General features: G+C 41.2%; 2 protein-coding genes across 7 annotated transcripts; both read left to right on the forward strand.

The window, feature by feature from the left end:
- Positions 1-40,363: 40,363 nt before the first annotated feature.
- On the forward strand, positions 40,364-69,778 carry API5 (apoptosis inhibitor 5). 2 transcript variants are annotated; one of them, XM_049890916.1, is made up of 14 exons: positions 40,364-40,573; positions 50,634-50,795; positions 51,899-51,992; positions 52,462-52,527; positions 53,089-53,240; positions 54,671-54,877; positions 55,360-55,464; positions 56,659-56,748; positions 57,904-58,085; positions 60,227-60,320; positions 61,153-61,209; positions 63,015-63,091; positions 63,589-63,725; positions 67,673-69,778. In XM_049890916.1, the coding sequence occupies exons 1-14, from the start codon at positions 40,505-40,507 to the stop codon at positions 67,753-67,755; spliced, it is 1,575 nt and encodes a 524-aa protein (XP_049746873.1). In that variant the 5' UTR covers positions 40,364-40,504; the 3' UTR covers positions 67,756-69,778. The 2 variants fall into 2 exon arrangements, with proteins under 2 accessions (XP_049746873.1, XP_049746874.1); XM_049890917.1 differs by having other exon boundaries at positions 67,678-69,778.
- A 5,911-nt stretch (positions 69,779-75,689) lies between these two features.
- On the forward strand, positions 75,690-199,694 carry TTC17 (tetratricopeptide repeat domain 17). 5 transcript variants are annotated; one of them, XM_049890918.1, is made up of 25 exons: positions 75,690-75,888; positions 97,535-97,624; positions 103,408-103,577; positions 105,697-105,808; positions 106,107-106,238; positions 109,698-109,807; positions 110,587-110,731; positions 111,168-111,307; positions 113,044-113,204; positions 115,716-115,828; positions 119,011-119,157; positions 120,532-120,647; positions 120,804-120,969; positions 122,289-122,366; positions 122,739-122,963; positions 137,949-138,135; positions 153,680-153,850; positions 162,855-163,114; positions 163,924-164,077; positions 168,808-168,928; positions 171,332-171,491; positions 172,637-172,720; positions 195,793-195,912; positions 197,547-197,690; positions 199,331-199,694. In XM_049890918.1, exons 1-25 carry the CDS (start codon positions 75,730-75,732, stop codon positions 199,460-199,462), a joined length of 3,597 nt encoding a protein of 1,198 aa, XP_049746875.1. In that variant the 5' UTR covers positions 75,690-75,729; the 3' UTR covers positions 199,463-199,694. The 5 variants fall into 5 exon arrangements, 4 of the variants coding, with proteins under 4 accessions (XP_049746875.1, XP_049746878.1, XP_049746876.1 ...); XM_049890919.1 differs by lacking the exons at positions 75,690-75,888; positions 97,535-97,624; positions 103,408-103,577; positions 105,697-105,808 and adding an exon at positions 106,646-106,785 and having other exon boundaries at positions 106,149-106,238; XR_007518241.1 differs by lacking the exons at positions 171,332-171,491; positions 172,637-172,720; positions 195,793-195,912; positions 197,547-197,690; positions 199,331-199,694 and adding an exon at positions 166,999-168,148 and having other exon boundaries at positions 168,808-168,885.
- Positions 199,695-288,358: the final 88,664 nt, after the last annotated feature.

Below are 288,358 nucleotides of genomic sequence, written 5' to 3' on the forward strand. Positions count from 1 at the left end.
TGTCCTCAATCTTCCCCTGGTCAAGGAGCTTCTCAGGCTCAGGGATCCCATATCCAAAGGATGTGCTCTGCTCCTGGTGCTGCTTTCTTGGTGGTATGAGGTCCCAAACTCTCTGCTTGCTTCCCTGTCCTTTTACCTCTTGAGAGATAAAAGGTGGTACAGGCTGCACCCCAGAGAATCTCCCTTTACAATGGATCAGGGAGGTGACCTGAGTAAAAGTGGTGTTACAATCCCACACTAATCCTCTCAACATAAAATTACAATCACAAAATGGAGGACAACCACACAATACTGGGAATCGTGGCCTAACCAAGCTGATACACACATTTTGGGGGGGGACATAATTCAATCCATGACATCATTATTCTGAGAGTTAATGATAAAACATGTGTAAAATATCTAGGACAGCCCTTGGCTTATGGGAGACAGTCAGTATACGATAGCTCTTCTCATTCTCTGTATCACACAATGGTAAGAGAAGAGCAAAATAAAGACAGTGCTTACCCTCAAAGGGCTCACTGGCTATAAGAAAAACTTATCTACCCAATTCCTTTCTACTTTAAGGAAATACTAAGACACAACAAGACTGTGGATGTTAACATCTGCTTCCAGATCACAAAAGAAGCAGAGTCACACACCCAAGGGAGGATCAGAAGGAGAGAGGAGATTTCCTGAGGAAAGCTGGGCCCAACCCTGAAATGAAGAACTCCATTGCTCCAATTATTTCTGATCCACGCTGAGGTGTCTGGATACAGTGGATAATTAGAGGCTGCCCCAATCTTTGCACTGACGTGACTGGTGCTATTTAATGTAATTACATTACAGTAAAATGATGAGTATTCCCGTAATTGGTAGTTACAGCATAATTGTGACTATACAGAATATTAACACTCTAATTGCCAGAGCCTTCCAATAATGTCAGATAAGTAAATGTTTCCCTTCTCTCAGGGAAGCAAAATGAGAGAATCGGAACTTTCTAGTACAGCTTGTATCTGTCCTTCTTTTTCCTCATACACAGATCCCCTCAGCCCTCCAAGCACATCCTTCTTTTACCCTTCCAAGGACACAATGTCATAGGGAAGTTACCTTTTTTTCTTATTAAAATCTGCTCTCCCAACCAGAAAACATCTGATAAACTCATTTCAATTACAAGTATTACAGGGAGGACACAGGGTCACCATGAGTCAGAATCTACTGGATGATGCAAAACAACAACGGGCTCAGAGTGAGGCAGGCCTGGTTCAAATCTTGTCTTGCCCTCTCTTAGTTTCGTAGTGCTGCCATAACAGAAATATCACAAGTGGGTGGCTTTAAAGAACCAGAATTTATTGTTTCACAGTTCTGGAGGCTAGAAGTCCAAATCAGGGTCTTAGTTGTGTTGATTCATTCTATGGGCCTCTCTCTAAGTTTCTGATGTCTGCCAGTGATCCTTGGCGTTCCTTTGCTTGTAGATGAGTCCTCACAAGTCAGCTATTTTCCTCTTGTGTGTATGTCCCTGTGTGTATTCTGCTTTTTTTTAATAACTCAGAAGTAATTAGGTTTAGGACCCACCCTACCCTGGTGGCAAAGTGGTTAAGAGCTACAGCTGCTAACCAAAAGGTCAGTAGTTCAAATTCACCAGCCACTCCTTGGAAACTCTACGGTGCAGTTCTACTCTTCCATATACGGTCACCATGAAAAAAAAAAATGAGTCAGAATCAACTCAATGGCAACAAATGGACAGTCTACTCTGGTATGACCTCATTAACATAACAAAGAAAACCCCTATTTTCAGAGAAAGTCATATTTACAGGTACTATAAAAACCTCATAGTGACCCTATAGGACAAGTAGAACTGCCCCATATGGATTCCAAGGAGCCCCTGGTAGATTTGAACTGCTAACATTTTGGTTAGCAGCCATAGCTGTTAACCACTGCACCACCAGGGTTTCTGAAATCCTTTACAGGTTAGGATTTCAACATATATTTTGGGGTATACAATTCAATCCATAACACCTATTTTCTTTCCAGTTTCCTCATCTGTAAAATGGAGAGCATACCACCTATCTGATAGTACTAATGCAACAACTGAATGAGTTAGAGCACTATAGCACATAGGAGACACCTGAGAAATGTTAGTTGAATTTGAAGGTAACTTACTAATAGGAATTGATAGAATATCGTTCCCAGGATTATTTCCATTTTTAACATGAAAGAGATATTTTAATTAAATAAACCAAGGGAATTATTTGACAAGTAGGTGAAGTATTTGAGAAAGTAGAACAGATTTTCTCAAAAATCTCCAAGTCATACAATAAAATCTGGGCACTTAAGGGGCAAAAATAGCATGATGGTTTAATGCACATACAATAAAACCAAATAGCCCGGGTTCAAATCCCAGCTCTGCCACTTTCTAGCTGTACAACCTTGGGCAACTGACTTAACCTATCTGTATTGTTTTCCTCATCTACAAAAAAGAGTAACACTAATGGGACTAAACTCCTGGAATTCTTATTAGGATCAAGTAAATTATTTACTTGATTCTTATTAGATATAGTAAATTAAAGCATGTAAGCAAACAGTGACTGGCATATTGTAAGCACTCAATAAGTGTTGATGTTGTTATGATTCTTGTTCTATCAGCTGCTAATACAATTGTGCCTTCACCAATGAAAGGATTAAATGGTCCCTAGAACCAGAAGAATGGAAACCCTGGTGGCGTAGTGGTTAAGTGCTACGGCTGCTAACCAAAGGGTTGGCAGTTCAAATCTGCCAGGTGCTCCTTGGAAACTCTGTAGGGACAGTTCTACTCTGTTCTATAGGGTTGCTATGAGTTGGAATCGACTTGACTGCAATGGGTTTGGGTTTTTTTGGTTTCGAACCAGAAGAACGTCCCCTTGCATCAGGAAAGCTACAAATGCAGACTTGGAGAAGGAACGGAAAGTTTACACTCCCCTAGCAACAATTACTCATTTTCACTTTATGATAAATGCTATCATCCAAAGTTCATTGTGAAAATGCTACCAGTGATGTAAAAGTGTTCACATCATCTGGAGTCCTTGAGCTACTCTAGGATAGACTGATAGAAGGGCTTATAACCAGAGCTGGGGGATATAGCCACAGAAGATGAATAAACTCAACAGTAAAGACTATGTTGTTATATTTACATTCAAGGATTGGATTATTTAAACTGTAGCGGTGTATAAATTTATGCTTCCCCTTTTCAGATGTGAGCAGCCCAATAAGATTCTTTTAACTGGACTTTTATTGCCTTATATCTGGAAAGGTGTTTGGAAATTTACCTCTCAAATGAAGTATCACCTCTGAATTTACATACAGGTGAACATCAAGGCAAAATAGAATTTGTTAAATGAGGGAGGACAAGATTACCCCTTTCTAGTGGACTTGTCTACCCAGCACTCACTTTCTTGCGGAAATGTCATTCCCTGCCCACCCTCCCAATGTACAAACTCTAACCGTAATATTTATACAGGAGTAGCCATATTCTTACACATCCCAAACCTATGGCCATTGATGGTTGGTTCTGACTTGGACCCCAGACTCAAGCAGGGCCAACTGTAAAACCTTGTCCACCTGGCTACAGTTGATTGATTCAGGAAAGGGTACCTGACTCCTTTTACTCCTCTGCCCCAGGCCAATAGGACACTTTCCAAAGATTGAGGCCGTAGATTGTGTTACTGAGTCCTCTCCAACAATAGAAGCTGTCAGACATAAAACTTAGAGCTGTTGGTAGCAACAGTTTCCCTCTGGGTGAAAAAAGAAAGAAAATGAAGCAACCTTCAGTGAGAAAGAATGCAGGAGACACAGTGAAAAACAAAGAAAGGACTGGTAATATTCCAGTCCTTATTCCAATTTTTTCTGCATGCCATCTTTCTATGGTTTTGTTAGTCAACTTCCCTTAGATCTCATGGGATACTAAACTCTCCTTTCTGACAAGTTGTATTTCTGTCTCTTGCAACCAAAAGAGTACCAATTGATGTGTCCCTGAATCCTGGAGAGAAGTATATTGGTTTTAAAAATTATATATTTAAAAATTGTAAGTGCATGAGTTTTGACATCTTTACCAAAAACCTTGTCAAATGCTTTCACAGAGAGAAAGAAGAGCTGGCTGTGTGGTATAGTGGCTGCCATAGGGAATGGAAAAGTTCCAGGTTTGGGGTTTGAGACTTTTCTCTACTGCTCCTTAGTCAATCATTTATGTAGACCCTTTAGCCCATTTAAGTCTAGGGATTGGGTGTTACGAACAGTGAATGCCCCAGGTGCTAACACAAAGTTGGAGGTTCAAGTCCACCCAGTGATGCCTTGAAGAAAGTCCTGGTGTTTTACTTCTGAAAATTCAGGCCTGGAAACCCCTGTGGAGAACAGTTCTACTCTGACACACATGGGGTCGCCATGAGCTGGACCTGACTCAATGACAACTGGTTTTTGGTAAAACTCTTCAAACTTGAAAATCCTTGGTTTCAGTTCCATTTCTCTAAGTCATTAGCCTCCAAACTACCAGGATTCACTGGTATTTGCCTAGCAGAAGTTGTTTTTCAAGACTCCTCTTTGCCATTCCCCTTTTGTTAGTCTGGAAGCTTGTGTTAATATTTGAGCCACTAATTTTCTCACTTTCACCCTTTCTTCAATTAAATCAAACACTTCTTGGAAAGTGGCTGGAAGGCTACAGCTTGGATGGCAGAGAAAGGGATTAACAGGAGTGGCTCATTGGAGAGATAAGACTAATGAAGAAACTGTGTGGTAATCACTTCTCTGGAGAGGAGTTTAACCTTGGGAAGGATTTCACCAGGGGGGGCTTGAAAACACTGGTTTCTTTTGAAAAAGGATTGCAGAAATTAGCCGGGGGTCACACTCACTGGGAGAGAGCCTTAAGTAAAGGCGCTTGGATTTGTTCAGCCCAATCTGTGGGGAGCAGATGCCGCCAGAAGCCTGGGGCTGGGATGTGAGCCAAGGTCGAGGAAGAAGTCAGGAAAACCCTAGTGACAGATCAGCAGAGCCAGCAGCCAGGTCTGGTATAAAAATGAGACTCTGGCTTCCAACATTTGCAGACAGCTTTGCTGTATCTGAGTTGGAAGGAAGATGCAAAGATGCAGAGCACCTGCCAAGCAGGTCGCAGCCTTGCCTGCGACGTCTGAAATGGCGTGTTTAATCACTATCGCACCCTTCCTCTAGCCTCCTAATGACAGAAGGAAGTTCCTAATGAAGTTATTCCTTTGCTGACTGAATTAATGATTTTTTTTTTTTTTTTAGTTATGGTGCTTGTAAACAGGCGGTGTTACGTGTTCAAGTGTTAACTGAGGTGGCACTTTGGAGACACTAATGCCACAGTTAACTCATTCCAGGTAGCAAGGTAGCTAACCAAGAGGGGTGACCTGTGGTTAACTGAACACTTGGATCCCGATAAAGTCTTTCTGAATTAGGAAAGGGGGAAAGGGACAGAAGAGGATGGGAATTGTACCTAAAGGCAGGAGGGAAGATACCAGACCACAAAGCCATTGTTGTCATTAAGCCAAAGCCTCTGCCATCTCCTACACCCAACTCTACACCCCCATCTTGCAGCATCCCCCCTTCCCCATCTCTCCCCATAAATCTGTAAATTCTGAAGCTGCGCTGAGTATGTCTGCTGTATGATGAGCCCCAAACTATCTTTCAATATGTTGGAGTGAGCAAAAAAAAAATTGTTTTCAGTACATATTTTGAAAGCCATCAGAAAAGCATGTGTCTTTTAAGGTGACAAAGCTGACCTGGGGCCTCACAGGGTCCACAGCTAGGATGACACATTCAAGCCAATCTCAGAGGTGACAGGCTGAATCCTACTTCCTGTGGCTGCTGCTGCTGCCATCTGCATCTGAGTCAGCCAGGAACTGAGCTCGCAGCAGGCCTGCGAGTGAGTGGCTGCCAAATTACAGAGCAAGGAGTACTTAGGGTGGTGGGGCGGCGGGGGGGGAGAGATGGAGGAAGCTAACTAATAGCTTGCAAGCATGTCTTCTAAAAAGCATGTTAACCAAACAAGCTGCCATCCCTTAATCCCTCCCACCCCTGCCTGAATGTACACTAATTGAAAATTAAGTTTTCAATTTGAAGCCATTTTCTAATTCTGTCTCATTCAGGAGCAGTTAGAGCCCCAGTGTTTTGCTGAAATCCCAACGTGCTTTTCATGAGCTCCCTCAGGAAGCCAACAAAAGAGCCTTGTCAACATGTTACTGACAGCGGCAGGCAGGAAGGCTTGTATAGGAGGAGAGGATCATCCTGGGAGCCAAGGAAAGCAAGACCAGAACCAGGCCAGGGAGTCTGCAGATCATACTGGAAGTAGAAGACTTTTCCTTGTTCCCTTTCCCATCTCCTCCTGCCTTAGGTAAACTGTAGCTGCAATTGAGTGAAGGCAATCCTCTCACTCATCACTCACCTGTTCCCAATGCTTTAGGAAAGCCTCTGCAATAAAACCATAAGCTCTTTGCAAGCAGGTTAAGAACTGACTCATGGCGACCCCAAGTATGTCAGAGTAGAACATTGCTCCACAGGGTTTTCAATGACTGATTTTTCACAAGTAGACTGCCAGACCTTTCTTCCAAGGCACCTCTGGGTGGACTCAAACCTCCAACCTTTAGGTTAGCAGCCCAGCACATTAACTGTTTGCACCACCCAGGGTGCAAGCAGGTACTCTGTCATATATTAAAAAAAAAAAAAAAAAAATTGCTGTTGAGTAAATTCCAACTCATAGCCATCCTAAAGGACAGAGTAGAACTGCCCCGTAGAGTTTCCAAGGAGTGCCTGGAGGATTCAAACTGTCAACCTTATAGTTAGCAGCTGTAGCACTTAACCACTACACCACTAGGTTTTCCCTGTCATATACAGAAGGTCTTTAATCTCCAAGGATGATTGATTCCAAGGAATGAAGCTAATTATAAGGTGAGTATAAATTGTGAGAAACAGGTTGTATTGGGACTCTATATTAAAAACTGAAATGAAAAATTATAAAAATGAGTTTATTTTACTTATGTTTAATAAATGGTCATTATTGCAACAATGCGTTTGTTTCAGAACAAAGAATGAATCCTATATTGATTTCTTTGGCACAATTTTTCCACAAAATTGTACGTTCCACAATAGGGCATTCTTGATTATGTATTTAGCTTTCACAGCAACAGCAATTAAGAGAGTCATCTCTGAAGTATATTTAAAGGCTTTCTCAGTTTTCCCAAGTAACTCTCTCAAGAGTTTGATATTCTAATGACCCCCTCTTGAAGAAGCTAAGGCAGCCTCATCCTTGTCGACTTCTTCAGTTTTTAAAAGTTCCAAGGGAGTCCCTGGACCGCTGGTGGTGCAGTGGTTAAGAGCTTGGCTGCTAACCTAAAGGTCAGCCGTTTGAATCTGCCAGTCACTCCTTGGAAACCCTATGGGGCAGTTCTACTCTATCCTATAGGTCACTATGAGTCAAAATTGGATCGAGAGCAACGGGTTAGGTTTGGTTTTGGCTAAGGGAGTCCCTGGATGATGCAAATGGTTAATGCAGTTGCCTGCTAATGTAAAGGCTGGAATTTTGGGCCCAATTAGAATCACCTTCCCCCACATGTCTGTCAATTTGTCATGCTGTGGGGCTTGCTGTGATGCTGGAAACTATGCCACCGGTATTCAAGTACCAATAGGGCACCCATGGTGGACAGGTTTCAGCTGAGCTTCCAGACTAAGACAGACTAGGGAGAAGGACCCGGCAGTCTACTTCTGAAAAGATTTAGCTAGTGAAACCTTATGAATAGCAGCGGAACATTGTTTGATATAGTCCTGGGAGATAAGCCCCTCAGGTTGGGAGGCACTCAAAATACGACTGGGGAAGAGATGCCTCCTCAAAGTAGAGTTGAACTTAGTGACATGGATGGAGTCAAGCTTTCGGGACCTTCTTTGCTAATGTGGCATGGCTCAAAATGAGAAGAAACAGCTGCAAACATCCATTAATAATTAGAACCTAGAATTTATGAAGTATGAATACAGGAAAATTGGAAGCCGTCAAAAATGAAATGGAACACATAAACATTGAGATCCTAGGCATTAGTGAGCTAAAGTGGACTGGTATTGGCCATTTTGAATCAGACAATTATGTGGTCTACTATGCCAGGAATGACAACTTGAAGAGGAATGGTGTTGCATTCATTGTCAAAAGGAACATTTCAAGATCTATCCTGAAGTACAACACTGTCAGTGATAGGAGAATACCCATACGCATATGAGGAAGACCAGTTAATACGACTATTATTCAAATTTATGCACCAACTGCTAAGGCCAAAGATGAAGAAATAGAAGATTTTTACCAACTTCTGTACCTGAAGTTGATGGAACATGCAATCTGGATGCAGTGATAATTACTGGAGATTGGAATGCAAAAGTTGGAAACAAAGAAGAAGAGCTGGTAGTTGGAAAATATCGTTTTGGTGATAGAAACAAAGCTGGAGAGCACATGCTTGAATTTTGCAAGATGAACGACTTCACTGCAAATACCTTTTTTCACCAACGTAAATGGTGACTATACACATGAACCTTCCCAGATGGAATACACAGAATCAGATGGACTACATCTGTGTGAAGGGACAATGGAAAAGCTGAATATCATCAGTCAGAACAAGGCCAAGGGCTGACTGCAGAACAGACCATCAATTGCTCATATGCAAACTCAAGTTGAAACTGAACAAGTCGGCAAGAGCCAAAGTACGACCTTCAGTATACCCTACCTGAACTTAGAGAGCATCTCAAGAATGGATATGAAATATAACCAAACACTTAGAAGGACAGAGTAGCAGGGGCAGGGGTCTAGAGACCATGGTTTTAGGGGACATCTAGGTAGGCTGGCATAGTGAAGTTTATTAAGAAAATGTTCTGTATCCCACTTTGATGAATGGCACCTGGGGTCTTAAAAGCTAGCTAACGGACATCTAAGATGCATCAATTGTTCCCAAACCACCTGGAGCAAAGGAGAATGAAAAATACCAAATACACAAGGAAAATATTAGCCCAAGAAACAAAAAGGGGCACATAAACCAGACACTCCATCAGTCTGAGACAAGAAGAACTAGATGGTGTCCAGCTACTATCAATGACTGCCCTGACAGGGAAAACACCAGAAGAGTCCCTGATGGAGCAGGAAAAAAATGGGGAGCAGAACTCAAATTCTAGTAAAAAGGTCAGACTTAATGGTCTGACTGAGCCTGGAGGAACCCCAGAAGACAGGCCCTTGGACTCTCTGTTAACTCAGAACTAAAACTATCCCTAAAGCCATCTCTTCAGATAAAGATTAGACTGGACTATAAGATATAAAATGATACTCGTGAAGAGTGCGCTTCTTAGTTCAAGTAGATACATGAGACTAAATGGTCAGCTCCTGTCTGGAGGCAAGATGAGAAGGCAGAAAGGGACAGGACCTGATTGAATGGACATGAGAAATCTGGAGTGGGATAGCAACTACAGTCACATAATAATGTGTGTATAAATTTTGGTATTAGAAACTAACTTGAACTGTAAACTTTCACTTAAAGCACAATAAAAAATAGATTTGATGCATCGAACACTACTAATGGCCAAAGACCAGACAAGCTGTGGAATGATGTCAAGGACATCATCCATGAAGAAAGCAAGAGGTCACTGAAAAGACAGGAAGGAAAGAAAAGACCTAAATGGATGTCAGAAGAGACTCCGAAACTTGCTCTTGAACATTGAGTAGCTAAAACAAAAGGAAGAAATAATGAAGTAAAAGAGTTGAACAGATTTCAAAGGGCAGCTCGAGAAGGCAAAGTATTATGATGACATGTGCAAAGACCTGGAGAGGGAAAACCAAAATGTAAGAACATGCTCTGCATTTCTTAAGGAGAAAGAACTGAAGAAAAAATTCAAGCCTTGAGTTGCAATATTGTAGGATTCTATGGGAAAAATATCAAACGATTCAGGAAACACCAAAAGAAAATGGAAGGAGTACATAGAGTCACTATACCAAAAAGAATTGGTCGACATTCAACCATTTCAGGAGACGCCATATGAACAGGAACCAATGGTACTGAAGGAAGAAGTCCAAGCTGCACTGAAGGCATTGGCAAAAAACACGGCTCCAGGAATTGTCGGAATACCAATTGAGATTTTTCAACAAACAGGTGCAGCACGGGAAGTGCTCACTTGTCTATGCCAAGAAATTTGGAAGACACCTACCTGGCCAACTGACTGGAAGAGATCTATATGCCTATTCCCAAGAAAGGTGATCCCAATTGTGAAAATTATCGAACAATATCATTAATATCACATGCATTCAAAAGCAATGGGGGACTGCCAGAAATTCAAGCTGGATTTCGAAGAGGACGTGGAACCAGGGATGTCATTGCTGATGGCAGATGGATCCTAGCTGAAAGCAGAGAAAACCAGAAATATGTTTACCTGTGTTTTATTGACTATGCAAAAGCATTCAGCTGTGTGGATGATAACAAATTATGGATAGCATTGCAAAGAATGGGAATTCTGGAACACTTAATTGTGCTCTTGAGGAGCCTGTACATACATCAAGAGGCAGTTGTTCAAACAGAAAAAGTGGATACTGCATGGTTTAAATTCAGGAAAGGTGTGCATTAGGGTTGTATTCCTTCACCATACCTATTAATCTGTATGCTGAGCAAATAATCTGACAAGTTGGACTATGTGAAGAAGAACGGGGCATCAGATTGGAGGAAGATTCATTAAAAACCTGCATTATGCAGATGACACAACCTTGTTTACTGACGAAGATCAAAGATCACAGCATTCAGTATGGATTACACTTCAACATTAAGAAAACAAAAATCCTCACAACAGGACCAGTAAGCAGCATTGTGGTAAATGGGGAAAAGACTGCTGTTGTCAAGGATTTCATTTTACTTAGATCCACAATCAACACCCATGGAAGCAGCAGTCAAGAAATCAAAAGACTCATTGCATTGTGCAAATCTATTGCAAAAGACCTCTTTAAAGCATTGAAAAGCAAAGATGTCACCTTGAAGACTAAAGGTGTATGTGACCCAAGCCATGGTGTTTTCAGTCACCTCCTAAGTATGTGAAAACTGGACAATGAATAAGGAAGACCGAAGAAGAATTGATGCCTTTGAATTGTGGTGTTGGAAAAGAATACTGAATATATCATGGACTGCCAAAAGAACGAACAAACTTGTGTTGGAAGAAGAACAACCAGAATGTTCCTTAGAAGCAAGAACGGCGAGACTACATCTCATATGCTTTGGACATATTGTCAGGAGGGATCAGTCCCTGGAGAAGGACCTTATGCTTGGTGGAGTAGAGGGTCAGTGAAAAAGAGGAAGACCCTCGATGAGATGGATTGACAGTGGCTGCAGCAATAGCCTTAAGCATAACCACGATTGTGAGGATGGTGCAGGACCAGGCAGTGTTTCGTTCTGTCATACATGGGGTTGCTATGAGTTGGAACCAACTTGATGGCACCTAACAACAACCACAACAGAGGCTCCTTGGAAGAAAGGCCTGGTTATCTATTTCTCTGTCAACCTTCTCATCAATCTTCCCCCAGACTAGGGGCTTCTCTGTGCAGGAACCCTAGGTCCAAAGGATGCATTTTGCTCCTGGCACTGCTTTCTTGGTGGTATGAGGTCCCCCTGTCTCTCTGCTCTCTTGTATTTCCAGAGATTGCCTCAAGACACCATCCAGTCTTGTAGATTGAGTTCTGCCTTACTAACACAACTGCCGCCCATTCTCCATCATTAACATCCGAGAGGCAGGATTTACAGTATATAGGAAAATCACACAATACTGGGAATCATGACCAAGCTAAATCGATACACACATTTCGGGGGGACATAATTCAATCCACGACAATTTCCAAAAACCAGCCATTGAAAACCTTAGGGAGCACAATTTTATTCTGACCACATGGGATGGCTATGAGTGGGAATCAACTCCACAGCAACTTGTTTAACCATCCCAGGGTTGGATTACCCAATAAACAAGGTATGCGCAGGCTTACTTACTAATCTGTAGTGCACAGTTTCACCTGTTTTTCACCACATCCTTGATTCCTGGATGTGGTAAAAAAAAAAAAAAAAAACAGGTAAAATTGTGCACTACATGTTAGTAAGTAAACACAAGTAAACCCGTTCATACTCTGCTGATTGACTAATCAGCCCCCTAACCTATCCCAATCCTCTTTTGCAAATAGCTTGGATGCAATTCAGACAGTTCTCCAACATCAATTCCATTGACTTCAAGAAATCCTACACCTTTCGCAGGATTTCCAGTTTCACTTTAAATTGATTTACATTTAATTTGCATTGCATTTATCAAATCTTCACACTATAAATCAGCAAAAGCCTGACTTTCACAAAGACACTGGGGTGATGGAAGGAGACAGAGGCTGGGGCTTATCAGTGAAGGATGTCTGATTGGGAACTGATGTTGTGAGTGGTAAGCTCGTTAGTGGATATTTTCATTTGCAAAGCCTTTCCTGCTCAATCTAATAGGACCTCTGTGACTTGCTGAGTAACCCATATATCTGCCACAGGTTCCTACCAAGTTGTGATTTCAAAATAACTAATTCTAAAGAATGGTTGGGCTACTGGGAAGGGGAATCAAGGAGAGCTTTGTTTGGGGACTTAATTAACAAAGTCTTCCAAGCATTATTTTAAGTAAGCTATGATAAATTCCATGCCTACTACCCCCTTTCCAATATCTGTGACAAACAAGAATCTCATAGGCATCAGTTTAAATGTAGGTCTGAAAATGCAAATTTTCTGATGAATTGGAATTTGGGTGACATAAATGGAATGCTAAGGAAACTGAAATCTTAGACACAGGAGGAAATGGGTGAATAATATATGTGAACTTGCCTGGGGCTTGGGGATGGGGGACACGATGAGGCAAAAACTTAAAGTAAATAAGCTTCAGATGGCAGGTAGAAATAAAAAGATTTGAGAACATTATAAGCCCAGGGTGGAGAAGAAAGAAAATAAGGGATTCAAGGAGCTCAGACATCAATTCACCTGGCTGGGAAGGGCTTAGGACAGTAGCTATTTAAAGCGCTATTTGTGGAGAGAAAATCAGTTGGTCATGGACCAGGAGAACGTTGTGTTAACAAGGAAACTTGAGGACTTACACTTGGTACCCCACTGTAAAGGAGCCCTTATGGCACAACAGCTAAGCGCTTGGCTGCTAACTGAAAACCTGGCGGTTTTAACCCACTCACTGGCTCCGCGTCAGACAGACCTAGTGATCTACTCGCATAAAGATTTCCACCTAGAAAACCCTATGGGGTAGTTCTACTCTGTCATATGGGGTCACTGTGAGTTGAAATCGACTCAACAGCATCCAGAGAACAACAACAACAAACCTACTAGGCAATCATGGTTCAAAGCCTGGCTTAATCCCCTGCACGACCACAAGTAAGTGACTTAACTTCACTGATCTTTTCCTCATTAATAAAACGCGAATGTCACTCTCTATTTCAAAGCATTTTGAGGGTTAAAAACAATGTCGTTATTGTTGTTAGGTGCTGTTGGGACTATTCCTACTCACAGCAACCCTCTGTACAATGGAAGCAAATGATGCCCGGTCCTGTGCCATCCTCACAATCATTGCTATGTTTGAGCCAGTTGTTGCAGTCACTGTGTCAATCCATCTCATTGAAGACCTTCCTCTTTTTCACTAACCCTCTGCTTTACCAAGCATGATGTCCTTATCTAGGGACTGGTCCCTCCTGGTAACATGACCAAAGTACATGAGACAAAGTCTTGTCATTCTCATTTCTGAGGAACATTCTGGCTGTACTTCTTCCAAAACAGATTTGTTCATTCTTCTGGCAATCCGTGGTATATTCAACGTTCTTCACCAACACCATAATTCAAAGGCATCAATTCATCTTTGGTCTTCCTTACTCATTGTCCAGCTTTTACATGCACATGAGGCAATTGAAATACCATGACTTGAGTCAGGTGCTCCTTATTCCTTTCCTTTCCGACACTTTAAAGAGGTCTTTTGCAGCAGATTTGCCCAAATCATTTTTTGATTTCTTGACTGCTGCTTCCATGGGCATTGACTGTGGATCCAAGTAAAATGAAACCCTTGACAACTTCAATGTTTTCTCCATTTATCATGATGTTGCTTATTGGTCCAGTTGTGAGGATTTGTGTTTTCTTTATGTTGAGGTGTAACCCATACTGAAGGCCGTAGTTTTGATCTTCATCAGTACATGCTTCACAGGTCTCTTCATTTTCATCAACCGAACTTGTGTCACCTACATATCACAGGTTGTTAATGAGTCTTCCTCCAACCCTGATGCCATATTCTTCTTCATATAGTCCAGGTTCTCAGATTATATGCTCAGAATAAGAAGCAATACACATGACATCATTATATAGAATATATTGTATCTGGCACACATTAGTCGTTCACTAATTGGTAGCTATGATGATGATGATAACGATGATATGAACTGGAACTAAGGTGTAGCCAGCCAACTTTGGGACAGACACAGTGGAATTGTGCTAGGCTGAACCAACAACAGTTACAAATCTCTGATTCTGTTACAAAGCAGACTTTGCTCTCTATAAAAATGACTGAGGAGCAACAAGCACTAAGAAGTGGGCTGTCAAAGTAATTTTAATATATAGATTCAGCTTTTTTTTTTTTTCCAAGAAAGTTTTCTCAGTCTATAGTCCTAAATGTTAGCTCTGTTCCATTGTTGTGATTTTCTTCTTCAGGGACTACAATAACCTGAATATTGTTTCTTCTCCGCCTGTCATCCATTTCCTCTTTAGCAATAGCTCTTTATAGAAGGAGCCCATAGCAGTCTAGAGTTGGGGTAAAGTGAAAAGCAATACTCCAGTTCCGCAAACACACTCAGAAGTGAAGAGTAGTGACAAAGAGACAGTTCTCCCTGGGTGTGGCTGGACAGTCTTAGCCCAGGAACCAGTCCATGCGTATGGGAAGAACTTTTTTGCCCTTCTTGGCATTACGAGATCAATGGCAGGGGGAGAAAAAAAACCATAGCTGTAGTACCAAATCATGGGAAAGGCAGGGATGTTGAGAGGTGTCTTAAACTAGTAAAGTGCATAAGTATATATAGAGGGAGATTTATATCAAGGAAAGGTGGAGATGGTCACATCATTAGATGACTGCCTAACTACTTCATAACTGAGCATCATGGCCCAGCCAAGTTGACACACAACCTTAAGGATCACCGGAGGTAAATTCCTGACTCCCTAAAAATGATGACAATAACATCTAAGGCTTGCATCCTGGTCACTCAGCTCTGGTCTGATCGCCTAGAAGCAGAGCCTGAGACAAGGATTCAGGCGCATGTAATTTATTGAGGTTATAATCTCAGGAGACACTGCAAGGAAGTGAAGGAAGAGGAAAGAGCTGAGCAAGGATGTGATCTCAGGTTAAAGTCTGCCTTGGCCATATACACCAAGGAGGAGGGCCAATCTCCTAGGTGCTCCCAACAAGGTGGCTCCTGTCAGCCAAGCACAATTCTCCAGAGGATGTCACTGGTGTGGGTTGTTAGCCAAGGCTCAGAGCAGGTGCAACAGCTGGTAAGAGATCTGGAAAGGGCACCAACAGCTGCTGCCACAGCACTGTTCTAGGTGCTTCTATATTCATAAAAATTCAATGAGATTAGGACTGTGCAACACAAAGCGTGAATCTTTATGTAAACTATGAACTTTAGTTTATAATGTCTCAATATTGGTTCATCAATCATAGCAAATGTACCAGAGGAATGCAAGGTGTTAATAATAGGAAAAAACAGTGTACAGGGAGAAGAGAGGGTATATGGGAACCTTCTGTACTTTCAACACAATTTTTCTGTAAACCTAAAACTTTTCTTAAAAAAAATAAAGTCTACTAAAAAAGAAAAAAATCCTATGGGTTTCGCCTGAGTTACAGAAAAGGAAAATGAAGCTCAGATAGTCTAAATAACTTGTTCTGTGTCACCCAGCTTTAGTGACACAGCCGGGGCTTGAACTCTGACAGTCTGGTTCCAGAGCCCACACGCCTGGTCATTCTACCTTTGAGGTACTAAAAGAAGACACTATACACTGGGGAAGAAACAGGTCTGGTACTATTATCAATTTTCAGTTCAAAATTATTTACTCAAACCTAAATTATGATGCTAGGCAAGTGCTTCAAAACGACATAGTTACAAGAAAACAATACAGCCCTCAGAGGCACAACCTTCAACTGTAGTGTTAAACTCTTAGGCTTTGGGTCATAGTGGCTTGGGCTATAATTCTAGATCAGTCACTTATTTAATAGCTGCTTGGCTTTAGACAGTGGTTAAGCACTCAGCTGCTAACCAAAAGGTTGACAGTTGGGACCCACCAGCCACTCTCAGAAGAAAGACGTGGCAGTCTGCTTCTGTAAAGATTTACAGCCTTGGAAACCCTATAGGGCCATCCTACTCTGTTCTATATGGTTGCTACAAGTTGGAATGAGCTCAACAGCAATGGGTTTGGTTTTTTGGTTTGTTCATGGCCTTGGGCAAGTTTATTAGCTCTCTACTATTCAGTTTCTAAATTTGTGAAGTGGGGAGAGTAAGAGTATCCTCTCTTTCAAATCGTCGAGAGGATTACATGAAATAATAGATTTAACATTTGAAATAGTACCTGGAATATAGCAAGCACTGAATAAATGTTGGCTATGAGTTGACTGGCTATGAGTCAGACTCCACTTGACAGCAACTAACAACAACAGTTATTTCTACTGAAGGGCATTGGTGGCTCAGTGGTAGAATTCTCACCATGTGAGAGACCTGGGTTCAATTCTTGGCCAATCTGTAATTTATCACAGGGATGGTGCACACCTGGGCAGAGTTTTCTTCTGTTCTAGCAGGGGCCGCCACAAATCAGGGGCCACCAGGAATCAGGGGCCAACTCTGCGACAGCTAACAACGATTATTTCTATTACTGCTTTAAATCCAATCACCGTGAATTTAGAAAACCTGAGCTCACATCTCGGCTTTACTCTTGGGTACTTGTGCACCTCTGAGCCTCATTCCCTCAGCTGTAAATGGGCTTTAGCTAAAGGTAGAGCTACCAAATCAACCCACTTCTGTCGAGTCGGTTCCAACTCGTAGCAACTCTATAGGACAGAGTAGAAGTGTCCCATACGGTTTCTAAGGCTGTATTCTCTACAGAAGCAGACCGCCATGTCTTTCTCCCACGGAGTAGCTGGTGGATTGGAATTGCCAATCTTTCAGCTATCAGTCAAGTGCTTAACCACTGTACCACTGTGGCTCTTTACCCCACTACCCAGTGCCGTTAGAGCTACCAAATAGGACAACATATTAATGCCCTTTCAGAGTAAATAAGACACACAATGACAATGCCAGCTTATTATACTCCACTGAATTAAAAAAAACTAAGTATGGACTGGAAACTGGTATGGTGGTTAAGAGCTACGGCTGCTAACCAAAAGGTCAGCAGTTCAAATCCAGAATCAACTCGACAGCAGTGGGTTTTTTCGTTTGTTTGTTAAGTATGGACTGGAAACCCTGGAGGTGTAGTGGTTAAGAGCTACAGCTGCTAACCAAAAGGTCAGCACTTAAGTCTACCAGGCGCTCCTGCGAAACCCTATGGGACAGTTCTACTCTGTCCTAAAGTTTGGCTATGAGTCGGAATCAACTCGACAGCAATGGGTTTGGTTTGGTTTGGAAGTATGGACTGGCAGGAGGATTCATTTTCCTCTGAGACCCTGTGGGTCAGAACTTCTCAAACTTTAACTAATATACAAATCACATGGGGACCTTGTTAAACTGCAGACCCAGATTCAACAGGTCTGGGTTGGGGTCTGACATCCACATTTCTTACGGTCCCAGGTGATACTCATGAAATTCCACCAGTTCACCTCTCGACCAACAGGGCTGCGGATCCCTCTGGGGTTTAGCAAGAGGCCTACATCCTTGTTTGGGGAAGAAAACAAGAGATCTTTTGTTGTAAAAACAAATGTCCTAACAGTGCTTGCTGTGTTAGTGATAAACACCAAGAGAAGAGTCAGAAGTCCTTCTGGGGCTAGGGGGATGAAAGCTTATTTGTGCCCTGAGGGGTGCTTCAGGCTTTCCAATCCAAATGAGGCCTCTCACTCTGAACCATTTCAACCACTCCCAGCGGGCCCTTCCCACAGTGCAGGCAGTACGATGGAGATTTATTGCCACCTACCGGGAAAGAAGAGTAAGTATATCGTAAAATACTTCACTGATTCCAGCTCTTAAATCTGAGAAGGGCCAGAGAAGGTGTGGGTATTACAGAACTACAAAGAACCTTGGAAAGTGTAGGTTCAACCCTCTGATCACAGAGTTCAGACCTGGAACATAAACCGTCTGGGCCTGATGCCATCTCTTCTCTCAGTCTCCTTTGCCAGTTCCCAGAAATGCAGCTGCCATTCCGTGAGGGCTTTATATGTGCTATCTAGAGGCTTGGTATGTTTGATCTCATTTAATCTTCAAAACAGCCCTCAAGCTAAAGACTAGCATTGGCACCCCTTTTGCAGAGGAGAAACTGAGGCTTAGAGAAGTTGAGGAATTGTTTAGGGTCACTCAGGTCATAGGTAGAGGCCTGGATGTAAACCTGGGAGTGTTGGTCTGCTTCCATAGATTACAGCCTAGCAAAGGGTTTGGTTTCTTGTTTGTTTGTTTTTTGAAGCCTTCTTAAAACCAAACAATAGTTTAGTTTAACTAGTAAAGAATGACTGTGTTCAGCATTGTGCTCTTTTAAGAACTACCTAAAAACCGAAAACCAAACCCAGTGCCGTCGGGTCAATTCCGACTCATAGCGACCCTGTAGGACAGAGTAGAACTGCCCCATAGAGTTTCCCAGGAGCTCCTGGCAGATTCAAACTGCCAGCCCTTTGGTTAGCAGCCCTAGCACATAACCACTACGCCACCAGGGTTTCCAAGAACTACCTATACAGGATCAAACTGACAACTCAGAAGATTAGATAGGAAACTTACGGGGGCAGTGAGTTTATGTTAATGAGGGAGGAGAAACTCAGAAAAAGAGGGTGAGAATGGTTGTACAAATCAAAAAATGTAATCAATGTACCAATGTCACTGAATTGTACGTGTAGAAATTGTCGAGTTGGTGTATGTTCTGCTGCGTATATTCTCGACAACAACTACAAAAATAAATTACAAAAAAGAGAAAAAGATTACAGCCTAGGAAACATTATGGGGCAGTCCTACTCTGTCATATAGGGTCACCATGAAGCAGAATCGACTCAAACAACGCAACAACAATTTTGCTTCCAAAGCCTGAACCTTCTCCGATACACGAGGGGCAGGCCCAGACCGGATCACCCCTCCACCATGCTGGCCTTTTTTTTTCCCACCACCTCATGGGCTTTCTCATCTTTCCCACTGTACAACTTTCTCATTCCTGTAAAGCAACTTAGTACCTGGGGAAGGGCATCCCCCAGACCTGGATTCAAGCCCCAACTCTGCCACCCACTAGCTCTGAACTTTGGGAAAGTCATTTAACCTCCCTATTTTTTTTTTTTTTTTTAGCTCTCAAGTTTCTTGTCCATAAAATGGGTCCAAGCCACCCAATGAGAAAGGCACCGGCTCCAGTGTCAGGCAAAGCTGGGGTCAGATCTGAGTGCCACCTAGCTTCTCTGAACTTCAGGTTTCTCTTCTATGAAGTGTAACGACTAAATCTGACTTTGATGAGTTGTTAAGAAATTACATGAACTGAAGTTTGCAAGCCACCGGACATATAGAAAACACAAAGGGACTAAAATAAGGAAGTCAGCGTTCCCTTCTCTTTTCTTACCTGTCCCCCCATCATCACCACAACATACCCTTAACCTTATTTTTTGAGAAATACTCCAAACTTTATGCTTCTTTGTGCTGACCATCAGGCTAAAGAATCTTTCAGTTCTTTCTCCATCCTACAGTGTGCATTCCACCATAGTGGTTGACAGAACTGCCTCTAAAGTTCAACTGCCTTGGTTCAAATCCTGGTCCCAGCCCTAACCCGTTTTAAGATTTGGGACAAGTTACCTAACCTTGTTAAAGCTCAGTTTCCTTACCTATAAAATGGGGATTATAGTAATTATCTCCATCTCATGGAGTTACTGTGAAAATTAGAAGTTAGTACATATAAAGTAACCTGCAGAGCCTAACAGTGTGGTACAGTGGTTAAGTGGGCAATCGCCAGAACTGGGTTGCCCCAGGTTCAAATCTTGGCTTTGCTACTTATTAGTTGTATAGTCTTTGGCGAGTTCCTCTGGCTCTCTACATCAACGTGTCTTATTTATAAATTGGGGGATGATGATGATGATGTCTCATCTACCAAGGGGAGTGGGCTGGTTGTGAGCAGTTAAAGAGTCAGCACAGCATTTGGCACATGATAACCGCTCAGCAAATGTTACCTGAGGTCTCTTATCTCAGAGTACTGTCAGAAGATTAAATGATGTAATTCATTTAAACCCTGTGTCTCAGTATGTGCTCCATAAATGCTGATAATTATTACTCTCCTTTATTCATACTAGGCTCATAGGAATGAGAGGAAGAGAAAGAGAGAGGGAAGAAGGAAGACAGGAAAGGAGAACACTTGGAGCCTTAGGCCAGAGGAAAATAGAGCCAATAGTCCCAGTTCTCTGAGTTTAACTTCAAAGTAGGGATTATAAAGGTAACTGAATTGACACATGGTCAGTGGCATCACTAGGGTTGGTGTCACCCATGTGGTAACTCATGGTGTTATCCCTCATGCTAATTACCACAATATTACAGCTAAAACACCAGAAAATTTGACAAAATCGGCTTCTATAAAAACACAACAGCAAAGGAAACAACAGTGTGTGCTTGTAGCGCATGTAGATGAAACCACGACTTGAAGTGTCATTGCAATTGGGTTATAATGACAGCTGTAACTGAAGCTCCTTAAACCAAAAACACCTGTTGCTGTTGAGTCGATTCCAACTTATAGCAACCCTATATGACAGTAGAACTGCTCCATAGGGTTTCCAAGGAACAGCTGGTGGGTTTGAACTGCCGACCTTTGGTTAGCAGCCGAGCTCTTAATCACTGCGCCACCAGAGCTCCATTAGAAAGTTCAAAAAAGTAAATCAGCACAAAGTTTTAGCCTTGAAGGTATACTGATACATGAAAGCTTAGCTTATGAAAATTTTATTGTTGTTATAACTAAGCACAGGGATATTTTTCTAACAAATAATAAATTTCTGCTGAAACACTGCATGAAAATTTTATAGACAGTCATTTTGGTATCACCCCCTCTGACAATGTCACCCAGTGCAGTCTGCACCCCTCCCCTCCGCACTGCCCTAGTGACGTCACTGCACCCAGTGGCCCCATTGAGCCTCCAGACTGTTGAACTCTCAGGGCAACATTGCCATTCTCTTCCATCCCACACAATCCCCACGTACCCTTCCATGTCCCTTCCTCCCTCTCTATCCCCTAAGGCCTCTCTCCCTCAGGTCTACTGCGCAGTGTCTCTCCAGCTCCCCCCTTCTTTGAGGTCCTTCCATCACTTGTACATGTTCTTGCTAACTTATTAAGTTTCCCAGGCATAGTTCATAGTCTGTTGTTTCAAACTCTTAGGTGAAGCTACAAGCTTTGATGGTCTCCTCCCCTTCTCTTTCTTTCCTGAAGATGGTGCTCACTAAACTTCTGGCAAGCCTTCGTCCATGTTAAGGCCAAATGGTGTGGTTTAGGAAGATTCAAGTAAATAATTCCCGCTTATTCACTCAAGATGTACTTATTGAGTACCTTAAAGGACAGACTCTGTGCCAAGCTCTGGGAATACAACAGTGAACACCAAACTATCTAGAACTTTGCTATCTAATAACAGTAGCCACTAGCTACATGTGGCTATTTAAACTTAAAGTAATTAAAACTAAATAAAATTCAGCTCCTCAGTTTTACAACCCACATTTTAAGTACTCAAAAGCTGCATGTGACTCTTGGCTACTGTCATGGATTGAGTTTTGTCGCCCAAAAATACCTGTCAACTTGGCTAGGTCATGATTCCCAGTATTGTATGATTGATTGTCTACCATTTTATCATCTGATGTGATTTCCCTATGTGTTGTAAATCCTATCACTATGATGTAATAAGATGGATTAGCAGCAGTTATATTGATGAGATCTACAAGATTAGATAGTGTCTTAAGCCAATCTCTTTTGAGATATAAAAGAGAGAAGCAAGCAGAGAGACATGGGGGACCTTGTACCACCAAGAAAGCAGTACTGGGAGCAGAGTTTGTCCTTTGGACCTGAGGTTACTGTGTAGAGAAGCTCCTAGACCAAGAGAAGATTGATGACACAGGCCTTCCTCCAGAGCAGACAGAGAAAGCCTTCCCCTGGAGCTAATGGCATGAATTTGGGCTTATAGCCCACTAGACTGTGAGAGAATAAATTTCTCATCGTTAAAGCCACCCACTTGTGGTATTTCTGTTATAGCAGCACTAGATGACCAAGACAGGTACCGTATTAGACAGTGCAGATATAGAACATTTTCATCATTGCAAGAAAGTTCTATCAGAGGGTGCTGGCCTACAGAAGGAGAAAGGCCCTGAACAAGCTCACAAATAAAATGATTAAATAATTTCTTGTCTCAGCACTTCCAGAAAAGTTAGCATCAGCCTTAAAACCCTCTGACATACTTAGAAGAAGTCTTGCCTAAAGCTCCTTCTGGTGTTGGGTCTCCCTTATACCTGGGGACCACCATTTCTCAAGTGCCCCCTCCCTGCCTAGACTCACAGTGCAACACTACAGGATTGGGAAAGTGATTATCTGTATTTTTACAGCTGAGGAAACAGAAGCTGAGAGAAGTTACACCGGGGGGAAATTTGGCTGAAGTCACACAGAGCCAGTTAACAGTGGAGCCGGCGTTTGAGCCTGGATCTGTCTCAAAGCCTGCTCTGCCTCCCAGCAGAGGAAGCTGGCTAAGAGGAGCTCTCTTCTGTGAGGCAGAAGATGCTTACAGATCAAGCCTTTGGGTGACTTCCATATCCCAGGATCCCACCAAATCTGAGTGGTCCAATATTCTCATTTTTTGTCATCTCTCAGAAGGTAAGCCCTATCGTTAATAGGTAGGTAGATAGGTGATAGATAGACAGACAGATAGATAGGTAGGTAGGTAGGTGGATAGGAAGGATGTACATTGGGATTCTCATCCTAAGAAATCTGGATTCTTAAGTCTGGGTCCCACCACATATTAGTTGTAACTTGGCAATTATTTAGGCTTTTTGTCCCTCAATCTTCTCACTTTTAAAATAGGGAGAATAATAATACTTAACTCATAAGGTCTTATGAGGTTTAATTGAAGCAAACATTACAAACTTCTTAGCCCAATGCCTGGCACATAGTAAGCACTCAGTTGTCGTCGTTGTGTAATGAACGTGAAGACAGTACCCCTGGGTGGGACAAATGCTTAAGCATCAGACTACTAGCCACGAGGTTGGTGGTTAGAACCCACTCAAAGGCACCTTGAAAGACAGGCCTGGCTACGACTCGACAGCAACTAACAACCAAAAACCAAAACCAAACCCAAATTGCCGTCAAGTTTGACTCACAGTGACCCGATATGACACTTTCCATGGAGTGCCTGGTGGATTCAAATTGCCAAGCTTTTGGTTAGCAGCCGGAGCACTTAACCACTACACCACCAGAGTTTCCATCAGAGGACTTGGTCTAAGTCCTGGCTGGCCTCAGCCACAACTAGCTTGGTTACCTCAGGGAAATTACTTATCCTTGTTTGTAAATGAAGAATAGCAATACCTACTTCAAAGGGTTGTTGTAAGAATTAAATGAGGTAATTTATGTAAAGCACTTAGCCTAGTACCTGGCACATATTAACTCCTTAATAAATATTAATACTGTTATTACAGGTAGAGTGTGGGAAGGAGGTAACCAAGCCCCCCACTGGCAAACAGGAGCCTCAGGAATGGAAGGCGAGCGCCATCTAGTGGTTTCCATACTGAAAGCAAGCACAGCAAACAGCACTGCGGAAGGAACCAGACTTCAGGTTTTATATTCCCATTGTATGTATTTAACTCCAATTTTTACTTTAATGGGCTTTATGGCAGTCTGTTCTTAAGCACAAATTGTCTGTAAATTTGTAACCTGGGAGATTGCCTATACCAATTTCATTCCTGCAGAGCTGCGGGGAACCTGGGAAACAGGGTCCCACAGCCCTGGGTTCAAGCCCCAGATCTGCCATCTACTACCTCTGACCTTCGGGAAAGTCATTTAACCTCTCTACACCTCAAGTTCCTCATCCATAAAAGAGGTCCGCGTTGCCCAGTGGCTGGGATAGGGGCTCTGATGTCAGACATACATGAGGTCAGGTCCTGAGAGCCACTTGGCTTCTTCCAAACTTCAGATTTCTCTTCTATAAAATTCGACAAGTAATTCTGACCTTGACAAGTTATAAAGAAAATTTTATAAATGAAAGTTTATAAACTACTAAACTTATAGGAAAGAAAAAAACCTGTTGCCATTGAGTCAATTCCGACTCGTAGGGAACCTATAGAACCTTAGGCTCTCCAAGGAGCGGCTGGTGGACTCAAGCAGCCAACCTTTTTGGTTAGCAGCCGAACTCCTATCCACTGCACAACCAGGGCCCCACCAGACTTACAGAAGACACTAAAAATACCAAAACTCTCTTTGTTAGCCATGATGCAGGTTTGTTTTAAGGTATAAATGAAATGATATATGTCAAAGTTTTTAGCACAATGCCTGATACACAGTAGACTGCTAGGTTGTAGACACTGCCTGACGCCACCCAGATCCTTAATTTAAAGAATTAGGAAACTCTAATGTTTACTTAAGAGCCCTGATGGCACAGTGGTTAAAGCCCTCGGCTGCCCGCCAGTTTGAACCCACCAGCTGCTCCACGAGAAAAAGATGTGACAGCCTGCTTCTGTAAAGATTTACAGCCTTAGAAACCCTATGGGGCAGTTCTACTCTGTCCTGTAGGGTCGCTGTGAGTCGGAATTGGCTGGATGGCAATGAATTTGGTTTTTCTAATGTTTAATTATTGAATTGACTGACAGTGAGTTAACAACTATACTATCCCCAATTTATTGAATATTTAGAATGTGCCAGGTACTGTGCTAAATACTTTCCATGGATTATGTCATCCAAAATTCACAAAAAATTGTAAAGGTAAATACTATTGTTATCGCCATTTTTACAGCTGAGGATACTTGGGCTTATAGTAATAAATGATTTTCCCAAGGTCATGTAGTTATTAAGTAAACTGGAGCCAGGATTTGTTTCCAGGCATCTGACTCCGGAATCAGCACTCTTATCCATCAAGTATATTGCCAGTTAGAACTGAAATAGCAATGGGTGGGGCTCTCAATTTCCTGGATGATTAACCCTTCATTATGCAATAATTCTGATTTTTAAAGACTATTACTGAGACTTGTAGGAGTCCTAGTAGAAATTCCAGGAAATCTGAGACTTCTGGGCAATATGTGAATTGATGGGTCAGAAGCCACCCTTTTATGGGGACAGCTGAGCCCTTCTAATGATATAAGGAGACTATCAGGCTGAGAGATTTCCATTACTCTACCTTCAACTGCCTCTTACACAGCGTTAAGTCATCCTGGTCAGACTTCATGGAGCCTTGGGGTCCTGGGGCAGGAGGAGAGACTCTGTGGAACTAGGAGCTGGCATCTTCCACAGCCAATGGAAGAAACACTTCAACAACCATTTCTGCTTAGCCCTCTTAGAGCCTCTTGACAGAGAAGCTAAAAACACTTGCTGCTGACTTTCTAATTTTTCTGGGTTCAGGCCTGAGAAATGAGGGCATTCCACACCAGGGAGACATCAGGAGTGAAGTCCTACCAGTGGAATGTTCTTGGGAATGAAGACTCCTGGAATAATGAGAATATGACCAGGTATATCAGTTATCTATTTCAACAAAACAAACTGACCCAAAATGTAGCAACCTAAAATAAAGATCAGCAAACTATAGTCCTTGGGTCAAATTTGGCTTGTTACCTATTTTTGAAAATAAAATTTTCTTGGAAGAAGGCCAAACACCCATTTGTTTATGTATTGCCTATGGCTGCTTTTGAGTCCCTGAGTGGTGCAACGATTAATGCGTCAGCTGCTAACTGAAAGATTGGAAGTTTAAGTCCACACAGAACCACTTTGGTAGGAAGGCCGGAGTGATCTACTTCTGAAATTGAGTCACGAAAAACCCTACGGAGCACAGCTCTACTCTGACACATATGGGGTAGCCATGAGTCAAAATCAACTTGATGGCAACTGGTACTGGTTTATGGCTGCTTTCACACAATAACAGCAGAGTTGAGTTGTTGCAACAGAATCTGCTCTTTGCCATGGATTGAATTGTGTCCCCAAAAATATGTGTCAACTTGGTTAGGCCATGATTCCCAGTATTGTGTGGTTGTCCTCCATTTTGTGATTGTAATATTTCTATGTGTTGTAAATCCTAATCTCTGCCTGTGGTTAATGAAGAAACGTTGGATTACGTTCAAGAGGATTAGGATGGGATTGTAACACCCTTACTAAGGTCGCATCCCTGATCCAACATAAAGGCAGTTTCCCTGGGGTATGGCCTACACCACCTTTTATCTTACAACAGATAAAAGGAAAGGGAAGCGAGCAGAGAGTTGGGGGAACTTATACCACCAAGAAAGCAGCACTAGGAGCAGAGCACATCCTTTAGACCTGGGGTTTCTGCACTGAGAACCTTCTAGTCAAGGGAAAGATTGATGACAAGGACCTTCCTCCAGAGCTGACAGAGAAAGCCTTCCGCTGGAGCTGATGCCCTGAATTTAGACTTGTAGCCTGCTAGACTGTGAGAGAATAAATTTCTCTTTGTTAAAGCCATCCATTTGTGGTATTTCTGTTATGGTAGTACTAGATGACGAAGGCGCCCTTTAAAGAAAAGTTTGCTGACTCTTGACCTAAGGCAATGGTTTATTGTGTCTCATAATTTCACAGTTTGGTTGGGCTGTTCTGCTGCTGGTTTCACCTGAGCTCACTCATGCAACATTCAGTTGGAGGGTGAACTGGATGATGGGCTCAGCTGAGATAGCTAAGCCTCTCTTTTCCTCTGGTCTTTCATCATCAAGGAGGCTAGATTGGGTTTCCCCCAGATGATGGTGGAAGCTTTCCAAGAGAACAGTCCCCATTGCCCAAGTGCATAACAAATCTCTGCTTGCATCATGCTTACTAATGTCCCATCAGTCAAGCAAGTCACACAAGCAAGTCTAATGTCAACATGGAAGGTCATTATACAAGGGTAGGAATACTAGAAGGTATAACTCATTGGGAGCCATTAGTGTTACCATGTATTCCACAAATAAGGGAAATAAGCCGGCTAGACTCTTTTTTTTAGAGTCTAGAGTAGGGCTAGATTACCCAATAAGCAAGGTACACACAGGCTTACTTGTGCATACTTACTGATCTGCAGTGAACAATTTCACCCATTTACTGTTTCAACAGACATTGACACCGTTTACCACTATCCTGTTTCCCTCTCCTTTTGAGCAAAGGGACTTTGTATTTCGCTGCCCCTTGAAGTTAGGCATAACCACGCAACTTGCTTTGCCCAGTGAAACATGAAGGAAAGTGGCCTGCTACTTCCGGGTAGAAATATTAAATTGCTAGTTCTCAACCCTTCACCTCACTCTTAACTGGCTGCTGTGATTTTGGCAGTAACTAAAGAGGAAGAGTGTAACACTGAGCCATCATATGCAGGAAGAGTGCCCTGAGAAGTCACTCAAACCCACAAACAACCTTTGTTGTTTTAAGCCCCTGAAATGTAGGAGCTATTTGTTGTTGCAGCATAAACTAGCCTAACAAGACCAGATTTCTTCATAACAGTACAGCATGTTTGGGAGAAATACCCCAGTTTTCTCTAAGCAGGAAGACTAATCCCCTTGCAAAATGCTCAGACAACAAAAGATAAGCTAAACATCTATGTGTGAGATGAGGAAAGAAACTATTTTGCTCCAGAGAAGGAAATATAGCAAAGAAAGGAAAGGGGAAACCAACAAGATGATGGAAGTCTGTGTGCTAATGTAATCCCTCCTTTTGATCTCTTCAAGTCTGCAGTAAAATGGACATTAAACATTTATGAATGCTTAGTAAGAATGGAATTTTTTTATTATTTATTAATATGTTCCCATTTATTGTTCTTTTTTGTTTGTGGCTTTTTTTTTTAATTATTATTTGTTTTGGTAGAGGCCAGTGAAGGGGCTGAGTTTCAAAACACAGGTCAACACAAGGAGAAATAGAGATAGTTCATGCTACCACACACAGGGGCTGAAGGCAGAGGGCCATAAAGTAAAAATGCAAGCCCTTGGGAATGCATAGCATTTGCCAAAACCACCACCTCCACAACACCAATAAATCTAACACTTATAAAGTATTGACCATGTACCGGGCAATGCTCTAAATACTTATTACGAATTTATTTAATCCTCATAATAAACGAAAAAACCAGTTGCCATTCGGTTGACTCTGACTCATGGTTAACCCTGTGTACGTCAGAGTAGAACCGTGCTCCATAGGGTTTTTAATGGCTGGTTTTTTGGAAGTTTATCACCAGGCCTTTCTTCAGAGGTGCCTCTGGGTAGACTCGAACCTCCAACATTTTGGTTAGCAGCCAAGTGTATTAGCCATTTTCACCACCCACCTACTCCTATTCTCATAATAAAAAAAAAATACTGCCTTTAAATTAAGTACAATTGTCATCCTCATTTTACAGATGAGGAAACTGAGGAACTGAGAAGTTAACTTGGCCACACTGATAGTTCCTGTTTCTAAAACACTTTCCACATGACTGGCTCCTTCTCAGAAACCCTGCTAGCATAGTGGTCAAGAGTTCAGCTGCTACCCAAATGTACAGGAGGAGAGAGATGGGAGGGAAGTACTGTGCTATCTCATCAGAGGGAGAGCAATTAGGAGTGTATAGCAAGGTGTATGTAAATTCTTGTATGAGGGACTGACCTGATCTGTAAACTTTCATTTAAAGCACAATTAAAGAAAAAAAAAAGTTCAGCTGCTAACTAAAATGTCAGCAGTTTGAATCCACCAGGCGCTCCTTGGAAACCCTATGGGGCAGTTCTACTCTGTCCTATAGGGTCACTATGAGTCAGAATCGACTTGATGGCAATGGGTTTAGGTTTTTTTTTTTTTTTTTTTTTGGCTCCTTCTCATCCTTTAAGACTTCACACAAAACTTTTATTCTCAGAGAGACCTTTCCCTGGGCATTGTATTCATTCTTGTCATTTTCTGCCATAGTGCTTATAATCTGTGGCAATTATTTATTTTTTTAACTTAAGTAATATGTTTCTTCCCTCTTCCAGTGGTAAGCTCCATGACCACAGAGACCACAGAGGCAATGCTTGCCTTGTTTACTGTTTTATCCTTCCCAGTTCCTAGTACAACCATGAATGAAGGAACAAGATATGGAGACTAAACTGGAGGCAAGTAACAGCAGTTAGAGGCAGATTAGTTAGGAGGGAAATTAGAATGCTCTCAGCTGCAAGTAACAGACTACTTGATTAAAATGTTTCCAAACTGGGTGATTTCTTTTTTCTTTTCACATAACAAAAGTCTGACGTGGAAAATTCCAAAATTTGTTTGTCAGCTTTGAGTCAGTTTCTCAGTGATACTCTCAGCCTATCACTCATGGTCACAATATGACTTCCACAGCTCAAAAAATTGTGTCCCCACATACCATACACTCAAAGATAGGGAGAAAGGAGACATCTCCCTTTCATCAGGGAGGAAAATCTTTCTAAGAATATCCCCTGAATTCCCTTCCCATCGCATTGGCCAGGATGGAGCATATGCCCATGCCTTAGCTGCAAGAGAGCCTGGGCAAATGTGAAGCTGGCATATTCAGCAAGAGACAAGCTCTGCCACCCAGGAGTGTTGCGATAGCATGCAGCTAACAGTACCACAGCAGGCTCCTCAGGGAGAAACAACAGTGCTTTGGTGGCCATCTCTGTATCACCTCCAAAGACAGTATACAGGTAGGCATACAGTGGCTACCCAACAAATTGTTGATTATGTAAATCAAAACTCTAAACCGAAACCAAACCCATTGCCCTTGAGTCGATTCCGACTCATAGCAACCCTATAGGACAGAGTAGAACTCCCCCATAGGGTTTCCAAAGAGCTCCTGGTGGATTCAAACTGTTGACCCTTTGGTTAGCAGCCAAACTCTTAACCACTACGCCAGCACGGTTTCCAATCAAAACTCTACGGAGGAAGAAATCCTTTACTATGGATTAAAAAAAAAAAAAGTCTCCCTGGAAGAACCTAGACAGGACTATAAACTGGTAACATTTTTCTAAAGAGCAATTTGGCAGCATGAACCAAAGGCCTTGAAAAATGTACGTATCTGCTCTCTTAAATAATTCTACTTCCAGGAGTCTATCATAAGGAAATAAAAGATGCAATCCAAGATCTATGTACAAAGATGTTCATCAAGCATTGTTCATAGCAGCAAAAGATGGGAGCAACCAAACCCACTGCTGTCGAGTTGATTCCGACTCATAGCAACCCTACAGGACAGAGCGGAACCACCCCATAGAGTTTCCAAGGAACACCTGGTGGATTCAAACTGCAGAGCTCTTGGTTAGCAGCTGTAGTACTCAACCACTACACCAGAGGGTTTCCAATAATAGTTGGATGACTAAACAAATTATAGTATGATGGGATAAAATGAAGATATGTTAAAAATCACATTTAAAGAAATAGTTAATGATATAGGAAAATGTTCCTGACTCATTTCAGGTGTAAAATAGGTGACAAATCCTAAAATGTTTTATATAAATCAGAGTTTGTATTTTTATACATAAATATGGAGAAAAACACTTTTAAGGATACAGATTAAAGTCTTAACAGGCGTTGTCTCTGAGGGTAGGATCTTCAGAGATTTTTTCTTCTTTGTGCTTTTCTTTATTATTCAAATTTCCTTCAATGAACATGTATTACATTTGTTTAAAAAAAAAAAAAGCAATAGGAATCATTGACACTTTATTTGACATGTCTTTCTCCTTGAGTTTGTGAATAAATTTTGGGATCATTCTTCCTTGCTTTCTTTTTCTCCGGATGGAATTAGGTCAATACCAACTAGATACCTTGGCAGAGAGTAGGCATTTGCTCTCTTTTGATTAATGGTTGGGGAATGTAGGGGGAAGGGAGGAGCACTGGACGTGCTCATTCTCCAAGAGGGGAAAGCAAAGAGAAGAAAGAATTTTCCATACCAGCCTCCATTGGTAGCCTCAGTACAAAAGGGTAGCAGGAGAAGACGTAAAGCTATAGAATCTAATAACATTGAAGTCAGGTGGATCTGGGCTCAGATCCCACCTCCGCCACCGATCAAGCTGACTAACTTTGGGAAACTTATGTAACCGCATGACTTCTCTGTGTGGCACAGAATTAAACCTACACCTCACAAGTAAAGAGGGAGTGAGAGCGCTACACATGGAAAGTACTTTGCATAGTGCACAGCATACAGAAAACATGCAATATATGTTAGCTATCATTTTTGTGATTATCATTATTGTATCAGCAACAGGTGATGCATCATCTCAGCTGCTCTTCCTCCCTGCCCATCCCCTGAACCCCAAGGGGTCAGCAAATCACTCCATGCTGGAAACCAAAAAAACCAAAGCCTTTGCCATTGAGTCGACAGAGTAGAACTTTCCCATAGAGTTTCCAAGGAGCGCCAGGCGGATTCCAACTGCCGACCTTTTGGTTAGCATTTAACCACTACTCCACCAGGGTTTCCCCATGCTGGAAACGTGGGACCAACGCACGCCTCAACTGTGCCTTTACCATATTAATTCACAAACTGTTAAATGTCATGGTGATCAAGAGTGAACTATACTTATGAAACACTTTGCAGCGTATAAAATGCATGCAAAGCCTTTTGTAGAAGATGCCATGATCAGAAAAAATACACTTTCTTTAGCTTAGAGAGGAATTCTCCAATATTCCTTTGAGTTTTACAAAACCCCTCATTTAAAAAAAAAATTCTGGAGCAGATTTCCAGAGCTTTAAGCACTTTGCAAAATAAAGTGTATCTACAAATGTACTACTCTGTCCTGTAGGGGCGCTGTGAGTCGGAATGACTCGACAGCAACGGGTTTAACAGACTCTCAATTCAGTTTAACATGTATTGTCGTTGTCTCTGTGTATCTCCAAACCCATTGCCGTAGAACTGCCCCATAGGGTTTCCAAGGAGCGCCTGGTGGATTCGAACTGCTGACTTTTTGGTTAGCAGCTGTAGCACTTAACCACTACACCACCAGGGTTTCCAAATTGACAGTTGTAGACAAATAATCAGAAAGAATTGGGATGTTTAGCCTATAGTTTCCAGATTGCGTCATCATGCTGACCATGGTGTTAGTGAATGAAACCTTTCTGTTGGTTGGTTGTACTGTGTGTTGTCATTGCTTTACTTTTGAAAACCAAATATATTTATGCATTTATTGTGTTACTGTTTCTCTCCGCACCCCCTCCCCTCCATTAGAATGAAAGCTTCATGCCTGCTTGACTTTTGAATGCATTCTGAAACATTACCTGGGTTATGTTTTTGTTGTTAGGTGCCATGAAATCGGTTCCAACTCATAGTGACCCTATAGGACAGAGTAGAACTGCCCCATAGGGTTTCCAAGCAGCAGCTGGTGGATTGGAACTGCTGACCTTTTGGTTAGCAGCCGAGCTCTTAACCACTGCACCAGCAGGGCTCCATAGGAAACCCAAAATCAAACCCACTGCCATTGAGTTGATTCCAACTCATAGTGACCCTATAGGGTTTCCAAGGCTCTAAATCTTTGTGGACGCAGACTGCTACATTTTTCTTCTACAGAGAGGCTGGAAGGTTCCAACTATCTTATGTTTAGCAGCTGAGTGCTTTAACCACTGTGGCACCAGGGCTCCTTGGGTTATAGAAGGTGATCAATAAATACTTGTTGAATGATGAACCAAAATACAGAGCTCTACTCAAGCACACTCAGCTTGACGGACTGGAATCCAGATGGCTTTTAATATTCTCATTGGTAAAGGATATTATAGCAACTCCCCCAAAAAGGGGTCAATACCCTTTTCATGTCCCCAGTCTCTGGGAGCAGTCCAGCCCTCTTCCAGGCATGGGTCTCCCCATTTACAGATTTGTTTGTTTTGCTTTCCTGATCTTAACTGATTGGGCCAGAGCAGACATGTGATCTAAGCACAGCCAATTCAATTCTTTTTTTCTGGGACTTCATTTTGCCATTATAAGAATAGAATGCCTCCACCAGCCTGAACTCAGAAGAACTAGATGGTGCCCGACTGCCACACCAACTGCTCTGACAGAGATCACAATAGAGGTTCCTGGACTGAGTGTGAGAAAAATGTAGAACAAAATTCAAATTCACAAAAAAAGACCAGATTTACTGGTCTGACACAGAGTGAAGGAACCCTGGAGACTATGGCCCCAGACAACCTGTTAACTCAGAACTGAAGCCACTCCCAAAGTCCACCTTTCAGCCAAAGATTAGACAGGCCGATAAAACAAACAATAACACACATAAGGAATGTGCTTCTTAGTTCGGTCAAGTAAAAAGTCAAGTATACAAGACCAAATGGGCAACACCTTCCCAAAAGCAAAGACAAGATGACAGGAAGGGACAGGAAAACTGGATGAATGAACATGGGGAAAACAGGGTATAAAGGGAAAGGGGGAGGTTGCTGACACATTGTGGGGATGGTAACCAATGTCACAAAACAATCCGTGTGTACGAAATGAGACTAAACAGGCATACCAGCCCAGGGGCAAGGAACAGAAGGCAGGAGGGGACAGTAAAGCTGGTAATGGGAACCCAAGGTCCAGAAGGGGAGACTGTTGACATGTTATGGGGTTGGCAACCAATTTCACAAAACAACATGTGTATTGATTGCTTAATGAGAAACTAATTTGCTCTGTAAACCTTTATTGGAAGTACAATAAAAAAAAGTTTTAAATTAGAAAAAATAATTCATGTGTGAATTTTTGAACAATAAACTGATCTGTACTGTAAACTTCTGCCTAAAGTACACACACACACACAAAAAAATAGGAGTTGGCAAAATGTTCTCCGAACTCATTCACAGATCCAATGGCAAGAAGAAAGAATATATATATATAAAGAATATATATAAATATATATATATATATATACATATGAAAGATATAGGAAACCATGGTGGTGTAGTGGTTAAGTGCTATAGCTGCTAACCAAAGGGTAGGGAGTTCGAATCCTCCAGGCGCTCCTTGGAAACTCTATGGGGCAGTTCTACTCTGTCGTGCAGGGTTGCTATGAGTCGGAATCGACTCAACGGCAGTAGGTTTGGTTTCTTTGGTTGTATAAGATATATATGTGTGTATATATACATATAAAAAAAAAAAACCTACTGCTGTCGAGCCAATTCCAACTCATAGCAACCCCATAGGGTTTCCAAGGTTATAAATCTCTGTGGAGGTGAACTGCCGCATCTTTTACCCAAGGAGCCGCTGGTGGTTTCCAGCCACCAACCTTTCAGTTAGCAATTGATTGCCTTAACAACTGTGCCACCAGGGCTCCTTCTATATAAACCCCCACACATCTGTCAGTTTGTCATACTGTGGGGGCTTGTGTGTTGCTGTGATGCTGGAAGCTATGCCACTAATATTCAAAAAAAAATTCTGAAAAATATTAGCTGGTGAAAACCTTATGAAAAGCAGCAGAACATTGTCTGATTTGTACTGGAAGATGAGCCCCTCAGGTTGGAAGGCACTCAAAAAATGACTAGGGAAAAGATGCCTTCTCAAAGTAGAGTCAACCTTAATTATATGGATGGAGACAAGCTTTCGGAACCTTCATTTGCTGATGTGGCATGACTCAAAATGAGAAGAAACAACTGCAAACATCCATTAATAATCGGAACATGGAATGTATGAAGTACGAACCTAGGAAAATTGGAAATCATCAAAAATGAAATGGAACACATAAACATCAATATCCTAGGCATCAGTGAGCTGAAATGGACTGGAATTGGACAATCATATTGTCTACTATGTCAGGAATGACAACTTGAAGAGGAAGGGCATTGCATTCATTGTCAAAAAGAACATTTTAATATCTATCCTGAAGTACAACACTCAGTGATAGGATAATATCCATACACCTACAAGGAATTCATAGCCTCAGGTACCCATAGCATTATCCAGAGTGGGAGAGTGACTCAGAATTCTGGTGGGCATGCCATTTTTGGACTTATGAATTGCTTTCCCCATAGGGTATGGACATGATAGGAGTAGGGCCATGGTGTTGTTGTTGTGAGGTGCCATTGAGTCAGTTGCAACTCATAGAGACCCTATGTACAACAGAACGAAACACTGTCCAGCCCTGTGCCATCCTCACACCCACTGTTATGCTTGAGCCCATTGTTGCAGCCACTGTGTCAATCCTTCTCATCAAGGGTCTTCCTTTTTTTCGCTGACACTCTACCAAGCATGATGCCCTTCTCCAGGCACTGGTTCCTCCTGATAACATGTCCAAAGTATGTGAGACAAAGTCTCGCCATCCTAGCTTCTAAGGAGCATTCCGACTGTACTTCTTCCAAGACAGATTATGTGTGTGTGTGTGTATATATATATATATATATATATACATATATATATAAAGTCATTGTAGAGAAGTTGGAGGATATAGAAAAACACAAAGATTTTAAAATATCACCCATTTATCAGTGTATGTAATAATAAAAAATAGGAAACAATCTACAAGTCCTAAAAGAAATGGCTAAATAGACTATGGTATTTCCAAAACCATGGGGGCATTGATGATTCAGTGGTAGAATTCTCACCTTCCACGCAGGTGACCCAGATTCAGTTCCCAGCCAATGCATCTCACGCAGAGTTACCACCTTCTCTCACTGAAGGCTTGCTTTTTGCTGTGATGCTGAACAGGTTTCAGTGGAGCTTCCACACTATAACAGATGAAGAAGAAAGGCCTGGAGATCAACTTCTGAAAATCAGCTGATGAAAACCCTATCCATCACAACAGTCTGGTGAACAGGACTGGGCAGTGTTCTATTTATTGTGCATGAGTTATCCACGAGTCAGGGGCTGACTCAATGGCAACTAACAATAACTTCCAATATTCAATGGCAACTAACAACAATAACTTCCAATAACAACTTCCAGTACTGCATAGGAAATGCTAATGTTAAGTAATACTAACGTTATGTAACAAAAACTATGTACAAGACAAAATATACAATGTGAATACACATACATACATAAGTAAAATATCAAGATTTGTGAAAATATAAACCACACTGGCGGGCTCATAGTTCTCTCTGGGGAAGAAAGGTATGAAGACGAAACTTTTTTTTACTTGAAATATCTTTGTAGCATTTGAATGTATTATGATGACATTGTACCTGGTTTAATTAAAGAAAAAAAATCCAAATTTATGAAAAGCTACTCAATAAGAAGAATAGACTGAGACTGGGGACATCGTGAAAAAGCATATGTGATAGATTTAGAGTGTAGAATGGGGTCTTGTGATTGATTGAATGTAGTGGGTGGGAAGGAGGGAACATTCAGGGACGAGAGTCAATGCACTCTCATAGTAGAAAGCATGGGCTTTGGAATCCAACCACCAGGGTTCAAAGCCCAACTCAACCATTTGCCAGCTAAAGGACATTGGGAGAGAAACTTTCCATCTCTGTGTTTCGGTTTCCTCATTTGTGTTTCCGTTTCCTCATTTGTAAGATAGAGGTGATAATATTATTTCCTAGCTCATAGAGTTTTTGTGACTCAATTTATGCATGGTGCTTAGGACAGTACCTAGCATATAGTCATTGTTCAATAAATGCTGGTTATTATTGGGGTAATAGTCACCCCAACAATAACCAACATTTATTGAGCTCTGGTGGTGCAGTAGTTAGGAGCTCAGCTGCTCACCAAAAGGCTGGCAGTTCGAATCCACCACCTGCTCCTTGGAAACCCTATGGGGCAGTTCTCCTCTGCCCTATAGGTTCGCTGTTAGTGGGATTTGACTCAATGGTAATGGGCTATCATCATCATCTTCATCATTGTCATCATCATTGTCATTATTATCATTTTGATGAATCCTAGGTCCCTAGCTGAGGTGACCACCTAGGAATAGAGGAAATATAAAATGATTTGAAGCATTCTCCAGGACTGAGAGTCGGAGAAGAAAAAGAAGACCAAGTAGAGTTCACAAGCCTGATTACTGTTTCTAACCAATGGGCTGCATGGGGGAGGGAAGAAAGCAGCACCCAGTGGAACTGCCTGCAGGTTAGTCAGGGATAGGGTCTGAAGGGACTTTCATGAATATGTTTTAGAAGACAGGGACACTGAATGAGTCTTTTTCCTTTTTTAAAAATTTATGTTTAATAATTTAGATTTAATTACACATGTAACTTAATTATATGAATTTATTAATATGAGTAAAATGTAAATATACATATAATTAAAATTAAATACATAAATTATATAAGATTTACTTACGTGTAATATAAATATATAATACATCATATCATGTATATACGAGTGTACTTTCATTGTAACGAATCCAAGCAAGAAGCAAAAACAAAGGTCTTCCTGAGCAAACACAGCTTCAATTCCTTCCCCAGATCCCTTACTTCACTTTTGCACGTATATGCAACACTACATTGGATACCTAGCTTGTGAGATGTGATCAAAATGCAGCTGTTTTATTATCTTCTGCCATCTCTTTGAAGTTCTAGGTGGTGCAAGGTTAAGCACTCAACTACTACCCAAAAAGTTGGCAGTTCAAACATATCCAGAGGCACCTCAGAAGCAAGGCCTGGCCATCTGCTTCCAAAAGGTCACAGCCTTGAAAACCCTATGGAGCAGTTCTACTAGCATTCACGGGTCACCGTGAGTCAGAACTGACCCGACATTAACTGATTTAGTGGATTTTTTTTAATTATTTTTTTATATCAGAACTGCCACCCTTTTGGTTAGCAGCCATAGCTCTTAAGCACTATACCACCAGGGTTCCCTTTAAATTTTACTCATGTGGAGTAATCTCATTATAACCCTAGAGGGAAATTCTGGCAGACCCATGACTTTCCAGCTCTGCTCTTGGTTAATTCGGAAATTTAAGTGTCCATTCCAACAGGTGAACCCAAACTCCAAATTTGATTGGCACTCAGATCTTCTCTGCCCCAGCTGGGGCCTGCTTCCCTTCTTTGTGTTCCTCATCCTCCAGTCAGCCTGCTAGCCAGCTTCTGACCTTTCCAGGGCATACATGTTGAGAGGTGAATGTGAGAAGAGAGGAGAAAGGGGAAGCTAGGAATGGTCTTGAACCGGGTGGCACTAGAGCCATTCTCAGGCCTGTTAGATACTGGAAGGTGTTTCACGTGGACCACTCTATGCCATCCTCAGAGGCCACCTGCTGGGACCCCCGACCTTAACTCCCATGAGCTGCTGCTCCCAATCACCGCTCAGTTTCTATGTCCATCGACTCTTGCTGCGGGGGCTTTCTCACTTTCAGGCAAGAAGACCCCTCAAGCAGAACTCATAATGGATCCAGGATCTCTCACACGGCCAAGGGGAATCACTCCCACACTGTTGCTCCAGCAAAATCTGAGCGTGCAGGTAGATCCCAACATGGCCTGCTGCCACAGGTAACTCTAGTGTTTTCAGGCATCAGTCCTTTGTGTCTCTCAACAACAGGGATCCCATTTCAAGCTCTCAGAGTGGTCGCAGCTTGAGTGAACTAGTTACTGTAGAGTCGATTCCAACTCGTGGCGACTCAGTATGTCAGAGTACAACTGTACTCCACAGGGTTTTCCATGACTGATTTTTTTGGAAGTAGATCACCAGGCCTTTCTTCCGAGGTGCCTCTGGGAGGGCTTGAACCTCCAACCTTTTTTGATTAGCAGCCAAGCACATTAACCATTTGCATCACCCGTGGTCTCCCAGCTTGAGTGAAGGAGGTAATAATTGTCCTGAGTGACTCACAAGCACCTCTACATCTTTCTCAAAAAAAAAAAAAATCACATTGTCAGTTCCTCCTTTCCCCTCTCTAATCCTTTTTAATACCCTCTGACTGAGAAGCTTAAGGGCTAGCCAGGCACTGTTTTGTAACCATTTCCTATGATTATGCTGCATAAGTGGATCTGGCTTTCAAATTTACCATCTATTATAACTTGATCTTCCAATCTTGAAATTTCAGTTTTAACATTCTTCAACCCACATACACATAACTTTCTTTTGTATGCTTTACTATTTTTACATAAACGTGACAACCTATTCCTATCGTTTTGTACCTTCAGTTCTCTTCATCTAAATCTGTATCTTAAGAGACTCTTGTCAGTAAGTATGTATGGTTTCATTTATTACCCTCTTGATATTAGACAGGGAACCCTGGTGGCTTAGTGGGTAAGAGCTATGGCTGCTAATCAAAAGGTTGGCAGTTCGAATCCGCCAGGCGCTCTTTGGAAACTCTATGGGGCAGTTCTACTCTGTCGTGCAGGGTCACTATGCTTCGGAATCTACTCGACGGCAGTGGGTTTGGGTTTTATCTGCTTCTGCTAAGATTCCATTCAAGAAAACCCCATGGAGCAGATCTCCTCTCTAACACATGGGATCACCATGAGTTCTAATCAACTGGAGGGCAACAGATTGGTTGTTTTTTAATATATCAGATAGAATCAAGTGACCCCAATTCTTTATTCTGGCAGCAGGAAAAGATAAACTCTTCCAGCAAGTCAAATTTAACTGGTAGGCTTGTTTAGTTTGGTGGACATGGTTTTTGTTTTTGTTTTTGTTTTGTTTTAATGGCATTTGAATGCTTTTTGCTTACCACCAGACCCATCGGCCCCTTAGGCCACAATTTGTTACGAGCTACAGCTTGCTAACTAAAAGGTCGGCAGTTCGCATCCACCAGGCGCTTCTCGGAAACTATGGGGCAGTTCTGCTCTGTCCTATAGGGTCGCTATGAGTCGGAATTGACTGGACGGCAGTGGGCTTGGTTTTGGTTTTTGAATCATGAGGAATTGTGGTTTGACCTCTCATACAGATCCCATCCATCATTCTATTTCTCTCCCTACAAAATCACTTATCTGGAAAACCTAAAATCTTTTCGGGGCAGAAGCGTAGTCATTTTGGCGTTTTCCCCCGCCGGTCACCAAGAGCTCCCAACCGGACTTAATCTTTTTTTTTTTAAACGCATGAGCTTATTTTATCATTGTTGGCGCTTTTTGCACCTCCAACCCTTAGAGGGCGATAAAACCCCAGGCGGCACATTGACGGTCAGTGAAGGCCGCTCCCGACGCGCACGTCTTTACGTAGGCGTTGGGGGTGGGGCCGTGCTGTGAGCGGTGACTGGCGGCGGCTCTGGCGGCTGCTGGGGACGTAATAGTGCGGGTCGCGGGCTTGGAGAACTTCCGAGGTGGTGGTGGCGCTGGCCCAGACGACGACAGCAGGAGCGGATCCTGGGTCTGTGGCTCACCATGCCGACGGTGGAGGAGCTTTACCGCAACTATGGCATCTTAGCTGATGCCACGGAGCAAGTGGGCCAGGTAAGTCCCCGAGCGGCCTGCGGGGCCCGGCGTTTCGCGGCCTCTCTCCAGCGGAGGCTCTCCGCAGTGCTCCCCCGACCGGGCCCGGGCTGCTCCTTCGCCCTCCCGCGGGCTCCCAGCCGTCCCGGGCTGTCTGGTCGGGCTAGGCCGGTGTCTGGGAGTGTAGATACCGGTTTCACCTGGGGGAACGTGGCCCCTCGGGTCCCAGGCTTCTCTGCCTCCCCCCTGCCGCCAGCCTTTTCTCGGCATAGCGTTTCGTAACTCAGCCGCTTCAGGCCCCCCGTTAATTCTCTTCCCAAGTCTTGGCCTCTAGATGTCTGTTGAGTCTTTTTTTCTTCTTTTCGATGGTGCGCATTCCCAGGAAGACTAGATTGAGAGTTCTCCCCAAGAGGGCTAAAACCCCTTTCTCGAGGCGAGAATTTGCTGTTAGTTTTCTAAGAGTGGTTAGACAGAAGTTTGCGAGAAATCCAAGAGATCTTTACTCTCAGATTTGATCGAGGGTCCACAATTTTGTTTATTCAGTGTATATTTTGAGACCCTACCGTGTACCAGGCAGGCACTGTGCCGGGCACTGTAGGTACAAGATAGAAAGATCCGCGGACTCGCGAAATGTACCTTTAGCGAGGTAGGCTAGGGATAAACAAATAAGAAAGATGTTTGTTTTTCCAGTGACAAGTGTTGTGAGGAATGTAAAATACGGCTGTGCAGTGGACCGTGGCGGGAGGGGGGGGAGTGCAGTTTTAAGTAGAGTTGTCTGGGCAGAATCCTCCCTCTACTGTGTTTGTTCCAGACGCAGTTTTAGCAATGTTGAATTGTCCATAATACCCATCGTTTCTTGTAATTGTTAAGCACTGGAGTACACTGAACGTGAGGAGTTGGTAAGTGATTGGATATTTGTATGTGTTCTTGTGAAAAGAACCAGGCTCTTCCTGAGGTAAACGTAATCATTGTTAAAGAAATCCTATCCCATATCCTTTCAGTGCTAAGAACTTTGTGATTTTTCTGCTTACCCTCCCTGGCAGTAGGAAGTGAAAGATGGCAGAGTCAAGTTAATAACATTAGTGAATCTGTGACAGTACCCTTCCCATCCCCTTTTCTGGACATGTGTAATTTGAATAGAGCTTTTTTTTTTTTTTTGGACGGGGCCTTATTTAGCTTAATCTAGAATTGTGGATATTACCCGTTTCAAGTATCAGATGGTTTTTCTTCCGTACATATTTCCATTTTCAGTAGGAAATTTTGCCATTATCAATGAGAAGTATCTACTGATGGTCTGCTATAGATGTGTATGTGGTATGTGTAGATCACCTGCGAAGGAGAAGTTGCCAGTCCCTTAAGGCAAGATGGGAAAACTATGGTCAGTCATTGTTTGATTTTGTTGTTGTTGTTCCTGGGAAGAACTAGTCATGAAGATATTCTCTACTATTTTATGACTTGTGACTGAGTTAAGGAAGATTGTAGCAAGTTGTTCTACCTAAATTTGACCTTGTTGGATGCACATCACCTGAGAGGGTTGGGTTAGGAGCTAGGCCAGTAGTTATCAGCTTGTAGATGGTGTATTGTTCTTGGGATTACCAAGTTCTAGAATACATTGAACATGAGGAGATGATAAGTGGTTGGATGTCGGTATGTATGTGTTCTTAGGAAGAGAACCAGGCTCTCCCTGTAGTAAACTTAATCATTGTTTAAGAAATCCTATGCCACATCTTTTATGATTATCATAAAAAACACCATATACACAACCAAACATACGCCACTAGGTAAGCTTTTGGAAACTGTACACATAGCGCTGTCCCATTCCCCCCACACCCATTCTACTGCTGGAGTACAGTGTGTTAGGGCAACTGGAAGCCAAACTGGAATTTATGTGTGCGCAATGGTTAAACGCTTGGCTGCTAACCAAAAGGCTGACAGTTTGAATTCACCAGCTGCTCCCTGGAAACCCTATGGGGCAGTTCTACTCTGTCCCATAGGTTCGTTATGAATCAGAGTTGACTTGACAGCAGTGGGTTTTTTAATAAATAATTGAGAGTGTCTCATATTGCCTTCTTATGTTATCTTTAAATATAAAACAATTACTAAAGAATTTAACATGATTCCCAGTAGATAATGGGCAATCAGTGCCTTCATGACACTGTAATGACAGGTCACGATTGAAGACAAGTATCTCGACATACTGATGTGTAGTGATTTGCTCAGGCACAGTGAATTCTTGGAGAACTGAAGCTGGATTAAACCATAATGCCTACATACTCTGCTCTATTATGTAATAATTCCTCCCTTTTACAGAAAATGCCTAAAACCACACCCCCAAAAAATAATGGGTTTCAGGATGCTTCTGTGAATTTGAACTAACAAAGGCAAGAACCACCGTAATGGAGGGACACCATTTCACGTTTTTCTAAGGAGAAAGAAGTGTTTACGTGCTTGGTGTAGCAAACCCTGATCTTCATATCAACTTATGAGATTTATAGGCAAGGTTTAAGTTTCCTGGTCATGTACCTGGAGCCCTGGTGGTGCAGTGGTTAAGCATTGGGCTGCTAACCAAAAGGTTGGCAGTTTGAATCACCAGCCACTCCTTGGAAACCCTGTGAGGCCATTCTGCTCTGTCGTGTAGGGTTGCTGTGAGTCAGAATCAACTCGACAGCAGTGGGTTTCGTTTGGGTTTTTGGTTTTGCTACTATGTTTGTATTTATTAAGAGTTCTTGGAGTTTGTATTTTATTTCATTTAAGAACTGTTCTCATTTTCTTATTAACTACAGAGTCTTGAGGATAAGGGTTAAGCCCTTTTTTTCTCTCTCTGAACTGTACCTTGCCCTTTAGTAGACATTTCTTTTTCAAAGTTAGAGAAATATATACAAAGAAGGAACAGACATGCATATTTAAGAAACTGTTCATGAGGATAATTTCTGAAGGTTGAAGAAGGGAACTTTTATACATATATGAGCTTTTTTTTTTTTAATCACGAGGCTGTGTTTTCTAAAAGCAAGCTACGAATGGTAAATTCTAAGTGAAGCGTTATTTAACACCTCAAACCCTTCCAGTCTCTGCTGTCTTTCCACTTGTAGCTCCCATGTTCCACATACTCATTCAGCCGCCCTTTCTTCCACTCTGCCTCTGCTACTCCTTCAGGTCTCTCTCCCCTGGTGTGTGTTCCTTTAGCTCTCTAACCCCCTTTCCCATTGCACTGCTCAAGGCTCCTGAATAACCAAACTAGAGCAAGCTGTGTTCTGCCATTATTTTTAATTTTGTTTCATAGTTTTCTGAATTTACTTGATTTCTGAGTTTAGATGTTTGATTTTATATTATGTTGTCAAAATTTTTTTTAAGTTAAAAAAAAAACACCAAGCACTTTTTCAGGGACTGTGGCAGTTAGGCTGATCTAAGATTGGGCCTATGTAATGCCTACCTCTGATTTCTTCTGTTCTCGTCATTGTTTAGAACACTGGTTCTTCAAAGTGGAAGCACATGGGCTTTACGAATTTATATTTCATGAGATACCACTCCCTTGGTAGCTTTTTTGTATGAGTAAACTAAAATCACACGCCATCCAGGTTCATAACCCTTCAGTAGTATGTGGAAGAATTAACAACCTACTTTAGTATCAAATGCAAATTAGATTTACTGAGTCTGAGAAATAAAGTGGTAATATGCCTTAACTTATACAGTGGCATGTATAGTCTCTCTTACCCGTTTCCTTTTTATCTGATACTTGAGAAATGCGTTTATTGAAGAAATCCTTCTCTACAATAATGTTTTATTTCTTAGAGGCTGCGTTCTAGGCCCAGATATGCATTTATCTCACCACTAATGTATATTCATTGTATTTTGATAATCACTACCAGGAATTTTTGCTTATAAAATATACCTAATGAGTAAGGATCAAATTGTAGCTGACTTTTCACAATGAAATACCATCTTACCCCTATTAGAATGGCAGTGATCGAAAAAATAGGTGTTGGCAAGGTTGTGGAGAATAGGAACCTCAGCCATTGCTGGTGGGAATGTAAAATGGTACAGTCACTGTGGAAAACAGTTCGGTGATCCTCAAAAAATTGCACATAGAACTACCATTTGACCCAGTTATTCCGCTCTTAGGTATATCCCCAAGAGACTTGAAAGCAGCAACATGAACAGACACATGTACGCCAGTATTGCAGCACTTTTCACGATAGCCAAAAGGTAGAAACAACCAAAATGTCCGTCGGCAGATGAATGGATAAACAAAATGTGGTATATGCATATATATATATATATACACACACACACATAAGGCTAAATGAAATCCTGATATATGCCACAACATGAATGAACCTTCAAAACATGCTGAGCAGAATTGGTCACAAAAGGACAAATGCCATATGATCTTACTTACATGAAATAAGCAAATACCAAAAAAAAAAATCCCGTTGCTGTCAAGTCAATTCTGATTCATAGCGACCCTATAGGACAAGAATAGAACTGCCCCATAGAGTTTCCAAGGAGCAGCTGGTGGATTCGAACTGTTGACCTTTTGGTTAGCAGCCGTAGCTCTTAACCAGTACACCACAGGGTTTCCAAGCAAATATATAGAAACGAAAAATTATTAGTGGTCACCAGAGGTAGGTGGGAGGGGAAAGGAAGCGCTTTTGCTTAGCGGACAGTAAGTTAATGGTAGTGGAATAATCTGGAAATAAGAACGGTTGCACAACTGGAATGTGTTCAGTGTCACTGAATTATACGTGTAGAAATTGTTGAATTGGTTTATGTTTTGTTATGTGTATTTTCACCACAATTAAAAAAATTATTGCTGACTTTTTACTTGGAAGTATCTTAGGGATTTCTTTAGAATTCTTTTTTAATCAGATATTAAAGTACACAAATATGCACAATTTTTAGAATGCATTAAAAGTATTTACAATTAAAGCTTGTCAGGATTACAAATATATTTGTCTAAAATGTGCAGTTGTGTTGGAAGAGGAAAAATAAGCAGTGCTCTGTACTATTTGGAATATTTTGTTGTGATTACAATCCTACCTGTCATTGAATCATTGTGATCACTAAAAATAATCAACTTCTACCTTGTTTCCTACTGTGAAAAGCAGAAGTAGTAACTACTTTAGGAAGATTCATTCTGTAAAAAGTCTTGTCCCTAAGCTGCAGTTAGAAGACAAATTAGCAGAGCATTTTATGATTATGATTAATGTTGAATGAGCTATTGTCTCGAGAAGTGCTAAGAAATTCTCTTTCATTCAAAGACCTGGCAAGGAAGGGTATCATTTTATTTTGTATTACTTGAAGGGTAATTGCTCCAAGTCTGTTAGTAATGTCTGCTAAATTATTTAATAAAACTGATGCCTACTAATAGTAGAAACTTTGATTTGTAGTTTGAATATGTTCAAATGTCTTAACTTTTGAAGAGCCTTGCTGTGCTTGGGATGCCTGTGTGGAAATGGTATTTAGGACTTAAATTTTTACCCTTCATGGTCCTACATCTAGCCAATATTTTTTTCCTCTTTAATTAATTAATGTTCAGAACACTATTTAAAAGACACTAATTATGGAAGCATGATAATTGGCACAGATCTTGTCTTTGGAGCCCAGCAGAACTGTGTGCAGGTCCTGGATCTGCTGCTTAACTAGTGGCTCTGGACAAATCACTTTACTTCTCTGAGCCTTGGTTTTCTCATCTGAGAAATAGAGGTAGTACTAACACCAGTTCACAGCTTTATTGTGGGATGTGTACATAAGGCATCAGTAAGTCCCTGGTAGGCTTTCAGTAAATGTTGCTAATTATTCCTTTTTATTTGATTTCAGATTTTTTCTTGGGGGAGGGAGGTTTCCAAGCAAAGATTCTTTATTTAACTTTAGACAATGTAAGCAGTTTTTTTTAAAGGCTTTACCAGTAAAGCTTTGAGTTTGAGTTCAAGGAAAACGGATTTGTGCTATTCTGTAAAAAATAAGTCCAGAAGACTTTCAAAATTCAAGACTTAGTTTTTATGATGTCTGTCCAGAAGCTTTGAGGCAAACCACAGGAATGTAAAGTGGTAGAGAAGTCAGCCATGATTTTTTTCACTTTTGTGCTGAAAAGTATATAATACACTTTTGAAGTAGTAACTCCTGAAGACTGGTTTTTGTGTCTGCGTTTCGTGTGGAAGCTATCCTTATTTACAGAGATGTCTTTTATTTGAGAGTCAGTGTTATGTTTAGCATATCAGGAAGAACTGTCATTTAATCTGTTGATGGAAATCGTTTTTTCAAACTAACCAGATACGTTGAAGGTCCCTGAATGGTGCAGATGGTTTGCACTCATCTCACCTAAAGGTTGGCTGTTCAAACCCACACAGTGGCTCCATAGATGAAAGGCCTGTCGATCTGTTAGGATTACAGCTTCTATTAGAATTACATCTGAGAAAATCCTGTGAAACAGTTCTACTCTATAACATGTGGGGTCACGATGAGTTAGAATCGACTCAATGGCAATGGGTTTTTTGACTAAGATAGGTTGGCAGTATTTGAGCTTTTAATGTAGTGTAGTAAGTGTGCAAATTATATTAAACCTGTACCTTTAGAAAAATTTAATTGTGACCATAGTCTTTTGATACATAGTTTTTTAAATATTCTGTGTACTTAGTTAGATCATACTGTACCTAAATAATTTTACATCTTGATTTTTTTTTTTTTAAACCTTACATAGTATTTAAGGAGCCCTGGTGGTGCAGTCGTTAAAGCAGTCAGCTGCTAATTGAAAGGTCAGTGGTTCGAAACCACCAGCCGCTCTGTGGGAGAAAGATGTGGCAGTCTGCTTCTGTAGAGATGTACAGCCTTGGAAACCCTATGAGGTTGCTATGAGTTGAAATTGACTTGACAGAAGTAGGTTTGGTTTGGTGGGGTATTTAGTACTTGCCACGTCCATGAAAAGAATTACTATAAAACTAAAAATTTGATGATTCTATAAACATTGGATGTTTATGCCCAAATTAGTCCATTCCCCTCTCGATGGCATTAAGTGAGCTCACATATCTAAAGCACTTAGAACAGTGTCTTATACAGAGTATAAACACTGTGCTGTGTAAACATTTGATATTATAATTTTTAAGGCTTTTCTCACTTAAAGTTTTGTCCACCTATCCAAACAGAGGCTGTATGTATAAAACCAAACCCGTTGCTGTCCAAGATGATTCCAACTCATAGGTACCCTAGAGGACAGAGTAGAACTGCCCCATAGAGTTTCTAAGGAGCAGCTGGTAGATTCAAACTGATGACGTTTTGGTTAGCCCAAAGGCTCCTTCTCACAGTTTAGGAGGCTAGAAGTCCAGAATCGGGGTGCCAGCTCTAGAGGAAGACTTTCTCTCTCTGTCAGTTCTAGGGGAAGATCCTTTCACCTTTCAACATCTGTGAGCCAGGTGTCCCTTAGAGGTCTCCATGTGTCTTGGCATTAGTATTCCCCAGGGTCTAGGAGGTGTTCAGTGCAGGACACCGAATCTGAAGAATGCGCTCCACTCCCAGCTCTTCTTTCTTGGTAGGGGTGAGGTCGCTCCCGTTTCTGCTAGCTTCTCTCTCCTTTAGTCTCTTGGAAGATAAAAGGTGTGACTCAAGCAAGGGTGTGACTTAAATAAGGATGTGACTTGAGTCATACCCTCTTGTAAGGCTGTGAATCAAGATACACCCTACGCTGATGCTGTGTCATTAACATATAGAGGTTAAATCTCACAACATGGGTGAATCTGGAGGGCGTTATGCTGAGCGAAATAGTCAATCACAAAAGGACAAATACTGTATGAGACCATTATTATAAAAACACATGAAAATGCTTCCACACAGAAAGACAATTTTTGATGGTTAGGAGGAAAGGAAGGGGTGGGGAGGGAAAAACACTAGGGGTCTCTATGAGTTGGAATCAGCTCGACGGCACTGGGTTCTGTTTTAGATAATAGAAAAGTGGTAACTTCAGTGAAGGGTAAACAGCATACAGTACTGGGGAAGTCAGCATATCTTGACGAGGGCAAAGTTTTAGAAGCTTCACAGACACATCCAAACGCTCTGAGAGACTGAGCTACTGGGCTGAGGCCTGGGGACCATGGTCTTGGGGGACATCTAGCTCAATTGACCTAACATAGTCTGTAAAGAAAATGTTCTACATCCAATTGTGGTGAGTAATGACTGGGGTTTTAAAAGCCTGTAAGCGGCCATCTAAGATACATCTATTGGTCCCATCACGGCAGGAGCAAAGGAGAATGAAGAAGACTAAAGACACAAGAGAAAGATTAGTACAAAGGACTAATGGACCACAACTACCACAGCCCAGAACAACTAGGTGGTGCCTGGCTACCACCACCGACTGTGCTGACAGGGATCACAATAGAGGAAAGAGCTGGAGAAAAATATAAAACAAAATCCAGATTCACCAAAAAAAAGACCAGGCTTGTTGGTCTGACAGACTGAAGAATCCCCAAGAGTATGGTCCCCGGACACCCTTTTAACTCAGTAATGAAGTCACTCCTGAGGTTTACCTTTAGCCAAAGATTAGACAAGTCTCTAGGGTCAACAATAACACACATGAGGGACATACTTCTTAGTTCAATCATGTATATGAGACTAATGGGCACACCAGCCCAAAAGCAAGGACAAGAAGGCAGGAAGGGACAGCAAAACTGTATGAATGGAAGCAGGGAATCTCGGATGGAGAAGAAGAGAGTGTTGGCACATTGCAGGGTTGACAACCAATGTCCCAAAACAATTTGTGTATTAACTGTTTGATGAGACACTAATTTGCTCTGTAAACTTTCACCTAAATAGCAATTTTAAAAGAGGTTAAGATTTACATCACAAAATGGAGGAAAATTACATCAGATCACAAAATAGAGGACAACCACACAATACTGGGAATCATGTCCTAGCTAAAATTGACCCATATTTTGGGGGAGACACAATTCAATCTATGACATTCCAACATTTGGCCCCCAAAAATTCATGTCCTTGCCACATTTAAAATACATTCACCCTATCATAACCCAAAAGTCTTGAATTAACTCCAGTTCCAAAATTTCATCTTCTGAATCATCTAAATCAAATGTGGGTAAGACTGTAGGCGTATTCTACCTGGCAGCAAGATTCCTTTTCCAAAGTACAGTTGTGATGTAGGCACAAGGTAGACATTTCTGTTACGAATGGGTGAAATTGGAGGGAAAGAAAGGGTAACAGACACCAAGCAAGTCTAAAACTCAGCAGAACAATATACATTAGCTCTCAAGGCTTGAACATATCCCAAATATGTTCTTTGGGACCATCTGGGCAAGGGCCTCATCCTGCTGACTCTGAGTGTTGACCATGGTCTCTGGATTCTGGGTGGAGGCCCCTCAGCCCTGGGCTTCACCCCCGCCTTCCAGGCTCACTGGGACAGCAATTCTGCTCTCTCAGCTTTGGGTGGCCCCATTCTCCTAGTTCATCTGAGTGGCAGCACTGTCCCCTAGCGTGCCTTAACGGCAGCTCCACACTCCAGAACCAAGTTGGCAAAGATCCAACTCTTTGAAACCCAGGAGGTGTCGCACCACACTTTGGAATTCAGGAGACCATGACCCCACCCTTGGAAAGCGAGAAGGCCCTGCATCCCGTGCTCCTGCCAACAGTTCCACTAATCTCCGAACTGCTCCAGGGATGATCCTTTTCTTTCCTTGGAGGACAACAGATGTCGCTCCTTTGGCCTGTTTCCTACCTATAGAATTCAAGTGTTTTTTCCTTTCATTCTTCTCTGTCTTCAGCCTAAGCTGATGGGTTTTCTGCTTGGTAGTTGGTTAGATCCATTAGTCTCAGTTCAGAAACAATTCAGTCCATGACAAGAACGAAGTACTGGTACATTAAAAAACTTATTTGCTTTTTCCAACTCAAATTAAGTCATCCTTCTCCCTTTTCCAATTCAGTATTTGGAGAGGGATAAGAGAACAGGGAGGTAGATGTACCATTTAAGCAGTAAAACTCCAAAATAAGCCATATATTTTATCCTCTGTAATTTTTTTAATGCAGACTCAAACAAGGTATTCACCAAAATTGTGTTTTCTATTCTGCTTCATTTTTCTTTTAGCATAAAGATTCCTATCAGGTGATACTGGATGGTGTGAAAGGCGGTACCAAGGAAAAAAGATTAGCGGCTCAGTTTATTCCAAAATTCTTTAAGCATTTTCCAGAATTGGCTGATTCTGCTATCAACGCACAGTTAGACCTCTGTGAGGATGAAGATGTATCAGTAAGTTTATGATTGAAGCTTTTCAACAAGCTTTGAAATATTTCTCTTAAAATTCCTGGATTTCTTTCTGTATAGCTAATGTAATTAGAGTGCTGACGCTATCAGTGCGGAATAAAGTACTGCGGTATGGTCTGGCATAACGTCATACCCAGGCTATATATAATCTGCATTTGAGAAAAAGTATTGGCTCGTGTTGCCCCCTTTCAACTGTGAAAAATGCACAGTTTTGCTTATCTGTTATTCATTGTTAAAAGCAGGTTGTGGCTTATAGCTTTTTCTAGATTGTTATGCATTGGGTATATGAAATTAGACTAATGTTAGTTTTTAGTCAATTTGTGTTTGCTTGGTTAGTTAATTACTTAATTAAAAAATGTTACATCATAAAATACGACTCCGCATTTAAATATTTTGCATGGCAGAAAAAATAATTGGTCTGTGTAATAATTGTATGTGATCACTAAAATAAGAACTAATTTTTCTTAGACTGTAATTCAGTGGAACAGAATTAACCGTTAGCATATCTGACCGTTAATACAGGTTTCTAAGTATTTTCAGCTTTTAACTACTGGTTTTTCAAATGAAATTCATGAACCACCAACGTTTCATGGATGATTTTTAGATATTTATCCCTATATTTTTTATGTAAAACTAAAAAAGCCAAAATTAGTATTTAAAGTTAAGTGCATAGAAGATATTCATAAATATTATATTAAGTACTTAACATGAAAAATTATAAAACAGTTACCTAAGCCACAGTAGCTATTTTTAGAGGTTATAGTATGATATGCCCAAAAGCAGTAAAACCTCAACTGTTATATTTGCCATTGTTTATAATTTCCAAATCTGTCTACTCCAGTTCCACATTTAAATTCTCTTTGCACCACATTGTTTCAGTTATTCTATGAGACTTGAATATTAAGTTAGAAAAAAAAAATGATTTTTAAAAGATCACTACTAGAAAGCTCATGTTTTATATTTTTATGACTCATACATGCCCTTAATTATGGTTTCTCTCTAGTTTTAGTTTTCTTAGAAAGTTGGGTTTGTTATTTTTAAAAAATGAAAATAGTACTTGGTTAATCTTTGTTTTAAATCATGCTTAGATCCGACGTCAAGCAATTAAAGAGCTGCCCCAGTTTGCCACTGGAGAAAACCTTCCCCGAGTGGCCGACATACTAACCCAGCTTTTGCAGACAGGTAGGGGATTTTATTATTACCGTGCCCTTTTATGTAAATATGACTTCTCTCTGAAATATTAACTCTGTATTTTAGGTGTTTTGTTTTGTTTTGTTTTTTGCTAAAGGATCTGCCTCTGATAGAGATTTATTTTATCCATTCAGTAGTTTGAAGCCTGCCTTGACTCCCCAATTATGTAATTCTAGTGTTGTAGTGTTTTGATTTTAATTCTGTTTATAAAGATATAATGACTGGATTCTTTCGGGAACGTTTGATGTATCACGATCCCCAATTTCCTGTAGCATCTTAATTGTACCACCCTAACGTAAAGGTTTCCCAAGTGTGCCAGATCAGGTTCTCCACTTTTAAACGGAAGATGTATTTTCTGGGTACTTTAGAGAATTGTGAGAAACTATGTCAAATCTTTGAAAATGAGACAGATGATGTTTCAAATTTATTTTATACATTGTGGTTCTTTTTCCTTATTCAGATGACTCTGCAGAATTTAACTTAGTGAACAACGCTCTGTTAAGTATATTTAAGATGGATGCAAAAGGTAAGACCAGTTCTTACTCTGAATTGTGTTTGACGTCTTAAAGAATTAGAAGCTTGGCATTATTCATTAAGGATAAATGCCAGATAAATTTTTTTATAAAATTTAAGTTTGGGCTTCAGCCAGAGATCTATTTCATATAAATTCTAGGTATTTTGAAAAAAATCTGCTTAGCTCTCAAGGTGTGGCTTGAAAAAGCAGCAGAAGTAATTGCAAGAACAAATTAAGCTTTTCTGTTGGAAAACTCCCTTTGCTACTTTAAAGAAAATTTTTCAAAATACCTCGATTTGATTCATTATTAATAACAACAAAAAAGGAAAAGTCATGCTCAAGCTGATTCTGTCTCCGTGACCAAGCATGTCATTACTATATTATGGTTGGATGTATATATAGGTATAGATAGACATTTCAAATTTCTTTTTACCAATATTGATGGTATTCAGGTTTATCAACTCATTTGAGAAGAAATACTATAAATTGAGTTAAACGGAAATACTTCCCATTCTTTATTGTGCATACAATATAGAAGAATTGACTTGCTACACTTAATTTTTTTGTGTGCAGGGACTTTAGGAGGCTTGTTCAGCCAAATACTTCAAGGAGAAGACATTGTTAGAGAACGAGCAATCAAATTTCTTTCTACAAAACTTAAGACTTTGCCAGATGAAGTTTTAACAAAAGAAGTAGAGGAGCTTATATTAACTGAATCCAAAAAGGTAAGCTTCAGTCATCATTTGGAACATCTCTAAAGCAAAAGAACATATTTAGAATTAGCAGTATTTTATCAGTGTTATATGTGCCTTGTGTGTAAATGGCATATCCCATTAGAACCACCAGAGAGCTTTTTCAGGTTTTTCTTGTATTGTACTTAGCACTGTGGCCACTTTAATGATGAACGGGTGTGTTAATTTAAAAGGTATAATCACATTTAAATCCTTTGTGGTGTTATCCTCAAAATTTATGCATCCTTCAGAACTTTACAAATCACCTCCTTCAGGAAACTCCTTGATCCCCACTTATATCCTAGGCTATTCTCCCATCATACCCATTGCCATTGTGTTGCTTCTGACTCATAGCAGCCCTATAGGACAGAGTAAAAACTGCCCCATAGGGCTTTCAGGGAGCAGCTGGTGGATTCGAATGGCCAACCTTTTGATTAGCAGCCTGAGCTCTTAACCACTGCACCACCAGGACTTCTGTTCTCCCATAGTATTCTGGATTATGTCAAAATGAAATATATTATCCCGTTGATTCTACCCCAGGAGACTGTCAGCTCTTTGAGAGCACAAGGCCATGCTTACTTGTCTATGTTCCCACCTTCTAGCGTAATTATAGATACTAAGTTCTCATAAGGTATGTTACAACTAACTTTTTACTCATAAAGTGGCAAAGTTTGGGAATGATTTACTTTTTTTAATACATTCAAGAAGATTCAAAGTTTTCTTTATAATAGCACCACTCACTTGCTTCCTGATAAGACTTCCTCAGTGAGAGAGAAGGAGCAGCTCTTCAGCTGGGAAGATCAGCATATTTTACCTTTGCCCCAGCTGGTGATCTGGTAGAGAATGTCATGATTGTGAGCTGCTTAGGTCAGTGAACAGAAAAGTTTAGACCCACTGATTCAGAGGACTTAAAAATAAGACTTGTGTGGTCTTCCATTTTGTGTTCAATTACCATCTTAATGGGAACGAAGCTGCTTCTAAATACAGGAACGTGAATCTGATTTAGCAGTTTACTACTGAGTTGCTCAGCCTTTTTTCATTATCAGCTACCTAAAAAGCCTTTTCCTAATCCCCATGAAATTTTAATATCACAGATAGGCTGTATATCTGTTTATGTACTGTATGCATATCTGTGCTTTATACATAAAAAGAGTAAAATTTTCCCAAGAACCGAGTCAGAATCAACAGCAGTGGGTTTTTTGCCAAGGTGGGGAGTGATATATTGCCCCAGTTGAAAATACGTGGCTAGCACTTCGAAGGTGAACTGATTGAGGCTAGAAATTGTCCTTTTCATCAGCATGTCAGAAGCATTAATATCAAACTGACTTTAGTAGCTGAAATAAACTTGCTGCCGTTTCCGTATTGATCTGTCGTCCCCATTAGGGCACTAAAGATACCACCTATTCTGAATTGTCTCTTTGCAGGTCCTAGAAGATGTGACAGGTGAAGAATTTGTTCTGTTCATGAAGATACTATCTGGGTTAAAAAGCTTACAGACAGTGAGTGGAAGACAGCAACTTGTAGAGTTGGTGGCCGAGCAGGCTGACCTGGAACAGACCTTCAATCCCTCGGATCCGGACTGCGTGGACAGGCTCTTACAGTGCACTCGGCAGGCGGTGCCCCTCTTCTCTGTAAGCGCTTGTTCTCCATAGCTAGTGTTTTGATTACTGTATTACCTTAATACAGTGGAGTGAATATTTGTTTTCAGGAGACAGGAGTGAGGGATATGAGAGCCCAAAGCAGCAAGAAATTTCTTTAAAGCCTTCCTTAAAGTCTTCTTTAAATTATGCGTTTTTATTTTATATTACAGTTCACTTAAAATAAATGGTTTAGTCATTTAACTTTTTTCCTTAAATTTAGATTGTTGCTGTAGGAAAATAATGTTTTTCCCCTGGCATAACTCAGTTTGAAAAATACAATTTAAAGGATCTGTCCTTTGGGTTGAGAAATACACAGTCCAAAAATTCGATGCTAAAGTTTCCCCCGCAGTGTGTCCTGAGAACCAGGGAAGCACTGAAATGTATTCAGTTGAAGGACATTCTGCTGTTTGAGAGTTTTTTTGTTTTTTGTTTTTGTTTTTTTGACAACTCAATCTTCTTTGAATTTTTTTCAGAAAAATGTTCATTCCACAAGGTTTGTGACTTATTTCTGTGAGCAGGTTCTTCCGAACCTAAGTTCCTTGACTACCCCAGTGGAAGGTCTTGATATACAGTTGGAGGTAAGGAAAAATTTCTGCTTTTAGCATTGAGAAGGCATTCTCATATTTTAACAAGAATGTAAACCACTAACTTAAGTCTGATTTCTAAGAGGATAATTTAAATGTCTGGTAATGGCTAGCCAGTGATCTACTAGCCCAGGATTAATTGCATAGGAATGCTTCATGTATTCAATTAAAGTTTACTGCAGTGGGAAAACTGCCAGTTTTTTTTTTTTATTGTAGTCAGTGGCTGCTTTTGTGCCCTTAATATTTTTAAATAAGGTATTTAATTTGTATATAGTTTCTATCCCTGTTCACAACTGATGGATCCATATTTAAATAGGATTAACACAAAATATCCTTTAACCCTTCTCCCCCAATAGATTAACTCCTCTCCCACTTTCATATCTGAATTGTAATGTGCATGTATATTTTTAACAGCATTTATGATACTTTACATTTATTTATAATACCTGCCCTCATTTCACTGATTTATCTCTGAATCTCTAAATCTACTGCAGCTTCTGATCCTGAAAGGCATTTAATGACTTTTTAATTGCACAGAAACATGGAAATGCGTGTGCCATTTCCCTCCTAAGTCTTTGGGAGAGAACAGAGTCTCGATGTGCACTGCCACTGCAGCTTGTTTCAGATGTCCCAGGCCAGGCTTATCTGACTGGGAATGGGTAAAGCAGAGATGAACTTTGAGAATGGTGGCAATTAACCAATACTTTGAATTAGTATCCAGAGACTTAATTTAATAGCGAATGAGGCCCACCCTAATTCTTTGCTCTCAAGAATACATTCTGAGTTTCTCTCTGATGCTATGAACTGTCTTAAATTAGTTTTCTCTTTTTTGCATTATGTTCATTACCATCAATATTAACCTTTAGCGGAAAATGTCATGTGTATTCTTTTCCTTACTGCTTCTTACAGATACACTGGGAATCATGAGATCTGGGTTTTAGGGTCTGCCCTGCTATACTTGTACACTGTGACTTTGCTAAGTCACATAATCTCCCTGACCTTCAGTTTCCTCAAATGTAAAATGTCGGCTTGCATCTCTAAATTTTTTTTTCCAATTCAAACATTATGATTCTGTAAAAGCATAACTAAAAATAAGCAAAATCTTAAACAGTTATTTAGAATCATTCAATTTTACACCCCCGTTCATTCAAACAATAGTAGTAATAACCAGTGAATTGTATGTTTTAGGTATTGAAATTGTTGGCGGAGATGAGCTCATTTTGTGGTGACATGGAAAAGCTAGAAACAAATTTAAGGAAACTATTTGATAAGTTACTGGTAAGATCTTTTTTCTTTCCCTGTGGCATAGTCAGTATATAGCCTAAAAGCCTAATAATAAATAAGATTAATTTGCAGATTAAAGAGAACCAGCTTTTGAAATTTAGATTAAACAGTAATTTTAACAGGTGTTGTTAGCTGCTTAGACCATGGGCTGACTACCTAAGTAGTATCAGGTTTTGTAATTTTTAAGCTTTTTTTTTTTTTTTTTCCAAAAATCTGTTTTAATCTTGGGCTTTGGTGTTTCTTCTGTTGATGCTTTGCATACAGTGTCATATAGGATTTATAGTGAGTCTTTATTATTTTCTTACCAGTACTTTCATATCTGTGTAAAAGAAATGAGCTCCGACTCTGCTGATTTTGCTAAATAGTCTCAAAACTGAAATTAGCATCGCATTTTCTTTACATTTCCTTTAGGTCCACCATCCAGGTAGCTTCCCAAGGCCAAGTAGCTTTAGCAATCAGGAAATAGACTCTGCCATTTAAGTCATAATTTAGGGGAAAAGAGGCCATCTGATTAGACAATTATCAGCATCACTAATGATTTTCTAGTTTGATGTGAGCAGTTACGGAAACAACCAAGACAGTACCTGTTGTGGTAAACATTAAGCATTTAGCCTGAATTGGTTTGTCCAAATCTATGGTCCTTTCAGACCTGTAGTACCCATTGGGTGTTACAACACTGATACTGGATACCTTTGACGGTACTTTGAATGCAGATAAAGTCTATAATAAAACAGTATTGACTAATGTTCAGAAAAGATTTTTGGAGTTAGCATAATGTAGTGGTTGAAAGAATCAACTTTTGATATCCAACCTAAATTGAGTGCTGACTCTTCACCTTACTAACTTTGTCACCATTAAGAAGTTACCTAAGCTCTCTGAACCTCAATTCCCTCATCTAAGTGTCTAATAAATATTAGGTACTTTCATTGTCAGTAGTAGTAGTAGTAGCCACTGTAACATAGGTATACATGGAGAGTTGCCAGGCTACAACATTGATCCAATAGGTGAAAGAGAACCGTTACTTAAGCTTTTGATCTTGGTAAATTTTAATGCTTCATGTCTTAAAAGCATGCCTTACAATTACTTGAGTATATATTTACAATTAGAAGTATTTATAGAAAATTGCAAATCTGTATTTTTATATCTTAGGAGTACATGCCTCTCCCCCCAGAAGAAGCAGAAAATGGGGAGAATGCTGGAAATGAAGAACCTAAGCTGCAGTTCAGTTATGTGGAATGTTTATTGTATAGCTTTCACCAGTTGGGCCGAAAACTTCCAGATTTCTTAACAGCCAAACTGAATGCAGAAAAGCTCAAAGATTTCAAAATCAGGTAATGTATAATTGAGGTGCTCCAATCCTTGGCAAAGGTGGTAGCTCATCTTGAAGTTCCTTGGGTTTTGTTTCTGTGTTTTTTATAAGCGCTTTCTTCCACCCTCCCTTACCTCCAAAAGGAAACTGGAAAACCCTATCAAACCTTACCAAAGGTAAGCTCCCAGGAGCTGCAAGACTAGGGATCTGCTGGGGAGGGGAAGAATCCAGATTCAGCCCCATTGTTCAGAGTTGAATGAAGCCTTCTTGCTGGCTACCTTGTGGATCTTCCATTAAAACAGTAAAATTACAATAGTGGCTTCGAAGTCAGTAGAGGATAGGGAAGAAACACAGAAAACTAAATCCCAAAGAAAACAGGGTGTTAAAGAACAAAAACAAAATGGTAAAATAAATTCTTATATATATATATAGATATAAATCAAACCCATTGCTGTCGAGTCGATTCCGACTCATAGCAACACTATAGGACAGACTAGAACTGCCCCCATAGGGTTTCCAAGGAGCGCTTGGTAGATTTGACTACCGACCTTTTTAGTTAGCAGCCCTTATATATAAGTAGTCTTAATAAATATTAACAAAACCCAGTGATTAAAAGAACATTATTATAAACTATTATTTAAAAGAAACATTATTAGATTGACTTTTTTAAAATGTAGGTGCTGCTTATAAGAGAGAAATCTATCACAACCAGAAAGAAACCTTGAAATAAGAACATGGAAAAAGATAAATTGTGTAATACTAATCAAAAAAGATGGTTTAATATTTTTATAAAATATAAAAGAAATTGAATTTAAGACAAAAAATTAAGGAACAAAGATGATTACTAATAAAAGGAATCATCTACCAATAAAATATAATGAACTATGCATTTAACAATAGAGCTCTAAAACAGTTAAACTAAAACAAAATTATAAGAAGAAGCTGACAGTTAATATCAAACACACAAAACTTAGTAAGATATGAAGGACCTAAACAATAAAAATAACCTTTCTCTTTTAGTACACTGCACTCAAAAAATAAAGAACATGTGGTAGTTTTTACAAGCATACATTAAACATTTATAAAATTAACAATGCATGTTAGCTCTTAAAGGAAGGCTTAGTACATTTCCCAAAATATTTATAACTGAACTACAACGAAGATACCACATTGTAAAATTTGAGGGATGTGACTGAAGTAGTATCTTGATTCTAAAGATTGAAAACAAATGAGTAAGAAAAGGATCAAAAGAATAAACCTAAAGGACATGGAAGGAAGGAAGGAAGGAAGGAAATAATACAGATGAAATGAAAGATTAATGAAATAGAAAAAAAGATGCTGGTTTGAAAAAAAATTAATAGGCAAGAGTGACCAAGAAAATAAAGTTTGTATAAGATGGGGAATACAGGAACAAAAGGTAGTAACTAAGAACAGAAAGAGGGCTATAATTTAAGACAGAGCAGAGATTTTTTTAAATTGTAAAAACTAGGTAGCTCAAGTCAAATTTTTTTTTAACTTAAAAAATTGGAGTAATATTCTATAAAGAGATTTTGAAAAATTAACTCAGGAAAAATATTTTTAAATCTAAAAAAATAACAGCTGTTAGAAAAATTGAGTTGATGAAAATATTTGACACCAGGCCAGATGGTTCAACAGAACGTTTGTACCAAAGTTTCAAGAGATACACAGAGATTAAATAACCCCATTTTATACAAAGTGTTTTTGCAGAAAAGGAAAAAAATGATAGTACCTCACTGAGTTTTGAGAAGGAAATGGGATCTGCATGTAAAGCTTTTGGCACAGTGCCTGGCACATAGTGGGTACTCAGTAGCTGCTATTGTTACTAATATCTTACAGTATTACTGGAGGAGCAGCACTGGAGAAGTCAATATAAGTAAGACACCTTTGTCTTTCAGTTGAATCATTAGCCACTTTACATCTTAAATTTTGAAATGTTTGCTCCATCACCTGTCCCTGCTCTACTCTTTGGCAAAGCAGAGGTTTAATACTTGCTGAAACAAACAACTTAAGAAATCACTCTTTAATTTATTGGTAATATAGCCAGTTTTCTGTACCTAGGATCATTTTGCTATAGTAGGAAATTATTTGAATTTGAAAACAAAGTTAAAGAGATGATATGCTAATGAACAATTCTTCATTTAGGCTGCAGTACTTTGCAAGGGGCCTGCAGGTTTATATCAGACAACTCCGCTTGGCTCTCCAGGGGAAAACAGGAGAGGCCTTGAAGACAGAAGAGGTAAGAGTACTGGCTCACATCTCCTAGGGACACTTATATATAATAGCCACTATTTATGACACGTCTTAAATATGAATAATAATTCAGACTGCCACTTCATGTATTGAAATGTAAGATTCGACTTTACTTGAATAAATATGAATCTATACTGAAGATAATAGGATTTTAGAAGATTATATTTTGCTATTTGCTAAATTATATAGGAAACCTTTTTTATCACAGTTGAAATATTTTTGTTTCCAATGTTTTTGAATGGTGTTTGTTACCAAACTAAGGTGATACCAAACGTCTTAGCAGCACATTTAGTTTAATTACTTGGTTGATGGTTATGATACATTTAACTTCCCCTTTTGGAAACCCAGATACTAACCGACAGTAGAAAAAGAAACTTCCAGTTCTATACCAAATTATAGGTATTTATCTTGTAATGTTTGGTTTCCCTGATCTCAGCCACTTTAATCAGTCTCATCCCAGTCTTAATAAAATATTTTACATTTTCGTGATGTCTTCCTACAACTTAAACTGGTTTATTTTGAAACTCTTGCGTGAATATGACCTATACCTCATTCACTTTGCAAGTTAATTGTAGATAATACTTTAATATCCCAACCTGTCAAGGGAATATAAAGATTACTTGCTTTCTCTGCCATCTCTAGACTTGTTTAGAATAAAGAAATAGGAATAAATCTTATCCATAGATTCAAACCAAAGAATTCTGTAACTGTAGAAATCATGCTCAAAGATAGGTATAATTATTCTAGTTCTAAATTGGAATGGAGTGTGCATCATAAAAAGTTACTGGGATTTTCATTTAATTGTTTTCCCTTTGCAGAACAAGATAAAAGTTGTTGCATTGAAAATAACAAACAATATCAATGTTTTAATCAAGGTAAGTTTTCCTTTCATACTCAGCCTTCCCAGTTAATTAGAAACAGGTTGTCCAAGTGTTTTTAGATCTGTAACGGTACTTTTTAAGGGGAGATGCTATTGCATTCTTGATGCTTGGCCTTTTAATACTCTGTATTTTCTCCATTGTCCAGTGAGAGTTCTGTAGCTATTACAAAGTCATACATCATTTCATTTATTTAAAACGTATTGCAGAAAATACTACCGAAACAAAGGGAGGCATACAAATGTTCTCTTTCCCAAAGCATTGGAACAGATGCCTTTAGACTCAGAAATTTCAGTTACCTAAGTTCTGGTAGGAAACCCTGGTGGTGTAGTGCTTAAGTGCTACGGCTGCTAACCAAAGGGTCAGCAGTTCGAATCCGCCAGGCGCTCCTTGGAAATTCTATGGGGCAGTTCTACTCTGTTCTATAGGGTCGCTATGAGTGGGAATTGACTCGATGGCACTGGGTTTTGCTGGGTAAGTTCTGGTAATTGTCATGCCATTTATTGGGTCCTTTTGAATGATCAGTAAAACCCTGATTTGGTTACACTAAGAATGGATAGCTTTGTGTAGCACATGAAATATTTTCCTGTGGTCTTTTCTGTTAACTTGTTTCTGTCATAAGTTGAGAATTTTCTGTACTGTAGGCTAGGATATACCTCACCATTAAACCATAATTACCTTTCAGTTCCATTTACTCTCCCTAAGTACCTACTCACTTAAACAAAATACTAACAACCTGAGAGAATGAAAAATCACAAAGTGGCCATCATCTGTTACTATATAAATTAACAATATTATAGCCAGGTGGGAGAAAGAAATTGGTATTTGTAATACCTACAGCATAAAACCTGATAGTAACAAAATTGGGACTAATGGTGTGCCTTCAAGCTAATCTTAAAATCCTATAGAATAATTACTTTCTTTTAGGAGTTAGGAGAGGGAGGGAAATTTTTCAGAAAAAGCAAAAGTGATAAAGTACTTTATATTGGCTAATTCTTCTGTTTATCTGTGTACTGAACTTAGGTTTTATATTGTAGGAGGTGATTCCTATCAGTACCTTCATTTTAACCATGGAAAAAACTCAGTTTACCTTTATCTACTTTTACTTTGATAAAATAAAAATTAGGGGAGAGCTAGTAAGAAATGTTATTTAAATACTAAGAGTAAATACGCTTAAGAATCCATTTATAATTTTGTGGCTATTATGAGGTTATAGTATTTCAAATCTGGATTATCTTAACATTCAAAATTAGTAAACATTTGCATTTTTACTACACAGTGATCATTTGGTATTTAAGTCTTGTGGATTTTTCCTTTATTGCCAATGTATAAATTTTTGAGGAGACAGAAAAAAATGTTTAGCCAGGCCTTTAAAATCTGAGTGCAAAGGAGGGTGCAGATCCCACCACGGCAGTTTCCTTGAAGCATCCCAGTGACTGCGTCCGTGCAGAGGACAGTGCGTATGGCAGCCTGTCTATTAAAGTTGATCAATGTTGGTATTTTATCCTGAAACTTGAAATGACACTTAGAAACAAACATAACTGCAGATTCCTAAGCGACGCCACAAAACGCAGTTAATGAGGAAATAGGTATAATTTGTAAACAAAATCCTCCCTGCTTGCTTTTCTGCTGCAGTGTTATTTAGGTCCTTGTTTTAGTCACCGCAATAACAACGGGAAGGTTAAGCTAAAGTTTCCTCTCCTGAAATTCTCTTTAAGGTGTGTCTCCATTTACTACTCTCATCACTACTCCCTCCTACCACCAAATATATTATAAATCTTTCATCCATTTTGTCCCTGTAGGATCTCTTTCACATTCCGCCTTCTTATAAGAGCACAGTGACATTATCCTGGAAACCTGTACAGAAGGTTGAGCTGGGGTAAGAAATAGATTTAAAAGAGATTTGAGTTATAATTTTTATGATTTATAAACCTGAAAAACTGAATTTGGGTGTTACATTTACTGTACAAAATATACATTATTAGTTAAATGATTTTTTTATAAAATATTAAAACATGACTTAAAATATAAAATCTTACTCCAGTGTTTCTAAAATAAACTAGAAGAATACAACCCTGGAACTTTCAAGTTTGTTTGTACTCCTAAGTAACTAGACTTTTCTGACGAGTTTAATATTATGAATCACTTCCATATGGTCTATGCAACTGCATAATTCAGCTTATTTTAAAATCTTGTAAATGCCCTCTGATAATGTCTACATAACCAAGCCACAGTTAATTTGATCACATCAGACAGCTGTTTCCTCTTTTCAGTTGTGACTGTCGTCTTTACTAGCTGATAAGCTAAATTATAAACGTATCGCTAGCCTCTGGTATAACAGGATGCTTTCTATTGCTGTTCTTCCTACCGTTACAGGCAGAAGAGAGCAAATGAAGATGCAACTTCAGGTTCGCCACCCAAGAAGCCTACGGCAGGACCAAAGAGGGACGCCAGACAAATTTATAATCCTCCCAGCGGGAAATATAGCAGCAATTTGGGCAACTTTAATTATGGTGAGCGTTTCCGTTTGGGTACAAGCAATACGTGAGATGAGGCAGAAATTGCGTTGTACTTGATTTTAACATTAAAATCTATATTGACTGTATCATAGCTCTTTCAGATGACTTTTCTGAATTAGCTTGGGAAAACAGCTTATCTCACTTCTCTCTAACCCACCCACCCTTGTGGGCCCGCTGGAACTGAGCATGCAACACTAAGGACTTAGAAAAACATGCCTCTTGGATTCGGTGGACCCAAAACAAAGAAAGAAAGGAAGTTGCCATCAACCACCCATTCCTTGTCTGCCTATTCTAGCTTCAAGGCAAGATATTCTTACATTTTGTTCATTCTCCCTTAGGGATAGATATGGCTTCTGGCAAGTGTTATTAATGATCCTTCTCGGACGATGTCTAGCCTGTTGCTGTCCTCTCATCTTTAGTTAATTCAAAAAGAGAAGCCATAAAAGTGGCGTCAAACGTTAAAGCATCATCTGATACAGAAGATGTATTCCATTGCAGTCTTTTCCCCTCTGTCCAGAGTGCAGTCTTCCTAGCAATGCTTTCCACTCCCCTTTAACCATTAGAGCTGGCAAAGTTTCCACTGATCCCTTTTCTCCCCCCGCAGTTCAATCAGAAGTGAAGTTTGTCTCTCATTGGCTTATTTTCTTGTAGATTCTTTTAAAGAAGAATGGACAAAAATAATACTGACTTAGCTCCTTATCTTGCTTAGGAAGACAGTTTAATACTACTAGTGACCAAACATGGCTTGTGGTTGGTCTCGATTACCAGTCAAAATTAATTCTGAAGTATTTATTCAAAAGAGTACATTCTAAACCAGAATATACTCTCAATAATTCTATTTCAAAGGTGAGATAATAGGAACTTTTATATTCCTATAGAGATTAACCCTGCAATTGGGGTGCTTGTTATAAATTGATTGCGAAGCAGTTTTAAGTTTAAACTAATTCCGTTCAGATCCAAATTCCAATGACATTTTTTAATGAGATGAAGAAACAAATCACCAACTTCACATGGAAGGGAAAGAGGTCCCAGATAAGTAAAGCATTACAGAAAAAAGAACAGAGTGAGAGGCCTCACACTACCTGATTTTAGAACCTATTATACCACAACAGTAGTCAAAACAGCCTGGTACTGGTACAACAACAGATACATAGACCAATGGTACAGAATTGAGAATCCAGACATAAATCCACCTACATATGAGCAGCTGATATTTGACAAAGGCCCAAAGCCTGTTAAATAGGGAGAAGACAGTCTCTTCAACAAATGATGCTGGCATAACCGGGTATCCATCTGCAAAAAAACGAAACAAGACCCCATACCTCACACTGTGTACAAAAACTAACTCAAAATGTATCCAAGACCTAAATATAAACTCTAAAATGATAAACATCGTGGAAGAAAAAATAGAGACAACTCTAGGAGCCCTAATACATGGCACAAACAGTATAAAAAACATTACTAACAGTGTACAACCACCAGAAGAGAAACTACATCACTGGGAGCTCCTAAAAAGCAAACACTGATGCTCATCCAAAGACTTCACCAAAAGAGTAAAAAGGTTACCTGCAGACTGGGAAAAAGTTTTTGGCTCCGGCAAATCCAATCAGCGTCTAATCTCTAAAATCTACATGATACTGCAAAAACAACAAAAAGACAACCCAATTAAACTAATTCTGATTCTACTTACTGTACAGTAGAAGCAAGATCTTTGTTAAGTGTTTTATATTTGGCAGTTTAATATGATCACAGTGAGTAACATTTTGGAGAGTTTTTTTGACTTTATCACCCATACAATTGAAAACAGCTCTCGGTACTGTAGTTGAGAATTGGTGAACTTAATGTACTTCAATATTCTGCTACCTTTCTTATGTCCTTTCCTTAGGATCATGCTTCTTAACTGAGGTACCAGTGCCCTTCAGGGAACTGACAATATGGAAAAAGGAGACACATGATGCACTTTCTTTTCCCGGGGTGTCAGTTCTGCTCCAAAATTGGGAGAAATGTTTTTTTTTATTATTAAATCTTTAATACATAGATTTTGTTACCCACATTTAGCAAAATCATCATAATTCTACTTTTCCATAGCAACAAAACTCATGTTGTATTTAGTTCTTCTTACTATATAAGGAGTTCGCCAGTAACCCATAAACACCAAACATTCTATGTTTTGTGATTTGTGTCTTTCATCTTTTATCCTTTTGGAATATGAAAATAATTTTTACAGTATAATTTTAACTAGAAGCAGTGGTTTTTTAAAAAATTAGTAATATAAGCTAGAAACCATTGAAAAGATCCTGGAAATACAAACTAGCCCTTCAAGATGAAGCCCTTTAAAAAGAAAATTTAGTCAATCCCCACACTGTAGAAATGGCTGCGTTATTTGGTGATTAAAAAGAAATAGCCAATATAAAAAAAAGTGATCATATCTAATAATAGTGTATTTCATATACTCATTAGATGTAGCTCAACAATTGAGGTTAACTTAGTTCTTGACATTGGAATTGGTTTGAAAGGGTAGAATTTTATAGTCTGTTGTTATATGCATAATAATTACAAATATGAAATAGATGCTAATTTGTTAAGTGCATTCATTTAACTGAAAAATGGAAAATGAAGATTTTATCATGAATATGGTGGTACCAATGGGGAAAAAATATGCAGACATATGCAGAGATGGGGCCAAGTCTAGAGAGTCAGAAATGCAGGAGTCATGGCCCACATAAGGCCTGAGTGTCCCCACAGTCACTGCATCCATCAACTGAGAGTATCTTGCCCTCAAAGAGACTACCTCTGATTTCTGAATATGTTCACTAGAATAATATGATTTCATTTTAAAATAGTTGACATAATAGTCAACTTAGAACAATGGCATGACATGAGAGGTAACTTTGAATCAGAGGTCTAGTTACTTCTCTGAGTCTGGGTTGAATTACTTTTCCTTGTGGAGGAAAAAAGACATGAAAACATCACCCAAGTGACTATATTTCTAGCTGTTATGACAAAGGATGGGTTGCAAAGTTGTCTTAATAGATATTTTTTCAAGCCTCCAATGTTTCAATCAAAAACAGCAACCCCAAGCTCTTTTTATTGCTCCTGACAAGATTGCTGCAAGGAGAAAGTTTGAAAGTTCAAGAAAAAGATTTGATCCCTGAAATGAAGAGTTTGAGACTTCTACTTCATTTAAGTATGATGAAAAGTACAGCCTTGGTGATAACTTCAGTAGGCTTTCTTCACTGGGAAGACTCTTGAGGAATATTTCTCTGGAACTATAAGAGAGACAGACCAATGCATCAAAGACTTTCATGTTACCGTATGACACAAGTGACTTGATGTTTCAGCAAAAGGGATGCTTGATTTCCAGTAGTAAGCCAGACACTGTATGTGTACATAACACTTCCTTGGCAGCACTCTGTGCAGCTCACAAAAGTATTGGCATTTCTACGTACATTAACGTGAGTCCCATTCCTGAAATACTGTGACTGAAACAAAATTGTCATTCAAAAGGTACATTTTTCATTCTAGCCTAATTCTTCAAAATTGATCATTAATAGTCTAAGATAGTTTATAAATGTGGCACTGACTTTTAAAACCCAATGGCTTTTCTGTTAATTCCACATTAAGTATAGCAATTTTTATAGTTTCATTAACTATCTTTGGTAGTGGTAGGCACCGAAATACAAACTAGAAGTGTTATAATTTTCATAACATTGTCACCTTAAAACAACTTTACTAATGGCATATTTAACTGAGCACCTTCCATGAATGTATTTGGCACCTTCCACATGCGCTGCCCTGGTTTTATGTACAAAATGAACTTGGACCAGTTCTGCTTTTATTGGGCCTATTGCCACATTCAGAGCTACGAGCTACATTTCTTCTGTGTTTACTGTACCATGAAGTCCCGAGCAAGACCTAAACCCTTGTTCGCTTTTTCTTAGAGCAGAGAGGAGCCTTCAGGGGAAATAGAGGTGGCCGAGGTTGGGGAGCCCGAGGAAATCGTAGTCGGGGAAGACTCTACTGAGTAAGACCTCACACTCTTCAGCATTGTCATGAGCTCACTATGCTTAAATTCTACTGCTTGCTGGATTGCCGGGGATGTCCCTCTAAAAGGACTGCTGCCTTCAGCTAAAAATTTAATGTTCTTTATACCTTTGTATGTATGATCTACTTTTGTAACAGACCATGGTTATGTCCAAGGTAAAACCACAGCGATATTTTTGGATGCTTTATCAGCAATCTTGACTTGTTTTTGCAATATCATCATTATTCAGACTTCATTTTGTACATCTTTTACTTTAAACATCTTGATAATTTGTTGAGAGCAAAATGTAATGAAATTTGGTCTATCGCTGATAACTGGTAAAGATCATCAGTTTTGAAAGGTTACCCATTTCCCTCTCGCCTCTGCCTTATTTTATTGCCCAGTATGTGGAGAAGAGTAATGGTCAATCTCAACATTTTATTTTTGTTGTTTTTTAATACAGTTGCTAGGCAACGGTGCAAGCATTCTCACCTAGGGTAATAGGAGCAAAATACTTTTCAGCTTTCTTAAAATGTAGAAGTGACGTTACATTTTTAGGAGGAAGCAAGTTACTTTGCACTGTTTACATAGCTCTTCTCCATATATTGATGTAAACTTTTGAATATGGAATCTTACTATTGAGAATAGAAATGTGTATGTATAATATACGTACATAGCATATATATGTAAGTATATATATGCATGCTGTGAAACTTGACTACACAACATAAATCATTATTTTAAATTCCAGGGACGGGTAGTCTTTGACACAGTGATTATCCTTCTGAGACTGAATCCATTACTGACTTGTCATCTCGATGTTTTTCCCCCGGGAGTGAGGAATTTTGAGTCAGTTGCACCTACATGATTACTGTTACTTAAAAATAAACAGACTGCGTTTTCAGAGATAAGTTGGGAGATCCCTGTTGCTGAACTATAGCCAAAATACCAAATCTGATGTACAGACAGGCTTCTTCAGGAGGAGATAGTATCATTTAGGATTTGGGGATTTAATAACCAGGGCTACCCAGGAAAAGTGATTTGATAACATGGTGTAGTAATAAGAAAGGGATGCTCTCTCAGTTTGTTTTTGCCACTTTTAAGATTTTAACTTCTCAGGTTATTAATCAAAATTAATGTATAAGTTAGCCAATAGAATCTTTAGGTTAAAACAATAGACGGGGGGGTTGTGGAGTGTTTAATGTCATGGGCATTTTCAGTAGCATAGGCTCTTGCTCTGCATTTGAATGTTTGATATATTTTCATTCCACAGTTAATCTTCCCTCTCCAAGTTTGCTATTTAAATCAAATCCTGAATGACATTTTCTAGTAGGTGGATGTATTTTTTGAAGAATAGGCTGTGATTCCAACGCAGGTGTTTTCATTACTGTTTATTAATGTGCTCTTAGTTACTTCTACATTGGAGAAAAAGCAAAACCCCTTTGCTAGAATTAACTGCACATGTTTCTGGGAAAATACGGCTAGAATGATACAACGAGCAAAGGAAGTTGGTCAGCTTTGACTATGGAGTGGTGGCAATAATCTCTAAACATTCCAAAAGACTATGAGCTGAACCTAAGCTTTCTCGGAATCTGAACAGACATAGGAACATTCTGTTGCCACTTGAAAACTGTGACCAGCTAGTCTGGGCCTCAAAGGCAGATCAGCCAGTGGCCTAAAGCCATTTCAAGTATAGAAACTGTATTGGAAGTATAGTCGTAAACATTTGAACAGTAATTTTCCTGTCTTTTTTTTTCCCCCCTTAAGTATATATGTAAACTCAAAACTGAGCAGAAGTGACTTTGCTTTCTTAAGTTTAATATTGAGTTTGACTGTGTTCCTTCCCTCACTGTTGCCCTTCCCTAAAGCAATAGTGCACAACTTAGGTTATTTTGCTTGAAAAATTTGAGTGAGAAACTTCATGCCATGGTTTTTTTTTTTCTTTTGCAAGATACCTGTTTATCACCTGTTCAAATATAAATGTTCCCTTATGCTTTTGAAATAAATTTCCTTTTGTAGTTTTGTTTTGTGTCTTGATGGGTTATGATTATGAGAGCTCTACTTTCTCAGATATTCATTAAACACTTACTGATTGCCTTTCACACGCCAAGCAGTGTGTTAGACCATGAAAGTACAAAGATGGACAAAACAGCGTTCCGTTTTCAGGGAGTTGAGTCTTGATACAGTCTTATAAACCTTCCATTTTCATCCTTTATGGTTCTGATTTGGATTTATTTTTAGAAGCTAATACACTCCTCTGGAAGAAAGGTTTGGTAGTTTTGAAAATGAAACATCAGATACTTGTTAAGTCACTATGAAATAAATCATTTCCATCCTCAAATTAATATGTAAAGCAAGTTGGAACTTCTTAATTTGACTACCAGCCTTTATTAAAAAGTCTTCTTGAAGTAACACCAAGGATGGTTAGAGGAGTTTGAAGGTCAAGGTTTGAGTGGATCCAGACAACAAAATTCCTTTGGTGATCACATCCAGTTCAGTGGCTTTAAATACCTTCTAAATGCAGATGACTGCCAGATTTATATATTTCTTGCCTGGATTATCGTAACAGCCTCCTAATTGATCACCCTGCCCTGACACTTAACTCTACAGTCTGTTCTAAACACAGCAGCAGAGACATCCACCTAAAACAAGCCAGATCATAATAATACGACTTCTACTCAAAGCTGTTCAGTGGCTCCCCATTTCAGAATAAAAGCCAAAATCCTGTCATGGCTCATGATCTCTGACCTCAGCTGCTACTCTTCACCTCAGTGACTCTGCCCCAGCCAACTGGCCTCATACAGGCCAGGCAAAGACATACTACTGCCTTAGAATCTTTGCATTAGTTGTCTCCTCTGCCACCTTTTATAAACACAGCTAACTCCATCTCCTTCAAGGGTTCTCAAGGAATCCTATTCAATACTACAGTGCCCTTTTTTCCCCCGCCACAACTCCAAATTCCACTTACCCTGTTGTATTTTTTTTTCCATAGCATTTACCAACTTCTAACATACCGTATAATTGACTTATATATTGTTTACTCTGTCTTCCCCTGCTAAAATGTAATGTGGGAAGAACGTAAAATACCACAAGCGTAAGGGGTTTTGTATTTTGTTCACTCATAATACCAAGCATCTCAACAGTGCTTGCTGCATAGTAGGCCTTTATTAAACATTCAATGAATAAGGTGAAGGCAGTTATTTTAGACCCTGGAGATAACAGTGGTGAGCAAGACAGATGTCCTCTCATGCAGTTTACATCCTATTACACAGAGCCTAATAAGCTGATTTCAGATAGTAAGTGCTGTGAAGACAATGAAGCATGCTAATGTGATTGTGTGAAAGTCTAGCATAGCCTCTCAGAAAAAGCCTCAGGAATTAATTTGAGCTGAGACCCGAGAGCCTACTGTGTAGAGCTCCAAGAAGGCCATTCAAGATAGAGGCAACTAAACCTGCAGGACACTGGACATTAAGAATGTGTAAGGCTGCACTAGTGAATGAGTTTATCCCAAAGCTCTTAGATGTCTAATCTCCACCCCAAGGCTTCTAAATTCAACTACTATGATAATGAAATACTTTAGTAGCCCAAAGGACACCATACTGTTTCTAATATTGGGGCATTTTTCCTCTGGATTATTGCTTCCTGACTCCGCCATTCACCTGGTTAACTGACTTGTCCTTCAGGTCACTGACTAGATGTCACTCTCCCTGGGAAGTCTTTCTTTTCTCTCAAGTCACTTATTGGACCCAACTGTGTGCTCCCGCAGCTCACTGTCCTTCCCCTATTTTAGAAACGATAGAACTCAGATCTAAGTGGTAGAAAACAGTGAGATTTAATTCTAACAAGTGTGATGGAAAGTAATATAATAAACTTAGACTAATACGAAGTCTTTTAATCAATAAAAACCTTTAGGAAGTTGTAGATTTACTCCTAGAAGTTGTCTTATTTCCTAAAACTAATGTAAACACAAACATACTAGAAATAAGATCTGAGACAAAGCCTAGATAGGATGCTACAGTTGCAATTTGTATTCCTCAAATAACGGAAGGAACAGAGAACAAAAGATGGGGGAATGATAATGATATTCCTCTGAGGAAAAATGAAAATGGCTACTGTCATGGATTGAATTGTGTCCCTCAGATATATGTGTCACCTGGGCTAGGCCATGATTTTCCAGTATTGAGTGGTTGTCCTCCATTTTGTGATTTGTTGTAAATCCTAGCCTTTATGCCTGTGGTTACGGTCCCTGGTGGGAGTGAGCTGACCGTTATGTTAATGAGGCAGGATTAGGTCACGTTAATGAGGAGACGGAAGCAAGCAGAGAGAGAGGGACCTGACTACCACCAAAAAAGAATAGCCTGTTGTTATCTTTGGACCTGGGGTCCCTACACCAAGAAACTCCTAGGCCCAGGAGATGACTGATACCAAGACACATGTACATCTCCAAGAACACCAGGCCCACAGATGTTGAAAGGAGACAAGGGCCTTCCACCAGAGTTAATAAAGACGGAAAGCCTCCCCCTAGAGCTGGCGCCCTGGTTTCGGTCTTCTAGCCTCCCAAACTGTGAGAGAATAAACTTCTGTTTGTTAAAATCATCCACTTGTGGTATTTCCGTTACAGCAGCACTAAGAAACTAAGACAGTTAGCATTCTATAAAGTGATGGATAAGATCAAAGAGTACAAACCCATGAAAGATTTGAATAAACTTGGATTTAATCATAAAATCAGGATATTTAAACTTCGGGGGTGTATGTGGGTGAGTAAATTAAAGCTGGGGGGGTTAATGGCCTTTAGCTACTTTCCAGGATGGAATAGTCACAATACAATTACTCCATAGAAACTGTTCCAAATATATTAACCGCTGTTAAGAATTTTAATAAGTTAATGGGTGGTACGTTTGCATCAGGAAAATTATTTTGAGGATGACATTCATGCAGTCCTCAAGGCAGCCCTGGTGTTGCTGAGTTAGAATGCTGTCATGATTGGATACTTGGTCTCATCCATAATAGTCCTCATGATTCAGAATGCCTGACCTATGTGACAAATTATTTTCTAAATGAAATTGTATGTTAATATCTTCTGCCTCTCCTTTGAAAATCCTCTTTGCTTTGTATATAGATGTTAGGGAGATACACGTGTGTAGCTGCTCGTACCATAAACAGCTTCCTTCCCTACCCACCTTCTCACCTTCCATCAAATTCAAAATTGCTCTTAAGGAATTAACCATATGTTTTTAGTAGGCTGCCAATAATTCCTTTCATTCCTGCTCACAAATGTTTCTCCTATCAAGATTTCCATTCACCTTGAATCTGGGCTACTTCTGCATTCATGCCTTAATTCTGCCACTCAGCGGTATGATCTTGGCCAAGTTACTTAACTAACCGAAGCCTAATGAGTTTGTGAAGATTAATAGGAACTGTGCATGTACAGGACCCAGTACGTATTAAACACCCAACAAATGTTAGATGAGGATATGGTCACTATTTAGCAACTTTATAAGCAGGGAAGAAAACTGACTTTGCACCTAAGTTGGGGAGAATAAAGGGACTCAATCACTTGTCACTTCTGTTTTTCAAAACTCTGAAATATTTCCTATTGTCTATGTTTAAACTCCTTGATGTGATATACAGGAAACCCTTACAATCAGCTACCAAATTCAACTTCTCATACTTTTACTGCTTATGCTGCCTGAACTGGCACCTTTGTTCCCAAGTCTTTTTCACTTGGTTGGTTGCTCTCTGTACATGTGTGCCGCTATATACTCCCGCTGTCCCATATTTTGTTAATCTGTCAATGTCCCACTAGACTGCACACTGCTCCATGATCAGAGTATGGTAAGAGTTCCATACCCAGTGACTAGCAGGGTACCAGGCAAAAAGCAGACAAGCCTTACATTTGTAATAGTTACGGATTGAATTGTGCCCCCTCAAAAGATACACTGAAGTCCTGACCCCTGCACTGGTGAATGTGACTTTGTTCAGGAAATAGGGTTTTTCCTTGCAAATGTTATCAATTAACGAAGTCATGCTAGGGTAGAGTGAGGCCAAAGCCTAATCCCTTCTGAGTAGTGTTATTACAAAAAAGATGCATCTACATGGTACGGTATGGCAGATGCAGCAAAGGAACGCCAAGGACTGCCAGCAGCCACCAGAAAATAGAAGGGAGGCATCAGTTAGTCTCTCAAAGCCCCCAGGAGGAACTGACACAGCCAAGACCTCAATTTGGACTTCTAGTCTCCGGATTGTGAGAAAAAACTAATTTCTGTTCTTTAAAGCCACCCAGTTTGTGGCATTTTGTTTTGACGGCACTAGGAAACTAAGACATTCATGAATGAATGTTACTTCAATCCTCTTAAGAAAAGCTCCTCGCAAAAGGAATAAAAGACTAATGCTGTGGTCGCTGTTTCCATAGCTTCATATGATGTGTAAAGACTTGCCAATTATTTTTGTTTTCCAGCAACACCCGTGTAGGGAAGTAAACCCAAAAAACCAAACCCAGTGCCGTCGAGTCGATTCCAACTCATAGCAACCCTGTAGGACAGAGTAGAACCGTTCTATAAGGTTTCCGAGGAGCGGCTGGCGGATTCCAACTGCTGACCTTTTGGTTAGTGGCCAAGCGTTTATCCACTGCGCCACCAGGGTTCTAAAGCTAGAAGGCAGCCCTGAAACACCTAAAATGACAAACTAGAAGGCAGCCCTTGGCCTGCCCTTGGTTCACTAGAGAAGTGATTCTCAAACGTTTGTGTATATATCAATCATTTGGGGATATTTTAAGCTCCCACGGAGCCCTGGTGACACGGTAGTTAAGCGCTCACCTGCTTAACTACCGTGTCACCAGTAGGTGAGCGCTTCGGCCTACCAGCCCCTCTGGGAGAGAAAAAAGGGACAGTAGGCTTTTTTTTTTTAGGCTCCTGTAGATTACAGCCTTAGAAACCCTATGGGGCAGTTCTACTCTGTCCTTTAGGGTCGCTATGAGACAGAATCAACTCGACAGCGACCGGGTGAGTTTGGTTTGAGTTACCTCCAGGGCAATACGATGCTGCTGTCCAAACCTAGACCTTCAGCCTAGACCTGTGCCATCCAGGATAGCAGCCCCTTCCCACATGTGGCTATTAAACCCCTGCAAATTTTATCCGGCCAGTCCGAATTTGGACGAGCTGTATAAGGAAACCCTGGTAGCCTAGTGGTTAGGTGCTATGGCTGCTAACCAAAGGGTTGGCAGTTCGAATCCGCCAGGCGCTCCTTGGAAACTCTATGGGGCAGCTGTACTTTGTCCTATAGGGTTGCTCTGAGTTGGAATGGACTCGACGGCACTGGGTTTGGGGTTTGGGGTTGGGGTATAAGTATAAAATACATACCTGATTTTGAAGACTTAGTACGAAAAAAATTTTTAATAAAATTGCTTGTTAATTTTATAGTTCATATTAAACTGATAATATTTTGTATATATAATGAGTTAAATAAAATGTTACCAGAGTTTTTGTTTTGTTTTTTTAATTACATACGTGGCTCACATTATATTTCTATTGGACAGCGCACCCCTAGACTCACAACCCTCCCTGTTCTGAAACTTCCACTGCTCCAAGATTTCAGTATTAAAGATAAACGATCTCTTCCCTTAAAAAAAAAAGTGGTTCAAAAGCACACCTTTTATTTCCCAACTACTTGACACAACCAGAAGTAAAAACAAACTTTAAAAAAACACTTATTTAAAAATACCTAGGACATTACTTTTATCTCTCCGGTTCCCACGCTCCGAGATCATCATTGCTCCCGCAGGAAAAGTTAACAGAAAAGTGGCCTCCAACCCTGAAGCCAGCTGGAGCGAGCCGCCCACACTGAAGCTGAAAAACCGTGTCGTCACCAGACACCACGCTCTCGGCTCCTCCTCCTCCACCGCCGACCTCCCCAAGATGGCGGACGGCGGGGGTCCGCTTCCGCTTCCGGTGTGACCGGCCGGGGCGGGGGGGCAAGATGGCGGCAGCAGTAGGGGTCCGCGGCCGGTGCGAGCTGCCACCTTGCTCCGGCCCAGGCTGGCTCCTCAGCCTTTACGCCTTGCTGAGTGTGGCGGCTCGAGGGGCCTTCGCCACCACGCATTGGGTCGTCACAGAGGACGGGAAGATCCAGCAGCAGGTATCGGCCAGGGCGTCCCTCTCCGCCCGCTCCTGCCCTCGCCCCGGGGGATTCTCTGGCGCGGCTTAGCCCCTGGCTATTTGTATCCTTGCGGTCCCGCCCCCAGCCTACCTTCCCGCGGCCCCGGCTGTTCGACCCGGCGCCGCCCCCTCCTCAGTTACCTGGCCGTCGCCTGGAAACCCCCGCGTCCCACCCCTGGGGCCGCGCGCCGCGTGGGGAGAGTCTCGAGGGTGTGTGGGGGGGGGGGCGGGAAACGAACCCTCGAGGCATTTCCTGTGTTCGGGTTTTAGAAACCACAGATTCATTTTCCCTGCCACTGGTTCCTCTTGGGCCCACGCGTCACCAGCCCTCCCAGAGGAAGTAGAAAGCAGGTGGCAGCGGCGGAATGTGTGCGGGTCCCAGGGAGGTGACAGCTTTGGCACTTGCAGGCAGTGGACCGTTTAATGCTTACTCCCCCTCCATTCTCCTTTTCCGCGTGCTGGAATTCGTTTGCGGCTATGGTGGTTTTAGCTTGTACCGTTACCCAGGTCTACAGGGGCTCGTTGGTGAACACAAATACATACACACACACTCTCCTTCTGAAGGAGCCGCTAGTGGGGTTGCTGCATCTTTCTGCTGTGACTGCCCTTGTCCCAGTGTACTTTGCACTGTTTTTTACTTAGTTCCTGTGACCCAGCCCCGCGCCGAGGATATGCGATTTTCTGGATTCATTTACGCCTGAACTGATTCCTCAGAGGAGAGACTTCGTATATAACTTGCTGATTGCCTGCGTTGTGAATACTGCTGATACTTAAAGAATACATGTGTGTATATGATATGTTGCAGACTCTTGGTAAACTTAATGACTTCTGCACAGGAGAGCAATCCGGAAATACCCAGCAAACGTTTAGAAAGTGAAGTTTGTGCCCTGTGCACCTTAGGCCACTAATCTCAAGTGTTTTATTATTCTGTGAAATCGCTGGTCCTTTGGGTTGTGTCTGAAGAATGATGATAGAACACACTGCAAGGTTGACTTTGTATATGGTTCAGATTTAGGCAGGGTTTACTTTGTATGTGGTTCAGATTTAGGTTTGCCATGCGATGGTAAATTTTAGTTCAAGTATAATGAGTTAAGGAAACCCTGGTGGTGTAGTGGTTAAGTGCTACAGCTGCTAACCAGGACGTCGGCAGTTCGAATCCACCAGGCGCTCCTTGGAAACTAGATGGGGCCGTTCTACGCTGTCCTATAGGGTCACTGGGAGTCGGAATCTACTCGACGGCAGTGGATTTGGTTTTTTTGTTTTTTGTTTTGGTTATCATGAGTTAAACAAATATAATTTAAAAATCAGTCTTGGTGTTCATGAGTGGTTTTGAGTATATCTGAGAAAAGATCATCTTCCTATTGGGTAGCATTTTTTCTGTATTGGACTTGCATCAGAAAAAGTTTTCTTTTCATGGTCATACCAGCTGAGATTTAAAGTGTGTGTGTGTGTGTGTGTGTGTGTGTGTGTGTGTGTGTGTATTTCAGAAGCCCCAGGAAACCCTGCAAGTTCCCCTTTTAAAATGAGATTGGAAATCTTATGTGAGACTTGGTTGCTGTACTCCACCCTTCTCTTGTTTCCTGATGGTGGTTTTCCCTAATGCCCTCATGAAGTGAGACGTCGAATTAAGTCACTCTTACTGCAGTTTGGGGAGCCCTTTTCTTATTGGCTCTTCTGCAGTATTGTTTTTGGCCACAGCTATTTATACTCTGTGACATTGACTTCTCATTCCCATTTTGGTGTCCTGCCAGTCCAGGTAGAAAGTGGACCATTTGAAAAGTGAAAGCTGGTGAAAATGTATTACTTATGTGATGAACATTGAAATGGGAAAGAAGAGCCTGATTTTGTTTCGTTTTTAACAAATCCCTTATTTTTGTACATTGGATATGTATGTATTAGTGGGAAAAGGTGGGGTTACTGGTAACTTGCATCAGAAAAGGGGGGAAATCTGACAAATCTGGATCTCTCCCAAGTCACCCCAACTGTGCGTTGTTTTTGTGTGCTGTCAAGTTGATTCTGGCTCAGTTAGCCTTAAAGTTAAGAAAGTAAGGTTTCTTTACTACATGCCTTCTTTAAAGATCCTTTTCTGTGAATTTTCCAAAATGTTGCTGTATAACATTTACTGTGTTCAGGCAGCCGCAAAATTTTATACCAGAAGAAGCAAATTTAATGTCCACAATGTAACAATAAGAGTTTAGGGAGGGGAAGTTGGACTTAATCTAAGGAAAAAGCAGCACATATAAATGAAGTAAGGGAGTTAGACACCATGGTCAGCTTCTCAGTTCTGTAGATGGTGGAGTGTGCTTTACCCATGCCGCCCTCCCTGGCAATAATTTGAGAGCAAGCAGAATCCAGCCTCTCAGTTTAAATTGTTATTAATTATCACATTTGAATATACTTATTAAAGGGTTGAAAGATCTCATGTTTGCACGGACTTGGGTATGGTGCAGATTTGTTCATTCAGAAACATTATTTAAAAGCTTAGTATATATATTGTGTGGTGACTGACACAAAATTGCTTGCTACTTCTTATTGGTTACAGTGCCTGGGTGAGAAGAGAGTATAATTTCAGTTTTAAAGTAACCTAATATCGGGGAGTCCCTTGGTGACAAATGGTTAAACCCTCACCTATTAAACTAAAGAAAGGCTAGCAGTCTGAACCCTCCCAGAGGCGCCGCTGAAGAAAGACCTGGGGATCTACTTCCAAAAGGTCACAGCTTGAAAACCCTATGGAACACAGTTCTACTGTGACACACATGGGATCGCCATGAGTTGGAATTAACTTGGCAAGTGTTTTGTTTTAGTCAGGGAAAGGTAAGGGCAAACCCAAATAGTAGTTCATAGAAAATTAATGGCAAATACCGCTTGAAATTAGATTATTTTTCACAGTAAACGTGGAGAAATGCTTATGAGTTAAATATCTAAATTGCCCAAAATTCGGATTAAATAGGGACATTTCCCATCATTTTAAAGCTTTGAGTACACTAAGGAGTCTTTCCCAGGAGAAGAGAACATTCATTTGATTTTTAACTTTCAAGGTTTAGGACATAATAAAGATAGTCACCCAAGTTACAAACACAAACTTGTTAGCATGCATTGTTGTTATTGTTGTGTGCATTGAGTTCATTCCAACTAATAGCGACCCTATAGGACGGAGTAGAACTGCCCCATTGGGTTTTCAAAGCTGTGATCTTTACAGAAGCAGACTGCCACATCTTTCTCCCAAGAAGCGGCTGGTGAGTTTGAACCACAGACCTTTCATTTAGCAGCAGGGCACTAACCACTGTACCCCTAGGCTCCTTGTTAACACCCACTACTGTAGAGTCAATTCAGACTCATACTAATTAGAAGCCCCACATCCCTAGATGGGTTGAACTGGGGCCTTAGTCAGAGCAAGGGAAGTGTATATTCTTCCAGGCTGCCTCCTTATAACCAAAACTGGGACTGCTTCTGGCAGCAGCGGGTATCCAGTACAAGACATGGCAACTCAGGGAATTGCCACTGCTTCCCACAATCCTTGCCTTAGCTAGGAAGCATATCTTCCCCAGTTTTTAGGCTCCATGTTTACTGAGTGCCGCAGAGCTCTCTGGAACATTGTCCAGGGAATCCTTGGGCTGGGATGTGAAAAGAAATACTCTAGCCACTAAGTTCCTTTCCCTTCTGGTCAGGGAATTTGATTTTGGCATAGTTCTGCCATCCTAGTATACTTGTATCTGGAAACTAATAAGACCCTCTCGCTTTATTTAAGTAAGGATCCTTAACTTGGGGTCCATGGACTTGAGGAGTGGGCTTCTGAATGCACCGTTTTAGGCCTTAGAGATGCAGTAGTGACCAAAACCTACCCTCAGCATGGTTAAGAATTATCAATGGTGTTGTTCTTAGGTGCCCGCGTGGTTCTTATGTATGATAAATTTTGAGACCCGCTGCTCAACTAAAATTTGGTCCCTAACCAGCAGCATTAGTATAGCCTGGGAACTCTTCTTGTTAGAAATGCAAATTCTCAGCAGGGTTTCAAACCGGAACAAACCGGTCGGAAGCCCAGATTTTGTGATAACTTTAGATTTTTTTTTTTTTTTAGATTTGGAGAGGTTCCTGAATAATCGTGAATTAACCATGGGGAGTTGCTTAAATGACTTTCACTTGTGTCAGACCATGTCTCAGGAGAACAGATCCTTTTAATTTGTCAACAGATGATATTTCTGACAAAGCCAATGCTCTAAAGCCTAGTGACCTTGACAAAGAATTGTTTGATAAGTGATTGTATTACCAAAGGAGGAAACCCTGGTGGTTAAGAGCTACGGCTGCTAACCAAAAGGTCAAAAGGTCGGCAGTTCGAATCCACAGTTCGAATCCACCGGGCACTCCTTGGAAACCCTGTTTAGGGCAGTTCTACTCTGTCCTGTCGGGTCGCTATGAGTCAGAATCGACTCAAAGGCAGTGGGTTTGGTTGTTGTTTTTAATCACGTAAGGAAAGCAGCTAGAGCTTTCAGATTTAGCTGGGCAAAAGGCTAAATCTTTCATCTCTTAGTCTTTAATAGCGGATAGATGAAGAAGTGGTTTAATTTTGGTCTGATGTTCAGTAATCTGGTTCATCTAGGAAAGAGCATCCATATGCTACTGTGAAGCTAATGGCTTTATTTCAGTGTTTCTCAAAACTGAAATCATCTTTTCATTGCAGAGCATTGTTTCTCTGTTTATATGCATCAGGGATTTACTTAGACCTGAGAAGTCATGTGGTTATTCACTAACTTGCTAAAACCTTTGCAATTTATCCGAGCCCTTGGCTTCAGAAGCGATTCTCATTCAATCCATTTCAGATACTGACCCTTATTATATATTTTTTTTTCTTTTAAATTACCCAGGTACATTTTTAGACTGTAGAGCAGTAATAAGAGGTAAATTATAACTTTAAATTTTCTAGTTATTTATTGAACAAATAGTGACTGCTCCCTTTTCACCAACATAGTGTGCTTCAATGGGTATGTTCTGTCAGCTAGTATAACACAAGGTTTTCATTTTTCTCTAGGGGCGAACAGAGCACAGCACCTTCTTAATCTTTTTTTATGGCTTTTCTCCCTCTACTCATCCTCTGGGTTGGTAGTTCACACAACATAATCTGGGTGCTTGTTTAAAGCACAGATCCCCAGGGCACCCAGAGTATCTCATACAGCCTGTTTGTGGTAGAGCCAAGGAGTCTACGTTTTTATCAAACTCCTCAGGAGAGTATGATGCAGGTGAACCACAGATCATGCTGAGAAATTTAGTTTTATTTGCTAGCATTCCTCCAGCTTCTATTCTAGCCTTTTGTTCTTCTCTTTTTACTCATCTGGGCAAACTCATCCTGTCTCAAGACCATATGCTGACAGCATCAACATTTTTCTGTAACTCAGATTTCTTGCTCTAGAGTTCTAGATTCTAGACTTCCATATTGAACTTTTAATTCCATGTGACTTTCCCCTGGGTACTTCAGGCTTAGTAAACTCATTATTTTTACCCCTAAACCTGTGCCATGCCCTGTTTTCCCTAATTTAATGAAACACCACCGTTTATCATCCACCCATCTGCCCATGGCCCATGTCAGGAATCTAGTTGTCATCTTTAATTTCTTGCTCCCTCACTCTTTACCAAGATCTCTCGATTTTACTTCCTAAGTTTATCTCACATCTGCACTTCTTTCCATAGTCACTACCATTATTCTAATTCTGGCCACCTAATTATTGCCATGGCTTTCTAGCTGTCTCCCTGCCTCTGGTCTTTTCCTATTTCCAGTCCATTCTCCATAATGCAACTGGAGCAATCTTCTAAAACCTATTTTTTTATTTAAACAAAAAAATTCAGATCACAGAAGTGCTACATGACATTATGAAAATAAAAGTCTAATATTAATGATCATATTAAAAGTAATAAGTGAAACCCCCCCCCACCTCTGCCTACTCCTACTGCCCAGGGAAAAATTATCTTTGATAGCTTGGTGCATATCCCAGGATATGGTCAAAAATTTTTAACGTGTATTCTGATCTGGGCCTTCATCCTCTCTGGCCTAATCTCTGGTCATCCATATGTGCCACACCCTCACCGCAGAATTTATACATATGCATACTTAGCCATAACTAACTTTTGTCAGCATTCCCATGTATGCTATGTTCTCACTTGCCTCTGAGCCTTTGCACATGTTGTTTTCCCCCCATGCTCAGTCTGGCTAACTCATACTCTTGACCCTTTAAACATCACTTCCTCAGGGAAGCATCTGTGATGCCCAAATTTGAGTAATTGTTCTTCCTATGTGCTTTCGTAAAAAAAATAGCACCCTGTATTTCCTTATCAAAGCATTTATCACACCATGTTGTATCTGTTTACTCATGTAAATGCCCTAATGGACTACTACTTGCTCTGTGAAGTGATCACCTGTCTCCATTTTCTTGTCTGCAACTCCAGCATCCCTCACACTGCTTAAAAACATGGGCTGCATATCTGTTGAATGGATGATATAAGGAAGTACGAGAAGTGGTTCCTACCTTCTAAGAATTTACCATTGTCTCATCGAAGCCTGTATGGAAAAATCAAAATCCCAGTTCATTATCAGTTCTGTTCCCCTTTGTTCCACTTCTGTGCCATTGCTCTTCTGGCACTAGCTGCACGTGCAGCAATTCTTCCTCTGACCCTAACCACTAGGAGCTGGATCAGGATCAGATCTCACGAGTTAAAGGACACTGTCCTCCAGACTGCCAAGTTGGCCCAAGTCTTCAGATGCCAGCCACAAGCCTGAAGTCCACTTGATGCCCTCACTTCTGACTTGCTGGCCACAGATTTGGGGGTTTCCTCTGCCCCCTCAGGATACCAACCATAAGCTCAAGAGTCCCCAGTCCCCCTCGGTTCCAACCTCCTGGTTCGACTACTCCCATGGGTTTGATGATTCATCTAAACAGCTTAGAGAACTAATGGAAAGCTCTATACTTAAGATTACACTTTTATTGTGGCAAAAAGGATGCACATGAAGAAACACATAGCGTGAGGTTTGGAGGGTTTCCAATGCAGGGCTTCCATGTCCCAAAAAGGGACATGCTACTCTACCACAGGATCAGTGTCTGTCACCAACCAGGATGCACATAGAATTTCCATGTCCAGAGCTCTTATTAGAGGTCTCCTTACATAATTTCAACTCCAGCACCTCTCCCCTGAGGTTCATCAGTATCACGAAGCGATCATGAGGCTGTTATCATGCGGTAGGTCCTTCTGGTCTGACCAGCCCCCACCCAGGAATCACTTTATTAGTGTAACCTGGTAGGCTATGTGCTCTGGAGCCCTCCTCAGAGACACTTATATTATGGGGAGATTCCACAGTTTTAGAGGTTTTCTCTCAGGAAACAAGGACAAAGACCAAATTCTTTGGGTAAAGTTATTGTAAGCCCCACAAAGCATTATAATATTTAGTAACGTAGCAGTTATCTAGAGACTCGCAGGAAGGAAGCCTCAGACTTCTGGAAGATGTTTAGGCCCCCAGAGAAGGTGCGCACAGTGAAAAGAGCCGTGTTCCAGTGACTACTCGTGCCTATCTACTAGTCGGTAGCAAGGGAAATCATCCTTTTTTGTCGCTGCTGTTGTATCTGAAAGGTCAACCCTATTGCTCAGACGTTAAAAAATATGGAGTAGCAACAAGAGACAAGAAAAAAAAGATAAACAAGAAAAGCAGAAAAAAGAATTGGAAAAGGCAGAGGCGATGTAGATGAGGAATGGCGGCTGCACTGTTGAAGAGGGGTTAGAATCAGCTGTGGGATTCAGCAGTTGTAGTTTGGAAGTAGCACTGGTGAAGTGAACGGAAGGCGCTCTGCCTGTGAAGAATGAGAGGGCTTTCACCAGCACGTCAGGTCAAAAATTAGAATAGCTTTGCACTCCAAAATGTTGAGAGCAGGGTGTAAGCTGTACCTGTGTCTCAGCTGTACCTTGTAATGGCAAAAGCAAAGACAGGGACAGCTCTTCTGTGTGTGTGGCTCTTTTGTAGCCAGACTCCTCTAAAGATCTACTTGTACTCAATGAGTCTCTTCCTTCTCTACCTATTTTAAACCTACTCCAATCAGTCTTTCATTGCCCCCAAGTCTTGCTGAGATAGCTAGGGCTCAGTTCCATCATCTTAACCTCTGAGCAATCTAGCATTTGTCCTCATTCCTATTGAACTCATTTCTTAACATGGCTTCCAGGGCACACGCTCATGGTTTTACTTCGGAATCCCTGGCCGTGACGTCTCATTGTCCTGTGCTGAATTCTGTTTCTCTTCATGAGCCTTAAATATTGTGCTTCTTCTGTGCTCACCAGATGATCTTATGCAGTCTCGTGGCAAAAAGTATTACCTGTATTCTGAGGACTTCCAAATCGTATCTGCAGTCCTGACCTCCAGATTCATCTTCAGTACCTACTTGACATCTCAGATACACTCTGTCCTAAACTCAACTCTTGATTTCCCACCCCACCAAGCCTGTTCTTCCCTTACTCAACAAATTCTCATGTTCAAAATCTTAGACTCCTTCTTGACCTTTCTCTTTCTCTCACATCCCATATCTAGTCTATCAATAACCCATCGGCATTACTTGTAAAATGTATCCTGAATCCAGTCGTCTTTCCACTTCTACTCCTGTGCCTGCTGCTGTCTCTCCTGAACTTGTGTAGTTGCCTTCTAACTAGTCTCCCTGTTTCCACTCTTGCCCCAAAGAGTCTGTGCTCCCTAGAGCAACCAGAGTGATCTTATAAAAAACATAAGCCTAGTCATGTCACCCCCATGGGGGAAAAGGAACAACATCAGAACACCTTCAGTGGTATCCCATCATACTTAGGAGTAAAGTCTAGAGTTCTTACCATGGCCTGCAAGGTCCTGCAATAACCATGACCTGACCTTGGCTACCTCTAAGCCTCAAATACCACTTTCCTTCTTGTGCCCTGTGCTGTAGCCATACTGGCCTTCTGGATGTTCTTTAAAGCACCAAGCACGTTCCTGCCTTTGGACCTTGTACTTGCTCCTCCCTCTCCCTGGAGCACTCTTCTGCAGATGCCATCATGACTCATTCCTTCTCTTCTTTCAGTTCTCTGTTCAAATGTCACCTCTTCTCTTCTGATCACTCTATCTAAAACAGCATCTCTCTCCATCTGACTAGCTTTTTATAAGGAGTCCCTGAGTGGCACAAATGGTTAAGCGCTCAACTAGTAGCCGAAAGGTTGGTGGTTCAAACCCATCCAGAGGCACGTCAGAAGACAGGCCTGGCAGCCTGCTTCCGAAAGGTTACAGCCTTGAGAGCTCTGTGGAGCAGTTCTACTCTGCAAACATGAAGTCACCATGAGTTGGAGGTGACTCCACAGCAGCTAACAACAATGATCTTCTTATGCTGTTTTATTTTTCTCCATAACATTTATTATTCCTGACCCTGTATTACGATATATCTTTCCATATGAGACCTGCCTGTCTGTCCACTGAACACAAGCTCCATGAAGGCAGCAACTTTGTTTCATCCAGGGAACTAGCCCCAGTGCCTAAAACGGTGCCTGACAGATGGTGCACACTCAGCACATATTGAATAAGTGAGAGAATAAGTGTATATGTGTGTGCAAACGATTGTTTGTATTTGTAGTACCACTCACACGTCATACAGCACACTGAAGGACTACCGTCGTTTTAGCAGTCTGGAGCAGAGACAGTGCATTTACTTTGAAGGTGACAAGCCAATTCACTCAGCCCTGTAGTCCACATTATCTAGAACCGTGCTTACGTTTGCAGTCAAAGCATGTATGTTAATTTAAGAGAGGAGTGAACTCCAAAAGATGTGGTCATTGACTAGGCTTCATGAGGTTCATGAGCTCTCCATGGATATACGGAAAGTCTTTGCTGTTCATATTGAATAAATTGATTATATCATTTTACCTGGGATTAGTCAGTCTCTGAGGATGCATATTAACCAAACGCACAAGGGCTTGATAAAACAGAATTTATTCATTTGCACTGAGAAGCATTAACTGCCTAATAGACCTGAACACTAGTATTGCTTGTAGGAAAATCCAAGTCCAGATTGCTTTGAGAAGACTGAAATAATGTTGATGCTAAGGCAGTTAGTGGCTAGTTTCTGAAGTTTTTCTCATTATAGGGATATTTACCTGCAAGCAAATCAAAATACTTAACACTAACCAGAACAAGGGACATATTCCTCAGGTAATTATGAAGACAACCTGAGAAATTACTTTTAATTGGGATTCCTTTTTATAGTTACAAAATAATAACCCTACTTTAGATACTTTAAAATATAATTTGAAGAGTTCTGCTTCTAGTTAACGATGTAGAAAAATATGATAGAATATTGTGCGTATGGTAACAACAAGATAAAAATAGCTGTGGAAATAAAAAAATCCAAAGGAACTTTGACTGGCTCCCTGGGTGGTGCAAACAGTTAAGCACTCAACTACTGGCCAGAAGGTTGGGGATGGAAACCCACCAGAGGCACCTCGAAGACAGGCCTGGCAATCTGTTTCCAAAAGGCCATAGCCTTGAAAACCCTATGGAGCAGCTCCACCCTGCACATACGGGGTCACCATGAGTCGAAACCTACTCTAAAGCAACTAACGACGGCGAAAGAACTCTGGCGTGACACAGCAGAGCGTTTCCCTGGCCTCCGAGTTCACCCTGACCTGACTACTCCATGATACAGATACTTACGTTCCATCCTTGGCACGGATTTTAGTGTCACTTTCCAAATACTTTATTAACCCATTTTACTAAAAATTTCCAAGCTCATACCTGTTTTATTCATCACCATAATGCCTGACATTATGTCTGGTACCTAGTTGTTGTTTGCCGTCAAGTCGATTCCAACTCATAGTGAAGTGATACCTAGTAGGTGCTTGTATTACTTTTCTGTTGCTGTTGTAAAAAGTTACCACAAACTTAGAGACTCAAAACAACACAAATTTCTTATCTTACAGTTCTCTAGACTAGAAGTCTGACCTGGGTCTCACTAGGCCAAAATCAAGATGTCAGCCAGGCTGTGATCCTTTCTGGAGACTGGGGAAGAATTCGTGTCCTTGCCTTTCCCAGTTTCTAGGGACTGCCCACATTCCTTGGCTTGTGACCTCCTTTCATTGCATCTTCAAAGCCAGCACCATTGCTTCTCTCTGACCATTCTTTCATAGTCGTATCACTCTTCGACCTCCTTCTTCTACTTTTGAGGACCCTTGTGGTTTCATGGAGTTCTTGGGTGGTGCAAATGGTTAACACATTCGGCTGCTAACCAAAAGGTTGGAGGTTCAAGTCCACCTAGAGACACCTTGGAAGAAAAGCCTGACAGTTTACTTCTGAAAAATCACCCTTTGAAAACCATATGGAGCACAATTCTATCCTGACACATATGGGATCGCCATAAGTCAGAGTTGACTTGACGGAAATTGGTTTGTGATTATATTGGGCCTGCCTAGATAATCCAGGATATACTCTCTTTTAATTAAGATCATCAGCAACCCTTAACCCAATCTGGTACTCCATCCAATTCACCTTTGCCATGTAACCTAACATATTCACAACTTCTGGGGATTAGAACATAGACATTTGGTAGGGGAGGGGGACGCTTACCGTGCCTACCTGCTGTGCTCAATAAATATTTGCTGCTGGAATGAGAGTCACTTCTGAGTTACACATAAAACAGCTCTTAACTGTATAACTATATTGTTTCTGTATATGTTTACAAGAAAATCATGAAGTATACAAATAAAAGGCTGTACTAGGATTTAAGAGTCATGGTTTGAGTCATGGTTCTTAACTATGTAATGTACTTCAGATACCTATATTATTTTATGTGAATTTAAGCATTTGCAACATGTTTTCCAGGAACCATGAAAATGAGAGTGTAAAATCTAGTTTCCTTTAGAAAATAGGGGAAAAAGGCCAAGAAAATTCAGGTGCTGGTCATGATTCAGTGTTTTTGTTTGTTTAAAGTTTACTTTCAGTTTTGATGACTTGGTATGCTACAAGATTGTGATGGTTTTTAATTCATCATTTAAGTAAGTGTTCTAACAGCAAAAAGTCATCTTTGACAAAAATATTTCCAAATCCTGATCATAATAACAGTGTTTTATTGCTCTCATGCAATTAAATGTTTCTAGTAGAATATCTGTGTATATTACACGCTCAAGTTTGGACAGTTACCAATAGCCTAGTGCTCCTGTAAGTCTCTCTCAAGAGCTAAGGCTCTACTGGTATTTTGTGAAATTGAACTTCTCTGGACTTGGAAGAAGGTACAAGTCCCCTGGTGGTTAGACTTAAGCCCTGAAGAGAAAGTTGCATGTAAAGTGGGACGAGAGATTTTTTTGCTACTCTCATTCCATCTCTTTAAAACTCATTTTGCTTGTCACTGTGTTAGCCTGGCAGGAGTCACAAAAGTCAAGTTTCCTTGGACAACCTTTTGAAAATAGCAGGGAACTAGATTTGCAATAAGAGTAAAAACCTGAGGGAAAAAGGTAAGGAATAAGAAAACACAAAAGATGTTGCCTTTCTGAGGTGATTTGTCGGGCCCCACATTTGTGAGAGGAACTTTTCTTCTATGAAGACATGAGGAAAAGTTACCAGATCGTGCCTCAGACCTGAGCTTATCATTAGTGTGTTTCAAAACATACAATAAAATATGTTACATAGGACACCAACTTTTCATTTTAACAAGATGACCTGTAGATAGCATTTGAAGAGAAAACAACACTGTAAATTTAACTAAAATGTGTTCACTATTAAAAAAAAAAAAAAAGGCAGGAAGCACAGATAAGCAAAAAGAGAATAATTAAAGTCCCACCAGCTAGAAACTGCCATTCTTAAAATGTGGTATATAAACTGTCAGATACTTTAAAGAAAGGCAGTGAGATTTTTTTTTAAATACTCTAAAGAGGAAATACATATGGCCAATAAAAAAAAAAAGGGGGGGGTTAAATGTATTCACCCTGATTCCTGCGTTTCTAAGGGGTTATAGATACTCAATCACCATTGTTAGGAATTTAAGTTAATTAAACTGTTCTGGATAAAAGCTAGCAAAAGTATATATTTAAAAGTACTAACCCTTCAACCCAGCAGTTTTGTTTCTCAGAAAGAAATAATCAGACAGCTGCGCAAAGAAATTAAGTATAAGGATATTCATCACAATATTGTTAAAAATAGAGAATAACTAAGAACCTAAATATTAGTAGGAACCTGGGTAAATGACTTTGATATAATATTAACCATTAAAAATGATGATGTAGATCTATATTTATTGAGAAATAAGTCTGATAAAGTGTGGGAGAGATGGGGAAGAGGATACAATATAGCATAAATATTGTCACATTTTTGTAAGAATATGTAACTGTGTGTGTACATGTTTAGAAACATGATAGGTATCTGTTAAGAGCAGATAATTTGTGAGTGATGGAGTTTTTAAGTAACTTATTTTCTTTATATCTATTTTATTTCTTTCTACAGTAACATATACTTCTCAATCAGAAAAAAAATTTTTTTTTTTAATTTGAACTTTGTTAGAATTAAATGACATAAGGACAGAGAGGGCTAACTTTGCCTATGATACAATGAGTGATCTAATAGCTGAGAAATAAATTGCCACTGCTAATTGGAGCCTTGTTTTAATTTGAGAAATTGACAGTTTAAATGATGCTTTTAACTGCAGTTTTGGAAATAGCGCCTGCCTAGGGCGGGTAAGATTTTATATGGGCCAGCTGAAAGAATGATGATGTCAGTCATTTGAATATCAGATTGTTTTAGTGATGTCGGTCAGGTTAGTAAAAATTTGATACTTTTATGATAGTTTTAAGTCTTTTATAGATGTAGTATTTGAAAATTGCAAGGAACTTTAGAAGTCATTTGGTTGGGTTCCCTTGGTTTATAGATGAGGAAACAGAAGCCGAAGCACGGAAGGTGATTTGCTGAAGGTCACACAGCTAGTCAGCTGTAGACCTGTCAAGGTCATTTTTTTTTTTTTTTTTCTGATTCCTGGTGGCTTAGCCACTTTAACTTCTTTCCAGTGAATGACAGTGCCTTAAAGATGGACGTGGAGTATCTAACATGGCATCAGAAACCATCAAAAAATCAACAGTGTATTAAGTGCCCAACATGTACCAGAAACCCGAGTGTAAAAAGAGGAATACAGTTCCTTGAGGGGCTCCAAGTCTCTTTTGGAGAGACAGACATATAATAAACAAAGTAAGAAATGCTATTATAGAAGTGTGTACAAAGCACTGTGGGAGCTCAAGAAAAGTTTGGCTTCACAAAAGAAACATCATTTGAGTCAACTCATTTGACAGAAGCATATTCCAGGTAGAGGAAGTAGCATGTTCAAAGTCACAGAGGCTCTTAAAAAAGCCGCAAAGATAAGAAGATACCCTAGTCAGAGGACCTTAAGGAAATTAGGCAGCAGTTTAAAAATAGTATCAACACTTTCTGCATTGTAAAATTTTCATTGGAAATTTTGGGCATATTCAAAGTGCTACAGATAGAGTTTGTTTCAGGGCTCAAACAGAAAAAGCAGGATAGGTTTCTCTCTGTCTCTGTTTCTCCTCTTCTTCAGCCCCATTCTCAGGACTGTGGATACAAGAAGACTAGTCTCAAATAGTTCAGATAAGAATTTTGGATTAGAGTCTCTTTAGTACCAACTGATCAGGGCTTTCCATGAAGGGAAGGATGATTCCAGAAAAGTAAGGTCGGCCATTTTTGCTGCAAGAAAGGAGTAAAGGATGCTGGATGGCAAAAACTACAAATACTGTGTGAAACCATTTCAGATATGAAGTAGAGGTGAAATCTTGATGGCTCTGAAAATTTTTATTTATGCTGTCATATCATCTTAATATTTAAACCATCTAAAATTCTGAATAAAAACATGTAGAAATTGTTGAGGTGGTGTATGTTCTGCTGTGTATATTCTCAGCAACAACAAAAAATAAATTTTTTTTTTAAATTCTGAATAAAAATATTTTGTTCCTAGTTTATAACTTACAGGGAAATTTTTAAAAATGAGTTGTTGGTTGCCATCAAGTCAATCCCAACTCATGGTGACCCCATGTGTGCAGCCTAGGACTGCTCCATAGGGTTTTGAAGGCTGTGACCTTTCAGAAGCAGGTCACGAGCCTTCTCTTCCGAGGCACCTCTGCGTGGATTCCAACCAGCAACCTTTCAGCTAGTAGATGAGTGTTTAAGATTTGCATGATGAGATTTCATTTATCACTTTCCAACTGCTGTTGAGAAAAGAGTGAATTTCCCATTAATGTTGCTTTCATGTACTCAGATGAATACCATTTTTAAAAAATACAGGTAAAAGTGGTCAACATATATAAAGAATAAATTGCATATAAGGGCTGGGCTGTAATTGTTAAAATAGAAATGTTCAATTTCCTGTCATAAAGGATCATCGGGAAGTGATTGTCTCAGAGTTGCTTTTGTAGAATATCAAAAATGTTTATACCCTTAGATTGGTTACTTTGAGTTTAAAATGTTCACCCTTAGATTACTTAGTCTGTCAAGTAATTACCCTCATGTGGTGACTTCTCCATATGTGACCCTGTGAATTTACTGAGTTCACAGCGATAGGGTTCTGGGTTAGAGGTATAGATACTGAAGATATCTTAGGAAAAGGAACAAATGAAATATAGAAAAATGAAAATATGAGTAAAATATTTAGTGTTATAAATAATTGGATACATGTACCTGTATCCAGAGGAAAATAAAATTGAATTGCCATGTATGGTTTGTCATTTTCTTTATTAAAGTAAAATGCTGCAACAATGGTGAAGCTTTGTTTACCTGGAACTCTTAGAGAATGAATTATTCTAGATAATAGATTTCCACATAGCTAATTTTTTTTTTTTTAATTAGTCTTTATGAGTTGGAATTCACACGATAACACACAGCAGTTACCCTGGAGGGGAAAAGGGTAAAGTGCTCAGCTGCTATGCAAAAAGTTGGCTATTCAAACTCACCCAATGCGTGGTCCATGAGAAGAAGACCTGGCGAAAAAACTAGTACCTTTCTAAAAATTAAGCCAAAAAAACTAAACACGTTGCCATCAAGTTGATTCCAACTCATAGCAAGCCTATAGGACAGACTAGAACTGCCCCATAGGGTTTCAAGGCTGTAAATCTTTACAGAAGCAGACTGCCACATCTTTCTCCTATGGAGCTGCTGGTGGGTTCAAACCACTGACCTTCTGGTTAGCAGCCAAGCACTGAACCACTGCACGACCAGGGCTTCTTCTGTAAATACTACAGACAAGAAAGCCCTATGGAGCAGTTCTGCTCTGTCACGTGGGGTCATTGTGAGTGTAAATCAACTCGATGGCACTTATCAGTAACAACAATTTCCATATAACTTGTTGGTCAGTTTTTCCTTACATTATAAATTTTGCTTTAAAATATATCACACTTCCTCACCTTCTTAAGTGTAGCAAATTGAAAATAATTCATCTTTTTCTTTATGATTCAGGTCATTATAAGCATCATTTATTGTTCTGTATAGTAAGGGAAGACTGTGGGGTTGGTTTTCCCTTGTGAAAAAGCCATACAGTGCATCCAGATCTTATGTATGCATTATGCCCTTTTAAATCTACCTGTCTGTAATTCCTGCCACATTTTGCTTAGTAGTCTCTTCTAAATGCTAAAGATTTTGAAGACACATTACCATTCCTTTTCAAGTTGTATGTAAAACAGGAGTACATAAGTTCCAAATACTGACTCATAGTAGGCCTGGGTCATAGAGCCTTCATAAACATTTATTGGTTGAATGGCTGTGGTAGTGTTTGCAAAGTTGTCAAATGCATCCTCTTCCATAATCTTTTGATGAGGAGGGGTATTCACAGAAGATAGGCAGCTAAATGGCATATGCCAAAGATAATTAACATAAAATCTTAAAATTTAAGAGAAGATACCTCAGTAAGATTATATGCAAGGCTATAAATCTTCTGTAACCAGCCTTTATCTGGCAAAGATCCATGCCATTTGCTGCCACGTCAGAAAGAGAAACAGCTGTCAGAGGAGTCCCTTCCTTATTTCTGCTAACAAATTTTTTTATAACTCCTATAGCTGCTGTATCTTTGCTGGTCTCGAAGCTTCAAAGAACTGTAAAGTACTTCCTCACAATCAAATGTTGATGTAAAAAAGACTCTCGGGAGTGGTGTCCTTGGCCCACACATTTAAAGCTTTTTTGCACACTGGTCACTGGCTGTAGCTTTTACATCATCTCCTGTAAAAATCCTGGTGTACTCCTGAAAATTCATCACACTGTTGTAAAAAGAATGATGGACTTTGGAGTTGGATCAGACTGTGTTCAGCCCATTATAGTAACTTTCCCTGCCTTACCACGTATGACTGTTGGGAATATCTTCAAATACTATGAAAAGAGAAGCAAAATCTTCCACCTCTTATTGAGATAAACCTGACTTTTTACCTGTAGATCACTGATAGGCTTGGTTGTTTGATAGAGGAGATTTATAGCCCATGTGATCAGGTATAGGCCTTGTTTTTATATTTTTAATGCCTTTTTTTTTTAAAATTCAGAGCCCTGTTTTAATGTAAACTCCAGTATAGTGAGAAGGCCAGGGAGAGCAGTAAAGGGATCATTCTTAAAATGCACCATGGGAGATAAAAATCATCCAGATGTGGTTCAGACATTTGTGTTGAAAGGATAAGTGGAAGTTACTCTGTGCTAACATCTCTTTCCTCTGGCAACTCCAAGATATTAGAATGGTCAAAGTCAGAGGAGCTTCATTTGTAGTTGCCCAACACCATCAGATCATTATAGCATGTATTATTAAAGCAACCATCCAACTTTATTTTATGTTGTTCTTATTTCCTTTTTTTTAAATGGATTTTTTATATAGGCTGTGGTATTCACCAAGGTCTAGCCAAGACTATCTTCTGCACTTAAAAAGCTCGCTCTAAAATCACTTAGTTGAGCTGATGCCAATTTTTTTTTTATTGTGCTTTAAGTGAAAGTTTACAATTCAAGTTAGTTTCTCATACAAAAACTTAACACACACATTGTTACATGACCCTAGTTGCTCTCCGTACCATGTGACAGAACACTCCCTCTCTCCACCCTGTATTTCCCATGTCTGTCAACCAGCTCCTGTCCCCCTCTGCCTTCTCATCTCACCTGCAGACAGGAGCCATCCACGTAGTCTCATGTGTCTACTTGAGCTAAGAAGCACATTCCTAACCAGTACTATTTTATGTCTTATAGTCCAGTCTAATCTTTGGAGAGTTGGCTTCGGGAATGGTTTTAGTTTGGGGCTAACAGAGTCTGGGGGCCCTGCCCTCCAGGGTCCCTCCAGTCTCAGACCATTAAGTCTGGTCTTTTTACTAGAATTTGAGGTCCACATCCCACTTTTTCCTGATGCATCAGGAATTCTCTGTTGTGTTCCAGGTCACGACAGTCATTGGTGGTAGCTGGGCAGCATCTGGTTCTTCTGGGCTCAAGCTGATGGAGCCTCTGGTTTATGTGGTCCTTTCTGTCTCTTGGGCTCATATTTTCCTTGTGTCCTTGGTATTCATTCTCCTTTGCTCTGGGTAGGTTGATACCAGTTGATGCATCTTAGATGGCCACTTGCTAGCTTTTAAGGCCCCAGACGTCACTCACCAAAGTGGGATGCAGAGTGTTTTCTTAATACACTTTGTTATGCCAGTTAACCTAGATGTCCCCTGAAACCATGGTTCCCAGAACCCTGCCCCTGTTACTCTGTCCCTCAAAGTGTTTGGTTGTATTCAGGAAACTCCTTAGCTTTTGGTTTTTTCCAGTTGTGCTGACTTCCCCTGTATTATGTGTTGTCCTTCCCTTTACCTGAAATAATTCTTGTTTGCTTTCTAGTTATTGAATACCCCTCTCTTTCCCTCCCTACCCTCAGAGCCATCAAAAAATGTTGACGCCAGTTTCTTAATGGTTACAACAAAAGTAGTTTCTTCTCAAAGTAGAACTTCATGAAGGTCTGGCATATAATTTGACAGCTCCAATCTAATAGTCTAGGGATAGCAGGAAATTCATCTCATCCCTTAGGTAACAAGGCCACTGTCTTGAATTTTTCTGAGATTCAAAAAACTGTGTGTGTGTTAACTTTTTTCCTTATCATAAACATACACATACATGATAAACTAAACAATATAAACAATATAGACGTGTATAAAGTAAGAAAAGTGAACTACCTTGCCTCTTAATCCCACTTCCCAAAGGAAACCACTGAGACTGTCTTATTTTTGTGTATACACACAGGTGCACATCTTGTTGTTGTTGTTGTTAGGTGCCATTGAGTCAGTTTCCGACTCATAGGGACCCTGTGTACAACAGAACGAAACACTGCCTGCTCCTGCACCGTCCTTACAGTCGTTGTTATGTTTGAGCCCACTGCTGCAGCCACTGTGATCGTCCACCTTGTTGAGGGTCTTCCTCTTTTCCGCTGACCCTGTACTCTGCCAAGCATGATGTCCTTCTCCAGGGACTGATCCCTCCTGACAACATGTCCAAAGTGTGTAAGACACAGTCTCGCCATCCTTGCCTCTAAGGAGCATTCTGGCCGCACTTCTTCCAAGACAGATTTGTTTGTTCTTTTGGCAGTCCATGGTATATTCAATATTCTTCGCCAACACCACAATTCAAAGGCGTCAACTCTTCTTCGGTCTTCCTTATTCATCGTCCAGCTTTCACATGCATATGATGTGATTGAAAATACCATGGCTTAGGTCAGGCACACCTTAGTCTTCAGGGTGACATCTTTGCCCTTCAACGCTTTGAAGAGGTCCTTTGCAGCAGATTTGCCCGTTGCAATGCGTCTTTTGGTTTCTTGACTGCTGCTTCCATGGCCGTTGATTGTGGATCCAAGTAAAATGAAATCTTTGACAGCTTCAGTCTTTTCTCTGTTCATCATGATGTTGCTCATTGGTCCAGTTGTGAGGATTTTTGTTTTCTTTATGTTGAGATGTAATCCATACTGAAGGCTGTGGTCTTTGATCTTCATTAGTAAGTGCTTCAAGTCCTCTTCACTTTCAGCAAGCAAGGTTGTGTCATCTGCATAACGCAGATTGTTAATGAGCCTTCCTCCAATCCTGATGTCCTGTTCTTATTCACATAGTCCAGCTTCTCGTATTATTTGTTCAGCATACAGATTAAATAGGTATGGTGAAAGAATACAACCCTGACGCACACCTTTCCTGACTTTAAACCAATCAGTATCCCCTTGTTCTGTCCGAACAACTGCCTGTTGATCTATGTAAAGGTTCCTCATGAGCACAATTAAGTGTTCTGGAATTCCCATTCTTCGCAGTGTTAGCCATAGTTTGTTATGATCCACACAGTCGAATGCCTTTGTGTAGTCAATAAAACACAGGTAAACATCCTTCCGGTAGTCTCTGCTTTCAGCCAGGATCCATCTGACATCAGCAATGGTATCCCTGGTTCCACATCCTCTTCTGAAACCAGCCTGAATTTATGGCTGTCGATATACTGCTGCAGCCATTTTTGAATGATCTTCACCAAAATTTTGCTTGCATGTGGTATTAATGATATTGTTCTATAATTTCCACATTCAGTTGGATCACCTTTCTTGGGAATAGGCATAAATATGGATCTCTTCCAGTCAGTTGGCCAGGAAGCTGTCTTCCAGATTTCCTGGCATAGACAAGTGAGCACCTCCAGCACTGCACATCTGTATCTATAAAAATATATGCGTGTAATTTTTAAACCAAAAGTATTATGGTATACCTATTATTCTTTATTGTTTTTATAAACTATACATTGTGGACATCTTTCCATGACAGTAGATCTAGCTTTTCTGCATCTCATTCCATTGGATGATGCATTCTCTTATTGATGGATTTACGTTGTTCCTAATTTTTTTTTTATACTTAAAAATAATGTAGCAAACATTCTTGTGTATAGCTTTCCTACCTGTATAAGAATTTCTGTAGGATAAGTTTGTATTGCTGGGTCGCAGGGTATGCACTCCCACTTTTTAACATATGCTGTCAAGTGATGCTCCAAACAAGGACTAATTTATAAACCCATTACCAGTATATGAGGGTTTATTATTCCCACATCTTCAACAACATAGTTACTTGTTCATGATCCAGAGAACATGAGCTCTAAGTAATGAATCTCAAGGTTATTTTATCTTTGGGTTATGGCTTCTACAAATAGCCTTCAAAAGGAGTTGTTTTTAATATTTTCCCGTTTATTGCCTCCAAACCTGTTCAGGTATAGAATGTGTGTTCTTTGGAGACAGGACATCCACCCCACTCTCCCCCGCTCCCCACCCCGTCACAGGCATGAAACATTTTTAAGAAGTTGCTTTATCATTCATTGCCAATACTTTTGTTCTTGACTATTCCTTATAGAACCTGTCAAGTCAGGGTATTTACTTCAAAAGCTTCCTCTTTCAAGTGGGAGTTTGAGGCATATAGCTACTGACCCTGTCATTTCCATTGCTAAAACTTTCGTGTGATCACTTTCGAAATACCCCTTGAGTTTTACTGAATACCTAGCACTGATTAGTGATTGGACAATAATTTAAAGCATATTGAAGGAGCCATTATTAATCCAACCATACCTTCATGGACTCTGCACTGTATTTATATTTGTTTATTGCTTACAGGTGGATTCACCAATGAACTTGAAGCATCCCCATGACTTAGTCATATTAATGAGACAAGAAACAACTGTTAACTACCTCAAAGAATTAGAGGTAAGCAAACTGGGCAAGTGATATGCAGCTGGAACTTGTTGCATTTCACAGGAGCTGTTGGGTTGCCATGAGTCAGAATTGCCTCAACAGAAATGGGTTTGGTTGTTTTTTTTTTTTTTTAATTGTGTTCAAAGAGAAGTTAAAGCACATTATTTGTTAAGCCTGCTTCTTCTGACTTTTGCAGGAATGTGCTACCTTTAGATCATGTGTTTTAAAGATCATTTAATGGGAATGAAATTTGAGCAGTAGTAAGAGAAACAGACTAACCTAGCCTGGGTTTATGCCTTCCTTTTACTCACTATATCTTTGAACAAAGTTTCCATGTTTAAGTTTTTCTGTCAATGATGTGGAGTATATAATCTCTGAAAATATTTTTGGAAGAAGAATTTGGGTAAAATGTAAAAAGGAAGAAAGGTTTTAGTACTCTATAAAAAGATAATTTCTGTTAATTCTCAAGTACTGAAAGCTACTATGGTGTGTTCCAGTGTTCCAGTGGTTGAGGTGAAAAGTGTTCATCACTTTGCACCCTGACAACTTGAAACTAGTTAGTGCTAATAAAACCTGAACAGTTTTGCTTAATAAGCAAATCAATCATCAGTTTTAGCTTCCTCTGTCATTAATTTCCATAAACAGATTTTGCTTGATAGCAAACAATACTAATTATATGAAAACTAGGTTGCTTCTTTTCTTATAAAATCTCTGTTTAAAAGTTATAGTGTAAATTGAATCTAAATTTTAAAGAATTATAAGTTATTTTAAAAAGTAAACCGATTTGTAAAATAAGACTTAGAAAACTATTAGGAGGACACAGGAAGCACAAGGTGGAGAGGAGGAGTGTGCTGTTACATCATAGGGAGAGCAGCTGAGGTCACATAACAATGTGTGTATAAGTTTTTGTCTGAGAAACTGACTTGAACTGTAAACTTTCACTTAAAGCACAATTTAAAAAGAAAAAGAAAAAACTATTGGGAATAATAAGAATAGATTCAGAGTCTTTGAGACCTAGATGGAATCATAAAGATCATCCTCATTTTAGATGCAAGAGAACAATTAGACCCACATACAGCTAGTGAAATTACCTGAGTTCACAAAGCAAGTATGGCCAGAACCAAAAGAAGTATCCATATCTCTTGATCTAAAAGTTGGCATACCTGTTAAATCACATTGCCATTCATTTTCTAGTTGTGTAAAAAGCCCAAATTTTACTCTTGTAGATTCAGAGCAATGGATCTGTCAACACATATACAACCGCTCCTCACTTATCTACATGATTAGGTTACAAAGATCAGGCCGTTACGTGAAAATCAGCATTATGCAAAAAAATGGAGGATGACCACATCAGATCAGAAATGGAGGATGCCTACATTATTACATAACTACCAAATTACATCATTACGTAACTGTCAAACCACTGAGAATCATGGCCCGGCCAAGTTCACACGTAACATTAACCACCACAGCCAGCATTACTCTCACCTCATACCTTGGCATTCATTACTGCCAGACACAAAATACTTTTACTGCACAGAGTAGTCAGATAGTAGATTTCTTACTATTGTCATAAATGTGAAATGTCATAATGAGATAATTGATAAATGAGGACTACTTGTATATCTGTAAATGGGGTTATAAAACCCATTGCCATCGAGTTGATTCCAACTCATAGTGACCCTATAGGACAGAGTAGAACTGCCCCATAGAGTTTCCAAGGAGCGCCTGGCGGATTTGCACTACTGACCTTTAGGTTAGCAGCCATAGCACTCAACCACTACGCCAAATGGAGTTATAAGTATATGTTTTTAAATTTTCTGGGAACTAAGGGGGGAAAAGCTTTTAGCACATGTTTACTAGCTCATAGGGAGTAATATTTTTAGGCTATTTGTAGAACTAGAACACCTCACCGTTTTTTATATAGTCTCTCACCTTGTCCCTACCAGCTTTAATCACATATAAATTTGGAAATGTTGATTTTTATGTGTGCTGTGAGTCAGACAGTTGGTGTATTTGTAGGGCTTCTTGCTTGGAAATACCCATTTTTTATTAATATACCAGGTTCAAAAAATATAAGAGTGCAGAAAAACGTTTCTGGTTTCAAATGCATAGGAATTTGTTGTATATGTTTATTGCTGTCTTTTGTTTTAGGAGGCAATATGATATACTATAAAAAGATATGTAAATATAAAAAGAATAGGATTTATATATAAACATAAAAAGAAGACTTAAATTAGAATATATGTAGGAAAAGATGGCATTCAAGTCAGTGAAAATGCAAATTAAAAAAATACTGATTCTATCAATTTTTGGTTAAGGTATTATAGTGAGTCTATACTTAGTATGCTCTTTCTGCTTCATATACAGACCAATGACAGATAAAATACCAAAATATAAATCAAAATAAGATGTACCAGGCTTAAAATAATATAACTTCTCCATGGACCAGAGATATCCATTAAGCCTGTACGCTGAGCAGATAACCCAAGAAGCTGGACTCTACGAAGAAGAATGGGGGACCAAGATTGGAGGGAGATGCATTAACAACTTAAGATGTACAGATGACACAACCTTCCTTGCCGAAAGTGAAGAGGACTTGAAGGACTTACTGATGAAGATCAAAGACCACAGCCATCTTAGTCATCTAGTGCTGCTGTAACAGAAATACCACAAGTGGATGGCTTTAACAAAGAAAAATTTTTTCTCACAGTCTAATAGGTTACAAGTCTAAATTCAGGACATCAGCTTCAGGTGAAGGCTTTCTCTCACTGTCGGTTCTGAAGAAAGGTTGTTGTCCTCAGTCTTCCCATTGTCGCAGAGCTTCTCAGGCACAGGGACCCCAGGGCCAAAGGATGCGCTCTGCTCCTGGTGTTGCTTTCTTGGTGGTATGAGGTTCCCAAACTCTCTGCTTGCTTCCTTTTCCTTTTATCTCTTTAGAGATAAAAGGTGGTACCGGCCACACCCCAGGGAAACTCCCTTTACATTGGATCAGGGAGGTGTCCTGAGGAAGGTGGTGTTACAATCCCACCCTAAATCCTCTCAACATAAAATTACAATCACAAAATGGAGGACAGCCACACAGTACTGAGAATCATGGCCTAACCAAGTTGATACATACATTTTGGTGGGGACATAATTCAATCCATGACAACAGCCGTCAGTATGAATTACATCTCATCATAAAACAAAAATTATCACAACTGGACCAATAAGCAACGTCATGATAAACGGAGAAAAGATTGAAGTTGTCAAGGACTTCATTTTACTTGGATCCACAATCAGTACCCATGGAAGCAGCAGTCAAGAAATCAAAAGACACATTGCATTGGGCAAGTCTGCTGCAAAAGACCTCTTTAAAGTGTTGAAAAGGAAAGATGTCACCTTGAATACTAAGGCACACCTGACCCAAGCCGTGGTGTTTTCAGTTGCATCATATCCATGTGAAAGCTGGACAACGAATAAGGAAGACTGAGGAAGAGTTGATGCTTTGAATTGTGGTGATGGTAAAGAATATTGAATATACCATGGACTGCCAAAAGAACAAACAAATCTGTCTTGGAAGAAGTACAACCTGAATGCTCCTTAGAGGCAGAGATGGCGAGACTGCGTCTTACATACTTTGGACATGTTGTCAGAAGGGATCAGTCCCTGGAGAAGGATATCATCCTTGATAAAGTAGAAGGTCAGCAAAAAAGAGGAAGACCCTCATCAGGATGGATTGACACAGTGGCTGCAGCAGTGGGCTCAAGCATAACAACGGTTGTGAGGATGGCACAGGACTGGGCAGTGTTTCATTCTCTTTTACATAGGGTCGCTATGAGTTGGAACCAATTCGATGGCACCTAACAACAACAACAAGGACCAGAAATGGAATGGAAAAACTGATTTATGCATGTGGCTGATGCTACAGACCTGCTGGGCTCCAAGTCCAGAAGCAGGCTGTGGTATCTGGTGGTTCACCTCTTGGAGTAAAGGGGACTAACATATTCCATGAAAGATAGAGGAACAGAACCAGGCTTACTGCTAGATGACTGAGGTGGATCCATCCTGCTCTTGAAGAGTTTGAAAGAAAATTAAAAACAGGTCCCTCTGAGACTAGAGGAATCCCGGCAGTCATGGTCCCCAAACCTTCTGTTGGCACAGGACAGGAACCATTCCCAAAGACAACTCATCAGACATGAAAGGGACTGGACAGTGGGTAGGAGAGAGATGCTGATGAAGAGTGAGCTAATTATATCAGGTGGACACTTGAGACTGTGTTGGCATCTCCTGTCTGGAGGGGGGATGGGAGGATAGAGAGAGTTGGAAGCTGGCAAAATTGTGACGAAAGGAGAGACTGGAAGGGCTGACTCATTAGGGGAAGAGCAAGTGGGAGTACGGAGTAAGGTATATATAAACTTATATGTGACAGTCTGACCTGAGTTGTAAACGTTCACTTGAAGCTCAATAAAAGTTAATTAAAAAAAAAAAAAAGTCCCTAATAGGGTAGCAGGAAGACAGAAACAAACCTGGTGACCGGAAATGGAACTGAGCCATCCAGAGATTGAGTAATTACATTTTCAATTTCCCAAATATCGTTTTAGGACAGAATATTACTTTGAGATAGGAACTCAGCCAAAATTATAAGATCTAACTGGTCTTGAGGACAGGATAACAGAAGCAACAATAAAACTACTAGACACAAGATGGTGAGCATAGGGTGGCTGGGAAGAAAGAGACAGATAGACAGAGGTGAAGAGGAGTCAAGGATAACTCCAGGTTTTTTGACCTGAGTGATTAGAAGGATGCGAAAATTATTATCATTTTTATTAACACAGTGCTTGGCGTCAGTGAGTGACAAATACATGGTCCCAGTGCCGTCGAGTCGATTCCACTCATAGCCGCCGTATAAGACAGAGCAGAACTGCCCCATAGAGTTTCCAAGGAGCGCCTGGCGGATTCAAACTGCCAACCCTTTGGTTAGCAGCCATAGCACTTAGCCACTATGCCACCAGGGTTTCCAAATACATGGGAGGTACTGCTATATTAACAACAACAAAAAATAGTTGCCTTGGAGTCAATTCTGACTCATGGCAAGTCCATATGAGTCAGAGTAGAACTGTGTTCCATAGAGTTTTCAGTGGCTAATTTTTCAAAAGTAGATCACCAGCCCTCTCTGCAGAGATACCCGTAGGTAGATGCAAACCTCCAGCCTTTCAATTAGCAGCCAAGCACGTTAACCATTTGCACCACCCAGGCATTAGAGGAGGTTATTACAGGTAGCAGTGTCGACATGCTCAACATCTTGGAGGACGGGAACAACATGATGTGTGTGGATAGTTCAGAGTCATTTTAATTGCTGAGCCATCCTGTGCCAAAGAAGTTAAGTTGCCAGGTGTGGCTTTATAGAGCATTAGAGATCATATATGAAGGACCTTGTGTGCTAATATTGTGAAGGTCATTTTGTTACTTTCTGTGTATGGACAGCTTTTTAGAGAAGTTTAAGTTACTTGGTATACGGAAAACCCGGTTCAGTCTTTCTGTTTCTTCATTAAGGATTCTCTAACTTCTTCCAGTGGCACAGTGGTTAAGGGCTACAGCTGCTAATCAGGAGGTTGGCACTTGGAATCCACCAGCCACTCCTTGGATACCTCATGGGGCAGGCAGTTCTGCTCTGTCCTATAGGGTTGCCGTTAGTCAGAATCAATGGCAATGGTTAACTTCTTCAGCACTCGTTAAACTTCTTTTTCTTAAGTGGTATCTAGACTAAAATATTAGAAGGACCCATTCTGTTCTTATTTTCTTCTTGACAGAAGCAATTAGTTGCTCAAAAAATTCACATAGAAGAAAATGAGGACAGAGACACAGGACTAGAACAGAGACATAATAAAGAAGATCCTGACTGTATCAAAGCCAAGGTGCCCCTAGGAGACCTGGATCTGTATGATGGAACATACATAACTTTGGAGAGCAAAGATATCAGGTAAGGAATTAAGTTTTTCCAAACAAACCTTTCTAAAATCAGGAAGAAATTATTTCTGTAATTAGAGTAAGCTTTAATCATGGCTCAGTTTATTGAAATTTGTAAGCTCAAAATACATACTACATGTACAGTTCTTACAAATCAATTCAAAATACTTAATACCACAGTAGAAAACTGATTTATAGTAAAGTAAATACAGATGGCTAATAAACATGTGGAAGAAATTTACATTTACTGGGCAAATGAAGACATTTACATAGGTTTCATCTATGAAATTAGAAAAAATATTTAAAATCATTAACAAAAAGTCTGTCAATTGAAGTGTAAATGGGTTCAGCATTTCTCGAAACAATGTAGCAGTATGTACTAGCTTTTAATAAGTCCAGTATCTTAACATTCTTTGTATCATCTATTGTTTTCTAACTGTTGACTTATCCCCTTTGAGTTGGACTCCTAGAATATTCGACACTAATAATAGCTATGGAAACCCTGGTGGCGTAGTGGTTAAGAGCTACAGCTGCTAACCAAAAGGTGAGCAGTTCAGATCCACTAGGCACTCCTTGGAAACCCTATGAGGCAGTTCTACTCTGTCCTATAGGGTCGCTATGCGTCTGAATTGACTCAACAGCAATGGGTAATAACAGCTATGTGAAAAGGTATGAAAGTTGACTAATATTGGTTGTAAAGTTGAGATGCTATATGCCTATGGTTTAATTAGAAGAAAACTTGACATTTCTTTTTTGTATGTGCTTTAGGTGAAAGTTTATAGCTCGTGTTAATTTCTCATGCAAAAATTTATATATATATTGTTATGTGACCCTAGTTGCAATCCCTATAATGTGACAGCATATTCCCCCTTCCCACCTCGTGTTTCCCGTGTCCATCCAACCAGTTCCCGTCCCATCCTGCCTCCGGACAAGAGCTGCCCATTTGGTCTCGTGTATCTGCTTGAACCAAGAAGCACACTCTTCACAAGTATTCTTTTATATTTTATAGTCCAATCTAATCTTTGTCTGAAGAGTGGGCTTTGGGAATAGGTTTTAGTTCTGGGTTAACAGAATTGGGGGCCATGGCTTCCAGGGTTCCTCTAGTCTCAGTCAGACCATTAAGTCTGGTCTTTTTACATGAATTTAAGTTCTGCTCTACACTTTTCTCCTGCTCCATCAGGGACTCTCTGTTGTGTTCCCTGTCCCCCTTTGCCTTCTCATCTTGCCTCCGAATATGAGCTACCCAGTTAGTCTCATGTGTCTACTTGAGCCAAGAAGCATGGTCCTCACCGGTGTCATTTCATGTCTTATAGTCTAGTCTAATCTTTGAAGAGTTGGCTTCGGGAGTGATTTTAGTTCTGGGCTAACAGAGAGTCCAGGGGCCGTGTCCTCTGGGGCCATGTCCTCTGGGGTCCCTCCAGTTGCAGTCAGACCATTAAGTCTTGTCTTTTTACGAGAATTTGAGTTCTGCACCCCACTTTTCCCCTGCTCCGTCAGGGACACTCTGTTGTGTTCCCTGTCAAGGCAGTCATTGGTGGTAGCTGGGCACCATCTAGCTCTTTTGGTCTGAAGTCTCTAGTTTATGTAGCCCTTTCTTTCTCTTGGGCTCATATTTTCCTCGAGTCTTTGGTGTTCTTCATTCTCCTTTGCTCCAAGTGGGTTAGGACCAATTGATGCATCTTAGATGGCCGCTTGCTAGCTTTAAAGACCCTAGATGCCACTCACTAAAGTGGGATGCAGAACATTTTCTTAATAAAATTTGTTATGCCAGTTGACTTAGATGTGCCCTGAAACCATGGTCCCCAAACCCCAGCCCCTGCTACTCTTTTCCTCGAAGTGTTTGGTTGTGTTCAGGAAACTTTGTAGATCTTGGTTTAGTCCAGTTGTGCTGACATCCCCTGTATTGTGTGTGATTTGTTGTCTACTATCTAGTTTTTTTTTTTTTTTATCTAGTTAGTGAATTCTCCGCTCCCTCCCTCCCCACATTCATAACCATCAAAGGATGTTTTCATCTGTATTGCAGCCTTTTCTTGAGTTCTTATGGTAGTGGTCTCATACAATATTTGAATTTGGCATTTCTTAAATATCATTTATGTCACCTTTATTTATCGTTTCCTTTTTCTTGATTTTAGCCCTGAAGATTATATAGACACAGAATCTCCTGTCCCTCCAGACCCTGAACAACCTGACTGCACTAAAATTCTAGAACTTCCATATAGTATACATGCTTTTCAGCACTTACGAGTAAGTAGAAAACTTTGGAAATGTTCTTTTTTTACATTTTTTTAAATTTGTTTTCTTGCGTATGAAACCTATTTTTCTTTCCTCTCTCCTGCTATTTGGAAGGAGAGAGGAAAGAAAAGTAGGTTTCATAAGCAAGAAATCAAATATATATATAAACATCTTCTATTTCTTAAAATTCCTTCAAAACAAATACTACAGATACCAAATTATTTGTCTTTTAAGTCTATAATCTCCTTTTTCTGTGTTCTTGGGTTTTTTTTTTTGTTTTGTTTTTTTGTTTTTGTTTCTTTCCCTTCAGGGCGTACAAGAGAGAGTTAATCTTTCTGCACCTTTATTGCCTAAAGAAGATCCAGTCTTCACATATTTATCTAAACGGTTAGGAAGAAGCATAGATGACATAGGCCACCTCATTCATGAAGGCCTACGGAAGGTAAGTCATCCGTGACTTAAAGAGCCAGTAGACTGTGTAAACAGAAAATATTTTACTCTCAGAAAATACCTGCTTAGCTTGTCTTTGTCTAGAAGGTGATTTTAAATTATGATTATGTTAGTATAAGCTGTATAGTTAAAGCTAGGGAGAAACATTGATAGATCAGTCCCTTTTACCAGTAAAGGGTGCTGAAAAGTTCTATTTAACTAATGCATGAAAAACCAAATGATGCACTAATATAAGTAATAGGGGCCTATAGGTTAGATTATATATTTTGAGTGTGTAAGAAAATTTAACATATTAGTGTCTTTGATATATCTGCACACAATACATAGATTATCACTGTTCTCTGAACAAGAAAAAGAATCACCACCAGCAATAAAATCTTCTTGTAATTTTCTTTTAAGGGAACATCTACTTTAAAAAATGAAATAGGGAATTATGTAACAGGACCCAAGAATTTAAATGTATCATTCAGGATAACATGTGGGAATTTAGAAAACGGTTTTTGCTCTTCTCTATGCCTAAGGAATATCATAAAATGCAGGTTAGTTTCTAAGCAGTATTAATTATAGTGATATTAAGTAAAATGTGTAATTGCAACATTTATATACAGTTTATGCACATACATGGCTATGCATGTTGAGAGGAATTGTCAGACACAAGTGCAAAAGTAGTTCATGATTTTCAAATGCATTATATGTTTATTTCTGTAGCTAAGTTACCTTCTTCGTCTTGTTTTTCTGAAGGTAATGTAAAACATTTTGCATTCCCAGAACTTGATGAGTAATAAGGGGAAACTGACCCAGGATTTAAAATATCCTTCAGAGGATGGTTAGTTGAGAGTAGACCATAGTGGTAAGTGCTCTATAGAAAACTAAAATAGAGGGTACCTGGGTGGGTACTTTAGATTGAGTGGTTGGGTTATCCTCTCTGGAAAGATGAAATTTAAGCTGATATCTGAAAGGCATGAAGGAACCAAAATTCAAAGATTAGGACAAGCTAAAGGCCCTGAAGCCTAAAAGAGCCTGAGTGGCACGTATTCAAAATCAGGCCAGTATGGCTGGAGCATGGTGAGGGGGAGGGTGGCAGGGAATGAAAACAGAGAAGTTAGAGGCTATTGCAGTGGTTGAAAAGTGAGATGAAGATAATTTGAACCAGAATAGTTAGTAGAGGAAATGAAGAGAATTAAACTGTTTCAGGATATGTTTGGGAGTTTTAGAAACTGATAAATTGGTTGCAGTGGAAAAGGGAAAAATTGGAACGAAGGATAACTCCTAAATTTTTGGCTTGAACAACTTTGAGAAGGAGCAGGGTTGGGGCTAGGAGAAGAGGAGACAGTTCTATTTTAGCCATGTTAAATTTGAGATACCTCTCTGAGTCTCGAATTCCAAGAGAAGTCAGAGCTGGACATGTAGATAAAGAATATCTGTATCTCTATAGATAGAGAATAGTCGTTAAATAGGGAGTTTTGAAAGCCACAGAACTGGAGAAAGTCATCAGAGGGAAAATGAAGTTTGAAAAGAAGCCAGCCTGCGCCCCAGAACACGGCCACATTGGCTACCAAGCAGAGGAGAAAGGGCCAGCAAAGGAGACTGAGAAGGGTGTTTGGGAGATTGTGGCGGCCTAAGAGCCAAGAAAAAAAAGTGCTTCAAAAGAAGGAGAGGATGATTATCGGTGACATTGCAACATTTATAGATTTGGGGAGATTTTATGAAGAATCTTATAGAAAGATTTTTCTTTATGTATTTTCCTCTTACCTCCGATATGCTATTCTGCTTACCATGATATTTTCAGTAGTTCATGTAGAGTTTTTAATTGACTCTTCATGTACCAATTCATAGTGTTTACTCTAAAAATTAAAGGTAAAAATCAAAACTGTTTTGTTAATACAAAGAAAGAAACACCTACATCATTTGTTGGTTTGAAGGAAAACTCAAAAAGGAGACTGAAATAATGTAGTATCCTTTAACCAACTACAAGCACACAGTAGGCGTCCGTATGCATCTGCTCATAATGGTAAAATCTTTATTTCAATCACTGAAAAATCATACTTCCTTGAAGACAGAATTCTCCAGGGTGGATAACAGAATTGCACTTATTGTTTTCATCTTAAAAATAACATTTTACAGTAAAATAATTAGTTCTTGTAAAAAATTCAGACTATGTAAAATCTGTAAAGGAGAAAGTAGAAATTATAATTTCACAACTCAGATACTTCCTCATTTGTAATATACTCTTTTGGATCTTTATTTTTACACATCTTTGTAGTCAAAACTTTATTCTTGTAAGATAAATTTTTAATAGTGGAATTGTGGGGATCAAAGGGTATCACATTTTTAAGGCTTTTTATATTTAATAAATTATATACATGTTATAAATTGTCCTGTAGAAATGTTGTGCTAATCTAATAGTTATACAGTAAATATCTGAAGTTAACGTATAGTACAGTCAACATTATTGACTTTTTTTTTAATCTTTGCCAATTTTTATAAAATGACTACTAGTATCTTTTTAATTTCTGTGTTTTGGGGAAGTTATGTATCTTCTCACATGCTTATTAGCCAATGTTCAGTACTTTTGAATTGCCTGTTCATGTTCTTAGCCCATTGTCTCTTGGATTTTTATCTTTATTAGACTTTTTATGAGCTCTTTACATAGTACAGATATTAAAGCTTGGCTGTCATGTATATTACAAATATTTTTCTATTTATCTTAAACTTTGTGATTTTTTTCATGCAGAAATTCGAAACTTTCTCTATTTGGATTTGAGTTTATTTATATTGAAGTTTTGACGTGGTTCAGCTTAGTGGTTTTATCTTTCTGTAGTTGAAATTCAAGCCACAGAAGAAGCAAGCCTATCTGAAATTCTGTTTAACTTCACTAAATAATACTTACACTACTATATCCTAAAGATTTACTTTTTAGACATTTGAGATTTGCATTGGATTCTAAACACATGAAAAACTGACAAAAATTCATCTTTCACAAAAGCATAAACCTGTCATTTGGTTGAGTTTGTACTTAGCTTATAAATAAATACAAGCACATTTGTAACGTGATAATTTCGGAGGTCAGGAATTTCATGTTAGAGCAACTGGCATTTTTAATCAGGTTAGGTCTTAACTTCTAACGTCCTAACTGGAACCTGTCGAGTTGTAAACCCTCGGTGATTTTTTCATCTTTGTTTCGCCTTAATTTGGTAGACTGGAGTTGGACATTCTCTTAATGAAGATCACACTGTAATGTACTTGCTCAACTGATGATCAGGGGTCGATTTTGACAGGGGTAGTCTATTTGTACTTTGTCCTCTGCTTTATCACTGCTGTAATTAGTCTTGCTCTTCATCTTGAATTTTGGAAGAGCCCAAGTATTAAAAGATGCTCATTTTGAACATCATAAGTTAAAGAATTTGTCTTGAATTGTGTTTGATTGCCATTTTATTTGTTTAATCTCTAGAACTCTTCCTCATGGGTGTTGTATAACATGGCTTCATTTTACTGGAGAATAAAGAATGAGCCATATCAGGTAGTGGAATGTGCCATGCGAGCACTTCATTTCTCTTCCAGGTAAGAGTCCTCCCCTGTGGATCTCCTGATTTTTCCACATAACTCAGAACTCTTAGGAAGGCAGTACCTACGAAAACAATAGGAAAAAGCATTGCATTGTACTTACATTCCTCTCCATCCCTCTTCAGAGAAATTAGTCCCGTCATAAAAAAAAAAATCACAGATGTCAAAGAGTTCAACACGATAATTTCCTAATATACTTCGTATTTCCATTAAGGAAAAAAATGCGTAACGTAGACATCCTCTGATTCACTTGAGACTTCTGTGCAGGGACCTTGCTGGAGAAAGTATAAGTTAAATTTTTCTCAAAGCAAATATAAACCCTAAGTACATTTTAAAATCATAAAGTACATTTTAAAATCATTTGTTTTTGTACCAAAATTTGTAGCTATCAGATTGAATAAGTACCATCAGTATTGTAAAAATGAGAAATTGTGATTGTCTTAAATTATTTCCTCTACCTAAAAGTATACTTAGGAGTCCTGGTGGCGCAGTGGTTAAGAGCTCGGCTGCTAACTAAAAGGTTGGCAGTTCGAATCCACCAGCTGCTCTTTGGAAACCCTATGGGACAGTTCTACTCTGTCCTGTAGGGTCTTTGTGAGACAGAATCAACTTGACAGCAGTGGGTTGGGTTTGGTTTGGTAAATATACTCAGAGTTATTTTCCTGAGCACAGTAACTTTGTATGTCATTTTTTCTTGTCAGGTAGCTGTATGTAGTTGTTGAACACATTAGACCTTCTTTCCTAAAATCTAAGCTATATCTGTCCTTCTCTTTTAGGCACAATAAAGACATTGCCCTTGTCAACTTGGCAAATGTTTTGCACAGAGCTCACTTCTCTGCCGATGCTGCCGTTGTGGTTCACGCAGCCCTGGATGACAGTGACTTCTTCACCAGCTATTACACTTTGGGGAATATATACGCAGTAAATATGGCTTTTTGCTTAATGAGTCAAATGAGCTGCAATTTTCTTTCTTTTTTTTCAATAATGTGTCTTTTTTTTCCTTCCATTTTTGTATCTGAACAAGGGGACAGGGATGGAAATGAAGAAATTAGGGGAAAAGCTTCAACACGTTAGTGTATCGTAGTTGTTCTACCCTTTTGATAGAAAAAGTAAATTGTTAAAATATTAAAATTCTACAAAGTAGACGTGTTACAATTTTAAAATAGCAATACCTTCCAACTAAGCCATCCAATAACATGCCTTCATACTGTAGAGTTCTGGCCACTGATGAAAATAATGTTCACTGTAGAATGAGATACAGGCATGATTCCATAAATAATTTGGGGGTTGGGACAGATGCAGCCAGGCCATGGTTAACTTCTTCCGCACGTGTGTGTTTATGTTTTTGTCTCTTCAGATGCTTGGGGAATATAACCACTCAGTGCTTTGTTATGACCATGCTTTGCAGGCCAAACCTGGCTTTGAGCAAGCTATAAAAAGGAAGCACGCTGTCCTGTGTCAACAAAAACTTGAGCAGAAATTGGAGGCTCAACATAGGTAATCAGAAGAAGAATTTTGCTGAAGTCCTAGCACCATAGAACCATAGGTCAGGTCTGTGTATGGTGATATCCGTGTTAATTTGGTCATTAGAATTAAAAAAAAAAAAACCTTCTTGCTACTGCTAGTCCTGCCCCCTTTCTCCATATCCAGGTGGCTCAGCACAAATCAGGGAGCCCTCGTGGCACAGTGGTTAAGCGCTCAGCTGCTAACCAAAATGTTGGAGGCTTGAGCCCACCAACAGAAAGATGAATCAGTCTGCTTCCATAAAGATTACAGCCTTGGAAACCCTATGGGTGGTTCTACCCTGTCCTTTAGGGTCACTGTGAGTCGGAATTGACTCCAGGGCACCGAGTTTGGTGGTTTTGTTTTATTTTTTGATTTTAGCACAAAACCCGTGGTAGTGTAAAGGAATCTCTTAAATAGCATGAATTGCAGAAACTAGAGTGTGTTTGCATTAAAATCTATCATTTTGATCTTTACAATTTAGAGCACCAGTTACTTTTATGAAGTCAATTTGGGGAGTGGGAGATCCTCAGTAATTCTGCTGATTACATTTCTATTTCCACAAAATATTCCTGCGTGTCAGTAAAATCACTTGCATGTGCTCTGTTTGATCTTTCTCTTCTTTGGCTCCTAGGATTAGGCTATTGTTCTGTTAATTATGTGGAGCAGAGAGACATTGTTTGGCCCACAATTTGGGCAAGTGTGTGTGTTAAAATGTACGGTAATGGGATTCTGTTGTACTTGATCCTTGTAGTATACTTAATACAAAATATATTTCAATTCCACAAATAATAGGAGCAGTTAAGAAACTCAGCAACACTCCGAAGTGAATCGTTCATCTCTTAAAGAATTATCCTTCATATTTTTGTGTCTACTTTGGTTATTGAGAATTAAATGGAAATTTGGAACCCACTAAACTTCTGTATTTGTTTACTTTTCAATCTGTTTAAAGCATAATGGAGTGAAAAGGAAGCAGTGACAGTTTGTTTATAACTGGCTTCTGTTCAGAACTTGCCCTAGCTTTGTTTTCATTCGTAAAATTGAGCTTCTTTCCAAAGTTTGCTCCTAAGAATGGAACTAGTTCTCTCGTACCCAGTCTGTACAGCTCCTGAATCTCCATTTGTTCCGGTATAGCTGGTAATAAGAGTTTTGTGACTGAATGTAACCAAGCAGCTGATTTATTGAAATCAGGTGGTAGAGAATATTTCTTTCTAAGCAGAAGTTTTGTGTGGTTTTTCCCAGAATCTGTTATCCCAGGAGCTAGAGTGTGAGATCAAGGTACTACTGTGGCCCTCTTACTCTTATTTTTAGGTAAGATCGAAGGAAAAGGTTAAAAGCAGGGAAGGGTTCTAGAAAGACTTCGAATGTGAGTGTAAGTAACACAGATTTTATGGAGAGAAATGAAGTTGTTAAATATGTAACTATTTATAGTATATTGTTACATATCTTTTATGGTACCTGAAAAGCCCAGCACACCATGTAATGTCAAGATATTTATATTTAAGGGAGGAATTCCACATCCATCTTTTTACCCCCAAGTTTTAGTAAGAGAATAGCATTTATTTATTCCTCTTATTCTTGAACTTGTGATACAATGGTTGCGTGTTAAAATAAAAGACAAAGTGTAGCAATCATTGCTGAGAACCAGAATGTTTCTGCATTTAAGTGGGTTTAAAAAGCCACCATTTTAAAGCTCTGTAACTTTTTTCCTGACATTAAAAAATGCTAAGATCCCTCCAGCGAACACTGAATGAGTTGAAAGAGTATCAAAAACAGCACGACCACTACCTGAGACAGCAGGAGATCCTGGAAAAACATAAGCTGATTCAGGAGGAGCAAATCTTAAGAAATATCATCCATGAGACTCAGATGGCAAAAGAGGCGCAATTAGGTAAGTATTAATTCTCAGTGATTGAGGACAGGTGAGGAAATTCACTTCTAGCATGCTGTCATAACTTTGTGTAGCCATAAAGCAGAGTAAAGGTGTTTTTATGACTCCACTCAATCTTAAAATCAAGGTACATTACAGTGAGTTTACCAGGAGGCCTGGAGAGTTGATTGGGTCCTTTTTGCTCTTTTAATTCACACAGTGAAGTAAAACTAAGACTTTTAGATCCTGGGAATCTTAACGGTTATTTGCCCTCTGTGCCCTACATCAGTGCTTCTCTGATTTTAATATGTATATGAATCTCCTGGAGATCTCTTTAAAATGCAGATTCTGTTTTAAGAGAAAGAGTTGTAGATGATGATTATTGGAACGGTTTGACGGTGGCACAGTAGTTTAGCATTTGGCTGCTAACCAAAAGGTCAGTGGTTCGAATCCACGAGTCACTCCTTGGAAACCCTGTCAGGCAGTTCGACCCTGCCCTGTAGGGTTGCTATGAGTCAGAATTGACTTGATGCCAAGGGGTTTGGTTTGGTGGCTCTTCACAGTCAGTTTGTCTTTTTAGTGATCTCACACTTGTAATGCTTTAATACCTCTCCCGTGAAAGACCTATGTGCAGTGACCACAACTTTTTACCACCTGCTCACAGTGGTTCTCATCAATGTGCAAAATTGACTACTTCTCCTTCCTTATAGAGACTGGAGGTCTTAACTAACCTCATGGCTCCAGTTCCCCCTAACAAGGATTTATACAGGGAGATGTCTTCCAAGGCCAGGGTGTTCATTTCAGCTGCCCTAGAAGAATTCACCTGAGTAGTAGTTGTTGCCGGGTACAGAGTCAGTTCCAATTCATAGCCACCCCATGCAATAGAGTAGAACTGCCCCATAGGGTTTCCTAGGCTGTAATCTTTTTTGTTGTTGTTGTTAAGAATATGTACATATTAAAACAGACATAATTATTACTCTAGTGGAGCCCTGGTGGCACAGTGGTTAAGAGCTCGGCAGCTAACCCAAAGGTCAGTAGTTCGAATCCACCAGCTGCTCCTTGGAAGCTGTGTGGGGCAGTTCTTCTCTGTCCAGTAGGGTTCCTATGAGTCAGAATACACAACAGTTTTAGTTATTACATGTTTATTATTCTAGTTGGTGGCAGAGCCAGAACTCAAAACCAACATTTCTGACTCCTAAATTTTCTTATCCCTAGAATAAAAGTTTTTTTCTCCTTCTTTCTTTATTTGACTAATTGTTACATATGCTTAAGGTTTCAATTCAGGTGTCCTTTCTACCCGGAAACCTGCTGTGGTTCCCCACATTTGGATTAGATGCCCCTTGTATGTGCCCCAACAGCTCCATGTACTTCATGTAATTGCTTTCATTATTCACTTATTGAAATACTAAATGTAAACTTAAAAAAAAAAAAAGGCAGATTGTGATTCCGTAGGCCTCTACTGAATTCTGCACTTCTAACAAGCCCCCAGGTGATGCCTGGTGCTACTGTTCGGAATTCAAGCTATACTCTTGACTCACAGGGTCTTACACCACATGAACACAAGCCAGACACACCCTGGAAACAAAGCACCCATACTCTTGCGCTAAGACTGGCAATAAGGCTAAACATCTTTTGTTTCTTGGTTTTTTCTTACCCCCTTTAAAAAAGGAGAAAAAAAATTTTTTTTTTTAGACTAGGATTTGTCTAGGGCAGGAATTCTTAACCTGGATCAATGGATTAATTCCCAGGGGTTCTGAAATCCTCCCAAAATTATATACAGAATTGTGTACGTACACAGTTTTTTTCAGGGGAGAAGGTATAAAGCTTTTATTAAAATCTCTTAGGGAAGATCTGTGACCCCAAAAATAGAAAGAACAAAGTTCTAGATCTAGTGGATCTTGGGTTGGCAGTAAATTTGTGGTTTTGATTATATCTAAAATGTTTAGTTTCTGATCAGACCCCAAGGGAGCAGATATGACATCTTGACACCAGAAAGTAAATTGACAGAATCCCTTAAATTATACCCTTCCTCCTTGATACGTATATTGGCCTGGAAAACCAGTCTGCCATTGATCTTTAGCTATAACCATTTACAATCCACCTCACAAGTTTTCTTTTTGATTTTGAGTGCAAGAGATATGTTCAGTCCTTGGGATTATTTCCTGCTCAGTCTGTAATGAAATGCAACCAGAGTTCTTATATATAAGTTTGGTGTATATAAAGCAAACTCTCTCCAGAGAGATTGTCAAAGCCTCTTAAAACTTGGGAATCGATAGATTTTACAGTCTGAGAATGTAATTGCCAGAAGATACCTTGGCAATCAGCTAGTGGACTCTTTTCAGTTTATAGGTGGGGAAACTGAGGCTTTAGAGTGATTTAATTTAGCCAGTAATGAGTGTCTGCCTGCATAACTACCCGCTGTGAGTGCTCTGCTATATTCTGAGGGATACAGGGTTGAAACTAAATGACTCAAGCTAAGAAAATCACGTATGTACTTCTGACCTCTCATCATTTGTAATTTTTCTGTTCCAGGAAATCATCAAATATGCCGTCTGGTCAACCAGCAGCATAGTTTACACTGCCAGTGGGACCAGCCTGTCCGCTACCATCGTGGAGATATCTTTGAAAATGTGGACTATGTTCAGGTCTTTTTCTTGGTCTTTTAATTTGTGACTGTCATGTAGATTAAGACTTTGAGCATTATTTTTATAAAGTCAGATTTTGTGGGGAGTATAAAAAAAAAAATTTTTTTTTTTACTCAGTTACTCCATGGATGACATTTCTTTTTCCCAGAACACTGTCTGTATATGCTGTATTTGATTGGATTGGGGTACTGTTAGTATTTAACTCAAAGCCTTCCTCTTTCTTTCTCAACCTACTGGAGTAATACCTATAACTTAAAATAGGGGAAAAAGGAGTCATGTTGTCTCTTTTGTAAAGTCGTCAGTCCAATTATGTTGTCTCAGCCAAATTGCTAACAAAATGATTGCCACCAACAGAAAATGTTTATTAAGCACAGTTGTTAGGCAGGAGCCCTGGTGGTGTAGCGGTGAAGAGCTGTAGCTTCTAACCAAAAGGTTGCCAGTTAAATCCACCAACCAGTCCTTGAAAACCTTATGGGGCAGTTCTACTCTATCCTGTAGGATCTCTGTGAGTTGGAATCGACTTAGTGACAGTGGGTTTAGTTTTGGTTTGGTTTATTGTTAGGCAAGTGGTCTTTCACATGTACATATACACAGTCCTAACCTATCTAGTTGGGAAAGGAGAATTTACAATTATAATGATACCAAATAGCCTGTAACTGATGTTGAATGAGTGGTATAGACATTAAGCCCAACTAAAATGCCAAGTATTATCCTAAAGGATATGGGAAATATTTATCCTGTTATTATAGAAAACCCACCATGTCCTTAATCATAGATATAAAAGTGTCCAGAGGTACTCGCCTTCTGGCAATATTCCGCGTTTGGTTTTGGACATGTAAGAATGAAGGAGTAAAGGAAGACTGCACTCTCAGACTCACAGCCTCTGGGATTGTAGGTCCTTGTCTTAAATCCAAGTGTTTTAAAGGGATGAAAAGGGAATGTTCAGAAATGGAATAGATTGAAACCAGGCTTTGAACTGGTTCTGCCGAGAAAGTGACACTGAAACAAACTCATTTTTTTTTTTTTTTCTTAATTTGGGTGAACTGAAACAGTAACCAGAACAGGAAAAATTACAGGTTGAAGGCCTACTAGAAACTTAATCTCCCTCTTAAAAAAACAGAGGCAGCATATATATTGCATAGCAACCAAATCTCTTACCCTTCAGATTTTGAGCAGAGCCAGAAACAGTGGTGCCCCGCTTAGAGATGGCCCCTGACTGTGCTGCTTTGAATGTCTGTCACTCTCTACAGTCCTGTTAATAACTCAGTCTCCTGTGTCAGGCTCCTGAAAGGGCTCATTACACTTCTGAGCCTCCCATTCCTGGGCTTTGACCTGTAATTTTTCCCTTTCCAGTTATCGTTCAAGTTCACCTGAATTTTAAAAATTTCAGTCTGTTATAGTTTCACTTCACTGGCCTTGACTGAAGTGATTCAAACCAGTACGAAGCCCTGATTGACACCCAGTGTAACTTTTGGGTCAAGACAGACCATTTTGAAGACAGCCTTGTACCAGTGTAGTTTCCATTATTATATATCCTTAAAAATTGTATCACCACTTTATCATGAAAGAATTTATTTCTAACATAAAGGCCTAGAGCTCCAGATTCCTTCCTTTTTTTCATATCTTCCATCCATTCTCCTTATCTAGCAAGGTTGCAGAAAGACATGAGAACCGTGGTATCTTGTAAGAATATCAAACTTTGTTCTACCCTGGTTTGGAGGAAGGCAATATATGTTTGTATTATTTCATCTCCATTTTTTCCCTTTAAGCCTCTAAATCTTTTATTAGGGATTGATTGTTTATAGACCCTAAATGATAGCTAAATTAAACCCTTAAGAGCCTTTTCTTAAGTTCTCTTGCTTCTTCCCATGACATACCAGTTTTATACAGCAGTGTTGTTTTTAGTCCAGAAAGGGGAGGATGCTTGGAAAAACAATTCAGAATCCCACTTTCTACAGCAAACTGTAAGGATCAACCAGCTATACATGCAACACTTCTTCCTCTGACCCTAATCACTCTGAGCTAGGTCAGATTGCAAAATTAAAGGACACAGTCCTCCAGACTGCCAGGTCTTCTCAAGACTTCAGATGCCAGCTGCAAATTCAAAAGTCCCCACAGCACCCTCACTTCTGACCTGCTGGTTACAAATTTGTGGTTTTCTCTGTGCCTTTTCAAGATGGCAGCCATGAGCTCAGGAGTCCACAGCCCCCCAACCCTCGTATACATACACTTCTAACCTGCTGGCTACAAATTTGGCTATTTGTTCTGCCCCCTCAGGATACCAGACGTAAGCTCAGTAGTTCCCAGCCCCCCATCACTTCTGACTTGCTGGCTCTCACCACTCACTTGGGTTTGATAATTCACTAGTATGACTCACAGAACTCAGGAAAGTGTTAATACTTATGATTATAGTTTTATTATAGCAAAAAGGATACAAAAGAAGAGATGCATAGGGCAAGGCCTGGAAAGGTTCCCAATACAGAGCTTCCATGTCTCAAAGAGGGATGTGCTACCCTCCACATGCATTGATGTCTGTTACCAACCAGGAAGCCCATGGAGCTTCTATGTCCAGAACTTTTATTGGCAATCTCATTACATAATTCAGACTCCAGCCCCTCTCCTTGAGGTTGGCCGATATCATGAGGTAATCAAGAGGTTGATAACCCAAGGTGGATCTTTACGGCCTTGTCACCCCACACCGAAGAGTTACCTTATTAGCATAACCTGTTAAGTTAGATATGGTCTGGAGTCCTCATCAAGTACACTTATGATTACTGGGGAAATTTCATGGTTTTAGAGGCTATTTCTCAGGAACAAAGGACAAAGACCTAATTCTTTGAGTAAAGTTAAACCCCAAAGAGGGGAGTAATGAACCATATCTCTATACTGCTGATCATTAAACCTAAGGGTCTAAATTATGGAATAAAGGCACAGGAAAAAAAACCCATGCCATTTTTCTCATAATTAATGGCAAAGTTGGTTGAAAGTTAATAGCTATGCATTATCAGTGAGAGAATACTGTTTGGGTATAGCTTTTAAAATTAAAAGATCTGACTTCTTTATTACTGAAATACTTTAATTTCCTATTAATTTTGAGTATTTACTAACATTTTTTATTTGAGTTAAATCTGAGTTATAACTCCTTTTCTATCTCTAATTTGATTTAATTTTTCATTTTCTAGTTTGGTGAGGATTCATCAACTTCTAGTATGATGTCTGTGAACTTTGATGTTCAGGCAAATCAGAGTGATATCAGTGATTCAGTCAAGTCTTCTCCTGTAGCCCATTCTATTCTCTGGATCTGGGGCAGGGACTCTGATGCATATAGGGTAAGTTAATAGAGGATAACGCAGGGGTTTTCTCAAATAGTCACAATCTCTTAAAGCAGTGGTTCTCAATCTCAGTGATATTAATATGGCCCCATCACTGCTCTGCTTAGTTCAGCAAACATTTATTTAACTTCTGCTAGATGGAAGCATTGTGCTAGGTAACAAATTAGTAAGACATAGCCCCTGTGTTCATCTAGCTCTTCCTTCCAATCATGTAAGGAGGACAGACACCCTGACTTCAATACAAAGCTTTGAGCTCCACGTATAATTACCACCCTTAACATGTTTCTAAACTTGACCTAGTGTATATGTGTATATACTTCATTTATTTAATCAACATCATTTTATTAAGCTCCAGCTGTGTACCAGGCTGGGAATATAGTAGACAAGCTCCTTGTTCTGCTGGAGGTTATAGTCTAGTAGAAGATACAGATGGTAAACAAGTTAATAAATAAATCCTGTATTTCTCCGTCAGCCAAGAAATGGTTATATGCTAGCAATAGTGATCCCAGGGTATAAAGGCAAGGACCATGTATGTTTTATTCACCATTAAATGTTCAGAATTTAATTGAGCTTTTGTTCTAATGATTAATGCAGCCACTCAGATTTATGTACTGTAAATTCTTCAGAGTTTGATAGCTTCAACATATAAGTTTAGTAAGCCTCTAGTATGTATTGTTTGTATTTGGAAAAGTGAACATTTCATAAATCAAAAAACAAACTTTAAGCATTGGCCAAAAAAAACTTAATTTAAGGAAGAATCGTTCTCTGTGCCAGGTTTCTAAATTTAAGTATGCTTTCAGGTGCAAGTAATGAACTCCAGCTCAAACTGGCTTAAACAAAAAGAAAACTTTCTTCATCTGACAGGAAGTTCAGAGACTGGGCAAGCTTTGAGTTTGGTTGATTTAGTGGCCCAGGAGTGTCATCAGTGACCCCTTTTCTTCCTATCCTCCACTCTGCCATCCACAGCATTGGCTTCATCCCGAAGCTTATCCTTATGGTCATAAGATGTCAGCCAGCAGCAACTGGATCAACTTGTTTTTTGTTCATGTGGCATAAAAGACTAAGGCTTGCTTTTCTTTCCCAGAAGTCCAAGCAAGCCTCTCCTTGTGACTCATTGGCTCAGCTGACTTAGGCCTGGCCAGCCCTGAACCAGTCTGTGGTAAAGTAGGTGGAACTACCATGACTGATTTAGCCTAATAATCTGGAATAGAAGGAGTACTATGGAAACAACCATAGTATCTACCGCATTTATCTTAAAATATTAAAATTTCTATTTAATAATCTTAGTATTTTAGGTTCTTTTAAAAGCTCAATCAGCTGTTGAAAGATTGAACCCAAAGAAATTTATGAGAAACTTTCTTTCTTTATTAGGACAAACAGCGTGTTCTATGGCCTAAAAGAGCAGATTGTGCAGAAAGCTACCCTAGAGTCCCTATTGGTGGGGAATTGCCAACCTATTTTCTGCCACCGGAAAACAAAGGACTCAGGCAAGTGCTGGTGGATTTGGCAAAGCACCTGATTCTGCATGATTGTCATCTGGCGGTTCTTTGAGAGCACCAGCCTTGGACTTGAAAGGTTAAGTCTTTATCTTGACGTCACCTAAACTTTAAAAATATGAATCTTGTTCCTTTTTCTTGTGCCAGGATCCACGAACTCAGCAGTGATGATTATTCTTCAGAAGAAGAGGCCCAAACCCCAGACTGTTCCATAACTGACTACAGAAAAAGCCAGACTCTGTCCTACTTAGTCAAAGAATTAGAGGTCCGCATGGATCTGAAAGCCAAAATGCCAGATGACCATGCACGAAAAGTAAGGCTCACTTAGGCTGGTGTTTATTGCCGTCCATTCTGGGTGACTTCAGAGGCCTCTTAGATGGAACAGAAAATTTGATAGAAGGCAGTTGGTGAGCTTTAAATTTATAAAACTGAAGAATAGAATTAAAGTATTGGTGAAATGATTGAGAAGTCAGTAATGCAATCATGCCATTGAAGAAGTGATAGGAAAGTGTCCCTCGGGGACCACCTAAGCATCATTCCTTTGACTCAAAGTGTTATGAAGATGAATAACAGAACTCCCAGTTTACCTAATGGAAGTCATTCTTATCATTTTGATTTAGCTTTGCATCCCCCAGTCCCCTAGAAGTTTGTGTAAATTGAAAGCATGAAGGTTCTCTTTCCATGGCCTTATCAACCCTACATTGGCCTTATATGATATACTTAGGAATTTGTACAAATTGGATAACCACTTAACAGACATTATAAGTAAGTTCTGTTGTGCCGTTTTCTTTAATTCCTGTTAGTTATAACTTGGAATGTTTTATTACTGAGTGTAGATTATATTAGGTACCACCCTGTAGATAGAAATCAAAAAATTATCTCTTTACAGAGAAAAGAGACCATCACAACTCTCTTTTTATGAAACTTAACTTCAAAACCATCAGCAGTTACTACTTTTATTCAACGAATATTTACTGAGGCAAAAATAAAAACATTATATACCAGGCAGTGTTTTGGGAGCTAGGCATATGAAGATAAATAGACCGTGATCCCTGCCTTAGAGTTGCTTACAGTTACGTAAATGTTGCAAGAACATAAAGTAGATTAGTTGGGGATGTGGCAGTTTTCCAACTGAAGATAACAGATTTCTATGAGATGCTGTTGTCTTCAGAATAATTTCTCATTCAGTTCTGGACACATAGGTTGACTTTAATGGGGTATCATAGATTGCCTTAATGTGTGTGTGTTTGTATGTATATGTCTTCTAATGTTTTTTAGTGGACAATTTTAAATATATCGAAAAGTAGAGAGATTGTATAATGAATCCCATGTATCCATCATGCAGCTTAAGCAGTTAACCTCTCACAGCCAATCTTGTTACTCACAGATGGTTCATAACAAAATAAGAAACAATGTGTATTATTACATATATATTGTCTGCAAAGTCAGTGCACGCCAGCAGGTCAACACTTGTTGGTCTGTTGATGACCTCATGTTACATATATGATTAAAATACCTATTCAAATTAGCTGTTCCTGAGGAACTCAGGTAAAGACTGCCATCTATGAAATTCTTTTAAAATGTCTTTCCGGTTATTTTAAATTGAGTTGGTCTTCCTTTTGATGTTTTCAGATTTTGCTTTCCCGTATTAATAACTATACTATCCCAGAAGAAGAAATTGGGTCTTTCTTATTTCATGCTATTAACAAGGTGAGTCACCTGCTTTGCACATCTTAAAAGCTTAGTGTTGCTGTTACTTGACAACGAGTCAGTTCCGACTCATATAGCCACCCCACGTGACAGAGTAGAACTGCCCCATAGGGTTTCCTAGGCTATAATCTTTATGGAAGCAGACCACCAGGTCTTTTCTCCTGCAGCGTGGCTGGTGGTCTTTGACGGCTGACCTTTCAGGTAGCGGCCAAGTGTTTAACCGCTGCGCCAACCAGGGTTTCTTAAACCCTTAGTAATTGTTACTGAAAGTCAAAATGTACTTATTAAAAATCCTGTATAGAGCAAATATATTGCAATGTATAGAATGAATACTGTATTCTTGTATTAACTGAAATATTTGGGGTTTTTCAGCCAAATGCTCCTGTCTGGCTCATCCTCAATGAAGCAGGACTCTACTGGAGAGCAGTAGGAAATAGCACTTTTGCTATCGCCTGTCTTCAGAGGGCTTTGAATTTAGCCCCACTTCAATACCAAGACATTCCTCTTGTGAACTTGGCCAACCTTTTGATTCACTACGGCCTTCATCTTGATGCCACAAAGCTGCTGCTTCAAGCTTTGGCCGTCAATAGCTCTGAGGTGAGGTTTTATGTTTCTTTGTAGCTCCATGTATACTATGTTGGGTAATTCAAATTCAGAGTGTAATTTGTATTTTTCTAGGGAGGGCATGAAAATGTCATGTTTTGTTTTTCAGAGTAGAATTTACATGTTTTTAGAGAAAGCATAAAAAAGATTGTTTTGTTTCTTTTTGAAACGTTCGTCTTTTTAATTTGAAATTAGTGAAATTTATAATTGTACAGTTAATGCTTTAGAAATTTACATTTAGATAAGAGTGACATAGCTTCTAAAAATACAGTGCCTCTTTTTTATGTCAGTCTGAAACATCTGGTTCTTATTTTATCCTGCTTATCACAGCATGCACACTGCTTAATATTGTAGGCAGTGGTGCCACACTGGTTAAAGCGCTTGGCCGCTAACAGAAAGGTTGGCAGTTTGAACCCACCAGTGACTCCACGAGAGAGAGATGTGGCAATCTGGTTCCATAAAGATTTATAGCCTTGGAGACCCTGTGGGGCAGTTCTACTCTGTCCTTGTAGGGTCGATATGAGTTGAAATAGACTCAATGGCAATGGGCTTGGTTTTCTTTTTCTTTAATCACAACATGCACGCTGCTTAATATTGTACTGTTTTACAACTTTATAAATATCTTCATACCAACCAGGGCACAGCACAGTTTAAACGTTTGATAAGAATAGATAGGTAGGTTGGTATTCTTGCCCTGAATCTCCCACATGCAGTCCATAAAGTTATATCACTGCTCTGTAGTTAGTTGCTGTATTTCATAGTTTCTAAGATGCCACTTATCTTTTTCATATTTTTTTAGTAATTTTTTTATTTGATAATTTGTATTGTGCTTTAAGTGAAAGTTTACAAATCAAGTCAGTCTCTCACACAAAACCTTATATACACCTTGCTACATACTCCCAATTACTCTGTCCCTAATGAGACAGCCCGCTCTCTCCCTCCACTCTCTCTTTTCACGTCCATGTCACCAGCTTCTAACCCCCTCTACCCTCTCATCTCCCCTTCAGGCAGGAGGTGCCAACATAGTCTCAAGTGTCCACCTGATCCATAGAAGCTCACTCCTTACCAGCATCCCTCTCCAACCCATTGTCCAGTCCAATCCATGTCTGAAGACTTGGCTTCAGGAATAGTTCCCATCCTGGGCCAACAGAGGGTCTGGGGGCCATGACCACCGGGATCCTTCTAGTCTCAGTCAGACCATTAAGTCTGGTCTTTTTATAAGATTTTGGGGTCTGCAAGTGGGTTTTTTTTTATCCCACTGCTGTCCTGTTCCCCCAGGGGTTCTCTGTTGTGTTCCCTGTCAGGGCAGTCACCGGTTGTAGCCGGGCACTATCTAGTTCTTCTGGTCTCAGGCTGATGTAGTTTCTGGTTCATGTGACCCTTTCTGTCTCTTGGGCTTATAATTACCTTGGGTCATTGGTGTTCTTCATTTTCCTTTGATCCGGGTTGAGACCAATTGATGCGTCTTAGATGGCTGCTTGTTAGCATTTAAGACCTCAGACGCCACTCTTCAAAGTGGGATGCAGAATGTTTTCTTAATAGATTTTATTATGCCAGTTGACTTAGATGTCCTCTGAAACCATGGTGCCCAAACCCCTACCCCTGTTACACTGGCCTTCAAAGCATTCAGCTTATTCAGGAAACTTCTTTGCTTTTGGTTTAGTCCAGTTGTGCTGACCTCCTCTCTATTGTGTGTTTTCTTTCCCTTCACCTAAAGTAGTTCTTATCTACTATCTAATTAGTGAATTTCCCTCACCCATCCTCCCCCCTCCCTCCCCCATCTTGTAACCACAAAAGAATGTTTTCTTCTCAGTTTAAACTATTTCTGAAGTTCTTATAATAGTGGTCTTATACAATATTTGTCCTTTTGCAGCTGACTAATTTCACTCAGCATAATGCCTTCCAGATTCCTCCATGTTATGAAATGTTTCACAGATTCCTCACTGTTCTTTATTGATGCGTAGTATTCCATTGTGTGAATATACCATAATTTATTTATCCATTCATCTGTTGATGGGCACCTTGGTTGCTTGCATCTTTTTGGTATTGTAGACAGTGCTGCAGTAAACATGGGTGTTCATATATCTGTTCATGTAAAGGCTCTTATTTCTTTAGGATATTCTTTTTCATATTTTAACATCTCTGAAATCCATTAGAATTAATGGTATCTTAGATTTGATGGAATACAGTTACGATAAATATGCAATTAAATTGGTTTCATAGCTAACGTTTAAATGTCTGTAAGTTACGTACCCAAAGAAAGCTTTAGATGAGGTGTGCATGAATGGTTTAGATTTGTTTAAGGTACCCCCCAATTAACTTTTTAAGTATGAGTATAAAACATTATCTGTTAAAGAGTTTCCTTTGAAATACACAAATTCTCAATTGGATTTTAAGTAATAGTTTACAGTCTCTATGCTATACAGCAAGTTAAGTTGCCAAATAAGTATATCAAATATTTATTGAATGCTCACTATGTGCCAGGTGCTATATATGGATGTGATGAAGTGGGCATCCAAAGGGAAGGCTGAAAACAGCTGTATTCCCCTCAGTACTTCTCTTGGTTTACTTTATTTTGCCACCAGCCAAGGCAATTAGACAATATTCTTCCAAAGAAAGGAGATCTCCCTTTAAGATTAATTGTCTTTCCGTATTTTAAAATAATACTAGAACTATAGTTGTTAAATTCTGTGGTATTGCAACAGAAATAGAAAAATAAATGGGTCACGCAAGGAGATTAAATGCTTAGGAATAAATCTAACCAGAAATGTAAAAGACCTTTACAAAGAAAATTACAAGACTCTCCTGCAAAAAACCAAGAGACATACATAAGTGGAAAAACGTGTCTTGCTCATGGATAGGGAGACTCAACATTGTAGAAATGTCTTTTCTGCCCAAAACGATCTACAGATACAATGCAATCCCAATCCAAATTCCAGTGGCATCTTTTAATGAGATGGAGAAACAAATCACCAACTTCATATAGAAAGGGAAGAGGTCCCGGATAAGTAATGCATTACTGAAAAAGAAGAGCAAAGTGGGAGGCCTCACACTACCTGATTTTAGAACATATTATACTGCCGCAATAGTCAGAATAGCCAGGTACTGGTACAACAACAGGTACATAGACCAATGGAACAGAATTGAGAATCCAGACATAAATTCATCCATCTATGAACAGCTCATATTTGACAAAGGCCCAAAGTCCGTTAAATGGGGAAGAGACAGTCTCTTTAACAAATGGTGCTGGCATAATTGGATATCCATCTGCAAAAAAATGAAACAAAACCCATACCTCACAACATTCACAAAAGCTAATTCAAAATGGATCGAAGACCTAAATAATCTAAAACGATAGAGATCATGGAAGAAAAAATACGGACAACACTGGAAGCCCTAATACATGGCATGAACAGTATAAAAAACATTACTAACAATGCACAGACACCAGAAGAGAAACTAGATAACTGGGAGCTCTTAAAAATCAAACACTTTTGCTCATCCAAAGACTTCACCAAAAGGGTAAAAAGACATCCTACAGACTAGGAAAAAATTTTTGGCTACAACAAATCCGATCAGCATCTAATCTCATAAATCTGCAAGATACTGGAAAACTTCAACACCAAATAAGACAAATAACCCAGTTGAAAAGTGGACAAAGGATATGAACAGGCACTTCACCAAAGAAGACATTCAGGCAGCTAACAGATAAAGAGGAAATGCTTACAATCGTTAGCATTAGAGAAATGCAAATCAAAACTATGAGATACCATCTCACCCCAACAAGGCTAGTGTTAATCCAAAACACACAAAATATAAATGTTGGAGAGGTTGTGGAGAGACTAGAACACTTGTACACTGCTGGTGGGAATGTAAAATGGTAGAACCACTTTGGAAATCGATTTGACAGTTCCTTAGAAAGCTAGAAAAAGAACTACCATATGATTCAGCAGTCCCATTCCTTGAAATATATCCTAGAGAAATAAGAGCCTTCACACAAATAGATTTATGCACGCCCGTGTTCACTGTAGCACTGTTTACAATAGCAAAAAGATGGAAACAACCTAGGTGCCCATCAGTGGATGAATGGATAAACAAATTATGGTGTATTTACACAATGGAATACTACGCAACGATAAAGAACAACAATGAATCCATGAAACATCTCATAACATGGAGGAATCTGGAAGGCGTTATGCTCAGTGAAATTAGTTGCAAAAGGACAAATATTGTATGAGACCACTATTATAAGAACTCAAGAAAAGGTTTAAACACAGAAGAAAACATTCCTTGATGGTTACGAGGGTGGGCTGGGAAGGAGGGAGAGGGGTATTCACTAATTAGATAGTAGACAAGAATTATTTTAGGTGAAGGGAAGGACAGCACACAGTCCAGGGGAAGTCAGTGCAACTGGATTAATCCAAAAGCTAAGAAGTCTCCTGAATACAACCAAACACTCTGAGGGACAGAGTAGCAGGGGCAGGGGTCTGGGGACCGTGGTTTCAGGGGACATCTAGGTTAGTTGGCATAACAAAGTGTATTAAGAAAACGTTCTGCATCCCACTTTTGTGAGTGGTGTCTGGGTTCTTAAACGCTAGCGAGCGGCCACCTAAGATGCATCAATTGGTTTGAACCCACCTGGAGCAAAGGAGAATGAAGAACACCAAAGATACAAGGAAAATATGATCCCAGGAGAAAGAAAGGAACTCATAAACCAGAGACTCCATCAGCCTGAGACCAGAAGAAGTAAATGGTGCCTGGCTGCCACCACCAACTGCCCTGACAGGGAACACAACAGAGAATCTCTGATGGAGCAGGAGAAAAGTGGGATGCAGACCTCAAATTCTAGTGAAAAGACCAGACTTAATGGCCTAACTGAGATTTGAGGGACCCCAGAGATCATGGCCCCTGGACTCTATTAGCCCAAAACTAAAGCCATTCTCAGAGCCAGCTCTTCAGACAAAGATTAGATTGGACTATAAGGTATAAAATGATACTGGTGAGGAGTTTGCTTCTTAGCTCAGGTAGATGCATAAGACTATGTGGGTAGCTCTTGTCTGGAGGTGAGGTGAGAAGGCAGAGGAGGACGGGAGCTGGTTGATTGGACACAGGAAATACAGGGTGGAGAGAAGGAGTGTGCTGTCACATTGTGGGGAGAGCAACTAGGGTCACATAACAAAGTGCACATAAGTTTTTGTATGAGAAACTAACTTGAATTGTAAACTTTCACTTAAAGCACAATAAAAAAAAAAATGGATCAGAGTAGATACCCCAAAAATAGACCTTAACCAGTCTCCCTCCCCTAAACTGTCAGCATTTGGAAGTATTTCCTTGTAAGCTTTTCTGTAACGCAAATATTTCATAATCTTGCAGCTCTACTGTACAGGCATTATTAAAGTTTATTATATAAAAAATTTATTACTACATAGTTTTTATAGCCATGAATTTATGTGGTTGTTTATATGTATGTATGTATATGTTCAATGAATGGATATACCACAACTTATTCTTCTGTTACTAAGTATTTAAATTGCTAACACTGCTTTGTTATTAGATGATTACCTTTCTATGTAAAGCCTTTTCTATGTTTCAGATAATTTTTTTGGAAAGATTTCTAGCAGTAGAATTACTAGGTCAATAAGAGAATGAATACTTTGATGACTCTAGGTACAAAATTGGGGCCCTAGTGGTGCCGTAGTTAAGAGCTTGGCTACTAACCAAAAGTCAGCAGTTCGAATCCACCAGCCACTCCTTGAAAACCCTATGGGGGCAGTTCTACTCTGTCCTATAGGGTCACTATGAGTTGGAATTGACTCAACAGCAAGGGGTTTGGGGTTTTTTTTTCCTTTTCTTTAGGTACAAAATGCCAATCTGACGGACGATTTAGGCCAGTATACAGTGCCATCATCAAGGTCTAAGAGTATTCGTTTCACCTATCTTCACCAGAGTTGGGCAGCTGAAATAACTGCTGACTTTTATTGATGGTTTCCTAGAGCCAGGCACCAAGCTAAGCAGTTTATGTATAATAACTCATTTAATCTTCACAAAACCCCTGTAAGGTAGGATTGGCCCATTTTATTGATGACTAAACTGTAAGAGTTAAATATTTGGAAAAATTAAAGGATTTACCTAGTCACAGAGCTCAGATTTGAACTCAGAGGCATTGGCCACAGAGCTCACACTCTTTAACCAGTGTTATTACACTGCTTCTAAATTAACAGTGGAAACCCTGGTGGCGTAGTGGTTAGGTGCTGCGGCTGCTAACCAAAGAGTCGGCAGTTCAAATCCACGAGGTGCTCCTTGGAAACTCTATGGGGCAGTTCTACTCTGTCCTATAGGGTCGCTATGAGTCGGAATCAACTCAGCGGCACTGGGTTTGGTTTGGTTTTTTTTTTTTAACTAACATTTATTAAAAACGTTTGTTTAAAAAAGTTCACTTCTCTGTTGCAACATAAATTTCTTTGTCTTCTAATTAATATCTTCTAAGTAAAGGTTTGTGTACGCATTTTACTCATTTTGTTAGAAGTTAGGTTTTTTTATATTTTATGAGCTCTATAATGAAGTCTAACTTCTGCCATTTGGGACCCTGGTGGCACAGTGGTTAAGACCTGCAACATGCTACAGCTGCTTACCAAAAGGTAGCAGTTCAGACCCACCAGCTGCTCTTTGGAAACCCTGTGGAGTAGTTCTACTCTGTCTTACAGGGTCACTATGAGTCGGAATTGACTCGACAGCAACAGGTTTGATTTTTCGGGGTTTTTTTGGCATTATATGCCGTATGTTAAAAATATTTTCCCTCATTTGCCTTTTTATTTCAGCTTTTGAGAAACCCTTGAATTTTTCAGTCTTCTCCTGTGTGATTTCTATTGTTGGATTTAAAGTGTCCTCACAAGAAGTTTAGAAAAATTAGTTCTATTTTATTTTGTTTTGTTTTTGTCCTGTGGTTTGATATTTAAATGGTTGACTTTCAAAGATACAAAGATCTTCTTTGTTGTCTTCTAGATGCATTATAGTTTTAGATTGTACGTTTAGGTCTATGATCCATTTCAAATTAAATTTTCTTTATGGTAAGGTAGGATCAAAGTTCATTCTTTTCCACATGACTATCTAGTTGTTCCAGCACCACATCTCGGGAAGACTATCCTTTCTGTACTGAGTTACCTTCAGACTCCTTTAGCCAACATTTTACTTGATATCCCCACTTGCACGTCGAAACCCAAAAACCAAACCCACCGCCATCAAGTCGATTCTGACTCATAGTGACCCTATAGGGTTTCCAAGGCTGTAAGTCTTTACAAAAGCAGACTGCCACATCTTTCTTCCACGGAGTAGCTGGTGAATTCAAACTGCTGAGCTTTTGGTTAGCAGCCAAATGCTTTAACCACGGCGCCACCAGGTCTTCTTGGATGTCTAAAGGGCACTCTAAAACTAAGGGCCGAAACCAAGTCCCTTAACATTGTTCCAAACTTGTTCCTCCCATTCTTCCCCTCTGCAGTAAATGGTAAGCCATCTTTCCAGTAGCTCAGGACAAAAACTTGGAGCCATCCTTCTTTCATGGCAAATTCAATCTGTTAGCTAGCCATGCTGATTCTATCTTCAAAATATATCAAGAATTTTACATTTTATTATCTCCGCTGTTATCTGATTTAAGCCACCATTATCTTTTGTCTGGATTATTTGAAAAGCCTTCTTTCTAAATTCTTCCACCTTCGTCCCCTTATAGTCTCTTCACATTATAGCAACCAGAGAGATACTTATAAAAAGTCAGATCTTGTCATTTGTCTGTTTAGATCCCTGCAGTAGCTCTCTGTGTAACTCATAGAAAAAGAGAAGAATTTATAATGGTGGAGAAGGTCCTACATGACCCTGTTGCTTTTCTGATCTCATCTACATGAGATCATTCCATTGCTCATCTGTTCAAGCCTCACTTGCCTCCTTGCAGCTCCTTGAACATACCCAGGCATGCCCCCACCTCAAGACCTTTGTCCTTCCCATTTTCTCTGCTTGTAAGACTTCCCCCACCAAGACTTAGCATAGCTTTCCCTTTACCTCTTCACAGGCTTTTACAAATGCCAATTTCTCAGTTAGTTCTTCCCTTCCTACTCTATGTAATGGCAACCCCTCACTCCAATACTACTTACCTCTTTACCTGATATATTTTCTTCCATCACGTTTCATTTGCTGACACATTACATATTATTCCTTTATTATCTGTCTACACCCGCACTAGCCTATAATATCCACAGAGGCAGGGATTTATCCATTTTACTTTCTGTCTTATCCCTAGTGTCTAAAACAGTACTTGGAACACAGTAAACATTCAGTAATTATTTTCTTGATGAATTGATGAAAATTTTATCATTTTTTTCAAAATGCCAACCTGTTTATCTCAACACAAGATACTTGTACAACCATTAATCTGATCATGGGGGTGATTGCAACACCTTTTTCCTTATATAAAATATAAAGATACTTTTGAAATCTAAGTATGGGATTTAATTTTGTATCTGGTGTGAACCATTAAATAGTACTTTAAATGTAAGATGTTTAGATTAGGCCTGTTTAATTTGGAATGCTTTATATACTTTGGCTTGGTTACAGTGAGACATTCTGATGACCTAACAGCCTCAATTAAGGGCAAGCAGGTGGATAAATGATAGATGTTGCTTTTCATAGGAATATATGTGGGATTTGAGAATATAACATTCTTAGGTCTTTTAAAATATTTTCAGTGATAAAATTAGTATAGGACAAATGGTTTGCACACAAGCAAATACAAAAACACTAAGCATTGTCTGATATAATGTCTGAAGATGATCCCCTCAGGTTGGAAGGCACTCAAAAGACAACTGGGGAAGAGCTGCATCCCAAAAGAAGAGTTGACCTTAATGACATGGATAGAGTCTAGCTTTCAGGACCTTCACTAGCTGATATGGCACAACTCAAAATGAGAAGAAACAGCTGCAAGCATCCATTAATAAGTGGAACGTGGCATGTACAAAGTACGAATCTAGGAGTTGTCAAAAACGCAGTGGAATGTTTAAAGATCAGTATCCTAGGCATTAGTGAACTGAAATAGACTGGTATTGGCCATTTTGAATCGGAAAATCATATGGTCTACGGTGCTGGGAATGACAGATTGAAGAAAAACTTGTCACATTTATTGTCAAAAAGAACATGATAGAATTTTGCAAGACCAATGACTCACTCATTGCAAATACCTTTTTTCAACAACAAAAACAGCAACTATACATGTGGACCTCAGTGGATGGAAAACACAGGAATCAAATTGACTACATCTACGGAAAGAGACAGTGGAGAATCTCAATGTCATTAGGCAGAACAGGGCCAGAGCCCAACTGCAGAACAGACCATTAATTCCTCATATATATGCAAGTTCAAGTTGAAGCCAAAGAAAATTAAAACAAGTCCCCGAGAACCAAAATACGACCTTCAGTATATTCTACCTGAATTTGGAGACCATCTCAAGAATAGATTTGATGTGTTGAACACAAATGACCGAAGACCAGACAAATTGTGGGATGACATCAAGGACATCATACAGGAAGAAAGCAACAGGTCACTAAAAAGGCAGAAAAGAAAGAAAAGACCAAAATGGATGTCAGAAGAGACTCTGAAACTTAATCTTGAATGTAGAGTAGCTAAAGTGAAAGAAAGAAATGATGAAGTAAAAGAACCGAACAGAAGATTTCAAAGGGTGGCTCTAGAAGACAGAATAAACTGTAACGAAATGTGCAAAGACCTGGAGTTAGAAAACCAAAAAGGAGGAACACATTCGGCATTTCTCAAGCTGAAAGAACTGAAGAAAAAACTCAAGCCTTGGATTGCAGTATTGAAGGATTTTGTGGGCAAAATATTGAATGACGCAGGAACATCAAAAGGAGATAGAAGAAATACAGAGTCACTCTACCAAAAAGAATTGGTCGATGTTCAACCATTTCAGGAGGTAACATATGATTGAAAACTGGAAAAAGTCCAAGCTGCAATGAAGGCACTGGTGAAAAACAAAGCTTCAGGAATTGTGGAATACAATTGAGATGCTCCAACAAACATATGCAGTGCTGCAGGCACTCACTCGTCTATGCCAGGAAATTCGGAAGACAGTTATATGGCCAGCTTACTGGAAGAGACCCATATTTGTGCTCATTCCAAAGAAGGGTGATCCAACAGAGTGCAGAAATTATTGAGCAATATCATTAATATCACATGCAATTAAAATTTTGCTTAAGATAATTCAAAAATGGCTGCAGCAGGACACCAGCAGAGAACTTCCAGAAATTCAAGCTGGATTCAGAAGAGGACATGGAACAAGGGCTGTCATTGTTGATTGCAGATGGATGTTGGCTGAAAGCAGAGAATACCAGAAAGATGTTTACCTGTGTTTTATTGACTATGCAAGATATTGGACTGTGTGGATCATAACAAGTTATGGGTAACATTAAGAAGAATGGGAATTCCAGAACACTTAATTGTGAACCTGTATATACACAAGAGGTGATCTTTCAGACAGAACAATCGAATACCGTGTAGTTTAAAATCAGGAAAGGTGTGCATCGGGCTGTATCCTTTCACCATATTTATTCAGTCTGTATGCTGAGTAAATAATCCAAGAAGCTGGACTGTTATGAAGAAGAACGGGGCATCAGGATTGGTGGAAGATTCATTAACAACCTGCGTTATGCAAATGATACAACCTTGCTTGCTGAAAGTAAAGAGGATTTGAAATGCTTTACTGATGAAGATCAAAGACTGCAGCCTTTAGTATGGATTACACCTCACCATAAAGAAAACAAAAATCCTCACAACTGGACCAGTAAGCCACATCACAATGAGAAAACATTGAAGTTGTCAAGAGTTTCATTTTATTTGGATCCACAATTTACACCCATGGAAGCAGCAGTCAAGAAATCAAAAAACACATTGCATTGGGTACATCTGCTGCAAAAGACCTCTTTAAAGTATTAAAAGCAAAGATGTCACCTTGAGGTCTAAGGTGCACCTGACCCAAGCCGTGGTATTTTCAGTCGCTTGGTATGCGTGTGAATGATGAACAATGAATAAGGAAGAGAGAAGAATTGACACCTTTGAATTATGGTGTTGGCTAAGGATATTGATAGTGAACAAGTCTGCCTTGGAAGAAGTATAGCCAGAATGCTCCTTGGAAACAAGGATGGCAAGACTTTGTCTCACATGCTTTGGACATGTTATCAGGAGGAATCAGCCCCTGAAGAACGACATCATGCTCGGTAAAGTAGAAGATCAATGAAAAAGAGGAAGACTCTTGACAAGATGGATTGACACAGTGGCTGCAACAATGGGCCAAAACATAGCAACAATTGTGAGGATGGTGCAGAACTGGGCAGTGTTTTGTTCTGTTATACCTGTGAGTCGGAACCAACTAGACAGTACCTAACAACAAATATAGGTGAATTTCAGTTAAAGTGACCCAAACTGAATATTTTAGGCTGCTTATAAAAATTTAAGTCTCAACAAACAATTGAAAAATAGAACACAAGACTACTATTTACAATAGCATCAAGAAAACATCAGTTTCTAGAAATAAATTGAAAGATGTATAAGATTTTTTATACTAATTGCAAAAATATTGCTAAAAGAAAGAAGACCTTAATAAATGAAGATATATACCCATGGTCATGGATTGGAAGATTCAATATTGTTAAGATATAAGGTCTCTCCAAATTCATTTATATATTCAATGCAGTCCAATAAAAATCCTAGTAATTGCATGTATGTTCGTGTATTAATTGATAAGGTTGTTCTAAAATGTATATAAGTATGGACCTAGCCAAAAAAAAAACAGATTCTGACTCATGGCAACCCCATGTATGTCAGAGTAGAACTGTGCTCCCTAGGGTTTTCAGTGAATGTTTTTTTGGAGGTAGATTGCCAGACCTTTCTTCCAAGGCACCTCTGGGTGGACTTGAACTGCCAACGTATCAGTTAGCAGCAGAACACATTAACTATTTATACCCCAGAGTTCAAAGGTTATATTAGCAGATTTCAAGACTTAGAGTAATTAAGTCAGCATGGTATTAGCACAAGGATACTCAGGTAGGTCAACTGAATACAACAGAGAATTTAGACAAGGCGCACTGTTTGTTTTTTCGGTAAGTAGTGCCGGAGTAATTGGATATCCCTATGGAGAAAGAAATATGCTTTGACTCTTACCTCACACCATGCACACAATTAATTTGAGACTGATTATATCCTGAAGTTAAAACAGGAAAGCTTCTTACTGAAAACAGAAGAAACTCCTTATGACCTTCTAGTAGGCAAAGATTTCAAAAAGCACTAACTATGAGAGAAAAAAACAATAAATTGGATTTCATTTTGTCTTATATGTATATATATGTGTGTGTGTGTGTGTATATATATACTTACCACAATTAAAAAAACCAAACCCAGTGCCGTCGAGTTGATTCCGACTCGTAGCAACCCTATAGGCCAGACTAGAACTGCCCCCATAGAGTTTCCAAGGAGCGCCTGGCAGATTTGAACTGCTGACCCTTTGGTTAGCAGCCGTAGCACTTAACCACTACACCACCAGGGTTTCCAAAAAAACATTAAGGAAGTAAAAATGCAGACCACAGACTAGGAGAAGGTATTTGCAATAGCTGTTTCCAACAAAGGGCTCATATCTAGTATATTTAAGAAGTCCTTCAAATCATTAAGAAAGAGACAAGCCAGTTTTTTAAGATGGTGTAAAAACGGCGTGGGGACAGTGTCTGACCTCCTCCAACTCCACAAGAGGGAAGGAGAACCAAGATCAACAGCACAAGGCAGACTCCCGTGAGGTAGAGGCCAGATAAGCCTCCTCTCCCCACCATCTTTACTAATTCTGACACCATTCTCCCCTTGCAGAGCACTCTCTGCTTCTCTGCTGAGTTTGATAATTCATTGCAATGGACACACAGAACTCACAGACCATACACATGATTATGGGGTTTATTAGGGAAGTAACAGGTTACAGTTCAGGCTCGGGACACAAATCTTCCATCAGGACAGCCTCTTCCCAGCTATGCTTACGGGCATGCCTCTCCCTAGCCCTAGGCCTCTCCCCAAAGGCATTCAGCTTTCTCGCTCCGTGGGCTGGGAAGCCCACTGCACCTTCTCCTGCTGCCAGGTCTCTGCTGACGGGTCTGTCCTGCCACGACTTCTCACTGTCTTCAGGATTACAGCTTTCGTTCTCACTCTCTCTTGGTCTCCTGCCTCCAGGAACCTCCCAGTACAGGGATCCCAGGTCCAAAGGGCGTGCTTTCTGCTTCTGGCTTTTCTTCCTTGGTGGTGGTAGGATCCTCCTCTGTGCTCTGGAATTGGCCCTCTTTTAAGGCAAAACTGACCAATCCCCTTGGTGGGCCACAATTACTCTATCACATAGTCCTACCCAGTCACCTAGATGGGAGTTAAAAGGCCATGGCTAGAAAGGCCACACAAAAGTATTTGTACTGCAGATGGGGAAAAGAACAGTCACTTCAGAAAGGAAGATATCCAAATGACCAACAAGCACATGAAAAAATACTCAACATCATTACTCATCAGGGAAGTGCAAATTAAAACCACAATGAGATGCCACTTCAGCCCACTAAAATAGCTAAAATTAAAAAGACTAACAATATGAAGTCAGTGAATTACTATACTTGTTGATGGGAGTGTAAATTCATACATCCAGTTTGAAGAACTATTTGGCTTTATCTACTAAAACAATACAGTGACTCTTCTGAGAGCCGGAACTCCACAAGACTGCCTTGTTTTTCTGGGTCTCCCAAGTTTTCCACCTTTGACAGATGTGCAGTCTTACCACTTTTTTACGCTCTCTACTAGTGGAAAATAATTGAGTTTTCCTTCTTTAACAGATTTCTGATTTATACAGGTTCTTGCTTTTGTAAGTTTTACTGTATACACCTACCTTCTAACCCACTACTAAGTATAAACCAAAAACTCGTTGCCGTAGAGTTGATTCCAACTCATAATGACCCTATAGGATAAAGTAGAACTGCCCCATAGGGTTTCCAAGGAGCAGCTGGTGGATTTGAACTGCTGACTTTTTGGTTAGCCACCGAGCTCTTAACCACAGTGCGACTAGGTCTTCTTTACTACTAAGTATATGGAGCCCTGGTGGCGCAGTGGTTAAGAGCTCAGTGGCTAACCAAAAGGTCAGCAGTTCAAATCCATTAGCTGCTCCTTGGAAACCCTATGGGGCAGCTCTACTCTGTCCTACAGGGTTGCAAAGTATATACCAAGGAAAATGAGTACATATGTCTATCAAAAGACATAAGAATGTTCATAGGAGTTCTATTCATAATAATCAAAAACTGGGAACAACACAAATGCCTATCAGTAGGAGAATGGATGAACAAACTGGTATATTCAGATGATGGAGTATTACATATCAGTTAAAAAGAATGAGCTACTGATATGCACAGAAACATGGATGAATCATAGATGTGTTAAGTGAAAGAAGTCATAAAAGCTACATAAGAGAACATGCTGTTTGATTGCCCATTTATTTGAAGTTCAAAAGCAGGCAAAGCTATCATATGGTGAGAGAAGTCACAGTATGGTTATCTTCAGGGTTGGGGTTGGGCTGCCCAAGGAAGCCTTCTGGGGTACTGGAAGCATTCTAAACGTTCGTATCTTGAGGTAAGTGGTGTTTATACAGATATATACATAAATAAAAGTTCATTGAGCTTTATGCTTAAGACTAGTGTACTTTACAGATGGTATGTTCTTTATACCTTTGTGAAAAATAAAAAATAAATTTACATCTTAGATTCAGTATAGGATTTCCTAGTGTGAATAAAGTGGACAGTTAGCCATAAATTTTTATGGGCTAACCTAAGAGAAGTCAAAAGACATATACTTTAAGGGCTTTGTAACTCTTAGAAAATATTACTCCATTATCATTTTTGCTCTTTTTTTTTTTTTCCTACTTTGCAGCCCCTGACCTTTTTGAGCCTGGGAAATGCTTACCTTGCTCTGAAGAATATCAGTGGGGCACTTGAGGCCTTTAGACAGGCTTTGAAATTAACTACGAAGTGCCCAGAGTGTGAAAACAGCCTGAAATTGATCCGCTGCCTGCAGTTTTATCCTTTCCTGTACAACATCAGCTCATCTATTTGCAGTGGTAAGCAGCTATTAAGTGCTCACAAGTTAGCGAGCTCATTGGAAGTTTCCCTTCACATCAACAAAACACGGAAAATGATTTTCTCAGTTTCCCCAAGGATTTTACACGTAGCCGATAAAATTCTAGACATATACAGAAGCAGTTGATTGACTACTTAGAGTAGATGCCATGGAGTATTGAGGCTTTATTCTCTCCCAGGCCCCTGGTTGGGAAAGGCTGACAAGAGTATATTCAACTGGGATTAATAGGCCAAGAGATTTATTTTCTTCTCCCCCAAATCGCTGGTGTTTTGTAATGACCAGTGCTCATGGCAAAGGATATTTTTTCTGTCCATGAAGTCAAACTAATAGAATTTGAAGCAGTTCTTCCACATACCCAGTCATTAAAAGATAGCTTTTTTTCCTTTCAGTGATGGAGGTCCAGCCCTTTAAAAAAAAAAAAAAACCCTTTAGTGCACCTTTAAATAGGACCTGACATTAAAAAAGCTCTTCTTTGCCTTTTTCCATTTCTTCCCATAGCCACTGGCATGTCTACATGTGCATTAAGTATATCCACTTGGGTAGGAAAGTACTTGAGTTAATATATAAAACTGTTGAAAATTCATCCATTAGAACCCTCTTTCAGGTTCCCATGATGTGTGGCTATTATTTAACTTTCACTTGGAGAAAAAAAATCAAGAGTTTAACTCCAGCCTCAGATTGTGAGAGGTGTAGTTTGCACGTGTGTGGATCCGCATCTTCTAGCCTCTGTAGAGCACACAGGGGGGTAATGTAATGTTCAGATTGGATTGTAGTATTCAAGCACAGAGCTACAGTCTAGCTCCCTATATTAGATATTAAAAACCAGGCTCACTTGGTTAAGGGACTTGTCTAAAAAAAAAAAAAAAAAAAGACATCATTAATTACCAGTAGATTTGGAACCTGAAACTGGTTTTCCTGATTTACTATACCAGACGCCTTAGGATTTTAATGGAGTGGGCAAATCATAGACAATAGTATTTATTGAGTGAAAGAAGGTTCTTAAAAAAACATGCTGTTTGATTCCAGTAGGGTTTGCATCTTTAAATATCAGGGCCCAGGTTTTGGTTAAGAAACCAAAATCTATCAGCAGCAACATAGCTCAGTTGTGGATCATTGTTGAGCACAATGTAAACTAGAGTTCTTACATGAATGTTGAAGGCCTAAGATAGTGTTTTAGCAAGATTATGTAATACAGTGGTTAGCATCAGAGTCATACAAATTCATGTTTGAGCCCCAGCTCTGCCATTACTATCTGTCTGATCCCAGTAAAGTAAATTAAGTGTCCTTGTCTGTAGAATGAAAGATGATCAAAGCTATCTCATACACTTGTTGGGAGGCCTATCACATAGTAGATGTTGAATACAAAGTACAAAGCACTGAGAACTATAAAGGTGCAAATTATGGGTCTTTATTATCTTATTGGCACCCTGGTGGTGCAGTGGTTAAGAGCTTGGCTGCTATGCAAAAAGTCAGCAGTTCAAATCCACCAGCCATTCCTTGGAAACCCTGTGGGGCAATTCTGCTCTGTCCTTCAGGGTTGCTATGAGTCAGAATCAACTCAGTGGCAGCAGGTTTGGTTTTGGGCTTAATTGTCTTATTTAACCCTAGAAAATACGTTGTGGTCTTTTAGTTTTGTAGGTTACGCGTGAACAGCCTTGTAAGCAGGATTTCACTTTTTCAATGAGTCATTTGTAGAATCTCTTGTTATTTTTAATTTACTACATCTCCCTCACTGCTCTTGGCATTTCTGTCTGTTATTGGAAAGGAGAGCTTTGTGTGTTTATCTGTATCTCTGTATGTGTGTGTGTATATATATATTTGTTGCTGTTGTTGAGTGCTGTCGAGTCGATTCCAACTCATAGAGACCCTATAGGACAGAGTAGAAGTGCCCCATACTGTTTCCAAGGTTGTAAACTTTACAGAAGCAGACCGCCACATCTTTCTCCCAATATGTATATATAAATAGAGATATGGTGACCCTTTTCTGAAAGGTTTTTTTGTTAGTGTCAGTTCCACCTGATTTTGCTTGGTATTTCATTTTCTGAAAATTTATCCTTATTTTATGCCACTTGTGTCAAAAGAGGAAATTCCATTGTCTTGTACTTTTTCCCTAGAATGTAGGCATCACCTAGCCTGAGAAGGTAATACTTTGGAACAGATCTTTCTCAGAGTTGCAGTATCTCATACTCCAGATTACCCCAAGAATATTATTGGATCCCATTCAGTAACAAAAGAAATCCATTTGATTTGGGAAGAGGGAGTTGTTTTTTGTTTTGTTTTGTTTTGTTTTTTTCATTATTTCAAAGAAAGCTCAACAATTTCATAAAAAGCAAAAAACATTTAGCCCTCTTGATGTGGCATATTGTAATTAACTAGTTTACTAATGAACTTAACACATCTTTACTGAAATTTGTTAAGATCACTGGAAGAAGTTATTACTGCTAATAGACCTGAAATCATTCTGATACAAATTAGAAAAGAATCCAGCATCTACCAACACTTAAATAAATACCAGTATTCACTATTGGAAGTGTGTGTGATGGCATTTTTTAGAACTAAAAACTCATTGTTTTTCACCTAGAAAATGTATGCTATAATGTAAATGTATACTAAAATGTAAATTGTATGCTATGTAGATTCAAAAGCTCATTGCTAGTACTGAACTAATTACAATATTGAATTTTTTACAGTACTAGTTTCTGCAGTAATTCTGCTCATGAACGGTCGCTTTGTTGAGTTCCAGCTCTGAAAAGCAGAAGCTTAAACAGGAGCAGAATTCCTCTGCAGAAACCATAGAGTTCTTATACTTGAAATCTAAACAATTGCATCTACTCCAGTTGTCTGTGAGCGTTACTAAACAATGGGTAAAACAAAAAGCCAAAACTTGCCAACAATGGTTAGCATTTTGGTACCTTCATTGAAATCAGATATTTCTGTTTGCATTTTGCTTTGTAATTTGTGCAGTAATGAAATAAGCTTAGTAAGTCATCCTAATAGTCTGACATAACTGTCTAAAGCCTTTGTTATGATAGTACAAAGGTTTCAAGAGATCAATAAAGCTTATGATCTTTTTCCACATAATAACCAAGGAGTTCATATTCTAATTGATTTTTATTAGACAAGAAATTAAGCTGCCCCTTCATCCACTCCTTTCCCAGCCTAAACAATTCTCTTCTGAAAATCTATTTGAAAAGCTACCAGTTTAACAGCATTTCACATAAGCTTTTCAGATCAAAATTAGCTAAGTACTCTTGGAAACCTTTTTAAAATAATTTTTCCGACCACTATTGTTAGTCTCCCACAAATTATTTTCTTTAAGATACATACTTAGTAAAACTATTTTTAGAGCAATTATGAGATAATGCCTTGAATAGTGTGAGCTTAATGGTAAAATTGTAGACAGTATGTCAGCATCAGCAAGTATTTTATTGCTTGTCATATATAATTATGGAATGTCTTCTGCAGATTTTTAGTTTATGTTTCCTGAAACGCCTGCACAGGTAATGTATCTTATTACCTTTGGATACTGATTCGTTCATCTTAAAAATACAAAATTATTATGCTCACAAAATTTTCCTACTGGTTAAATATGTCAGTTAGTACAGAATTATTTGTCTGACAGTTTATCCAAACTTTTATGAACGTAGAAACAATTTTAATGACTGCCATTTGTTAGGTGCCTATGTTATTAAATGATCTGCTTATCATCTTTCTCTCTTCTAAATAGCATTTAATAAATCCTCCTTCTTCATAGGTAATTTTATATCACCACCACAGTTTCAAGGCTGCTGTGAAGGGAAATTTAATAGACCGATTTTTTTAATTGCCCACTCTTGAGTTAACTGTCAAAGAGAAGTTAGTGCTTCCAGCTTTAACTAAACGTTTTATTTTGGCAGTTTTGAAATACATATTCTTTTCCACATTTATAGGTTTATTATTTTATAATTTGGTTTAACTTAAATAGAACTGAATTAGTCATGTGTAACAAACTCATTCTTCAATAACAACATACTTGGCCCTGTTTAAAGCAAAATGGAATCTGTTAAATAAACCTATAATGTTTGTCATTATAAGCTATTTATAAGGTCTCTGAAGTATTCAACATTAAAAAAGGAATTTTTTTTATTGTGATTTAAGTGAATGTTTACAGAGCAAATTAGTTTCTCATTAAACAGTTAATATACAAATTGTTTTGTGACATTAGTTGCCAACCCCGAGATCTGTCAACATTCTCCCCTTTTGCCATTCGTCTAGTTTTTCTGTCACTTCCTGCCTTCTCATTTTTGCTTTTGGGCTGGTGTGCCCAATAGTCTCGTATACATGACTGAACTATGAATATGAAGCATGTCCCTCAACATGTGTTGTTGCTGGCCCTATAAACCCATTGCCATTGAGTTGATTCTGACTCATAGTGACCCTATAGGACAAAGTAGAACTGCCCCAAGAGTTTCCAAGGAACGCCTGGTGGGTTCAAACTACTGACCTTTTGGTTAGCAGCAGTCACTCTTAACCGCTACACCACCAGGGTTTCTAAAACCAGGACTCGTCCGGGATTTGAACCCAGGCCCTCTCACACCCAAAGCAAGAATCATACTCCTAGGCCAACGAGCCACTGTGTTATTGGTCCTATAGTCCTGTCTAATCTTTGGTTGAAGGATGAACCTCAGGAGTGACTTCAGTGCTGAATTAAAAGAGTGTCCGGAGGCCATACTCTTGGGGCTTTTCCAGTCTCTGTCAGACCAGCAAGCCTGGTCTTTTTTTTTTTTTGTGTGAACTTGAATTTTGTTCTGCATTTTTCTCCCACTCTGTCTGGTACCCTTTATTGCTATCCCTGCCAGAGCACTTAGTGGTGGTAACCAGGCACCACCTAGTTGTGCTGGGCTCAGTCCTGTGGCGGTTGTGGTAGTTGTGGTCCATTAGTCCTGTGGATTAATCTTTCCCTTGTGTTTTGGTCTTCATTCTCCTTTGCTCCAGCCCGGATGGGACCAGTGGATATATGTTAGATGGCTGCTCTCAGGCGTTTAAGACCCCAGTCACTACTCACCACAGTCAGATATAGAACATTTTCTTTATATATGGACTGTGTTATGCCAGCTGAGCTAGATGTCCTCCAAGACCATGGTCCCCAGCCCCTCAGCCCAGTAGCTTGGTCTCTCATGGTGTTTAGATGTGCCTGTAAAGCTTCTATGACCTTCGCCTGGCTAATTTGTGCTAACTTCCCCAGTATTGTGTACTGTCTTACCCTTCACCAGAGTTACCACTTACCTGTTATCTAGTTAGTGTTTTTCCCTCCCTACCCCTCTCCTCCCTTGTAACCATCAAAAATTGTTTCTTTCTGTGTGGAAACATTTAATGTGTTTTTATGACAGTGGTCTCATACAGTATTTGTCTTAAAAAAGGAATTTTTTTCTTTGAAAAAATAAATATATCACGGAGAATGAAACCTTATGAATAATGATTATCTTCTCTAATGACCAAAAAAATGGGAAATAAATTTTGAGAACAATATAAGCAGAATGATTAAATATCTAATCTGTAGATCCAGAAATACATAGATAAGGTAATACAAAGAGAGATTTTTCTAAGCTTTTATTATCCCAAAATATTTACTAAATACTTGTCATCCTTCAGCTTCACTGTTTGCAAATAAAGTTATATCTAGCAAAGATATGTTCTGTTACTTGAACAGTTTAGATTATGCTATTATTATGTCCTTAGTATTGTTCATTCAGTATTATTTTCCTTATATTATAAAACATAAGACCAGTGATAGGTTACATGCATGAGACTTTATTTACATGAGATGCTTACAGGGTTGCCACAAACAATTGGCATTGATGTTTACTGAATATAATTAAACATTAAACCCAGAATTTCTGAACTGTGGTCTTGTCTTAATTCACAGAGACATGTGCTCACTTCAAATACTGGCCCAGGCCTTTAGAAATTCTGAATAAATGTTATACAAAAGAGCTTAGACTGTAATGTTTAGGTATTCTTAGAATTTTACACAAGTTTCTGGTAGCATGTACTTGAAAACTTTCACCACTAGAGAAAAAATAGAAGAATTTTCAAATGATGTATATGAGCTTTAATATGTTCCAGTGTGCAGATGAATTGATTATCCTGTGTTATCTTTACAGCGATTCCATGTTTCCTGTGTAATTGTTTCATTGACCATGATTTGTCTATATTCTTCACCTTAAATTTCTGTAGATTGGTAGCTTGCAGCTTAAAGCAATTTTACGTACACTTTAGATTTTGAAGAAATACATCATGCATCTTGCTGCCCTCTTGTGGGCTGTCCAGCATATACGGCCTGCAGTTAAGGACCTTTTCTTTACCTCATCCTGCATAAGAATTAATGAAGATAAAACCAGAAGAATTAGATGGTGCCTGGCTACCACTATTGACTGCTGTGACTGGGATCACGACAAAGGGTCCTGGACAGAGTGAGAGAAAAATGTAGAACAAAAAATTAAACTCAACAAAAAAGACCAAACTTACTGGTCTAAAAGAGGCTGAAGGAACCCCCAAGACTATGGCCTTAAGATACCCTTCTGACCGTGAACTGAAGCCATTCCCAGAGACCACCTTCCAGCCAAACAGTAGACAAGCTCATAAAATAAACAACACCCGAGAGGAACATGTTCATTAGAACAAACAATTACATATAATCAAAAGGGCAATATTTGCCCAAAAGCAAAGATGAGAAGGCAGGAAAAGGTAGAAAATCAGGACAAAAAGAAATAGGGAACCCAGGGTGGAAGTGGGGGAGAGTGCGGACACATTGTAGGGAATAAAACCAAAGCCATGAAACTCTTTATGTGCAGACTGTTGAACGGGAATCCAATTTGCTCTGTAAACTTTCACCTAATGTACAGCAAAAAAAAGAAGAAGGGTTAATGAAGATACCTGTGGGTTTTTTTTAAAAAACAGGACAGTTTTAAAGGCCCAATTTTTATAACATTATTAATATTCTGCCAGTTACCATCTCCATTTAATTCTTTAAGAATTAATTTACTGTGTGTTTCCAAATCCTGGGCACATTCTGCAACAAAGCCAAGTGTGTAATAAGTTTCTACGTTTTTATATTTCTTCACTTAAAAGAGTTTTAATTTTTTGTTTTACAAATAATAGCTTGACAAATGCCTACATCATAGAAGAGGGGAATAAGAAAAGTCCCCATTTTATGAATGTAGAAGCAAAGGTTGTGATTTACTCAAGCCACAGAGTTAGTGGTGGAGCCGAGACTAAAACCCAAGTCCTCTGCCTTCCAATCCCAGAGTGGTCCCGTGCATAATACCCTTACTCTCAACAACAATCTCATAAACAATTCCACAGCCATGAATGACAGAATTCATATTTGTAGGTTCTTGGGACATTTTCTAAAAGTGGTGTGTATAGTCACTACGCTTTTTATGTCATCCCTCAAAAAAAGATACACACGTTCCTATATAAAACATCAATCTAAACTAGATTATGAAGGACAATCATATTGGATCCTAAATTTGCCACTCAAATTATTCTTTTAATGGTCATCCTCAAAGCAGTTTAAACCTCTTTAGCTGTCAGTCAATGCTTACTGGCTCAGTCAGGTCATGAGCATTCAAAGTGGTGAATATAAAAAGTAAGAAGCATATTAAATTTCAGGAATAAGTGGTAGAGGTTGATAGCAGGTAATAAGGTACCTGGCATTAAGCAAGTTTTCTGATTCCTGTTGCGCCTGCAATGATATAGCCGTTTCCCCTGATCATATGAAATATAGCTACAGAAAAACTTCATATGAACAAAGATGTATTCACCTTTTCTCTCACAGTCCACTGGCTAAAAACCCCAAATACTAAGAATTGGGAAGAGGTCAGTAAAATCCTGGAAACCATGTTTTTATGTGCAAAGTGGCCACTGAGATGAGTGGCTCCAGGTGACTTTAATTTGGTGACATAAAGCAAGAGGAAACAGTGTGATACCATAAGTTATTTGTCTGTTTTTCACCTAATTTAGTGCATTGGCTATATGTACTTAGGTGTGGTAGATATGCTCAAATCAAAATACCTGTCTTAATTCCATACCTCTGAAGTGGGGTCTGCGATCAGGGAATTGGAGAACTTTGTTACTAAAATCCTTAAGACCCTGCTCAAAACATTTTTTGATAGAGGGATTTACATTTGTTACTAAACCTTGAAAACTAAGGTCATTGTTCTTGAGTTTTGACTTCTCTTTTTTCTAATATGGGGCCCTGGTGGTGCTGTGGTTTAGCGTTTGGCTGCTAACCAAAAGGTCAGTAGTTTGAATCCACCAGCCACTCCTTGGAAACCCCATGGGGCAGTTTTCCTCTGTCCTGTAGGGTTCGCGATGAGTCAGAATTGACTAGATGGCAACAGGTTAGCCTTTGTTGTTTTTTTTCTAATTAAAAAAAAATAGGTGCTATATTAGTTCAAATAGCATGCATACCACCTATACCAAAGAAAGGGACATTGCCTAGTGCTTGGTTTTTTGCTTGTATCTAAGTGCTATGAGATATTACTAGGCCGAAGTCCTAATCAATTATGGAATAACTGTGGTCTTAGTGCTATCCTTATAATTCACTTAATCTGAGGAGTAAAATAGACCAAGTAGACCTTGAGATTTTATAAATCTTAACCTTACATTATATCCTTATCCTAGGGGAGGAAAAAAATAAGCCTGATACATCCAACAGGTGCTTCTGATGGCAGGTCCTTTGCCTCTAATCATATCTCCGTGCCTCCATTTGTAGCTTGAGAAAGAGGACCACAGTGAAGGCCTATTGGTTTTCCTACTAGATCCTTTTCCTCAACAACAGCAGGTGACCGTTCACTTACAGCAGGAGAGAGCCAAATAGTCACCCTCATTGAAAACCAACATCTGTGGTTCAGTCACTAAGACTGAGAAAATCAGATTATTACATTTGTTTCCTCAGTGTTTGCTTGAAGCAAATTTCCCTAGGCTGAAGTAAGAAGGAGTTTTAAATTAAAAAAAAAAAAAACTTTTAAAGCTATGGAAGTGAATTTCCTTTCTTTTTCAGTATACGTTTCCACATGGAAAAATATCTCTGTAGTTAACTTCTGACAGATGTTTAAATTCTCTTGTTCAGAGATCTAATCTGACCTTCCACATTCTAGAGGAAGTTACAGCTGCTGGGAGCTTGGATTCCATTGCTGGGGTAGTCTATACGTCGTGTCTGTGTCTCAGCTGGTGCTTGCTTTGTTCTTGTGCTTTCGTCACTAAAGAGAAGGCCAGATTTCTAGCAAGTTCTCCTTTCTCTTCTCTAAAAGGAGACAAGGAGTATAAGTCTGCAGAAACCAAGTCAGCTCGGAATTCTTGGACAAAGCAGGTTTCTCTACCATGTGTGAACAGGGTGTTTCCTAGGATAGAATTCAACTCCAGAATATGTAGTAAAAGGGAAACACAAGCCCACACATTTGTATTTGGGGTTACATGATTTTTTTTTTTTAACTCTCTTCTGACTCATTCCTCTCGCCAAGAGGGAAGAACAATATAATCCTGAGATTGCCCATTCCAGGTCTTCATTGTGGTCTGGTTTCTCTCTGACATTGCACTTTTAAAGTCAGTCAGTACATAACCATTATTTTCAAACCTCCTGCAGAAGATTTCATTCAGCAGTAATTGCTGAATGAGAACAACTCTAAGGAGCCATCACATTTGTTGAAATGATTTTTGTCTTTCTCACATAGAGGACAGTACAGGGCAAAAGAAGTGAGGCATCTGCATTTGTATCTCAGGAGCAGCCATCAGCAACCTAGGTTTTACCCAAAGCGAGGCGTTCTGTATGCTTACATTAGCAGTGGTTACATTAATGTTGCTTCCCAAGAATTTTCTTATAGTAGAACAGTAGTTTCTCTCTCCATTTCAGATAAAAAAATCTAGACACAGAAAAGTAAGTTGATTTGTCCAAGTTCATATGGTAAGACTTCAGCCAAGGCAGGATTTGAGTTCCTTCCATGGAATATTCTTCTTAGTTACAAGGTCTACTAGACTCTTTCACAGCCTCTGGAGGTGGAAATCGTGAAGGTGCCTGGGCCCAGTAAGGTTTCTTTCTTCCTCAAGAGCTATACCTCCTCACGTTCTGTGAAAGTTCTTTGGAATTAGCAGATTGTTCCAGATGCAGCTCTCCGTGGTGCTGTACCCATTCCTCTGTGTGGTGCCAAAGCCCCACCTGCTACCTCTAGTTAAGGTTTCCTGGTAATATTTTGATGTAACGTTACACAGCAGTAGTGAGCAACTGAAAAATATACCTTTTGTTCACACCAAGATTAATTTTGTTATCTTTTCTGAAAAGTGGATTATTTTACAAGAAAAATAAGCATTGTGAAATAATGTTATGAGGTAGCTTAAATTATAATAAAAAGCATTTCATTTCTAAGTTACCTAATTATTTACCAAAAAAAAAAAGATTTTATAACTGAGATGATTTGATTGCAGTCGGATAGAAAGGTAAGGAGAGATACAGGTACCATAAAGGTCACTCATGTCTGTTAAGAGGATGGTTTTATCTGTATTTCTCACCCATGTACTGTATATTTAATTGAATGTGCCACAGTGCCTCCTGTAAGGTAACTTGCAAAAGAAGAAAGGAAACTTACAAAATAAACCACTTAGAGTAGGGATAGTAGTAACATCTTTACAATGTTCCACTGTTCATGAAGACTACTTTTCTAATATCTGTTACTTTGTTTTCAGTGACATAAAGTTCAAGTTCAAATCCTAGCTCCCATTATAAATTATCATTATTATTATTATTAAATTATTACTGTTAATGATTTAGTTCATTATATAATAGGTATTGTTGTCAGGTGCCATCGAGCCCATTTTTGACTCATAGCAACCCCATGTGACAGAGTAGAAGTGCCCCATAGGGTTTCCTAGGTTGTAATCTTTATGGAAGCAGATTGCCAGGTCTTTCTCCCATAGAGCCCTTGGGTGGGTTCAAACCACAAACTTTTGGTTAGCAGCTGAGTGTTTAACTGTTGTGCCACCAGGGCTCCTTATATGATAGGTAGCATAAGGTTATTACAGGATTATTATACTTATTTGTTGTATATATTTAAAAAGTGTGTTGGAGGGAGACAGATTTGGGAGAGGACTGAGGCAAGGGTAACAGCCTAGAGGGAGTTAGTTGTTCACCAGCAAAGAGGTAGTGTTGATTTAACCTGGCAGAGTATCTGTAGTTTATTTTCATATTGTAAGGCAGTAAATTCTCACTGTCTACTAAAAATGTTCTTTAGTGAGCATAGAGCAAATTCTGAGGCTAACTTCTAAATCTACTAAATATCTTAAACCCATAGTTGTTGAGTCGATTCCAGCTCATAGCGACCCTATAGGACAGAGTAGAACTGCCCCATAGGGTTTCCAGGGAGCAGCTGGTGGATTCAGACTGCCAACCCTTTGCCTAACAGCTGAGTTCTTAACCACTGCACTAGCAGGGTTCCTACTGAATATCTTAGGGTTCAGATATCCTGAGCAGGTTAATCCAAAGTAATAGTTTTCTTCTAAAAGATTTGCAAAATGAATTCTGTGCTGCCTTCAAATCTCAACACACACACACACACACTGAAAGTTGGGGTTAGGCAAATACCCTGATAACTTGCAGTTGATCTTACTGAAGATTCTGTCTGAGTCGGCAGAGCTAAAACACCTTGTTGAAAGGGATTACACTGGGATAACTTCTTATTCCTTTGTAACTTTTCAGGGAGACAGCAACAGTAATAATAGCGGTTTACCACATACAAGGCAGTGGTCTAGCTCTTTACATTTAATTCTCAGCAGCCCAATGAAATGGGTGCTATTATTGAAGTTATTTCACAGATACGAAAAGGGATACACAAAGAGGTTAAAAATAACTTGCGCTGTTTTACATAGGTAGAAAGTGGTAGAAACAGGATTGAAACTCTTGCAGTCTGGCTCCAGAGTCTGTGCTCTTAACCACCATGCCCGAATGCTATAAGACCTACATGATTGTGTTATTAAAGCTAACTTCAGTTACTTGACTAAAGAAAGTTTTAATGCTTTTCAATTCACTCGTGATGTTTCTTTATCGTAATTAATCCTAAAGGATCCTGTGGTACTCAACCATGAATCTCTTACCAACTCATGAGATTCAGATAGTAAAGGTTCTTTTTAACCTGTAAGTGGTCACCCAGTCCTAGTTAGAAAGTAGAGCGTATTATCCTAGGACTTTTGTAAACAGAATTAATATGAGAAGATAAGAGATTTTTTTAACCATAGTATTGGTAGGAGCTCCTGAGAACTTAATTACTCTGCAAAAGTGTAAAACTGTTTAGGGATAAATTGTGCTTTTATCCCTAAGGAGACTTATGCTTTGACAAAGTATATTAAATATTCAGTTGTTTTTTTCGTTGTAAGATAGGTTAATGTTAAGAACCTGATTTAATGGACACGAAAAGAGAGAGTGGAGGGAGAGAGCGGGCTGTCTCATTAGGGGGAGTGTGTAGCAAATTGTATATGGGTTTTTGTGTGAGAGACTGACTTGATTTGTAAACTTTCACTTAAAGCACAATAAAAATTATTAAAAAAAAAAAAAAAAAGAACCTAATTTATGCAGAAGATACTTTAAGCACAGAAAAATATGCCGGCATGCCTAAAATCTCACAGCAGTTCCAGAACCGGAAATACCCTCCTTAGAGTTTTACGCTTAGTTGGTATTGCCTTGTAGTGTCTTACTTCACAGTGAAACCAAACTGCCAGAATCTGATGTTCAGTGCTTTGCAACAAGTACCAAGCATTAAGCACAAAAAAGTGTTCCCATTTTCACCTGGGACCTTGTTATCGAATGCGTTTCATTTAAATCATGTAGTTCCTAATTAAAAAAATATTGCATCTCAAAGTTATTTTAAGCCCTAAAATCCCCTCGTTTTTGTGCCAGCAGAAAATAATCATATGCATGGAAAATAACTTGTTACTCTTCAGATGTCTTTCCATTTTTCCTTCTCCAGCATTTCCTTAAGTTTGTTTAACGCGAACATTGTCTCCATCCCTGCGAGGAAGACAGGTAATATTGTCCACGTAGGTGGTTTCAGTTTTCCTCTCAGGGTAAACCGACCTTTACTAGAGTGCAAAGAATAGAAACTTGAGTTTTCTGAAGTGCTTTATTTGTCTCAGACAACTGGAAGGAGTAATTAAAGAATTAGGTAATTTGACTTTTTCTTATTAGCCAAGCTACTTATATAATGCCTGCCAAAACTCTAAACCAGGGTGTTTTAAACTGTTAAAAGAGTTAATATTAGCAGTTATAGTCTTAAAGCATTTTTTTTTTTTTAATCATTTCGATGCTGCCTGCTTGCTGGATATTTATTAAATATTTTTCAAGAAATACCCTAACATAAGCTTTTCATCCTTCCTTTTATTCCCCCAGTTCTCTTCCCTGATCCCCTCTTCTGCCCTCCCTCTAAGAAATGTTGGCCTGAGAGTAAAACATTCTTAGAGTGCACAAAGCTTGCTTCAAGAGGATGTCTGGGTTTGATGTCATGCAGGAGGACTGAGTTTAGCTCTGGGGTCTTCTGCACATCATGTCTTCTAAAATGCTTACCTGTGAAGCATTTTTCATATTGCAGAGATTTAAAAAGATGAAACCAATTAAATCATCATAGTGGGATAGAAGAGAAAAAGAAGATTTACAAAGGCTGGGGAAGAAAGTCAGCTGTGGGAAACACGGCTAGAATCTCACTGAGTTCCAGTGTTAAAAGTCTGTCCTTTGATTGTGTGATATTAAGTTTTACTTAACCTGTGTGTAAAGGTGAAAGATGCTTAAGGGACAAATTCACTGAACCTGAGGGGAGAAAATATTCTGTAGGGATAAAATGTATTTTAAAATTATCCCCATCGTTGTCATCATTATTTCCTCTCACTTTTAATAGTCATGGTTATTTATATCCCAATTAAGAATTGTCTATGAGATGTGTGTTGTTCTGCAAGTAAAGCAGAGGCAATGGGGTGTGCAGAGCTGCTTTTATAAGTCCCACCTAGTCTTCAAAACTTGAGTTCTACCTAGCCAATGCTTACTTTGAAGCACTTATTTGGCATGGCATGCTACCTCGTTATTTTTTGTTGTCTTGTATATATTGTCTCCCCAAATTGCTTGTAAATGTCTTAAAAGCTGGAGGTCACTTGAAATACAGAATCCTCACTTTCTGACGTAGCCTTGTTGAATTTAGCAGCCTTAGATGTGTGATAGTGTAAACTGGAAGATGGAAAGTGAATCCCTAAGACTTGCCTGAGAAAGTGACGCCCCTTCTTCTAAATTCAGTAAGTTGGAGATGGTTTTGAGTCCATTGCATTCTCTTGCACAGTAAGGAAAATGGCCTGACAAGTGCTTTCTTAAATTATGGAATATTATGAATAGAATCTAAAACGGAGCCATCAGATCCAGAAAAAGACTTCTTGTATGTCCATCGCTGCAGAGAGAGCTTGACTGGGGTCATGCCTCTCTTTGAGATAGCATTCTCTAGAAAAGATATTCTTTTAAATTATGTTTGAATGCACCAATAAGGAAAGACAGTTTACACACTCTTAGCCAAATAATTGTCGTCTAATAGAAAAGTTACACTTGCCACTGAAGAGGCATCTTCAACAGCAAGCACAGAAGAAGACATCTGTTCAGTTTAGCCAGATCAGCTGGAATTAACCATCGGCAGTCAAAGGTGTGACAGATGTCATAGCCAGATCACTCCCATGTCAGGCACAGCGTTATACCCGGTGAATGGCCATCAGGTGGAGCTGGATGGTGGCACCTTGTCCATATTAACACACAGTCCCTAATCGGGTCAGAACCTTCGACTCACTGGCAAAATTGTAATAGAGGTCATCCTCACTGTACATATCAAAGTGCTAGGATTACACTCAAGATTTCACATTTCATGCTTGGGTAACTCTTGGGTAAGTCTTTCATGACCAGGATTCGCTTTCCAAAAGAGTGACAGGCATCTTCGTGATATTGCGGTTTTAAATATGGTCTCTACTCTGCCACTACCCGCTCTCCATTTCCTTGGTTTTTAATTTTTTATAATCTCTTGCCTTTTGGTATATCTTTCGTTTAAAGCTATGGTGTAAATTGTAATTCATCAATCTCAGACTTATTCAGGTACTGATCTGTCATTTCTCCCCTTTGAAATACAAATAGAAAGAAAACTCTTTGGTGATATTTTCATTTTCAACAATATGTTTCGCAGCCATGCATTATGGGTAGAACACAATCTTGGGGCTTGATCTTTGTTGTCATAGATTTTTTTTTCCCCAAATATTTGGTTCTTACAATAGGCTAGCAGGTGAAATTTGAACTTCACTGCAAAAGTTTGAATCACAATAACGATGTTGCTTTGGGTTCTCCAGCTCACTAATTTTTGTGTGTTCGGCTGGAGAAAGACATTGTCACCTTTTTGTTCTTCTTGATATTTTGGGACTTGAACTATGAGACTACACCAAAGAGATGTTTCTAATGTCCTATATCTGTGTCTCTTGTTATTGAGGTAATTGTTATGAGAAAAGCCTGGACAACAACCATGACAGACAGAAATATTTTGACAACTCACAGCCCCTGGATGCTGCTGAAGAAGAGCCCTCTGAGAGAGGAACAGAGGAGGACCCTGTACTTTCTGTTGAGAATTCAGGGAGGGACTCAGATGCCCTTAGACTTGAAAGTAAGTTGATTTGACCTGAGCTCTGCTTCTGGGGAACAATCAACTCTCAGGCTTTAAGCTTAGGCTTTCTTTACTTCCCAGAGTTTGCTTCCTTCTTTTTAACAGTCCATCATTCTATTGTGGGATCACGTGGGTGATCCTTAGATGGTGAGGCGGAAGATAAGCTATAATGTGAAAGTGCTCTTCACGCTTCCTTTTTCCTCTACCTCAACATCTTATTTTGCTAGAATAAATTTGATTCATTTATGTACCAGTCTTTCTTCTTAATGTCATTAGTCTGTTGAGTAAGTCATTGAAAAAAAGGAAGACTCCCAACTACATGCCTTTTTTTTTTGCAATGACAGTAAAATTTGGAGAGTTGGCACTTTTCTAAGATTCCAATTTACGTCCGCATTTTGAGCTATACTGTGCTGAACTGTTCTTGCTAACATTATGAATCAATTCATAGTAGTCAAAACAAATGACTCCTTTTCAGTACTTATCCTTCTTAACTGCTTTACTGCTTTTGGAACTGTGGGCAACTCCCCACTTCTCAAAACCCTCTCATCCTGCTCTTGGCTTCTCGGTTATCACTTGCTCTAGGCCTTCTTCTTATCCTCAGACTGTCTTTTAAAATTTCCTTCACTGCTTCTTTATTCTGCGCCTTATTTGTTGGGCTCCCCAGGATCCTAACCTTGGTCTTCTTTGTTTGTCCTTCTGCACGTTATCTCTTGGTGATTCAGCTGCCTTGTAGTACAGCAGTGACTCCAAATCTGTGTTTTCAGCTAGGACAGTCTCTGTAACTCCAGATGGTATTTCCACTTGTCTAGTGGACTCTGTCTGGATTTGTCACAGGTACTTAACATATCCAAAATTAAACTTGTCCTCACTTTCACTCTGTTTCCTGAATTACTTCTAGTTTTATATCTCTGTTAATGGCATAACAAGTCACCCAGGCGCGCCTATATTCAGTCACTCCCCAAGACTCATTGAATCTGTCATCTCTTTCTCTATTCCCACAGCCACTGCCTGAATTCAAACTTTGTTCATTTCTGCCTGGGCTATTACAGTAGTGTCTTCTTAATTAGATTCCCCGTATCTAGTCTTTTAGTCCAGTCTAGGTATGGAGTGTGTGAGTGTAGGAGAGAGGAGAGAGATAACACATGTAACTGCTACAAAATTTGAAAAGAAGAAGGAAGCACTATTACCAGAAGCAACCACTGTTACCAGTTTCTTACGCGTCCCTCAAAGAGTATTTTCTAAAATACAGATCTCATCAGGTAAGTTACCTAGGTTTAAATTTTTTAATGGCTCCATTACTCATAGGAAAAGTCCAAATGTCTTAGCATTGGGTATGAGGCATTTTAGTTCCAGACTCCCTCTCCAACAGTACCACCTAGAAGGCCCTATTACTAATACCCTTCATAAGGAGCCCTGGTCACGCCGTGGTTAAGTGCTCAGCTGCTAACTGAAAGATTGGCAGTTTGAAACGCCATCCACTCTGTGGAAGAGAACACCTGGAGATCTGCTCCCCTAAAGATTACAGCCTAGAAAACCCTACGGGGCAGTTCTACTCTGTCCTGTGGGGTTGCTCTGCGTCAGAATCGAGTGGACAGCATACAACAAGAAGTACCCTACATAGCAGGAAGTGCAAACCTTTCACTGTTATCACATGCCATGCTCTTGTGAGCCTCTGTGCACTTGCACAGGCTGAGAATGGCTTGTGCATGCTGTTCACTTTGTATAGACAATTACTCATCTGCAAGATCCAGCACAAATGTCTGTGAAGCATTTACAAAAGTCTCTCAGCACTGAGTTGCTCCATCTGCAGTGTCCCTCCTGCATTTTGTCAAGCCACACTTCATACAGTATGAATTGCTTGCATGTCTTGTCTCCCATCAGACTATGAGCTTCTTATACACCATGTCTTACATAACTTTATACTACTTGTATACAGTAAATATTAAAGTAATGAAATGTGGCTTTTGCCTTCCTCTATATAAAAAAAAAATTTATTTTTTTCATAGGTTTGATTTACATGTCTAGCAATTACAAAACTGTGGTTCCTTCTGAGTGGTATTGTATTTAAAAAATGATGTAAAAAATGATGTGTAAGAGAAGCAAGGTAGACTTTAGAAAGGAAATTGTGACCTTTATACCTTTACAGGATCAGAAAATCACTTTCATCAAAAATCTACCAGAAATTATTGCACTTTAAAGAAACGAATTCCCAGTAACCGGCTAAAAGGAGAGTCATTTCTAAACCAGAATACCAGTTTGTTCATTTGCAGTGGGGACTGCTCCTCTCTGGTGCCGGGCAGCCTCATGTCTCTTTCTGGTATCGAGACACTCAAAAAACCAAGTGAACAGCCATGAGATTGCTTCCTCTACCTCAAAGTAATGCAGCTCTCTAGGGACTAGACTGTAGAATAAAACCCAACTAAATTTTGCTTCCCCCACATGTCTGTCAGTTTGTCGGACTGTGGGGTCTTGCGTGTTGCTGTAGGGCTGGTAGCTATGCCACCGCTATCCAGGTACCAGCAGGGTCACCCTTGGAGGACAGGTTTCAGCTGAGCTTCCAGACTAAGATAGACTAGGAAGAAGGACCCAGCAGTCTCCTTCTGAAAAGCATTAGCCAGTGAAAACCTTATGAATAGCAGCAGAATATTGTCTGATACAATGCTGGAAGATGAGCCCCCCAGGTTGGAAGGCACTCAAAAGATGACTGGGAAAGAGCTGCCTCCTCAAAATAGAGTTGACCTTAATGACGTGGGTAGACTAAAGCTTTCGGGACCTTCATTTACTGATGTGGCACGACTCAAAATGAGAAGAAACAGCTGCAAACATCCATTAATAATCGGAACCTGGAATGTTCGAAGCATGAATCTAGGAAAATTGGAAATCGTCAGAAATTAAATGGAACACATAAATGTCTATATCCTAGGCGTTAGTGAGCTGAAATGGACTGATACTGGCCGTTTTGAATCAGACAATCATATAGTCTACTATGCTGGGAATGACAGCTTGAAGAAGAATAGGGTTAACATTCATTATCAAAAAGAACATTTCAAGATATATCTTGAAGGACAACGCTGTCAATGATAGGAAAATATCCATATGCCTACAAGGAAGACCAGTTAATATGACTGTTATTCAAATTTACACACCAACCACTAAGGCCAAAGCTGAAGAAATTGAAGATTTTTATCAGCTGCTGCAGTCTGAAATTTATCAAACATGCAATCAGGATGCATTGGTAATTACTGGTGATTGGAATGTGAAAGTTGGAAACAAAGAAGGATCAGCAGTTGGAAAATATGGCCTTGGTGATAGAAACAATGCCAGAGATCGAATGATAGAATTTTGCAAGACCAACGACTTCTTCGTTGCAAATGCCTTCTTTCAACAACATAAACAGCAGCTATACACATGGACCTCACCAGATGGAACACACAGGAATCAAATTGATTACATCTGTGAAAAGATATAATGAAAAAGCTCGATATCATCAGTCAGAACAAGGCCAGGGGCTGACTGTGGAACAGACCATCATTTGCTTATATGCAAGTTCAAGCTGAAACTGAAGAAAATCAGAGCAAGGCCACAAGAGCTAAAATATGGCCTTGAGTATATCCCACCTAAATTTAGAGACCATCTCAAGAATAGATTTGACACATTGAACACTAGTGACCGAAGACCAGACAAGTTGTGGAATGACATCAGGGGCATCATACATGAAAAAAGCAAGAGGTCATTGAAAAGACAGGAAAGAAAGAAGAGACCAAGATGGATGTCAGAGACTCTGAAACTTGCTCACGAACATCAAGTAGCTAAAGTAAAAGGAAGAAATGATGAAGTAAAAGAACTGAACAGAAGATTTCAAAGGGCGGCTTGAGAAGACAAAGTATTATAATGACATGTGCAAAGAGTTGGAGATAGAAAACCGAAAGGGAAGAACACACTTGGCATTTCTCAAGCTGAAAGAACTGTAGAAAAAATTCAGGCCTCGAGTTGCAATAGTGAAGGATTCCATGGGGAAAATATTAAAAGACACAGGAAGCATCAAAAGAAGATGGAAGGAATACACGGAGTCACTATACCAAAAAAATTAGTCAATGTTCAGCCATTTCAAGAGGTAGCATATGATCAGGAACTGAAGATACTGAAGGAAGAAGTCCAAGCTGCTCTGAAGGCATTGGCAAAAAAAAAATAAAGGCTCCAGGAATTGATGGAATATCAGTTGAGAGGTTTCAACGAACGGATGCAGTGCTGGAGGTGCTCACTTGTCTATGCCAGGAAATCTGGAAGACTGCTTCCTGACCAACCGACTGGAAGAGATCCATATTTATGCCTATTCCCAAGATAGGTGATCCAACCGAATGTGGAAATTATAGAGCAGTGTCGTTAACATCACACGCAAGTAAATTTTTGCTGAAGATCATTCAAAAACTACGCATCGATAAAGAACAGTGACGAATCTCTGAAACATTTCATAACATGGAGGAACCTGGAAGGCATTATGCTGAACGAAATTAGAGGCAAAAGGACAAATATTGTATAAGACCACTATTATAAGATCTTGAGAAATAGTATAAACTGAGAAGAACACACACTTTTGTGGTTACGAGGGGGGGAGGGAGGGAGGGTGGGAGAGGGTTTTTTATTGATTAATCAGTAGATAAGAACTGCTTTAGGTGAAGGGAAAGACAACACTCAATACATGGAAGGTCAGCTCAATTGGACTGGATCAAAAGCAAAGAAGTTTCCGGGATAAAATGAATGCTTCAGAGGTCAGCGGAGCAAGTGCGGGGGTCTGGGGAACATGGTTTGAGGGGACTTCTAAGTCAATTGGCAAAATAATTCTATTATGAAATCATTCTGCATCCCACTTTGAAATGTGGCGTCTGGGGTCTTAAATGCTAACAAGCGGCCATCTAAGATGCAGCAATTGGTCTCAACCCACCTGGAGCAAAGGAAAATGAAGAACACCAAGGCCACACGACAACTAAGAGCCCAAGAGACAGAAAGGGCCACATGAACCAGAGACCTACATCATCCTGAGACCAGAAGAACTAGTTGGTGCCCGGCCACAATCGATGACTGCCCTGACAGGGAGCACAGCAGAGGACCCCTGAGGGAGCAGGAGATCAGTGGGATACAGACCCCAAGTTCTCATAAAAAGACCATACTTAATGGTCGGACTGAGACTAGAGGAATCCCAGCGGCCATGCTCCCCAGACCTTCTGTTGGCACAGGACAGGAACCATCCCTGAAGAAAACTCATCAGACATGAAAGGGACTGGTCAGCGGGTGGGAGAGAGACGCTGATGAAGAGTGAGCTAATTATATCAGGTGGACACTTGAGATTGTGTTGGCAACTCTTGTCTGGAGGGTTGATGGGAGGATAGAGAGAGAGGGAAGCCGGCAAAATTGTCAAGAAAGGAGAGACTGAAAGGGCTGACTCAAGAGGGGGAGAGCAAGTGGGAGTAGGGAGTGAGATGTATGTAAACTTTTATGTGACAGACTGATTGGATTTGTAAACGTTCACTTGAAGCTTAATAAAAGTTATTAAAAATTTTTAAAAAATTAAAAAAAAAGAAGATGGAAGGACTACACAGAGCCACTGTACCAAAAAGAGTTGGTTGACATTCAACTATTTTAGAAGGTAGCATATGATTAAGAACTGATGATACTTGCTATGGATTGAATCATGTTCCCCCCCAAATATGTGTCAACTTGGCTAGGCCATGATTCCCAGTATTGTGTGGTTGTCCTCCATTTTGTGAACTGATATAAATATCCTATGTGTTACAAAAAAAAAAAAAAAAACGGCTGCAGCAGTCTATCAACAGGCAAGTGCCAGAAATTCAGGCCAGTTTCAGAAGAGGACGTGGAACCAAGGATATCACTGCTGATGTCAGATGGATCCTGGCTGAAAGCAGAGAATACCAGAAGGATGTTTACCTGTGTTTCATTGACTATGCAAAGGCATTCAACTGTGTGGATCATAACAAATTATGTATAACATTGCAAAGAATGGGAATTGTAGAACACTTTAATTGTGCTCATGAGGAACCTTTACAAAGATCAAGAGGCAGTTGTTCAGACAGAACAAGGGGATACTGATTGGTTTAAAGTCAGGAAAGGCATGCATCAGGGTTGTATTCTTTCACCATACCTATTCAGTCTGTATGCCGAGCAAATAATCTGAGAAGCTGGACTATATTAAGGACAGGACATCAGGATTGGAGGAAGACTCATTAACAACCTGCATTATGCGGATGACACAACCTTGCTTGCTGAAAGTGAAAAGGACTTGAAGCACTTACTAATGAAGATCAAAGACCACAGCCTTCAGTATGGATTGCACCTCAACATAAAGAAAACAAAAATCCTCGTAACTGGACCAATGAGCAACATCATAACAAACAAAAGATTGCAGTTGTCAAGGATTTCATTTTACTTGGATCCACAATCAACAGCCATGGAAGCAGCAGTCAAGAAATCAAATGACGCATTGGGTAAATCTCCTGCAAAGGACCTCTTCAAAGTGTTGAAAAGCGAAGATGTCACCCTGAAGATTAAGGTGCGCCTGACCCAAGCCATGGTATTTTCAGTCGCATCATATGTGTGTGAAATCTAGACGATGGATAAGGAAGACCGAAGAAGAATTGATGCCTTTGAATTGTGGCGCTGATGAAGAATATTGAATATACCATGGTGGCATAGTGGTTAAGAGCTATGGCTGCTAACCAAAAAGTTGGTGGTTCAAATCCACCAGGCGCTCCTTGGAAACCCTATGGTGCAGGCAGTTCTACTCTGCCCTATAGGGTCGCTATGAGTCGGAATCGACTTGGCAACAGTTAGGTTAGGTTTAGGCCAAAAGAATGAACAAATCTGTCTTGGAAGAAGTACAACCAGAGTGCTCCTTAGAAGTAAGAATGGCAAGACTGCGTCTTACATACTTTGGACATGTTGTCAGGAAGGATCAGCCCCTGAGAAGGACATCATGCTTGGCAAAGTATAGGGTCAGCGGAAAAAAGGAAGACCTTCAACAAGGTGGATTGATACAGTGGCTGCAACAATGACCTCAAGCATAACAACGATCGTAATAACGGGGCAGGAGCAGGCAGTGTTTCATCCTGTTGTGCCATAGGCTTGCTGTGAGTTGGAACTGACTCGATGGCACCTAACAGCAACAACAACAACAAATTTTGCTTTGTCTCCCATTTTTATGAATACATCATTACAGGAGATAGTCAAATTGTAACATAGCACTGCGTAAGTTTCTTTAATTCCATTTTCAACTCTAGAGATAGAACACAGTCTCCCTGACTGAGATTAGATGTTTTCCTGGTTCCTTCAACATCATGCAGACTGTTTCTTATGGTGAATTCCCCTTCAGATCACTAATTTAGTCATAGCGTGATGAAGATTCTTACTAGTTTTAGATACTAACTTTTCCTCAATATTTTCTAAATTTTGAGAGTATCTTGTTGTTAACTTTCTGATACTGATAAGTTATGGTGTAAGCAGACATGTTCATACCAGTAGGATTCCAAGTGGATAACCAGTAGGTTATCTGAGTAAGCACACCTTTTTTTTTTTATTATTGTACTTTAGATGAAGGTTTACAGAGCAAACAAGTTTCTCATTAAATAATTAATACATATTGTTTTGTGATTTGGTTGCCAGCCCCACAACATCTCAACACTCTCCCCTCCTCCACCTTGGGTTCCCTATTACCAGCTTTCCTATCTCCTCCTGCCTTCTCGTCCTTGCCCCTAGGCTGGTGTGTCCAGTTAGTCTCGTTTGGTCTTATGGCCCTGTCTAATCTTTGGCTGAAGGGTGAACCTCAGGAGTACTGAGTTATAAGGGAATCCAGGCGTCATGCTCTTGGGGTTTCTCCAGTACATCTGGTCTTTTTTTTTTGGTGAGTTAGAATTTTTATCTAGATTTTAATCCAGCTCTATTTTTTTGATTGGTAAGGTCATTTTTTAAAGAAAAGTAGCATCTGCTGTTACTGTTATTTTCTAAAACGAAGATTTTAATGTCAAAAAGTACATAGGCAAAAACACAGTAGGTGTCACCACTGTCCATTTGCGGATTTTTCCATCACCCTTAACTGGAGCTCATTCTCCCCTTAGCATGATGAAAAAGTAATTAATGTCACTGAGTTGTACATGTAAAAAATGTTGAAATGGCAGATTTTTTTGTTTTGTATATATATGCTTACCACAGTAAATATAAATAATAAAAAGAAAACAGTAGGCAACCTTACACCACAATTGAATATCTGTATCTGCATGTGAATATATTTACATTTTATAGCTTTAGTTATATGTCCCTTTCTTGTTTTTCATTTTGCTAAGGATTGGTGAAAATTTGTCACTGAGGAGTGTTTGAGAACCATTGCATTAATACCTCTTCATCTAATCAAGAATTCTTCCCCAGAAAACCTCCACCTTTAGAAGGATGAGCATCGGTTTTGTAGTCAGAGATCTTGTTACCATGTCCTGGCTGCACCACCTGCACGTTATTAAGCCTTGGGCAAGTTACTAAATTTCGCTGAGTCTTCCTTGCATCATTAATTTAAAAATAAAAAACGTATCATTGGATAGTTTTAAGTATTTAAATAAAATAACTTAGAATTTCTTTGAGTACCAGATACACAGTTAGAACTCCATACATGTTCGCTTCAACAAACATAGGCATGACTCTGCTGCTTCAGGACTTAGAGGCTGCTTGTGATCAAAAGTCCTCACAAACACATTTGCATAGTATATGCTGTTCATTTGAAGGGAGCCATAAAATATTTGCATAAGTGTTGTTGTAGGAAAGACCCCCTGTGTGCTTTTCTAAATTTTCTTTTCTGAGGTTTCCATTTCCTTTCACAGTGTATTCACCCAGCTAAGAGGGAGAAGAAGAAGTACCACTGCTGCGAATGGAAATTCATGGTTGTTGAATAGTACCTGAACGAGTACTATGTAACTGTTTTAATAACTCGATGGCCCTTGAATTTTAGGTACAGTGGTTGAGGAAAGCAATGGTTCTGATGAGATGGAGAATTCAGATGAAACAAAGATGTCAGAAGAGATATTGGCTTTGGTGGATGAATTTCAACAGGCATGGCCTCTGGAAGGCTTTGGGGGCGCACTAGAGATGAAAGGGCGGCGTCTGGACTTGCAGGGAATACGAGTACTTAAAAAAGGTCCCCAGGATGAAGTGGCCAGGAGCTCTTGCTATGGAGACTGCAGAAGTGAAGACGATGAAGCAACAGAATGGGTAAGAGTTTGCTTTTACAATCCCAGACGAACTGTAGACCGGGTCTTTGAAGGACTCCTAGTTTATAAAGTGGAAAGTTTCCATTTGGTATGTGGCAGTAATTTACTCCATATTCCAATATAGCCTTCACATTGGCATTGCACTGCAAGAAGCATTTCGTTTTACTTAGGTGTTGCTAGCTTTTCTGGGAGGAGGGAGGAAATGGAATGGGTATGAAGCACCACTCAAGGCTTGCAGACTTCTTAAATTTTAGTTTCCTCTATACATTGAGTCAATTTCAACTCACAGTGATCCCATATGACAGTGTAGAACTGCCCCACAGGCTTTTCTAGGCTGTAATCTTTACAGGAACAGATCTCCAGGTCTTTTTCCTGTGGAACTGGGTAGATTGGATCGGCCAGCCTTTCAGTTAGCAGCAAGGCACTTAACTGTTGTGCCACCAGGGCTTCGTATACACTCTTCTAAACCAAAAACCAAACCCTTTGCCATACAGTCGATTCTGACTCACAGCAACCCTATAGGACAGAGTAGCCTTGCCCATAGGGTTTCCAAGGAGCAACTGGTGGATTCAGACTGCTGACCTTTTGACTAGCAGCTGAGCTCTTAACTACTGTGCCATACACTCTTCTAGGCTAGGTTATTTCGTTTATTTCACTAGACGTTTTTCATTTAGACCTCTAAGAAATAAACTGAAGGAGAGAGTTTAGCCCTAGCACAGACCTGGGTTATTCTTAAAGCCACTGCTATTCATAGCCATTGAGAGATTTGATAATTGGTCTCACTTGTTCCTAACATTTTCACTTCACCAGATCACATTCCAAGTGAAACGTGTAAAGAAACCCAAAGGAGATCATAAGAAAACTCCTGAGAAAAAAGTAGAATCAAACCAAGCAGAAAATACACATCGTTACCAATCAAACCTGGAGATCACTGGCCCAAAGGTGGCATCTCCTGGGCCACAAGGTGAACTTGAATGTTTAATATGCCATTTCTTCTTTTAGATATTTCAGTGTCTCAGTTCTCACAAAGGACTTAAAATATTTCAGAGGTGGTAAAAGGGCTAAGTGAACAAGAAACCAGTCATCAGTATAAAAAAATTTACTTTGACATTAATTTTTTTACCATTTCTTACTTGAGTTTACTTTTTTTTTTTTTTTTACCATTCACTGTTTGTACTTATATTCTTGCCATCATGAGTTTAAATATCCTGTTTTTTGTTCTTAACGTGACAGTCCAGTATAATATATCAAAGTGTGTGTTTGGGACAGACTGCCTGGGTCCAAACACCAATTCTGCCATTTACCTCCCTATGCCTCATTATCCTTATCTATAAAATGGGGATAATAATAGCATCTACAACATAGGGTGGATGTGAGGCTTTTATGTGTTTATACATGGAAAGTAATTAAGATGCACTGAGCACATACTGCTCAATGAGCTATTAGCCCGTTGCTGTTGAGTCAGTTCCAACTCATGGAAACCCCATTTGCTCTGTAGTACTGTGCTCCATAGGGTTGTCAGTGGCTGATTTTTCAGAAGTAGATCACCAGGCCTTTTTTCCAAGGCACCTCTAGGTGGACACAAACGTCCAGCATTTCGGCTAGCAGCCAAGCCTGTTAACCATTTGCATCACCCAGGGACCGTTCAGTAAGCTATTAGCTGTTGTTTAACATTTTTGTGTGTCAGATATCTTTGTAAGTATTGGGTGCATGCTTTGGAACAGCCCCCCAGAAAAAAACGTATATACGCCAAAATTGTGGATATAATATAATTTCATAGTTGCACTAAAGGCAGTCTCTGGACTCCAAGTTAATGGCCATTGCCATGAGCCCACATGACTGTCTTTTCTAGCAGTTTAGTACTGGTGATAAATTTCCTTTTTACAACTATTATCTCTTTTTTTATTTAAAAGAATTTTTTTTTTTTTTTTTTTTTTACTGTCGTATTTGGTGTGAGTACATACCAAAGCTAAAAGCAGAAGGCACATAATAAAATACAAAGATTTGGCTGAATCTCTGAATGTACTGTGACTCGTAAAAACTACTAAGGGCACCAAATTGGACATTTTGTCCTGTTGTAAAAAGCATGAGTCAGCTAGCTCTACCATTTAAGGACAATGGCATGTGTTAACATGTTGCAGAAGGAAAACAGCACTTCCTCTATTAGATCTGTCTTTTATACCGAGGAAAAAGATGTTTAGACTGTAAAACATTATTCGGGAAATGAAAACCCCAATGGGCTATAAATACTAAATATAATAAAATAAAGAAGAAAATTTAAATGAATGTTTACATACTCTTAAGATGAAGACAGACTTCCTAAGGCAAGAGAGAGGGAAAGAAAGAGGGAAAGAAACTGATAGATTTAACCACACACACACAAAAATTAATTTCTGGCACCCAACCCTTACCAAACCCACTGCCGTTGAGTTGATCCAACTCATAGTGACCCTACAGGACAGAGTAGAACTGTTGCATAGGGTTTCCAAGGAGCTGCTGGTGGATTCAAACTGCCAACCTTTTGATTTGCAGCCAAGCTTTTAACCACTGCACCACCAGTGCTCCAAACTAGCACCTGCAGCACCACAAAATAGAAAGACAAAGGACTAAGACAGAGTATTTGCAGAATATGTGATAAACAAAGGATATCAATAACCATCATTTAAAAAGCGCCATATGAAAAATACGTCATTTCAATAAAAATGTATAAAGCACATAGGTAATTCACCACAAACACATATAGGCACAAACTTAGTGGCAAACAAAGAAGTGCAAACATAAATATTTTTGCCTATCAAGTTATCTTTAAAAGTGAAAATTAGTAAACTGATTTTTGAGAGATTTTGATTAGATATATCAGAAAATTTTAAAATATGCCAATAATTCTACCTCTAGTATTTTACTCTAAATCATCTTACAAACACCTAAGATGTCAGAGTAAGGATGTTCACCACAGGGTTGTTTATCATGGTAAAAATTTGCAAACAAGCTAAAGGGGAATTTCCTAAATAAATTAGAGCATTCTGTGTTGTGTACTACACGTCCAGGATGTTTGTAATATATTAAGGGAACAAAAGCGGTTTTATAAAAATAGCGTAGATAAGGAATACTTCAATTTTTGTAAAATAGTAAGTATGTTAAATCAGCTGTCCGTTTTTTTTTTCACATTTCAACATCTCAAATTGGGATACATCTTACAATTGATAGTATTTTGAAATAATACGGTTTTTTTCTTTCTTAAATCATGTAAAATAATGTACACCTTACAGTTACTTGCACCTTAAATTTGGTGAAGTATCGTATAACAAACTAGTGCATAGAAACACGTCCACAAAGAGGTAAATCAAAATGTTATCACTGGTCTTCTCTGGGTGTTGACAGAGTTATAGGTGATTTTCATTATCTTTTGTATACTTTTCCATTTTCTAAATATTTTATAATGGACTATGTTATATAAACAAAAAATACAGAGTTGCTTGTAGAAGTGGAAGTTAAAGCTCAGTATAGTTGAGATGAGATGACAGCACTTAAACGGCTTTAAATAGATTCAAGTTCATGGGCCCAGGTAGGGCATTGAAGGTACTTTCAAATGAGATCATGGAACTACTTATTGTCATTAAGCTGAAAAATTCTAAAGCAAAGAAGAGGTACTAGAACACTAGAGAAGTTCAGTATCCCAATTTTCAAATAAACATATCTTCTATCAACTGCCAGCTGATTAAATGCTTCATCATAAATTATGGCAAAGTTCTAAGGCAAGTTATTAAACAGGTAGTTTGTGAGTCCATGGGGGAAAGGTGGAGATCATTAAGAGCCATTGTAGATTTACTAAGAACTAATAGAAGTAATAATGCTTAACTAATTTCATTTCATTTTTTTGGTTAGGGCTACTAGACTGGAAGACCAGGGAAGTGCCATAGACATAATGTAACTGGATTTCAGCAAGGCATTTAACAGAGCCTCTATGATATCCTTCTGAACAAGATGGAGAGATGTGGGAAGGCTTCCCATTGCCTACAGGATAAAGTCCAAGCCTCCTAGTGTGGCGCACAAGACCCTTTACAAACCGGCCTCTATCTACCCTTCAGCACCATTCTCTGAAGCAGCCATGCTCTTATTTTACCTCCATACTTTTGCACATACTGTTCCCTCTGCCTGGAAAGCCCTTATATCGCATCTGTCGGTGCTAAAATATCATTCCTCCTTAAAGTTCAAACTCAAGTGCCATCGCTCCCTTGGTACTTTCAGGCAGAATTAGTTGCTCTCTCCTCTATGCAACTGTTCTATACTTTCAATCTAGCACTTACCCTGTTGTATTATAACGATTTGTTTGTGTTTACCTTCTTCACTAGACTGTGAGCTCAAGAGCAGGTCCTCCTATTCTCTGTATCTCCAGTGTCTTCCTTAGTTTCCAGCCCCTTATAATAGGTGCTCAATAAATGTTTCCGAAATGAATTTCTTAAATATAAAAGGAAAATAAGCTTTATTGTGAAACTGATGGTTTATTTCCTTAAAGTATTAATTTAAACAGGGTTAGTTTGAAATTCTTCCAGAGTATTCTTTTCTATTTTATTAAAATCTAAATCTACACCCCTGCCTGCACCTCAGACAGTTTTCTATTGTTGGTAAATTCCTACAGTAGAAAAGTGCTATACAGAGTTAAAGATCTTCTTCCTGTCCATTGCATTGTAATTCCTTTGGAAGAACTCTTCCCAGACAAGAGTTACTTCTTCTCTTTTGGGGGAGGGGGTGGACTTGGTCTGTTAAAGAGCATGGGCCCAAAAGAGAGTCCCTGTGAAGAATATGAGTATAGCCTTATGCAGTTTTAAATAGCATGGCGATTGGGAGCACGCCCCGTAGACTCAAACACCCGGATTTGGATTCCAGCTCTGCCACTAGCCAGGTGACCTTTGGGCAAGTCACTTAGTCTCTCTGAGCCTCCGGTTTCCTCCGTTCTCTCATCTGAGAAATGAGGATTAAAACCTACTTCGTGAGGTTGTGGATATAAAGCACTTAGCACAGGACCTGATACACAGTAAGTGCTCTTAAAATAAGTGATAACCTTTCATTGTCGTTGTTATCTCCCAGCCTGCTACCGTTCTTAGTAGCAAAGGAGCTCTACCAGGGGCAGTTTTGCCTGCAGGGGACATTTGGCAATATCTGGAGACATTTTTGGTTGTCACATCTGGGGGAGGGCGCTACTGACATCTAGTGGGTAGAGGTGAAGGATGCTGCTGAACATCCTACGGGGCATAGGGTAGATCCCACAACAAAGAATTATCCAACCCAAAATGTCACTAGTGTCAGGGTGACCTGCTTTAGCGCTGTTTCTACTAACTTAGGGCTGTCTTTATAAAATCGAAATGTAGAGGAGTAAAAATTAAGATTGGTAAGAATGCATAACATTGAAGGATGTCTTAACTCTTATCTCATGTTCATCAGTCTTAAATGCAAAGAAGGAATCTTGTTTTTACTTCACCATCTGTCTTTGAGAACAAGAGTTTTACTCAAAGATGATCTTAATTGAAAGACAAGGTTTTAATTAGATCTTTAGATGGTAGAAATTATAAAGACTAGAGGAATGACTGGTACCTCCAGATGTACCATACTGGGTGAAGTAATCACGAGGGCACAAGGCACTATGGGTTTTGTTCCTTTCCAGTTGTGTTGATTCATGACATTCCTTCCTTGCAGGAAAGAAGCGTGATTACCAGAGTCTGGGATGGCCCAGCCCGGACGAGTGCCTCAAACTCCGCTGGGTAGAGCTGACTGCCATCGTGAGTACGTGGCTTGCAGTGTCTTCGAAAAACATTGAGTGAGTATCTCACACCTCTCCCTTCTTCATGCCATTTTGTTTACCAATGAACCAGCCGGGCCTCAGCTGACCCCAGGGATTACCTTCTTTGTCAGCAGCTATTAGAAGAGTCATCCTTTCCAGGGTGGATGGTTCAGAGGATAAGCACTGCTGACCACAGCCCACAGGTGGACTTAGCACACTGTACTAAAGTAGTACCTGTGCCCCCTTCCCAGTACCTTCAGCCACGCTTTGTAAGCTCTCCAAAAGTCATGTGCAACTGACTTAGTCTGAATGGAAGGCTGGACCCCTCTTTGCAGATACACAAACCGCTGACATCATGCGTTGAAAGGGGAGCCAGAGCAAATTCTAATTTACAAATTCCTGCCGGGACACAGGCTGAGCAAGGCTGCTTCTTCAATAACTGCTTTTTCCTCTCTAGCCACTCTTTCTCTTTTGCTGGCCCCTTTTCTACTCCTTAAATGCTGGAGTTCTCCAGGATTACTGCTTAGTCTTCTTGTTTTAAAATCAGTCTTAGATCTACTCCTAGGACTTCAGTCACCACTGATATACTGACAACTGTCAAATTTGGATCTCCGGCCCAAACCTTTCTTCAAAACCCTCAAACCATTTATCCAATTGTCTACCTGACCTCTTTGCCTGGATATCTCTCAGGTACCCCAAGCTCAGTAAAATTAAACTTATGATTTTCTTGCTTACTGTCTTTCCAGAAAACCTGTTTGTTTTTTCCCTCTTCCTAGTATAAAGCTTCAGCAGTGCTCAGGCCAGAAACCCAGGAGTTGTCCTCAACACTTCCCATTTCTTTTCCCTCTAGTCAATCCATTCTCTGCACAGTACTCAGAATTCTTCATCATATATTAAGTCCAATTGTGCTTAAAGCCCTCTAGTAACTTATTGCTCCGTACAGTGGCCCACAGAGCCCTTCATGATCTGCTCTCTGCCTGTCTCTCCATCTTCAGTTCTGCCCACTTGCCCTTCAGGGCCTTCAAATGTGACATCTCCTCTGCCTGTGGTGTTGTCCTTGCGACCTGATTAATTCAGACTCATCTTTCTGATTGCTGCTTAAATCTTACTTCCTCGGGGAATCTTTCATTAAGCATCCCCCTTCTCCATCAGTGTAGAGCAAATATATACCCTCCTGTAGTGTACTGTGGAAACCCTGGTGGCATAGTGGTTAAGTGCTACAGCTGCTAACCAAAGGGTCAGTAGTTGGAATCCGCCAGCGCTCCTTGGAAACTCTATGGGGCATTTCTACTCTGTCCTGTAGGGTCGCTATGAGTCGGGATCGACTCGACGGCACTGGGTTTGGTTTGGTTTTTGGTATAGTGTTCTGTCATTGTGCCATGTTTTTATATTTCATAACTTATCACAGCCTAGTAATAATTGAATCACTCATAAGATTATGAGCTTTGTAATAGCAGGGACTAGGTATGTTTTGTTGTTATAGCCCTGGTATCTGTCATTTAATAATAAATAATGAATTAATACTTTCCTAATCTACGCTGAACTTTCTAAATAGCTAGAAATAAACTTTTGGGAATGCTAATGTGACATATCAGTACTTTTGATAGTCTATAACATTTAACCCCATATAAGTTGGGGAAAAAGAAGCCCTGGTGACACAGTGGTTAAGCGCTTAACTGCTAACCAAAAGGTCCGGTGGTTCATACCCACCAGCCGCTCCATGGGAGAAGGATGTGGCAGCCTGCTTCAGAAAAGATTTACAACCTTGGAAACCCTATGGGGCAGTTCTGCTCTGTCTTACAGGGTTACTGTGAGTTGGAATCAGCTCAACAGCAGTGGGTTTGGTTTTGGATGGGAAAATGACCCTTTGGAGCCATGAAAGCAAGTCCTTGCACGTTATACACAGACAAAATGCAGAGCTGTATCTGTGTAAAATTTACTGTCTAAGCTTTAGGTAACTTTTTCTGTGGGGACAAGTGTGTTTCTATGTATAAAGGGAAAGTAAAAGCAGCCTTGTGAGTACTTATCACTTTCATTACCTGGAAAGAGAAATTCTAGAAGAAAATACACTGGATTAAAAGCTGCCTAGGGAGAAGAGGTGGTCAGCAGCGTGTGCAACTCAGATGCCACAGTGGATAGAAAGGAGGCTGTTTGGGTAGGTTGGAAAAACACTGAGTTCAGGACTCAAGCCAACATTGCTGTTTTGACCTGGGGTTCAGCCTATTCATACATTCAACAAATAGTCATTGCCAGATACTAGAATCCTTGTAAAATGAGAGACTAGACTAAATAACTTCTAAGGTCTTTTCCAGTCTGAGATTCTCTGGTTCTACACACTCCTGATGGCATATTGGAGTTAAGGTCAGCTGGTTGTCCATGCTGTCTCTCTCCCACTCACTCAGATTTTCGGTGGCTAATTTGGTAATCTCCATTTTCCAGCATCACAGAACACATAGACTTTGCCACCCCGATACAGCAGCCAGCGATGGAGCCTCTCTGCAATGGCAATCTCCCCACCAGCATGCACACCCTGGACCACTTGCATGGGGTTTCCAACCGAGCCAGCCTGCACTACACTGGGGAGAGTCAGCTGACAGAGGTGAGTGCTCACCTGTGCCTCTGAGCCTCACAGCCATGAGGTACCTGATAACAGAAAGCACAAAGGCTTTTTTCTTTTTTTTTTCTTTTTGGTCTCTTTTCGGCTACCTGTCATTTAGGTGGCTTTAGGTAAGCCTAGTTTCTTTTAGGCCCTGGGGCTGAGATCATGCTTTTTTAATGTGACCAGAAATTTTAATTCAGATTCGCTCCTCAAGATGGAGAGCATGCTGCATTACCATCCAGCAGAGGCTCTAGCGAGAAATATTTGGGGCAGATAATAAGAATTATCTTGGCATTCTTAATAAGAAAGGAGGAGAGCAAACCCAGTATCCTGGTGTTGTTGTGTACTGTTGAGTTGATTCCAACTCATAGCGACCCTATAGGACAGAGTAGAACTGCCCCATATGGTTTCCAAGGAGCAGCTGGTGGATATGAGCTGCTGACCTTGTTGGTTAGCAGCCTGAGCTCTTAACCACTTTGCCACCAGGGTTCCTGGGGGTGGGTGGATATGTGTGTGTGACATATATACATATACATGTATATATGTGTGTATATATATATATATATGAAAGAATTGGGAAAACATGCCACAAATATCCAACAGTAGAGGTTTTGTTAAATAAATTTTGGTATAGTTATAGTGTATAATACAGCTATTAAGAAAGATGCCGACTCGAGGGCACTGGGTTTTTGGGTTTTTATTAAGAAAGATAGAGTAGAAATATATTTTTTGGCATGAAGAAATTTTCAGAATATTTTATGTGAAAATGTAGGTAACAGAAAAAATATACAGTGTGATTCCATATTTTGTGAGAAAAATAATTACGTATATACAGAGAGAAATATCTGAAAGAGATCGATTGATAGATTATTAACAGTGGTTTGTGTCTGGGTGACAGGATTTCTCATGTTCCTGTAATGAATGTGTTTTACATGTCTGTAATTTTTGTTAAATGCGAGAGGGCCGGGGAGTGGTAAAATGGCCTCAGATGTATCTTCCATAGAATACCTGACCAAGAGGACCACCATATGTGCCTTAGAGGAACAGTTTCTATTGTGGTGTAATGCCCAAATCTGTATCAACAGTGTCATCTAGATCCTGCGACATTTTCATTCCTCTAATCTGTATCTTCCTCCCTATTCCAGGTATTGCAAAATCTTGGCAAAGACCAATATCCTCAACAGTCACTTGAACAGATTGGTACCCGAATTGCCAAAGTTTTGGAAAAGGTAGGTCATCTGCAGGAAGCCTTGCCTTCTAACTTCTTTTCCAGATTATTTGCCACTGTGAGGCTATAACCTTTTATGTTAGTTACTTTTTCCAAAATTTGGGTAGTTTTTTTTGTCGTTTTTTTTGCTGCTTATATTCTCTAGTGGATCATGTCTAATCAGTTTTCTGTTTTTACTCTAGCATGAGTGTGTAGAGGTTGTGGTATTGGAAACTATGAAATCTAGGTACATGAAATAAGTCAGGTGTTCTTTCTCTGATGGTGAAGAATATTTGGTATTTTGGATGATGGATGGAAAACATACCTTGTGATATTTATATAAAGGATGAGTTTTTAAATTTTAACTAAATTATTTTATAGTTAAAGATCTTGCCACTAAAATTACTATGTAATATTGAAGAGATAATACAACATAGTGATCAAGAGAGTCCACTCAACTTCCATTATGAATACAACAGTATGAGGTAGCAGTTTCCCTGTTGTGGATATCACACATGGAAAAGTTGCCAGCAAACTTTAGCTGTAGTGAAACTAGGAGACAGATATAATTCCCAGACACACACACACAAAAGATAAAGGTTGCCAAAAGTGGCTAAATTGACACAAAAGCCACATAAGATGAATTGCAGCAGAAGCTGAGAAGGAATAGCAATTTTAGAAAACATCAGCAAAAATCCACTTCCTGAAGGAACTTTCTACAAGTTGTCTGACCAGGGAAATCCACTGGATTTTGAGTAATTAAAACAGAGGAGGGCCAACAGTGATATAAAATATAAGAAAAAGGTAGGAATGAGCAGCAAAACTATTAAAGACCAGAGCAAAAAAAAAATATTGTCATGGAACCAGATGACAGTTCATCTGACTAAGTTGTTTGCCATGCATTAAAAAATCATATTGAACAATTGCCTCTCTGAATAAAGATCACAAAGCTAAAATAGAAAACTTTGGGGGAGAGGTTACCAAAGGATTTAAAAAAAAAACCAAGAGATGGAAAACAGAAATATGTGAGACTTGAGCAGACAGAACACAAGAAAGAAATAGAAAAAACAATCAGAGAAATGATGACAAAATTGGAAGGAGCAACAAAGAGAATACAACAAATACATGAAGAGACACAGAGGGTAGAAATAAGAAATGTGACCAAAATAAAGAATTGAAGAAAATATGGTAGAGAGGAACATATTTAAAGAAAGCTGATATAGCTGTACTTATCAGAAAAAGTAAACCATAAAGCAGGCAGCATCACTGGAGTTAGTATATTTCATAACGAAAAAGGGATCTGTGGTAGGCTGAATAATGGTCCCCAAAAAGATTCTGGAACCTGTGAATGTTACCTTATATGGCCAAAAAAAGACTTTGCAAATGTAATTAAATCAAGGCTTTTGAGAAACATAGATTATCCTGGATTATCTGCGTGGGCCCTAAGGCAACCACATGCATCATCATGAGGGAGGCAGAGGGAGATTTGATACAGAAAGACGAGAAGACAACATGACCACCTAGATAGAATGGAGTGATGCAGCCACAGCCAAGAAATGCCAGCAGCCACCAGAAGGTGGGAGAGACAAGAAACGGATTCTCCTTTAGAGCCTCCAGAGGGAACATGGCTCTGCCAAAGACATCTTGATTTCCAACCAGAGAAACTGATTTTGGACTTCTGGCCTCCAAAACTGCGGACAGAATAAATTTCTGTTACCACCACATTTGTAGTAATTTGTTACACCAGTCATAGGACACTGATACAGATGTAATCCTGGAGTAGATATCGTGATCCATAAGCTGTATGTACTCAACAACATAGCTCTAAGATACATAAAGCAAATGTTGGCAGATCTAAAAAAAAAGAAAGAAAGTGACATATCCTGAACCAAGCTGAAAGATTTTAATACGCTTCACATAATAACTAATAGAAAAAGCAGACAAAAATTAACTCAATTACAAAGCTGATCTGTTTGGCATATGTTGTTGTTATTGCTGTTAGGTGCTGTAGAGTCGGTTCTGACTCATAGTGGCCCTTTGTACAACAGAATGAAACACTGCCTGGTCCTGTGCCATCCTCACAATCATGTTATGCTTGAGCCCACTCTTGGCAGCCACTATGTCTAATCCATCCCGTTGAGGATCTTCCTTTTTTCTTCTGACCCTCTACTTTACCAAGCATGATGTCCTTCTCCAAGGACAGATCCCTCCTGATAATATGTCCAAAGTATGTGAGATGAAGTTTTGCCATCCTTGTTTCTAAGGAGCATTCTGGTTGTATTTCTTCCAAGCCAGATTTCTTCGTTTTTCTGGCAGTCCATGGTATATTCGATATTCTTCACCAACACCATAATTTAAAGGCGTTAATTCTTCTTAGGTCTTTCTTATTCGTTGTCCAGCTTTCACATGCATATGAGGTGATTGAAAACACCTTGGCTTGCCTCATGCACACCTTGGTCCTTAAAGCGGTATCTTTAAAACTTTAAAGAGGTCTTTTGCAGATTGTCCAATGCAGTGTATCGTTTGATTTCTTGATTGCTGCTCCCATTCATGGATGTTGATTGTGGATCCAAGCAAAATGAAATCCTTGACAGCTTCAGTTTTGTCCCTGTTCTCCAATCACGATGCCCTGTTCTTCTTCACATAGTCCAGCTTCTCAGATTATTTTCTCAACATACAGATTGAATAAGTATGGTGAAAAGATACAACCCTGACACATTCCTTTCTTAACTTTAAACCACGAAGTATCTCCTTGTTCAGTTGGAACAACTGCCTCTTGGTCTAAGTTTAGGTTCCTCATGAGCACAATTAATTGTTCTGGAAATACCATTCTTTGCAATGTTCTCCATAATTTATCATCCACACAGTCTAAAGCCTTTGCATAGTCAGTAAAACACAGGTAAACATCTTTCTGTTATTCTCTGCTTTCAGCCAAGATCCATCTGACAGCAGTGATATCCCTAATGTTCCATATCCTCTTCTGAATCCTGCTGGAATTTCTGGCAGTTCCCTGTCAATGTACTGCTGGAACTGCTTTTGAATGATCTTCAGCAAAATTTGACTTGTATGTGATATTAATGATATTGTTTGATAATTTGTCCATTCTGTTGGATCACCTTACTTTGGAATGGGCACAAATATGGATCTCTTCAGTCAGTTGGTCAGGTAGCTGTCTTCCAAATTTCTTGACATAGACAAGTGAGTGCTCCCATCAGTTCTTGATCATATGCTGCCTTCTGAAATGGTTGAATATTGACCAGTTCTTTTTGGTACAGTGATTCTGTATTGCTTCCATCTTCTTTTGATGTTTCCTGTGTCATTTAATATTTTCGCCATAGAATCCTTCAGTATTGCAACTCCAGGCTTGAATTTTTTCATCAGTTCTGTCAGCTTGAAAACTGGTGAGCATATTCTTCTTCCCCTTTGGTTTTCTATCTCTAGGTCTTTGCATGTTTCATTTTAATACTTTACTTTGTCTTCTCAAGCCACCCTTTGAAATCTTCTGTTCAGCTCTTTTACTTCATCTCTTTGTTTCACTTTAGCTACTGTACATTCAAGAGCAACTTTCTGAGTTTCTTCTGACATCCATTTTGGTCTTCTTCCTTTCCTGACGTGTATGATGACCTCTTGCTCTCTTCATGTATAATGTCCTTGATGTAATTCCACAGCTTGTCTGGTCTTCAGTCATTAGTGTTCAGTGTGTCAAATCTGTTCTCGAGATGGACTCTAAATTCAGGTAAGACGTACTCAAGGTAGAACTTTGGCTCTCCTGGACTTGTTCTAATTTTCTTCAACTTCAACTTGAACTTGCATATGACCAATTTATGGTCTGTTCCACAGTTGGCTCCTGGCCATGTTCTGACTGATGGTCTTTTCCATCATCTCTTTCCACAGAAGTGGTCGATTTGTTTCCTGTTTATTCCACGTGTATAGTCACTGTTTGTTTATGTTGTTGAAAAAAGGTGTTTTCACTGAAGAAGTCATCGGTCCTGCAAAATTCTATCATGTGATCACCAGCATTGTTTCTGTCACCAAGACCATATTTTCCAACCACTAATCCTTCTTCGTTTCCAGCCTTCCCATTTCAATCTGCCAGTAATTATCAGTGCATCTTGATTGCATGTTTGATCCAATTCAGACTGAAGAAGTTAGTCAAAATCTTCAGTTTCTTCATCTTTGGCCTGAGTGTTTGGTGTATAAATTTGAATAATAGTCATATTAACTGGTCTTCTTTGTAGGCATATAGATATTATCCTATCACTGACAGTGTTGTACTTCAGGATAGATCTGGAAATGTTCTTTTTGATGATGAATGCAACTCCATTTCTCTTGAATTTGTTATTTCTGGCATAGTAGACTATATGACTGTGTGATTCATAATGGCCAGTACTGGTCCATTTCAACTCACTAATGCCTAGGATATCGATGTTTATACATTACGTTTCATTTTTTACAACTTTCAACTTTCCTAGATTCACTTTGTACATTCCACATTCCAGTTATTAATGGATGTTTGCAGCTGTTTCTTCTCACTTTGAGTAGTGCCACATCAGCCAATGAAGGTCCCAAAAGCTTGACTCCACCCACATCATTAAGGTTGACTCTGCTTTTGAGGAGGCAGCTCTTCCCCAGTCGTATTTTGAGTCCCTTCCAACCTGAGAGGCTCATCTTCTGACATTATATCAACGTTCTGCTGCTATTCATAAGGTTGTCACTGGCCAGTTTTTTCAGAGCTAGACTGCCAGATCCTTCTTCCTAGTTGGTCTTAGTCTGGAAGCTTTGCTGAAACCCATCCACCAAGGGAGACCCTGCTTGTATTTGAAAAACAGTGGGAAAGCTTCCGGCATCACAGCAACATGAAAGCCACCACAGTAGGACAAACTGACAGACTTGTGGTGCCTTTATATGCACAACCAGAAATTAAAAGATGTAAAAGAATAAAAAAGAAAATACCTTCAAGAAAAACTTAACAAAATATCTCCAACATACAAAGAATGTGAATGTAAGACTTAAACAAGTGGAAAGGCATATCATATTCTTGAATATAAAGTCACAGCATCATAAGAATGTTAGTTTTCCCTAAGTTAAATTGTCATTTTAATGCAACAACAATAAAAATCCCATCATGTTTTCTCTGATGCCAGACAAGCTAATTGTATGTTCATTTGGAATAACAAACAAGAATAACCAAGCAGACTGTGAAAAAGAAGAGTAGTAGGAGAAGGGGAGGAGGAAGTTTAACCTTACAAGATATTGAAGACATTATAAAGTCTTCTTTAAAGCAGCTTGCTATTGGTTTATGAATAGACAGACAAACCAATGGGAAAGAATGTAAAACCCAGTAAGAGTTCTAATTCCATACAAAAATTTGGGTATGATAAAGTCAGTATCTCATCAGTAAAGGGAAATCCATATTTTAATACTGCATAAGGAAAAAGATAAAATTGGATCTGTTTCTTCTGTATGTGAGGATAAATTTAAAATTTATTAGAGATTTAAATAAATATATAAAAAAAAATCTTACGAGTACAAACAGGATGCATAAGGAATTCCTCTGTTACCTAGCTATAGGGAAAATTTTCCTCATTGATTCAAAATTTATAAACAATAAGGAAAAAGATTGGTAAGTTAAATTGCATAAAAATTTAGAACTTGCATTTCAAACAAACACTGTAAGCAAAGTAAAAAGGTAAATGAAAAACTGAAAACAATATTTGTAAGTTAACATTAGAGATAACAGGTTTTTTAACTTAATTTCTAAGGAGCTTCTAAAAAGTATAAGAAAAGGTCAAACCTTTAGAAAAAAGGGCTAGACAGTAGAAGAGAGGATTAATGAAAGGGTAGAAAAAATAATGAAAAAAGAGTAGAAGATACAGATTTTTTTTTTTAAAGATCATAATCTGCTATAAATCAGAAGGCTGATGATCCAGGTGGAGAAGCAAACAGACTTCAGAATTCTTGCAGGGCTAGAGAAATAAAAGTGGCTAAAATCCTGGTGAGATGATGGGGACCTGGGGGGTTGGGGATAAAGAGGGACAGAGACCTAAGCCTGAAACATAGCTGGTATTCTTCACAATACATTGGCAAATTTGAAGCTATAAAAGGCAGGAGACCAGGAAGCCAAGTTGAAAGCCATGAAAAACAGAACGGTTTTCTTCTGTGATTCCACCATACTATGAAGTCAAGGATTAGAATTCAAGACCCAGCAGCAAGGGCAAAGATTTCAGATGAATGCCCCAGGCTTTCATTTGAAAGGTGTGTAGACTTGTGCCTGTGGAGAAGGAAAAAACTTGAGGAAAACAAAGCCTTTCCAAAATGGCATAGTAGCCTAAGCTCAATGATTGGTTTAAGTTGATCAACATTCATTCTACTTGCCAAGCTGAAGAAAGATTAAACCCTTTCTTCATGAAGATAATATCATCTGGAACCTCTACAATTTTTTAGACACAGTGTCAAACCTTCAGTAAAATTGTGCAGGACATGTGAAGAGTTGAGACTGAAAACCAAGAGAAAAGGCAGGCAATAGAAATATACCCACAGATGATCCAGGCATTGGAGTTAAAAGACAAAGACTTTAAAGTAACAGTGATTAACATGTTCAGGAAATAAAAGGAGAAAAGAGATGAAAGGGGAATTTTCACCAGAGAACTGCAGTCTGTAAAAAAAAGAATCAAATGGGCACTCTAGAACTGAAAAATACAGGAACTGAAACTAAAAACTCAATAGAGGGGTTTAAAAGCAGATTAGAAACAGCAGTGGAGATGATCAGACACACCAGAAAAGATGAAAAGCAAGTAAAGATGGGTTATTAGAAAATATCCAAATTAAAGCATAAAGACAAAAAGAGATTTAAGGAAAACAAACAGATAAGGCCATAAAAGACATGTGGGAGACATTTTTTTTTTTAATCCCAATAAATGGAGTCTCAGGAAGAGAGGAGAGAGAATGGGGCAGAAGCAATGTTTGAAGAGGTAATGACAAAGATATTCGAAAACTGATGAAAGTCTAAAGAGTCAGAAAACTCTGTGACCCACAAGCAATATAAATACAAAGAAACCTCTACGAGAATATCATAGTAAACTCCCAAAAACTAAAGGATAAAGAATGAAATCTTAAAAGCAGCTAGAGGAAAAAAAAAAAAATGTTACTTTCAAATGACTGGCAATAAGACTGACAAATGACTTCTTATCAGGAACAGTGGAAGACAGAAGGCAAACGAATGACATATCTGAGTTGCTGAAAGAAAACAATGCCAACCTAGAATTCTTTCCCCTGCAAATAGCCTTCAAAAATGAAGCAAATACAGTAATCACTGTGTGTGGTATTGGCAAAGAGATAGACAAATCAATGCAACAGAACAGAGGGGCCAGGAATAGACCCACACATGTGTGGTCAAATGATTTTCTACAATTGCACCAGAGCACTTGAATGGCAAAAGTAAAATCTTTTCAACAAATGTTGCTGAAACAACTGGATATCCATATTGGGGTGGGGGGAGAGAAGAACTCCAACCCATACCTCACACCGTATATAAAAATCAATTTGAGATGGGCTGTAGACCTAAACATAAAAGAAAAGCTAAAAAATAGAGCTACCAAAAGAAAGCATAGGAGAATATCTTCAAATCCTTGTAGGCAAATATTTCTTAGAAAAGACATAGAAAACATGAATACCAGAAAAGAAAATTGGTAAGTTGAACATTATTAAAATTTCTGCTCATGAACAGACATTTAATAAAATAGACAAGCCACAAACTGAGAGACAATAATTCACAACACAAATATCTGACACAGGACATGTATCCAGAATATATAAAGAACTTCTACAACTCAGTACTTAAAAAGATTAAAAAAGGGTCAAGTTTAATGAATAGACACTTCGTAAAAGAAGATATACAGATGCCTTGTAAGTTCGTTTAAACAGTGTCCAGCATCCTTAATCATCTAGAAATGCAAATTAAAACCGCAGTGAGATACCACTACACACCCTCTAGAAAGGCTAAAATGAAAAAGATTGATAATGACAAGTGTTGGAGAGGATGTGGAGCAACTGAAACTCTTATACACTGCTAGTGGGAATGTAAAATACAATCATTTTGGAAAACAGTTTGGCAGTTTATTAAAAGGTTAAGCATCCGTGACCCAATAATTTCACTTTGATATTCAGCAGAAAGAAATGAAAACTTATGTCCACAGAATATTTGCATAAAAATGTTCACAGCAGCCTTATTCATAATATCTAAAAAACTGGAAACAGATATGCATCAATAGAAGAATGGATAAAGAGTGGTATGCTCATACAGTGGATACTATTTAGCGAGAAGAAAACCAACTACTAGTATATGCAACATCAATGACTTTTAGAAATATTGTCCTAAAAAAAGAAGCAGGACACACACAAAAAAGTGCATGCTGTATGATTCCAACTATATAAAATTCTAGAGTAGACAGAACTAACCTATGGTGATAGAAATCAGATCAGTGTTTGCTTTGAAGTGGGGAGAGGGTTGACTGGGAAGCAACAAGGAAGAACTTTCTGGAGTTTTGGAAATTTTCTGTATCTTTCAGTAATTGTCAAAACTGAATGTTAACACTTAAGATCTGATCATTTTTCTCTATATATTATACCTCAGCTTTTATATATATATAATTTTTATTGTGCTTTAAGTGAAAGTTTACAAATCAAGTCAGTCTCTCACACAAAAACTTACATACACTCCCAATCACTCTCCCCCTAATGAGCAGCCCATTTTCTCCCTCCACTCTCTCTTTTCGTGTCCATTTCGCTTATACCTCAGTTTTTAAAAATAAAGAATAAATAAAGATTTTAGACAACCGAAAACTAAGCTGTTACCAACAGACTTGCATTAAAAAACTCAAAAAGAATTTTTTCAGGCAGAAGGAAAATTATCCCGAATGGAAACTCAGAAATGCAGGATAGTACAAAGAGCAACAGAAAGGGTAAATATTGGGTTAAATGTAAGTAAGATGACTATACAAAATAACAGTGCCTTCTAAGGTTAAAATTCATGACAACAATAACTCAAAAGACAGAAGGAAGTTGTATTGCCCACTGTTGATGGCTTTAGGTCAAGTTAGACATTTTATACTCACACAGCTCAATAGGTCTTACTTGGTATGGGCTTCCCTCAGAAAGATACAGGATAGGAATCCTAGCATGCCATCACAGCATCATCAAGGTAGATCAAGACAGAGCAGAACTCCTTCCATAGGGTTTCCAAGGCTGTAATCTTTACAGAAGCAGACTGCCACATCTTTCTCCCATGGAGCAGCCAAGCACTTTAACCATTGTGCCACCAGGGCTCCTCAACTTTAGTATAGTGGTTCTCAGACTTTAGGGTCATCAGAATCACCTGGAGGGCTTGTTAAAGCAAAGATTGCTGGGTTCCACTTCCTGACTCGGTAGGTCTAGTTCTGGACCCCAGAATTTGCATTTCTGACTAGTTCCCAGGTGATGTTGATGCTGCTGATCCAGGGACCACACTTGGAGCTATATTGAATCAAGGATATGAAAGTCCATCCCACTGCTGCCACTACTCATCAACACACACTCTTGGTAGGTCCAGTTACATAGATATTTCCTACTCAGAGACTCAATAGTCCACTTGTGGTCCTGCCTTCCACTCAGAAGGATATGGGACAGGAAGCCACCACAGGAATATAGGACACAGCAAGCTAGCAGGGCAGCTTATTATGTATGTTTCTCCAGCAGTCCCTACAACTGTCTGACAGCAGTCCTGGGGCTATTCTGTGCCTTCCCACTAAGTGACAGCTCAGGGGCAAGTCATCAAGACCATGTGGGTGGGTTTGGGAGCCACCCTGTCTTAGAAGTCTTAATTTCCACATAGGAATCAATACCTCATATACAGTCCCATGGGCATAGAGTCCAGAGACTCCAGCAAGGGACAAGGAACATCACACTCGGGAAAGGCCAGTCCTTTCACGGGCCTCCCAGTCTACTTGCAGATCACCAGTCAGATCATTTTTACCATAAGCAATACAGCTTGGTAACAGAGAGGACATTCTACATTTATTAGGTTTCCAGGGGAACATAGCGAAAAAGTTAACCTGAAGTCAACTTCCCATGAGTACTCATTGGTAAATTGTTCTCAGATTTTAACACAATTTAAAAAAGCCAAACCAAACCCACTGCCATCGAGTCGATTCCGACTCATAACGACCCGATAGAACAGAGTAGAACTGCCCCATAGAGTTTCCAAGGAGCGCCTGGTGGATTCAAACTGCTCACCTTCTGGTTAGCAGCTGTAGCACTTAACCACTACGCCACCAGGGTTTCCCTTAGCACTACTAGGGAAGTAGTAAAAGTGATAATTACTGTTACTAGTCTGTAATAAGTTAAAGATGCATGTTACAATCTCTAGGCTAACTGCTAAAGAATCGCATAATGTATAGTTAAGGAAACAAAAGGAATAATAAAAACATTTCATTAATTCAATTAAAAAAGACAAAAATAATGTGAAATAAGTGGGTAAAATAGAAAACGAACAGTGAAATTGTAGAGATAATCCAAATATATCAGTAATCTCCTTAAATATAAAAGAACTAAGTACTTCCATTGAACGGCTGACGTCAGACTGGATTTAAAAATTGAACCCAGTTATGTACTGATTAGAATTAACATACCTTCATATAGGATACAGAACGGCTGGAATTAAACAGATGGAAAGAAAAGTTATGCCATGCAAACAGTAACCAGAAGAAAGCTGGTATAGTTATACTAATATCAGATATCAGACAATGTGGAATTTAAGGCAAGAAGTATTACTTCAGGTAAAGACAGACATTTCATAATGATAAAGTGGTTAGTCCACCTGGACTGGAGTGTGAAATGGAATATGAAAAATGAAAAGTATGGGATATGAACATTATGAATTTCTGTAACCAATACCTGTTGTCATTGAGTCAGTTCCAACTAATGGTGACCCCACATGTTTCAGAGTAGAGCTGCACTTCCTAAGGTTTTCAATGGCTATCGTCTTTACAGAAGTAGACCAGGAGACCTTTCTTCCACAGCACCGCTGGGTGGATTCGAATTACCAACCTTTACGTTAAAAGCCAAGCACAAACGGTTAAACACTGACAGATCTAAAGGGAGAAATAAACTAATCCACAATTGTGATAAACTTTAACCTACCTCTGAATAGATGATAGAACTAAATCAACAGTCAGTAAAAGTATACAGCAGCTTCATCATAAACAAATTTGGCTTAATCAGTATTTATAGAATGCTGTACTTAACTGTAACAAAATACTCATTTTTAAAAATGCGTATGGAGTATTTACTATATCAGTCATAAGCTGAATCACAAATTAAGCCTCAACTGTACTTCAGAATGCTTAGGGCATGTTTTCTCATCATCTGGAATTAAGCTAAAAAAAAGACCAGTGACAAAAAAATAGAAAACCCCCAACTATTTTGGTAAAATTAAGCAGTGCACCTCTAAATAACCCATGAGTCAATATAGAAAGCACACACAAGAGATTAGAAAATAGTTTTAAATGAATGGCAGTATATGACATGCCAAAACTTGTGGGGTAAGGCTAAGCAATGCTTGAGGGCAATTTATAGCCTTAAATGGATGTATTAGTAAAGAGAAAAAGGCTGAAAATCAATGATCTATGCTTCCATCTCAAAAAGCTAGAAAAAGAACAAATCAGAACTACACACCAGGGGGGGAAAAAAAAAACCACTACAGTGAGATATTCTCACCCATCACATTAGCAAAAGTCCAGAAGTTTGGTAAGATATTCTTGGTGAAGCTGTGGGGAAGTGTACCATTATCCATGCTGATGGAAATGCAAAATGATATAACATCTACGGAGATGAAATTGACCACATCTAGCAAAGTCAGACACTTAACGCTTTTAGCCAACAATTCTAAATTTTAGGCATCTTTCCTAAAAATCCATGGGCAGAAAATTAATCCAAGAAATGCCTCTGAATAAGGCTGTTCGTTGTAGCCGGATTTGTAATAGCAAAATACTGGAAACAACCCAAATGCCCAGCAGTAGGGGATTGATGGAATGAAAAGTCCCCTGGGGCGTTCATTGTGTGTGAACATCTACACAGTGGTGGTGGATTCTACAGCTGTCAAAAAGGAAAAGGACCATCTCTATAAGCTTCTGTGGGGTAATCTCCAAGATAAGTGGAAAAAAAAACAAAGTGGAGGAAAAATGGTATCTGATGTTATTACTGTATTTATCTTTTAAAAAATGCAAGGGGTGTATATGCAGAGAAAAACAGAAAGATATTGAAAAATTGAAGACTAAATCTTAAAAATATGTAGATTGGTTTTCATTTTACTTTAGAACCAAATAAATATTTCGCATAATTGAAAAATAATTTTCATAAAATAATTCTTGATTAAATGAGTCTAACTTTGTATTCAGTTGGTAGTATAACCATATCAATCGTAACTTTTTCACATGATTTTAAAACAGTTACTTGACTATTATATCCCTAATGGGATTTACCCTAAGACCAAAAGAAAGCCTATTACTGTTTTCCATAATACTTTTTTTTTTTTTTAAATAATACTGAATATTCTTCTGAGACTGTATTATGGAATAGATCAAATGAGTAATTTTGTTGGTGTTGCTGAGAACTGAAATCTTGGGCACAAGTGAAAGGAGATAGAAATGTAAGAATGATAATGTTATGTAAACATCCTATAGTTGCGGGTTGAAAATATCAGTACTACACCTAATAAGCACTCTTGGAGCCCAGATTGTAATCCTTAGATACCATTCTCCTAAAAAGGAATCAGGAATCCTTGGAGAAATGGCTTCTACCAAGTCTGAGAAAGCAAGGAAACTAGTAAAGACAACAGAATTGTATCAAAAGAACTAGGGAACCAACTTGAATAAGCTCCCACTGGCCAAAGATGGGACATTTTGAGCAACAAGAAGGATAGTAGCAGCAGTGGATGGAACACATCACATATATTTAAACCCTGAATTTGCTATAATTTTATTTTGGAGGATGCATGGGAACAACTTGTTTTTTAAAAACTGGTAGATAGTGACACTATCAAGCATGTATCTTTCCTTTCTTATATAAGCTGTACTTCAGGTGAGCAAGTAATTGATGAGAGAAAGTTTCTATTCATAGGACTGTTCCAGTGAGTAAACTAGAAATGATAGAATTATAATTTTGCAGCCCCTAACGAATTTCTGTTTCGTTCTGTTGTACATAGGGTCGCTATGAGTCAGAACTGACTCAACGGCACCCAACAACAACAGTGAATTTATGGCAGTGATCATCACTGGCTGCTAAGGTCACGGATAGACGCTAGGGTGGTGTAAGCATTGTTGGAAGTTCATATCACCACCTATGAAATGGTTTTGCCTCTAACCCTCCCCAGAAAGTCAACTCTGAATCCAGTTAAGCCACTGACTCTTAATTACCAATTTATAGGACATACAGGGGACAAAGGAACATATTAAATAGTACCTCAAGGATGCACTCAACAGAACCCAGTCAGTGGGAAACTACAAGGTAAACAACCCTATTTCTTCCTCAAAAATAAATGTGTAGAGAAGAATTAAGTGAAGATGGAATATAGAAATCAAAAGAGACTTAGGGAACACCTCAATGACTCAAACCATAAAAGCAAAATAAAATGTTTATAAGACAGCTGGAGGAAATAGGAACACCAACCTTATATATTTGATAATATTGAAGAATAATTTTCAATTTTTTAGGCATATTGAGTTTTTTTTTTTTTTTTAATAATAAAAAAAAAAAAGCCCTTCGTTTTTTAGAGGTACATACTGAAAATTTTTACAAGTAAAATGAAGTCTGGACTTTGCTTCAAGTTAACATGGATGAGGGTATAAATGAGATAAGATTGGCCATGAGTTGATAAGTGTTGGAGCTGGTTAGTGACCACATAGGGGTTCATTATACCCTTCTTTTTATTTTTTGAATATATTTGAAATTTTTCATAATAAAAAATTTAAAAGAGATGATCACAAACATAAGCAAAAAAATAACATCAGAAAAAAGTAGGTAGATCACAACAAATTGGCATACCTAAAACTAAAAAAGGGAGCCCTGGTTGTGCAGTAGTTAAGAGCTCGACTGCTAACTGAAAGATTGGCAGCTGAAACCCACCAGCCACTGCACAGGAGAAAAGACCTGGTGATCTGCTCCTACAAAGATTACAGCCAAGGAAACTCTGTGGGGCAGTTCTACTCTCATGTAGGGTCACTAGGAGTCAGAATCGATTCGACAGCACAAAACAACAACAAAAACTAAAAAAAATGTAAATGTTTAAGTCAAATACTCACTGGTGGATTAGATAGATTGAACACATTAAATATAGAATTAGTGAATTATAAGCTTTGTATAAGAAATTACCTGCAATATTGCAAAGACAAGGAGATAGATAAGGATCAACACAATCAGGAAGCACCATGTATCCAAAGCTGAATAAATAAAAAAATCTGACCTAGATATAGTAAACCGCAAAACAGTGAAGACAATGGTATCTTAAAAGCATCTGTTTCAATTAGGGTACCGTCAGGAAAACAGACACATTAGGTATATCAGCAGAGCAAATTTAATATAGAGAATTGATTACATTGTGGTGGAGAGCTGAAAGAGAAAAAAGGAGACACTGAGGTAAACCAGAGACAACAACTGCAGGAAGTAGCTACCACCCCTAGGGATGGGAGAATGAAGACAAACAATTGGGGTTTTCAGAATCTAGAAGTTCACAGGAGAGATGGAGAGCTGGAACTCATACTTCTGAAGAAGGGGCACAGCCTGGCTGCTGAAGGGTGCAGTAAGACCCAGAGAAGCTGAAGAGACTGCGCTGGTGAGAGTGCACTTGCTGGAATGACACTGGCAGGAGCAGTATGCCAATGGGGAAGAAAGAATTCCCTTCACCCTCTTGCCACCTGACCTCCTTCTAATGCACATTTGCAGAGCCTAACACAAAGCCTGCTAGCAAAGGAGAAATGTGGTTTGCAGAGTCCCAGCCATAGCATCACAAAGCAGAGTATAGAATTCTGGAATTGGTATGGGGAGACAATAGCTTCATACTTATCACAGCAGTCATTCATTCACTCCTTCAACAAATATTTAGTAGGAGCCTACTATGTGCCAGGTGTTTTTTAAGAAATAAGTCAGTGAAGAAAAAAAACAAAGATTTCTGCCCTCAGGGAAGACAAAGGAGAGATCACCTACAGAGGAATGATGACTAAGGTAACAGCTGTGTTCAGTGGTATCTGTAGAAGCCAAATGACAGTTTTGAAAAAACACCTGACACCCTAGAATTGTCTACCCAACAATGAGGGAAGACTAAAGTCATTTCACGATAAAGAACTGGAAAAGTTTATCACCAGGTGTCCTGCTGTGTGACTCTTTTTTTCTTTGGTGCACCTGAGATGCAAGATTTGGTGAGCAAATAAAGTATATAGCCTATGTAAACCCAAACAAAATTGTAGAAAATAATTTGTGGGATTTTAAAAGAAATGACAAAAGTGAAGTATTGTACGAAACAGAACGTACATTTGAGAATGGGATGATCAGAGGTAAGTTGTTCAGAGGTCCTTTTATTGTTGAGGAAAAGTGAGTTAAGTTACTGTTTAGCTTCAGACTTTAAGTTAAATATTTAGAGTAAAAATTTAAGGGTAACCATTAAAAGAATGCCCAAACCCAAACGTGTGAGGGAAAAATACTGAAATAAAAAGAAGAGAGCAAAAAAAGTTAATCCAAGAAAAGACAAAAAAGAATGGAGGAAAAAGCATTCATAAGTAGGGGGCAGATGTTATTGTTGGTAGGTGCCTTCAGCTTGGTTCTGACTCATAGTGACTCTTTGTACAACAGAACAAAACACTTCCTGGTCCTGACCCATCGTCAGAACCATTGCTATGTTTGAGCCCATTGTTGCAGCCACTGTGTCAATCCATCTCCTTGAGGGTCTTCTTTTTTGCTGACCCTCTACTTTACCAAGCATGATGTCCTTCTCCAGGGACTGATCCCTCCTGATAACATGTCCGAAGTACATGAGACAAAATCTCTCCATCCTTGCTTCTAAGGAACAGTCTGGCTGTACTTCTTCCCAAGACAGATTTGTTCATCCTTCTGGCAGTCCATGGTATATTCAGTATTCTTCGCCATCACCATAATTAAAAGGCATCAATTCTTCTTTGGTCTTCCTTATTCATTGTCCGGCTTTCCCATACATATGAGGAAATTGAAAATACCATGGCTTGGGTCAGGAGCACCTTAGTCCTTGTCTTAGGCTGGGTTCTCTAGAGAAACAAAACCACTAAAGTGTATAAATATATATAAACCAAACCCGTTGCCATTGAGTTGATTCCGACTCATAGCGACCCTATAGGACACAGTAGAACTGCCCCATAGAGTTTCCAAGGAGCACCTGGTGGATTCAAACTACTGACCTTTTGGTTAGCAGCCGTGGCATTTAACTACTACACCACCAGGATTTCCATAAATATATGTAGGGAGAGGTTTATATCAAGGAAACAGCTGACCCAATTGTAGAGGCTGGAACGTCCCAAGTCCGTGAATCAACACAGAGACTTCTCCTGAGTCACGTAGCCACAGGGGCTGGCAAACCCAAGATCGGCAGGTCAGAGAGCAGAACTCTTGCTTACAGGCTGTGAAGATCGGGAACCCCAAGACCGGCAGATAAGCTGCTAGCTGAAGTCCCAAGAACCGGAGGTCAGACAAACAGGAGGCAGCTACAGGATCCAGAGAGGGCGAAAGCCAGAACGTCCACATGTATTCAGATGCAGGCCACCAGCCCAAGGAAGCTCCCTTTCAAATGATTGGCTACTCACAGCAGATTCCACCACGGGAGTGATCATATATAAACACTGGGAATCATGGTCCAGCCAAGTTGACACAGTCTTAACCATCACAGTCTTTGCTTTTTAACACTTTAAAGAGGTCTTTTGCAGCAAATTTTTCAGTGTGATATACATTGTTTGATTTCTTGACTGCTGCTTCCATGTGTGTTGATTGTGGATCTAAGTAAAATGAAATCCTTGACAACTTCAGTCTTTTCTCCATTTATCATGATGTTGCTCATTGGTCCAGTTGTGAGGACTTTTGTTTTCTAAATTTATGTTGAGGTGTAATCCATAATGAAGGGTGTCATCTTTGATCTTCATCAGTAAGTGCTTCAAGTCCTCTTCACTTTCAGCAAGCAAGGTTGTGTCGTCTGCATATTGCAGGTTGTTAACGAGTCTTCCTCCAATCCTGACGCCAAATTCTTCTTCATATAGTCCAGCTTCTCTGATTATTTGCTCAGCGTACACATTGAATGAGTATGGTGAAAGGATACAACCTTGACGCACATCTTTTCAGATTTTAAACCACGCAGTATCCCCTCGTTCTATTCAAACAGCTGCCTCCAGATCTATGTATAGGTTCCTCGTGAGCACAATTAAGTGTTCTGGAATTCCCATTCTTCACAATGTTATCCATAATTTGTTATCCACACTGTCCAATGCCTTTGCATAGTCAGTAAAACACAGGTAAACATCTTTCTGGTATCCTTTGCTTTTAGCGAGGCTCCATCTGACATCAACAAGATATCCCTTGTTGCACGTTCTCTTCTGAATCCAACTTGAATTTCTGACAGTTCCCTGTCAATGTACTGCTGCAACTAATGATCTTCAGCAAAATTTTACTTCTGTGTGATAATGATATTGTTCGATAATTTCTACATTGTTTTGGATCACCTTTCTTTGGAATGGGTACAAATAGGGATCTCTGCCAGTCATTTGGCCAGATACGTGTCTTCTAACTTTTTGGCATAGATAAGTCAGCATCTCCAGCACCACATCCATTTGTTGAAGCATTTCAATTGGCATTCTGTCAATTCTAGAGCCTTGTTTTTCTCCAGTGCCTTCAGTGCATCTTAGACTTCTTCCTTCAGTACCATTGGTTCTTGATCATATAGTATCTCTTGAAATGGTCGAATGTCAACCTATTCATTTTGGAGCAGTGACTGTGTACTCCTTCCGTCTTCTTTTGATGCTCCCTGTGTCATTCATTATTTTGCCCATAGAATCCTTCAGTATTGCAACTTGAGGCTTGAATTTTTTCTTCAGTTCTTTCAGCTTGTGAAATGCCAACTGTGTTCTTCCCTTTTGGTTTTCTAACTTCAGGCCTTTGCATATTTCTTTGTAATACTTTACTTTGTCTCCTCGAGCCACCTTTTGAAATCGCCTGTTCAGCTCTTTTACTTTATCTTTTCTTCCTTTTACTTTAGCTACTGTACATTCAAGAGCAAGTTTCAGAGTCTCTTCTGGTATCCATTTGGGTCTTTCCTGTTTTGTTTTGTTTTTTAAATCACATTTTGCTTTCTTCATCTGTGATGTCGTTCCACAGCTTGTCTGGTCTTCAGTCATTCGTGTTCAGTGCATCAAATCTGTTCTTGAGATGGTCTCTAAATTCAGGTAGGATATACTCAAGGTCGTATTTTCGCTCTTGTGGACTTGCTTTAATTTTTTTCAGTCTCAGCTTGAAGTTTTGTATGAACAATTAATTATTTGTTCTGTAGTAGGTCCCTGACCTTGTTCTGACTGATGATACTGAGCTTCTCCATTATCTCTTTGTACAGATGTAGTTGGTTTCATTCCTGTGTATTCCATCTTGCAAGGGCCATATGTATAGTCTCCATTTATGTTGTTGAAAAAAGATATTTGCAATGAAGAAGTTATTAGTCTTGCAGAATTCTATTACATGATCTCTGGTGTTGTTTCTCTCACCAAGCCAATATTTTCCAACTACTGATCCTTCTTTGTTTCCAACTTTTGCATTCCAATCAACAGTAATTATCGGTGCGTCTTAATTACATGTTTCATCAATTTCAGACTGCAGAAGTTGGTAAAAATCTTCAGTTCCTTCATCTTTGGCCTTAGTGGTTGGTATGTAAATTTGATTAATAGTTGTGTTAACTGGTTTTCCTTGTAGTTGTATGGATATCCTATCACTGATAACATTGTACTTAAGGATAGATATTGAAATGTTCTTTTTGACAATGACTGCAACGCCATTCCTCTTGTCATTTCCAGCAAAGTAGACCATGTGATTGTCTGATTCAAAATGGCCAATACCAGTCCATTTCAGCACACTGATGCCTAGGATATCAATCTGTATGCATTACATTTCATTTTTGATGACTTCAAATTTTCCTAAATTCATACGTTGTGCAACTATTAATGGATGTTTGCAGCTGTTTCTTCCCATTTTGAGTCATGCCACATCAGCACATAAAGGTCCCGAAAACTTTACTCCATCCACCTCATTAACTCTTCTATGAGGAGGCAGTTCTTCCCCACTCATATTTTGAGTGCCTTCCACCCTGAGAGGGTCATCTTCTGGCCCTATATCAAACAGTGTTCTGCTGCTATTCATAAAGTTTTCTTTGGCCGGTTTTTTCATAAGTAAACTGCCAAGTCTTTCTTCCTTGTCTGTGTTAGTCCAGAAGCTCTGCTGAACCCTGTCCACCGTGAGTGACCCTGCTGGTATTTGACATAACAAGTCCATTCACACTGGAAATTCTAAAATGGACTTACATGTTTTCATAGCAGGCATACCTAAAACATAATAGAAAAGTTTAAAAAATGGGAAAAGATATACCAGAAACATATTCACCAAAAGGAAGTAGGTGTAGTTATATTAATTACCTTACAAGATATATTTCAAAACATAAAAGATTATTAGAAACAGAGAAGGTGTTGTTACATAAGTACATAAGGATAAAATGTTACATAAGTACATAAGGATAAAAGGTTCAATTCAGCAGAAAGATATGCCAGTTCTAAAATTATGCTTGTCATTAAGAGCAATCAAGTCAATTCCAACTCATAGCAACCCATGTGACAGAGTACAAGTGCCCCATAGTATTGTCTAGGGTGTAATCTTCAAAGGAACAATGGCCAGGTCTTCTTCCCACAGAGCCGCTAGGTGGGTTCAAAGCACCAACCTTTTGGTTAGCAGCCAAGCGTTTAACCGTTTGTGCCACAAGAGCTTCTTAGAGAAAGATAATTTTATAAAAACGAAAGAATTGTTTTAGAAAACGAGTCAAAAGGATCAAGTCACTAAGGCGGAATGTATCAGGCTAACTTCAGATTTCTCTGCAACATCCTTCTATGCCAAGGGGCAGTAGAGCAATACTGAGAAGTTTTTGAGGAAAAAGAAGAATGATCCATAGTTTTATATCCATCCAAGCTATACTTCAGGTATGAAGGCTGCACATACACAGTTTTGAATACACACGATCTCAAAGAACACTGTTCCCATGAGCCCTACTTGAGGAAACTACTAGAAGATGAACTTCAGCGAACCAGGAGGTGACTGGAGAAACCACACAAAAGTAACATCAGTGATCACTGAATATATTTGGCTGCAGAGCCAATACTAAAACAAAGGTAGGGTGACAGATCAGAATAAAAACACAATATGCCCTGACATTGTATAATTGATAAAATTAGCCAAAAATGAGATTGGAAGAAAGAAAGAAGATAGGAAGCATATTGACTCATCTGTAACGGCTTCAAGTCAGAGACTATCAATCAAGTGACAAATGGATAGGAAAGTCCACAATTAGACTTAAATATTGGAATTTTGTGTATGGTAAAGGTAGTGTCTCACTGGAGAAAGATGATCTATTCATTAAGTATTTTTGAGACAAGAGGAGCCATCTCGAAAAAATAAAGTTGGATTCATATCTTTTACACCAGGTTAAATTTCAGATGGAGCAGAGATTTTAATGTGAAAAGTAAAATTATAAAAATTGTACAAAAAACATGGTGACATTCCTTGATAACCTTGGAGTAAGGAAGGCCTTACTGACTATGACTGGAACTCATGAAACCATTGCAGATAAATTGATAAGCTATACTATATGGAAGTCAAAATCTGTTGCATCACACAAAGCACCATGATTCCAAAGGCCAACTTCAGACTGGGAGGAAGTATCTGCTGTCCATTATCACAGACAAGGGACCAGTCTCCCTAATGTACAAAGACCTTTTTCAAGTAGATAAGATAAAGACCTAATAGAAAATTGAACAATAAGCTGCACTTATAATAAGGGAAGTGCAAATTAATACCACATTTTTCATTGTCGGATTGACAAAGGTCCAAGAGCTTAATAACACACTTTGTTATGAGGCTATAAGGAAACATGGACTCATATATCTCGGGGGGGGGGAGATTAAATTGTGGTGGGCGTCTTGGGGGCAACTCGATCAGTAGGCATAACATAGCTCATAGTGTTCTACATCCTAGCTTGGTGAGTAGCGTCTGTGGCCTTAAAAGCTTGCAAGCAGCCCTCCAAGATACAACTATTGGTTTTTACGCATCTGGAGCAAAAGAGAAGGAGACCAAAGACTGAAAGAAGAAACTAATCTATAGGACTAATAGTATACAGGAACCACAGCCTCACCTACTGTGAGACCAGAAGAACTAGATGGTACCTGGCTACCGCTACTGACCATTCCAACCAGGGACACAATACGTGGTCCCAGATAGAATGGGAAAAAAAAAAATGTAGAACAAAACTCAAATTTCTAAGAAAGCCTAGACTTACTGGACTGGTACAGACTAGAGGAACCCCCAAGACTGTCACCTTGGGGTACCCTTTAAACTTGGAACAGAAACCACTGGAGGTCACTTATTAGCCAGGAGACAGAGTGGCTCATGAAATAAATATCACCTGTATTGTGCTTCTCTAAATGAGAGCTAATGGTCAACATTTACCCTGGACCAAAGATGAGAAGGTAAGGGGAGATGAGGAAACTAATAGGAACAGGACAACCAGAATGGAAATGATGAGGATGCTGACACATTGTAAAAAGTGTAACCAGTGTCATTGATTAATAGGTTATTAATTGTTAAATAACCTAATTTGCTAGGTAAATTTTCTTCAAAATCACAATAAAATACTTTTTAAAAAATAATAAAACCAAAAAGTTACTTTTCCTCTAATACTGAAGGATAGATCAATAATCTTCCCTGGTACTTAAAAAGAATTTTTTTTTTTTTTTGAGTGAATTGCAGAGATAGATTAAAACCTGCCGTATTAAGTTTGCATTGACCTATGATCACCCAAAATTTTTTTTTTCCCTTTCCAGAATGATCCGAAAACCATGACAGCACACACACACTATGAGTGTGAGGTGCAGCTAATACATAGATCGTTTGTTTCCATAGTTAAAAAAATCCTATCGTGGGCACAGTGACACTGCCTGTCAAAATGAGAAATGTGTATCCCCTTGACGTAGCATGTCCGCATCTGGAAATGTGTGCTACCAACACACTTGCACATACATGTACACTTGGCAAGGGTTTTGCAGCATTGTTTGTTATAAAAATCAGTGGAGGTGGGGAGAAATAACCGTCAGTAATCATCTAGTTAATGGTGCATCCACATGGTGCAAAATCATGTGGTGGTTTAAAAAACAAAAGAATGAGGAAGCTGTCTATACACTGATGTAGAAAGAGCTCCAAAGTATAGTGTTTAGTGAAAAAAGCCAAGTGCAGATGAGTGTTACCTCTTACATAAATAATGGTTATGTCGTTTAAAAAGGGGTGAGGCATAACAGTCTATTCATGTTTGTTTGCATAAAGCATAAAGAAATTCTGGAAGAAACTAAAAATAGTGTTTAAACAGTGGAGATAAGAATGGGGGCACTGTTTGTTGTGTAACTTTGTATACTTTCTGGTTTTTGAAACCTGAAGAGGTACCTACTCAAAAAGTTACGTGAACTTCAATGTAAAAAGAGGAATGTGGACATCAAACATTACTTCTGCCATTTAGTAGTTCGGTGGCTTTGGGCAAGATACTTAACCTTTCTGAATTGCCGTTATCTCATCTTATAAAAAGGCTTATAGGGTTGTTAGGACGATTAGTGAGAGAATGAACATAAAATGCTCGGCCGAGTGCTGGCACCTAGTAAGCACTCAGTTAAGTGATCATTGCTCTGGTTGCTGTTCTCATTCTTGTTAGTAGATTAGTGTGTTATTTAAGAGACGCAGCCTTAGCTAACTCTTCCTTTGCAGAACCAGACTTCCTGGGTGCTTTCCAGCATGGCAGCCCTCTACTGGAGAGTGAAAGGTCAAGGGAAGAAGGCAATTGACTGCCTCCGCCAGGCTCTCCACTACGCTCCCCACCAAATGAAGGTGGGTGTTACTCAGACCATGTGAATTTCTGTCCCTTGGTCCTTTCCATTGCCCAGTGGTTTATTTTGGGCTTTTAACTAGCCTTCCTCACATTCAGCCAAAAAGGAGTGGTGAAAGGAAGTGGGATAGGGCAGAGAAACTGTGACCCAGCTTATGCCTCAACAAGCCTGTGAATTATACACACCCTGGTGGTGCCTTCCCAGCCTCAGCACGTGGGAACGTGGGGAAGGTATTCGTGGTTACCGTAAGACATTACATCCTTTCAAACCCTTCCCGCTGTGTTCAGAGCCACCTGATGTGCAGCAAAGCCACTGGCCCAAGCTGGCCATCATCCTGAAGTCATTCTGGGTTAGCTTATCCTCAGGGGCATAGAGGCCCATTGTACGTGTTTGGCTTACACTCCTGCCTCGAGCTTGCGTCCAGGCACAGAGTAGAAGTCAGAAAGCAAGTTTCTCTTCCTTCAGATACATTGACCAGTTCTTGGTCTTTGTCTGACTCTGCTTTTTTCACAAAAAAGAAAGAGAAAAAAACAATACTCGACTAGCGCTGTGTATTGTCAGTCTTTTCCCAGAAGTCAGTTACTGTTGGGATGGCTACGAATGTACAGTTGTGAACAGCCATTTGCATGCACATGGGCTGAGTTTTCCGTTGATGCAGACAACTGTACTTCCTGCAGACATGGCTGATGTCTCCCTTCCCACAGGCAGCACTGGTACAGTAGAAGGAGCTCAGGCTTTGCTGTCAGGCATTGCGGAGCTCTAAACACAGCTCTTACTAGCTTTGTGACTCTAGGCAAGTGATTGAATCTCTACGACTTCATCTAATAATGCGCACTCTCTGGGTGCCCAGTTAGGACAAGGGTGGGTCCTTTTTTCCTGCTGCTTCTGTATCTGCTAGAGAACCCAGTACAGTGTTGTATAAACTGCAGACACTCAGGCAAGTCATTTAAAGGGAATAAATACTTGTGAAGACAATAATGTTGCTACTTGCTCAGTCGATTATTCTGTGCTCCATGATGCTAGGTGATAGGGAGAGACCAAGAGACTCTACCTAGGTCAGAGGCTGGCAAACTTTTTCTTTAGAGGGCCAGATTGTAAATATTTAAGGTTCTGTAGGCCAGGTGCTTTCTGCAGCAACTACTCAGTTCTGCCGTTGTGGCACAAAAGCAGCCAGAGATAGTATGGAAATGAATAGACATGGCCGTGTTCCAGTAAAACTTTACAACAAGAGGGAGTAGGCAGAGTTTGGCCCGTGGGCTGTAGTTTGCTAACTCCTGCTGTAGATGGTGCCGTGCCCCTGACACAGTATCCTGGTTCTGTGGCAGGGCCACTCAGCATGGTGCCAATCTTCAGTGAGACAGGGAGCAGGCACCAGAGTGTACATCAGCTGTATCACTCAGCACGTGTTTGCTGCAGCTCAAGTTTTTGTCTCTTATTTTTTATTTGAGGAGAGACTTTCTCAGTAATGCATTGATTTATATCCTGGTCCAAGTTCCTTACCTGTCACAGAGAGCACTTTGATTTGCACTGTTGTATGATTTAACAGGAAACACCTATTGTATTATTTATGATCACAAAAGCCAAGAACAAAAACTCAAAATGTTTCCTTCGGTCCATTCTCCTTCCCTATCCCAGGACGTGCCCCTGATTAGCCTGGCCAACATCTTGCACAATGCCAAGCTCTGGAACGATGCCGTCATAGTAGCCACCATGGCAGTAGAGATCGCACCACACTTTGCCGTGAACCACTTCACACTGGGCAACGTCTACGTAGCAATGGTGAGGCTGGGGATGTGAACAGAGCATACCACTCTGCAGTTTTCTCTCAGTGGTACATCCTCCAAGTATGTCAGATTCCCTTCGTGTCCTGTAGTTCTGTGTCTAAAATTGCCAGCTCCACCAAGGGTGTGTTTTACAGATAAGGGGTTTGAGAGTTTTTTAAAAATAATACATGAGGGGCTGGAGGAGGAGGGAATGGGGACTTAGAAAGGTGGGGGGAAGTACATGAAAATCTTCAGTATTTGCAGCCATGTAGTTCCTGACCATGACTTTAACACTGTTGATAGAGCCCAATTTATAGCAATTTTCTGAAGACATCACTTGTCCCAGAAAACCTCACCTAACATATCCACATACACACACCCATGCTCTCTTAACTTCCAGGTTGGGCTACGTACCTGTCATCAGTGCCCTCATGATGCCCTGTGCATATTTCTCTTGCTGTATTTTCACCTCCTTTTATGATTTTTTGTTTAAGAATTTGTCTCTCCCTCTAGGCTTTGAGCTCCTTAGGGAAAAGACTCCTCTTCTTCTCCCTATTCCCAGCACCTCACGCAGTGGTTGGCATGTAGTGGGTGTTCACAAGGTGTCTCATGAATGATGGCAAGCCATTAGATTCACGGGATACCATTTACAGAGAAGATGGCAAAGCCATCACCCAGAACCCTCATTCTGGCCAGAAACAACTGATTTCGGAACTTAAAATCCCAGGGGTCACCCTGAAGCTGTCACAACCAATTGTAACCAAGAATCATGCCATCTACTTTCATCTAAAGCATGGTGTCACACATCGGCCTATTCCTAAGATACTGACAATAAAGGTTTTTAGAATGAGGAGCCCCAGGTTATAAGCTTTACATGTCATCCTTGAATTCAAAGACAGGAAGTGTAATCTGGCCAGGTAGGTATCAATGAATGTGCAGATTTCCCTCTCTGCTTCTTAAAATTAAAGAATCTGTTTTTGTTCCCAATAAATGTGGAATTTGCTACTGTGAATGAGGAATTCTGTCTCATTTGGCTACAAGGAGTCATTTCATTAGTTGGTTTGGACTCTTCTTTGAGAATATTAGTCAAGAATAAAAGATGAAAATGTCCAATATGGCAACGGTCATTTCCAAACCATGTTGATATTTTTAAATGCTAGGAAGAATTGAAAAAAGTCTTCCAAAATTTACAAGTCACTTCCATCTGTCCAGCTACAGTGGAAAATTCAGGTAGGTGTTTCAAGAGCATTTGCCAGGCAGGGTTCTAGAGGTTTCTGTGAGGATTTAAGAAACCGTTTGGTAAAGCACCTAACACAGTACCTGGCACGCAGTAGATTCTCGGTAATGTTCTTATTTATTACTACCATGATTATTCCTGTTGTTGGGTCAAACCTTTATAAAAGTTAATCTGTCCCTTTCCTTTGGTTCTTCAGCTCTGCCCATAGTTTTCTCTGTGACATTGGAACTTGGTGATGGAGGTAATTGTTCCCTCCCAGACCTCAGCATTTTCTTCAGAGATTTAGATCCATTTAGAAATACTGCAGGATTGTCACTAGCCTTTGGGGACAGAGGTGCTCTTTTGGAAATAAGAGGTCACAGTATATATTTAGTCTGGTAGCATCATCCCTCTCGCATTTGTCCCTTGTCCCCCCACAGGAAGAGTTTGAAAAAGCGCTGGTGTGGTATGAATCAACGTTGAAGCTGCAGCCTGAGTTTGTCCCAGCAAAGAACCGAATCCAGACCATCCAGTGTCACCTGATGCTGAAGAAGGGACGGCGCTCTCCGTAGTGCACACTTCGGCCCTCGCCCTCTCATTCCCACACGCTGTTAAAGAATCAGAAACCAATCAGTGTCAGTATCTACCTTTAATGACGTGTGAAGACAACCAAGTAAGACTTAGAACCGAACTTTTCAATGTGTGGGAACTGATTTATTCTTTTGTTTTGTTTTTAAGTTCTTTACTTCCCCACCCAGCCCCAAAAGAGGCATCTTCAGAAACACAAATTCCTTAAAAGGAGAATGCAGCTTAAAGACCCCGTGTAAATACTGAGCCAAGACATTTCTGGAGCTGTGCTCTGTCTCCAAAACCTCGAAGCCTTTAGGGCTTTTCTCAGTGGTCCAGCCAGCCTCCTCCTCTTTGGAGGAGGGTGAACCCGCCTCGCACATTCTCTGCTTCCTGTCGTAGCCTCTGTTGTCGATGGAAATGCAAGAGCCCATGTGGTGCCAGTCACCAAGAAGCAGTGTTCTGCGTTCTCCCCGTTAGATCTCCATGCTTGTCCCCAGTCTTGTCCGTTCCGTGCTGCTGTTCACAAACTCTCAGAGGTAGTTGGCAGGGGAAGATGGGGAAAATGATTTTAAAAACAAAATATCTACAACAGCAAAAACTCTTAGGGTCACCTGACCTTTGTAATGTTATTTATGTTGGGGAGGGAGGGGGGCTGAGAAGGGGAAATCAGCAGTGTACAACATCTATATCTTTTGTATTTTAATTACAAGACACAAGGGAACCAATAAGTCAAAATCCTATATAACTGGTCTATATATATAGAATATGTATATTTGAAGCCCTCTATAGACTGAGTCTATGTTTTACTAATTCTTTGTTCACTGTGTAACCCATCTGGGAATAAGGTGTGAGTGTCAGCTCCTTCTCTTTGAGGCCTTCCGACTTAGCTCCTCAGGAGAGAGGAACAAGCCAAGGTTGAGTGTTTCCATACAATGCTTCTACCTTTGGTCCCAGAGAATCAGAAACTCCAGACGTTTTGGAATCTTCAAGGGCACATACTGAGAACAAAAATAAAAGTTGTTTATGAGCAAAATCAGCCTATAGTGTCGTTTTTCTTTAGAACCAGACCAATGTGGACAGCTCGGAAGCCTACCTGTGACTCTGGACCTGATCTTCCCAAGTCTTAGATTGTCATTGTCTGTCTGGCCGCAGTAGCAAGGTGAGGGGAAAAGAGAAACAGTCCATCACTAGGCTTTATGGCTGATGAACTCAGCTGCATGGTGCATTTGACTGGGAAAGATGCAGAGGATGTTCAGAGCTTTGTATATAATTGACCTTCCCTGAAAAGGAAGAAGAATCTAAGCCACAGACTCACATCCCCTCAAGTGAGCACTAACCAAAAGATCCTAGAGTTCATCCAAGGAAGCTTCATGGAGAATCCTGGGGAGAGTCATTCCAGTACTAAGTTGAGCATTCCCTCTGACACGGGATTCCACGGACAGTAGGGTTTCTGTAGACTTCCCTAGAATAATATCAGACACTCAAGTATAGGGTCACTGAGCTTGGACCATCTGATTCTGACACAGACTATGTAATTGCTTAGAAGCAGGTAAGCAATCAGACGTACCTGGGGGTGCTCTGTCCTTTATGCAGCTAGAGTCCAATTAATTCCAAATGGTTTTATCAGATGTATTTTGAGAACAGCAAGCTCATTTGTTACTGAATGAAGTGTTCGTGAATAACGTGTGTCTCGATGTAGTTCCCTGCCTACCCACCTCTCCACAATGTGGCATTTGGTTTTCCCTGAAAAGCAACATTTGTTGGTTTTTAATTTACATACAGCGAAAGGCACTCTGGTGTACAGTTCTGTGAGTTTTGACAAATGCACAGTCATACAGCTTCCACGACAGTCAAGACACAACTTCCATCACCCCCAAAAGACTCTTAGGGTCACCTGACCTTTGTGGTGTTATGTTGGGGAGGGCAGGGGACTGAGAAGGGGAAATCAGCAGTGTCCAGCATCTATTTCATTCGTATTTTAAACATAAAACACAAGGGAACCAGTAAGTCGAAACCCTATATAACTGAATTGTATGTATAGAATATGTGTATTTTTGTTAGTGAAACTTCCCCACCCTTAACCCTTGGCAGCTACAGGTCTGTTCCCTGACCCTGTAGTTTGTTTTTTTTTTTTTTCCTTTCCATAATGTTCTTAAAAATGGGATTACCCAGCATGTAGCTCTTTGAGTCTGATTTCTTTCATTTAACATAACGCACTTGAGATGTGTGTCGTATGAATCAGTTCATTCCTTTTTATTGCTGAGGAGTATTTCACTGTTTATTCACCTGTTGGAGGACACTGGGATGTTCCAGCTTTGGGAGATTATTAATAAACCTGGTATAAACACACATAGGTTTTTGTGCACATAGACTTTCATTTCTCTTGTGTGAATCACTCAGCAGCAGTTTTCCTGCTGGAGACCTCTTGGAAGCAGGAACAGCCAAACCTGCACGGGGCAGCTTCAAATCCATTGTAGACAGGAGTGTAGGTTAGAGGCAAGCGTGAAACTGATCATCAGAAAGGGACGGAAGGGAAAGAGCGTGCCCTTTGTCTGAAATGATTGGGAATTGCTTCCAGTGTTGTACCCAGCCTCGTTTCAGATGGGGTTTCAAACCAGCTATGGCGGGAAGCTGCACTGCGTGGCCAGTGGACAGACCACACATGTACCTCTTCCAGGGCCAGAGACGTGAGCGCCCAGTGATGGTGCAAACACAAATGGGTGGCCCCGTCACTGCACTGACAGGTCCCAGGCCAGCCTCCCTGCCCTGTTGCTGCCACCACAGAAGTCCATGGGGCTTCTTTACTAAATGAGTCAAAGGTGTGACTTCCACTAGGCTAAGACGCTGGCACTGACTTGCTGGGAGGGGAACTTGAGGTCAAGCGTCCAGTACAAGGGACTGCCATTAGTGTCTCTTCTGTTCCACATTCACGGAGAAGAGGCCTTAAGGAAGAACTTCCAGGACAGATTTTCTCAGAACTTTGGGCTCGTGATGGAGGCTCATCCACTGTGGTGGGCTGTTTCTCCGTATATCAAACCCCACAATGGGTTCAACAAACCTGGCTTCAAGTCCTACCCTGCCTCTTAATAGCAGTGGGAGCTTGAGCGAGTCACTTAACTGAGCTGATTTTCTCACTGAAATAAAATAAGGATGATAAGAACTACTCTTCACAGCGCAGTTGTGAGAATTAAAGGAGATAAAGAATATAAAGTGCCTAGCACTTTTTTTTTTTTTTTAGCACAGCACAAGTGCCAGTGAGTGGGAGCTATCTCATTGTCACCATGTTGTAGGAACTGGGTATTTTTAAAGGATTTTTAAGATTTTAAATAAGACCCAGCCATCTACTCCTCCCTGGTGTATCCCCTGGTCAGGCTGGCCTCACTCTCTTGACTTCTGCAGCCTTTGTTTGGTCTATTCCGAACAGATATGCCTTCTTCCTTCCTTCCTAATTCCTACCAACCTTCTAGGCCTTTCTTCTCTGATAACTCCAACAAACACTAATTTACAACTTCTCTGATAATTGTAACTGTACCAGTTCATTGAGCCAGACAGAGTGCCATGTGCTGTGTACAAACATCTGGTATTTACTGAGCTCTTAGGAAACCTGGTGGCATAGTGATTAAGTGCTACGGCTCCTAACTAAAAGGTGGGCAGTTCCAATCCACTAGGCACTCCTTGGAAACTCTATGGGGCAGTTCTGCTCTGTCCTATAGGGTCACTTTGAGTTAGAATCGACTCAATGGCAACGGGTTTGGTTTTTGGCTTTAGTTCCTATGTTCCGTGATTATTCTAGGTGTTTTACATGGGATAAAACTCATTTAAACCTCATGACAATCCAATGGCATAGGTACTGTTATTATCCCAATTTTAAGAGTAGAAAAACTGAAAGCTTGCAAGAAAGCATGAACTAGGTCCCCACCTTCCCACAGGTAGTAGGCTCAGGGTCCTAATTTCTATTCACAGCCTGAGGAAGGCTGTTCTCTCCCAGCACCCACCCTGGAATGTTGGACAGGAACTTTCTGGTTTGTGTTAAGCCCCTGGCTCCTGGCCTGTGGTTTCCCACAGAGCCCAGTTCTAGCTTGCAGTCATCTGTGAGGCCTATCTCCTGTACCTTCGTGGGGCCTAAGACCACAGTCCCTCTGCCTGGGGTAATTCTCAGGCCCTGTGGGTTCTGCAGTATCTATTCCCACTCTACTCTTGGCCCCTGGTGATTTCTCTTTCTTGATTTTGAGTTAGCTCTGTATTTTTAAAATACTTTTTTCTGCCTTTGTATGTTTTGGCATGTTGGAGTGGAGGAACTCCAGTGAGTAATGTGTCTGCCATCATAACTGGAAGTTTGAAGGGGGTAGTTCTGTACTACATATGACCTTTCCCCCCAGAACTCTGGAATCTTCCCCTAGTGGGAGTGTGGGGAGCATGAGCAAGCAGCATTGCTACTGATAAATTTCAATTATATCCTTTCTAAGAGCTGAAAGAGACAGAGGCTCCAGAGATACTTTTCTTCAAGGGTAGACTTCCATTTTGACTAAAGTTCACTCCTCCAGAGTTAGGTCTGTGCCCACCAACCCAGAATCTCTGCAGGAGCATATCAAAGAAAGCCCAGCTCCTCTGAAAATTGTGCAGCCTCTTGAGGGAAGACACCTTTTATGATCTGAAAATAGGCCGAGGCCACTGTTGAAAGCAAGTCCCAGGCAGATCCTTACCACACCCTTGCTTCATAAAAATGACTGGCAGGAGCTAGGGCTTCTCCACTAAGGCCTCTTCAAGAGTTTTGAGACTGTGCTCGGAGCCGTTCTTGCTGGTTGTTCTCTCTCCAGCCAGCTGCCATGGTAAGGGGCTACCTTGAGGTGAGGCTAGTGAGGATGAGGTGGTCTTAGCATTGCCAGGCACCAGCAGTCTCTAGCTCAGGCATCAGGGATCAGGCTGACTTCTGCTCATTGCTCTCCAAATCCTGCAGGTGGCAGCTGGACACAAGGCTGAGGATCTGAGGACCAAACTCAGCAACTAAGATGACACCCCGTAGGATTCCAGGCAACTGTGTCCTTATGCGCAGGGTTGTTCACAATCAGACACTGATGACAGAGAATGGCGAGGGGAAAAGTGGATGGAGCCCCCAGATGTGTGCTGTTTAGATAGGTCGCCATCAGCCACATCCGACCATTTACATTTAAATTCATTAAAATGAAATAAAAATTCAAATTTTTTAAAAACTAAAATTAAAAATTCAGTTCCTTAGTTGAATAGCCACATTTCAAGCGTTCAACAGCCTATGGCTACAGTACTGGACAGAACAGATATGGAACTTTTCCATCTTTATAGGAAGTTCCATGGGATAAGCACTACCCTAGACAATGGGCTCCATCCCAAGCCACAGATGTACCCCCACCCAGACACCAAACAGAGTCTAATGGAGCTCATCCCGAGAGAGAATCCTCTAGAGAACACCCTCTCAGAATGGCCTCAAAGCGCGGACCTTTGAAGTAAACTCCCTCACCTCCTCCTTGTTGAGAAATAAGTATTTCTCCCTGAGGCTGGATGGAACTTGGGGCTTAGAGCTCCAGATGAAATTTGTTGTGACATGGGACAAGGCCCTGGTTGTTTTGGCTAAGAGGAGAGTGCTTGGAAGATGTGATGAGGGCCAGCTGCAGGTCTGGCCACGGCACTCTCTTTCAGGCCTCAGTGTCTTTGAATATGCTGCCTCCTCTGCCCAGTACACCCTTTTCCTCACAACTACTATCAGGGAGCACTATGCCAGAGCTGCCAGTGCCTGTCCACATTACTTCAGCTTCAGCTTCTACATGACCAAGGCTAATGACCTGAACACTGGACTCTGCTAAGGGCTTTGGTCTGGCTGGGGGAGAAAGTTTGGCTTCTGCACAGGCTAGAAATACTAGAGAGTTAGTGCCCCAGAAGCAGGCCTCACCCACCAACAGATGGGATGTTGGTACATAAATACTCCCTTGAGTGGGATCACTCTGAGGCCACTTCCACATTTCCTCCCAGAGTCCTCCAGGGGATTGAGTTTCAATAGTCCCCAGGGGCAACAGTCACGATAGGACACTCTTCTTTGTCTTTCTCCCCATCCCTGTCTGACTCCCCCTCTTCCTTCTGATGTTCCCTCAGGTCCCTTCCCAAATAAATGACTTACACATGAATTCTTGTCTTAGTGTCTTCTAAGGCCATCCAACCCAAGACAAGGGACTACTGTGTGCCAGGCACAATGGTAATCACAGGAGAAAGAAGATTTAAAAAACAAAACCTCAGTGACTCCCTCATGAGCTTGCAGTAAAGTGGGTGAGAAAGGCAGATAACCAGGAACTCAGGAGACTATAGGGTCACCAGCACTGTGGCAGGGGAACAAAAGATAGAAGGAGCCCAGGCAGGAGACAACAGCCCTGCCTGGGACAGGAAGAGGGTTAGGAACAGTTTCTAGGGGGAGGACAGTGATACCTAAACCAAGTACTGAAGGCAAGGAAGCATTAGCCTCACCGAGGGAACAGCAGATGCAAAGGAGGGGGCTTTGAGAAAGCCTAAAGCCAGTTGCCGTCCAGTCAATTCTGACTCGTGGTTACCCTACGTATGTCAGAGTAGAGCTATGCTCCACAGGGCTTTCAGTGGTTGATTTTTCTGAAGTAAATTACCAGACTTTTCTCCTAAGGTATCTCTGGGTAGACTCAAACCTCCAACCTTTCAATTAGAAGGAAGCTTGTTAGCCATTAGCACCACCCAGGGACATGAGAAAGCCCAGCAAGTACAAATAGTCACTGTGATCATTAAGGTTGTGTGTCATCTTCACTGGGCCATGATTCTCCGTGGTTTGGTGGTTATGATACAGTTTGGCAGTTGTATGATGATGTGATCACTTCCATGAAGAGATTTGATAGGATGTGATCGCCTCCATGATGGGATCTGCTATGAGTAGCCAATCGGTTGAAAGGGAGTTTCTTTGGGGTGTGGCCTGCATCCAATACAGGTGGACTTTCTGGCAAGGCTCATGGGCTTTTACTCGCGCTGGATCCTGCAGCTGACTCCTGTTCTCTAACCTCTGTTTCTTGGGGCTTGAGCTAGCGGCTTACCTGCCATCTTGCCTGCTGATCTTGGGGTTCATTGGTCGTCACAGCCTGTGAGCCAGAGCCCTGCTGTCTGACAACCCCTGTACCTACATGAATCAGGAGAGGCCTCTATCCTGACCCACACATTTGGGGCATTCCAGCCACTACAATTGCATGAACCATTTCCTTGGTATAAATCTCTCTATATATGTATTTATATGCTGCACTGGTTTTGCTTCTCTAGAGAACCCAGCCGAAGATAGCCGCTATGGCTGAAGCACAAGGATCTCACAAGGGAGAATGAGGCTGAAGGGGTAGGTCAGCCCAGCTAATACTTGGCTTTGAATGCCAGGAAAAGGAGCTTGAATTAGATCCTGAAGACAATGAATGAGGAGCCACTGACATATTTCAGACTGAGAATGACAAAGACCATGCTGACAGTGCTGTGAAGAATGGACTGGAAAGTGTGAGGATGAACACTGGATGCCCACCCAGGAGGCCGGAGCAGGAAGCCTGACAGAGAGATGGAGCCTGAACTAGGTAGGGTCCAGCACTCGGGATGAACAGAGGATGAAGGATGAAAGGAGAGCTGATGAAGGGCAGTTGCCAGGGCTGGTGGTTAATTAGCTACAGAGGCTGAGCGAGATGAAGGCTTCAAGGTGGTACCCAGGTTTCTGGCTTAGGACCCCAGTGGATGGTGCTACCATTCCCTGCAACACGAACACAGGTGGAAAAGTGGGTTTGAGGAAAAGAGGAAGACTTTAAACTTGGACATGTTTTTGAGATACTTGTAGACCACTGGCTCTCAAAGTGTGGTTCCCAGCCCAGCAGCATCAGCAGGCCCTGGGCATTTGTTAAAACTGTACATTATCAGTCCCTACTCCAGACCAGGAGTACTTGGATCCACAATCCACATCCATGGAAGCAGCAGTCAAGAAATCAAAGGACGTATTTACTGCATTGGGCAAATCTGCTGCAAGAGACCTCTTTAAAGCATTGAAAAGCAAAGATGTCACTTTGAGGATTAAAGTGCGCCTGACCCAAGTCACGGTGTTTTCAATCGCGTCATATGCATGCAAAAGCTAGACAATGAATAAGGAAGACCAAAGAATTGATGCCTTTGAATTGTGGTGTCGGTGAAGAATATTGAATATACCATGGACTGCCAAAAGAACAAACAAATCTGTCTTGGAAGAAGTACAACTAGAATGCTTCTTAGAGGCAAGGATGGCGAGACTACGCCTCACATACTTTGGACATGCTAACAGGAGGGACCAGTCCCTGGAGAAGGACATCATGCTTGGTAAAGTAGAGGATTAGTGAAAAAGAGGAAGACTTTCAATGAGATGGATTGACACAGTGGCTGCAACAATCAGCTCAAGCATAACGATTGTGGGGATGGTGCAGAACCTGGCAGTGTTTCATTCTGTTGTACATAGGGTCGCTGTGTGTCGGAGTCAACTTGATGACACCTAACAACACATACCTACTGAATCAGGAGCTCTGTGGGTGCACCCAGCAATCTGGGTTTTAATAAACTCTCCAAGCAGTAGTGTGCTGGTAAATGTTTAACAACTGGCTCTCAAGATAGAGGGAGGAGGCGGGGAATCCTTGATTTGTAGTCTGTACCAATTTCTGTGACATAAATAATCCTACTGTAGCCTATTTCAAGCTACCAACCTGACATTGGAGTCCCTGGGTAGTGCAACAGTTAACACACTCGACTGCTAACTGAAAGGTTGGAGGTTCGAGTCCACACACAGGCACCTCAGAAGAACGGCCTGGCGATCTACTTCTGAAAATTCAGCCACTGCAAGCCCTGTGGAGCACAGTTCTACTCTGACACACATGGGGTCGCCTTGAGTTAGAATCGACTTGATGGCAACTGTTTTCTTTTTAACCCGGTATCACTAAAGGCAGAGTTGGGAAATATGCACACCACTGTCTCCCAAAGCGATACCAACTGGCTCCAGGTGATTGTGATGCACACCTGTGGATCCAGAACCACTGTACAGGCCTATCACATGAACATACCTAATAAGCAGGTAGATGTATGGGTATGAAGCTCAAGAGAAAGAACTGGAAGGGAGAAAACAGTTGGGAGACATCAGCACAGGTACAAGTGCTTAATAGGTAAACACTGGGAGTGAAAAAATTAATAAGGCTTGGCCCCTGCCCCCGAGGAGCCTTAAAGAGCGTGCAGTCAAGTGAGGAGCAAGATACGTGAACAATTACAGCATGGGGAATAGTAGAGGTGCCTGTAAAGAATGGTTTGTTGATGTCAATTCTATCTCAATAAAACTGCTTAAAACACACACACACACACAAAATGGAGGCACAAAGGAAGGATGGTGCCTTCAGTCTGTCTGGAAGAAACTCCCTTAGTCTCGTATCACTCTTTGCTATGGCAGTAAGTTTCAAGGCCTTGCCTTAATGGTGGAACGCTACAGAGGAAGGGGAGATAAAAGGTGAGTCACTGAGAGAGAAAATACATCTGAAGTATTTCAAAACCATTTCCCTTATTACATCTCCCTGTTTGTTGACTGTCTCCATTGCTATCACATAAACTTCTTGAGGACAGGGGCCCTGACTTTAGTCAGCCATGTGAGGAAGATACAGTTGTGAAGAAGACAGGGCCCCTGTCCTCAAGAAGTTTATGTGATAGCAATGGAGACAGTCAACAAACAGGGAGATGTAATAAGGGAAATGGTTTTGAAATACTTCAGATGTATTTTCTCTCTCAGTGACTCACCTTTTATCTCCCCTTCCTCTGTAGCGTTCCACCATTAAGGCAAGGCCTTGAAACTTACTGCCATAGCAAAGAGTGATACGAGACTAAGGCCCTTGAGAGCAACAAGCATGGTTTGCTGAGTTTCTTAGTTTCTATCCACATACACCCACAAAGAGCTCAGCCCAGGGCTCTGACTGAACAGATTCCCCGAACTAGCATGTGAACTACTTGTGCAATCTTTGCTCTGAGAGTAAGCTCGTGGCAAGACCACTGTGGCCAGCTTCTCCCCTCAGCCCATCCTCTCACTCAGCTCAGCAGCATGGTCGGTCGGTCTGCGTGCTGCGTGCCTTCCCCACAAAATGGCTGCATTTCAACCTGGGCAACAGTCTTGCTTGGGTAGAAGCAGGGAAGAGCTTTGCGACTCCGAAGAGAGACCTAGAGGGCCAGCCCAGGAATCATCTGTGCTTTGGATGTGCAAGGGCCAGACCAGGTCCAGAACCCTTGGATGCCACCCCTTGAATTCAGTCACCGTGTCTCCCCTCCCTATGCTCGCCACCAGCTGGTCGGCTTGCTCTGAGCAGCAGCCAAGGGCACAGGGTTGGGAAATGCTGGCCAGCCATGAGGACTCATGGCCACAAGAGGGACCCATTTGTTCTGAAAGGACTGGTTGGGCAAGGAGTCTGGCTGAGATGTGTCTCCCGCCTTCATCCCCCAACACCCACGCAGCTCCAGGTCGTGTCAGTGCTGACCAAGGAGGGGGGCAGAGCGTGAGGTACGGGGCTGGACGTTCACTCTGGGGTCCCCAGCTCAGGTGGCCACCAGCTGAGCCAGGCATCCCCCAGCTGCTACACTCTGCCCAGGCAGGTGCCATGGCAATATGGCCCAGGCACCACCGGGGGCCTCCCCCAATACCTCTGAACTCTCAGGCCCTCTACAAGGTGTGCCCTCACCCCTCTTAACTTTTTATTTTCTTTATGGCAAAAGCAACTCAAGTTCAAAGGGCAAAATGAGAAAATGCAGACAGGCAAAGGACATCTGTAAACACCCCTTCTCAAAAGACCCCCCCAAAAAAAACCCGGTGCCCTAAGACAGCTACTGTCAATACAATGGGGGTATGTCCTGCCCTAGACCTCACAGACTAGGTTCCTCGGTAGACTTTCAGTGAGACTGAGGAATGTGTTTTTGTTGTGGGGTATCTCAGCAGTTTGTGTAGAGTCAGGGAGGTATCTCCAGGGTTACAAGTCCCAGTAGCCTGGAGGGAGAAACAAGTAGGCTGGGAGGGAAGGCAAAGGAAGCTGACACGCTGAGCTACATACACTGTGCCCCGGACTCTATGGGGGCCACCTCCTTTCATCAACACCAACAGGCTGATTCTCTTCCTGGTTTACAGCCAAGGAAACTGAGATTCAGAAGATGAAATAACTTTCTCAGGGTTGTGCAGCCAGTATGTGATTGAGTCATGATGGGAAGCCAGGACTGTCCTACTCCAGAAGCTAACTCCCAAAAATGGTGCTCACGAGCTAGATTTACAAAACATCCCTCTTGAGGCAGGGGTCTGCCCTCAGGCTCAAAAGATGCATCCCTACCATCACTACCTCCAACTTCACACTTGCCAGCCTCTATCTACAGCATCCACACCCCAGAGCTTTTGGAACAACCCCAAGGTTAGAGAGTTTCTCATCCTGTCAGACCCTAGTGTCCTTATTTCACAGTTGCTGCCCCTAAACAGCCCTCAGGAGGCCTGGGAGAAGAAAGAGAGGTGGGCATTAGGGGAAGGTCTTCATCAGATATTCCAGTGGGGCATTCACTGCCCATTCAGCAGGGCCTCCACAGTGAGTGGAGGGAACTGCTGTCACCCTGGTCTCCCTCAGAGGCTCTGGAGAATGGGTCCAACAGAGGCCTCTGATGGTCTTCTGAGTGTTCTCACAGAGGGCAGACAGCTCTGAGGATAGGCACCATACCACCTTCTCTTGCCAACCTCCCTTTCTTAGGACACCTCTTCCCTGACTCACTCCTCAGCTTTGAGTCCCTGGGAAAGGCCTGCTTGGTTGCCAGGGCAACAACTTCATTGTTCTAACAGCAGGAGCTTAGTGGCCTCCTCTGTACCTGGACCTGGCTGCCTCTACCATACTAGACCCAGTGGAGTCCACAGGGCCCCATTCTACTCCTCAAGGTCCCTTTCTCACCTCAAGATGCAGAGGAGGGGGGACAGCCTGACCGGTCACCATGCCAACATCACATGGCCCACATCATTGGGAGGAGAAAAGGGACTTGGGCAATCAGATATTCAGCAGACTAGGGAGCAGTTCATCTGTCCCTTGGGCCATCTGCACAAGGACCCCTGTTGTTGGCCCAGACAAGCCTCAGAGTCCACTATAGGAGAGGATTTCACTAGCTTCCTGCTTTTTCACCCACTTAGCTTCATTTTTGCTTGGCTAAGCAAAGCTTGGGGTTTAGGCATTCTCTTATCTACCCTGAATTTTCAGCCAGCAGGCAGGTCCCTGGCTATAAAAGAGAAGCCAGGCTGTGCCCCACTGCTCAGACACACCATGACAGCCAGGAGGCTGAGCTGGGGTGATAGTCTCTCATCCGTTCACTCATTCTCACTCTCTCATTCATTCAAGAACATTCACTGAAGCTGATTCAGGACCATCTGCAATTTGTTGTTAGGTGCCTTCAGTTGGTTCCGACTCATAGCGACCCTGCGTATAACAGAACGAAACACTGCCCGGTCCTGCGCCATCCTCACAATCATTGCTATGTTTTAAGCCCATTGTTGCAGCCGCTATGTCAATCCATCTCGATAAGGGTTTTCCTCATTTTTGCTGACCCTTTACTTTACCAAGCATGATGTTCTCCCTCCAGGAACTAGTCCCTCCTCATAACATGTTCAAAGTACATAAGATGAAGTCTCACCATCCGCTTCCAAGGAGCATCCTGGCTGTCCTTCTTCCAACTCAGATTTGTTCGTTCTTCTGGAAGTCCATGGTATTTTCAGTCAATATCTTTGCCAACACCATAATTCAAAGTAGTCAATTCTTCAATTCCGTAATTCAGATATTATTAAAACCCTTTAATTAAAAGTAGAGATTGACAACAGATTTTTTTTTTAATGATCCATCTATATGCTGTCTGCAAGAGATTCACTTTAGATACAAAGACACAAAAAAGTTGGAATGTAAAACAAGGGAAAAAGATATTCCATGCAAATAGTAACCAAAAGAGAGCTAGAGTGGGTATATTATTGTCAGACAAAATAGATTTTAAGTCAAAAATGTTACAAGAGGAAAAGAACATTATATATTGATGAAAGCTTCAATCCATCCAGAAAATATAACAATTATAAATATATGTACCTAACAACCAAAAACCAAACCCGTTGCTGTCAAGTCAATTCCGACTCACAGCGACCCTGTATGTAGGTCACAGTAGAACTGTCCCCATAGAGTTTCCAAGGTTGTAAATCTTTATGGAAGCCATGCATCTTTCTCCCACTCAGCTGCTGGTGGGTTCAAACAACTGACCTTTTGGTTAGCAGCCAAGCACTTAACTACTGCACCACCACGGCTCCAAATAAATTTCAGGGAAAAAAAGGAAATAGAGGACTTAAGCAATACTATAAGCCAATAACAAACAAATACTGAACACTCCACCGAACAATAGCAGAGTACATATTTTTCTCAAGTGCACATGGAACATTCTCCACGATAGTCCATATGTTAGGCCACAAAACAAGTCTTAATATATTTTAAAAGACTAAAAACAACCCAGGTGACCAGCAACAGATGAATGAATAAACAAAATATGGTATATACATACAAAAGAATACTATTCAGCCATAAAAATCAAGTTCTGATGCATGCTACAACATGGATGGACCTTGAAAACATTATCCTAGATGAAATAAGCCTGACATAAAAGAACAAATACTGTATGATTTCATTTATGTAAACTATCTAGGATAAGCCAATCCATACAGACAGAAGCAGTTTAAAGGCTACCAAGGGCTAGGAGGGGAGGGATGGAGAGTTATTGCTTAGTGGGTACAAAGTTTCTTTTTGGTTGATGAAAACCTTTGGAGATAGATATTGGTGATGGTTCATAACATTGTGAATGTAATTAAGACCACTAAAATGTACATTTTAAAATCTCTAAAACGGCCAACTTTATGTTATATATAGTCTATCAGCAGGAACCCTGGCGGCATAGTGATTAAGAGTCCGGCTGCTAACCAAAAGGTTAGCAGTTTGAATCCACCAGGTAGGTGCTCCTTGGAAACCCTATGGAGCAGTTCTATTCTGTCCTATAGGGTCACTATGAGTTGGAATCGACTTGATGGCAATGGGTTTTTTGGTTTTGTTTTATATAGTTTACAAAAAAAAAACAGTTTGGATATAATTAAAACCACTTTAAAGATGGGGAAAGTCTTACTCAAAAGATAAATGGCCCAAGGTGTTCCAAATATTAAGTGTCAGAGGCAGGATTCAAACCGAGGTCTGCCTGGCTCCAACATCACTGCTCTAAAATTGAAAAGAGATTATTCTCTCCCACCACTGACAGTATCTTGACTACTGCTCTGCATAGTAAGTAGATTGGTTATTAACTAAAAATAAAGCCATTAAAGTCTTACACAAAATAGCTACTTAATAATTATTGAAATGATTCAATATTTGTTAAGGGTTACTACTAAAAGTATTAAGGCCAATAACCCACAACACAAGCATTCATTAATTCATTTGTACACTCATTCAGAAAAAAAGAAGCGAGGACTTCTGTGTGCCAGACACTGGGCTGGGCACTGAGAACATAATAAAAAGAAGGCAGGTGTCTGGTGGGAAAGGCAGAGAAGCAACCTGCCTGCTATAATGTAGTGGGGTGAGAGCTATAATGCGGGGAAGAGCAGGCCCTGGGGCAGCCACCCTTGATGTGGAGTCCCTGACTGACTCGTAGTCAGAAGACTCCCAGGCTGGCCTAGATGGCATTTCTCATGCTTCAAATCACTGAGTCACAGACTGCCTGAGCTGCAACAAATCATAAAACTCTCCTAGTTCAGTTTTTGTAGCTTTGGTCCTTTCATATCTCGCCATCACCATCTTTGCCGTATCTACATACCACCCACTATTACTTAACTAATATTTTCCACTAAGCTAACCCACCTATTAAACTTTAAATACATTCATGGAAGATGGAAACTTTATATCACTACCAGGAAGGGAAGACCAGCACCTCATGTAAAATAAACTCATGGTAAACAAAGCAACATTATTAAATGGGAGGGAGACACCATGGCTGCCACAGGTCCTGATTTAAGACCCACTTCTTCATTTAAAAGGGAGATTGGCAAGTCTTAGTGAGGTATTCAAAACTCCTGGCACCAAATTGATTCTTTCTCTTTTATTTAAAAGGATTGAAAGAGAGTGAAAAGGGGAGAAGCTATTCTGAATAGGTGATATAATACTGTTTAGGGGCTGGAACATATGCGAACAACCAGACCATCTCAGGAGCTACTCGGGCTCTACACCCACACTTTGAGAGACACCGATGAGTCCTGTGCCTTCCTTGCATGTGTAACTGTGTCCCCACGGAGAGGAACTAAAGGACAGATTGGGGCTCCACGGTGACCTCTCTGTGCAGTCCTATGGGGCAGTGTTGTAGGTTCACTACTGCCTTTCCTCCCTCCACACCACCTGCCATCCCCACATCAGCAACTTTTGGCCTCCACACGCTCCACTTCAGCTGGTCTACCCCTCCAGAAGCCTTTCTAAGAGAACAGCATGGAAGAAATGGAACATGCAAAGAAGATGGCAATTAATGAAAGGAGCAAGTTCTCAGAGGGGGTCTAATTTGGAACAGGAGGAAGAGTTCAAGTGGAAGAGTGATAGTGGTGGGTGGTCTGGAGAGTGAACAGAAAATATAATGAAATCAAAGAGCAGGTTCAAATGGAGTAAATGAGCTTTCCTTCATGCTATGCTCAGCCGGGCCTCAGCCACTACAGTGACTCACTTGGCCTTCTCCTGAATTTTGTAGCTGGTTGGCTTTTGGCATTTTCCTTTCCAAGCACATTATAAAAGGAGAAACAAAAGGGCTAGCACACTATGCACACTGGAAGTAGGATTTGAGCCTCTTTGTCCTCCTTCTCTCCCTCCCCTCACTTCACATGCACTGGCCTGAGTCCACCATTAGTGCTTCATTCCTTTGAGTTGAAGTATGATTCCAGTTAAGATAAAAAGCAATTTTAAAAAGATGCTTATCATATTTTCCAGGATGGTAGCTAATTGAGAGCAAGTTTTAAGAAAGGGAAGAGGACTTCATCAACCCTGTGATGGAAAATGCCAGCCAGTGATGTTCCTTCTGGTCCCCTTATCACTATCAGACCTGCCCCTTCTCTCTATCACCACCATCAGCCCATCTGTTCTTTCCACCCTTACTTTAGTCATAATCACAGACAACATTGACTATATGCTGACCAGGTCCTGGCACTGTGCTAAGTGTTCTCTATGTAATCTCGATAGGCCATTGCTCACAGAGGTCACCCTTTGCCCCAGTTCACAAGGTTAGAAGGATTGGGGTATTCTTGGCTTCCTGTAGCTACTCCCAGGCTCTTCTACCAGCATGTCCTTTTTATAAAACCATATCATCTACTTATATCATACCCACTCCCTCTCCTTCCTCTGTGTTCTTACCTACCAGCTTACCGAATCCCCTCCCACCCCGACCTTCTTCCCGAATGTGCACCCCAGCCTCACTTGTGGAATCCATCCCCATGCTTCGCCCTGATCTCACCTTCATAGATTTCCACATCCAGGCTAAGGACTTAGCAACTTGTCGTTCTTAGATAATAACCTCAACTTGAGTTGATGCTTCATCCACACTGCACTTTAGCCAGCCAGAGATAAGGTCACATCTGTATCTCATCATTCCTCAGAATTGCTCTGCCCCAAGATCTCAAACTCCAGAAATCCATCTCCTATAAAATGACTACACTTTTATTTCCATCATCCATCTACTCCATTTGAACCCACTCTTTGATTTCATTATATTTTCCGTTCACTCCTGAGACCATCCACCGCCATCACTCTTCCATTTGAACTCTCCCTCCTATTCCAAATTAGGTGCCCTCTGAGAACTTGCTCCTTCCATTAATTGCCATTTTCTTTGCATCTTCCATCCCTTCCATGCTGTTCTCTTGGCCTAGGAACATTCCTATTCTAAATGTTCTTCATGAATGTTAACCTTCTCCTGACTCTCTTGTTCCCTTTTCTACCAACTTCATGTAAAAGTTCTGTTCTCACTCTGTCTTCATAGAGCAGTTTCTGCCCTCATCTATCACCTGTGGTGTTATATGGTGGTGTAGTGGTTAAATGCTACTGTTGTTAACCAAAAGTTGGGAGCACGAATCCACCAGGAGCTCCTTGGAAATTCTATGGGGCAGTTCTACTCTGTCCTATAGGGTCGCTATGAGTTGGAATCAACTTGGTGGCAACTGGTTTTTTGGTTGGCTTTATATGGGATACCATTGTGTCTGCCCCCAAAAGTATATGTTGAAGTTTTAACCCCTGTACCAGTGAAGGTGACCCTGTTTGAGAAAACAGAGATTTTCACTGCCAGTGTTGTCAGTTAAGTTAATGAAGTCATACCAGAGTAAAGCAGGTGTGAATCCTAACCTTTTCTGAGTGGCGTTTTATAAAAGAGAAGAACAGACATGGAAACTGAGTCATACACAGGGGGAACACAGTATATGAGGATCTGTCTACAAGCCAAGAATCATCCACGGCTAAGAGAAAGTGAAAGAGACAAGAAAGAATCTTCCCCTAGAGCCAACAGAGCCTTACACTGTCTCCAGATGCATGGCTCAAGACAATCTCAGTGTGCTCTGAGAGCCATTTATAAAGTTGAACTTAGGAGATGCTTACATGGTAAAATGAGTAAAACTTATATATCAATGAAAACCTGGTATAGGGTTGCTATGAATCGGAATTGACTGGACGGCAAACAACATGCATAGGAATAAGTTTTAATGGTGTTAGAGTAGGGAGGGAAGAACAAAATTTTAAATCTGGCAAATTTATCAGTGTTCTTGCCAGAGATTCTGGACTTAGTCTTCCAGTTTAAGAATCTGAGAATAACTCTATTCTCAGGACTGAAATGAAGCTGAGGTGCCAAAAAATTCCAAGGTATGATGCAGGAGGGATCCAAAAACTTAGGAAGCTCGGTATGTTGAAGTGGTTTTATCACGTGTGCCTGGCTCATCTTTGCCTTAACTGCAGCCACTGAGAGGGACCAGAAGACACCCCATTGTCTGAGATACAGAGAAATACATTGATGAGGGGAGCACCAGCATCTTTCAGAAGTGCTATGGTTGTTGCCCTCCATAGGATGGGGTGATAATAGGAGATGTTTTTGTTAGGTGCCGTCGAGTTAGTTCTGACTCACAGCAACCCTGTGTACAACAGAATGAAACACTGTCCAGCCTTGCGCCATCCTCACAATCATTGCTATGCTTGAGCCCATTGTTGAAGCCACGGTGTCAGTTCATCTCGTTGAGGGTCTTTCCCTTTTTCGCTGACCCTCTACTTTACCAAGAATGATGTCTTCTCCAGGGACTGGTCCCTACTGATTACACGTCTAAAGTATGTGATATGAAGTCCTGGTATTCTTGCTTCTAAGGACCCTTCTGGCTTTGCTTCTTCCAGGACGGATTTGTTCATTCTTCTAAATTATACCATAGAGATAGAATGATATTAACCTTGAAGCTGAAAGATGACAGTATACTGCTGTCCCTGCCAGATAAAATAAAACCCTATAGGAGTTCTTGGTATGAAGAGATACCTAGTTGTCTTAGCAAGAGCCCATAATAGGTATCAAGACTCTGTTGCTACTACAGTAAATACACCAGATCGGGAATAGCAACTGTAATTGGAATCACAATCTCATTCTCCAAGATCCAAGACACCTGTGTACGAGCCAAACAGGTAAGTTAAATCAGAATGTGATAGGGATCACCAGTGGTGTGCTGGTCTCGTACCTATTATGTTTTATTGACTCTGCAAAGGCATTCGACTGTGTGAATCATAACAAATTATGGATAACATTGAGAAGAATGGGAATTCCAGAACACTAGATTGTGCTCATGAGGAACTGGACATAGACCAAGAGGCAGTCATTTGAACAGAACAAGGGGATACTGTGTGGCTTAAAATCAGGAAAGGTGTGCGTCCGGGTTGTATCCTTTCACCACACCTACTCAACCTGTATGCTGAGCAAATAATCTGAGAGGCTGGACTATATGAAGAAGAACAGGGCATTAGGATTGGCGGAAGATTCATTAACAACTTAAGATATGCAGATGACACAACCTTGCCTCCTGAAAGCAAAGAAGACTCGAAGCACTTACTGATGAAGATCAAAGACTACAGCCCTCAGCATGGATTTACCCAGTTCCTAAATATATAATTGGAATAGATATTCTCAGCAATAGGCAGAATATCCATATTGGCTCCCTGATCTATGGATTAAGGACTGTCATGGTAGGGAGGACCAAGTAAAAACCCTTGGTGAAGCTTCTCCCTAACAAAATAGTAAATCAAAGCCAATGTCACATTTTTAGAAGAATCAGAGATTAGCACCACTGCATAAGGCGTGAAAGATGAACGGTTAGTGGCCTGGCTAGTGAAAAAACGTTAATGTCACTTCACCTGATGTTGCTTGTCACTTTAGTAGCTTAAAGCGGGCAGTGGTAGGAGTATTTAAACCATGGAAACTGACGAGATTATAAATCAGAGCTTCTTTTTTTTTTTTTTTTTTCTCTCCTGTGAGCCAGTATACCAGCACACCACTGGTGATCCCTATCACATTCTCATTTAACTTAGGTGTTTGGCTTGTACACAGGTATCTTGGATCTTGGAGAATGAGATTGTGATTCCAATTACAGTTGCTATTCCAGATCTGGTGTATTTACTGTAGCATCAACAGAGTCTCTGTCGGGAGACAGCCCCAGTAAGCAAAGACCCTCGCTGTCCATCCTGGCAGATAATCCAATGAACTGACACATAGCCCTTTCCAGATTCATACGTTCAGGGAAACTTACTGACACAGGCAAGCAGCTGCTCTCCAGTGGTGGCTAGCTGGAATATTTTCTGCAACCACCTAGCAAAGGACACAAGCTTATATACCATTCCAGCTGGGACCAAGGCTCATCGTTTTCTCCCATGTCCTTGGGCAGTCAGTGTTCCCAGGGACTTCATGTTCAGGCCCAGATGTTTTCCTTCTTGTTGCTAAGGCACTCCTCAGCCTTGGCCGCTGGCCAAGTCATGCCATTCCCGGTCTTGTACCTTAGCCCGAGTCCATCCCGAATTCATCCCCAGCATGCTTCGGGGAAGAGCAAAGCTGATTCCATTAGGGAGGGGATGCATATAGCTGAATAGCATTACCCTACATCTCTGATACCTATTATGGGCTGTTGCTAAGACATCTATGTATTTCTTCATACCAAGAAGTCCTATAGAAGTTTTATTTTATCTGGCAGGGACAGCAGTATACTGTCATCATTCAGCTTCAAGGTGAATATCACTCTATCTCCACGGTATAATTTAGTCCAGAGGGACCTTAATCTTTTTACCAACATACAGGGCTTCATTCTGCTCCATCAAATTGCTTACATCCTGCTGAATGATCCTATGATCGAAAACAACAGGCCATCTAGACACCTTGATGATACATACACATGGTATAGGGTAAGAGGTAACCAAATGAAAATTCAGGGACATGTCACCTCAGAGAAATTTCTGGGGGTTCAGAGAGCTGAGGAATGTTGGAAGTACGAAACAAGTTGCTGCATCTGGCACCCTTATTTAAAAACACAAAGTGCTTGGTGGGCTTCTTGGGATTTGGGGGGCAACATACATTTGGGTATGCTACCCAAATGATTTACATTAGGGTCAAGCAGATCCCAAAGGCTGCCAACTTAAAGCAGAGCTCAGAGAAACAAAAGCAGTTCCAGTTTGCCCCAGTTGCAATGCAAGAGACTCTGCCACTTGGCCCTTACGACCAGAGGATGCAGTGGTACGCTTTCTGGCAGATAAGGTTGCTGCACATAGCCCATGAAAATACACAATACCAGCACCATGTGTGCCTAATGTTTGGGAGGCAAACAACACCTTCTTCAACAAATAATTATTCCACAATTTTCAGAAATAAATCTTGACCTACTACTGGGTCCTGGAAGAGACTAAACACTTAAACATGAGGCCAAATAGCCATAAGATTTGACCTGTCTACTACGAACTCAGTGTAATCTGATCCACCAATCCATAAAGTTGAGTATGCCCGATAGCACTCCATTGTAAAGTGGAAGTGGTATAAAAAAGACCAAACGCAATCAGTTGCATAACCAGGTGTCTCGCCATCCCAGTTCACCTATTCCTGATACACTGCCTCCTCTCTCTCAACCCATACTTGGGGTCTCGTGGGTGATTCTCTATAACCAGTTGAAGAAAGAAAAGAAAGAAACAATTCAAGCATTGTTTACAAATGATTATACATAATAGTCTGACACTAGCTACAAGTAGGTTGCTACAAGTAGGTTGCTGCAACATTGCAACCCTAATCAGGAATAACCTGAAAGACAGTGCCAAAGAGCAACCTTCTCAGTGGGAAGAATTTCAAGCAGTACATCTATTTTCCCGTTTTGCCTGGAAGAAAGATGGCCAGATACATGGATCTATATCAATTCACGAAAAGTAACTAACAGAATGACAAAAACTCATAGATTTATAACAATATTGGAGAATTGATGAGAAAGAGGTATACGTACAAGTTATGTGGTTGGAAATCTCTCAATGGACTGAGAGTGTGAGGATATTTGTCTTAAGTAAATATCCACCAAAAGGCATCCTCTGCAGAGAAGGAAAAAAAAAAAAAAACCAAACCCGTTACCATTGAGTTGATTACGACCCATAGCGACCCTGTAAGACAGAGTAGAACCATCTCATAGAGTTTCCAAGGAGTGCCTGGTGGATTCAAACTGCTGAACCTTTTGGTTAGCAGCTGTAGTGCTTAACCACTACACCACCAGGGTTTCCGTCTTCAGGGAAGGCCCTCAATAATCAGGTAGTTAGGCCTTCACAGCTGTGAGCCAACAGCCTGCTGTCTGACCTGTGGATCTAGGTTCATCAGACCCTGCAGCTGCTTGAGTCAGGAGAAGCCTCCAGCCTGCCCTGTACAACCATGTGACCCATTCTATATATTAGCCAGCCTCTTTCCCAGTTATTTCTGGGATTTCCAAGAACAAATTGGCCTGGGTGGCCACAGTAGCACGGATGGAATATATGCATTGACCTAACACGGGCACGATTGTTAAGGCTGTGTGTCAACTTAGCTGGGCCATGATTCTCAATGGTTTGGCAGTTAATCACCTCCATGATGAGATCTGCTGTGAGTAGCCAATCAGTTGAAAGGAAGTTTCCTTGGGAGTGTGGCCTGCAACCAATATACGTGGACTTGCTGGCAAAGCTCGCTGACTTTTGCTCTGCTCTGGATCCTGCATTCAGCTCATCAGCATCTGACCTCCAGTTCTTGGGACTTGTGCCAACAGCTTGCTATCTTACTTGCCGATATCTTGGATTTATCAACCTTCACAGCTGTGAGCCAACAGCCTGCTGTCTGACCTGTGGATCCTAGGTTCGTCAGACCCTGAGTCAGAAGATGCCTCCAGCCTGCCCTCTACAACCACATGAGCCATTTCCTTGAGATAAATCTCTAGAGAGAGACCTTTTATATACATATATGTATGATGTATGTATGCATGTGTATGTATATATATATATATATCCTCCCTCATATATGTGCTTCACTGGTTCTGCTTCTCTAGAGAACCCAGCCTAAGACAATAGGCTCCTCTTCATCAAGCCTAATTTGGCTACTGCCACTGATGGGTGCCCAACCTACCAACAGCAGAGACCAATGCTGAGCCCTCAGTGCGTCATCTAATGTTGCTTGTCAATTATATTGAGTCTTTTTCATTATGAAAGGAGGCACAGAAATTTGTCTTCACTTGGAACAGAAACATTCTGGATATAGTTTTACAAATCATACCCAACATTCTTCTGCCAGGAACACCATCTGTGGTCTTATTCACTTTATTCATTGTCTCAGTATCCTACATGAAACTGATTCTTCCCAAAAACCACATTTTTATGATGAATTAAGTGGGAGTGGAGGGCCAGTGGAAACCCTGGTGGTATAGTGGTTAAGACTTTAGCTGCTAACCAAAAGGTCAGCAGTTCGAATCCACCAGGCTCTCCTTGGAAACCCTGTGGGGCAGTTCTACACTGTTCTATAGGGTCACTATGAGTTGGAATCGACTCAACGACAAAGGGCTTTTTTTAGGGGGGTGGGGAGGGTCAATCCACACAGGATTTACTGGTCTTACAAATGCCCATGTAGAAACAGCTGGTCTTACAGGAAAATTGAAAGGCCTATTGAAGACCTAGCTTTGGTACCAGCTACCATCCTGTGAAGCTGGGGTGCTACCCTACAGGATGTGGTTTATGCCTGAACCTGTACCTCAAACAAGGTATTATTTAGCACATGGCTGGAATACATTAATCCAGAAACAAAGGGTGAACTCACACATTTTTTTGCTACCCCTCTCTATGACTTTGGGCTCTGTTAGTTTAGAGGTCTTCGTCCAACAGGGGACACTACAATAACTCCACTGAACTGGAAATTGGAACCACCTAGATATTTTGGAGCTACTAAATCCCCTGTACTAGCAACAAAGAAGAACACTTCCTCTGGTAGAAGTCCATTTTTATAACGTAAGTCTTAGTTCAGAAGACCCAATTCTGATCTTTAATTCAGATCACTTCCCGTGGTCTGCTTTCTCTGTCAGAATTACCACATACAAAAAAAAAAAAATACAAGAGTAAGAGAAATGCAAATACTATTTGGTCTTGCCTTCTGAGCCTCCACCTCAGCCCCTGCAATTCCTGCAGCTTCCCAGGACTTCCAATAGAAAGCTTCCATGAGGAAATATTTGTTTATCCACACCCCAGTGATCTCCTTGGGACCCTAAATATGCAACAGTCTGAAAGCTTCCATCTCTGGGACGTGGGCAGACAAAATTCTTGCTTTGAGGAGCAGGTCCCCCTAGTTATTCTCATATGTCCCTTCCATCTTTGGGATTCTGGGGCTTAAGGTTAGGCCTTCTCAACTCTGTCTCAATTTCTGGCTCCGTGGTGTCACACCCAGATCATCTCATCTTCCTCTCACCTTGACCTTAGTGCTCAGTGCCTTTGGCCTCAGACCAAAAGCTCTGGCAGGGAGTCAACTAGCTGTGGAAAATTCTGACCCATGTAGCCACAAGCTGAATATGCCCCCCTATTCTGAGTTTTAATTTTTATAAATGTTGTCTAAGAAACTCTAAATTGTCATTGAGTAGCCCATATGTCTTCCCTCACTTCTCCAACCTCAGCCTCTCCATCTTCCTCAAAGGATGCTCCATCATTCCCTTCTGTTCCTCTCCCCATGCCCTTCTCCACTGACAGTGGAGGCAGAAGGAAGGCAGAGTACATGGGATCTCCTAGCCTCCCAGCCCAACAGAGGGTCAGATTGTTGTCCAGCAGGATGATGTGTCTGCTAGGTGCACCCATAGGTGGTTATCTCCATTAATAAACAGCCGTCTTCATAGCAGTCTGGAGAATGAATGGGCTCCGGAAGCTGGCAGCCCCTTTGCCCAGGTTGTGGCCTTTGGGGTTCAGTGGGTTATAGGGATTGGAGAGGGGACAAGGAAGGGTGGCTATCCTGTTCTTCAGCTGAACCAGGAGTCTCCCAATGGCCCCAACCATCACCCTATCCTCAGGCCAGCTTTGCTTTCCTATCCTTTCACTGGGATCATTTTTCTTTCCTCCCCTCTAAACATTTTAAACATTAAAAAAAAAAAAAAAAAAAAGCCAAATCCACAAACCCAAACACAATAAAAAGCAAAGACATCAGGAGAAATAACAAGGGAGAAAATCTCTCAATCCAAGCAACAGACAAGAACCCTCTCTGACGTCCTTGGGCGCCGGCCCTGGAGGGTTTAACCCTCTGCTGCCCGCGAGAAGCTGCCTCCCTTGCTCTGCCTCGCTCCTCTCCGCCCAGCCCACTTTCAGCGGAGGGAGGGATGGTGGTTTGCCTTCAGTCGGGCTATAGATAGATGGATTTAGCTCTCTATTTTTTGCCAAACCTGTACGAGCTCCTCTCCACCCACCCAAACACCATCGCTACCACCAAACCTTTTATCTAAGCGCCTCTGTGCTACACCAGAGATGCAAAGAAATTTCCCTGGAGAAACTGAACCATAAACCAGACTGCTTTGAGGGCAGAAGGAAATGGATGTCTCGTGTGTTTCTCACTGTCGCTTTGCTTCTTTCTTACACAGACTCTCCCCATTAGTGCAGGCAGTTAACGGCGCCTTCTGCGTTCCATCTTTGTGCCATTAATGACAGCTTTTGTTGTTGCGTGGACACAAAGCAGTGGACAAAGGACCCTAGATGATTTTAAGCCACACCCCTTACCTCCTCCGAGAGCCTGAACGGAGGCTTCTCCAAGGAGTAGAGAGCGGGGAGTTCTTCCAGAGCCCCATTTTCTAAAGCAAATGACAAGTCAACAGCGCAGTTTACCAAGCGCTGCCTTTCCACCACTCCATTAAAATGACATTTGTCTCGATTTTTAAACAAAAGGGAGTTTGGGTTGAGCTTTGGGAGCCTGGCACCACTACTCTGTGGTATAAAAGATCTGCAATTGTGCAGCAGGCTGGAGATTCTCCAAGAAAATATAGTTCGAAGGCATTCAAATGCCCTCCAGGACAGAGACACCCCCAGTGGGTCTCACACACTAGCCAGGCACCAGTTGCTCCTGGAATTGCAGCTAGCTCCAGCTAGCTCCTGGGTGAGGCTGGAATGAAGCCGCACTCGGGATGGGGGGAAAGAAGTACTTCAGGGACTGTGAACAGAACCACTTTGGAAAGAAACTTTCTCAAGTCTGACCGCGGCTGAAGTTATCATTTAAGACATGGGTCAAGATCAACTTGTTTGTCCATGTCCTGTGTGTCGGGGCAGTGTCTAATAAAGAAGGAAAATTTGGGAAAGGAGCAGAATATGAGATATATGCCCTGGGAGCTTATTCTAGAGGCTCCTTTGGAGTGTAAAGCACACAAACATAAACCATTTTGTTCTTTCAAAAATATTGACTGAGTTCTACTTAATTATGCTGGGGACACATCAGTGAAAATAAACAAAACCCTTGTCTTCAGAGATGTTATAGTCTAATACAAAAGGCTATTCACCAAGGATCTAGCTTCCAGTTCCAGTTTCCAGTCCTGATCTTCTGCTCCATTTCCTCATCTGTAAGATGGAAGTGTGGGTGCTCTTAATTGCCTTAGGGAGCATTGAGAAGAAGAGCTGGAAGTTTATTGATTAATTTGAGTTAAAATATAATACAACCCATGAAATCCTGATGCATGGTACAACACGGATAAGCCTGGAAAACATTATGTTGAGTGAAATAAGTCAGATACAAAAAGACAAATATGGTGTGACCCCACTTATATGAAATATCTAGAATAACCAAAATGCATACAAAGTTTATTAGTAGTTACCAGGAGGAAATGGGGAGATGTTACTTAAGAGGTACTGAGTATCTGTTAAGGGCGATGACAAAAATTTGGAAACACATCATGGTGATGGTTACACAAACATGGTGAATGGAATTAATGTCACTGAATTGTACATATAAAAATGGTTGAAACAGCAAATGTTTAGTTATATATATATCTCACCACCAAAAAAAAATTTTTTTAAATTTTATATATAGTTGTTGTTAGGTGCCATCGAGTCAGTTTCAACTCATAGTGACCTATGTACAACAGAGTGAAACATTGCCTGGTCCTGTGCCATTCTAACAATTGTTGCTAGGTTTGAGCCCGTATTTGCAGCCACTGTGTCAATTCATCTTGTTGAGGGTTTTCCTCTTTTTTGCTGACCCTCTACCTTACCAAGCATGATGTCCTTCTCCAGGGACTGGTCCCTCCTGATAACATGTCCAAAGTACCTGAGACGAAGTCTCACCATCCTCACTTCTAAGGAGCACTCTGGCTGTACTTCGTCTAAGACAGATTTGTTCATTCTTCTGGCAGTCCATGGTATATTCAGTACTCTTCACCAACATCATAATTCAAAGACATCAATTCTTGCTTGGTCTTCTTTATTCACTGTCCAGCTTTTGCATGCATGTGAGGTGAAAATACCTTGGGTTGGGTCAGGCACACTTTAAAGAGGTCTTTGCAGTAAATCTGCCCAAAACAACACATCTTTTGATTTCTTAACTCACTTCTAGGAGCGTTGATTATGGAGCCCCAAAAAATGAAATCCTTGACAATTTCAATATTTTCTTCACTTATCATAATGTTATTGGTCCAGTTGTGGGGATTTTTTGCTTTCTTTATGCTAAGGTATAATCCATACTGAAGATTGTAGTCTTTGATCTTCATCAATACGTGCTTCAAGTCCTCTTCGCTTTCAGCAAGCAAGGTTGTGTCATCTGCATGTCACAGGCTGTTAATGAGTCTTCCTCCAATTCTGATGCCCCGTTCTTCTTCATATAGTCCAGCTTCTCAGATTATTTGCTCAGTATACAGATTGAATAAGTATGGCAGAAGGATACAACCCTGACACACACCTTTCCTGATTTTAAACCACACAGTATCCCCTTGTTCTGATTGAATGACTGCCTTCTGGTCTATGTATAGGTTCCTCAGGAGCACAATTAAGTGTTCTGGAATTCCCATTCCTCACAGTGTTATTCATAATTTGTTATGATCCACAGAGTTGAATGCCTTTGCATAATCAATAAAACACAGGTAAACATTTTTCTAGTATTTTCTGCTTTCAGCCAAGATCCGTCTGACATCAGCAATGATAGCCCTCATTCCACATCCTCTTCTAAATCCACCTTGAATTTCCGGCAGTTCCCTGTCAATGTACGGTTGCAACCATTTTTGAATGATCTTCAGCAAAATTTTACTTGTCTGTGATATTAACAATACTGTTCAATAATCTCCACATTCCACTGGATCACCCTTCTTTGGAAAGGGCACGAACATGGGTCTCTTCTAGTCGGCTGGCCAGGTAGCTGTCTTCCAAATTTTTTGGCAAACATGAGCAAGGGCTTCCAGTGGTGTACCCATTTGTTGAAACATCTCAATTGGTATTGCATCAATTTTTGGAGCCTTGTTTTTCACCAATGCCTTCAGTGCAACTTGGATTTCTTCCTTCAATACCATCAGTTCTTTATCATATGCTACCTCCTGAAATTGGTTGAATGGCCGACCAGTTCTTTTTGGTATAGTGATTCTGTGTATTCCTCCCATCTTCTTTTGGTGCTTCCTGTGTCATTCAGTATTTTGCCCATAGAATTCTTCAATATTGCATATATATTAGACATACATACTTACTTATATATAGACATATACATATATATACAGACATACATATGGAGCCCTGGTCCCTTAGTGGGAAACCCTGGTGGCATAGTGGTTAAGTGCTACAGCTGCTAACCAAAGGGTCAGCAGTTCAAATCCGCCAGGCACTCCTTGGAAACTCCATGGGGCAGTTCTACTCTGTCCTATAGGGTGGCTATGAGTTGGAATCGACTCAACGGCACTGGGTTTGGTTGTTCCCTTAGGAGTTAAGAGTTTGGCTGCTAACCAAAAGGTCAGCAGTTTGAATCCACCAGGCACTCCTTAGAAACCTCATTGAGCAGCTCTACTTTGTCCTATAGGGTCGCTATGTGTTGGAATTCACTCATGGCAACGGGTTTGGCTTTTTGGTTTTTATATATATACACATATGTGACTATACATATATATAATATATATGTACATTTGTGTGTGTGTGTATACACACACACACACACACCTTGGAGCTCAGCTTAGTATTTTGGAGTTCCTAGTCAGGAAGGAATAGGTGTGAAGGGCCCGCTGAAAGAATGTCACTATACCAGGAGTCTGATCTGTGTCCCAGAACACAAGTACAGACTCTTGGAATTAGGAAGGAGTTGATCTTGGATCTCATCTGTCCCAGCCTCCTAGCCACTTCTAGAATCTTCTGCAACAGGTGTTGCAAACTCAAAAATACACAGGAGCCAGGTGAGTCATATAAATGAGAGAAGAGGCCATAGAAAGAAGACATAAGATAGGCCTCCATATCAAATGGGCTCTACGGGGAGTAACCACAGCTCAGCTCTACTGTTGATCTGGAGGGCTGTAGGCTCAGCATTGCCAGTTCTTCCAATTCTGAAAAATAAAAAAAAAAGTCAAGTGTCCAGATTGTTAAGCAAAAATGTCCTAATATGTTGGTGACTCACTGAAATTTAAAAAAAAAAAGAATATATTGCAGGCCAAACAAAACATCTTTGCAGGCAAAATCCAGCTTGTGAACCACTCATTTGCAACTCTGTTTTCACATTATAGATGGATGGGTATTCAGGGTCTTCCTGAATGCTTCTGATGACAGAGGGTTCATTACTTACTAATTTATTGATAAGCTGTAATTGTTAGGAAGGTCTTGTTGTAAATAACAATCTGCCCCTTTGTAACTTTCCCTTGCTGTGTTCGTGCAGCACCCTGCATCCCCTCACCATCTTTGATAAAAAACAGTTATATCACACTGGTCACTGCCTTGTTTCTCCCTGGAGCCTGAGTTCTTTGAGAACAGTGGACGTCTTTCATCTCAAAGTAAGGATAATAATGGCCAATATTTATAGAGCTCATATGTGCCAAGCACTATTCTAAACACTTTACATATATTAAATCATTTACTCCTTATGACAACCCTGTGAGAGAGGTACTATCCTAAACACATTTTACAGGTAAGGATACTGTGCTGCAGAGAGATTATATAAGTTGACCAAGGTCACAGAGCCAGTAAGCAGCAGAGCAAGAATTGGAACATGGATGGTCTGGCTCCAAAAACCACACTCATAACACTGTAGCACTTATGGGGAATATGCACTAGTTCAATAATTGTTTATTGACGTGAAGTTAAAAAAAAAAGAATACAAATTCTGTCTTCTGGAACCACAAAACAAACAGGTGTCCACAACACCAACATTAGAGATGGATTCCATCATACGCCAAGATGTGGTGGATGAGAAAGGAGACAGGATGGCCTTTAACCACAGTTATGGGGAATCAAGTTAGTAGGCCAAACTTCCTGACGTTGAGGGCTTAGAGCCACTGGAACAGAGAATATAAACCTATGTCTTCTTTCTTTGGAGATCCACTTTAAAAAGACAAAAGAAAGGATAGCAGAAGATTGATGTTTTCAGGATGGCTCTTACACCTGGATTGGATTTGAATTGCCAAGCTTTTGGTTAGCAGCTGGAAAGGCGCATGCTGAGGTACTTGCCTTCTTCCAATTCCTATTCCTCAGGAGTTTCCCCAAAAGAGGATATGGGCATATAAGCCTACTGTGGGCTTACACCCTGATGGATCCCATATTGTGGTCACTGGGAGCAAAGAAATCAAAGGCTCCCAGGTCAAATTCTGTACCCTAAAATACAACTAACCAGTTGCCATCATGTCAGTTCTGACTCATGGCGACCCTGCGTGTATCAGAATAGAACTGTGCTTCATAGGGTTTTCAATGGTTATTTTTTGGAAACAGATTGCCAAGTCTTTCTTCCAAGGTACCTCATTAGCAGCCTAGTGTGCTAACGGTTTGCACCACCCAGGGACTCCAAAATACAATGGCATACAACCAAAGTTTGACATAGTATACTCAAAATCAGAGCACCTTAGAGGCAGAAGGGACTCAAGAAATAATCTCTCCCTATTCAATCTTGCACAATCAGTAAAAATGCTTTCTACAAAATCCCAACAGGCGGATATTCACCTACTGTCAGCACGTACCAACCACAGTTCCTGGACCAGCCTGCACAGCCTCAAAGAGAGGTGAAGTGACTCACCCCTGGTCTCAAAAATAGTTGGTACAGGAAAATCTAGAGGAAGCTTAAAGTCTGGGGCCAGGGGCCAGGGGAAGTTAGGGAGGAGGAAAACACTTGATATGATTTACCCAGCAGATCTTTTTCATGCATGTCCACATGGACATGGGACAACTGTGGATAAAGCCATAAAAAAAAAAAAAAAAAAAACATAGGCAGGTGAAATTGAAAGAGTCCTGGCGGCACAGTGGTAAGCTCTCGGCTGCTAACCAAAAGTCAGTGGTTTGAACCCACCGGCCACTCCAGTGGAGAAAGATGTGGCAATTTGCTCCTATAAAAAATTACAGCCTTGGAAACCCTATCGGGCAGTTCTACTCTGTCCTATAAGGTCACTATGAGTCAGAATCAACAGAAACAGGGTAAAGGTGGAGTTTGGGAGATTTGGAGAAGCACATTCTAACCCTATTGCTGATCCTTGTGACACTGTGACAGGATGTATTATTTTCAGTATATTTCTCTGCCCCACTGATGCTGGACTTGGCCATGTGATTTGACTGGCCAAAGGAATGTGAGCAGAGCCATTCAAACAGAAGGAGGGGATGCTGCATGGTTTAAAATCAGGAAAGGTGTATGTCAGGGTTGTATCCTCTTACCATACCTATTCAATCTGTATGCTGAGCAAATAATCTGAGAAGCTGGACTATATGAAGAAGGATACAGCATCAGGATTGAAGGAAGACTCACTAACAACCTGTGTTATGCAGGTGACACAAACTTTCTTGCTGAAACAAAGAGAACTTCAGGTGCTTACTGATGAAGATCAAACCTTCAGTATGGATTACACATCAACATGAAGAAAACAAAAATCCTCACAACTGGACCAATAAGCCATATCATGATAAATGAAGAAAATATTGAAGTTGTCAAGGATTTTATTTTACTTCGATCCACAATCAACACTCATGGAAGCAGCAGTCAGGAAATCAAAAGATGCATTGCACTGGGCAAATCTGCTGCAAAAGACCTCTTTAAAGTGTTGAAAAGCAAAGATATCACCTTGAACACTGAGTTGTGCCTGATCCAAGCCATGGTGTTTTCAGTTGCCTCATATGCATATGAAAGTTGGACAATAAATAAGGAAGACCAAAGAAGAATTGATGTCTTTGAATTGTGGTGTTGAAGAAGAATACTGAATACACCATGGACTGCCAAAAGAACGAAAAAATCCGTCTTAGAAGAAGTGCGACCAGAATGCTCCTTGGAAGCAAGGCTGGTGAGACTACATCTCGCATACTTCGGACATGTTGTCAGGAGGGATCAATCCCTGGAAAAGGACATCGTGCTTGGTAAAGTAGAGGGTCAGCGAAAAAAAGGAAGACCCTCAACAAGATGGACCGACACAATGGCTGCAACAATGGACTTAAGCGTAACAAAAATTGTATGGATGGCATAGGACCAGGCAGTGTTTCATCCTATGGTACACAGGGTCGCTATGAATCGGAATCAACTCGACGGCAACTAATAACAACAATCATGTGACTTGTTTTGGTCAGTGAAACATAAATGGAAATGACATATGTCACTCTTGAGCAAAATCCATTTCATGGCTCCCTCTGTCATGAGACCATCCAGTCCCAGGTAGGGGCAGTCCTTTTATCCTTGGTTCCAGAATGAAAAGAACATGAAGCGGAACCACAGAAGACTTCTGATGAACACGAATGTGAGAATGATAAAACCTTTGTTATTTTTGCCACTGAGATGTTAGGGTAATTTGTTACTGCAGGATCATGCAGCCCAAGCTGACTGATATGCTCCCTGGGGCAGATTTCAGCACCTTCTTCCCTTATGTTCTCATTACACTTCATGTGCATTGCAGTTATAGCAATTACCTCACCGTGATATATCATCACTTACTGTCTCCTCAGTGGACCCAAAACTCCCCAACATCATGATGTTTTAACTGTGTTTTTCAAGTGATTTGCTAGAAAATAGGCTGGGTTCTCTAGGGAAGCAAAACCAGTAAAACATATACACATATATAGAGAGAGATTTATATCAAAAAAATGGCTCATGCGGTTATAGAGGCTGGAACATTCCAAGTTGGTGGATCAGGATAGAGGCTTCTCCTGATTCACGTAGCCATGAGGCCTGACGTACTCAAGATCAGGCAGGCCGGAGAGCAGGGCTCTTGCTCACAGGCTGTGGAGATCGACAAATCCCAATATCAGCAGGTAAGACTACAGGTAAACTGCCAGCTCAAATCCCATGAGCTAGCTGCAGGACCCAGAAGGAGCAAAAGCCCACGAGCATTGCCAGAACATCCTCTTATATTGGGATGCAGGTGACACACCCAGGGAAACTCCATTTCAACTGATTGGCCACTCACAGCATATCCCATGATGGGGATGATAACATATCAAATCTCAACAAAGAAGTAATCACATCATACACGACTGCCAAAACATTGAGAACCCTGGCCTAACCAAGTTGACACACAATCTTAACCAGCACACTTACACTAGGCATGAAACGTAAAAAAAAAACTAACCAAAGTGATCTATAGATTCAACACAATCTCAGTCAAAATTTCAGTTGCCTTCTTTACAGAAATAGAAAAACCAACCCTCGACTTTATATGAAATGGCAAAAGACCCCGAATAGCTAAAGCAATGTTGAAAGAGAAGAACAAAGGAGGACTCACACCTCCTGATTATAAAACATACTATACAGCTAAAATAATCAAAACAGCCTGGTACTGGTATAACAACACACACATAGACCAATGGAATAAAATTGAGAGTACAAAATAAACCCACACATTTTTGGTCAACTCATTTTTGACACTGGTGCTAAGTCCACTCAATGGGGAAAGAAATGGATTAAGAACCTAAATATGCAAACTAAAGCCATAAAATTCTTAGAAGAAAAAGCAGGGGCAATGCTGTCAGGCCTAGCTTTCAACAATGGATTATCTAATATAATAACAAAAGCACAAATAACAAAAGACAAAATACATAAATGCGACCTCATAAAAATTAAAAAGTTTTATTCATCAAAAGGCTTTACCAAAAAAATGAAAAGAGAAGATACTGACTGGGAGACTATCTTCAGAAACCATGTACCCGACAAGAACCTAGTAACAAAAATACATATAAAGGTTTGATAACAACAAAAAGACAAATAACAAAATCATACCATTGGCAAAGTATTTGAATAGACATTTCACCAAAGTGGGCATTCAAATGGCCACCCAAAAACATGAAAAGATGCTCAGTGTCATTAGCCATCCTGTTAAAACTGTTGCCATAGAGTTGATTCGGACTCACAGTGACCCTATAAGACAGAGTAGAACTGCCCCGTAGGGTTTCTAAGGAGCAGCTGGTGGATTTGAGCTGCTGACCTTTTGGTTAGCAGCCAAGCTCTTAACCACTGCACATTAGCCATGAGAGGGATGTAAATCACCACCACAATGAGATGCCATTTCATTCTCCCTAGTATGGTTAAAATTAAAAAAATAATAATAACAAATGCAGAAAGGATGTGGAGAAATTAAAACCCTTATCCACTGCTGGTAGGAATGCAAAATGGTATAGCTGTTGTGGAACACAGTGTGGCAGTTCTTCAAAAAACTAAAAATAGAACTACCATAAAATCAAACCTGTTGCCATCAGGTCGATTCCAACTCAGCAACCCTACAGGACAGAGTAGAACTGCCTCATAAAGCAGCTAATGTATTCAAACTGCCCACTTTGTGGCTAGCAGCTGTAGATCTTAAACACTGTGCCACCAGGACTCCAGAACTACCGTTGTTGTTAGGTTGGTTCTGACTCATAGTGACTCAATGTACAACAAAATACCGCCCAGTCCTGCACCATCCTCACAACTGAGCCCATTGTTGCAGACATTGTGCCAATCCATCCCATTGAGGGTCTTCCTCTTTTTTGCTGACCCTTTACTTTACCAACCATGATGTTCTTCTCCAGGGACTGGTCCCTCCTCGTAACACGTCCAAAGTATGTGAGATGAAGTCTTGCCATCCTTGCTTCTAAGGAGCATTCTGGCTGTCCTTCTTCCAAGACAGATTTGTTCGTTCTTCTGGCAGTCTATGGTATATTCTATATTTTTGGCTAACACCATAATTCAAAGGCATCAATTCGTCTTCAATTCCTTACTCATTGTCCAGCTTTCACATGCATATGAGGCGATAGAAAACACCATAGCTTGGATCAGGAGCATCTTAGTTCTTAAAGTGACATCTTTGATTTTTAACACTTGAAGGAGGCATTTTGCAGCAGATTCACCTGATGCAATGTGTCATTTGATTTCCTGACTGCAGCTTCCATAGGTATTGACTGTGGATCCAAGTAAAATGAAATCCTTGATAACTTCAATATTTTCTCCATTTATTACGATATTTCTTATTGCTCCAGTTGTGAGGATTTTTGTTTTCTTTACTTTGAGGTGTAATCCATAGTGAAGGTTGTAGTCTCTTGTCATGGATTGAATTGTGTCCCCTCAAAAATGTGTGTCAACTTGGTTAGGCCATGATTCCCAGTATTGCGTGGTTGTCCTCCATTTTGTGTTTGTAATTTTATGTTAAAAGGATTAGGGTGGGATTTTAACACCAACCTTACTCAAGTCACCTCCCTGATCCAGTGTAAAGGGAGTTTCCCTGGGGTGTAGCCTGCACTTAAGAAATAAAAGGAAAGAGAAGCAAGCAGAGAGTTGGGGACCTCATACCACCAAGAAATCAGCACCTGGAGCAGAGCACGTCCTTTGGACATAGGGTCCCTGCACCTGAGAAGCTCCTCGACCAGGGTTAGATTGAGGACAAGGACCTTCCTCCAGAGCTGACAGAGAAAGCAAGCCTTCCCTTGAGCCGGCACTCTGAATATGGACTTGTAACATACTAGACTGTGAGGAAATAAATTTCTCTTTGTTAAAGCTATCCACTTGTGGTATTTCTGTTATGGCAGCACTAGATGACTAAGACACCTTTGATCTTCATCAGTGCTTCCCGTCCTCTTCACTTTCTGCAAGCAAGGTTGTGTCATCTGCATATCAAAGGTTGTTACTGAGTCTTTTTCTATTCCCAATGCCCCCTTCTTCTTCATAACGTCCAGCTTCTCAGGTTATTTGTTCGGCATATGGATTGAATAAGCATGGTGAAAAGATACAATGCTGACATACACCTTTCCTGACTTTAAACCATGCAACATCCCCTTGTTCTTTTCAAAGAACTGCTTCTTGGTCTATGTACTGGCTTCACAGGAGCACAATTGAGTGTTCTGGAATTCCCATTATTCGCAATGTTTTCCATAATTTGTTATGATCCACACAGTCGGATGCCTTTGCATAGTCAATAAAATACAGATAAACATCCTTCTGGTATTCTCTGCTTTGAGCCAGGATCCATCTGACATCTCATTCCACATCCTTTTCTGAATCCATCTTGAATTTCTGGCAATTCCCTGATGATGTGCTGCTGCAATTGTTTTTTAATTATCTTCAGTGTGTGGTATTAATATTGTTCCATCATTTCCGCATTCAGTTGGATCACCTTTCTTCGGAATGGGCACAAATATGGACCTTTTCCATTCAGCTGACCAAGAAGCTGTCTTCCAAATTTCTTGGCATAGATGAGTGAGCACTTCCAGAACCGCATCCCTTTGTTGAAACATCTCAGTTTGTATTCCACCAATTCCTGGAGCCTTGTTTTTCACCAATGCCTTCAATACCGCTTGGCCCTCTTCCTCCAATACCATCAGTTCTTGATCATATGCTACCTTCTGAAATGGCCGAACGTCTACCAATTCTTTTAGGTACAGTGACTCTGTGTATTCCTTCCATCTTCTTTTGATGCTTCCTATATTGCTCAATATTTTGTCCATAGAATTCTTAAATATTTCAACTTGAGGCCTGAATTTTTTCTTCAGTTCTTTCAGCTTGAGAAATGCTCCACAATTAGTCTCTACTCACCTGGAGAAACAGGGGGAGAAGAAGAGTCAGGAATAGGAGAAGGATATGGAATGGGTGGCTAATTGCCTCCACCACCAACTGCCTCCTTTGCGATGAGACCAGAAGAACTGGATGGTGCCTGGGTACCATTACTGAACGTTTTGATCAAAGATTCTACAGAAGAATCCTATCAAAAGGAGGAGTATACAAAAACTCAAATTCTCATGGACTCCAGGCTTTCTGGAGCCATGGAGGGTAGATAAACCCTTAAAACTAGTGCCCTGAGATAATCTTTAAAACTTAAACCAAAAATACCCCCTGAAGCCTTCTTAAAACAAAACAGTAATTTAGGAATAACAGAAGAAGTAAAGTTGACAGGTTATTGATAGACTGGATATGGGATGTGAGAAAAGAAGAGTCTAAGATTTTGAATACAAGAATTTGGTGAATAGAGGAAGAATAGGCTTTGTGGAGGAGGGATCGGTACCTGGAGAAGGACATCATGCTTGGTAAGGTATAGGGTCAGCGAAAAAGGGGAAGACTCTCAGTGACATGGATTGACACAGCAGCTTCAACAATGGCTTTAAGGATAACAACCATCATGAGGATGGTGCAGGACTGGGCAGTATTTCATTTCACTATGAGCAACAACCAACTCGATGTCACCTAACACAGAGTAAAAAAAGTCTGCCTTAAGAATTATGCTCTTTTAAGAGCCATCTATACGGAATCCAATTGACGACAACTCGAAAGATTAGAAAGGAACCTTAGTGAGTTTATGTTCGCAAGGGAGGAACAACTGGGAAATGGAGGGTGAGAATAGTTGCACAACTCGAAGGATATAATCGACGTCATTGAATTGTACATATAAAAACTGTCAAATTGGTGTATGTTTTGCTGTGTATATTCTCAACAGCAACAAAATTTTACAGCCAAGAAAAAAACAAAAATGGTTACCACTCAGTTGATTCTGACTCATGGTGACCCCATGTGTGTCAGAGTAGAACTATGCCCCACAAGGTTATCAATGGCTGATTTTTTTGAAGTAGATCACCAGGCCTTTTTTCCAAGGTGCCTCTACCCACTACCCACTGCCGTTGAGTCGATTCCGACTCATAGCTCTGGGCAGACTCAATCTTCCAGCCTTTTGTTTAGCAGCTGAGAGTTTTAACCTTTTGCACTACCCAAAGACTATGGAACTCAGTAGGCTCTCAAACATGAATGAATACGGCATCAAAGAATCCTAGATCTCTGCACTGTCCTTTCCTTCCAAAAGAGCACATCCCTCTTTTGAGGACCTCTGCATATCTGAACTAAATCCCTTTCTTCAAAGTAACATTGGGTGACAAAATTAACTCAAATCAAAGAACAAACATGAAACAGCTATCCTGAGTAACAGGCATTTGGAGAAGCGGTGTGGCCTTGAGGGTAGAGGACTTTCTGAAGGATGTCCTGAAGCTTCTGATGCTGAAGGCAACCAGATTCAACTTGTCCAATAGACTGAAGCTCTGGAAAGACCAAGGGACATTGACCATCTGCTCATACATCTTTTGGGCCTGACAGAGCTTGTTTGCAAGGCAGTTTTTTAAGGAGTATTTCCAGGTCAACCTCTCAGACAGCACCATCACTGGAACCCAAAATTCTCAATGCTCAGAAGCCCAGGCCTGTTGCTTCTCTCCTTAAACTTCGGTATTGGCAACTGCCACTTGGACAAGAGGGCCCCAGGTCTGTTCTTCTGGGCTGCATCTCCAATCAAGGCCAAGCTAGAGGAGTGAAACAGCTCTCACACAGACCCTCTCTCTGAAGAGCGAGGCAACACCCTCTAGTGCAGGGTGTTACCCCACGGAGGGCATAGAGTCTAATTTCTGAGTGTCTCTGGTTTTTCATAATATTTATTTTCTCACCTTAATTTTCTCTATCCAACCCACACAGTCTTATCTTGGACTCTGAGTCACAAACATGGCATCCCAGAGAGCTCCAGACCAGGCCCTGCTGCCCAGTTACCAGGGCAGTGAGTGCGTCTTCTGGGTGCTGAGCATAACCAAACTACGATATTTACCCTGAAGGTGGACAAACGTGCTGGGTGATCAACACGGAGAGGGTGGAAACGAACTGGTGTTTCAGCTTCATCTCCTACTTAGGGTTCCTGTTTATTTTTCCATTGCCCTGTTCCAACAGGGTGTAGACCGGAAAAGCCATGTGGACAGTCTGTGTGTAGCCCCCCTCCCCCCTACCACGCCCCTCTGCTGCCAGCACCCAAAGGCACACCCTAGGAGAGGACATGTGGACTCCTAAGAGGGGAGTGGGGGGGCGGGGCAGGGGTGAGGGCCCCGAAGTAATGGTTTTTTCTCAATGCCCTCAGGGGCAACGCCCACAGTGACCAAGGGCAGGATACAGACACAAGGCAGTGTCCTGGTACAGTGGACAGACACAGGGACAGGGCGCTGAGCAACCCGCAAAGGGAGGCCAGGGAAGGGGGAAGGGAGCAGGAAAGTTGGGCGCCCGGCAGCTTGGCAGGCCTGAAGATGGGCATGCCCAAGGGGCAACGCTAGGAACTAGCCGCCCCACCTCCACCCCCAAGTGCACGCTGCGGAATTCTGCCGGCACGAAGCAGAGTCACGCGCAGAACCGGAGCAGCGGAGCGGGCAGGACATCTCCAGCGCAGGGAGAGGACGCGCGCGTGGGTGGATGGGCGGGGGGGTTCCTGGCGTCCGACTGCGCGCCCCAGCCCACCAGCATACTGCTGCTTTTCTTGCCAAACCCAGGAGAAAACAAGAAGGTCCCAGCCAGGTTTTGGGGGGGCTGAGGAGGGGGCTTTCCGGAACAGGGAACGTCGCACGGCCCAGGCGCCCGCCCTCCAGCCTGCGCCACCCCCCGCCCCTCCTCCCGCTCTGCCGGCCCCCGCGGCCCGCCCCCGCACGGGAACGCACGGGAACGCTCGGGCCGGGGGCGGTGCGCGCAGCGGCGCGGGGGTGGTGGCGCCGGGCGGGGCGGGCGGGGAGCCGGCGCGCGGGCGGGGGAGGGAGCCGCGCTCCTACGCAAGCAGCCGCGAGAGGGAATCCTGGGCGCAGGCTCCGCCCCCTCACGTGGCCGCGGCGCAGGGCCGCGTGCCGCCCGCGTGACCCGCAGGCCGTGCGCGGCCGCCGCCTCCGCCGCAGCGCGGCTTCATTGCGTGGGAGGGAGGCCGCGGGGCCGGGGGCGGTGGGCCTGAGAAGGCTGCAGGGAAGTCTTCCTCTTATGCAGCCACACCCGGCGCCCCAGGCTTTGGGACCCCCCTGCAGTCGGCCCTCCCAGCCCAGAAGTGGGCAGGCTGAGGGTAGGGGTTGCTGAGCTCAGTGCTGGCGGAGGCAGATGGGACTCAGGGAAAGGACCCCATTCCCCCCACACTTCCACCCACCATGCTTTCAAGGATGGGAGAAGGGGGTAGGGTAAGGGGACTCTTTCACAAGGGAAGAATTGGTTCCATATTTCAACCTAAGCTTGGGAGGAAGGGAGGAGAAGAGGTCTTGAAGTGAGGGGAGCGTCCCCCCAGCACTCTTGAGCCGCCATTACTGCATCCGTGCCATGGCATCACCTTCTCTGAGCTCAAAGCTGGAGGCAAGAAACAACCAACATCTTCATCGCTGCTGTGTCTGTGACCTCACTGACTGCCCCAACCCCCTCCCGGAAATAGAGTTTTTGGAAGGACCCAGTGAGGATCGGAGGCCAAGGGCATACCAAGCACCACACTGAGTGTCCACAGCAGCAGAAAAGAAGGAAAGCCATTATCTGTGCCCATTGCAATGTGTCCTTAAGTAACCCATTCTTCTGCAGAGTGTCAGGTACTGAGGAAGCCCCACACAGCGTTGTTGCTACCTTGAAACTCGTGTCTCAACGGGTGGTTATTTCTTACGCCTGGTGAAATGGGGCAGAGGGGCAGCCACTAAAGTCAGTGAAATGTTTCTACGAAAAACTATGACGCGGCACAGGCCTCCGAGCTAGGATCCAGGGAAGCCACCTGCCAACCAGATAGCAAGTGCAGAGGGACAGGGGTGTGAGAAGAGGAGAGGATACGGAATGTGACCCAGGCTGGGTTTCTGTCACCTTAAGGGAAGTCAAGGGACTGGTGTGTTTTCTTAAATGTGGATTGAATACACAGTCCCAGGGCAAGGGTGTCCTTCAGGATGAGTTCATCTATGGAAAGCACAATCTAAGTGTGTCCATATCTTGGTGTGTTCCTGTCCGGGATGGCTGGGGGATGAGGATAGGGCAGGAGAATGTGTGTTTGGTTGTGAGTGTGTCTGGACACCTGCTTTTCCACCCCTGGCTCTCTAGGAGGCCACTTGGCTCTCAACACTCATTAAAAAAAAAAACAAACTTTGCGGTGGAGTCGATACTGACTCATAGTGATCCTATAGGACAGAGTATAACAGCCCCAATAGGGTTTCCAAGGAGCAGCTGGTGGATTCAAACTGCCGACCTTTTGGTTAGCAGCTGGGTTATTAACCACTGCACTACCAGGGTGGTCAATTTAATTGAACAGCTATTGAGTGCCAGACACTGTGGAAAAAAAAAAAGACAGTGCCAGGTAACGTCCCTGACCGAAAGGTATTTGTATCTCATAGAGGTAGTATTACGTTCTTGAAACACATAGGGAAATACGAGTGGGTATAAGAGGTTAAGAGCCAATGTGAGTAGTGTAGACAAGTGCTTTGATAGCTTAAAAAAGGGAGAAAACAGTTCGGAGGATTTGGATAAATGGACAGGAGCGAGCAAGGTGCTCTGGGTGCTCAGAACTGTGTGAAGGGCTAGTTGTGTCCAGCCCACTGGTCAGGGAGAAGGCCGATTTAGCTGGAACAAAGCATTCAGGACTGGAGAGGGGCAAATATCTGCTTGAGGAAGGAGTCCACTGAGGCCCGAAGTAGAGGCACTGGGTTCCCCTGCAGCCCCTAAAAAAGCCCCTAGCTGCCCAATATTCTCTAGAGCTCAGCTCTGATCACGTAAACCCTACCCCGAAGCATGCAGTGACTCTCCGTGCCCTTTATGATTTATCCCAAACTTAACTTCTTCAGCCTTACTTGCTATTCCACCCATTCAGGCCTCCCATAAGCTACAAGAATCACCCCTGGGCCCTGAACATAATCTCTGCTTGTTTCCTTTTGTGCTTTTACTCACATGCTCTTTCTTTGGAATGTCTTCTCCCTCACCATTTCTGCCCACTCATCCTTGAAGACACAGCTCAAGTGCCAGCTCATCCCCCAGCCAGATGTAATTTTCATCTGAGTTCCCACAACATCGTGTACTCTATCTTGGCACCTCATGTTCTACGTTGTGTTATGGATATGTAGAGGCATCACCCTTCAAAGCAGGTACTGCTAATCCAACCACTTCTCACTACCCCCATCACTGTCAGCCTAGTCCAAGCCACCATCATCTCTTGTCTGGACTGCTGTGATAGCCTTGTGACTGGCTTTATTGCTTCCCTCTTGCCCTCTTCAGTCAGTTCTAAACACAGCAGCAAGAGTGATCTTTTAAAAACATAAATCAGATCATGTCACTCTCCCGCTCAAAACCCTGCAATGGTTTCCCTTCACATTCAGAATTACATCAAGACTTAACCATGATGTTCATGACCTTATGTAACCTGACCCCAACTACCTCACAGACACTGTCCTACCACTTTGTGCCTTACTAAGCTCTGCCACCCTGGCTTTCTTGATGTTTCTGAACTTTCCAAGCTCATTTCTGCCTCAGAGCTTTTGCATTTGTTGACCCCTCTTAAAAGAATGCATTTTTTTTTTTTAGAATTTACATAGCTTACTGCCTCACATCATTCATGTCTCTGGTCAAATACCATCTCCTCAGAGAATCATTCCCTGATTAAGTAATCTATAACAGCCCTTGCTACCAGTCCTTCTCCATTTCCTTACCTTTCCTTCAGAGCCATTACCACTGTCTGACATGATGTTTATTTGGGTATTTATTGTCTGTCACTACCACAAGAAGGCAAGCTTTATGAGGGCAAGAACCTCTGTCTTGTTCACTGGTGTAGAGCAGCGCTCCCTCACACTTACTAGGTGCTCAATAAATAGTTGTTAAGTGAATAAAGGAGTAAATAAATCTTAACTCTCTTATTAACTATAAGCTCCTTGAGGGAAAGCATCATGTTTTGTGCATTTTGTTCCCTCTCCCATGCTGCTAGTTCATTTCACACAAGTCTACTAAAATGCTTATTGAGTGAATTTCAGATTCTAAAGAGAACACCCCTGTTTTGGATTGAACTGTGTCCCCCCAAAATATGTGTTATAAATCTTAACCTCTATGTCGGTGTTTATAATTCTATTTGGGAATGAGTTGTCTTTGTTATGTTAATAATAGAGGATTAGTGTAGGGTGTATTTTGAGATATAAAAGAGATTGAACACAAGCTAGCAAACAGAGATGGGGGAAGAGAGATGCCAAGCCATATGAAGATCACCCAGGAGCAGAAGCTCAAAGAAACAAGGACCTTCCTCCAGGGCCAGCAAAGAGAGAAAGCCTTCCCCTGGAGCTGGCACCGTGAATTTGGACTTCTAGCCTCCTAAACTGTGAGAAAATAAATTTCTGTTTGTTAAAGCCAGCCATTTATGGTATTTCTGTTATAGCAGCACTAGAAAAATAAGACAGAATTTGGTACCAGAAGAGTGGGGTGCTACTCTAACAGGTATTTTAGTTCTAAAATATAGAACTAATTTTGGAATAGGTAATAGGTAGAGGCTGAAAAAGTCTTAAGGTGCCTGATGAATCAGTGGTTAAGGGCTCAGCTGCTAACCAAAAGGTCAGCAGCTCGAATTCACCAGCAGTTGCTTGGACACTGTATGGGGCAGTTTTCCTCTGTCCCATAGAGCCACTGTGAGTCGGAATTGACTCAAAGACTACGGGTTTGGTTTTTTAATAGTAAAAGCCTACATTGCCTTGAAGAGACTTGGTAGGATTAGGATATCAAAGGCAGTTCTGGTGAGGGCTCAGAAAGAAGTGAGGAGAGCCATAGAAAAAGTCTGTGCTGTCTTAGAGAATGTATATGGCACCAGCAACAGAATGGTGCTAGAAATGTGGATGTTAACTGTGTTTCTGGTAAGGAAGGCTTTAAAAGGAAATGACGAACATGTGATTGGACAATGAAAGAAGGGTGATGCTTTTTATGTAGTGGCAAAGAATTTGTCTGAATTATGTTTAAATGTTTAGTGGACAGTAGAACTTGTAGGTAATGTACTTGGATATTTAGCTGAGGAGATTTCTAAATAAGATCTTAAAGGGGCCGTGTGGTTTCTTCTTGCCACATACAGTGATATGCGAGAGAGGAGAGATGGACTTAAAAATGAACTGTGCACCTCCTGAAAATCAAATAGTTAATGCTCATCAAAAGACTTTTCCAAAAGAGTAAAAAGAGAACTCACAGGCGGAAAAAAATTTTTTGGCTGCAGCATATCTGACAAGGGTCTAATCTCTATAATTTATAGAAAACTCCAACAACTCAACAACAAAAAGACAAACAAACCCATTAAAAAATGGACAAAGGACATGAACAGAAGACATCCAGGCAGCCAACAAATACTTGAATAAATGCTCTCAATCATTAATCACTAGAGAGATGCAAATCAAAACTACAATGAGATGCCATCTCACGCTGGTAATAATAACCCTGATCAAAAAACAGAAAACAAATGTTGGAGAGGCTGTGGGGAGATTGGAATTCTCATACACTGTTGGTGGGAATGTAGAATGGTACAACCACTATGGAAAACAATATAGCGGTTCCTCAAAAAGCTAGAAATGGAAATACCGTATGATCCAGAAATCCTACTCCTAGGTATATATCCTAAAGAAATAAGAATAAGCATATGCACTCCCACGTTCATTGCAGCATTATTTATAATAGCAAAAAGATGGAAACAGCCTAAGTGCCCATCAGTGGATGAATGGATAAACAAACGGTGTACATACACACAAGGGAATACTGTGCAACAGTAAAGAATAATGACAAATCCACCAAACATCTCACAACATGGATGAACCTGGAGGACATTATGTTGCGTGAAATAAGTCAATCACAAAAGGACAAATATCAGATCACTGTTACAAAAAATCAAGAAAAGGTTTTCGCACAGAAGCATTCTTTGATAATTACCAGGGATGGAAGGAGGGAAAACCACTAACTAGGTAGTAGATACATACTAATTTGGTGAAAGAAGAGAGAAAACACAATATGGGAGAAATCAACACAACATAAGATAAAAGAAGACACTGAAAGTTATGCAAGAGTAAAAGGCAACAGAGGTAAACACTAATATATATAAAATTCTGCAGCAATAATCATGTACAAGTGGATACATAGGAATGTAAGCTGAACAGGGTGGAAGGGCATAGGGAAGTATATCCATGTGTGTGTGTAAACCCATATGTATGTGTGTGTGTATATCGACTCAATGGCAGTGGGTGGGCTTATATATATATACAAATATACCCAGGTATGCAATAATGTACCCAGGAGACACAGTCATGAAAACTCCTTAGCCATAACCATGCACCTCCCAGGACTGAGATACTGGGCTTGAGGGCTAGGGACCATAGCCTCGGGGAACATTTAGGTCAATTGGCATATCATAATGCATATAGACAATATTATACATCCTACCTTCATTAGTACAACTGAGGTCTTAAAAGGGAAAAATTGGTCCCTTCCCTTCCAGCACAAAAAAGAATGAAGTAATCCAAAGACTAAAGGAAACAATCAGTCCAAAGGACAAATGGACCAAATGAACCACAGCCTCCTTTAGCCTGAGTCCAGAAGAACTAGATGGTGCCTGGCTACCACTACCAAACTTTGTGACCAGGACCACAATAGTAGGTCAAGGACAGAGTGGGAGAGAAATGTAGAACAGAATTCAAACTCATAAATAAGACCAGGCTTACTGATGGAATCCCTGGGACCATGGCCCTTAGACACTCTTCAGACTTGGAATTGAAATCTCTCCCAGAAATCACATTATAGCCACACAAAAGACAGGCTTATAAATTGAGTGAAAACACCAGTGAGGAGTGTACACCTCAGAACAATCAACTATATAAGACCAAAAGGGAAGCATTTGCCCAAAAGCAAAGTTCAAAAGGACAACAGTGGCAGAGAAGCTATGCAGTGGACACAGGGAACCCAGGGAGGGAAGGGGGAGAATGCTGACACATTCAGGGATTGGCAACCAATATCACGAAACAAGCTGCATATAAATTGTTGAATGGGAAACTAATTTGTTCTGTAAACTTTCACCTAAAAAAAAACAAATGTTGCCATCAAGTCAATTCCAACTCATAGTGACCCTATAGAACAGAGTAGAACGGCCCCATAGAGTTTCCAAGGAGCAGCTGGCTCTTAACTGCTGTGCCACCAGGGCTCCAACTTCCACCTAAACAACAATAAAATATTAAAAAAAAAAAAAAAATGAGCTGTGCGAAATGAAAACAAAAAGATTTGGAAAATTCTGTTGTACAAACTAAAGACACATGTCCTAGAATTTTCATCAAGGACATGGCTACACAATTTTTTGTTAAAGAGGTTAAGCCTGTGACTGATGGGTCTAACCAACTACCACAGCAGAAAACCCATTACCTGAGACTGAAGGGGACAGAGAAAGAACAAAAGGAAAGAATGCTGTCTGCCTCTTGGAATCCTACTGGCAAGAAACAGGCCAAAGGAGCTACATTTGTTGTCCTCCGAGAAAAGGAAAGGACCATCCTTAGAGCAGCTCAGAGATCAGCAGAACTGTTGGAAGGAGCACTGAAAGCAGGGCCTTCTCAGTTTCAAAGGGTGGGGCCACAGTCTCCTGGATCTCAAAGGGTAGGGCCACAGCCTCCTAGGTTTCAAAAAGTCAGATCTTCAACTTGATTATGGAGTGTGGTGCTGCCGTTAAGGTGTGCCAGGACAATGGGTCCACTGCCCAAAGCTGAGGGGGCGGGACCGCCATGCCCAAGGGGCAGTAGAGTGGAGCCTGCTACAGCTGAGGAGATGGGGTTGCCACTTAGATGGACTAGGAGGATGGGACCATCCAAAGCCAAGGGAGCAGTGGATCTGGAAGGCAGAGCTGAAGTCCAGGGCAGAGGGGCCTCCACCCAGAATCCAGAGGGCATGGTCAACACCTAGAGCCTGAAGAAAGGGGCCATTGTCCAGATGGTGTCAGAGATCAGAGGATTATTTTCAGGCCTTGAGAGCTAATTTAATATGCTGAATTTTGGAATTGCTTGGTGCCCATTATCTCTTCTTTTTCTCCAGTTTCTCCCATCTATAATGGAAATGTCTAGTGCCTGTTCCACCACTGGACTTCAGAAACAGATAACTTGTAGTCTAGATTACACAGGTTCAGAGATGAAGGGGAACTTTGCCTCAGGATAGAATATACCTAAAGTCTCACCCATTTTTGATTTAGATGATTCAGAAGATGAGATTTTGGACTTGCAGTTGATTTAAGACTTTTGGTATAATGTGGTGGGGCAAATGTGCTTTACATGTGGGAAAAACACGAATTTTGGGGGACCAAGTGATGGAATATTATGGATTGAGCTGTGTCCCTCCCAAATATATGTTGTAAATCCTAACCTCTATGCCTGTGGTTATAACTCCATTTGGGAATGAGTTGTCTTTGTTATGTTAATGAGACAGCATTAGTGTAGGGTGTATCTTGAGTCAGTCTCTTTTGGGATATTAAAAGAGATTAAACCCAAGCTAGCAAGCAGAGATGGAGGAAGAGAGATGCTAGGCCACATGAAGATCACCCAGGAGCAGAAGCTCAAAGAGACAAGGACCTTCCTCCAGAACCAGTGAAGAGAGAAAGGCTTCCCCTAGAGCTGGCTCCCTGAATTCAGACTTTTAGCCTCCTAAACTATGAGAAAATAAATTTCTGTTTGTTAAAGCCACGCATTTATTGTGTTTCTGTTTTAGCAGCGCTAGATAACTAAGACAACTCCCAACTGAACTTTTTCCCATTCATTTGGCTACACTTATTTAACCAAAAGGTCAGCAGTTTGAACCTTGGAAACCCTACGGGGCCGTTCTCCTCTGTCCTATAGGGTCTCTATGAGTCAGAATTAACTCGACGGCAATGGGTTTGGGTTTTTTGTTTGGTTTATTTAGAAGAGATCAAGAAATGGTCTTTACATATTCTCTCTGTCTCCCCCAAGGGCGACCCAGTTCTCATCCTGTTGATCCCTGGAGCCACCAGATCACTGTTTCTCCAGCTGTGGATCTTGACCCATTAATGGGTCGAGTCCTGCATTTTTTTAATGAAATAAAAAAAAATGAAGAAATATCAGAGTGCATCACAGAATATAAGGCTAAGTATTATTTTTGTTGTAATTGTGTGGGTGTGTTCAGGATATATATCTTTGAGATATAAAATGAATATCTTACTTTTGGTCATGGTCCAAAAACTTTGTCCTAGATGTTCCATAGATGGTCATTTGTACAGTGCATACTTATATTCTTAATAGTTAAATAGCTAGCATTTATTGTGCCAGGCACAGAGTTAATGCACAATAAAATAATTCTGTTTTGGAGTGGGTTTTTTTTCCCCCATCCCAGAGGATATGCGCTTGGGAGTGGGAAACCAGTAATCCCAAATCAGGCTGTGGTGGACGAGGAAGTTATCTTTATCTCTGAATTCAGAACATTTTGTTCTGTATCAGTCAGAGTCCCAACAGGACACAGATGGCACTCAAATGGGGAGCACAGTCTAATAAAAGGACTGTTTACAAAGGTGTGGAAAGTGTTAGGAGAAACCAATAAGAGATGGTGAAGCATTGCTGGGCTAGCTCTAGGTGACAAGGAGAGAGAGTGGTTGCAGAATTTGAGAGAGCTCTACCTGCAAAAAAAAAAAAAAAAAAAAATTTTTTTTTTTTTCTACCTGCAGCTGTTTGAGAAGATCACCTGACAGGAGTTATGGTTTTCAGTAGAGGGACACAGCCACATATAACCCATAGCCTGGCAGAGGGGGAGATAGAGGAGTAAAAACTACTATCCTCTCTTCCCGTATTCATGTTTCCCCAGTAGGGCCCCTCACTGGCTGAACCAGAGGTCAAGGGAGCCGTTATGCAGTCCACAGAGGTCAACCCTTTGGCCACAGAACAGAATGGAGAGTGTGGAGTGTGGTGGGGCACGTGGAGAATGCCCAGCTCACCATCTTTGATGTGCAGTCAGCTTGGGTGTCCTCAGCACCAGCGCAAACTAACAAGAATTCCCAAGACCTTAGAACGCCAAGTCTTGGCTCCTGCAGTACTTGACAGCTCACCACAACTCTCATTTTAATCTCCTTTCGCCTCTCCCCAAAGGGCAAGATCTCAACTGGCCAAGTGGGGCATTGTGCAGTCTTGGGCCACACTGCAAGCTCCTCCGTTGGCCCTCTGTTTAGTCACTGTGCTGCCAAGTGAGGAAAACCAGGCCAGAAAAAGAAAAACGCCTCCCCCACCCCCATCCACCTAGGCATTTGCAGCTCTGCCAATGCTTGGGCATCTTGTCCATGATCTAATCACGGACGAGGTCAGTGGGTTTTTATACAGGCTAGGGATTTAACTGTCTGAATGGCAGACATTTATTCCTGCCAGAATTTTGTACCCGTCAGAGCTGAAACCCCCTGGGGGAAGGAAGCAGGGCAAAGAGTAAGGATGTGTGTGTGTGTGTGTGTGTGTAAGGGGGGAGGGGTGGAATGCATTCTTCTAAAGGCGTGTTCCTGCTGTGCACATGTACACACTTGCCCAGCCTTCACAGGGGACTGTGTGGCAGCAGTTGTGGCTAAAATATGAATGAATGTGACTGTGTGCAGGTGCATGAATGACTCTCAGTTTCTATGAATGGATGCATTTGTGATGAAGGGTGTATGGGAACCCTTGCAAGCTGGGGTAGTGATTTGCAGGTGTCTGGCTGGGTGGAAACATCCACTGATCAGTGTCTTTACTAAAGCCTATGACTGCTGGGCTGGGACTGGGAGGGCGATGCTTGGGTTTCTCAAAGCATCTCCCTTTTGCTGCTGCTACTTCTGTGGCTGCATGAACCATTGGCAATTGCCTTGTCTACCCCAAGCCCCTTGGAGAGGAAAGGGGAGAAAGACAAGGGAAAACACATGGTTGGTGTGTCCTCAGTGCTAGGCTCTTCCAGCCACCAGGAACTGTCCTTAGATAAACTCTAGCCCCACAGGCTCCTGAGTGGGTGCCAGCCCTTGGTGCTTCTCCTTGGGGCTGAGTAAGGGGCAGATGGGTAGTAGCTGGGTAGTGCCTGGACTTTCACCCTCAACAGCCTGGCATGGTAGAATGACTCATATTAATTACATCCTTGTCTCCAAATGTTGAAGTCAGCAAGGTCTTCCTACCCCTTCTCTCTCCCAACCAGGTTTCAGGGAGTAAAAGGAGAGGCGCATTCTTCTAAGATATAGTGATGAGCAAAAATGGGTTAACCTAAACATGTGGGTATATCCAAAAAAGAAAAAAATTAAGGCCCACTTAATTTTAAGTCATGATTTAAATACATCTTGGGCTGTCCTCCTCCACTCAAGATCCCCCACGTCCCTTGTCATCCAAGTGGCATCTGCACACAATGGCCCTTTAGCCCTCATTAACAGTCCCAGCAGAGACCAAAGACTGAATGGGTCAGAGCAACCAAATTCTTTTATCACCCAGAGGCACAAGTACAGCCCATTTGAGGAGGGTAGGTCAGGGAGAGAGGGTTGGGAGGCAAAAAGACTACAAAACTATTGTAAATTGCCTCCTCTGAAAACAGAAAAATCTAACCCTCCCCCTACCCCCCCCCCAAAAAGCTTTGAAAGTGGTGTATCTCATCCACCTTGCTCCCTGGAAGGAGACACTCTCTATATTCATATATATAACTCACAGGTATATATAAAAATGGTTGTAAAATAGAACAATTGAAACTGTATTGTAGCTACATAAAGGTGTGGTTGGCCCCTCCCTATTAAAAAAAAGCAGATTTTTAACAAATGCAGATTTTAATAACGCCACCTAATTATCAGCTTGCATATTTAAATCCCCCAGGTTACATCTAATCCTATTTTGCTGGACTGCCGTGCCTTTTCTGCCAAGCAGCCATGAGAGCAAAGAGCATCCTAGAGCTCTTGCTTATGAATGTACTGTCTCCGCCAAGTGCGAACGCGCCTGTGCTTTCTTTGTATGAATGGGGGTTGCATGTGCTGGTCAGAGGCCACGTGAGACACGTGGGGTGGGAATTATGTCTTAAAAAATGAATTGAAAAGAATGAAATGGCAGTGTGAATGGCATACATCTCCCCACGGTGCCTCTCTTTCTTCTTACCCACCGCCACAATAAGGCACACCTGTTTTGTGAAAATTAATTTCTGGCTTTGCAAATATCTATAGATCAATATCTCTGTACTTGTGTTCCACCCTTCCCCGGGACCAGACTGCTAAAAACAGAGAGCTGCAACACAAAAGATGCCGCAGTCAGCTCAAGCAGGGGGTTATTTTTAGATCAGAAAAAAAAAGAAGGAAAAAAAAAAAAAAAGGCAGTTCTGGGTTTTGCAATCTAATTTGGTCTTTTTTCTTAAGGGGGAAAAGAAAAAAACAAACAAATAAAAAACATCAATGGCATTTTCCATACAATCGGATTTCCATTTGGCTTCTAGAAAAAGGAGAAGAGATCTAGGGCTGAAAATTCTGGAGTTTTATGGCTGATTCCAGCTAGTAGCCTTTCTTCACCAGGCTCCAACTGAATTAATTTGATACTATTTTTGAAAGTCAGTGTTTCTAAGGGAGACCTAATGACGCACTGACGTCAATGCAGGTCAATAGCACACACTGCTGGAACTGGGCGTGCTACACCGAGCCAGAGCTGGAGCCTTTTCAAACAGCCCCAACTCTGCAAATATCCCAGCTTTGCGGCGGGGGGGGGGGCGGGGAGCCGGGGCTTTGCATGCATTGAGACCCCCACCATTTTTCCCAAACACCTTCAAAATTGATATGTGGTTTTTTCTGATGCAAAAAAAAAGAAAAGAAAGAAAACCCAAACAGATATAACCAGAAGCACTGCAGTGCAAAAAAAATATATATATATACATATATATATACACCTGTCAAAGAAACTGTCTGTAATCGCACACACACCTTTACGTTCAGAATGCAATGCGTATCCATTAGGGTCTGTCTACTAATAGACCCCCAAGAGTGTATGCATTGCGACCTAGTCCCCAAACGGGGTTTTCGAACGTGGGTGTTGAGGTCTTTGCTCTGATCAGTTACTCTTGAGGTGCCTGAATGTGTGGGGGCGGGAGTGTGGGAGGGGGGCTGTCTCCTCTCTCTCCTCCTCTCTGACTCCCCCCTCCTTTCTTCTCTCTCACTCCCATTCCCTCCCCCTCACCTCCCCTCTCTTCTCCCTCTACCCCTCACTCTTTTCTTCTCTTTCTCTTCTCCTTCTCTCACTCAACCGCCCCCCACCCTCTTTCTTTCTCTCCCCTTCCCTCTTTGCCCCTCCCGCTCTCCCCCTCCCGCTCTCCCCCTCCCTCTCTCTTCTCCCTCTCCCTCCAAGTCTGGCACTGAACGCGAACTGTTTTGCTTTGCTCCGGGAAGAGTACAGACACATACGTGAAATCCCGAGCTTTTTGCGTGGTGCATTTAAAACGCTTCCTTATTTATATTACCCTCATTCCCTCACCTCTCCCACCCCCTCACCAGTCCTTCCAAATTTCCCTAGAAATCTATGTAAGGCGTGCGGAGGGGAAAACATTTGCACAAAAAGTGAAGGAGCTCGCCAAGGTAGGTGATACCATGCACTGTCTTGCTGTGTTTGGCTTTTGCAAAGTTTATGATGTCAGTTGGTGGATGTTTGGAGGAGTAGACCTGTATGACTGGCCGTGATTACTGCCTTTTTCATTGAGCAATTATATTTGTACAAATTGCCTAGACTTCTTGAGCAGGCTTTCCTGGGGTCTTGTGTGTGTGTGTTTCTGCAGGAGGCATGGTAGTTGGAAGACAAATCCTATGGTGTTAAACTGGGGAGTAGATATTGTCTTGCCCCCTCCTCAGTGTTGGTGGGGGCGTGGAGGGCAAGAGGGTAGGTGGAGGGGTGAGCAAGTGCTTCTTCCATTTTGCCATATTTTGGATTGATTCTCAGTCACTAAATATCTTCATTCTCATTATTATTTTGCACATCAAAATTTAGTTCCAAAAAGGCTTCATGAAGTCAGAGCAAAGTGGGGGAGTGCGGGGCATGGTGGTGAGGCTGTGGCCACATTTCTTGCATAGGCAATTTTCTCTTCCCCACTATTTAGTACAAATGCTAAGTCTTTAGTGGATGTAAGCAAAAAAATTACAAAGCTTATTAGTGGGTAAAATGAAATGAGAGAGAGAGAGAGAGAAAAAGCATTTCCATTGCAAGAGCAAAAACTGCTACAGCCCACAACCACCTGTAGAGGGAAATCTTTGTGCATGATTTCGTAGGGCTGGCTCTAGAGAGGAAAGCCGCCTGAAAAGGCGCCTGGTAAACTTTGCAGCATGGAGACCAGAGAGGCTTGTGTGGAGGTTTGAATCGCTGGGGTGGCCGAGAAGGAGGAAAAGGCTGGAACCCAGCCAGGGGCACTCACAGTCTGGGAAGCAGGTTGGCCTCCCTGCCTTGGGGCGGCTGATGCTAAAATGGGGCCAGCTTGAGGGGCAGAAGCTAAATGGGAGTGGATTGTAGCAAAGTATATGTGGGAGGAGGGTTATGAGGTTGGGGAGTGCAGAGTAACTGGTGCCACATGGAGACGGGCGGCCAGAGGCCGGCTTTTCCTGCAGGCCCTGCTCTTCCCTGCTGGTGCGGGCAGCGAGGTGGTTATCAACAAGTGTTTCTCCTCAGAAGATTAGTTTTGACAGGGACTTCAAGGGGTTTTCTAAGCTGGGTAACTCCACCAGGGTGTTATTGTGTGTAGCAAAGAGAGTCATTCTTTGTTAGGAAGGAGCTTGCGGAAGAGAGGTGGAGGGATGGAGAGAGGGGACTTTTGAACATCAGCCATTTGACCTTGGGGGCCAGAGCTGAAATTGTCCGGAAGGTTGAAAAGGCTGTGAAGGTATCCTTACGTGCACCTCACCCTACTCTGTATCTTTCATCTAAAGCTTTATGTTTAATAGAAAAAAATCAGCACCTGGTGTTGGCCGAACCTCCTCAATGGGAATTCCTTGTGTCTGAGAGCAGGATTTTTTTTTTTTTTTTCTAAATCTAGGAAAGCAAGCAGCACTCTGAGCTGTAGTACTGTATTTTTCCCCTGCAAATGATCTTCTAGGAAAGCTGAATCACCTCCATTCTGAAGAGCAGCCACTTTGGGGAGGTGGAACACAAGTCTATTTGGGGGATACCCCCTGGTGATCTATAAATATAGACTTGGGGACACCTTTTGAATGTCTGGTGAAAATGTGCTTAGAATTATTAGGAAGGTAAAAAGGCAGTGGTTTTTTGGACTGGGTTGATGGTAGCAGAGACCATCTGGTTGGGAATTTAATTCTGAAGGAGGGTGAAAATGAGTGGCTCTTTCCTCCTGGGGGGCTGACTGAGTCACCAGATTAACATGCGAAGTGCATCTCTTTCAGCAAAGAGGTGGGAGATTTGGGGAGGGTGCTTGGAAGTTTGAACTGGCATGCCATTGTCAAGGCAACGTGTACAAACATAGAAAGGGGATTGAAGGTGAGATGGGGGCACTAAGCCTGCTGTTGATATGAAGCACTGTCCAGCTAAAGAAAGCATCCCTCCAAAGGCTTTGAGGATATGGAGAGAGGATGGCGAGTCCATCCTTACTGACCTGATGACATGGAGTAAAACCAGTCCAGCATGTCTGATAGCCAGTGTTCACATCATTTAAAGTCCCAGGGGAGGGAACTGTCCCATCCTTTTTGGCCAGTAGGGGGGTGAGAGTGGTCTTCCACAGTCTTGGAGACAACAGGGTCACTTGTGTCGCCCCTCTCAGGAGGAAACTGTTTCTGTTCTACACCTAAGTCAACCAGTATTTGTCTCCCTTTGGCATGCAGGGAGAGGAAAGGGGTTATGAGAAAAATCTGGTTCTGGGGATGTAACCATGTGTTCTCTATATTCATGGAAGCCATCAATATCTTTCTCTACTCTCAGCTGTGGTCTCCTGAGGACCACATTCCACAAGGGCACCGGGCTGATGTATATTCCTTGCCACCGTTTACACCCTACCTTTAAAGGTGTTTCATGCCCATCAGCCAGCCCCAGGAGGTCCATGTAAAGACAGCCTCTCTCAATAGTGTTTTGGACATTGTTACATGAGGTTCTACCCAGTGCCCAAGCACACATCATATGCAGACCCGTATGTGCAGCATACATACACATATGTGTGCAAAGACCACAATAATACACATGTGCGTGTGCAGGGTTCTGTCCACACATGAGCTCACACAGAAGGAAGAGGACCTCCTTTGTCTTCTGTCAAGTCTGAAGATGCCAGTGGAGCAATGCCACGTGCAGTTCAGGGGTGGGTCTGACGTCCCTGAGTGTATGCGGTGAACCTGAATTTGCCTTGGGTTTCCTCATACTCATTCAGGAGTGTCAGTTCCCCCTTCACTCGTCGTTGGAGAGCATCACTGCAAGCAGGTATCTACCCATTTATGAGAAGAATGAAGCCCAACTTTTCTCCTTCGACACCTTGGATGAGCCCTGGTATTCTAACCTCCCATTTCTCAAAAGAAGAATAAGGGCAGGAGCAAGACCACATAATTTGTGGGGCCCCCAGCGAAATGAAAATGCAGGGCCCCTTGTTCCAAAAGCAGGAAAAGAGTGCCGTTAAAGGTACTAGACTATAAAGCTTTTTCCTGTCTTCCACATCCTCTCTCTCGACTTGTCTTGGTATGTTTTATTTACTGTTCAATGTTGTGCTAAATAAAGAAAAATTAAAAATTTAGATTGTTAGCCTGAATTTTACCATTCATCTTTATGTTGTCCAATTCCAGTTTCGAATGCAAATATGAGCATTTCACTCCAACGCAGTCACCGAAATTACGCAGTTCATATTTCATAGCTCATAGTTGCATATGCATTTCATTCTTACCAGAACAGTGGAAACATTGAACAAAATGAATTCAACCGTTTTTATTTCATTTCTTGGTATGCACAGTCTCCACCTTCAGCTTACTGATAAGTAAGGGAGGGCTGAAAGGAAAAGGAACCGTGTCATCATTTCCTTCTATGTCTGTTTTCAGAATCACCCCGCCCCCCCAAAAGCCTGTTGCCGTCGAGTGGATTCCAACTCACAGCGACCCTATAGGACAGAGTAGAACTGCTCCATAGGGTTTCCAGGGAGTGGCTGATGGATTTTGGTTGGTAGCCGAAAGCTTAACCACTGCACCCCCAGGGCTCTATTTCAGAATAAGCTGTTGGCAGATATAGGGAAGTAGCCCAGGAAAGGATGTGATAGAGTTCACTGGTTATCAGCGCTTCTTAGAACACCGTTGCCTTCTTTGTGCATTTGAAGCAGGTTCTGATCTGAACAGAAAGTATGACCTCTAGAGGCTGTCAACACCACTGCTTCCTCAGTCATATTGTTAGTTGCCTTGAGTCTACTCCAGTGCAGGGTGACCCCATACACAACAGAACAAAATGCTGCGGGTCCTGCACCATCTTCACAGCCGTTGATATGCTGGATGGAGTCCATTGTTGCAGCCGGTATGTATTTTGAGTGCCTTCCAACCTAGGGGACCCATCTTCCAGCACTATATCGAGCAGTAATCTGTCGTGAACAATAGGGTTTCCATTGGCTAATTTTCAGAAGTAGATCACCAGGCCTTTCTTCCTAGTCTCTCTTAGTCTGGAAGCTCCATTGAAACCTATCCACTATGGGTGACCCTGCAGGTATTTGAAATACTGGTAGCATAGCTTCCAGCATCATAGCAACATGCAAGTCACCACAGTACAACAAACTGACAGACAGGTAGTGGTACCCAGTCATAGATTTACCTTATACTTGCCTTGCTTCTTACTCAACTCCCACTGGAATTCTGTGCTCGTGGGGCATGGCCAATACTTTCTGCGTTAGGACAGCAAGAAATGACAGACAAGCATAGTACCTGTATCTCCTCTACTCACCTACATGCTCCATTGTCCCGTCACACCTCACTTACAAAACACAAGTTCAAAGATAAATTTATTAAGAATTTCAAGATGACAGCAGAGTATTAAATAAAACCAGCATGAGGCCCTTTTGAGTACAGGACCCATGTAACTACACAAGTCGCACACCCGTGAAACCAGTCTGTACAGGAGATGAGAACTAGTCCAGGTCCCAGACTGAAGACTCTGTTGCTGATCTTCCTTCATCAAGGAGATAATCCCACTTGCAGCAGAAAACGTCGGCAGCCTCCATTTTTTTTATCCACTGGGCTTTCTTCTCCACCAACCAAGTCCCACTCTGTGAAAAGTCCACCAGCTCCTGGTGATGGTGTCACAGCTCTGAGGAGAGACGACTTCTGTTGATCTCTTCCAGTCTCTTCCAGGTCCATGGAAGTACTGGGTTAGAGTCTACCCAAAAACCCACGAGTCTAGGTCTCAGAAATAAAGCATCTGCTCCAGTCCCCACCCACCACTTTCCAGCTTGGCTCCATTAAGCAGATCCCCTGCCTGATCTGTGTTTAGGTCTCACCAACTATAAACAAACAAAATAATACTCAGCTTTCTTCATGAATAATTGTGCTTATTAATTATTATTTATCTCACCACTGTTCTGAAGTCTGCCCAGGGATCTCCTGGTCCAGCATGACAGGTTCTCAGAACTGATTTTGGCAGTAAATTCCATTGGTGTGGATGTGGAGGAAGTAGTGCTTGAGGGTCAAAGGATCAAGAAGAAGACAACCCTGTATTGCTAATGGAACCCAGTAGAAAGAGGATCTTTCCTCCCTTCGTCAGCTGCCTTCCTGCTTTTTACCCCCTAATGGGCAAAGCTAAGCTAGAGAGCACCTTAGAGATGTGAAGTAGACAAGACTAGAAATAAGATAGTATTAACAGTGCATCCAACCTAGAGAATGAAGACACCATTGACCCACCATCATTAGTGCAGGGACTTTGAGAGTTGTGTTTTCTAGCCTGGTCCTTCCTGGAGATAGCAACATCCTTTTGTGAAATGTCTTGAGAGTACCTAGAGAAAAGAGGTAAAGGAATTGCTCTTGTTTGTTTTTTTTATTTAACTTTTAATAAACTTGGAGGCTGAAGTGACAGCTCAGTTAGTGGATGGGAAGACCAATCAATGAATTGCTATTTATTGTTGGTGAATGAACCTAATATAGTGTTGGGCCCATGGTGGGTGTTTAATAAATGTGTGCTAACTCTGAGTATGTAGATTATTGTGGCAACATGTCATTGTGAAAGAGCCATGGATTTGGCATCGAACTACATAGGTTCAAGCAATCGAGTATGTATGATATTGGGAAAATTATTTAATTTCTTTGTGACCTACTTGCCTCACCTGAAAAATGGGAATATTCACATTATAATACCTTAAAGCACTTCTTGATGGAGATCAAAGACCACAGCCTTCATTATGGATTACGCCTGAACATGAAGAAAACAAAAATCCTCACAACTGGATCAATAAACAACGTCATGATAAATGGAGAAAAGATTGAAGTTCTCAAAGATTTCATTTTACTCGGATCCACAATCAACACCCATGGAAGCAGCAGCCAAGAAATCAAAAGAAGCATTGTATTGGGCCAATCTACTGCAAAAGACCTCTTTAAAGTGTTAAAAAGCAAAGATATCACCTTGAAAACTAACGTGTGCCTGACCCAAGCCATGGTGTTTTCAATCACCTTGTATGCATGGAAAAGCTGGACAAAGAATGAGGAAGACCGAAGAAGAACTGACACCTTTGAATTGTGGTGTTGACAAAGAATATTGAATATGCCATGGACAACCAAAAGAGCGAACAAATCTGTCTTGGAAGAAGTACAGCCAGAATGTTCCTTAGAAGCAAGAATGGGGAGACTTTGTCTCACATACTTGACATGTTATCAGGAGGGATTAGTCCCTGGAGAAGGACATCATGCTTGGTAAAGTAGAGGGTCAGCAAAAAAGAGGAAGACCCTCAATGAGATGGATTGACACAGTGGATGCGACAATGGGCTCAAGCATAACAACTGTGAGAATGGCACAGGACTGGGTAGTGTTTCATTCTGTTGTGCATAGGGTTATGAGTCAAAACTGACTTGATGGCACTTAACAACAACAACAACCACCACCTCATAAATAGGAATGAGATGTCTTACCCCAGAGCCTTCTGAAATGCAATACATGTGTGATACATGTGTTTGTCCCTGTTTGTGCAGAGGCAGATGTTAAAATTTTGTCATTTTCTCTTTCTTATCTCATTAAGTAATAGAGGTAGGCATAGTTCTTTAATGGGCTGGACACTTTCAGTATCCAGAGTACATTATAATGGTGACTAGTTCAGACTTGGGTTCAAATCTCGGCTCCTATATTTGATAGGTTATGTGACTTTTGTCAAGTTATTTAAACTCTCAAAGCCTCAGTTTCTTCACATTAAAATAGGAATAGTTGTCTTAGTCATCTAGTGCTGCCATAACAGAAATACCATAAATCGATGGCTTTAACAAAGAGAATTTCATTTTCTCACAGTCTAGTAGAAGTCCAAATTCAGGGTGTCAGCTCTAGAGGAAGACTCTCTCTCTCTGTCAGCTCTGGAGGAAGGTCCTTGTCATCTATCTTCCCTTGGTCGAGGAGCTTCTCAAGTGCAGGGACCCTGGGTCCAAAGGACGCACTCTGCTCCTGGTGCTGCTTTCTTGATGGTATGAGATCCCAAACTGTCTTCTTGCTTCTCTTTCCCTTTATCTCCTAAGAGATAAAAGGTGGTGCAGGCCACACCCCAGGGAAATTCCCTTTACTTTGGATCAGGGAGGTGACCTGAGTAAGCATAGTATTACAATCTCACCCTAATCCTCTTAACATAAAATTACAATCACAAAATGGTGGACAACCACACAATACTAGGAATCATGGCCTAACCAAGTTGACACATATTTTGGGAGGGACACAATTCAATCCATGACAATAGTACATATCTCAAAGAAGTTACTTTCATGATTCATTGACTTGATATTGGCAAAGGGCTTGGCACAGTGCCTAGCACATAACATATGTCTAATATATTACTATTATTGTTATGTTATTTGTATTAATATAGCTTTGACCACTGATGGTCAGTTAAATGATTTGGAGTCATCTTCTCATGAGGCATGTTATGGGGTAGCATTTCCAACCATATGCCTTTCTTGCCTTTCTTTTCTGAAGACAGCAGGGTCATTCTAAGGTGTTTTCACATTTCCTTTTGGGAGGTGCTGGATAAAATCTATCTTTTTTCCTTTCTTACTCCACCGAAGGCCATTGACCCTGCCAAACAAGAGACAGGTCTGGGCATCTCCCCTGGAGCTTTCACTTCAGCTCAGAGCCCATTAGCTATTTTCTCCCGGCAGTTCCCAGTCCTGAGGCATCCAGGTAAAGAGAAAGGGACCCAGTCAATGCTTGGCACAGATCTGGACTTCAAGCATTTGGGTGTGAGAAGATCATCTGTGTTTGACTCACTGGAGCCTAGAGGCATGACTCAAGTCTGCTCTTCCTCACTGGGGCAGATGACCCAAGGCCTTCTTGGACATTGTGAGAGTCCCTCAGTGATTCCTTGGAGGCAAGTATGACTATCTGCTCCTCACCCAGATCTTCAGTCTCAATTACCTTATTCCCTAATGAGGAAGAACAAAAGTAATCTCTTCCTTGGTCCCCATGACCTCACAAAAATTGATAAAGCAACAAAAATGTATGGAGCGTCTTCTAGATAGCAGACCCTATACTAGGTTCTGACGATCCAGAGATAACAAAGACATGGATCCTGCTTGTTACCAAGGTGCTCAGAGCCCAGAAGGTGAAGGAGACCTTTAGCAGCTGATGTTCTTCTTTTTGTGAGACCCTTACCAACTTCCTGTAGCAAGTGGCTCTCAGGCTCTTACGCATTTATAAAACCCTTGTCTGATCAATAAGCCACTGTAGACTTCCTTTCCTATTCCAAACTTATCTGTCCTGTGTCCTATTTTATCAGGACTCCTTTTATCCATGAGTTTATTTGAGCATGTTAATTGGCGTGTATGCACTGGTTGGGAAAGAAGAAAAAGATCTATCCATTAAGATTTGGATTTTTGGAGGCAGAGCCAAGATGGCGGAATAGACAGACGCTTCCGGCAAACCCTCTTTACAACAAAGACTTGAAAAAGCAAGTGAAACGAGTATATTTGTGACAAGCTGGGAGCCCTGAGCATCACAGGCAAGCTTAGACAATGAACCAAAGGGCAGAGGGAGGAAGAGAACGTTCAGAAGTAGAGAGGAGTTACTGGACCTGAATCCTGGGGAACCCTCAGGCACCATTGCCAGAGCGGTGGTGGTGGCGGGCTGATAGTAGCGTTCGGCCGCAGTTTCCTCAGGGAGAAGCAGCCAGCCACACAGCCCACTCACACCTCCAGAATCTGAGGAGAACTGCGTTCTTGGCAAAAGCTAAGTACTTGCGTATCTTTTACCGTGCCCATCCCCCCCCAAGCCGGCTTCAGCAGCTGAATCCCTGGGCCTGAGATAGACCCCTGGTGAGCACCTAGAGCCATCCTCCCGGCCTTGGGGAAGGAAAAAATTTGCAATTGGGGGGGAAAAGATAATTTGCTAGTTCCATTAACCAGGGGAGCTCAGGACAGAAGTGGCTCCTGTCCAGGCACAAACTGACCGTGGACCTTGAGCACCTTTACCTTCTGCATGGACCTGTGTGGGCCCATTTCAGGAGAATAAGCCCTTGTTGGCAAACTCCAACCATTTCAGCTGTGCGGTGGAGAGGTGGGTGTTTGACATTTGACATTGCTTTGCCTATTAAACAAGATCCTCACCTACCCACATGAGGGACCTAAGGACCGGTAGCTCCACTCAGGTCACCCAGCCACCCACAACAGCGGTCCAAAGATAACTGGTACCTCCCAGTCCTTATAACCAAAAACTTTGGGTGCCCATGGTCCCTCTGCAGAACGCACCCACCAGCATGCTGTAGGGAACAGAGACGCATTTTTCTCAGAGACAGTTGGGGGTCGGTTCTCAGCCTCCTGCCTTGTTCAGAGCGTAACCCCCTGCTTCAATCAGATACCAGTATATATGCCAATCACCCCTGCCCCTCTAAGACTGTAGGACACAGCCTGTACCACACACTTGATATCAGCTACCTGGAAACCTGAGCTGAATTCATACAAGAAAACTGAATGGACTCCTAGACTGATATACCTAATAACAGCTCTAGCCAGCTGGGGACAGGACACCAGAGCTCCGAAGGCAAAAATAATCAAGCTAGCTCACTCAAGCAACCCACAGGGGTATACCAAAACAAACAAAGCAAGCAGCTACGACACAGTAAGCAAACATAAACTAATACGATAACTTTATAGATGGCTCAGAGACAACAGTCAATATCAAGTCACATAAAGAAACAGACCATGATCACCTCAACAGGCTCTCAAAACAAAGAATCCAGGGATCTTCTAGATGAAAGTGCATTCCTGGAATTACCAGATGCACAGTATAAGAGTTTAATATACAGAACCCTTTATGACATCTGGAAGGAAATGAGGCAATACTCAGAACAAGCCAAGGAACACACAGATAAAGCAACTGAAGAAATTAGAAAGGTTATTCAGGAACGTAATGAAAAGTTTAATAAGCTGGAAAAATCCATAGACAGCAGTCAGAAATTCAGAAGATTAACAATAAAATTACAGAACTAGATGACTCAATAGAAAGTCAGAGGAACAGAATTGAGCAAGTAGAAGCTAGAATTTCTGAACTCGAAGGCAAATCACTTGGCACTAATATATTTGAAGAAAAATCAGATAAAAGAATTTTAAACAATGAAGAAAGCTTAAGAGTCATGTGGGACTCTATCAAGAGAAATAGCTTATGAGTGATTGGAGTACCAGAACAGGGAGGGATAGCAGAAAATACAGAGAAAATTGTTGAAGATTTGTTGGCAGAAAACTTCCCTGATATTGTGAAAGATGAGAAGATACCTATCCAAGGTGCTCATTGAACTCCGCATAAGGTAGATGTTAAAAGAAAGTCACCAAGACGTATTATAAACAAATTTGCCAAAACCAAAGATAAAGAGAGAATTATAACAGCACCGAGGGGTAAACAAAAAGTCACCTACAAAGGAGAGCCAATAAGAATAAGCTTGGATTACTTGGCAGAAACCATGCAGGCAAGAAGGCAATGGGAAGACATATTTAAAAAACTGAAGGAAAAAAATTGCCTGCCAAGAATCATATATCCATCAAAACTGTCTCTTAAATATGAAGGTGAAATTAAGACATTTTCAAATAAACACAAGTTTAGGGAATTCGTAAACAGCAAACCAAAACTACCAGAAATACTAAAGGGAGTTCTTTGGTTAGAAAATCAATAATATCAGGTATCAACCCAAGACTAGAACACTGGGCAGAGCAACCAGAAGTCAACCCAGACAGGGAAATCCAAAAAACACAGCAAGATTTTATATATATATATATATATATATATATATATATATATATATATATATATATATATATATATATATATATATAAAAAAGCCCAAAACAGGGTAACAGCGATGTTATTATGTAAGAGAAGACAACATTAAAATAATAAAGAGGGACTAAGAAATGTAATCATACACCTTCCATATGGAGAGGAAGATACGGTGATACAAAGAAATAAAAGTTTTAAGTTTAGATAAATAGGTGTAAATAATAAGGTAACCACAAAGGAGACAAACTATCCTATTCATCAAAATAAAATACAAGGGAAAAATACAGACTCAGCAGAAACAAAATCAACAACAACAACTATGAGGAAAGGACAATATATAAAGAAAATCTACTCAGCACATAAAATCAAGTGGGAAAAAGAAGCTGTCAACACACAAAAAAAGACATCAAAATGATAGCTCTAAATTTATACCTATCCATAATTACCCTGAATGTAAATGGACTAAATGCATCAATAAAGAGACAGAGAGTGGCAGAATGGATTAAAAAACAAGATCCATCTATGCTGCCTACAAGAGACACACCTTAGACTTAAAGACACAAACTAAAATTAAAAGGATGGAAAAAAATATATCAAGCAAACAACAATCAAAAAAACAGGAATGGCAATATTAATTTCTGACAAAATAGACTTTAAAGTTAAATCCATCAGAAAGGATAAGGAAGGACACTATATAATGATTAAAGGGACAATACACCAAGAAGATATAACCATATTAAATATGCACCCAATGGCAGGGCTGCAAGATACATAAAACAAACTCTATCAGCATTGAAAAGTGAGATAGACAGCTCCACAATAATAGTAGGAGACTTCAACACACCACTTACGGTGAAGGACAGGCCGTCCAGAAAATAAAGACACTGAAGATCTAAATGCTACAATTAACAAACTTGAACTCATAGACATATACAGAACACTGCACCAAACAGCAACCAAGTATACTTTCCTTTCTAGTGCACATGGAACATTTGCTAGAATAGACCACATATTAGGTCATAAAGCAAGCCTTAGCAGAATCCAAAACACTGAAATATCACAAAGCATCTTCTCTGACCATAAGGCCACAAAAGTGGAAATCAATAACAGGAAAAGCAGGGAAAAGAAATCAAACACTTAGAAACTGAACAATACCCTACTCAAAAAAGACTGGATTATAGAAGACAATAAGGATGGAATAAAGAAATTCAGAGAATCCAATAAGAATGAAAACACTTCCTATCAGAACCTTTGGGACACAGCAAAAGTGGTGCTCAGAGGTCAATTTATATCAATAAATGCACACATCCAAAAAGAAGAAAGGGCCAAAATCAAAGAATTATCCCTACAACTTGAACAAACAGAAAGAGAGCAACAAAAGAAACCCACAGGCACCAGAAGAAAACAAATAATAAAAATTAGAGCTGAACTAAATGAAATAGAAAACAGAAAGACAATTGAAAGAATTAACAAGACCAAAAGCTGGTTTTTTGGAAAAAAAAAAAACAACAACAAAATTGATAAGCCACTGGCCAAACTGACAAAAGAAAAACAGGAGAGGAAGCAAATAACCCAAATAAGAAATGAGATGGGCTATATTACAACAGACCCAACTGAAATTAAAAGAATCATACCAGATTACTATGAGAAACTATACTCATATTTGAAAACCTAGACGAAATGGATGAATTCCTAGAAACACACTACCTACCTAAGCTAACACAAACAGGGGTAGAACAACTAAATAGACCTATAACAAAAGAAGAGATTGAAAAGGTAATCAAAAAACTCCCAACAACAACAAAAAAAAGCCCTGGTCCTGATGGTTTCACTGCAGAGTTCTACCAAACTTTCAGAGAAAAGTTAACACCACTACTACTAAAGGTATTTCAGAGCATAGAAAAGGAAGGAATACTACCAAACTCATTCTATGAAGCCACCATATCCCTGATACCAAAACCAGGTAAAGACACCACAAGAAAAGAATAATTATAGACCTATATCCCTCATGAATGTAGATGCAGAAATCCTCAACAAAATTCTAGCCAATAGAATTCAACAACATATCAAAAAAATAATTCACCATGCCCAAGTGGGATTCATACCAGGTATGCAGGGATGGTTCAACATTAGAAAAACAATATAATCCACCACATAAATAAAACAAAAGACAAGAATCACATGATTTTATCAATTGATGCAGAAGAGGCATTTGACAAAGCTCAACAGTCATTCATGATAAAATCTCTCAGCAAAATAGGAATAGAAGGAAGATTCCTTGACATAAGAAAGGGCATTTATACAAAGCCAACATCACCCTAAATGGAGAGAGCCTGAAAGCATTCCCATTGAGATTGGGAACCAGATAAGTATGCCCTTTATCACCACTCTTATTCAACATCGTGCTGGAAGTCCTAGACAGAGCAATTAGGCTAGATAAAGAAATAAAGGGCATCCAGATTGGCAAGGAAGAAGTAAAAGTATCTCTATTTGCAGATGACATGATCTTATACACAGAAAACCCTAAGGAATCCTCCAGAAAACTACTGAAACTAATAGAAGAGTTCAGCACAGTATCGGGATACAAGATAAACATACAAAAATCAGTTGGATTCCTCTACACGAACAAAAAGAACATCGAAGAGGAAATCACCAAATCAATGCCATTTACAGTAGCCCCCAAAAAGATAAAATACTTAGGAATAAATCTTACCAGAGATGTAAAAGACTCATACAAAGAAAACTACGGTATACTTCTGCAAGAAACCAAAAGAGACTTACATAAGTGGAAGAACATACCTTCCTCGTGGATAGGAAGACTTAACATTGTGGAAATGTTTTTTCTACCAAAAGCGATCTATACATTTAATGCAATTCCGATCCAAATCCCGACGACATTCTTTAATGAGATGGAGAAACAAATCACCAACTTCATATGGAAGGGAAAGAGGCCCAGGATAAATAAGGCATTACTGAAAAAGAAGAACCAAGTGGGAGGCCTTACTTTACCTGATTTTAGAACCTATTATACCACCACAGCAGTCAGAACAGCCTGGTACTGGTACAACAACAGATACATGGACCAATGGGACAGAATTGAGAATCCAGACATAAATCTATCCACATATGAGCAGTCGATATTTGACAAAGGCCCCAAAACAGTTAAACGGGGAAAAGACAGTTTTTAACAAATGGTGCTGGCATAACTGGATATCCATCTGCAAAAAAATGAAACAAGACCCATACCTCACTCCATGCACAAAGACTAACTCAAGATGGATCAAAGACCTAAAAATAAAATCTAAAATGATAAAGATCATGGAAGAAAAAATACGGACAATGTTAGGAGCCCTAATACATGGCATAAACAGTATACTTTTTTTTTTTTAGAAGAAAAACTAGATAACTGGGAGCTCCTAAAAATCAAACACCTATGCTCATCCAAAGACTTCACCAAAACAGTAAAAAGATTACCTACAGACTGGTAGAAAGTTTTTAGCTATGACATTTCTGATCAGCACCTGATAGTCTACATGATACTGCAAAAACTCAACTGCAAAAAAAGACAAATAACCCAATTAAAAAAATGGGCAAAAGATATGAATAGACACTTCACTAAAGAAGACATTCAGGTAGCTAACAGATATATGAGGAAATGTTCACAGTCATTAGCCATTAGAGAAATGCAGATCAAAACTACAATGAGATTTCATCTCACTCCAACAAGGCTGGCAATAATCCAAAAAACACAAAATAACAAACGTTGGAGAGGCTGCGGAGAGATTGGAATACTTATACACTGCTGGTGGGAACGTCGAATGGTACAGCCAATTTGGAAATGGATTTGGCGCTTCCTTAAAAAGCTAGAAATAGAACTACCATACGATCCAGCAATCCCACTCCTTGGAATCTATCCTAGAGAAATTAGAGCCTTTACACAAACAGATATACTCACACCCATGTTCATTGCAGCACTGTTTATGATAGCAAAAAGATGGAAGCAACCAAGGTGCCCATCAGTGGATGAATGGATAAATAAATTATGGTATATTCACACAATGGAATACTACACATCGATAAAGAACAGTGAGGATTCTGTGAAACATTTCTTAACATGGAGGAACCTGGAAGGCATTATGCTGAGCGAAATTAGTCAGTTGCAAAAAGACAAATATTGTATAAGACCACTATTATAAGAACTTGAGAAATAGTTTAAACTGAGAAGAAAACATTCTTTTGTAGTTACGAGAGGGGGGAGGGAGGGAGGGTGGGAGAGGGGCATTCACTGGATAGTAGATAAGAACTACTTTAGGTGAAGGGAAAGACAGCACACAATCCAGGGGAGGTCAGCACAATTGGACTAAACCAAAAGCAAAGAAGTTTCCTGAATAAACTGAATGCCTCGAAGGCCAGTGTAGCAGGGGCAGGGGCCTGGGGACCATGGTTTCAGGCAACATCTAAGTCAATTGGCATAATAAAATCTATTAAGAAAACATTCTGCATCCCACTTTGAAGAGTGGCATCTGGGGTCTTAAACACTAGTAAGCAGCCATCTAAGATGCATCATTTGGTCTCAACCCACCTGGATCAAAGGAGAATGAAGAGCACCAAGGACACAAGGCAATTACGAGCCCAAGAGACAGAAAGGGCCATATGAACCAGAGACTACATCATCCTGAGACCAGAAGAACTAGATGGTGCCCGGCCACAACCGATGACTGCCCTGACAGGGAACACAACAGAGAACCCCTGAGGGAGCAGGAAAGCAGTGGGATGCAGACCCCAAATTCTCATAAGACCAGACTTAATGGTCTGGGTGAGAGTAGAAGGACCCCGGTGGTCATGGCCGCTAGACCTTCTGTTGGCCCAGGACAGGAACCATTCCCGAAGCCAACTCTTCAGACTGGATTGGACTGGACAGTGGGTTGGAGAGGGATGCTGGTGAGGAGTGAGCTTCTTGGATCAGGTGGACACTTGAGACTATGTTGGCATCTCCTGCCTGGAGGGGAGATGAGAGGGTGGAGGGGGTTAGAAGCTGGCAAAATGGACACGAAAAGAGAGAGCAGAGGGAGAGAGCAGGCTGTCTTATTATAGGGAGAGTAATTGGGAGTGTGTAGCAAGGCGTATATGGGTTTTTGTGTGAGAGACTGACTTGATTTGTAAACTTTCACTTAAAGCACAATAAAAATTATTAAAAAAAAAAATTTTGGATTTTTAGTTCCAGAAACCCTTGGTAATACTTGGTGAGGAGGCCAGGCTTTTATGGTAATTTATCCTTTTGGAAGCCCATGGTCCGATTATGTTAAGGCTCATGGGCCCCAGAACCATAGGACTTAACCTGACCACATCTTGGGTATTAAGAACTACAGAGCCTGAGAAGACCTGCCTTGCAGGGAGTAACCTCCACCTGACCTCAGTCTGGGACAGGAGTTAGGATCCCAGTTCACTACAAGGGTTGTTTTCTTCTACTGACTTTTCTATGTTGAGTTCACACAGATTTGGAAAACAGAAATGCCTCAGGAGGTGACACAAGGGAAAAGGGAAGAGCAAAACAGCAAGCATCCCTTCCCCAAAACTTTAGCTACTTCCACCAAGGCAAAAGGATTTCTCCTACACTACATTAAGCTACAATTATAAGCCCTCAAACTTCTAAAAGCTTAACCATCCATACTGTGTCCAGGGATTCTGGTGAGCTGGACATTTGGGTACGGAAATTCCTGAGCTCAATTCCTAATAGTCTGTGACCTGGGGCAAGCTGACTCTCCCTCCAGGCTGCAGTTCCCCTAAATAGAGATTAGAAGAACATCTTCCTCTCTTTTTCTAGAAGGTAGGGTCTTGGGTATTAACTGGTCTTCCTGTACACAGACCAAGAGACAGTTGAGAACAGGGGGATACTTCATGGTTTAAAATCAGGAACGGTGTGTGTCAGGGCTGCATCTTTTCATTACACTTATTCAATCTGTATGTTGAGCAAATAATCTGAGAAGCAGGACTATAGGAAGAAGAACGTGGCATCAGGATTGGTGGAAGACTCATTAACGACCTGCAATATGCAGACGACACAACCTTGCTTGCTGAAAGCAAAGAGGACTTGAAGCACTTACTGATGAAGATCAAAGACTACAGCCTTCAGTATGGATTATACCTCAACATAAAGAAAACAAAAAATCCTCACAACTGGACCAATAAGCAATATCATTACAAATGTAGAAACTATTGTTGTTGTCAAGGATTTTGTTTTACTTGGATCCACAATCAACATCCATGGAAGCAGCAGTCAAGAAATGAAATGATGTATTGCACCTCTTTAAGGTGTTGAAAAGCAAAGATGTCACATTGAGGACTAATGTGTGCCTGACGCAAGCCATGGTATTTTCAGTCACTTTATGTGCATACAAAAGCTGGACAATAAATAAGGAAGACCGAAGAAGAATTGATGCCTTTGAATTATGGTGTAGGTGAAGAATATTAAATATACCAAGGACTGCCAGAAGAACAAACAAGTCTGTCCTGGAAGAAATACAGCCAGAGTGCTCCTTGGAAGCAAGGATGGTGAGACTTTGTCTCATGTACTTTAGACATGTTATCAAAAGGGACCAGTCCCTGGAGAAGGACATCACGTTTGGTAAGGTAGACAGGGTCAGTGAAAAGGAGTCAGACCCTCAATGAGAAGGACTGACACAGTGGCTGCAACAATGGGCTCAAACATAGCAATGATTGTGAAGATGGCGCAGGACTGGGCAGTATTTCACTCCGTTGTACACAGGGTCATTATGAGTCAGAAATAATTCAATGGCACCTAACAACAACAGGGTCTTGAGTACCACTGCGCCCTCTCATCAGCAACCAGTACATTCTCTTATCTCTCCCCCAATCTTCAGAAACCCTGTAGTCAATGAAAAGGTTAAGTGAACCAGGATTCAAACTGGTGTTCAGGTCTAGGCTCTGCTGCACTAAACTTAAGAACTTAGATGATTTGCTTGGCCTCACCTGATATCAACTTTAAAGCAAGGGAGTCAGTCAACCAGTGTCTTAGTCATCTAGCGCTGCTATAACAGAAATACCACAAGTGGATGGCTTTAACAAAGAAAAGTTTATTTTCTCACAGCAAAGTAGTCTAAAAGTCCAAAGAGTGTCAGCTCCAGGGGAAGGTTTTCTCTCTCTGTTGGCCTCATCAGTCTTTCCCTGAACTAGGAGCTTCTCAGCACAGGGACCCCAGACTAAAGGATGCGCTCTGCTCCCGGCACTTCTTTCTTGGTGGTATGGGGTCCCCCCTCTCTGCTAGCTTCCCTTTCCTTTTATCTCTTGAGAGATAAAAGATGTTGCAGGCCACATCCCCAGGAAACTCCTTTACATCCTATCAGGGAGGTGACCCTAGTAAGCGTGGTGTTATAGTCCCACCCTAATCCTCTTTAGCATAAAATTACAATCACAAAATGGAGGACAACCACACAATACTGGGAATCATGGCCTAACCAAGTTGACACATATTTTTGGGGGGACACAATTCAATCCATGACAACCAGCTCTTTATGCAATATCATGACTTTTTCTCAAAGTGAGTAGAATAATAATTGTCCTTATGGGGCTCCTAAGATGCTTAGAAAAGAGTCCCTGGGTGGTACAGTTAACACTCAGCTGCTAACCGAAAGGTTGGAGGTTTGTGTCCATCCAGAGGCACCTCAAAAGAAAGGCCTGGGGATCTATTTCTGAAAAATCAGACACTTAAAACCCTGTGGAGCACAGTTCTACTCTGACAGACATGGGGTCACCATGAGTTGGAATCAACTTGATGACAACTGGATTGGTTTTGGTTTGGTAAGGTGCTTGGAGGATTGGGTATGTACGAGTTGAAGGTACTGTTATCATCACTGTCATCAGTCTTCTCCTCTGGCCCTGGAGTGGAGTGGTCAGTGGTTGCTTAGGGCTCAGACAACAGGTTTTTCTGGGTCCATTAGCACTAATGATGCCCGTCATTCCACAGACTATCCATAGCAAATACAGCACCATACTGAACACTGATCCCTTCCTTGTCCATTCAGGACCTACACATGCTCAGACCCCTGCCAGCATCTTGGAGGCTGTTTCCATTAAGAGGAAAGAGTGTAAACCAGCATAGCAGAAACCAGACAGCCTGGATGCAAATCTTGCATCTCCTACTTAAACAGCTTTCAATGAGACAGCTTTACTAACCTCTCTGTTTTCTCATCTATTAAAACCCATTGCCATCAAGCGGATTCTGGCTCATAGTGACCCTATAGGGCAGAGGAGAACTACCCCATAGGGTTTCCAAGGAGTGCCTGATGTATTTGAACTGTCAACGTTTTAGTTGGCAGCCTAGCTCCTAACCACTAGGCCACCAGGGTTTCCTCTCATCTATTAGATGGTAATAATAATTGTACCTGCCTCCTAAGGTTACTATTAGTAAATGAACACATATAACGTGCTTAGAACGCTCCCTGACACATAGTAAGGGCTCAATAAATGGTTTTTCTTATTATTAGTGTTTCACCATTTTTAAGGTATCTCTGGGTCCCTAATACCACACCCCTTTGGGTCCCTCTTAAACTCTTGTGGCATAGTGGTTAAGAGCTGTACCTGTGAGCCAAAAGGTTGGCTGTTCAAATCCACCAGGCTCTCCTTAGAAACTCTGTGGGGTAGTTCTGCTCTGTCCTATAGGGTCACTGAGTTGGAATCAATGGCAACGGGTTTGGTGTTTTTTCTTTTTTGTGGGGTGGGGGTTGGGTTCCTCTTGGGATACTTCCATGACTTTGAAGGGTATTTTAAGGAAAACTGAAATACTGTCTAAGTAGTTTGGCTCTGGAGGGATCTAAGCAGGAGGCAGGTGAAGCAAGCTGCAGCAAGAGGAAGGCTGGTCCCTGATGAGGCCTCGGTGCATTCCTATCAGGACCTGGAAGTAACTGAACCACAAATCCCAAATCAAAATGAAGCCCTTACATGCATGAGCCCCAGACTGAATCAAAATATTAGTAATTCTCTTGAGTTGCAATCCAGAACAAAGTTGTGTTTTTATTTGTAACCTAACAAACCATTTTAAACCAAGTGGAACCTATATGTTTGCTGATACTGGTGGCCCAAAGCAGCAAGTTATTCCATGAATCAAAACATTTGCTACCAACCCTAGAGATGAAGGGGGTGAAAGAAAGGCTGGGAAGGGCATGAGTCTGAGTTCTCTCTTCTTTCTGTAGCCAGTGGTTCTCAGGATCTTCAAGGCAGCAGCTCCTCTACTTCTTCTCCTCCATGTCATCAGAGTCCTACCTTCTCTTAGCTTCCCTCTATTGACTTCACTCTGAGGAGTAGGAGCAGCCAAGCTAGGGGTGAGGGGATGACTGAAGGCAAGGTCTTTGTCCTCTGTGATTAAGGAGACATACTTCCTGTCTTCTGTTCATAATCTTCGTCATTCCTTCTCTGTGCACTCTCACCACTCACACCTCACCATTTAGTCACTGGCTAGAGTCAGAGGGGAAGTCCTACAGAGGGTCAGAAAGTGTGGACCAAAGTCATAAACCCAAGAACTTGAAGTCAAATTCCCAAAACTATTACTCAGTGCCCTGATGTTTCCAAAACAGCCTCTGCTTCCCATAGCTTGTCCAAACCCCAGTGTCAAAGGAGCTGACACTGACCCTTGACCAGAGGTGGGTAAATAGAACCCAGCAGAGTCACAAATAAGGGGAGATGGGATGATGGCTTGATAAACCCATTAAACCAAACCCGTTGCTGTCAAGTCGATTCCAACTCAAGCGACCCTATAGGACAGAGTAGAACTGCCCCACAGGGTTTTTAAGAAGCTGGTGGATTTGAACTGCTGGCCTTTTGGTTAGCAGCCGAACTCTTAACCACTGCACCACCAGGGCTCCTGATGGCTTGATACCTGCTGCTAAGATCCATCGCCTACCCCCAGATTATTCTTAATGGTGGTTCCTAAAGAATGTCTGTTCTTCTCCGGCATAGGACCTAAAAAAATTCTCCTCTTGATCTAGGTCCCCAGTTGTCAGTCCTCCAAGTCATCCCTCAAATTATGAAAGTCCAACGCATTTTCCAGAGGTGTCGTGAGTCTGTTTCCTTCTGTATGGCTTGGTCAGGTACAGGACCATCTTAGAGGTGAAAAAGGAGGTAACATGCTTGACTTACCTGGTGGTAATTTTTCCTCCTGAGACAGGATGCACTTGCCCAAGAGCCTATGAGACAATGGAATGAGAAGGAACATCACGTTTCCACTTGTCCTGGTTGGGCTGTAACAAGGTGTGCCCCACTGCTCAGATTCACCTGACCCTTGGAAACTTCTCCCAATGCTGAAGGAAATTCCACTACTATCTGTTCTGGAGAATCCAGCTAGGCCCCAAAGAGGGGCTGCTCTTTGTTTCAGGCTACCAGCCAATGCTCTTAGCAGCTGTTTGACTTGGAGCAAGTTATTTAACTTTTTTAAGACCCAGTGTTTTTAACTCTAAAATGGGGATTGTAATAGGAACCATTTCACTGGGTTGTTTTAAGGACCAAATGAGATAATGTATACAGTCCTCTTAGCATGGTACATGAAGTTAGTATATAATAAATATTAGGTATTGTTACTCTAGAGCCTTGGTGGCACAGTGGTTAAGAGCTCAACCAAAAGGTTGGCAGTATGAATCCACCAGGCGCTCCTTGGAAACCCTAAGAGGCAGTTTTAGTCTACCCTGTATGGCCGCTATGGGTCAGAATCGACTTGATGGCAGTGGGTTTGGTGTTTTTTGGTTTATTGTTACTCTTGATATCCTCCCAACCGAAAGGAAGAGAGGAGCTCTCATCAGATGTTTTTAACCTTCCTGGATGGCAAGTCTTTACCTTATTCTGCTTTTCTTCTTCTTGAGCTATGTATCATCTTGTAGGTAGGTGAGGCTCAGAGCCCCTTGGGTACACTAAAAGAAATGAGGCCACTGCTAATCAAAATTAGGCTGTGGGTAAATGTTAATTATAAGAAAGGCAGGAAAAATCTCCCACCATCTCCTGGGGCTCCTACTATTGCATTGATTAATGGTGAACAAGAAAACATGGGGAGTAAGTGTGGGGGAAAAAAAGGTTTGTACCCTGATAGGCTGAGCCTGAGCAGGGGAGGAACTGCGGAAAAGCTTGGCTCAGAGCCTCCTGCCCACTATTGGTGGCCATTTTAGCTCTTTTTTATGAGAGAGATTCTATGTGTGTCATTTAGTTTCTCAGACAGGTGCTTTTAAAAGCTTTTGAGAATGGGCCACATAAATCAAAGACTACATCAGCCTGAAACCAGAAGAGCTAGATGGTGCCCAGCTACAGGTGATGACTGCCACGACAGGGAACACAACAGGGAATCCCTGAAGGCACAGGAGAGCAGTGGCATGCAGACCCCAAATTCTAGTAAAAAGACCAGACTTAATGGTCTGACTGAGACCAGAGGGATCCCGGAGGTCATGGTCCCCAGACCTCCTGTTAGCCCAAGACAGGAACCATTCCCAAAGCCAACTCTTCAGACAGGGATTGGACTGGACTATAAGACAGAAAATGATACTGGTGAGGAGTGAGCTTCTTGGATCAAGTAGATACACGAGACTATGTGGGCAACTCTTGTCTGGAGGTGGGGTGTGAAGGCTGAGGGGGACAGAAGCTGACTGACTGGACACAGAAACACAGGGTGGAGAAAAGGAGTGTGCTGTCTCATTCAGGGGAGAGCAGCTAGGAGTATATAGCAAGGTGTGTTTAAGGTTTTGTATGAGAGACTGACTTGATGTGTAAGCTGTCACTTAAAGCACAATAAAAATTAAAAAAAAAAGCTTTTGAGAGCAGGCAAGGATTATTTCCTTCACTCTGCTGCTGTTAAGGAGATACATAACCATCTTGATGCAAATCTTTTTTTTTTTTTTGGAAGAGAAGGGATGTTTAGGCTCATGACTCCCTTATAAAAAGTTTATAATAAGGTCCTTTAGTGGCTCTGAACGTAGATATTTGGGGGGATAGAATGACTGAAAAGCTAGGCTATTTTCAAAACGTAGGGCCAGAACAGTGTAACTTCAGCCCCAGATCTCCTGGGATTAGCCCCGATAGGAACCATTCTTTTTATTCCAAGTTGCAAATGGAACCCAGGAGTTCAACCTTAGCATCAACTCAGGCTGTCTCCAAAGCTCGAGATTCCCTGGGTTCCCTGAAAGCTGGACTGGGACCAGGTGAGGGGCCAGGTGAGGACTCCAGTTTTTTCTCAGTAAAAGGTTTTTGGTGGAGAAAAAGCCCTTGACGCCGGGCAGAAATGTGTTTTATAGGAAAAAAGAGACCAAAGAAGGGCCGTTTTACTCGAGAGCTCCCCCTACTGGCTCTTCAATAGAAATGCCATAGCAGTTATTCCGCCCTTCCCTGTGGGTATCAATTTGAAGTATCTGAGCATCTTGGTAGTTTGAAAAAAAAAAAAAAAAAATTGAAGCAAGGAGAAAATAAGGTATCTTGAGACACCAAGAAAAATGAAACTCCAGAGACCATTTCTTCTGCCTCCTGAATAATTTCATCTAATATTTATTGGTGCCAACAGAGTGCTAAGCACTTTACTTACACTATCTCATTTAATACCACAACCCCACGTGAGCCCTGGTGATGCAGTGGTTAAGAGCTTGGCTACTAAGGAAAAGGTCAGCAGTTTGAATCCACCAGCCGCTCGTTGGAAACCCTATGGGGCAGGTCTACTCTGTCCTACAGGGTCGCTATGAGTTGGAATTGACTCGAGGGTAACAGGTTAGGTTTTTTTTTTAGTTTTACAACCCCGTGTGGCAGGGTTTTACAAACCAGTCAGCTGAGACCTAGAGAGATTAAGTTCCTGGCATCACCAAAAGCTAGCAGAGTCCCTCAGTGACCCTTGTATCTTTTAGGATTCAACTGAGCGAGAACTCAGGAGAGGCCAGAACCAAGGGACAATGTAGAATTGGCAGGGAAACTTGTTCTCATCACCTAATATAGGTTGTACCCAGCTCTGGGATTGCTCCATGAAATTCCTGCTTTGTTGGAATTCACCCCATGGAGCAAATAATTCCATGGCAATGCTTGGCCAGTCTTGCTCTGTCCAATCTGATGCCCAGGCTGAAGAAAGCAGAGTAATTCTCACAGTGACTAAGCCTTTTTAAACTTGTGAAACATGTTCACTCATATTTTTCAAATACAATTCTATGATGTCGGTAGGGCAGGTAACGGTACATATATTTTATAGGTGGGAATTTAAGATATTGAGTGACTTCTTCTACGTTTGTTAAGGAGCAATGGCAAAATCAACACCAGAATTGCGACTTAGCTTAAGTCCCAACTTACTGGTTGGTGTTGGTTGGAATTGAGGTTCAGGTTGGGCTTTATTAAGTGCAGAAAATAAAAATTTTGAAAACAGCTCCTTGATTTACATACAGAGCTTTCCCTGTTTGGGGTTGGTTCATAATTGAGATCCCTTGATGTTGGGACTTAGAAGATAGGAATTGCACGAGCCACTCAGTGTCTTTTTAAGGTTGGTTTCTCACCAACCCACATTTTAGAGGGATCTAAGACCCTGGGCAGCCATCTTGTTCAACTAGTTAGGCTGGACCAGAATTTCTAATCCTTATCAGCTAGTAAGGGGAATGAAAAACATCCTTAGAAGCAAGGATGGCGGGACTATATCTCACATACTTTGGACATGTTATCAGGAGGGATCAGTCCCTGGAGAAGGACATCATGCTTGGTAAAGTAGAGGGACACTGAAAAAGAGGAAGACCCTCAATGAGATGGATTGACACAGTGGCTGCAACAATAGGTTTAAGCCTAACAGCAATTGTGATGATGGCCCAGGGCCGGGCAGTGTTTCATTCTGTTGTACGTAAGGTCGCTATAAGTCGGAACCGACTTGACAGCACCTAACAAGAAGCCCCTGGGAGAATCCCAAATACTGTCTCAGCTCTCCTGCATCATGTCAAGATGTAATCTTCTCACCTCGTGCAGGAGAACTTGAAGCATTTCTACATTGGTTCTTCCTGGGAATTTGAGATAATGGGTAAGTAATAGGATTCCCATTCCTGCTTTGGGTGAGGTGCTGGTCTCCACTTTCATTGCCTTCATGTCTCTAAATCTACACAGTGGGGCGGTGGCTGTAACAGATATTATTCAGTTCCTTTACCCCTGACTCTGGACCCCCCACTAGCTCTCCCTTCTCCTATAGGCAGGGTGATGTTGTAATGTGATCAGAATGATGCTTGCTGATAATAGCACAGCAGGTAGAGGAGCAGAGTTTCTGCAATGCTTGCTAAGCAACTGGGCTTTTACTGTCCGAAGTAGAGCGGTTGGGTTAAAAATATTTGATCATGATGTAACCTCCTGGCCCTCGGCTACTAGTGGAAGCAGCTCTCTCTCTGGTTTGACCTGTTAATACCACACACTCCACTTTGCCAGAAATGTAACTGCTTGATGAATAATCAGCCCAGACTTGCCAATTTGGAGTAAACTCGTATTTGGCGAGCTGCTGGTAAGGCTGACTATCCCTTTACACAACTGTAGCCTTCAGCATCTGCCCCTTGTGCCGTGCCACCCCCAGGGAAGCCAAAACGATCCCACTGAAGGATGGGAGGGGAAAGCCTGAAAGTGAACACTCACAAAGAGCTGTGAGTGATGGCATGTGGGTTGCTGACACCATGTCCCTTTCGTTCTTGCTTGTTATAGGAGCACCAAGGACCAAGAAGAGACCAGATGAGTTTTCAGAGCAGTGCTCACATACCCAGGATACAACTCATCCTCTGCCTCGTGCTTTCTGCAATGTTGCTGCTCACGTTCATCTTCCTATTAACCCTCGCCATCATAACCCCTTCCTGACCACCATTCTTCCTCCATTCATCGCCCACTCAGCTCTTTCTCTGAGGTGCCCCTTTTAGGGGCAGTGGCTTTGGTCTCTGGAAAGGTCCCCTTTGAGTAATATCCAGGTAGATTACGCTAGTGCCTCTATCTCCTACCCTTGCCTCATAGCAAACTCAGCTCAGCACTCAGTTCCCACGGTCAGAAAAAACACAGCAAATCCTACTTACTTCAAGATGAAGTTGCAAGATTCTCTGCCAGAGCAGTCGCACTCAATGAAGCGACCCAAGGTATCTGAGTTGTGATGTAACTGAAACCAGATGGAAAGACCAGAAATCCCTTAATCCCAGTCAGATCTTCTGAAAGAGCTTACTCATGACTGTTGGGACTGATTGAGAATGTAGAAGGGGGTTGGGAGTAGAGAGGAGGGGAAAGAGAAGGATCCTCAGAACCAGATTACCCCTGAATATGAGATGGAATCCTCTAGTTTTGGTTTGTTTTTATTTCCCCCCAATTAAATTTGCATTTCATTCTACTACATTGCAGTGGCTTCACTCTAGACATTTTCATTTGAGACCCAAGGGTTTTTCTTCCTAAGCCACAGGTTCCTGGGTAGTGAGGTAAGTGACATTTGCCAGCACAGTCTAGAGTGACTTGTAGTGATCTCAGAAACCCAGTGCTGATGAGTCAGATGCACCCTGTTAGGCTGAAAGATCTTTCCTGTGATCCCTATTGACCTGAATGCCCTTCAGGAAATGCCCTAAGGCTAGGGAGCAGAGCCCTAGGTGTTAGTCCAGCCTCACAATGTTAATCTTAAAATCCAGTTGCCCTTGAGTTGACACCAACTCATGGTGACCCTATGCGTGTCAAAGTAGAACTGTGCTCCATAGGATTTTCAATGGCTGATTTTTTGAAAGTAGGTCTCCTAGCCTTTCTTCTGAGGTGCCTCTGGGTAGACTCAAACCAAGAATCTTTTGGTTAGCAGCTGAGCATGTTAACTGTTTGCAATATGCAGACCTCTGCAAACCAGCGCAGAACCCCATGACTGACCAAATCAGAATTTGTTGAGGTCCTATGACTCTCTTTCCCTGTGACAACCACTACAAAAAGTGTGGCTCTCTGAAATCTCACTATATCTAAAAAGTATATTGCCTCCCTCCTTCTCTTTTCTTTCCACTTTTAGGGGTAAGCTAGGACTGATGTCAAATGCCAGGTTTCCACCTGTGAGATTCTTCTCGTAACAAGATTCAGATCCAATTCATTATTTAACCCATGAGACTTTAACATAGCCTTGTAATATGTAGAAAAAACTGGCCAATCCATCAGATTACTCCATTCTTCCTCCGTGTTCCACAACCTATATATATTGGACTATGAAGTGAAGAAAGGCAATCCCCATTCTTTACTGTTGGCCTATCAGACATAGTTATCCAAGCTTAATAGGCCAGCAGCTAATTGCAGTCCTGCTTTAATAGTGAATGGATAAAAAGTTCAGCTAATTCAGATCCACTAGGCCCCCATTAATTTGTGACTGAGCTCTGCTCACTGAATTCATGTGGGGTGGACATCTGTCCATCAAACACAAGATTAAGGCTAACCTCATGCAATTGTCTTGAAGCATCCCTCAGACTGTTCTCCTTCTTCCCCTCCCCCCCATGGTCCATGCTTTTCAAGCTGTAATACCTTTCTATCTAGCCTTCGCTGAAGTATGCTGGCATCCTGAGCCCCACCCACCCTGCCGCTTCAGCCTCAGCCCCCGTTCATATGCTTGCTCTGGCTTCCTTGTCTTTGCTTAGATCCTTACCATAAAGTCTACTCTAGATATTCCTGGGTGTTGCAGTAGGTCCTTTTTCTCCCCAGTGTGCCTTCTATCAATCAGGCAGGCATGGGAAAACCCATCATCTGGTTCTCCAAGGTATCAAGCAGTTAGAGTGGTCTAGTGCTAGGAAGAAGGTATTTGGAAGACCTTGCTCCTTGATAATGGAGTTTGCAAAAAGCAGATAATGTCTTAACTCTTCTGAAGTTGAACTATGCAGCTGCTTCAGTTGGATAAAGAGTTGAGGCTTTTGAGTGCTGATGGCAACAAAAAAGGGGAGGGTGGGGCTGGGAATTCCCAGTCACTTTCCCCAGCATCCAAATGGTCCTTAAAATATCACCCTCAAACCTCCAGATATGCTGGCTTCTAAGAAGTGTTTCCCAAGACTGAATATACCTCTTGGTCAGGGTAAGTGATGAAAACATGTATTTGACAGGGGAAGGGGATCCTGGCACAGCCTGTATTATGCATGCTGTGGCCTGTCTTCCCCCACTGTGCTAATGGCTTAGCCTCTAAAGTTGTCAGAACCAGGAAAACTATCAGGGATGCCAGTTCCCAAAGGGGTGAAAGAGGGCTAGGAGGACTAACCACCCAAGGTGCAGATTTGCTGCTGTTCTCAGTTTAAGACAGCTTTCTTGGAAGAGTGGCCCTGGGAGTTCCTAACTCCTCCCTGTTGCAACCCAAGGGGCTTCCTCAGTGGTGGTGGAAACACGGTTGGCAGCTGAAAGCATAGTTCAGCAGCCTGAATGGACATAAAGTTCACTGCCTCCTCACCCCAAACTGGCTGGTTTCAAACAAATTCCTTGGATTTTGGACGAAGCTGAACCAGTTGGGACTTCCCTTAGAATATGATGGAGGGGCCTCTTCTCACAGGCAGATAGCCTTGCAAAGAGGGGGCTCTATTGACTTAAGGGCTCTTTAGGAGGAATAGGCCAGTTTGATTATTCAGGTCAAGAAGGTCCCAGAAACCTCTAGCACCAAGTGGTGGATCCTAGAACTGGAATATTAAAGGCCAGAGATTGGGATTACGGTATGGTATAAGCATGAGTTTTGGAGCCAGACAGATATGAGTTTGACACCCAGGTTTATAACTTCAAACTCTGTGGCTTTTAGACAAGTCACTTAAACTCTCTTGTCTCCATTTCCTCAGCTTTAAAGTGGAGAAAGTAATAATTAGTATTTTCTGAGTTATATCTATGCTCAAACACTCTGTGGGGTAAGTACCATGATTATAATGACACTTACAGAGTTGCCCTAAGAATTACATAAGGTCATTTGTGTAAAAGCACCCAGCACGGTGTCTGGTGCATAGTAGGTGCTCAAAAACAATTTCTTTTCCCCCTCTCCACTTCCTTAGAGTGATTCTGCTCGCTGATGAAGATACCTTTAAGCAGAGAGAAATCCTTTTCTTGGATGTCCTCCTTGGTAGACGCCCCTTGGTTGATTTTCTGGGTGCTGGCTTTTTTTTTTTTTTTTCCTCCTCCAAACTCAATGCTTTACCTATTGACATTTTTCTTGATGCCTGGACAGGAGACAGAGACACAGGTGGGCATTTCTGGGCTCCACTGACCCTGAAAGAGAGGAGACTCAGTTCTTGCAAGGGCTGTGTGACAGCAGCCTACCCCCACAGGCCGTCTGGGGGAGCATTAAGGGAGAGTCCTCTTCATGCTTGGCATGCCCGGAGAAGGGTTGGCAATGCAGAAGGTGGTTTTCACCTTGGACATCAGTCTATTAATTCCCTGGGTCCTTGGCTTGGCTGCTTTTTTTTTTTTTTTTTTTTTTTGCTTAGATAGGAATTGGGCACCACAGCCCATAGCAAAGGATTGTGGGTCAGCTTGGGAAGCCAAGGTGACCAGCTCCATTCTCAGCATGCACCATAGAACTGGACTGAGGAGTAGGAAAAAATGGAGATGGTGGCTATGGAGGACTAAACCAAACCAAAACCAAACCCAGTGCTGTCGAGTCTATTCCGACCCTATAGGACAGAGTAGAACTGCCCCATAGAGTTTCCAAGGAGCACCTGGTGGATTTGAACTGCCGACCCTTTGGTTAGCAGCCGTAGCACTTAACCACTAACCCTTTCCTATGCAGGACTAACCCATGGAGGGCTAGCTGTGTACAAATGGCTCTGCTGAGCTTCTGAGCCTCACATGCTCAACTAACCAGCCCACTTGATTATGGTAACAAGGCAGGAATGAGGCAGAGAGATGCCCTCCTCTGGGAGGGAGAAGCAGAGATGCTGAGTTCACAAGGAGGCCAGTGTTACATTCATGTAATTTTGGCTGCTGCATTCAAGGCTCTGAGGTGCTGAGCCTGAGCACATTTCTTCCATTACCAGCTACCTCATTTGTGAGGGTTAGATTCAGGATTTGCTGAAAGCTATTTGGGGATTCCCCAAAGTGACCTTAAACCTGCATTGGTCTCAAGGTCAGATACAACAGCACCCCACCATCACCACCACCACACTTAGCATAGAAAGCAGGTCACATAAATTGCCTCTCCTCTAAAAAGTTTGTAGTTTGTGTAGTTGATATACAAACTATATTGTTTGTGAACGTGCTCACAGGCATGAGTTTATGCTTACAAATACCTAGTCTCATTATCTGTAAAGGCGTACCTACTCAGTGCCTTTAAAAACGGGCCTAGCCTGACATTTTTATTAATCAAAAAGACTTCACTGAAATGCTACTGTGGCTGATGTGGTGGGTAGGCTTTCCTGTCCATCTGGCCACATCTGCTGATCACATGTGATAACCCATCTTCAGTGCCAAGAATCAGGGCCGCCTTGCTCTCATTGATATTTCTCCTGCCTGCACGCCTCCCCACTGCAGCGCATTCTCACATGCCTACATACATGCATTCAGGGAGCTAAAAATAAACAGCTGCTGATGGGCTGCCAGAGGCTGTCCTCCATACTGGGGAGCAGACGTCCTCTGTCTCCCTTTAGTAGGCAAGGCTTTAGCCACAGACAGGAACTGGGGGTACAGCAGGAACTTATGCTTAAAGCAAAATCTCTAAGGCAAGTTACGAGGCTTGGAGGGCCTGAATAGGGAGATGAGTGGGTATCAAGGATCAGAAGGCACAAGGCCCTATGATTACACTCTCCCAGGTCCTGCACCCCAAATCCTAGTGTTAACCTGTGGTAAATGGTTTATTGGCATCAGGGAAAGCCACTGTCTGGGAAAGTGAATAATTAGGCTTCATAAAGGAGATGAATCATGTATCCAACCACAATTGTAAATAGCTCTCTGCTTTTGCCCCCCACGCAGGGTGGGGGTCATGCCAGGTGCATCTGGGTTGCCTGTGGATTTGGGGAGGGTGATCTGTGTGTATGTGGTTTTGTTCACATCTTCCAATCTGCAGGAATTCTTACCACTTCCATCAATCTATAAACCCTTTGTCATGCTGAGGTGTGGCATTTCTTCTGAAAACCTCAGATTCATACACACACTTTGTCACCCTCCTGAAACACATTCCATTCAAATTGGTTTAAAAATAGCACTAATCCTTTGAGCTCATTTTTCAGGGGTGTTATTTTAAGAAGAAGAAAAATAAAAGATCCCCTGGTCTTTTAGAGGAAGAAAAAGTAAGCCGTCATCTCGCCTTAAAAAGTCCTGATAATGTCGCTGGAGACTAAGCATTTGCAGTCTTTGCTGAATTTTCTCCTTCTACCATTCAACAAAAGTTGTTTATTCGCTAATACCCTGCCAGTGGTAGGTTTCCTTTTTGGGTGGTGAGGAGAGGGAAACGCTGCAGCAGCTAGCCCGGTCCCTCGCCTCCCGATGCTCTCCACCCCAGCACTGATTCCTTGGAGGCAGGTGGATTTGTGAATCAGCTCCCCTCTTCCCCCACATAGGGGAGCCCCTAAACGGCTGCTGGCCATTTGCAAAAGTGTGTGTGTGTGTGTGTGTGTGTGTGTGTGTGTGTGTGTGTGTTTAACTGCAGGTTTGTTATTGCTCTGCTCTGGGAGTCTGTCTCTTCGTCTGTAACTCGGATTATTGCTCTCTGGGAAGCTGTAGCTGGCTGATTCCGTGGGAGATCAAGCAAGATGCGTGGGCGCAGGACACAGAAAAGAGGAAAGAAGGAACGAGGGAGAAAAAGGGAGCAGGAGAGAAAGCGGGAGCCGTAGAATCTGTTATTTGCGTCACTCGAAGAGTCAGGGCTATCTGCCCGACAAACACACAGAATTAATCCCAGTTATAGCCAGAGCTGTCTCTGCTACAGTAGCCAGATGCGAAAGGGCGGGCAGAGGACGCAAGCCAGAGCCAGTGCAAATCCGGGCTTGCACTGGGCGGCAGAGGGCGTTTGGGGAGGGGGCTGTCCTGCTGGGCACGCCCCTCCGGGCCTGCAGGCCGGGTGCCGACGCGGCTGCAGCCTCCTCTGCAGCTGGCCAGCCCGAGCCTCGGGTGGCGCCCGCCTCGGCCGCCTCTCCTGCTCAGCGGCTGCGCCCAACACAAAGCGCTGTCTCCGAGCAAAAGCCTCTTCTCGGCTGAACCCGACCCACCAAAGAGGAGAATCTGCACGTGACGTCAGTCGCCGATGACTGACGCAGGCTGGCAAAGGAGACTCAAGGCGGCTGCTCCGCGCTGCCTTCATGAGTCTATTTTCTCCTCCAACCCTCTCGTAGTGAATTACTAGAACGCAAAACACACACACACAGACACACATATGCAGCTTCCAAAATATACATTTCCAAAGGCGGTGTGTTGCAAACACAACGCGATTTTGCAAAGCATGGGTGGGGAACGTGGGAAGGGTACGGTAGACTTTTTTTTTCGCTTTTGGGAATCACCATCGTGAGTAGCATTAGACTCTAGAGCTTCGCCGGGAAGCTCTTCTGGGGAAGGGGCATAAGCACCCCATGTCCCCCAGGATGTAGGGCATCCGTTCAATGGAGACATACAGCTCTAAAAGAGAATGCAACCATTCCAAAGCCTTCTGCTCAGGGAGGCTGCGAGGAGCTTGCAACAGGCAGAAGCAGACAGGAGTTAATGGGAGGGAGAATATAGGGAATATTTGGGTATTTTTCTCCTTTGAAAAACACCCTTTGCAGTAATGCAAGTGAGTGTGGTGGTGCAGAAAAAAGTGGGGAGGGGGCACTTAATGCACATTTAATGTTTTGGACGTAACGTTCCAGCGAAATGCCTTTGTGTGTGGAGGGTTTTTTTCGGTACTTGCTAAAAATAGCATCAGGGTTTGATCGTGTTCCAGAAATAGACCGAGGGCTGTACTGGGATAAAAAGCCAGCGCGGGTGGAAGAAAACCTGGACATCACCGCATTTCCCCCCCCCCCAACTATGTCTGGAAATTAATTGTTGGATTTTTCCTCTCCTCTGTCCTCTGTCACTCTCCACTTTCTCTTCCTTCCCCTGTTTCTCTTTCTCTCTTAAGGAGTTCCTGTTTGGGTAAGTAACCTTATGTCGTGTGCATGCCGCAGGCTGTGAGTATGAGCTGACGCTTACTTTGTGCATGCCCCGGGGTTCTTTTTTGGCTGCCTTTTACCCCCTTTCTAAAGAGGAGGGTGGGGCTGAGTAAGGGGTGAGGGGTGTAGCTGTGTGTGTGCATGATGAATTTGGGGCTGCATGCAAAGGAACCGAGAGAGGGAATTCTTGCAGAGCCGGGAATCACCCTGACGAATCTCTGAATCAATAGCTGCTGCAGCTCTTTCTCTCGCTAAGGGTCGGCGCTGTTTAGTCCTGTTCTCTCGACCGCCCCTTCCCCTCCCCATTTTCTCTGTCTTAAAGGGTGGCCAGATACGACTTAATGGGCCATTTCTCTGCGAGATTAATGGAGACGGTCTAATATAGGTTAAAATTGCATGGATGGGGCTGGGGAGGTAAAGAGAGGGGGAAATCCCTATTCTTTTGACAAACTTCCCCGCCCGCTCCAGTCCGGGTGCGGGAGGACCCCTAGTCCTCGCCCAGGGCGCGGTAGCTGTCCGCGCAAGGATGGTGCTGAAAACTCCTTGGTCCTCAGCGGGTTCAGCTCTGAGCGCCAGGGGGCGGGGTTGGTTGACTCCAGCTGCAGATAGCCCCGCCCTGGATGCAGAAGAGGGGTGCGGAGAGGAGGGGGTTAAGGATGTTCAAAGGGGATAGTCGTGACTTCGGTGAGAGCTTTGGGGAAAGGAGGGGCGAGAGGAAAGGAAAGGAAAAAAAAAATTTAAAGGAGGGGGAGCGAGGTGTTAGATTCAAGGATGAGCCAAGGCCCAGCGTTCCAGGAACCGAAGGCCGGTGGCTCGCCGGCTTTCCCCGCAGAGGCCGGGCACTATCTGGGTCTCCATTCCCAGGCGCCCACACCTTCCCGCCAGTGGGTTTGAAAGATTTCTCCCCAGTGAGGGTGACTCTCCAAATAAGAGGCTATAGATTGCTTTATTCGGACCCTCATCCTGTTCCACTTCATGCCCCCACGCTCCAATATTCTGTAATTCCTGAGAGGCGCGCAAGGGCGTGTGCTGTGTATTATGGCATTTTCCTTATTATTCCCCGTTCCTTCATATCTTTGCTATATGAGCCCCAGATGAGTTGGTGGAATGAGTGAATTAGAAGCTAAAGCACAGGAGTTGCTGGTGCGATGCGCAGAGAACCCAGGTTTGGGGACCGCGGGGCTTAGCCTTAAAGCCAAAAGCCAAGGGTTTCTGCAAACCAGCCTTAAGAGCAATTGGGGAGAGGGCTTCATTTCCAAGTTGTCAAATGTTATTGTAGGGACCATCAACTCCCTGGGGTTGTGGTGAGATTCATTGCAATTAGCTCCAGACACTTTGGACGAACCTGTAGCCAGACAGGTGATGAAGGAGGAAGGTTATCAGAGGCGAGAGGGGGGTTAAATATCACGCGCGCACAAAGACATTCATACTAATGAACTCGTCGGAAAGGGACAGCAAAAATGCATCCTCAAACTGGTCCACAGCGGTGGGCTGCTGACTGTGGGAGAAACGAAGCTCTCTTGCAGATCCGCAGTAAGCTTGTGTGGATGCAAGGATATTGTCTACATAATGTTTAAAAAAAAAAAACACGAGACGGTGAGGTAAGTGCCTTCAGGCGACAGAGGAGGAGAGCCCAGGTACTCTCTGCTCTCCCAATCTCTTGCCCGTGCGGCAACAGCCTCCAGCTTCAGTGGCATGGCCCCCAAGCAGGGCACCCCGAGGTGCAGCTCTCAAGAGGAAAAAGAGGGTGGGTCGAGTTATTTTTAGTTCATAAGCAGTCCCTCTCTGGGAAGGTTCCCTGGCTGAGACTGAGTATTCGTCAACTCATAATAGTAACAAGGGCTGTTACTGATGTCGTGGAGAATAACACAAATAACGCTGCAACCCACACTTGTCTTCACAATTCAGCTCAAAAGCTGCTTGCCGCCTCTCAGCCCACCCCTCGGCCTCCTCGTCATACACTGGGACAAACTCGTCCCCTTTCCCAAGCCTCGCCCCTCTCAGCCCCTCAAGTTGCGTGGTTGTGTTTACAAATTCTGCCACTTTTGCAAAGGAAAAAACGGGGCGTGGGGGAGCAGGCGGTCCAGGAGGGGTGGTAGCGCAATAAAGTGCTTGCAACACGTGCAGCGGTGGGGAGGGGGATCCAAGAGTTTTGAAGGGGGGGACGCCCCATGTCCTCATTCCTCCCCTTCCCCCTCCCCATCGTTTGACACAATGCACAAGTTTAACCCCAAACTGGATCCTATTAAATAATTCAATGGTATTGGTGTAATTTTGGTTGGAACCAGCACGGATTCCCAAGTCGTGACTGCAAAAAGTGAGTAATGCGCGCTGGCTGCGTCATGGCTCTAGTCACAGTTCATTCCGAACTGAGAAGGAATCGTGACTTCGCCTGGAGACGTCCCCTACATGGGAGACGGGGGGGGGGGGGGGAGGGAGCGGGACGCCAAACCAGGGGGGACGGGGGTAGGGGGGGCAGACCTATCCAATGAAAAACGCTGCCGGGGGGGTGCATTTGAACTCCGCCGCTCGCTGTCTCGGTCTCCCCTCTCTGCCCCATGCACCTCTCTCCCCCTCCCGGCCCGCGCGCTCTCTGGCGCTCTCGCTCGCTCTCCCGCTCCCCGACGAGTCAACAAGTTGGAGGAAGGCAGGAACGCAGGGGTTAAGCTCAGCAAGCAGCAATTACCAAGATCGTGACCCTCCCACACAGTACAGTAACTTATATACTTACCTGGAGGAGCCCGCTTTGCCGCCGGGCAAACACCGTGGGGGGCGGGGAAGGGCGGGTGGGGAGCGGGCCGGCCGCAGAGAAGCTTCTTCACGCTGGCTGCAGTGCGGACGGGACAGCGCGCTCAAGGAGCCCCGAACCCAGGTAAGGTGAAGGGGGTTGGCGCACTGGTCGGCGCTGGTCGGTCAGTTCACTGGTCGGCGGAGCAGAACTTTTTTCCTAGTTGCCCTGCGCCGCAGCGGCGGCGGGCGCGGAGCATGAAGCCCCCTCTGCCGCGGCTGGCGCGCCGACGCTCGGAGGGTGTGTGCGTGCGTCCGTCCGTCGCCGAGCTAGGGGGGATGCTGAGGGAGAGTGGGTGGGTCGCAGAACTGCTGGAGGGTGATGGATGGGCGGAGGGGGTGGGCCGACAGGGACTTGGAGACGGTGACTCCACCGTCTAGAGATGCTTTTGCCGGGCGTGCTGGGCGAGGGTGTGTGTGCGCGCGCGCCCGCCTGCACGTCGATTTCTAGGTGGCAAAGAGCAAAGATGGCAACTTATCCCCTAAGTTCTTCCAATGTTTGCAGTATCCCACCCTAGCTGAGGTTTTCCCTACTGGGGGACTACTGCGGGGGAGGAAGATTGTCAGAGCGTCCCTTTGCCCACATCCTCCTTAGACACTGATGGAAAGGGATAGAAGAGGGCAGAAGAAGGGTGGCGCTGTTCTGAGAAAACGAAGGGCAACCCCTCAAAGTTTGGGTGAGGGGGGCTAGAGGGAGGGAAGAGAGAAGTAGAGTGAGCGAGGGGATGAGATCTCCCTC

Source organism: Elephas maximus, chromosome 7, assembly GCF_024166365.1.
Source record: "Elephas maximus indicus isolate mEleMax1 chromosome 7, mEleMax1 primary haplotype, whole genome shotgun sequence".
NCBI classification, from domain to species: domain Eukaryota; kingdom Metazoa; phylum Chordata; class Mammalia; order Proboscidea; family Elephantidae; genus Elephas; species Elephas maximus.

Excerpts from the sequence above, each read along its gene's own strand:
- TTC17 (XM_049890918.1), top strand. The coding sequence starts at position 75,730 with ATGGCGGCAGCAGTAGGGGTCCGCGGCCGGTGCGAGCTGCCACCTTGC. Across the intron at positions 109,808-110,586 it reads GCACTTCATTTCTCTTCCAG|GCACAATAAAGACATTGCCC; the intron begins GTAAGAGTCCTC and ends CTTCTCTTTTAG. Across the intron at positions 163,115-163,923 it reads ACGATGAAGCAACAGAATGG|ATCACATTCCAAGTGAAACG; the intron begins GTAAGAGTTTGC and ends TCACTTCACCAG.
- API5 (XM_049890916.1), top strand. The coding sequence starts at position 40,505 with ATGCCGACGGTGGAGGAGCTTTACCGCAACTATGGCATCTTAGCTGAT. Across the intron at positions 53,241-54,670 it reads TATTAACTGAATCCAAAAAG|GTCCTAGAAGATGTGACAGG; the intron begins GTAAGCTTCAGT and ends GTCTCTTTGCAG. Across the intron at positions 58,086-60,226 it reads CTCAAAGATTTCAAAATCAG|GCTGCAGTACTTTGCAAGGG; the intron begins GTAATGTATAAT and ends TTCTTCATTTAG.